Raw genomic sequence first — 288,358 nt, 5'->3', positions numbered from 1 at the left:
TAATCGGGTTTGCTGAATTTGTGGGATTGGGGACCGAGAATCTAAATTCTTTATGAATGCTTTAGTCGCCTCTCATACACATTCAAGTTTGAGAGCCACTGATCACCAAGTCTAGAAAAATGGTTATAGAAGTAGGCTGGTTACCATCATTTACATTTTAGTAAAAAAGGGAGAATCAGAGAAGGTCCAGGACTGAAAGCTGTGTGGCCTGGATGCAGAAGCAAGGAGGATCCTTGGGTCACAGTGCCACCTCAGGAAAGTTAAAAACGTCATTGGTTGTGGGTGAGGTCAATTATGAATTGTTTGTTTCCCTGTGTAGACCAAGCACTTAAGGTTTGAGATATGGACTATGTAGTATTCTAAGTATATTAAACTTAATATATCTCTTTGGTAAGAGTGCTCACCTGGTATTTAAAATATTCCCAGGAGTGTTAGGAATGTAAGGAAATGCCTAGTTAGCAATGTGCCATAAAATTTCCTGGGGAAATGGCTCTGATGTAGCTATAAATATAAGAGTTCCCGTAATATCTAACTTCCTCATTTCTTGTCCTTTTTGTTAATACCATTCTTCTTGTGGTGCCCAGTTGAAAAGTGCCTTAAGTAATTAAAGAAGAGTGGGTGAGGGGCATCTGGGTGGCTCAGTCGATTGAGCATCTGCCTTTGGCTTGGGTTGTGATCCCAAGGTCCTGGGATTGACCCCTGCATCAGGCTCCCTGCTCAGCAGAGAGACTGTTTCTCCCTTTCCTGCTCTGCCTGCTTATGCTCTCTCTTTCTCTTTCTCTCTCTGTCAAATAAATAAACAAATATCTTAAAAAAAAAAAAAAAGGAGTGGGTGAGTGCATGTTTAGGAGACAACAAAGGTAGGGTGTGGTTAGGGAAGCTGGAAAGCCAGCCTTCTATTCTGCATGGGGGCGCTTGTAAGGGTCAGAAGGGAGCACTGGGGAAAGGAAAGTGAGCCCAGTCCCAGTGCCCTCAGAAGTACCAAATGGAGGAAACTGTCGAAGCATCCCATTCCTACCCAAGCTGGGTCCTTCCTAAAAATTGTGCTGGCAGCACCAAAATTTAAATTTCTAACATGAGTTACGCTATTTTAACAGTGGGTGTTGGAATACACATGCCTGTCAGTATCCAAGGTTTTAGAAGTAACTAGACACCTTACATATTTTTTCCCCTAAATATTTGCATGTCTGCTTCTACTGCATAGACTTGTAATGCCTTTTTAAAAATCTGCTCTCCCAAGAGCAGCTTCATTAGAAGTCAGCTGGCTTTCTGACTAGTATTTCAGACCCTTGATTATTACACCCAAATCCATTAAACACATAAAATCTCTTATTGGAACCTCCAATTAAACCTCAAGTCTCATAAAAGAGAATGGAGTGATTATAGGAAAGTGATCTAATACCATGCGAAGTGTTGGGAATAATAATGCTGGGGATTTATGCGGGACCTTTTGCCCAAGCAACTAGAAGAATTTCCCAACCTCCGTCTAGTGGAGTAGGTTTTGATTCCTATTTTGTTCATTATTCAGCCTGGCACATGTCCAGGTCTCCCCCCCCCTCCCCCACCTTGTAAAATGGGGATAAGAATAACTGTCTCACCTAACGACCAGAGATAATGAGGGCAAATGTTTTGTACAATGTCAGGACTAGTTGTTGCCATAGTGGAAACCAAGCAATGACTGTTCCTTCATCTTAATCTTCCAGATTTTTTTGTGGTGTATTCAAGGGAACCACTCAGCCTAATAGTGTATTGGCCAGCATCAGTAAGGTGAAGGTTCTCACCCTTCACTGTGCCTAAGAACCCCCTGGGGATTCCATTAACATACAGATTCATGGGACCTGCCTCCAGAGAGTTTAATTCAGTGATTATGGATTGGGCTGGAGAAATTAATTCATCCAGCAATTATGTGTGCTGTACACTGTTAGAGACATGAGGGAAATGCAAGTGAACAAGCAGACAAAAATCTACTCACAGTCTCTCTGCCTTTGTGGCAGGACTCCAGGTGACATGGAGACTGAGGGTCACACACTCTCCCAAAGGCCACACCTTGAGGACCGGAGTAACAGCACAAGTCAACTAGGGACAAGTCGAGTCGCTGTCATACCAATGGCTATACTGATGGAAACTTCAACACATTTTCAAAATCCCATTATTCTTCTCTCCACTGGGACCTGCTCCTTGATCACAGTGTTCTGGAATATTTTTATTTAGGAACACTGGGTTCATTTTGGTTTGCTCCATGTTCATTGGTTTTTCACTCTAGTAGCACACATCATTTACATTGATTTCTCAAGGGATCTCCTTAGTATCAGAGTCTTTAAGGAGGACTGGGAAACCCATCACTTGTTCCAGGGACTTTGGCCACAGGAACAATCAAGAATATGCTGGATTTGACCTCCAAGAATTGAAAGACAATTAATTTTTCTAGTTCTAACTGAAGCTGAGAGTTTACTTTAAATGGAAATTAGTCTTGGATTAGACTTACTCTAAGTCATTTCATTTTCATTTCCCTTTCTATGTTATAACATTTTGAAATGGGGGGAAATGAGCTTTTGTTAATGACCTACACTTCCTGTGGAATGAAGGCAGTTGATTAATTTCTCTTTGATGCATCTATACTAAAGACGTATTAGAGTCTCAACTGTCCCAGACCAACGGAGCAAATGAAGTACAGATGCAAAATGGCCTTGCCCTTAAAAAAAAATACTCTTTTTATTTGTAATATCCACCTTTAAAAAGATGTGTTAATAAACAGAGCTGAATTATAAAAAAAAATCATTTCACTCCAGGAAACCTCGAATGCCCAAAGCTGACAGTAAATCATTCAGTGAATAAACTAAAGGTAGAAAAAAAAAAGCAACAAGGGCAAAGAAGACTTTAAGTTAGTGAAGAAAATGAAGAACTAAAAAAATACCTAGTAGGTTTCAGGTTCATCAAAAAAGGTACCTAGGGAGATTTCTTAAGTAATATTTCATTTGGTCCATATTTTATTTGTTATTTATGTCCTGCTTCCTTCCTCAAAGGATTTGGGGGCTGCTCATTTATTCTCGGTACCTAGTGTGAGATAACATTTTAAAGGAAAAGATCATCTCTTTATCTTCATCTCCTCCATCCTCTCAAGTTCTCCAACCACTTAGGAATTTCAAACAGGATAAGGAAAGCACATTACTTGTCCTATAATAAGTTTTCCAGCATCCAGTATAATCTCTGCCATTTGAATAGCGATTTTTACCAATCTTAGAGATCTTGCCGTCTCCAAAAACCTATGAGTCTCTATATATGTATTACGTTTGCAGTTGATGGCACAGGTAAGCATCTTGCTTCATTTGCATTTTTTAAAAGTAATTGAGACTTTTTTTTTAATAAGACTGCAATTTTTGGAAACACTGTTCCTTTTCCTAGTCCTTCAGGGTCTTGTCCTCATGCATACATATTTCAAATGCAACTATTTTTTTTTTAAGATTTTATTTATTTATTTGACAGACAGAGATCACAAGTAGGCAGAGAGGCAGACAGATAGAGATAGAGGTGGAAGCAGACTCCCTGCAGAGCAGAGAGCCCGATATGGGGCTCGATCCCAGGACACTGGATCATGACCTGAGCCGAAGGCAGAGGCTTTAACCCACTGAGCCACCCAGGTGCCCCTCAAATGCAACTATTTTACTCACTATTATATTGTGAACATTTTCTGCACTGTTATACATTTTAACTTTGAAAGTTTACAAGTTACCATTTATATAATATATATGTGATATATCATTTATATATATATTATATATGTGATATATATAATATATATACACTTTTTTTGAGATTACACATGTGCGGTGAGCAGGGAAAAGGAGAGAGGGACTCTTTTTTTTTTTAAGATTTTATTTATTTATTTGACAGATAGGGATCACAAGTAGGCAGAGAGGCAGGCAGAGAGAGAGGAAGGGAAGCAGGCCCCCCGCTGAGCAGAGAGCCCGATGTGGGCTCTATCCCAGGACCCTGGAATCATGACCTGAGCCAAAATTAAGAGCTAAACACTTAGCTGACTGAGCCACCCAGGCACCCCTATACGTTACCATTTTTAATGGTTACATAATAGTCCCTAGAGTTGATATGCCATTATAACACAGGGAAAGGAAGGGAGGTATTTGAGCAGATGGCCACAATATAGTTCAGAGAATGAGTCCCACCACTGTTATTTGTGAGCGCTGGAGAACCTAATATTCCAGGGAGAGAAGTCTGGTACCAAGGAGCTTATCACTCTGAGGGCTTATCCCTCAGACTTGCACACGACACGAGCTATCTTGGTCTCAGTTTTGTTTTGAAACCCCTCTTTATTCATTTCCTGTATCGATATCCTTCAAGGGACAACAAGTTCTGCAGAGAGCAGAGAGAATAGCTGACATTAAACTACTCAACCCTGCCTTCTTGCCCATGGCTGCGAGGTGAGGGCTGGGTGCCCTCCGCCACCCAATGCACAGACATGCACCCCACTTCAGTAGAGTCACGTAGCGAAGGAATACAGTCTATGAGGCAGCAGAGTAGTGGCTCTGAGCGAGTAATCTGCAATCAGACTTTGCCTTTGTGTTCTTGTGCCTTCACTGTTCTGATCTGCAAAAATGAGGATCTAATATTGGCACTCACTCTACAAGCTTATTGTAGGGATTATATAAAGAATAGGACGTGCCACACATTAAACACCATATAGAGGCTAATTATTATTTCTTTTTCACTCTTTTTTTTGGGGGGGTGGGGGGAGAGAGAGAGAGAGAGAGAGAAGTGGAGGGATGGACAGAGGGAGAGAGAGAGAGAATCTTAAGCAGGCTCCATGCCCAGTGCAGAGCCCCACATATGGCTCGATCTCACAACCCTGAGATCATGACCTGAGCTGAAATCAAGAGTTGGCTGCTTAACTGACTGAGCCCCCCATGAGCCCCATCTTTTCCCACTCCCTTTTAAAGGAAAGCAGAGAGTGTAGCACAAGTCAAGGACACTAACTGGGCACTAACCATAGATAATAGTAAAAGGCAAACCATCCAATGTAATCCTGGTTCCCTTTTCTTGTATTCAGTTTTTTAAAAAGGTTTTTTTTTTTTTTAAAGATTTTATTTATTTATTTGACAGAGAGATCACAAGCAGGCAGAGAGGCAGGCAGAGAGAGAGGAGGAAGCAGGCTCCCTGCTGAGCAGAAAGCCCGATGTGGGGCTCGAACCCAGGACCTGGGATCATGACCTGAGCCGAAGGCAGCGGCTTAACCCACTGAGCCACCCAGGCGCCCCTTAAAAAGGTTTTTAACCCAGAAACAATACTCAGGATTTTGTGAATGCACTTGAAGCCCAGAACTGACAAATACCTCCTGGGAGTTAAGCTGTGGTTTCAACTTCAGGCACAGAGCCTGTCTCAGTGATGCTGGCATTTTGTTGGTACAAGACTGTCTCCTCACTGTGACTTGTCATCACTTACTGCATGTCAGGCCTCTGTGAGGTGCTTCACAGAACCGGATCCAGTCTCCCCAGTGACCTCATGGGACAGGTATAGCTGTTGTTGCAGTTTTTCTCATTTTACAGGGGTTGGGAACTTGCCGCCAGGAAGATAAAGCAATTTGCCTAATGCCAAGTGCACTCAGAATTGGGAATTTACACGCAGATCCGTATAACTCCCAAGTCTATCCTTTTTCCATCTTGCCCACCCCTGTGCAATGCGATATTTACGCAAAGATGACTCGAGTCGTGGGGGTTTGCATTGCTGATGAAAGAACCTGGCTAATGCCACAGCTGCTGTGCTGAACTGTTCAGTGCTTCCCACACATTGGACTGATGCCAATCTTACCAGCCCCTTCGCATCCACCCCCACATTTCAGACTCAGCATCTATGCTCCTGACCCTGCCTGCAATGGATCCTCCCCCCGACACAGAGACCATCAGATAAAGCCCGCGGGCCCTGGTCCTGTCTTCTCACTCCTGCTCTGTTCTCATGTCTGGTGACCTTCTCTCTCACCTTGTCACCATGGCCCACTCCTCACCCTCTTCTTCTTTTTGAAGAGTAGGTTTGGGGGGATACAAAGGAACATGATGGAGACCCTCCCTCTCATTTCCCCTTAACCCCCAGCTGACACGCTCCTGGATGTGAGGGTGCACACACCAGTCTCGAGACAGAAGTTGGCAGAAGTAAAATGGAAGATTTGCAGGTAACTCATACTAAGCTGCTTTTATGGGAATTCAGGCTTTCACTCAAGGCCCATCTGAGATCACAGGTCAGTGTGAACTGCGGTTGTGGGCTGAATTGGCCCTGAATGGTGGGCTCAGAATTCATACATTGACATTCCAACTCCTAGCAGCCCAAAATGTGGCCTTATTTGGGAAAAGAGTCATTGCAGATATAATTAGTTAAGACAAGGTCATACTGGAGTAGGGCGGGCTCCAAATTCAATGGCTGTTATCCTTATAAAAAGGAGGAAATTTGGACACAAGTTTGCATGTCCCCAGAGGGAATGCCATTGGAAGATGAAAGCAGAGATCACCCAATGGGTCGTCTTTATAAATCAAGGGCCACCAGAGATTGCCAATAAGCCATCGGGAGCTAGAAGAGAGGAATCATTAGATTCTTCATCACAGTCCTCAGGAGGAGCCAACCCCGCTAACCTCTTGATGTGGACGTCTTGCTGCCAGGACTATGAGGAAACAAATTTCAGTGTGTAAGCAACTCATCTCCCCCCACCCTGTTTGGGGCACTTTGTTGCCATAATCCCAGGAAACTACTAAACTGGAAAAATGCCCAGAAAAGTCATCTGAAAGCTATTGTGAGCTCAGACACGGGTGAGGTGGGGCACAAACAGAGGCAAGAGTGTGGAAGCCTTCCTGCCCCGGCGGGGGTGGTTCTGGTGCATGGATACCCCAACCCCACCCTGAGGTTCCTTGGAGACCGTTCTAGACCAGGAATAGCTCACCCTCAACAAAATACCTGATGTGTGGACTTTTACTGGTGCCTGCCCGGGGAAAGGGAAGAAGTTCAATTTTAAGCCTAGAGCTACCTCGACCACAGGGGCATATAATGACTTTCATGGGCCTGAGGCAATGTGATGTTTGAGGGCTCCTTCCTGTATTGAAAAAAACAAAACCAAACAAAACATTAAGATGGGTTGGGGAGGGAGACAAACCATAAGAGACTCTTAATCTCACAAAACAAACTGAGGGTTGCGGGGGGTAGGGGGTGGTAGGGAGAGGGTGGTTGGGTTATGGACATTGGGGAGGGTATGTGCTATGGTGAGTGTTGTGAAGTGTGTAAACATGGCAATTCACAGACCTGTACCCCTGAGGCTAATAATACATTGTATGTTAATAAAAAATTTAAAAACTTTAATAATTTTTAAAAATAATAAATTTAAAAAATTCTGATAACCTCCTTGATGTCAAGACAAGGATAATCCATGCTGGATCCATCATGATATATTCGTTATTACATTGATAGTTTTCTTCATATTTTAAAAGAAACTAAAACATGTCTGTGGGCCCCTAAAAGTGTTGTGGGCCCCAGGCACTGTGCCTATTGATAAATCAGCCCTGCCCCAGGGAAAAAAACCAGTGAGCCATTGGGGAGTCAAAAAACTCCTACCCTTGCTTGTGGCTATTGCCACAAGGAACAGCCTTGGAAAGATCTATGAACAAGTGTGTTATATCTAAGCACTCTCTCCATCCTCGGAAAGTGACGCTGTCTTTATGGAGGTTGCATTTCTTGAGTCAAAAAGTCCACAGTTTGCCTTACACTTTTCCTTTACCTCAGGATGAACCACAAAATAAATACTCCCAGGCGGAGACAGAGAGCCAAACCTCATATTAGCTGCCACCACCTGCGAGTGCGGGACCATAAATCCAACCCCCTCCCCCATAGAGGAGCCATGGGACGCCGTCAGAACCATACATAAAACATGCCCCTTCTGCACTGTATTATCAGCCCTCCTGATTTACTGTATATACAGTCTCCAAGTTAAATACCAACAGAAGCACCTGAAAATATATTCTCTTGCAGCCTCTGTCTGAAAACCGCATTGCCCAAATAATGTCTGTTCATTCATCATTTACTTTCCAGTACCTGAGTGTCATTCTCAGAAATACATCCCTACAGCAGGGCCCCATGAAACTCGGGAGCACTGAGAAGGAGAAGCAGAACCCCCAGATTTAGGGCCCAGGCATTTTTAAAGTGCGCATGTTTCGAAAATGAGACTAAGCCATTCGAACAGTCGGTGTCTGACTCCCCCTTAGTAGGGATTTTACTGACTTCCCTTAAGGTCACATTTGAATCTGTCTTCCCTTTATGCACCCCTCCTTACCATAGGAGCAGTGGTAACAAGTTGAATAAGTAAACCCACACAAAAACCATTACCAGGGGTCTGCATTTAGGCAGAATTCCAGTTACTTTCTGGGGAGGACCCAGGAGCATAGATTTCGAGTCCCTGACGATCCACTGGAGCACAAGTCTCAGGAGACAGAGAGCAATGCCCAGTTACACCTTATCAGTTGGAGAATAGGAGTAGCCTTGGTTTTTGTAGGCAGGTCTGGGGTTGAATAGCAGCTTTACAACAGGATAACCGCCATCTTGGAGAATCCGGGTCCTCATCTTCTAAGGGAAGATAATGCTGGCTGGGCCATGGTGATTAAGAATTCAATCTAGGGTTGCCTGGGTGGCTCAGTGGGTTAAAATCTCTGCCTTCAGCTCAGGTCATGATCCCAGAGTCCTGGGATCGAGCCCCGCATCGGGCTCTCTGCTGATCCAGGAGACTGCTTCCGCCTCTCCCTCTGCCTGCCTCTCTGCCTACTTGTGATCTCTCTCTCTCTGTCAAATTAAAAAAAAAAAAAAAAGAATTCAATCTAGATGCCCTCCTTTCCAAGAGGACCCTGATTTTGTTTAGGTAAGCACTCACCCAGGCCCAGTTTCACAGAGGTGGGACCTGTACAGAGGCACAGAGCCTCATGCTCAGAAGGACTCTGTGCTCAGTTCAGGCTCTGCTGTCACCATCTTGAAATTGTTAAAAATTCTACTTTTGAACCTGTGACTTGTAAGGAAATCTGCTGAGACAGTAGAGTGTGCACGTGAGCAGAGGAAATGTAACATGCCATGTTATACTCACCTCGTCCGCCCTTCTGTGGTAATTCCACAGAACGATTCCATGGGTTGACTCCACCCTGGTGCTGGTGGTTGGTTCATTCCAGACCAGGCATGCCACTCTAATCAGACCAATGTGAAGCTTTCTGGAGGCTTCTGAAAGAGTTTGGACTCTTGCTTCCAGAATTGATTCTATGTCCATCTTTCTGTGAACTGTAAGCATGAAGCCAGCATATAGAGTGGGGCAAAGTCAATAGAATCCTAGAAAAACAGAGCTAGAGCTTCTGGACCAAGCAACACAAATATTGGCCCCCAGCGTGGACTTCCAAGAATATGAACCAACCATTTCACTGTGGCTAAGTGCCATTTAAGAAGGAATTTCTGGGACGCCTGGGTGGCTCAATGGGTTAAGGCCTCTGCCTTCGGCTCAGGTCGTGCTCCCAGGGTCCTGGGATCAAGTTCCGCATTGGGCTCCTTGCTTGGTGGGGAGCCTGCTTCTCTCTCTCCCTTTGCCTGCCACTCTGCCTGCATGTGCTCTCTACCTCTGTCAAATAAATAAATAAAATCTTAAAAAAAAAAGAAGGAATTTCTACCTTGATGCTGAAAGCAGACCAGTATAAATCTGCTGACTGAGTAGATCGATGCATACAACATTGAAAAATCAGAAGTCATGGCTGGCATTGGCCAAGAAAAACTTCAAGGGTCTCAAGGAGCAGGCAGGGAGTGGAGAGATCTGGTTGATAGGTGAAGAGCAAGAAAGGGCAGTCCCAGAAGGAAGGGGTCCTATGGTGCGTGCAAAGACCTGAGGGAGACACACACAAGGGGGCAGGGAAGACCAGAATCTGGAGATGCAATGGCTCATGCAGGGAGAATGGGTACCACGATGTGGCTGCCCTAGATTTGCGAGGGTCTGGGGTGTTCTCGAGGTGGTGTGGTCAGTTGCAGGTCAACTTCCCGTTTGTGTGGTTTTGAAATGCCCAGGGTGGTGAAGAGACAGACCTGTGGCCATGCTGTCGCAGTAAGATCTTATGAGCTACTTTCTTATCATCTTATTCATGAAAAGGCACTTTACTGGAGTGCTAATAGGTCCCCTTTAGAGTCCAGTTATCTGGGTTTGAAACCTCACTGATGGTATATCCTGGGCAAGTGACTTTATCATTCTGTGCAAAATAAATGCAGAATGAAGGTATTAGCAGTATCTCCTTCACCCTTTGCTATGAGAATTATGAGGTTGTTTAGTGTCTGATATTTTGCAAGAGTTCCATGGATGCTGGTGATCATTATTAATAGACCTTTAATGGTCTTACATGGATCCTTGCTAGAGAGATTTCTTCTGGGAGCCTACTGGAGACCCACAGGCTCCTACTCCCTCTCCTCATCTCTCATTGTTTGGAGACTGTCATCCACAATTGCAAACCCATCTTTCACCTTCTTGACACCTTCTACAGTGACCCCTGAGCTGCAGGATGAAGACTTTCTGGGTCCCAGACTCCATGGGCCTGTTCCTGCCTGCCTGACATTTGGGCTGGAGGATGTTGCTGTGGGAGCTTTTTGGACCGAATTCCACCATAGCCAGCCAACCTCTCTGGCTTATCCCCAAGAGTCAGGGAATGCCATGGGACACTTGAGTCCTGGCCTGCTTAGAGTGTATGGAAGGAGGGTAAAGTCATACAAGAAATTACTTATGTGTGGGGCGCCTGGTGGCTCAGTGGGTTAAGCCGCTGCCTTTGGCTCAGTCATGATCTCAGGGTCCTGGGATCGAGCCCCGCATCAGGCTCTCTGCTCAGCAGGGAGCCTGCTTCCTCCTCTCTCTCTACCTGCCTCTGCCTGCTTGTGATCTCTCTCTGTCAAATAAATAAATAAAATCTTTAAAAAAAAAAAAAAAGAAATACTTACGTGGCTGATTTCACTTGATTTATAAGAAAGACTTCCTCAAACAAAAAAAGCATATTTTCAACATATAGTAGAGTGTCCATTTTGGTGATCTGCTTGTGCTGGCCACATTTAGGGTTGGCTTCACAGATCCCTGCAACAGGATTAACTAGGACCCCATTAAGTACGGCATGTTGCCTTTCGTTTATTCCTGTATCAGGTTCTCACTCAATGCCTCTTACGTGCCAGGCACAATTTGGTGATGTGCGTCTTATGCAGTTATCTGCATTCTAAATATTATGTGTGACATAACAGATGATGTTCCACATAGATCCTTTCATATTTTCAAAGAGTTAGAATCAAATTTCGGAGGGAACATGCCACCTAAACCACAAAGGACTCTGAAAAACCTTCCTTCAGAACTTTGAGAACTGGTTAGTTAGAAGTTCAGCCGATGTCTGACCTCTGCATTAGTATAATCTTTCTGAGGTGATATAGGAATGCAGTTCCACTCGGCACACAGTTACCACAAATATTTACCCCTTGCCTTTTGAAAGTGAACAAATTAGGGGAAACCAGAAAACTCGAAGCCACCAAGCCCAAAACTTTCTGTGACTCTTTCTTATCACACTATGATAAAGACAGATAAAAATTCTTAGATATAATTTAATACCAGAAGATGATTCTGCATCTGCAGAACATTTGACATGTACAACATTTTAAAAATTCTTTTCAAATGAATATGCAGAATAAAGCATGCTCTGTGCCTAGGGACAAAATCATATGTTAACAATTATTGGAAACACACAGCACACATCGCCAACGATCACACGTAGGACCTGCCAGTGTTGTTGGTAAGATTATGGGGAGAGTGGAGAGATTGCTTGCAGCTGTTATGTTAATTAAGGAACAAAATGGCTCCATCTGCCACACCATCTCTCAGTTGGGCTACCAGCCCTTTTTCTGCTTGGCTCTGAGTTGATATAGAGCAAGGGAGCTGATGCCTGTTCTTTGGCCCCAGTCAGTTCCCACATGGAGTAGATGTTGGAGAGGAAGGTCTGGCAGGCTGAGTCACAGATTCCCATCTGGCTAATTCTCCATCACACTTACGTTTGGAATGGGCTGACACAGGATTGTCTTCCCCCACATGGATGTGGGTGGGGTTGCAGGTAAGGATTTGTGGACCAGGCAGAGCTGGACCCTGTGGAAGTAATCCATCAATAAGAATGGATGGGACTGAATAGACAGGCTGAGCTGGGTGGCATATTGAGTTCCCTTCGCAGCTCTCTTGCTTTATTCATCCACATAATGTACGTGTGGCAGTAGTGCCCTACAGGACACAGCATCGCTGCCAATATAGTCAGCTTTGCTTGCAAGATCCTAGAATAGTAGAGTTCGGGGTAAGTTTCTGTTTGGTACCTTGCTGAGGGCCAAAATCAGAGACACATTAAATGAACACTTTCTTGTAACTGCTGAGACATAGATCATACAGATTGAATATATTTTATTTTTTAAAAGGGGGTACTTCTCATGTACCCGGTCTTCACCTACAAGCACATGACGCTTTGTTGCTTTCTCTGTGTGGTCTCATGTTCCCTAAATGGTTCCCTAATTATCCTGTTAACTGATACAAGTCAAAGTTGAAGATGAACGTAAGAATAGGAAAAATTTTAAATGTGTTATATTCATTTCTATGATTAAACCATTGATGTGCATCAAAAGTTTTTGACAAAATTAACACCCCATTGTTTTTAAAAGTCAGTGAAAACCATACAATCCTCCCTTTTGTTTTCCAACTACTCTTTTCTAGAGGTACTAAGGAGCAATGAGATGCCAAAAAAGTAGTTAAAGTCCAAGAGGAAAGATTCATTGAGCATCTGTTGGGTTGTAGGCATAGTTATCTATCCATAGAGTGCCCCATTATCCACAATAACCCCCCTCCCCAGAGCTCAAGGCCAAAAGGGCTATTTTTCCTGCTAACTCTGGTGATGGGATGAATTGGAAATCACCTTCTTGCCACTTCTGTTTCTATTTCCCCTTTCCACCATGACCAGTGCTAGGGGATACAACAGTTTAAAATGGTACATTAGAGCAAGCAACACCCCACCCAGGAATGAAAAGGAGAACAGCCATTGAAAACTAAGTGGTTTTTCTGAGGAGGTAGCAGAGCTCAGGGGCAAAAAAAGGGTCAAGAGTTGGGGGTCTCTCCTATGAGAACAGAAAGATCAAAGTTATGGCTTTGGAAGAAACATTCTTGCTTTGAGATGAAATGAGGCTGCTGATTTCAAGGAAAAAAATAAATTAGTGTATCCCTGTTTACCTTTAGCTGTAGCTCCCTTAAGTGGTAAGACTGGTCTGGGATTGGAGTACTTCCATTCATCAATGTCTTGGATCCATCTGTATCTTTCTCCAGAGCTTACCACACCCAAGAAGAGGAAAACATCAACAAATCCTGGTTAAAGCCCCAAGGCATTACTCAAGTTGTGAGTAATAGGAAGGAGTTGAGAATCGTACTCCTTTTTGTTAGAGGGATAGAGCTTTCTGGGGAAAGGGAATTAGGCCATCCAGCAGGTGTCAGGGATGGAGGAGGTGCCTGGAGAGAAGACAGAGAGGGAAGGGGGACTCTACCCCAGGAAAATACAAATCATGGAGATCTGTGTTTAGGTGTTTCTTCCCGTTTGTGCCACAAGAAGACAGTTGAGTTGTGTTTTAGGTTGTTTCAACCTTCAATTCTCCTAGACTCTAATGCCCCTTTCAGAGTTGCCTGCCCTTTCAGTAGAAAGCTTCTCCCACCATGGCTTCTTCACCCTCCAGTTATGTATGCATTACTAGTCCAAACCATCTTTGGATAGATGGGGAGGGACAGATGCCAGAAGCTCTGGAGGGCACTAGAAAAAGACAACAGAGTTTAGAAGCTAAAGATACTATGATGCAACATCTCTGTTGTTTCTTTAAGTTCGTGAAGTTTCCTCTAACAGTGATTTCACAACCCAAGTTACGTTCACATGAACCACCAAATAAGAGCGCAACCCAAGATGCTATGAAATTCTTCTTTCTGAATTTTTTTAAAACAAAATTCTTTTTTAAAACCATCCAAACAGAAAGGTCAGAGGTCACGTGGAACTCTCAAAACAAGAACTCACAGTAGAAAGTCGAGGGAGACCTAACTGTGGTCAGAATGCATAAGCCCAACATGGTGAGGAAGCCAAGATACTCAAGCCCTTTATACTGGAATCATCATAAAATGGCCAACAATGATGATGAGAATTCACTAAGAGTTCGCACAGTGGTAGGCACTGTTCTAAGCACTCTCCGTGCAGTAACTCATTCAACAAGCAAATGTCTGCCAATCAAAGGCAAACAGAAGAAGAGGTTTAAGCACTGTTCCTGAATTTTCCCTCAAAAGGCATATTAAAACTCAAATGCTCTTCTTCCTTGATGTAGTTCATTGTTTACTAATCACCGATAGCAGCCTTGGACAACAAGCAAGCAAATACCAGCAGGGCAAGGCCAACTCTCCTAGATCTTTCTGAGCATGAGCTTCCCATCAGAGTCCTGTAGCCTGTTACAGAAGGACCAGACTTTTAGTGGTAAAGATCTGGATGGAATTAAGACCCAGTTGTCTGAGCAACATAAATTGAAGCAGCATATCCGAATAAATGAACCATCTTTTAATCAAAACTAATTTGACTACCTTTTCTTATTATGATTCATTAATTTAAAAATGTGTTATTACCTAAAACACAGAAACCATTAATTAAAATCTCTAACATCAAATTAGGCTCTGTGGGTCTGGAACTTTTAACAGATCATGTATAAGGGTTACCATGGTAACTCGTTGTGTTGTAATTCTGTACCTTCCTGGGCAAGAAGCTAGAAAGGAGAAGACAAACAATTTGAGGAGATACCAGCATCAGAAATTGAGTTAATCTGTGACATAAGCCCTCTGTAATTTTGCTTGCCAGCTTTCGCCATGTGAAGGAAAAACAGATAGTGAAAAGGCATAAAAGATTCCATTTCAGAGCTCCCTAAAATTGCCAATTCCACTCTATAGTTGATTCTCAGCGGAGAAGGAAATGGGAAGATTACGCAGGGAGATGACACTGTCATAAAACGACCAGCTTGAAGGAGTAAGTGGCATCATTGCTTCTGAATGGCAGGAAGCAGGTGCCTCTCCCAGGGGAAGGATTCTCTCTAATCCTTAGGTTTAAACCCATCCTCCGCTCAGTGTTACAGGCCAATTACCAACCTGGGACAATGCAGAAGCAACTGGAACCAAACTCGCAACCTGCAGGCACACTTTCCCTTCCCAGTACCTCTGCATTCAGGACCGGAACTTCTCAGCCGCTGAGCACTCCAGCGGCCCACAGCTGCTGATCTCATAATGGAGATCAGATGGCTGACCATCAACTTTCATTTCCCCCCTTTTGTGAAGCAGGGCACAACTGATAAAAGCTGTTTAGACTTTGTGAATTTTTTTGCATTCTCCCTCACCTTATTCAAACTACATTGAATCAGGATTCTTTGAGACAGTCTTCCCACCCTTCATTCACATAAGTCCCAATTTCTGTATTTAAAATACTTGTATGAGGTATGCCTGGGTGGCTCAGTCGTTAAGCATCTGCCTTCGGCTCAGGTCATGGTCCCAGGGTCCTGGGATCCAGCCCGGTGTCAGGCTTCCTGCTTGGTGGGAAGCCTGTTTCTCCCTCTCCCACTCCCCCAGCTTGTGTTCCCTCTCTTGCTGTCTCTCTCTCTCTCTCTCTCTGTCAAATAAATAAATAAATAAAATCTTTAAAAAATATATAAAATACTTGTATGAAGACTGATGGATTATAAAATCAATTTACGGAGCGGGTCTCTCACCTAATGTAGTCAGGAAATGTGAATAAGAGCCATAATAATCTCGAGGAGACATTATTACAGGCAGGTATCTAAATTATTTAGCTTTTAAAATTCCAAAAGCTTATCAACAATGGGATCAATTGCCTGACCCTTGTCAACTGGGCTCCCCTGCCCTGCCCCACCTTGTGTTACTTGTCGCGCAAACATCGGATGGGGCGGGGCTCCTACGCAAAATCAGTGACAATGTTGGAATTGTCACAAGAGTGGGCTTCCGAGGAGGGTTCTCTCCTTAGGTGACGCTGAGTGTGATAAGTGTGTCTAGAATCCCCTTACAGGTAACACGACGTCAAATAGATTAAACAGCTTCTTAATTGCCAGGACAATTCCAGTTTTTCTTGCGGTTGCACTGAAAACAATTTCATGTGTTAGGAGTTGACTCACACGAAGAATTTATCAATTTCCCAACATTGCACTGGGGAGTTATTTATGAATCAGCTAATGGGGCTGGGAAGGGACCTCAATGTGAACCAAACTGGCCACACTTTGGAAGGTTTTGGAGTCAACTCTCCAGCACAAACCAGCAGCCGTGTGCTATTAAGCCATGGTTGTCGGTAATGAGAGTGGCACGGTTGTGCAAATGTCTTTTGTCAGCCGCTGCCAGTGGCAGGAGGAGGCGCAGCCAGGAGTCTGGGTTCAGAACGGACCCCTTTCCATCCTGGCCCATAGAACTACCTCTGGTCCCCTTGGACCGCATTCACCAGAGGAATAACTGTGACTGAAATTAGCTTGGGACAGATAGTGGTGATAGTAACTGTCAAAAGTTTAAAAAAAAAAAAAAGTTAACGTAAAGCCAATGAATTACTAAGAGTTTATGTTGCACACACCAAAAAAACAAAACCTAAACAAAACACAGTAAAAATAAGTTTGCAAACTGGAAGCACTCAAACCAAATTATGGCACGAGGCTCCAAGGTATATCGCTATAAAGCAGCTTACATAGAATGGAGGACATGACTGTTCAGTCTTCATGGTGATTGGTTCCTATACAGGAATTCTCTTCAATGAAAGGGGAACTTGTCAGTGGTTACCTTGTGTCAAGTTTTGGGAATAATCTAAGTTTCACTTATGATTTCAGAGTTATAAATAAGAAGGGACCTAGGTCAAGATAGACTCACTTGTCTCGCAAAATAAGCTAAATTAAGCTTTATTTGTATGACTAAACTGGTTTAGTCTGCTTTGAGAAATTTCAAGTCTGCTCCATTTGTGTTTGATTTAAACATTACACAATATTGTAAGTGTACTTAATGACATTGAATTATACACTTAGAAATAGTTAAAATGGTAAACTTCTTGTTACGTGTATTTTACCACAATAAAAAATGTGTCAAGCTTTCTTTTAAAAAAAGTGATATCTATCCTTCTATCATCTGTCTAAAATTATATATACAGGGGCACCTGGGTGGCTCAGTCAGTTAAGCATCTGCCTTTGGCTCAGGTCATGATATCAGGGTCCTGGGATCTATCTCTGTGTTGGCTCCGTGCTCCTCGGGGAGTCTGCTTCTCCTTCTGCCTCTGCCTGCTGCTGCCCATGCTTGTGCTCTCTCTCTTTTTCTCAAATGAATAAATGAAATCCTAAAAAAATAAAGTTATATATGGAGAGAGAGAGAGAGAGAGAGAGAGAGAGCATACAGAATGAGTTGCAAAGTATGGTGGGAGTATCCTAAGCAGAATGTGGTAAATTGTGGTAGACATTTATGGTGTTCTATAGTCTATAGTTGAACACCCATTCTACTTCGGAGTGATCTCAAGATGGAAGCTGAAGGGTGGCAGGTGTTCCCTCAACTGCTCTCTGAAAGTTGAAGAACAGACCAACTGGAAAGCATCCAGTAGAATGCTCATGCCCAGGACTCTCAATCTTAAGGGAGGGTCCCAAAGATGCAGGTTCAACCAGACCTTCCATGGAGATGAGAGGAGGGGCGATGAGTGACAAGGTAGGGGTGGGGGGGGCGGCACTCTCAACCAAATGTGGACAGCTCTGAGGTCTTTTCCCCTCTGGCTCCTGCCCATTTTCCTGGTTCCCTTCTGTGAATTCTACAAATAAAACTCTTCTAGTATATTCTTTTTCCACTTAAGTTACCCGTGTTAACTTCTGAAGTTTGTAATATGGATAATACAAGGAGAAAATATTCCATTTCTTCCACATTGTCAAATAATACTTGAATCAAAGTCAAAATGGAAATTGAGTTGTTTTTTTAACCAAGTGAGAATTTTTAAAAATTTCACTTATTTTATTTCTGTTTTCCTGAAGTATAATTGACATATGAAATTGTAAAATATTTTAAGTGTACATTGTGGTCATTTGACACATGTATTTCTTGTGAAAGGATTCTTCCCATTGAGTTAATTAATACATCCATCCCCTCACGTATTTATCTTTAGGGGTGAGAACATTTAAGTTCAACTCTCTCAGCAAATTTCAATAATACAATACATTGTTATCAACCACAAGTCATCATGATTTACATTAGATCCTCAACCTTATTCATCTTCTACCCCTTTACCAACCTCTCGCTATTTCTCCCACCCTCCAGCAACTGACAACTACTTTTCTACTCTATTTCTATGAGTTTGGCTTTTTTTTTTTTTTTTTTAAGATTTCACATATAAGTAATACCATGCAGTATTTATCTTCCTCTGGCTGGCTTATTTAAGTTAACATAATGGCCTCAAAGTCCATCTGTGTTTATAATGGCAGGATTTGCTTCTTTCTCATGGCTCAGTAATATTGCATTATATATAATAAAAATAAGTATTATTCCATGAAAAATAGTATATCTCTCTCCATTCACTTGGCAGACACTTCAGTTGTTTTCCCATCTTGGCTATTTGAACAATATTGCAATGAATATAGAATGCAGATATCCTTTTGAGATCCTGATTTCAATCCTTTTAGATATAGACCCAGAAACAGGATACCTGGATCATATGGTAGTTTTAGTTTTAATTTTTTGAGGAACTTCCATACTGTTTTCCATGGTTCCTGCATCAATTTACATTCCCACCAATAGTGAACAAAGGATCCCTTCTTTCCACGTCCTCACCAACACTTAGGTGCTGTCTTTTTAACAATAGCCATCCTAACAGGTGTGAGGTGATATTTCATTGTAGTTTTTATATGTATTTCCATGATGATAAGTGATGAGCATCTTTTCATGTACCTGTTGACAAGTTGTATGTCTTCTTTGGAAACACAACTATTCAGTTCTTCTGCCTGTTTGCTAATCATATTGTGTGGGTTTTTTTGTTTTGTTGCTATTCAGTTGCATGGATTTTGGATATTAACCCTTTATCAGGTATATGGTTTGCAAATATTTTCTCCCATTCAGTAGGTTTCCTTTTTATTTTATTGATAAAATTTTTGTTGATAAAATTTATTTTTTTTATTTTGTTGATAAAATTTTGTTGATATAATATTTTATATTTTGTTTCAAGTGAGAATTACAGCTGAAATCTTCCATTATAGCCATAAATCTTCCTCTGTTAGTCATAAAACCACTCAACCCTGCCAATCTTCAGTCAAATAGGGGCTCAAATGGTTAAGAAATTTTTTTCTTTCCTGTCACAATACAAAGATTCCCGGAAGATCAGACGGAGGGACTGGTTTCATGTGCTCTGGTATTTTGTTATGGTTGCTTCAAAGGTTGCAGTATGATCTTCCAAAGAAGAGGCTGTATTTCCTCTAAAAACCTCAGTGATGAGGGTGTGCACAGTAGGCACGGCTCTTCAACTGACCCCAGCTTTATTCTCTGAGCCAGGCAGATAAGCCTCAAACTGACAAGAACCAGCTTCCAAAGGCCAAACCACAGAGTCCAGAACTGAGAAGTGATCTTATTCCCTCTCCCAGGGCTTTGGAACAGTTTCTCTTCCAGCAACTTCTTCAGTTCTTCCTTTATCAGCTTTGGTACGCAAGAGAGTTCTGAAGAAATGGTGGCAACCATAAATGAAAAGTTTGCACTCCCGGTGGAGAAGTGTCTCAGGCTGCTGGTTGACCCATGTGCCATTTCCACCAACTTGCCCTTCTTCACCTCCTTTCCTTTGTCCCTGGCAATTTGACCACATGGGTCAGAAATGGACTGTACACCAAAGCTTACTTACACCCTAACTCTAGAGCAAACTAGAGTTTTAAAAAGTCTATGTAGTCTATAAGAATGATTCCAGCCATCCCAGAGACTCTATCAGAACCACGTAGGGTGCTTTTCTTTCTCCAAAGCTATGGGCATTCACTGCTCCTTCCCCCAAACATGCACACTCCCCTGTTTGGATAAGTACCTACTCCTCATTGAGATGACCCAGCAGTGTGGGACAGAATGTCTTTGGGATGATGAGGTCCCCAGGATGGGGATTTGCATCCAGGCTTCTTGCCTCCACGCCCATGTGGTTTCTAGTGCCCTCAGCACACAGTGGAAACCAGGTGACCCAGGTCCTTCCTGGCTCTGTTGCCTCATCACATCCTAGTCAGTGCCTGCATCTGAGGTATTCTGATGTTTGGGGAGAAAGCGGGGCAGGGACACGTGGAGTGATGCAAAACACTGCCTAAATGTAATTTGTGAACATGATGAACCATAGTCTTATCATGTGAGTGCTAATGCTGCTGCAGAACAGCGTCTGGAGAAGAAAGGAAGCCATAATCCAGCGACAAGCAAATCATGTTTTGCTTCATTAAAAAAAAAAAGTTTCTCTTTCTTCCAATAAGAAAAACAAAACAAATGGCAATTAAGGACATGAGAGACTTAGAGGTGAAACTGTTACTCCCTGAGAAATTTGAAAACAAGTAAGAAGGTAGAAAACCCCATCGCTTTGTGTAACAGTGGTGCCATGGCCATTTTCTTTTCCAAGAGTTTGTGAGCACCAGGGGTTTATATTTGGTTTTCTTGCTTTGTTTTCCCTCTGCCTGATGATCCTACTGGAGAAATTATGTGGGTTATAGAGAGATAAAGGAAAAAGACAATACCGCTGTGGAACAAGTTTTTACTATGCCAAACATGTGAAAATGGAATGAGTAGCCTTTAGGAAGAAACATAAAAGTAAAAAAGATTTTACTGACAAGCTCGTTAGAGTCTGTTAAGCATTGGCCCTGTTTTTTGTTGAGATGTCACACTCTACTTTTGATGACAATTTTATGGGCTTTTCAGAAATTAAAATAGCAATAAAAATAATTACATTAATGCCTACACAGATGTGTTGGGGTTGTTTGATATTCTTGTAATATTTTAAGTCCTTTGCATAATCGGATTAAACAACAGGAACACGTAACTCCAGAGCTAAAGGCCACTGTCACATCAGGAAAGAGACCAGCATTAGCAAACAAATTAATTCCAGGGTAAACCAGAGAGAAATGAGGAAGGCTTTGATCCAAGACTTAATATTTTCAAACCATCTCCCAGTTAAATTAAAGCGAGATTTTCTGAAGCAAATCACTGGAGACCAGGATATACATTGCACCCTCTTCTAGTGCCTCAGTGTCCCATAGAAGAACATAGTCTTGAAGCTGCTGACCTGCCAAGTGAGAAAAAACACATTACGTGAGTGTAGGGAAAACTGGTGCTCCATTTTGAAAGAGTTTGTCATATTTTCTCCCCTCCATGACCTTGGGTAAATGACTTCAGCACCTCTGAGCAGGGTGCTGCCTTTCCCACACTATAAAAATGGCTATTATGCCCATCGATCATGCAGAGATGCCACGAGGCTTAATTTATTAGTTAATGTTTGTGTTACACTCTGTGGCTCTTAGATGGAAGGTGTTCTAGAAATGCAAAGCAGCAATATATTATCTAAACATCTGCTTCCTCAAATAGCTCTCTAGAAAGTGTTCATGGCTTCAGCACAAATGATTCCTCCCAAAATGGATCATTTTGTCCAGGTCTTCCTTGGTCTATAAATTGTTTCACCCACGTGCCAACGCACAGAGTCTCTACGCACAATCCACTTGGGCAGCTGGGATTTCCATCTTGTCCCCGGAATGGCCCCCTGCGGGTGCTGCCCCATCGCGGGCGTGCGCCGCAGTTCCTCACGGGTCTTCCTGTTCCGCACCACATCTACCATCTTCATTCTTCACTCCGAGAAGCCGTTATAATTAGGCATTTCTTTTGATGCTTCATTTTATACATAGGCGTGTTCCATCTAACCCAAGGGCTTGGGGCTTTGAAATTTGGCAGGAAAACCAAGAGAAATCACTTAAAAGCTGCTTGAAAATAAAAGAAGAAAATGCAAAAAAAAAAAATTGGTCTAGGTTTGAACATGTTTTGATGAGATTTAACTAATTGCCGAATTGCTAAAGATTATATTGGAGATTATTTCGGCTGATATTTATACTGTCCAAAACTTTATTAAAACTCAGTACCCTAAAGCAAATAAGTATTTATTCCTATAGGAATTCCATAGTTCCAAATATATGCTTGGATTGAGGCAACTTCTTTCCCAACACAACAAGGCTAAGTCAATGAATAACAAATTCAAAGGTTTTCCTCTTCTATTTTTATTTCCACTTCAGTTTTGAGAGCATTTTTTTTTTGCATATTATTCCTCAACCCTATTGTTTGTGGTCTTAGAGTGTCTTAAAATGTACACAAGATTTATTTTAACCAGGCATAGTAAGATGACAGACACGGAGACAACAAAGGACCTTGAAAGAAGAGTTTATCCCTTACAGTGCCCAAGAGGAGTGGGCCTGAGGCTCAGTGCAGCTCCACATGGGGAACCCACCCAGGTAAATCCAAAAGCAGAAGGAGTGACAGGAAAAGCATAGCCCTGGAGCTTTATTGTGGTTTCTGTGGGAAGGACGGAGTGAGGCAAGTTTGAGCAAACAGGATTGTATAGTTTGAATAGATGGGGCAGGCTCTGGGCTACACAGGCGGTTTCTGGTTGTCTAGTGCCTGTACCTGGCATGATTTGGGGGAGGGGAAATGTGGTTTGTTGTGTGAGGGTTTGATATAGGGAGGTAGTTGGGCATATGGACTTTGGATTGGTTGATTTGTAGGTGAGAAGTGTGCTCCTGGGCAAATTGTTTGCTACTTCTAAGAATTAGCCAGTTCTGGAAGGGCTGCCTGAGGTCAAACATCATAAAATATAGAAAAATTAGGGAGGAGTCAGGATGGCGGAGAAGTAGCAGCTGAGACTACTTCAGGTAGCGGGAGATCAGCGAGATAGCTTATCTAAAGATTGCAAACACCTACAAATCCAACGGGAGATCGAAGAGAAGAAGAACAGCAACTCTAGAAACAGAAAATCAACCACTTTCTGAAAGGTAGGACTGGCGGAGAAGTGAATCCAAAGCGACGGGAAGATAGACCACAGAGGGAGGGGCCGGCTCCCGGCAAGCGGCGGAGCAACGGAGCACAAAATCAGGACTTTTATAAGTCTGTTCTGCTGAGGGACATTGCTCCAGAGGCTTAACCGGGGTGAAGCACACGCAGGGTCAGCGTAGCCTCAGTTCCCGCAGGGTCACAGAAGGATCGGGGTCTCTGAGTGTCGCAGAGCTTACAGGTATTAGAACGGGGAAGCCGGCTCCAGAGACAGAGCTGAGGAGTGAGCTCTAAGCTCGGGGTTACCTTGAACCGGTCGCAGGCTTGGTCAGCTCGGAGCGTGGCTGGAGGCCAGGGTGATGAGAGTAATTGGGCGCTATTCTCTGAGGGCGCACTGAGGACTGGGGCCCTGGGCTCTCGGCTCCTCCGGGCCAGAGACTGGGAGGCCGCCATCTTCATTCCCACCCTCCGGAACTCTACGGAAAGCGCTCAGGGAACAAAAGCTCCCGAAAGCAAACCCGAGCGGATTACTCAGCCCGGCCCCGGGTAAGGGCGGTGCAACTCCGCCTGGGGCAAAGACACTTGAGAATCACTACAACAGGCCCCTCCCCCAGAAGAACAACAAGAAATCCAGCCAGGACCAAGTTCACCTACCAAGGAGTGCAGTTTCAATACCAAGGAGAGCAGCGGAATTCCAGAGGAGGAGAAAGCAAAGCTCGGAACTCATGGCTTTCTCCCCATGATTCTTTAGCCTTGCAGTTAATTTAATTTTTTTTTCTTTTTCAATTATTTTTTCTTCTTCTGCTAAATTTTTTTAACTTTTACCCTTTTCTTTTTTAACGTTTTTAACTAGTTTATCTAATATATATACATATTTTTTTCCTTTTTATATTTTTTCTTTATTGGTTTTCTTTTTTTAATTGTTTCTTTTTTTCTTTTTTTCTTTCTTTCTGAACCTTTTTATCCCCTTTCTCCCCCCTCACGATTTGGGATCTCTTCTGATTTGGCTAAAACATATTTTCCTGGGGTTGTTGCCACCCTTTTAGTATTTTACTTGATCCTTCATATACTCTTATCTGGGCAAAATGACAAGGCGGAAAAATTCACCACAAAAAAAAGAACAAGAGGCAGTACCGAAGGCTAGGGACCTAATCAATACAGACATTGGTAGTATGTCAGATCTAGAGTTCAGAATGACGATTCTCAAGGTTCTAGCCGGGCTCGAAAAGGGCATGGAAGATATTAGAGAAACCCTCTCGGGAGAGATAAAAGCCCTTTCTGGAGAAATAAAGGAACTAAAATCTAACCAAGTTGAAATCAAAAAAGCTATTAATGAGGTGCAATCAAAAATGGAGGCTGTCACTGCTAGGATAAATGAGGCAGAAGAAAGAATTAGCGATATAGAAGACCAAATGACAGAGAATAAAGAAGCTGAGCAAAAGAGGGACAAACAGCTACTGGACCACGAGGGGAGAATTCGAGAGATAAGTGACACCATAAGACGAAACAACATTAGAATAATTGGGATTCCAGAAGAAGAGGAAACAGAGAGGGGAGCAGAAGGTATATTGGAGAGAATTATTGGAGAGAATTTCCCCAATATGGCAAAGGGAACAAGCATCAAAATCCAGGAGGTTCAGAGAACCGCCCTCAAAATCAATAAGAATAGGTCCACACCCCGTCACCTAATAGTAAAATTTACAAGTCTTAGTGACAAAGAGAAAATCCTGAAAGCAGCCCGGGAAAAGAAGTCTGTAATGTACAATGGTAAAAATATTAGATTGGCAGCAGACTTATCCACAGAGACCTGGCAGGCCATAAAGAGCTGGCATGATATATTCAGAGCACTAAACGAGAAAAACATGCAGCCAAGAATACTATATCCAGCTAGGCTATCATTGAAAATAGGAGGAGAGATTAAAAGCTTCCAGGACAAACAAAAACTGAAAGAATTTGCAAATACCAAACCAGCTCTACAGGAAATAATGAAAGGGGTCCTCTAAGCAAAGAGAGACCCTAAAAGTAGTAGATCAGAAAGGAACAGAAACAATATACAATAACAGTCACCTTACAGGCAATACAATGGCACTAAATTCATAGTTCTCAATACTTACCCTGAATGTTAATGGGCTAAATGCCCCAATCAAAAGACACAGGGTATCAGAATGGATAAAAAAACAAACCCCATCTATATGTTGCCTACAAGAAACTCATCTTAAACCAAAGACACCTCCAGATTTAAAGTGAGGGGGTGGAAAAGAATTTACCATGCTAATGGACATCAGAAGAAAGCAGGAGTGGCAATCCTTATATCAGATCAATTAGATTTTAAGCCAAAGACTATAATAAGAGATGAGGAAGGACACTATATCATACTCAAAGGATCTGTCCAACAAGAAGATCTAACAATTTTAAATATCTATGCCCCTAACGTGGGAGCAGCCAACTATATAAACCAATTAATAACAAATCAAAGAAACACATCGACAATAATACAATAATAGTAGGGCACTTTAACACTCCCCTCACTGAAATGGACAGATCATCCAAGCAAAAGATCAACAAGGAAATAAAGGCCTTAAATGACACACTGGACCAGATGGACATCACAGATATATTCAGAACATTTCATCCCAAAGCAACTGAATACATATTCTTCTCTAGTGCACATGGAACATTCTCCAGAATAGATCACATTCTTGGTCCTAAATCAGGTCTCAACCAGTATCAAAAGATTGGGATCATCCCCTGCATATTTTCAGACCACAATGCTCTGAAGCTAGAACTCAATCACAAGAGGAAATTTGGAAAGAACCCAAATACATGGGACTAAACAGCATCCTTCTAAAGAATGAATGGGTCAACCAGAAAATTAAAGAAGAATTGAAAATATTCATGGAAACAAATGATAATGAAAACACAACAGTTCAAAATCTGTGGGACACAACAAAGGCAGTCCTGAGAGGAAAATATATAGCGGTACAAGCCTTTCTCAAGAAACAAGAAAGGTCTCAGGTACACAACCTAACCCTACACCTAAAAGAGCTGGAGAAGGAATAAGAAAGAAAGCCTAAACCCAGCAGGAGAAGAGAAATCATAAAGATCAGAGCAGAAATCAATGAAATAGAAACCAAAAAAACAATAGAACAAATCAACGAAATTAGGAGCTGGTTCTTCGAAAGAATTAATAAGATCGATAAACCACTGGCCAGACTTATCAAAAAGAAAAGAGAAAGGACCCAAATAAATAAAATCATGAATGAAAGAGGAGAGATCACAACGAACACCAAAGAAATACAGACAATTATAAGAACATACTATGAGCAACTCTACGCCAACAAATTTGACAATCTGGAAGAAATGGATGCATTCCTAGAGACATATAAACTACCACAACTGAACCAGGAAGAAATAGAAAGCCTGAACAGACCCATAACCAGTAAGGAGATTGAAACAGTCATCAAAAATCTCCAAACAAACAAAAGCCCAGGGCCAGACGGCTTCCCGGGGGAATTCTACCACAACATTTAAAGAAGAACTAATTCCTATTCTCCTGAAACTGTTCCAAAAAATAGAAATGGAAGGAAAACTTCCAAACTCATTTTATGAGGCCAGCATCACCTTGATCCCAAAACCAGACAAGGATCCCATCAAAAAAGAGAACTACAGACCAATATCCTTGATGAACACAGATGCAAAAATTCTCACCAAAATACTAGCCAATAGGATTCAACAGTACATTAAAAGGATTATTCACCACGACCAAGTGGGATTTATTCCAGGGCTGCAAGTTGGTTCAACATCTGCAAATCAATCAATGTGATACAACACATTAATAAAAGAAAGAACAAGAATCATATGATACTCTCCATAGATGCTGAAAAAGCATTTGACAAAGTACAGCATCCCTTCTTGATCAAAACTCTTCAAAGTGTAGGGATAGAGGGCACATACCTCAATATTATCAAAGCCATCTATGAAAAACCCACCGCAAATATCATTCTCAATGGAGAAAAACTGAAAGCTTTTCCGCTAAGGTCAGGAACACGGCAGGGATGTCCGTTATCACCACTGCTATTCAACATAGTACTAGAAGTCCTAGCCTCAGCAATCAGACAACAAAAGGAAATTAAAGGCATCCAAATCGGCAAAGAAGAAGTCAAACTATCACTCTTCGCAGATGATATGATACTCTATGTGGAAAACCCAAAAGACTCCACTCCAAAACTGCTAGAACTTGTACAGGAATTCAGTAAAGTGTCAGGATATAAAGTCAATGCACAGAAATCAGATGCATTTCTCTACACCAACAACAAGACAGAAGAAAGAGAAATTAAGGAGTCCATCCCATTTACAATTGCTCCGAAAACTATAAGATACCTAGGAATAAACCTAACCAAAGAGACTAAGAATCTATACTCAGAAAACTATAAAGTACTCATGAAAGAAATTGAGGAAGACACAAAGAAATGGAAAAATGTCCATGCTCCTGGATTGGAAGAATAAATATTGTGAAAATGTCTATGCTACCTAAAGCAATCCACACATTTAATGCAATTCCTATCAAAGTACCATCCATTTTTTTCAAAGAAATGGAACAAATAATCCTAAAATTTATATGGAACCAGAAAAGACCTCGAATAGCCAAAGGAATATTGAAAAAGAAAGCCAAAGTTGGTGGCATCACAATTCCGGACTTCAAGCTCTATTACAAAGCTGTCATCATCAAGACAGCATGGTACTGGCACAAAAACAGACACATAGATCAATGGAACAGAATAGAGAGCCCAGAAATAGACCCTCAACTCTATGGTCAACCAATCTTCGACAAAACAGGAAAGAATGTCCAATGGAAAAAAGACAGCCTCTTCAATAAATGGTGTGGGATAATTGGACAGCCACATGCAGAAAAATGAAATTGGATCATTTCCTTACACCACACACGAAAATAGACTCAAAATGGATGAAGGACCTCAATGTGAGAAAGGAATCCATCAAAATCCTTGAGGAGAACACAGGCAGCAACCTCTTCGACCTCAGCCGCAGCAACATCTTCCTAGGAACATCGCCAAAGGCAAGGGAAGCAAGGGCAAAAATGAACTCTTGGGATTTTATCAAGATCAAAAGCTTTTGCACAGCAAAGGAAACAGTGAACAAAACCAAAAGACAACTGACAGAATGGGAGAAGATATTTGCAAATGACATATCAGATAAAGGGCTAGTGTCCAAAATCTATAAAGAACTTAGCAAACTCAACACCCAAAGAACAAATAATCCAATCAAGAAATGGGCAGAGGACATGAACAGACATTTCTGCAAAGAAGACATCCAGATGGCCAACATACACATGAAAAAGTGCTCCATATCACTCGGCATCAGGGAAATACAAATCAAAACCACCATGAGATATCACCTCACACCAGTCAGAATGGCTAAAATGAACAAGTCAGGAAATGACAGATGCTGGCGAGGATGCGGAGAAAGGGGAACCCTCCTACACTGTTGGTGGGAATGCAAGCTGGTGCAACCACTCTGGAAAACAGCATGGAGGTTCCTCAAAATGTTGAAAATAGAACTACCCTATGACCCTGCAATTGCACTGCTGGGTATTTACCCTAAAGATACAAATGTAGTGATCCGAAGGGGCACGTGCACCCGAATGTTTATAGCAGCAATGTCTACAATAGCCAAACTATGGAAAGACCTAGATGTCCATCAACAGACGAATGGATAAAGAAGATGTGGTATATATACACAATGGAATACTATGCAGCCATCAAAAGAAATGAATTCTTGCCATTTGCGATGACGTGGATGGAACTAGAGGGTGTCATGCTTAGCGAAATAAGTCAATCGGAGAAAGACAACTATCATATGATCTCCCTGATATGAGGGAGAGGAGATGCAACATGGGGGGTTAAGGGGGTAGGAGAAGAGTAAATGAATCAAATGGCATTGGGAGGGAGACAAACCATAAGGACTCTTAATCTCACAAAACAAACTGAGGGTTGATAGGGGGAGGGGGGTTGGGAGGGGGGGTGGGATTATGGACATTGGGGAGGGTATGTGCTATGGTGAGTGCTGTGAAGTGTGTAAACCTGGCGGTTCACAGACCTGTACCCCTGGGGATAAAAATATATTATATGTTTATATAAAATAAAATTAAAAAAAAAAGAAAAGAAGAGAAAAGCTTTAAAATATATATAGAGAGAGAGAGAAAATTAAAAAAAAAAACCTGATTAATACAGGGAGATCTTCTTTGGTATCTTCCAAGAAAATCTTTCAGAATTTGGCCACACAAGTCCCTCACTTTTTATTTGGAGATAAAATATATGCTTTCTAAAGAGAAAAGTTGTGGAGATAATTATGAAAATAATACCATTGATGAGTGCTTACTATATCTAGCATTGGTGAAACACTGTAAATGCTATTCAATTGAAGTATTAAACTATAAGAATGCTAAAATGAAAAAGAAAAGTGTAAGTTACCTTTTTATCCTTACTTGTTTTATGGGAAAGCATCTCAGGGTAGGGTTTATAAGAGGTTGACCCAGAGGGCTTTGAAAGAGGTAAATCAGCATTTTCTTCCTTCTTAACAGAAGAAACTCTCAACACTCACTTGTGGTGTTGGAAAACTGCTCACATAAGTGCATAGCCTGCCATTGGTTTTCATTGGCCATTTGAATTCTAGCATTATCTGGAAGCTCAGCTCTTACTTGTGGCTCTAATTGAAAGTCTCTCCATCTACAATGTCCTTGTGGTTAAGGGCTCTTAACTGCTATAGGTATCACCACCACCCAAACCATACCTGCGGCCCGTATTGTTTTGGCTGAGCAAGGATGCGACCTCAGAATCTTTCTCAACACGTTACCCTAGGTATTCCAACTATTGTACTGCAAAAAACACAGGGGTCCATATATCTTTCTGATTTAGGGTTGTTTTTTTTCCCTTTTGGGTTAATATCCAGTGGTGGAATTGTGTCATATGGTATTTCTAATTAACTTTTTGAGGAATTTTGAGGAACTTCCATACTGTTTTCCACTGTGGTTATAGCAATTTACATTCTCACCAACAATGCACAAGGGTTCCTCTTTTTGCCCACATCCTCAACAAAACTTGTTTGTGTTTTTGATTCTACCTTCACACCCAACAGGTGTGAGGAGATATCTCAAGGTGGTTTTGATTTGCATTTCCCTGATGATGAGTCACGTTGAGCATCTTTTCATGTGTCTATTGGCCAACTGTATGTCTTCTTTGGAAAAAAGTTCAGTTCCTCTGCACATTTTTTCATTGATTTCTTTTTGGGGGTGGGGGTGTTGAGTTGTATAGATCCTTATGTATTTTGGATACTAACCCTTATCGGGAATATCATTTGCAAATATCTTCTCTTGTGCAGTAGGCTGCCTTTTTGTTTTGTTGATGGTTTCCCTCATGTACAAAAGCTTTTTATTTTGATGTGGTGCCAATAGTTTGCTTTCTGCTTTTGTTTCCCTTGCCTTCGGAGACATCTAGGAAAAAATGTTTCTATGGCTGATGTCAGAGCAATTATTGCCTGTGTTCTCTTCTAGGATTTTTATGTGTCAGATCTTTAATCCATTTCAAGTGTCTTTTTGTGTATGGTGTTAAAAGGTGGTAGAGTTTATTCATCTTATTTAACTAAATTATCATGCCTGTTGGCTAATAAGGAATAACATAGAGGACATTATCTTCTTCCCCATATCTTCTTCCCTCCCTAGCCCTTAGTAACCACCACTAACAGGCTTTAATTTTATAAATTTGACTATTTTGGGTATTTCATATAAGTGGATCCATGTAGAGCCTGTCTTACTGGGTCAGGTTTATTTCACTTAGCATAATGTCTTCAAGTCCATTCATGTTGTCACATATTACAGCATTTCCTTCCATTTGAAGGCTAAATAATATTCCATTGTATGTCTATGCCACATTATCTATTCATCTCTCTGTGGACATTTGGGTTGTTTCCATATCTTAGCTAAGATGAACAGTGCTACAGTAAAAGGGAGGGCTAATATCCATCTGAGATTCTGATTTCACTTCTTTTGGTTATATACCTAGAGGTGAGATTGCTTGATCACATCCTAGTTTGTTTGTTTGTTTGTTTTTAACTTGATTTTATTTTTTCAGTGTTCCAAGATTCATTGTTTATGCACCACACCCAGTGCTCCATGCAATAAATGCCCTCCTTAATACCCACCACCAGCCTCACCTAACTCTCCATCTCCCTCCCCTCCAAAACCCTCACTTTGTTTCTCAGAGTCCACAGTCTCTCATGGTTTGTCTCCCTCTTTGATTTCCCCGAACTCACATTTCCTTTCCTTTTCCCAATGTCCTCCGTGTTATTCCTTATGCTCCACAAATAAGGGAAGCCATATGATAATTGACTTTCTCTGCTTGACTTATTTCACTCAGCATTATCTCCTCCAGACCTGTCCATGTTGATACAAAAGTTGGGTATTCATCCTTTCTGGTGGATGCGTAATATTCCTAGTCTATTTTTAATTTTTTGAGGAAAATTTACACTGTTTTCCATATAGGCTGTGCCATTTTTGCATTTCCATCGACATTTTGCTAAAGTTCCAGTTTCTCCACCTCCCTACTAGCATCTCTGGGTTTTGTTTGTTTTTTAGTAATAGTCATTCTGACACATGTGACCTGATATCTTATTGTGTTTATTTTTTTGATTCAAATTCCAGTTAACAGTCAGTATAATATTAGTTTCAGGTGTACAATAGTGACTCAACACTTCCATACAACACCTGGTGCTCACCACAAGTGCACTCCTTAATCCTCATCACCTATTTCACCCATTCCCCACCCACCTCCCCTCAGTCTGTTCTCTGTAGTTAAGCATCTGTTTTTTGGTTTGTATCTTCTCCCCTCCTCTGCTTGTTTGTTTTGCTTCTTAAATTCCACATGAGGAAAGTCATATGGTATTTGTCTTTTTCTGACTTACTTTGCTTTATAGTTCCAAGTCATTGCAAAAGACAAGATTTCATTCTTTTTTGATGGCTGAGTAATATTCCATTGTATATATCTCTTGTCTTTTTTATCCATTCATCAGTCAATGTATTTTGGGCTGTTTCCATAATTTAGCTATTGTAGATAATGCTGCTCTTAACATCAGGGAACTTGTATCCCTTTGAATTCATATTTTTGTATTTTGGGGGTAAATACCTATCAGTGAAATTTCTGGATCATAGGGTAATTCTATTTTTAACTTTTTGAGGAGCCTCCATTCTGTTTTCCAGAGTGGCTGTACCAGTTTGCATTCCCATCAACAGTGAAGAGGGTTTTCCTCTCTCCACATCCTTGCCAACACCTGTTGTTTCTTGTGGTTAACTTTAGCCATTCTGACAGGTGTGAGCTGATATCTCATTATGGTTTTGATTTGTATTTCTTTGATTAAGGATGAAGATAATTTTTCATATACCTGTTGGCCATTTGTATGTCATCTTTGGAGAGCTGTCCATTCAAGTTCTCAACCCATTTTTAAATTAGGTTATTTTTTTCTCATTGAGTTGTATGAATTCCTTATACATTTGAGAGATTAACCCCATAGCAAATGTATGTTTTACAAGTATTTTCTCTCATGCTATAGGTTGCTTTTTCGCTCTGTTGTATCTTTTGCTGTGCAGAAGCTTTTCAGTTTGATGTAGCCCCACTGATCTATTATTTGTTTGTTTTTATTGCCTATGCTTTTGGGGTCATATCCTTGAAATCATTTTCAAAACCAATATCCTGAGGCTTATCTCCTATGCTTGCTTTTGAAATTTTTTTGCAGTTTCAGGTCTTTCATTTAAGTCTTTCTCTCTCTTTTTAAGATTGTACTTATTGTTTGAGAGAGAGAGCCCGTGGAAGCATGAGCAAGGGGAGGGGCAGAAGAGGAGAGAGAGAGAGAGAATCTCAATCAGACTCCATGCTGAGTCTGACACAAGGCTTATCTCATGAGCTTGAGATCATAACCTGAGCTGAAACCAAGGGTCAGACACTTGATGGACTAAGCCACTCAAGTGTCCCATCATTTAACTCTTTAACCCAGTTTGAGTTGATTTTTGTATATGGAGTAAGATGTGGTCCAACTTCATTCTTTTACATTTAAATATCTGGTTTTCCCAGCACCAAGTGGTTGAAAAGACCATCCTTTCCCTAGTGTATAGTCTTGGAACCCTTGTTGGAATTAATGGATCATATATATATATGTGGATTCATTTCTGGACTCTCTATTCTGGAATTGTGATGCTTCCTGCTTTGGTTTGCTTTAAGATTGCTTGGCGCACTGGGTATTACATAAACAATGAACCCTGGAACACTAAAAAAATAAAATAAATAAGATTGCTTTGGCTATTCAGAATCTTTTGTGGTTCCATACAAATTTTAGGATTGTTTGTTCTAGCTTTATGCAAAATGCTGTTATTTTGATACGGATTGCATTAAATGTATAGATTGCTTTGGGTAGTATAGACATTTAAACAATATTCTAATCCATGAGCATGGAATGTCTTTCCATTTCTTTGTGTCATCTTCAATTTCTTTCAGCAGAGGTTTTTGTTTTATTTTTTTAAAGGTATTATTTATTTCAATCTCAAGTAGGTGGAGAGGCAGGCAGAGAGAGAGAGAGAGACAAGGAGGAAGCAGGCTCCCCACTGAGCAGAGAGCCCAATGCGGGGCTCGATCCCAGGACCCTGAGATCATGACCTGAGCCGAAGGCAGGGGTTTAACCCACTGAGCCATTCAGGTGCCCCTTCAGCAGAGTTTTTATAGTTTTCAGAGTACAGGTCTTTTATCTCTTTGGTTAGGTTTATTCCTGTTTTTGGTGCAATGGTAAATAGAATAGATTTCTTAATTTCTCTTTCTGCTGCTTCGTAATTGGTGTATAGAAATGCAACAGACTTCTGTACATGGATTTTGTATCCTGCAACTTTACTGAATTCATGTATCTGTTCCAGCAGTTTTTTGGTGGAATCTTTCAGGTTTCCTTTATTTATAGAGTATCATATCATCTGCAAACAGTGAAAGTTTTACTTCTTCCTTACCAATTGGATGCCTTTTATTTCTTTTTGTTGTCTGCTGTGGCTAGGACTTCCAATACTATTTGAATAAAAGTGGTGAGAGTGGATCTCTTTGTCTTGTCCCTGACTTTAGGGGAAAGGTTCTGTTTTTCCCCATTTAGGGTATTAGCTCTGGGTTTTTCACAGATGGTCTTTATTATGTTGAGGTATGTTCCCTCTAAATCTATTGTTGAGGGTTTTTATCATGAATGGATTTTTTTTTTTGCCTTTGTTAAATGCTTTTTCTGCATCTATTGAAATGATCATATGGTTCTTATCCTTTCTTTTATTAAAGTGATGTATCATATTGATTGATTTGCAAATATTGAACCACCCTTGCAGCCCAGGAATAAATCCTACTTGATTGTGGTGAATGATTTTTTTTTTTTAATGTATTGTTGGATTCAGTTTGCTAGTATTTTGTTGAGTTTTGCATTTATGTACATCAGAGATATTGGTCTGCAGGCTTTTTGTTTTTGATTTTTTTTTTATATATATCTTTATCTGGTATGGGTAATGCTAGCCTCACAGAATGAATTTGGAAGTTTTCTTTCTTTTTTTTTTAATTTTTTGGAATAGTTTGAGAATAATAGGCATTAACTTTTTCTTTTAAATTCAATTAAAAACTTACAGTACAACTTACAGTACATCATTGGTTTCAGATGTAGTGTTCAATAGTTTATCAGTTTCGTATAATATCCAGTGCTCATCACATCCCCAGTTACCTCATCCCTCCACCCACGGCCCCTCCAGCAACCTTCAGTTTGTTTCCTATAGTGGAGAGTCATGGTTTTTCTCCCTCTCTGATGACTTCCCATTCTGTTTCCCCTCCCTTCCCATACAGTCCTCTGCCCTGCTTCTTATATTCCACGTATGAGTGAAACCATATGATAATGGTCTTCTGATTGACTTATTTCGCTCAGCATAATATCCTCTAGTTCTATCCACGTTTATGTAAATAGTAATTATTCATCCTTTCTGATGGTTGTGAAATATTCGGTTGTGTATATTCTTTATCCATTCATCTGTCGATGGACCTCTCAGCTCTTTCCACAGTTTGGCTATTGTGGTCATTGCAGCTGTGAACATTGGGGTGCACGTGTCCCTTCAGATCACTAAACTTGTATCTTTAAATACCTGTAGTGCAATTGCTGGGTCACTGGGTGGCTCTATTTTTAACTTCTTGAGGAATCTCCATACCATTTTCCAGGGTGGGTGGAAAATGAATGTCACAATATGTCACCAACATTGTTTCTTGTCTTGTTAATTTTAACCATTCTGAATAGTATGAGGTGGTATCTCATTGTGGTTTTGATTTGTATTTCTCTGATGCCAATCATCAAGACAGTGTGGTACGGGCACAAAAACAAACACATGGATCAATGGAACAGAATACAGAACCCAGAAATGGACTCCCAACTCTATAGTCAGTTAATCCTTAACAAAGCAGGAAAGTATCCAATGGAAAAAAGTGTCTTCAACAAATGGTGTTGGGAAAATTGGACAGCCACATGCAGAAGAATGAAACTGGAGCATTTCCTTACACCACACACAAAAATAGACTCAAAATGAATGAAAGACCTAAATGTGAGACAGGAATCCATCAAAATACTAGAGGAGAACTGAGGTAGCAACCTCTTCAATTTCTGCCACAGCAACATCTTACAAGACACATCTCCAAAGGCAAGGGAAACAAAAGCAGAAAAGAACTATTTGGATTTCATCAGATAAAAAGCTTTTGCACAGTAAAGAAAACAGTTAACAAAACCAAAAGACAACTGAGAATGGAAGAAGATATTTGCAAATGACATACCAGATAAAGGGCTAGTATCCAAGATCTATAAAGATATCAAACTCAACACCCCCCAAAACAAATACTCTAGTAAGAAATGGGCAGAAGATAAGAAACATTATATTGGTTTCTTTTTTTTAAGTTTTTATATCATTTATTTCTGCTCTAATCTTTATTTCCTTCCTTCTATTGGTTTGGGGTTTTGTTTGTTGCTCTCTTTCTAGCTCCTTTAAGTGTAAAGTCAGGTTGTTTATTTGATATTATTCTTCTTGAGGTAGGCCTGCATTGCTAAAAACTTCCCTTTTAGAATTGCTTTTGTTGCATCCCAAAGGTTTTGGACCATTGCCTTTTCATTTTCATTCATTTCATGTACTTCTTAATTTCTGCTTTTATTTTCTGGTTGACCCATTCATTGTTTAGTAGCATGTTACTTAACCTCCATATTTTTAGTCTTTCCAGACTTTTTTTTTTCTTGTGGTTGATTCTAGTTTCATAATGTGATGGCAAGAAAAGGTGCATAGTATGACTTCGATCCTCTTGTATTTAAGTCCTGTTTGTGGCCTTACTCTGGAGAATACTTCATGTACACCTGAATGTGTATTCCTCTGTTTTAGGATGGAATGTTCTGAATATATCTGTTAAATCTGTCTGTTCCAGTGTGTCATTCAAAGCCATTTTTCCCTTGCTGATTTTCTGTTTAGATGATCTGTCCATTGGTGTTAAAGTCCCCTACTATTATTATATTATTACTGATTAGCTCCCTTATGTTTGTCGTTAACTGTTTTAGGTGTTGGGTGTTCCTGTGTTGGGTATATAAATTGTTGTATCTTCTTGTTGGATTGTTCCCTTTATTATCATATAGTGTCTTTTGTTTTTTGTTATGGTTTTTGTTTTAAAGTCTAGTTTACCCAATTTAAACATTGGCACTCTGGCTATCTTTTTTTTTTTTTTTTCCTCAGTTAACCAACATATAGTACATCCTAAGTTTTTGTTGTAGTGTTCAACAATTCGTTAGTGGTGCATAAGACTTTGGCTATCTTTTGACATCCATTTGCGTGATAAATATTTTCCATCCCTTCATCTTCTGATTGGAATATTTAGTCCATTTACATTTACAGTAATTACTGATATGTATTTATTGTTGTATTTATTTTGTGGTTCTTTCTGGAGATTTTCTGATTTTTGTCTCTTTCGTGGTTTACTGACTTTCTTTGGTGATATATTTGGATTCTTTCTCTTTATTCTTTGCATGTTTATTAGTGTTTTGGCTATATCTTTACCAATAGGTTTGTATAAACCTTTTTGGAATATAGCAGTCTGTATTAAGTTGATAAGTTTGAACCCATTCTTTTCTCACCTCTTTGTATATTTCATATCCTTTTTATGAATTCATTGACTGATTTTTTTAAAATCAAAATATTAATTTTTGCTGCTTTTATATTCCTTGCCTTTATACTGTCACTTTTGGTCTTTCCTTTCCATTCAGAAAGTCCCCTTTAATATTTCTTGCAGGGCTGGTTTAGTCCTCACAACCTTCTTTAATTTTTGCTTGTTTGGGAAGTTCTTTACCTCTCCTCCTTTTTTGAGTGATAACCTTCCTGGATAGAGTATTCTTGGCTGTAGATTTTTCCCATTCAAAACTTTGAATATATCATGCCATTTTCTTCTGGCTTGCCAAGTTTCTGTTGAGAATCTCTTGCTAGTCTTATGAGTTTTTCCTTGTAAGCTAATGACTTCTTTTATCTTGCTGCTTTTAAGATTTTTCTTTGTCACTATATTTTGCCCACTTAATTACCATATGTCTTGGTGTGGGCCTGCTTTTGTTGATTTTTGATGGGAATTCTCTGTACCTCCTGAATCTGGATGTCTGTTTTCTTCCCCAGCTTAGGAAAATTTTCAGTTATTATTTCTTCAAGTAAATCTTCTGGCCCCTTTTTTCTCTCTTCTCCTTCTGGGATGCCTATAATACAAATGTTACTGCACTTGATGGTGTTACTGAGTTCACTAAGTCTATTTCTGTTTCATATAATTCTTTCTTTCTTTTGTTTAGCTTCATTGTTTTCTGTCAGTTATCTTCTAGGCATTTATTCATCTCTCTGCTTCTTCCAGCCTGCTGTTCAGGGTATCAATTGTGTTTCTAATCTCATTTATTGCACTATTCATCTCTGAACCTTTTTCAGATCTTTTATCTCTGTGGTAAGGGCCTTACTGATGTCTTCCATTCTTTTCTCAAGCCTAGTCAGTATTCTTATGATCGTTGCTTTAAATTATCTATCAGATATGTTACTTATATCTGTTTCACTTAGATTTCTAAGTGGCCTTATCCTGTTCTTTCATTTGGGATAAGTTCCTCTGTCTTCTCATTTTGTCTTAGTCTCTGTCTTCTGCTGTGTGTTAGAAAAGACAGTTATGTCTCTTGTTCCTGAAAATAATGGCCTTCTGAGGAAGTCTTACAGTGCCCATAGCCTGGTGCTTCAGGGAGTGCCTCCAGTGTATGTTGCATGCATTGTGTTGTTGTATTCTGGCTGCTCTATCCTTCAGGCCAGTCCTCTGTGGAGGCTCTCCTTGCCTGCTATAAGCAATGTTTTGTCCCTGGCCTAAATGTGCTGAATTTTAACTACTTTGGTTTGCTTGTGAAATGAGACCTGTCACCACCTCCACTGGAACTAAGGTCCTACAAAACTCTCTGTTGAGAGACATGGTGTGGGCAGGGGTTTGTGCTGGCCTTCTAGGGGAGGGGTCTGCCATGCTGGGACCAAGGTAAGTTGACTGAGAGAGGTAGTTCCACTGGAGCACAGGGAGACAGGACTTATGTAAGCAAGGTAGGCAGCCAGTGGCTATGCTGCATTGCTTCCTACAGGTGGCTCTGTGTTTATGTTGGGGTTAGGGGAGGAAAATGGCACTGGCCATCTCCTTTGCTCCTGGAGAGGTACCTCAATGAATCCTCCCTCTTAGGGACACACTCTGAGAAGAGCAAATAATCTCCCCACTGTGTGTCCCAGGCACTCTTCAGATCACTGTTTCCACACTGTAGCCCCATGGGTTCTTGGCCTGCCTTCTCCCCAAGAGCAGTTCAGTGCCCTTGGGCTCTATACCAGCCAAGCCTGTTGACCTTTAAAACCAGGCTTTAAGCCCTGGTGATTGCAAGAACTTTGGAAATTAAGCCTTCTCATTTTGCTATGGGGAAGCCTTTTCCTTGTGCATTCTCCTATATGCTCCTTTCTCTCTTTCCCTTCTCCTCAACTGTAGCTTCCTGTCTTCTGCAGTAGCCAGGATCCTTTTCTCCCCTAAACCTTGTCACTGTACTTCCTACTTTCTTCAGTGTGGCCTCTTCTCTCCCTTCAGCTGTGGAGTTTGTCTGTCCATCTTCAGGCCAGTTTCTGGGATATTCAGGATGATTTGATAGGTATCTACTTGCACTCATGGCATGAACTTTGCCTAGTGTCCTCCTATTCTGTGGCCATCTTCCCCCTCTCCTAGGGTTTGTCTATTTTATTTATCTTTTCAAAGAACCAGCTCTTGGTTTCATTGATTTCTAGCAGCAACCCCCCCACCCAAGACACACCACAGACTCTTGCTTTTTAGTGTCTATGTTCTTTATTTCTGTTCTGATTTTCCTTCCTCTCTTCCACTCACCTTGGGCTTTGTTTTTTGTTTCTTGTTCCTATAGGCATAAAGTTCGATTATTAGAACTTTGTTTCTTGAGGTAGGCCTGTATTGTCATATATTTTATATACATATATAAAATATTTATTTATTTATTTTCTTAGAAGTGCTTTCACTAAAGATTTTGGGCCATTGTGTTTTCACATTCATGTGTCTCTGTGTATTTCTTTGATTGCTTTATTGCCCCATTGATTGTTTAGTATCCTGTTTAGTCTCCATGTGTTTGTATTTTTTTCTTTTCTTGTGATTTATTTCTAATTTTATATTGTTGTGGTCAGAACAAATACATGGTATGATTTTCATCTTAAATTTATTGAGTCTTATTTATGGCCTAACATGTAATCTATTCTGGAGAATGTTCCACGTACACTTGAAAAGAATGTGCATTCTGCTGTTTTAGGATGGAATGTTCTGAATATATCTGTTAAACCCATCTGTTCCAGTGTGTCATTCAAACCCATTGTTTCCTTGTTTATTTTGTTTAGATGATCTGTCCATTGATGTAAGTGGGGTGTTAAAGTCCCCTACTATTGTATTATCAATTAGTTTCTTTGTTAATTATTTTAGGTGTTTGGGTGCTCCCACACTGGGTGCATAAATATTTACAATTGTTGTATCTTCTTGTTGGATTGTCTTCCTTATTAAAATATAGTGTTCTTCTTTGTCTCTTGTTACAGGCTTTGCTTTAAAGTCTAGTTTGTCTAAAATAACTATTGCTTCTCCAGCTTTCTTTCAACATACATTTCCATGATAGAGGTTTCTCCATCCTCTCACTTTGAATCTGTAGATATTTTTAGGTCTAACACAAGTTTCTTATAGGCAGCATATAGATGGGTCATATATATATATATATATATATATATATATATATATATATATAAAATCCATTCTGCTACTCTGTCTTTTGATTGGAGCATTTAGTTTACATTCAAAGTAATTATTGATAGGTATGTACTTATTGCCTTTTTAAATTTTTTTTTTCAGTGTTCCAAGAATTGGATAAAGAAGATATGGTCCATATATGCAATGGAATAATACTTATTGCCATTTAAAAAATGTTATCTGGTTGTTTTTGTAGTTCTTCCTTTCTTCTCTTGCTCTTTGTGATTGAGTATACTGTTTTGTTTGAATTTCTTTATTTTTTGTGTAGGTATTATAGACTTTGGGGTTTGTGGTTAGCATGGGGTTCATATATAACATTCTAAATAAATAGCATTCTATATTAATTTTTTTTTAAGATTTTATTTATTTATTTGACAGACACAAGTAGTCAGAGAGGCAGGCAGAGAGAGAGGAGGAAGCAGGCTCCCTGCCAAGCAGAGAGCCCGATGCAGGGCTTGATCCCAGGACCCTGGGATCATGACCTGAGCTGAAGACAGAGGCTTTAACCCACTGAGCCACCCAGGTGCCCCGCATTCTATATTAATTTAATGGTCATTTAAATTCAGACACCTTCAAAAAATAGAAAAAAAATCTTTTCCTCATCCTTTTTTACTCCCTTCTCTAAGTTTTATGTATATGTGGTCATATTTTACATCTTTTTGTTCAGAGTTTTCTTATGTCTAATTATGGCCATTTCTTTTCCACTTTAATGAAATCCCTTTAACATTTCTTTTAAGGTTGGTTTAGTGATGATAAACTCCTTTATCTTTTGTTTGTCTGGGAAACTCTTTCTCTCCTTCAAATCTGAATAATAACCTTGCTGGTAGAGTATTCTTGGTTGTAGGTTTTTCCTTTTCAACACTTCGAATATATTATGCAACTCTCTCTGGCCAGCCAAATTTTTGTTTAAAAATAAGCTGATAACCTTATAGGTTTTCCCTTGTAGGTCACTTTTTATTTCTTGCTGCTTTTAAGAGTCTCTTTATCTTTAACATTTGACATTTTTAATTATTATATGCCTCCTTGGATTCATCCTGTCTGGAACTGTGTTTCTTGGATATCTCTTTCCTTCCCTGGGTTAGAGAAGTTTTCAGTTATTTCTTCAAATAAGTCTTCTACACCTTCCTCTCTTCTGGGACCTACTCCTATAATATGAATGTTTGACCTGATGTCTAAGAGATCTCTTAATCTATCCTCATTCAAAAAATTTATTTACTTCTTGCTGTTCTGTTTGCATGCTTTCCAATACCCTGTCTTCCAGATCACAAGTTCTTCTGCATCTGTTCATCTGTTGTTTTCCTCTAATGTGTTTATTTCTATTACTGTGTTCTTCAGTTCTGGTTCTTTCTAATATTTTCTCTCTTATTGAAGGTCTAAGTTCTTCACTCTTTCCTTTTGAGCCCAGTGAATATCTTTATGATCATTACTTTAAATTCTTTATCAGGCATATTATCTGTTTCCTTTAATTCTTTTCTGAGGTTTTGTCTTTTTCTTTCTTTTGGAATTTATTCCTCTGTCACCACATTTTGCTTGACTTTCTGTGTTTGTTTCTATGGATTAGCTGGAACAGCTACTTCTAAACTTGGAGTGGTCTTGTGTATGGTGGCCCTTATGTGACTCTGTGCTTGGTGACTTGCTTGCTGGCTGGAGCTGTGGTTTAAAAGAGTAACTAGCATATATAACCATAGAATTTTAGAGAAAGAAGAAAAGAAAAAATAATAAAGAAAATAATAAAAGAAAATAAACTTTTAAATGAAAAAGAGAAAACTAAAATTATGAAACAGGACAAAACAAATTTCTAAAAAGGAAAATAAATTAAATTAAAAATTAAATACCAGAAAAAACCTGAAGTTTGTTTTCTGTGTCCCAGCACCAAAGGGCAGCTGCTGTGGGCTGTGGATCCTAGGCTTACTGACGTTGCAAGTTTTCTGTGAGCCAGACCCTGCTCTGCTCTGGGCTTTTAAGATAGAGGGGGAGAGAGCATTCCTACTGCTGCTCAGCCCCTTTAAACCCCAGCCCTTTTTCTATGGCTCAGTGTGAGGATCTGGTGTGGGCTTGTGGACTCTAGACTCTCTGAGATAATGAGCTCACTGAGACAACCAGATATGCCCATTATGGTGTCCAGACTTTGCTCTGGTCTGGGCTTTTATGTTGGGGTGGGAATATAAACTATGTCATTCGTCAGTTCCTCTGACCTGGAGAGCATTCCTGCAGCTCCTCTACCATTTGGCAGAGTTTCTGGTGTTATTTACTACAAAGGAGTTGCTCTTTTAACCAGTTGCTCTTTTATTTATTTTTTCACTATTTTATTGTTTTTATTATTTTTTGTTATGTTATGTTAGTTACCATACAGCATGTAATTAGTTTTTAATGTAGTGTTCCAGGGTTCATTGTTTATGTATAACACCCAGGGCTCCATGCAATATGTGCCCTCCTTAATACCCATCACTGGGCCAACCCATCCCCCACCCCCCCACCCCCTAAAACCCTCAGTTTGTTTCTGGGAGTCCACAGTCTCTCATGGTTCATCTCTCCCTCTGACTTACCCCACTTCATTTTTCCCTTCCTTCTCCTAATGTCCTCCATGCTATTCCCTATGTTCCACAAGTAAGTGAAACCATATGATAATTGACTTCCATTGCTTGACTTATTTCACTCAGCATAATCTCCTCCAGTCCCATCCATATTCATGCAAAAGTTGGGTATTTATCCTTTCTGATGAAGGCATAATATTCTATTGTATATATGGACCACATCTTCTTTATCTATTCATCTGTTGAAGGGCTCCTCATCTCCTTCCATAGTCTGGCTATTGTGGGCATTGCTGCCATGAACATTGGGGTGCATATGGCCCTTCTTTTCACTACATCTGTATCTTTGGGGTAAATACCCAGTAGTGCAATTGCAAGATCATAGTGTAGCTCTATTTTTAATTTTTTGAGGAGCCTCCACACTCTTTTGTAAAGTGGCTGTACCAATTTGCATTCCTACCAACCGTGTAAGAGGGTTCCCCTTTCTCCACATCCTCTCCAACATTTGTTGTTTCTTGCCTTGTTAAATTTTGCCATTCTAACTGGTATAAGGTGGTATCTCATTATGGTTTTGATTTGAATTTCCCTGAAGGCTAATGATGATGAACATTTTTTCATGTGTCTGTTAGCCATTTGTATGTCTTCTTTGGGCAAAGTGTCTGCTCATGTCTTCTGCCCATTTTTTTGCTTATTTGCTTTTTGGGTGTTGAGTTTGAGAAGTTCTTTATAGATCTTGGATATCAGCCCTTTGTCTGTAGTATCATTTGCAAATATCTTCTCCCATTCCGTGGGTTGCCTCTTTGTTTTATTGACTGTTTCCTTTGCTGTGCAGAAGATTTTTATCTTGATGAAGTCCCAAAAGTTCATTTTTGCTTTTGTTTCCTTTGCCTTTGGAGACATGTCTTGAAAGAAGTTGCTGTGGTCAGTGTTGAAGAGGTTACTGCTTATGTTCTACTTTAGGATTTTGATGGACTCCTGTCTCACATTGAGTTTTCTCTCATTAATTTTGAGTTTATCTTTGTGTATGGTGTAATAGAATGGTTGAGTTTCATTCTTCTGTATATAGCTGTCCGATTATCCCAGCACCACTTATTGAAGAGACTGTCTTTTTCCCATTGGATATTTTTTCCTGCTTTGTCAAAGATTATTTGACCATAGAGTTGAGGGTCCATATCTGGGCTCTCTGCTCTGTTCCTTTGGTCTGTGAGTCTGTTTTTGTGCCAGTACCAAGCTGTCTTGGTGATCACAGCTTTGTAATATAGCTTGAAATCAGGCGATGTGATACCCCTACCTTTGTTTTTCTTTCTCAACATTTCCTTGGCGATTTTGGGGTCTTTTCTGGTTCCACACAAATTTTAGGATTGTTTGTTCCAACACTTTGAAAAATGCTGATGATATTTTGATTGGGATGGTGTTGAAAGTATAGATTGCTCTGGGCAGCATAGACATTTTATCGCTGTTTATTCTTCTGATCCATGAGCACGTTTTTCCATCTTTTTTTGTCTTCAGATTCTTTCATGAGTGTTCTGTAGTCTTTGAGTATAGGTCCTTTACTTCTTTGGTTAGTTTTATTCCAAGATATCTTACGGTTTTTGATGCTATTATAAATGGAATCGATTCTTTAATTTCCCTTTCTATAGTTTCATTGTTAGTGTATAAGAAAACTGATTTCTGTGCATTGATTTTTGTATCCTGCCACATTACTGAATTGCTGTATGAGTTCTAGTAATTTAGGGGTGGAATCTTTTGGGTTTTCCACGTAAAGTATCATGTCATCTGCTAATAGAGTTTGACTTCTTTGCCAATTTGAATACTTTTTATTTCTTTCTGTTGTATGACTGCTGTTGCTAGGACTTCTAGTACTATGTTAAACAATAGTGGTGAGAGTGGGTGTCCTTGTCATGTTCCTGATCTCAAAGGGAAGACTCTCAGCTTTTCCCCATTGAGAATGATATTTATTGTAGGTTTTTCATAGGTGGATTTTATGAAGTTGAGGAATGTTCCCTCTATCCCTATACTCTGAAGAATTTTAATCAGGAAAGGATGCTGTACTCAGATGCTTTTTCTGCATCAATTGAGAGGACCATGTGGTTCTTCTCTCTTCTCTTATTAATTTACTCTATCACATTGACTGATTTGAGAAAGTTAAACCACCCTTGCATCCCAGGGATAAATCCCACCTGGTTGTGGTGGACAATCTTTTTAATGTACTGTTGGATCTTGTTAGCTAGGCTCTTTTTGAGAATCTTGGCATCCATATTCATCAGCGATATTGGTCTGAAATTCTCCTTTTTGATGGGGTCTTTGCCTGGTTTGGGGATCAAAGTGATGCCTCATGGAAAGAGTCTGGAAGTTTTCCTTCTGTTTCTATTTTTTGAAACAGCTTCAGAAGAATAGTTATTATCTCCTCTTTGAATATTTGGTAGAATTCCCCAGGGAATCCATCAGGTCCTAGATCTTGGGTTTTTTGGGAGGTGTTTTTTTTTTTTTTTTATACCACTTCTCAATCTCTTTACTAGTTATTGATCTATTCAGTTGTCAATTTCTTCCTGGTTCAGTCTTGGAAGTTTACCATCCATTTCTTCTAGGTTGCTTAACTTATTGGCATATAGCTATTGATATTAATTTCTGATTGTTTTTATTTCCTTGGTGCTAGTCGTGATCTCTCCCCCCTTTCAGTCATAACTATATTAATTTGGGTACTTCTCTTTTCTTTTGGATTAGTCTGGCCAGTGGTTTATTGATCTTATTAATTCAAAGCATCAGCTTCTAGTTTTATTGATGTGTTCTACTATATCTCTGGTTTCTAATCAATTAATCTCTGTTATAATCATAATTATTTCCCTTCTGGTGTGTGGGGTAGGCTTAATTTGTTGTTGATTCTCCAGTTCTTTAAGGTATAAAGAGTTTGTGTAGGCAGGATTTTTCTATTTTTTTGAGTGAGGTTTGGATGGCTATGTATTTCCCCCTTACGACTGTCTTTGTTGTATCCCATAGGTTTTGGACCATTGTGTTTTTGTTCTTATTGGTTTCCATAAATTGTTTAAGTTCTTCTTTGATTTCCTGATTGACCCAAACATTCTTGAGCAGGATGGTCTTTAGCTTCCAAGTGTTTGAATTTCTTCCAAACTTGTTCTTGTGATTGAGTTCCAGTTTCAAAACATTGTGGTCTGAGAATATGCAAGGAACAATCTGTCTTTTGAGATCAGTTGAGACCTGTTTTGTGACCCCATATGTGGTCTATTCTAGAGAAAATTCCATGTGTGCTCAAGAAGAATGGGTATTTTATTGTTTTAAGGTAGAATGTTCTGTATATATCTATGAGGTCCATCTGGTAAAGTGTGTCATTCAAAGCTCTTGTTTCTTTGTCGATTTTCTGCTTAGATGATATGTCTGTTGCTGAGAGTGGCATGTTAAGATCCCCTACAATTAACATATTCTTATCAATATGTCTCTTTGTTTTGGTTAACAGTTGCCTAATGTATGCCCCTCCCATGTTAGGGGCATAGATATTTACAACTGTTAAATCTTCTTGTGGGATGACTCTTTAAGAATGATGTAGTGTCCTTCTGTATCTCTGACTACAGCCTTTGGCTGAAAATCTAGTTTGTCTCATAAGAGAATCACTACCCCAGCTTTCTTTTGAGGTCTGTTGGCATGAAAGATGGTTCCCCAGACGGAAAGTGAAGGGATGGAGAACCATCTTTAGGTTCAAAATGAGTCTCATGTAGACAGCATATTGTTGGGTCCTGTCTTTTATCTAGTCTGCAACCTTGTGCCATTTTATGGGAGCATTTAGGTCATTCACTTTGGGAATGATTATTGAAAGATATGTTTTTATAGTCATCATGTTGCCTGTGAGGTCCTTGTTTCTATAGATAGTCTCTGTAAATTTCTGTTCTATACAACTCTTGGGGTTTTTCTTTCATAGAGCAACCCCTCCCCCCTTAATATTTCCTGCAGGCCTGGCTCGGTGGCCACACATTCTTTCAGTCTTTGCCAGTCTTGGAAACTCTTTATCTCTCCGTCCATTCTAAATGGCAGCCTTGCCAGATAAAGTATTCTTGGCTGCATGTTCTTCTCATTTAGTGCCTTGAGTATGTCTTGCCAGCCCTTTCTGGCTTGCCAGGTTTCTGTGGACGAGTCTGACATTATTCGGATATTCCTCCCTCTCTACATAAGGGATCTCTTCCCTCGAGCTGCCCTTAAGATATTTTCTCTGGATTTAACATTTGAGAGTTTCACTATCACATGCCAGGGGGTTGCTCTACCCTCGTTGATCTTGGGGGGTTTCCTCTCTGTCTTTAGGACATGAGCACTGGTTTCATTCCCCAGGTTAAGAAAATTCTCACCTAGGATTTTCTCAGCTATATCTTCTAGTCCTCTCTCTCTCTCTCTCTCTCTCCACCCCCTCAGGGATCCCAATAATTCTAATATTGGTGTCATTTATTTCTCTAATTCTGTTTTCATGGATTCTGAGCTGTTTGTTACGGGCCTGCTCCTGACTCTTCTTTTCTATCAGTTTGTCTTCTAGATCACTAATTCATTCTTTGCCTCATTTACCCTAGCTGTTAGAGTATCTAGATTAGATTGGATCTCACTGATAGCATTTTTAAATTCTGCCAGATCAGCTCTCATTTCTGCCCTTAGATAATCTGTGTTGTCACTAATGGTTTTCTCCACCCTACATATTGTCTGCATAACAGTTACCCTGAAGTCTATTTCCAACCTCTTGCTTATGTCCATATCCATTAGTTCAGGGCAGAGGTCACAGTCTCTGAATTTTTCCTCTGTTGGGGGTTCCTCCTCCTAGTCATTCTGGTGAGAGGTGGTTGAGGGAATATACAGAGTTCAAACTATTGGCCACAATCCAAGAAAATGCAGCTGTTTTATAGGGACTTTAGGGTTCTTGGCCTCTTGTTCTTTCAGCCTATCTTCTGGGGGAAGGGATCTGCTGGGCTGTTATTCAGGCAACCCTGTATGGGCAGAATTGCCTTGCCCCCAGTAGTGGGGGATGGGCCCAGTGAAAACCTGTTTGGGAGGGCTTTTACTCTTTCTGGCATCTTTCCCTGGTGAATTTCCATGTCTCTTCCAAGAGTCAGAGCAGAAGTGACTGTGTCCAAACTTCTGTCTCAGAACAGTGAGATCACACCCTGTTCTCCAGAAAGCCCTCCAGGTCACACTGACTCCACTTTTGTCTGTGCTGCTGAAAAAACTGCAGCAGCCTGGGTTGTGCTCCCCACAGCAGTACTCCCAAGCCCTCACTTCCATGTCCAGGCATGTCTCTGCCCTTTGTGTCTCTAAAACCACCAGCTGCTCCCAGTTCGCATGCACATCCCCGCAGCTCCAGGTTTCAGCCAAGGGGCTACCCTAAAGTCCTTTTCCAGTGGCTGCCTATCGGTCTGTGAGTCTGTGCCCAGGCCCCCACAGTGGGACACTTTTGTGCTCCTGTGTTATTTCACCTTCCTGGCACCAGCTTTGTGGCAGCCCCCCCCCCCCCCGTTCTGTTTATCTTCTGATACCTGTCTACAGAATTGCAGCTCCCCGCTTCATACCCCGAAATGGGCTACCGGAGATGTTCTCTTGGTATAGATCCTGGCATATCTTACATTTCAGGCTGATTTTGTGGGCATTCAGAGTGGTCTGGCAGATATCTGGCTTAATTCAGGGGACTGTTTGAAATAGGGTCCCCTACTCCTCCACCATCTTGCCTGGGTCCCCAGTTGCTCTTTAAATCATGGCTTTCTTTCTGTGCCCAAGGGCAGTGGGATTTGTTCCTGGTGCCTCAGTACTGTCCTTCCCCACTGCCTTTCACAGTGTCAGCAGTATCTCTGTCCTCCTTACTGTGTCTGTCTTCCTTGCTATTCTCTTGCTGTTCTACTTTGGTTTTTCAGTAGTTGTTCAGTCAGCCTCCAGTTCTTCAGGAGAAATTGTCCTTTTAATAGGTGTAACTTGGTGTGTTTTATGGAGGAGGTGATTTTAGAGTCTTCCTACACTGCTCTTGAATAGGAACTCGTGAAACAAACTTTGTATCTGGCAACTTTACTGAATTCACTTGTTAGTTTTATCAGTTACAGTAGGGTTTTTTTTTTAAGATTTTATTTATTTATTTGACAGAGAGAGATCACAAGTACACAGAGAGGCAGGCAGAGAGAGAGAGAGAGAGAGAGAGGGAAGCAGGCTCCCTGCTGAGCAGAGAGCCCGACGCGGGACTTGATCCCAGGACCCTGAGATCATGACCTGAGCTGAAGGCAGCGGCTTAACCCACTGAGCCACCCAGGCGCCCCTACAGTAGGTTTTTTAAAGAAATGGATTCTTGTGGCTTTCTGTATATAAGATGTCATCTGCAAACAGATTGTTTTACTTTCTTTCCAATTTGGATGTCTTTTATGTCTTGCCTAATTGCTTTAGCTAACACTACTAGTACTGTGTTAAACAGAAGTGGGGAGGGTGGGCATCCTTGCCTTGTTCCTCCTGATTTTTTTTTTAAGATTTTATTTATTTATTTGACAGAGAGAGATCACAAGTAGAGAGGCAGGCAGAGAGAGAGAGAGGGAAGCAGGCTCCCTGCTGAGCAGAGAACCCGATGCGGGACTCGATCCCAGGACCCTGAGATCATGACCTGAGCCAAAGGCAGTGGCTTAACCCACTGAGCCACCCAGGCTCCCAACCTCCTGATTTTTAGAAGAAAAATTTTCAATTTTTCAACAATGTTATTTTTGTGCTTTTAGTATATGGCCTTTATTTTGTTGAGGTATTTTCCTTCTATTCCTAGTTTGTTAAGAATCATAATCAAGAATTGATGTTGAATTTGAGCAAATACTTTTTCTGCCTCTATAGAGACAATTGTGATTTTTATCCTTTATTCTTGGGATGTAATATATCACATTAATTGATTTTTGTATATTGAATCATGTTTGTACCCCAGGGATAAATCTCACTTGATCATGGTGTATAATCCTTTCAATGTGCTCTTTGAATTTAGTTTGCAATTAGTTTTTTTTTTTTTTTTTTTTTTTTTTTTTTTTTTTTTTTAGGATTTTTGTTTTGTATTTATCAGAGATACTGGCCTATAGTTTTCTTTTTCTTTGTCCAGCTTTGTTATCAAAGTAATACTAGCCTCATTAAATGAATTGGAAAGATTCCCTCCTTATCAATTTTGGGGAAGAGTTTGAGAAGGATTGGCCTTAATTCCTCTTCAAGTATTTGGTAGAATTCACTGGTGAAACCATCTAGTCCTGGACTCTTCTTTGTTGGGAGATTTTTTTTTTTTATTACAGGTCCAATGTCCATAGTAGTTATGGGTCTGCTTAGACTTTATTTTTCTTCATGACTTAGTTTTGGTAGGTTCTGTGTTTCTAGGAACTTAAGCATTTCTTCTAGGTTGTCAAGTTTGTTGGTGTATATTGCTCATAGTTGTCTATCATAATTCTTTTTATTTCTGTGTCCACGGTTGTAATATCTCTTCATTCTGATTTTATTTGAGTTTACCCCTTTTTTCTTAGTTTGGCTAAGGGTTTGTCAATTGTGTTTATTTCTTCAAAAAAACATTGTCAGTTTTTTCTATTTTTAAAGTATTTCTATTTTGTTTATTCTGCTCTTTGTAATTTCCTTCCTTCTCCTAACTTTGGGCTTGTTTTTTCTTTTTCTAGCTCCTTGAGGTGTAAATTTTAGGTTATTTGAAATCTCCCTTCTTTTTTGATGTATGCACTTACTGCGATGAATTACACTTTTAATGTGTAAGTTTAGATATGTTGTAGTTTTGTTTTCACTTTCCTCAAAGTAATTTCTAATTTCCTTTTTAGTTTACTCTTTGACCTCACAATTGTTCAGGAGTGTGCTATTTAATTTCCCCGTTACTGTGAAGTTTACAGTTTGCCTTCTGTTATTTTGTTTCATTTTGTTGTGGTAGGAAAAAATATTTAATATAATTTTTTCTGTCTTTTAAATTGAGACTTATTTTATAATTTGACATGATCAATTTAGTCCAATCTCATCATCTCCCATTGGAAAAATAGGCAGAAAGATTAAACAACTTGCCTGAGATCACATAATTAGAAGTCACAAAATTATCAGAAACTGACACCTACCTCAATGTTCTTTCCTCTCTCCACATTGACTTTATGTTTTCTAATATTAGTCATGTTGATTCAGATTGAGGTCATCATTAAAACCTTTATTTTCTAAAGCAGATTTCATCCTACAGATTTAGGAATACAAGCAGACAATCAAATCCACTAAAAATTGGACTGTAATTGGGATGCCTGGGAGGCTCAGTAGGTTAAGTGTCCAACTCTTGATTTTGAGCTCAGGTTATGATCTCAGGATCATGAGATCAAGCCCGGTTTAGGGCTGCACACTCAGCAGGTAGTCTGCTTGAGGATTGTTTTCCTCTGCCTTTGCCCCCCTCTCTCAAATAAGTGAATCCTTTTAAAAAATCAAACTATAATCAATGGTAACTAGTTCTCATCCAAAGGAAATCTTAGTGGGTGGTAGGAACTGAAATCTGGCCAGTTCATTGGATTTCACAGCATAGGTTGCAGGATTTTCAGTGAGTTTTTACTCTTGCTCTATATAAGAAACTAATATGGAGAACCAATCAAGCATCATGATGTTTTCCTTCTGAACAAGGGGTGATAACCAGCTTGGTATCCAAGTGGGATAAGTGAATAACCTAATTCGAGTAGGAGTTTATCAAATCTAATAGGACTTTATCAAAAAATGCACTTAAAAATAAGAAACATCTACCAACTGAAAAGGTTGTACATACTTGTCAATAGCCTTATTCTCAAATATATAGTCAAAGGATAACCTTTATGAAAATATATGGCAAATATTACATGATCATCATCATTAAAATATTATAAGTCCTAGAGGCTGTGATACAGAGCTGTGCATAGCAGCAAATAGTATATTTAAATATTAGAATTTAGAACTACACGAATATCAATGGAGACCTTTGGGCTCATGTTCATTTGTTTCACTAAAAAAATAATTTTGGGAATGTGTGGCAATAGGTCCACAACTGCTAAAGCCTAGAAAGTAAAACACATTATATGGGAGAAGAGGGGGTCTGTGGCCAAATAAATTTGGGATGTACTGGATTATTTCCCAAGGTCATAAGGTTAAGAATGATCTTCCCTCCCACCTGAGGTCTCAGCCAAACTTTTATTTATGTATTTATTTAAATTTTAATTTCAGTATAGCTTATATATTGTGTCATATTCATTTCAGGTGTACAATATAGTGATTCAACAATTCCATATATTACTGAGAGCTCAAGATAAGTGTACTCCTAGTCCCCTATTTCACCTATCTCCCAACCACCTCCTTTTGGGTAACCATCTGTTTGTTATGTATAGTTAAGAATCTATTTTGGTTTGTCTTTGTTCCCTTTGTTCATTTGTTTTGTCTCTTAAATTACGGATATGAGTGAAATTATATTGTATTTATCTTTCTCTGACTTATTTCACTTATTGTTATACTCTCTAGTTCCACCCAAGTTGTTGCAAATAGCAAGATTTCATTCTTTATGATGGCTGAGTAATACTCTGTGGTCTATATACCACTCTTTTTATTCACCCCTCTATCAATGGACAGTTGAGCTGCTTCATGATATATATACCCCTATGTTCATTGCGGCATTAGGCTATAGGAACTAATGCCACAATGAACATAGGGGTATATATATCCCTTCAAATTAGTGTTTTCATTTTCTTTGGATAATCCAGTGTGATTACTGGATCATGATGTAGTTCTATTTTAAATTTTTTTGAGGACCTTCCATACTATCTTCCACAGTGGCTATACCAGCTTGCATTCCCACCAACAATACACAAAGTTTCCTTTTTTCACATTCTTACCAACACTTGTTATTTCTTGTGTTTTTGATAGTAGCCATTCTGACCAGTGTGAGGTGATATCTCACTGTAGTTCTTATTTGTATTTCCCTAATGATGAGTGATGTTGAGTGTCTCTTCCTGTCTCTGTTGCCCAAAGGTATGTCTAGGGAAATATCTGTCGATGTCTTCTGCCCATTTGTTCATTGGATTGTTTTTGAGTGTTGAGTTATATAAGTTCTTTATATATTTTAGATACTAACCCCTTATTGTATGTGTCCTTGGAAAATATCCTATTCAATAGGTTGTATTTTAGTTTTGTTGGTTGTTTCCTTTGCTCTGAAGAACTTTTTTATTTTGGTGTAGTTCTGATAGTTTATTTTTGCTTTTGTTTCCCTCACTTCAGGAGTGGAATCTAGAAAAGTGTTGTTATGGCTGATGTCAGAGAAATTATTGCCTGTGCGCTCTTCTAGGATTTCTGTGTTTTCAGGTCTCACATGGAGGTCCTTAATCCATTTTGAGTTTTTGTGTATGTTGTAAGAAAGTGGTCCAGTTTCATTCTTTTGCATGTAGCTGTCCAGTTTTCCCAACACCATTTGTTGAGACTTTCCCCAATTGTATATGTACATGCTAATTCCTTTGTTGTGGATTAATTGACCATCTAATCAAGGACTTATTTCTGGGCTTTCTATTCTGTTCTCTTGATCTAGGTGTCTATTTTTGTGCCAGTACCATACTGTTTTGATCACTACAGCTTTGTAATGTATCTTCAATTCTGGGATTATTATACCTCCAATTTTGTTCTTTTTCCAAGATTGCTTTTGCTATTTGGTGTCTTTTGTGGCTCCATACAAACCTTAGGGTTATTCTAGTTTTGTGGAAAATACTGTATTTTGTTAGTGCACGGTAACTTGCACCATGAAGCCCATGACTCATACAATCATTTATTTGAAGAAAAGTTTCCTAAAGCATGGAACATGCATTGCCTATGAAATCATTTATGTTGTCTGTCCAAAGGTATGAGTTACTGAAGAGACCTAGAAGGCTAGAACATCACCAGCCTCTGTAGATGCCACTACAGAATCTGCATTTTCAACAAACACCCCATGGCCCTCTGATGTGACCTCAAATTTGAACCCGGAAGTAGGCAAGAAAGAATCCACTTTACCTTTTTTAAGTAATAACTTTATTCTTCAACTAGGACCTGTTTAGAAGATAAAAGAAGGAAGTAATGTTTAAAAATAGTCCATGTGGGCCTGCCAAAGTATTTCCCATGATTGGCAATGGGTGTTTAGGGGGACACAACAGCTTGAAAACAGTCTTCTTAGCCTTACAGCTTTGGCAGCCTAACCATCACAGTTTCATTTTCCCAACCTTGGAAACTTTTTGTGCCATAGGAGAGAAAATTTCCTTTTTGTAGCTGTTTACTGAGAAACCCACTCCAGATATATCAGTCACTTTTCCCTCTGTTCCCAAAACCACATTTCAAAATTTCTATCAATTATTGTTTAAGTAACTAAATACCAGAATGAAACTGAAGTCACAAAAATTAATTTTTTTTTAAGTTTAGAAAGATCTAACTTCAAATATTAATAGTTTATTTTTGGGTGGTAGAGGAATAAGTTTTATTCTTCATGCTCCCTAGATTTTAAATCTTTTATAGTGGCCCTCTGTTAGTTTTTATTTTGATTATAAGAGTTAAAAAGTTTTAAGCTTAAAAGTATATTTTTTTTAAGATTTTATTTATTTATCTGACAGAGAGAGATCACAAGCAGGCAGAGAGGCAGGCAGAGAGAGAGGAGGAAGCAGGCTCCCTGCTGAGCAGAGAGCCCGACGCGGGGCTTGATCCCAGGACCCTGAGATCATGACCTGAGCCGAAGGCAGTGGCTTAACCCACTGAGCCACCCAGGCGCCCCTAAAAATATTTATTATGTTAGTCACCATACAGTACTTCATTAGTTTTTGATGTAGTGTTCCATGATTATTTGTGTAGAACAGCCAGTGCTCATTGCAACATGTGCTTAAAAAAATTTTAGAGAGTGTGCAGAGGAGCAGGGGGAGGGGCAAAGGGAGAGGGGGAGAGAGAAAAGTTCAAGCAGACTCCCTGTTGAGAACAGAGCCTAATAGGAGGCTTGATCTTGTGACCCTGAGATCATGACCTCAAGAACCCAAATCAAGAGTGGGATACTTGACTGAGTCACTGGCATGCTCCAAAAAAATAATTTTTAAAGAAAGTGGATTTTGAAGCCTCAGATAGCATTCTATTTTTTCCAGAAATACCATTCTGTTTATTCATCCTAACAGCAAAAAGGGCAGTCCATCCCTAAGAATACCAAGTTCTCTTCTAATCTTTTTTTTTTTTTTAGATTTTATTTATTTATTCGACAGAGAAATCACAAGAGGCAGAGAGGCAGAGAGAGGGGGAAGCAGGCTCCCTGCTGAGCAGAGAGCCTGATGCAGGGGCTCGATCCTGGGACCCCGAGATCATGACCCGAGCCGAAGGCAGTGGCTTAACCCACTGAGCCACCCAGGCGCCCCTCTTCTAATCTTCTTAGTGGTCTTTTATCTATGTTCTTATCTAATGGCATGTGGAAGTGTGATAGAAAGGAATAAGCTGTTTTAAGACTTTGGAAAACATCTCAAGGATCCTCAATATTTTTATGTGAAGCACTAAGATTTATGGGGCTGTATTTAAATTCTAGGATGCAGATTTTTCAGCCTAACATCTCTGAATTTATTATGTAACTTTTTAAAAAAATTAGCTTTGAGAAATAATATTCAGACATTGAAAAGTCACCCTTTCAAAGTATAAAATTTATTTAGTATATTATTTGTGCAACCATCACTGTTATGTAAATTGAGAACATTTTCATGTAATAACGAAAGTAGTAATGTAGTACTTACTCCTTGACTCTTCGCTCTCCTCAGTGCCTGTCAATCTATATTCTGTCTCTGAATTTGCCTATTTTCTGACATGCAATGTAGTTTTTTGTGTATGGCTTCCTTCACTTGGCATGTTTTCAAAGTTCATATCAGTATTTCATTAATTTTTATAGCTAACTCCGCTGTGTGGATACCTCTTCATTCATCAGATGGACTTTTGGGTTGTTTCTACTTATTGATTACTATGACTAATGATGGTATTAATATTCACGTACAAGTTTTTGTGTGAACATGTTTTCAGGAATCTTTGGCTACATATGTAGGAGTCCCATGGCAATCGTATATTTTACCTTAAGAGGAACAGGCATACTATTTGTTCCAAAGTGGTTGTATGTTCTATCTTATAATCCCTAACAGTGTATGAGGGATTGTAAGTGTATGAGGGTTTCAATTTTTCAACACATTGTTGACACTTGCTACATCTTTTTATTAATAACCATCATAGTGGGTATAAAGTTATCTCCTGGTTGTAATTTGCACTTTTCTGATGATGCCTGGGGATGGGAATCTTTTTATGTGCTTATTGGTTATTTCTGTACCCTCTTTGGTCAAAAGATTTGAGTATGTATTTTTTCATTCTCTTTTTACTGGTTCTTTTTATTGATGAGTTATGAGTTCTTAACATATTCTGTGTACAACTCCAATTCTATTTTGTGGTTTGTCTTTTTACTTTCTTGACCCCGTCCTTCAATGTATAAAAAACATTTTTTTTTCAATGTGGAATTTAAGAAATGAAACAGATGAATATAGGGGAAATAAATGAACCATTTTTTATTTTAAAGCCCAATTTTTTTTTTTTTTTTGGTGTTACATTTAAGGTCACAAATGTTTATTGTTTTCTTCTAAGAATTCTATAATTTCAGCACTCTCATCCATTTTGAGTTAATTTTGGTGTATTGTGTGAAGTAAGAACGTCATTCTTTTGTATGTGGCTATCTAGTTATCCCAGTTTCATTTGTTGAAAATACTGTTCTTTCCCCATTGAATACTCTGGCACCCTTGTCAAATGGGATGTATCTCACAATTGCAAGTGGCTATATTTTTCTAAAATCCATCTTAGAATTCCTGGAAACTTAAGTGTTCCAATACTTTATCAAATTTAATTCCCAAAATAAAAGCCCATGTTAATGTGCATTTTCTTTTGGGAAATGAAAAATCCATCTCCCTCAAATATTATGCCTCCTTAAATATCAATATGATGAGAAACTATCAAATACATATATTTTCTTATGAAAGATCTATTCGTTTACAGCTTGAAGGCTAACCCATAATCCTTACGTTGTTAGAAGTGAATGAAGATTGTTGCAAAAGCAGCCCTAGAACTATAGTGAACATGAAGAAAATCCATTAATTCTACGAGTCAGGTTAAATTCTCCTGGAAGTTAGATTTAAGCACCAATAGGATTTTTTAAAATAGTTTAAAAGAATTTTAATTTTTAATAAAAAATGGGATTTTCAAAATCAAATTTAAAAATATATTGTGTGGAATAGAATACAATAAGCACAAAGACATGGGATCAACTTGTAAGTTTGAGAAATGTAAAAATCAAGTCTACTTTTGTAACGGCTTCGTATTAAATGTCCTGATAAGCCCCAGACAGCCACAGAATCTGAAGACAATGACTCACAAACATACTGAGATTCATTTTAATAATTTTCGAAGATTTTTTTTTTCCTGTAAAATGGCTTGTATTTCCACAGGTACAATAGTGAAGAAATAAACTTTTCAATTTGACATGAAATATAAAAGAACAGTTTTACAAATATATCCATAATATTTAATTGCTCATAACACTATACATGGTAAATGTGACCACCCCGTAACTTCTAGACTATTTCATACAGAGAAACAATTGGTCATCTCCGCTAAAAAGAAATAATTTCCCTTTCATCAAGTTTATTTTTGTTTAGAAACGGTTAAGTAGAACTGGAAAAATATTTACTTTGTCCTATCTTCCTCTAGGGCTTCTTCATGAGGGCGAAAACTTGAGAGGATATATGTTTTACTGAAAAGAAACACTGAACCTTCTTTTGTTTTACTACTTTTGCAATGCTTACATTCTTCTTTAAAAAAAATCCTGGAGTTGTCTCGTTGGCCTTTGGGTCATTAAGAAACGATAACAGAGCTCCGCTCTATTTCCAGCCCTGGAGAAGGAACTTCATACCCTCAGCCCATGAAGGCTAAACTAGGGGCTAGAAGATCCCCTGCCAAGGGAATGGAGATGGATCTGGCTTAAAATCAAGGTTCTGTGGTTTGCCTATCAGAAATTCCACTGTTACAAGGCAAAATTGCATGAAAATAACCAGCCTGTAGCCAGCATGAACAATGCCGTGATCACACATCCTTTCACACGAATCCAAAGCACAGAATGGCTAAAAAGTTGATCAAAATCCTAGAACCGCAGGTAACAGTTGTGAGACCTATGACAAAAGGAGAAAACATGCTCGCTTTAACTTTCAAAAGTGCCCAAATCACAATACTGAGCTCCCACGACACAGGTGTTTGAGTTTTATGTAAGCAAAAATAAAGCAATTGAAGCTTTAGGAAGAGTTCTCAACTTTCCTAATACAGTATATGCAATTAACTTAAGCTTTCCCTATTGATACTGGAAAGAAATTCTATTACAATCATGTGTATGCCAGTTCCTGGCATATTTCTGCATCCAGATTCATTAGTCTCCTTCATGGAGCCCATCATTTTTCCAATGGCTTTCTCCTTTCTTTAAACCCTAACCCTGAAATTCTATAACCAGTTATATCACGTGGCTTCCCTGAGGCACAAAGTTACCAAACTCTATAATTAACTATTGAGGAATGATAAATATGCTATTTATATTAAAAGATTTTAATTCTTTTGGGCCACAGGTGGGGGGAGGGAACCCCAGAAAGTTTAATATTTACTCTGCCATGTGAACCATAGCCCTTCTTGCAAAAAGCGAAATCAAATAAGGGAAATACTGAGTTGCAGCATGCATGACCCGACAGCACCGATTATTAATTAAAAAAAATTCCGGACTAGAAAAATATTCAGAATTGTATCCCATCCACCCTTTTTTCTTTTAAAATAGTAAACTGACAACGGAAAAAGTTAACTACAGGAATACATCACTGGGTATTTTTTTTTTTTTTTTTAACTTCTGGTGACCTATTCACAAAGGCATTTTGGTCAGGCCAAGATCACAATAATCGATCGGCAGTTTCCTATGTGGACACCTGGGAGAGCGGGACTCACCCTTTAATGTGGTGGCAAGCAAGATGAAAACAGAGGTAACCTCGGAGAAGTTACTTTTTCTAAATTGCGTTTCTCTGTCGAGCTGGAGCTCTTTATTCTCACAAACTGAACTGCTCTCCACCTGGGAGGAAACTCCTTGGGTCAGATTCTAAGCGACTCTTATTAGAAGCAGCCAAGAGGAGCCTGGCATCTTTTTTGCAGTCTTGCCCCTCTCTGCTGTTCCTTCCCCAGAGGGTAAGGGGACCTCACTTGGAGGTCACAGGAGACGCAATGTGGACGGGGGACAGTGTACTGTTAGTCCCCTTCAAAGAGCTTGGAATTTATTACTCCAAGTTCAGCTTTTACTTTGTTATCTCCATTTACTAGAAGTAAACAATAACAAACATTTCACGTTGGAAAGTTATTTGGGGCCATGTGTTGCACGTAAATCTGCTAGACCCTGAACTATTACAGTCCTTGAAATGAAAGATTATATCAGATTGTAACTTTCCAGAAATGTTTCTGATAGGGAAAATCCAGCCCTTCTTAGAGGCAAGGCCGGTTACCATACAAAATGCTTTTAGGGTATTAAGACTCCCCCAATCACCTTCTAGCCATACAGCAAGAAAAGGAACTGTTGCAGCTTCTGTCATTTTGTGGAGCCCAAAGTAGCACAAACTGAAAAGACACGCTAAATGAAAGCTAATCCTCAGGGACAGAGACTACCTAAAAAGGCATTTGATACATTATGACTTACTCTCCCTGCAGATGAAAAGAAAATGAAATTACCTACAGAACAGAGTAAGCTATCCAGAAGAGGACTGTTGCTGGATTTTCATATCACTTAAAAATTACCAAAACAAAAAAACATCTCCTCAATGATAATCTCCTCTGAAAAGTAAACTTTTTTTTTAAAAAACTGAGCTGAACTTTTTAGATATTAGGTCAAATAAGTAGCAGCAATCAAGGGTAATCTAATCACTTTCAGGAAGAAAGACCTTCACCATGGGTTAGAACAACTGAAAACAGGGCAACCTATTTCCCAGCATGCTGTTCCCCGCAAAACATGGAAAGATATTCAAGTATGAACACAGTATGTGAGAATCCTGTAAATTCTATACCCTTAAAAGGTTAAAATATAGCATGGATGTTAGTTTAAATAAATACTTGCTGCATGTGGCAGGCTCTGCTTCAAGTCTATGAGCGGAGCCGCGGCAGTCTCCTGGCCTAGAAATCTTTACATTCTGGGAGCAGGGACGCTATCTGTACCGAGGACGGAGAATGAGCATCCGAGAATCACTCAAAATGAACAGAACTAACAGAAGGATGGTGGCGCTCATATGAAATTCTGATTTAATTATTCCTCAGTAAACACTCATTTGCTCTCTTGAAATCAGGAATTTCAAATTATCTCTGCAGATGTAGCACTTGGTGTTGTGTATATCTAATGATCCCATTTAAATTTAGTTTGATTTGCAAACATTTTCTAGACTTACGGGGCTCCGTACGCTGCAGGAGAAGGTGACAGATGGCAGGGAGCGAGCGAACCAAAATGCCTGCATCCTTGTGAGCTGTTGCTTCGAGGCTCCCAGAATTTTGGCCGCCTTAAGGGAGAAACACTTAAGAAACCCCAACAAGTGGTTTCTTAAAAGGTAAAACCTTATTTTTAATCCTAAATCCTAAACAATCCAGGAAGAAAAGAAACTTGATGGTATAGTATGTAGGCCATACTGATTGCTGCAATAATCCCCCTTGATTACGGAATTTTTAAGAGTTGCTGCATTTTAATTAACCAAACAGTTCTGGCCATGCACGAGGCGTTATCAAGGACATAACCAAAGGTGGAATAAAAAGTTATGGAAATTTCTTTGAAATGCCAAGTTCTCAGATGACTGTGTGGATAAAGCCATTGAATTCCACCAAAGTAAAAACAAAACATGGTAGCAAAGGGATGTTCTCTTCCCCCCAAAAAAGAGAAAAATCTGAAAACCCCAGCTTTCAGAACAAGCCCTCCGCGCCTAAGGCCTCCTTCAATTACTGCAGTGATTATTTTAACCAACTTCACCAATCTTAGGTTTTCATTTCATTTCATCCCTTTGTACCGAGCGGCGGAGCCGGAGCCGCTCAGCTCCCAGCCTTGGTCAAGGCTCTGAAGGCGCCGCGCACGGCCCCGGGTCACCACCGAGACCACGCTGCATGGAAGGGCACACATGGAGAGGCAACACCTTTTGAATGAATTTCGTCTGCATTTGTAAAATAGGATTTCAAGTCTCGTCCAAGTTTACAAAGGAAAACCTCGTTTAAAAACCCAAGGTTAAAATAAAAGCATGGCCTTTTTAATCCAATTAGTACAAAGATAGGATGGTTGCATCAAGCATACTTCGATGACAATGCCGCTGTTCAGAGCATGCACCACGCCACTGTGGTCTTAAATTCCGGGCATGTCTCAGGGCCGTGACACCCCACCCCCCTTTTTGCCCTCCCCCGCCCCTCCTCCCCAGCCTCAGGTCCCCCCTCCCCTTAATAAACAGCATTATAAAAAGGTAAAATCTAGAGTTAGTGGCAAAATCTTCACAGTAACTTGTTAATAAAGTCGCACACGGCTGTCCGGGGCATCAGTCCACGGGTCCCTGGAAAATCAATTTGATGCAGTTCTGTTCCCCGACCAGCTGCGTGGCGCAGAAAGGGCAGGCGGCGTGGAACGCGTGAGTCCCGTGAGGCAGGGGGATCTGGGACCAGTATTTGGCGGACTTCTCGGAGCACACGTGTCCGCAGGGGGTGAAAGCGTGCGTGGGGGGCCCGGCGTCCACGTAGAAGCCCGCCTCGCAGCCGAGCCAGAGCGGCACGTAGGGGCCCACAGTCCTGCACATGGGACACTCGCGCTCGTTGGCCTCCGTGTCGCTCCGGTGGCCCCAGTTGTGGTAGCCGTGCACGTGGCCGCAGCTGAGGTAGGCCCAGGGCTGCTTCTCCTCCACCACATCCTTCCTGTTGATGCTGGGGAAGGCCAAGGTGTTGAGCCCCACGGGGCACTGCGGCCGCGCGGCGTTGATCTCCTGGCGCAGGGCTTCGATGTGCTTCTGCGTCGGGGTGTGGAACAGGCCATCCGCCGTCCTCCAGAGGAGCGTGGCCCCGCACAGGTCGATGAGGGAGCCGTCCTGCAGGACGTTGGTCTCGCTTTCCACCTGCAACGAGGAGGACAGGCTGGTAGAAGCACCGTGCAGCCCCGCGCTCTAACATTCTTTTCTCTGAGTAAAAATTCTCGTGCAAGTGAACACGGCAGGCGGTCTCCCACGGCCTCCCTGAGAGGCTCCAGGAGGCTGTTCCTCCCTGAGCCCCGCCTGTTTCCTCACAGGGACACGGGATGGAATAGGGGTGGGCCCTCTTCGCAGACCCTAAATGTTCAATTACTGCAGTGATTATTTTAACCAACTTCACCAATCTTAGGTTTTCATTTTTCCTCCTCATCAATAACACTATTGCTCCTTGACCGCACCGAGGAACAGGATGCGTCCCACCGGTCCAGCTGTGAAGATTCATCCTCCCTGTGACCACCTCCAACCCAGGTCCTTGTGGGACCCTGTGATAAGGACTGCAGTGGCCCAAATGATGCCTGGTGATCTTTAGCTTCCCTCAATCTGTTGTTTGTTCTGTATTCCTATGATCTGGAGAAGCATTTGCCATTTGCCATTTTTTTTTAAGTTAAATTCAGTTAGCCAACATATAGTACATACTTACTTTCAGATGTAGAATAATTCATCTGTTGCGTATAATGCCCAGTGCTCCTCACATCACGTGCCCTCCTTGATGTCCGTCACCCTGTCCCCCCCTCCCCCCTACCATCCTCCTCCCTTTCAGCAACCCTGTTTGTTTCCTAGAGTTAAGAGTCTCTGACTGTTTGCCTCCCTTTCTGACTTCTTTCCAGCAACTGCACTACTGGGTTTTTACCCCAAAGCTACAAATGCAGTGATCTGAAGGGGCACCTGCCCCCCAATGTTTATAGCAGCAATGTCCACACTAGCCAGACTATGGAAAGAGCTCAGATGTCCATTGTCCGTTGGCAGAAGACTAGATAGAGATGTGGTGTGTGTACATACATGCACACACAGTGGACTACTGGACATCAGAAAGGATGAAATTTTATCATTTATACTGATGTGGATGGAACTGGATGGTATTATGCTAAGTCAGAGAAAGAGAAAGCCTTCACTTTAAAAAGGACAGCACATAGTACACCAAGTGCTTACAAGTCTGATTAACAGCTGAGGTGAAGCTGTTAGACATGGCAGGCAGGAATCCAACCACTGCTTCCATGTGCCGGGTGTGCTCTAAGGCCTGGAGCTAATACAGCTTCTCTACCATCCTGAAGAGATGTCTTCTTCACTAGCAGGAGGCAGACATGCTGGAGCTAGAAGCCAGTGAAGGTCCATAATGTGCTGCAACCGTCACGTGAGGCCACGTCCCCAAAGGGGTTAGGAGCGTGGACTTTACAGCCCATGGCCTCCGTGTGCACCCAGGCTCGGTCACATACTAGCTCTAACCTGGGGCGGTTACCTCAGCTACCTGTGCCTTGGTTCCCCTTGGTTCTCCCTTCTGGACTGGACAAGAGGAGGGTGAGCATTAAATCATACAAAGAATGTTCTTAGAACCATGTCTGGCAGGCAGTAAGCACGATGCTGATGTTTGCTACTGTTAGTTTGATGACAGGAGGTCAGAAATGCTTTTTAAAAAAGATTGCCCTTGAACAGAGATTTGAAAACATTGTTGTCAGGAACCAGTGGGTGGAAGAGAAGACGGTCCAGAAGAGGGAGGCAAGGCCACACAGCAGGCGCACGGAGGGAGCTGCCGGCGTGCCACAGGTGACCAACAATGGGCCTGGAGGTTCCGTCTGGCCTCCTGTGCCCAGAGGAAATGAAGGCAGTTTTCCACAGCTATAAAATAACAGATCTGCTTTTCCAAAAGGTCACTTCAGAAGTGGGGAGGACGGACTGGATGGGTCCCACCTACTGCTTACAAGCAAGTTATCAACTTTTTAAAGCCCTGGTTTTCTCATCTGTCACCGGGAACCATGACACTGATGTCATGAGGTTGCTCTGAGCACTGCCCGAGAGAGACTTACTGTGACTCACTTGGGAGAGTCGATAGGTGACACTAGGGTTATTTTTATAGCATCTAAAATTGGGTAAGGAGGTGAACTTAGCTGAATTTACTAAGTTTTACAGAGCCAGTGTAGTTTAAATACCCCAGTATTATGTGATACATTATATATCCAGTATGGATCTGGTAGACCTAGCCTATAGTATGCTCACACCTAGCTGAAAACATAAGAAACAGGATACAATTCAAAGTCTATTCACCTGATTATGGAGGGGGTTCAGCTCCTGAAGGGGCATTTCCCCCACATTTAATTAATTATACTGATCAAGGACAAAGCTTGTTGTGATGAGAAACATGGCAGTTGTTAACAAATCAGTATGATGATTCACATTAAACACTGAGTATGGTATTAATCCGAAACCTTCTACCAGCACTAGTTCCACACCAAGAACAGGAGGCATCTACTACTTTCAAAATATTCTGAATTGCCAGCAGATCACATTAGTCTCCATATTTCTGTATTCGGTTGCAAATGTACAGGACTGCCAGAGCCCTATTCCTTAAATCTATCTCCAGAGAGACCACTTACCTCAATGCTACCAGCCACAGCTACAGAACCAGAGTCCGAAATGGAAACCTAAGCTCCCAGAATTCGCAGGTGTTCACCACAGATGAACCTTCCCTGGTTAACAAGAGGGGGCTGTAGGGGGGCTGGGTCCTCTCACTGACCCCCTCCCCACCCCGTGTTTCCCATAGTGCAAGATCAGCTGCATGGAACTCAGAAACCTTTACACCATACACTATCAGTATAGCACAATCTGGGGAAGATCTGAGGGTCTCCTACAGGGACTGACTTTAAAATTAGTTGAGACTTAACACAACCCCTGAACACAGGCTATTCTGGGAGTCGTTTCTTCTCAGGAGCATGTCCCCTCCCATGACACACACAGCTGCCTGAGCTGGGTCACTGCACAATCACCGAGGATGGGCAAGAAGCTCATTCTAGAAATGTGCCCGTTGAGAAAGACAAGCCCTTCTCGGACTCCAGCGAACGCTTTCTATTTCCCAAGAAAGCATATGCTCTGGTGTAAACTCTCCCATGTGAGGGTCGGCTAGGGCTCCCCACAAGAGGATACCAAACGGCAACGTGGGAGTCCAGACTCTATCAAGGAGGACACGTTTTAATTCCATCTATTGCCACCTTCTCACTCTGGGACCCTGGGCAATATTTAACCTCTCGTGCCATACCTTCCTCATCCACAAAATGGGCAGGATTCCACTTCTCTGACAGAGCTGCCCAGATTTCATGACCTGAGGTCTCTGAAATGTTCACGTAGTGCCTGATCCAGCAACGACTTATACTGACTTCTACTGTTGCCATCATCACGCCTGAGAACCAGTTCAGCCGACCTCGGTCAGTTTTGTATGAAATTATCCAGTGATCAGAAACAAAGTTATTTGAAAAAACTGCTTTCACAGTCTGTTCCCTATTTACAGTCTCTTGAGAAGTGTTTAAACAGATGTTATCGTATTTGCTCTGGTCTTTCTTGGAAAACACTTCTGTTTACTCAGCCAGGATGCTCTAATATTGGGCCTTGTAAAAATGCAGAAGCTGTATTTGTAGTTCAGTAATGGTATGAAATAGAAATAAAAATAACAGTTCCCTACAAACAAACATCGAGTCTAGCAAACCAGGTTAGTACTAAAGTCTCCCTCAACCCCCCAACCTCCCACCACTGCCATCTTCTTTTTCTGACTCAGTGAAACCTGTTAGCATCTTGCTGAAAAATGCTAGATCACTCTATGCTTTTCTGGGGGGGGGGGGGGGGAAGAAAACATTCATTCTCTCCTAACTTCTATCCACCAATTAATGAAAAGCACTGGAGCTGCAAGTTTACTCAGAAACGTCTGGCGCTGTGCCACACAGCCATGGCAAGATCACAAACCGCAAACTTCCCATTTAAGGGCTTATAATTATTCTCCACAGAAGGAAAGAGTTAAAAAGCCAACTGCTTTAGGGCATTTGGGATAAGCAGGGATATTTATAGGAAAATATTAACATGTCAAGTCAATGCCCTCTATGAATGATTTCAAGTAAAAAGTTTTATGATTTTGGTGAATTACATAGGGAATTATGTATTAATTTCTTACAATGAACTGAAGGGGAAAAAAGCTAACTTAATTATCTTTTAGTTCCAGAAAGTCTAGTAAATAATTCCATAATTCATAATTTTCACTAATTAGTCTTGGACAGCTCAGGATTTTTCCAAATTAGTAAAGTTTTACACAAAAAGTCTGTATGTCCTTCTTAAAGTGAATTTAAGTGGAATTTTGTAATGAAGCATATAATAAAGGATACACTATTAAGGTAGTAAGGAGGAAAAAGATAATTTTCTTCTACTATGGGAAAAGCTTAATCATGGAAGGAAATGAGCCCGTGTCGTTAGCATTTTCAGGGGCTTAGGGAATTCTCATTCTTCTGGGTCAATGGTTCACAGCACTGTTACCTCCATAAAGGCTCTAGATTTCAGGGGAGAAAAATGACAGTCCCTGAGCGAGGCTCTTGTAGTGTGGTACATTTTCCAGAGTGAAGACCACTCACCAGCTTTCCTCTTTGCTGGGCTGACCTGGTTTCTCGCAGGGTGTACACGTCTCCACAGACTGAGATTTCACGCCAGACCCCAGGCTGGGACTCCTCAGTGAAGCCCCCTCGGGGATGCATCACGAGAACGCCATTAGTAGTGAGCCCATCCATGTGGCCGTCAGGATTTTTCCATTTCGCTGCCTTTTCCTGAAGAACATACCACAGAACAGAAAAAGCACGCTAAGATTATGTTCAAAATGAAGGGATTCCAGAATCTCTTTAAAATATCCGGTACAGGCAGAAGGAAGGAAAGTGATGAATTTTCATTTTCTATTTAAAGCTAATAATCAGAAGGATAAAATATGCAATTATTCTGATAACATGAAAGTACTAAAATGTATGAATGATTTATCATTGGATATGCATTCTATTCATCTTGGGAGCTTTAAAAAAAAAAAAAGAACCTGATGCCTGAGCCCTTCCTTCAGAGGTTCTTTTCTATCCAACCCCGTTACCCTGGGGAGATTCTGGGAATCTACTATGTCTTCTTCGGTTCTATTTGTGCAATCCTTTTGCCTCTTATGTATCAGTGCTTTACATGTAATCATTACCTGGGAAGTATACAGAAGGAAGGGGAAAAAAGGAGTTTTTATTAAACATGCAAAATTTAAAAAAAATGTTACACTAACAAGTTGGGGCCAGTGTATCTTCATAAATATCAGTGTTTATATCCTCAAAGATGGAAGGTAAAGACAGCTTGCTATAAGGGCAGGACAAATGCTCTTTGATGCCTGGGCTAGTGAGCTCTCTTTCTTGATGACAGGGCCAGCTACTGCTCACATGACTCAGGAGTCCATTCTGATTAGGATAAGCCCTCTTGCCAGTGACTGAGTTCTGGCCAATGAGACATGAGTGGGTTTTCTAGGAGCCTTTCTGTAAGGCTCCTTTGCTCTAAAGAGAGAACAAGAAGGGGGAGTGACCTCAGCCTCCAAGCAGCATGGGTTATTCCTTTCTCCTTGCCCCTTGGATTTACAACTAATCAGACATCAATAGCCAAAAAAGAGCATGGTGGTGCGGCCTCCAGATCACCTGAGAGCCATATGTCCATGCCCCTCAAAGTGGGTTGATGGCCTCACAGAAGAGGCAGTGGAGGGGAGTTGCTGGGGAGTCAGAGGTGACAAAGGCAGTGGCTGGTGGGGGGGATAGCGTGACCTTTTCTGACAAAGGAGGTGGAGGGTGAAGGAGGTCGGGGGAGGTCTGCCCCATGCATGTTCTATAGCTGGAAGAACCCGCTGCTGTCTCTGAGGAAAGACTGCAGTGAGTGGGGGGAAGCAAGTAAGGCAAAGAGAACTTCAGAGAACTGTCTCCTACTGTTTGCCCCAGGGTTCTGGTCCATGGACTGCTGGGAGCCCCCGCCTCACCCCATCCCCTGCTCCAACTTGAGGATTCCCCCCTACCAGGTTGTGGGCACGTCAAAGTCCCAAGAACTAAGTACACACCTCCCCCAGCTCCACTGCACCCCCCATTCCTTTTCCCTTGATGCCCACTTCCAACCTCTGTGAAGTCTGCCCCCACACTCTTTTTTTTTTTTTTTTAAGATTTTATTTATTTATTTGAGAGAGAGACAGTGAGAGAAAGCATGAGTGAGGAGAAGGTCAGAGAGAGAAGCAGACTCCCCGCGGAGCCGGGAGCCCGATGCGGGACTCGATCCCGGGACTCCAGGATCATGACCTGAGCCGAAGGCAGTCATCCAACCAACTGAGCCACCCAGGCGTCCCTGCCCCCACACTCTTAAGACAAACCAAAAATTTGTGCTATAGTGCTATCTTTGAAAAATAAAAGGCTCCTAACTACAAACATGTTGAACTGTTAGAATCAAAGTAAATAGAACCTTGCCTAAATAGGGTGTTCCCTATTTTAAATGTGAAGACAGAGGCACTTTTAATCAAACATCAAGAAAAAAATCACAGTAATATAGTATCACAAAAAGAAATTGACAATCTTCCAGCAACTGAACCCAAAGACATGGTATATTGCAATCTAATGGATAAAGAATTCAAAACAGCTGCTATGAAGAAATTTAATGAGCTACAAGAAAACTCAGGCAATACAATGACCTCAGAAATATAACTGACAAACAGAAGGACTACTTTACCAAAGGCACTGAAATTCTAAAAAAGAACCAAACAAAAGATCTCAATAAATGACATGAGGAATGCATTAGAATGCACTGGAAATAGAGCAGATCAGGTGGAAGAGAGAATTAGTAAGATGGAAGACAGGAACAGAGAAATGATTCAGATGGAAGGGAGGAGAGAATTAAGATTTAAGAAGTGAAGAAACACTACAAGAGCTAGTAGACTCCATCAGAAAAGCCAACATAAGAATAATGAATTTTCTAGAGGGAGAAGCAAGGGGAAAAAGGACAAACAGCATACTTAAAGAAATAACTCTTGAGAACCTCCAAAACTTGGGGAAAAGAACTTGATATACAAAGTCCATGAAGCCAAAAGAACATCTTATTATCTCAATGCAAGACCTTCTCCAAGACACATTATATTAAAACTATTAAAAAGTCAATGATAAAATTTTAAAGGCAGCTAGGGCAATAAAAGATTCCTTGCAAAGGAATCCCCATCAGGCTATAAAATTTCTCAGATTAAAAACTGCCAGCCAAGAATATTCTACCCAGTAAAGTTATGCTTTAGATATGAAGGAGAATAAAAGGCTTTCCCAAACAAGAGCTGAGGGAGTTCACCATCCCTAGATCTGCCTTATATAATTGCTGAAAGGAGCTCTTCAAGCTGAAATGAAAAGACAGAGGGACACAAAACTCTGATTAAGGTGACAGAATCAGAAACGGCAACTCTTTATAAGAGTATACTAAACTCTATAATGATAGCACAAAGTTTAAAGGCGAGCATTAAAAATACCTGTAATAAAATGGGAGAAGATATTTGCAAATGACATATCAGATAAAGGGCTAGTGTCCAAAATCTATAAAGAACTTAGCAAACTCAACACCCAAAGAACAAATAATCCAATCAAGAAATGGGCAGAGGACATGAACAGACATTTCTGCAAAGAAGACATCCAGATGGCCAACAGACACATGAAAAAGTGCTCCATATCACTCGGCATCAGGGAAATACAAATCAAAACCACCATGAGATATCACCTCACACCAGTCAGAATGGCTAAAATTAACAAGTCAGGAAATGACAGATGCTGGCGAGGATGCGGAGAAAGGGGAACCCTCCTACACTGTTGGTGGGAATGCAAGCTGGTGCAACCACTCTGGAAAACAGCATGGAGGTTCCTCAAAATGTTGAAAATAGAACTACCCTATGATCCAGCAATTGCACTGCTGGGTATTTACCCTAAAGATACAAATGTAGTGATCCGAAGGGGCACGTGCACCCGAATGTTTATAGCAGCAATGTCTACAATAGCCAAACTATGGAAAGAACCTAGATGTCCATCAACAGACGAATGGATAAAGAAGATGTGGTATATATACACAATGGAATACTATGCAGCCATCAAAAGAAATGAAATCTTGCCATTTGCGACGACGTGGATGGAACTAGAGGGTATCATGCTTAGCGAAATAAGTCAATCGGAGAAAGACAACTATCATATGATCTCCCTGATATGAGGGAGAGGAGATGCAACATGGGGGGTTAAGGGGGTAGGACAAGAGTAAATGAAACAAGATGGGATTGGGAGGGAGACAAACCATAAGTGACTCTTAATCTCACAAAACAAACTGAGGGTTGATGGGGGGAGGGGGGTTGGGAGAGGGGGGGTGGAGTTATGGATATTGGGGAGGGTATGTGCTATGGTGAGTGCTGTGAAGTGTGTAAACCTGGCGATTCGCAGACCTGTACCCCTGGGGATAAAAATATATGTTTATAAAAAATAAAATTAAAAAAAAATACCTGTAATAAATAGTAAAAATAACTACAGCTATACTACAACGTGGTAACAAGATCACAGCATAAAAAGACAGTTTGTGACATCAAAAACATAAAAGGAAAAGAGTAAAAGGAATCTTCATAGGCAAAAGAAGAGAAATTGCTCTCAGCAGAAAAAGGACTATTTTATCTATGAGTTGTTTTATGTAAACTTCATGAAAACTACAAAGCAAAAATCTAGAGCAGAGACAAAACATTAAAAGCGGGGAAAACTGAGCAAAAAGCACCATGGAAAACCACCAACGTACAGAAGCAGGTAGAAATGGAAGGAAAAAAGAAACAATGGAGAGACAAAATAACCAGAAGGCAAAAGAGAAAATGACAATGGTGAATCCTTACATATCAATAATCACACCAACTGCAAATGCACTGAACTCACCAAAAGGCATAGAGTGGTTGGATGGATTAAAAACAACAACAAAAGACCCAACGATATGCTGTCCTACAGGAGATTCATCTCTGCTTTATTTATTTTTTTTTTTTTAAAGATTTTATTTATTTATTTGAGAGAGAGAGAGACAGAGAGAGCATGAGCGAGGAGAAGGTCAGAGAGAGAAGCAGACTCCCCGTGGAGCTGGGAGCCCGATGCGGGACTCGATCCCAGCACTCCGGGATCATGACCTGAGCTGAAGGCAGTCGTCCAACCAACTGAGCCATCCAGGCGTCCCTCATCTCTGCTTTAAAGACACACATAGGCTCAAAATGAAAGGATGGAAGATGATATTATGAGCAAAAAGAATCTAAAGGAAGGTTGGTATAGTCAAATTTGTATAAGACAAAACAGATTTCAAGCCAAAAAGGGTAATAAGAGACAAAGTCATTACATAATCATAAAAGGGTCAGTATATTAAGAAAATATGATTGTGAATATATATATGTGCCCAACATCTAAGCACCAAATTATATTAAGCAAATAATAACCGATCTAAAAGAGAAATGGACTACGAAATAATAATTGTAGGAGACTTCAATACCCCACTGTCAGCAACGAATAGATTTTTCAGAAAGAAAATCAACAAGGAAACACTGGAACTGAACCACACTTTAGAACAAGCAGACTTAATAGATCTATACAGAACATTCTATCCAACAGTAGCAGAACATATTTTTCTCAAGTGCACTGGAACATTCTCTAGGAGAGACAGGATAGGCCACAAAACAAATTTAGTAAGTTTAAGAAGACTAAAATCATATCAACTATCTTCCCTGACCACAGTGGTATGAACTAGAAAGTGACAATCAAAGAGAAGTGAGAAGATCTGCAAAAATGTGAAAACTAAACAACCCCCTTTTAAATAACCATTGGGTCAAAGAAGAAATCAAAAGGGGAAAAATTATCTTGAAACAACTGAAAACACAACATCAAATATTGTGAGATACAACAAAAGAAGTTCTGAGAATCTTACAGCAATAAACATGCATATTAAGAAATTAGAAAAGTCTAGGGGCGCCTGGGTGGCTCAGTCGTTGGGCGTCTGCCTTCGGCTTGGGTCATGATCCCAGGGTACTGGGATCGAGCCCCATGTCAAGCTCCCTGCTCAGCGGGAGGCCTGCTTCTCCCTCTCCCACTCCACTTGTTTGTGTTCCTTCTCTCGCTGTCTCTCTCTGTCAAATAAATAAATAAAATCTTAAAAAACAAAAGAAATTAGAAAAGTCTCAAACAAGCTAATTTAAACCTAATTTTATACTTCAAGGAACTAGAAAAAGAATAAGGCAATCCCAAAGTTAGCAGAAATAAGGATTGAAGCAGAAATAAATGAACTAGACACCAGAAAAACAACAGAAAAGATTAATGAAACTAAGAACTGTTCTTCAAAAAGATAAACAAAATTGACAAACCTTTAGCTAAACTAGGAAAAAAGAAGACCCAAAATTAGATATGAAAGAGGAAACATTATACCTGGTATTATAGACATACACAGAATCATGAAAGACAGCTAGAATGTAGAAGAAAAGAAACATTCCCAGAAACACACATCTACCAAGACTAAATCAGGAAGAGTCAGAAAATTTGAACAGCCCAATAATGAGTAAAGAGATCAAATCAGTAATTTAAACAAAATCCCAAGAAACTCCAGGACCAGACGGCTTCAACTGGAGAATTCTACCAAACATTTAAAGAAGAATTAACACCAATCCTCCTCAAACTCTTCCAAAATGTTGAGGAGGAAGGAACATTTCCAAACTCATTCCTTTGATACCAAAACCAGATAAAGATACTACAAGAAAATTAGAGACCAATATCCCTGATATATGTAGATGTAAAATTTCTCAAGAAAATATGAACAAATTCAAAAACGCATTAAAAGGATCATACACCATGAGCAAGTGAGACTTCCCCTGGGATGCAAGGAGGGTTCAAAGTATGCAAATCAATAAATGTAATACATCATATCAAGAAAATGAAAGATATTCACATGATCATCTCAATAGCCACAGAAAGAACATTTGACAAAAAACAACATCCTTACAGAATAAAAACCCTTAACAGATTGGCTACAGAAGGAATATACCTCAACATAATCAAGTTCATATATGACAAACCTGCAGCTAAGTTTCCTCTAAGATCAGAAAGACAAGGATGCCCACGCTCACCGTTCCTACTCAATATAGTGCTACATGTCCTAGCCAGAGCAATTAGGCAAGATAAATAAATACATTGCATACAGATTGGAAAGAAAGAAGTAAAACTATTGCTTAGCACTGTTCGCTAATGATATGATCTTATATATTGAGAATTGCAAAGATTCAATCAAAGAGCTGTTGGAATTAACGTTTTCAGGAAAGTGGCAGGATGCAAAACCAACATAGAGAAGTAAGTTGCATTCCTTTACACTAATGAGGAAGCATTTGAAAAAGGCCTAAAGAAAACTATTCCACTCACAACACCATCAAGAACAGTAAAATACTTAGGAATAAATTTCACCAAGGACGTGAAAGATCTGTACAATGAAAAGTACAGACTTTGCTGAAAGAAACTGAAGGCACAGACAAATGGGAAGGTAGCTGAATCAGAAGAATATTGTTAAAACGGCCATACTACCCAAATCCATCTACAGATTCAGCAAAATCTCCATCAAAATATTAAGAGAATTCCCTACAGAAATAGAAGAAATAATCCTAAACTTTGTGTGCAACCAGGAAAGACCCCAAATAGCCAAAAAATGAAAAACAACTACCACGTGATCCAGCATTTCCATTTTAGGGCACACACTCAAAGGAAATGAAGACAGGATTTCAAGGAGATACAGGCACTCCCATGTTTATTGCATTATTCTCAATAGCCAAGATATGAAAGGCCACCCCAATGCCCATCAATGAGTGAACAGATTAAAAAAAGACACTGTAAATATTATTTACCCACAAGAAAGGAGGATCTCCTTCCATTTGCAACAACGTGGATGGACCCTGAGCACATTACGCTAAGCAAATCAGAGAAAAATGATATCACGTGTATGTGGAATCTTAAAAAGTTAAGCCTATGAAAAACAGAGTAAAATGACAGTTATCAGGGATGGGATGGGGGAGGGGGTGTACAGGGAGAGAGTGGTAAGACTGATGGTGTTTAAGGGTTCAAGCTTGTAATGAGCAGTGAATCAGCCACAGAGATCTAATGCACCGTGTTATGAATATAGCTCGTATTATTGTACTCCAGTTGTGCAATGTGGTAAATAATCCAATACTGGCAATCATTTTACAACACATAAGTACATCATGGTAACATGGATGTACACCTTATACTTACATAAGTAAGTATAAAATTGAACAAATTTGACATGTAATGTTATATGTCAAATGTATTCAATTATGAAAAGTAAATTTTTTTAAAAAAGGGTAGCTCAGTCTGTTAAGCATCTGCCTTTGGTTCAGGTCATGATCCTAGGGTCCTGGGATCAAGCCCTTGGTCAGGCTTCCTGTTTAGTGGGGAGCCTGCTTTCTCCCTCTGCCCCTCCCCATTTGTGCTCTCTCTCTCCCTGTCCAGTAAATAAATAAAATCTTAAAAAAACCCCACCAATATAAAGAGATAAGGAAGAAACAGTGCCTCTGCCACCTCTTCTTCAGCTGGAAGTCACCATGTGGCAGAGGTGTATGGAAGTGTGGGAGCCATCTCTCATCCCTAAGGTAGTTTGAGGAAGCAGATCTGCCTGGGGACATGGGGGTAAGATAGAACAAACTTGCTTCTCTGGATGTTACAGAACCATTGAATTATCCAGGCCTGGGCCTGTCTTCCTTGGTGCTTCTTGTTACAGAAATAATACATTCTTGTTATTGTTTAGGCCATTAAAAATTTTTTAAATTTATTTATTTGAGAGAGAGAGAGTGTGTGTGTGTACAAGCAGAGATAAAGGGGCAGAGGGGAAAGCAGACTTCCTGCTTGAGCAAGGAGCCCGTTGTGGGACTCGATCCCATGAACCTCGGAGAATGACCTGAGTGGAAGGCAGATGCTTAACTGATTGAGCCACCCAGATGCCCCTGTTTAGGCCATTTTTTAAAGGCCATTTTGAATGTTCTTTTTTTTTTTTTTTCCCTGCAAAAACATACTGCTTAAAAAAAAAAAAGAAGAAGAATAACTATATTACAATTGTATATTCACTAAAACTTCTGGGTTTCATTTACTCGGAAGCCTCACGGAGTCAGAAGTTTTTAATCTGTTTTGTGCTATCTTATCTATGACACCTAATGTGGGACACAGCCCAATGAAAATTTTCTGAATGAAAGAATGTCACCTTTTCCTTTGAACTCTATGTAGATTTGACCATTTATTTTCTCCCACTGAAATAAACCCCTTAAATCTACTATAAATATATTCATATACTTTTAAAAGAAGCAATTATTGTACACGCACTTAATACAGCAAATGTAACAAGTATCAGGTAATGACTTAGTTATATTTAGATTCTTAATAACAACCTTTCAGGCTCTACATCTGAAAATTAAAATCTCCAAATCTAAGTAGAGGCATCGTGGAAAGCAAATCTTTGGCTACAATTAAATGTCATATCTGATGATAATGGGTGTTTTTCTTGAAACAGTGTCTTCAGTAATAGTACTTACTCCAAGAAATATGTTTTTGGAAGAGTCAAATCCAGCTGCGAATATCCGTGCGGTGTAAGGTTCATTCCTGTCGCAGACAATCCTGCAGGCAAACCGGGATATGGTACTTTGTGTAATCTGGGCCTCATCGTTGTTCTGACTGCCAGAAATTGTGTCTGTAACAACGAAGTCGATAGGGCTTTCTGTTGATCTGCCCACCTAAATAAATCAAATGTATTCATGACTCGTCTGAAAAATATGTCACCATATTTGGTTCACATGGAATGAGTGTTCAGGATCCCTTTAACATTTATTATTTCTGCTCTGAGGGTAAGAATTTAATGAAAAAAAAAATCAGTTCTGTTCCTTTTCTTGTTTAAGGGAGATATTAGAGTAACCAATCATCAGATTTTAAATATTAAGAGAAGAGCTAAATTTTTTTATTCTGGAGAAAAACATTAGATCTTGCTTTCTCCTACCCCCCAACAGATTGTAATCTCTTAGATTAGGTGAAAACATTACTTTAACACAGCAAATTACTCTCTACCCCACTCACCCTGCCCCCCCCTATTTCCAGATGGAAAAAAAACCAAGATTTTAAAGAAAGCCAACAAACAAAGGAATTCTTGCCCAGCAGCAGGGATTGGTTTTCCACACTAAGTACGTCTACCAGTGACTCATGGTATAGAGCAAGAACAGCCCTGACCCAGACACAGATCAAATGCCTGTTGCCATTATTCAGTGTACATGAAAATGATGTAAAGGGAAATACAAGTTAGCCCAAAGTTTGGGATGCAGTCAGATGAAAGGTTCAAAAAGCTGGTCTTAACATTTCAATTTTGGATTGAAAAAAAAAAAAAAATCTCTTTTGGGAAAGTCTAAAAACCTGCCAATAATATTATGTTGACTTACTTCTTTGGTAAGATTAAATGCTTCCAGAAAGAATATATTTCATTTGGAAGAGCTTAAAGTTCTTAGAAAAAAAGGTGTTCATACTTAATAAATACCAATAAGATGGGTACTCCTCTGTCCTGTGAACTAGGAAAAGTATTTGTTTACAAATGCAAAATCCTCAAGATAAAATATCAAAACATTTTGTAATGTTGTTCTATAAATCTCTGACCAGAAAACAATGATACATATTATTTATATACCATTGAGACGTTTCAAATTAAAATCATTTATATGTAAACAAATCATTTCTCACTAAATAGGACATCACTGTTCTTTCCTAACACTAGTGACTTTGATTCAGAAGCTGATTAGGGGAGGGACACAGGGAGCCCCCAGACAGACGTGTATCCAAAGACCCCCAAAAGTCAATTTCTCAGGTATCTTAATCCTGATCACAAAATTCTATCTAAAATATAAGATGTAATATATTTTTCATCCAAAGAGGTAAGAGTGAAAAAATATATATTATCTTGCATCATTTAGGTCAAAATATTTCCTTTCCAGAAAATTAACTTTCTTTTGTAAACTCACACATTTTCATGCACAGATTATCTTTATTAAGCCAACAGACAACAGACATCTCTTCTCTCTCTCTCTCTTTTTTTAAAAACTCTTAATTTTTGTCCCAATGAAATGTGCCTGGAATAAAGTAGACTTCTGGATTCACTGAAACTCATCGATGTGAAAAGATGCACATTGCCTGAATGTATGCGTTTCAGGTTTAGAAAACATAGAACTTGTTAAAAAACACAACATAAAATCTAAATTAAAAGACATTATAAATCTTATACAAATCATCTTTCTAAGGTTGGATCTTCCCTTGGCTAGATTCATTGAAAAGCTGGGTATGTGACTCAGAAGCTCTGATTCAGTCTGTTTTTTTTTTTTTTTTTTTTTAAGCTATTCTCTTAGCTACTTTGAGGCATACAATACAGTATTATTAACTATAATCACCATGCTGTACATTAGATCCCCAGAACCTATTCATCTTACAGCAGGAAGTTTGTACTCTGTGACCAACACTTCTCTATCTTCCCCATCCCCTCAGCCCCTGGTAACTCCCATGCTAGTCTCTTCTTCTACAGTTTTGACTTTGTTGTTTAGATTCCACATATAAGTGATACACAGTATTTGTCTTTGAGTTATTTCACTTTAAAGAGATTTTTTTAAACTAGAAAGTAACAAATACTTAATGTAAAATATTTCACAAATACAGAAAAAAAAATACCATAAAGGCTTCTCTAAACTCAGGAATCAACTTGTCCTGAACCGCTAAGCTTAGGAGTGAAATGTGGAAAGTTCTACAATTGCCTAGCACTCTCACAAAGACAAAGTCCCTGACTACCTTCTGTCACCTCCACAGAAGAAGACAAAGTCTCTTTAAGCTCTGTTAGAAGCGCAAAGCTAAGACCATGCTCGAGTAGAATGTCACACAGCTGTTACTGTCTACAAAGATTACTCTCTTCGGGAAAGGCCATGTTGCTTTCATCCCAGTGTATTAAATGAATGTCTTGATGAGTTAACGGAAATGGGCTATAACGCATGACATTTTAGTCCAACCGGAACATACTGCTAGGATCGATTATTGCAAGTTTATACTTATCTGATTGGTCATGTTCGATTTGTTTATCAATTCACTTCCCCTTAAATCTAACCTGTGGTGTGCCACCAGTATAATTTTATACTTTTGGATACAAACCTCATGTTCTTTTTGCCAGAAAAAAAAAAAAAGTAAGCTATTTTCCTACTGAAAATTCACCCGATGCAAAACTTGGAACCCAACCTTTTGGGTACTGGATCAACTCTACATCATCTTAAGGGCGGTCATGTAGACAAAGAAAGATGGTTCTGAATTCTGTCTGGTGATCATTCAGTGCTGATTCTCATATAGTAGACTGAGGGAGGATTTTACTGATACCACACGCATATATGAGAAAAGTTTGGGTTTGTCTGGTTGTCAGTCCAATTCAGTGCAGGTAAGATGGCACAGAAACACCTGAAAGGGCCTCCCTCACCTTTCCTGGACCAATGGTACTCCTACCCCTGCGTCTGTAACCTTATTTCCTAACTTCCTTCCAAATGACAAGGAAGAAATATCACTGCTCCTACCCAAGACCAATCTTTCTACTGATGCCTGGGGTCTCAGTATTCTTCCCTTCCCAAGGATTCTGCTCCTGACACTATCCCTTCTCTCTCCCGAATCATCCACTTCTCTCTCTGCTACTACTAGATCTTATCATCGGCTATCAAACACATTCTAGAGCTTCTCAAACTCTGTGACTCTGCGGGGGCGGGGGGTGGTGGTGTTTTAAAGGACCAATTTGTTTTTTAAATTTCAGCCTGTCACTGATTCATTTTAAAAGTATAATCAAAATGAGTATCAGAAAAATGATCACCTGCTTGGAGGTTTCAGGTAATATAAAAAGTGTTGTACGTTTCCAAACTCCTCCTCGCCATTTCCCACCCAGCTCACTCTGTGCTATTAGCAAACACTTGGCCGCTCAGTTGAGGATACTCTGAACAGCATTGTTCTAGACTAGTCTCTCACCTTAAAAAACACATTCCTTCACTTGCAAACGTCCTCAAGCTACAGGCCCATTTCTCTGATTCACTTAGTGGCAATACTTCTTGAAAAATCTGTCACTAGTTACTACCCTCCCATTTCCTTACTCATGCCCTTCACTTCTCTCTTCAGCTGGCCCCATGGGGTGTTTCTACCCCAGAGCCCCACTGACAGCACTCTCGCACAGGTTTCCAGGGCACATAACTGGTATCCTGACATATCTGTACCTCGTATTAGAATAATGAAACTCTTACAGGCTAGTTGGCAAATAGACCCCTTCCTTGCACTTTCTGTTCTCTTCCTATGTAATACCATCAAATTCCATTATTAGCCAAAAAGCCCTGATCTCTACCCAGAACTTCAGTCTCCATTTGGGGGTCTAATAAGCATCTCAAAATGTAACATGTTCTAAACAGAACCTGGATTCCTCCTTCAACCCCTAGATTCCCCAGGTCAACGACCGGCATCCGATCTACTCAAACCAAAAATCAATACCAAAGAATTAGCCTTGATCCTTTATTTTCCTCCACACCCACATTTAACCCTGCCTGTCAACGCTCCCTCCAAACACGGTTTCCATCCTTCCATTTCTCCCCACCTTAGTTCCTGCTGCCGGGAGCTCCTCCTCGGACTGCATTACCCTCATCTCCAAACTGGTCTCCTTGTTTTCACATGTGACATTTCCATTCTTGTCTAGACAGTACTTGAAGGTATCTCTCAGAAATGTAAATCAGATTATACCTCTCCCTTGCTTAATCCTCCAATTTTATTGCTTGGCCTAAGGGCCCCACCTCTCCAAGCTCATTTCATTTCACTGACCTCCTCCTTCACCCTATCCTTCCTGGGGGCCATGGCACTTGCTCCTGCTGCTGCTTCATTTGTGGTCTGTTTCCCTCCTCTAGAATGCAGGCTCCACGAGAGGGGACCCTGGGCTGCCTCCCTCCAGTAACTAGATGAGTATCTGATACACAGCAGGTGCTCGAGAAATGAAACTGACGCATGGATGATTAGGACAGTGACCCTGAACCCTGGGAGAGAGGCAGGTGTCATGTTTCAAGAAATAACTGTCACATTTTTCTCACCTAGGTGGGTGCTAACACGATGTTACCATCTAAAAGTAGTGTAAAACACCTAAATTAAAAACCAAACAAACAAAATCAAAACTGTAAGGTCCAGCAACACCCAGGATCAGAGACTATGAAAGTGAGCAATGTTCAAGGCCTTTGGTTTCCTTACCCCAAGGAACAGGATGGATTTGGCATCACACCTCCCTTTAGGGGCCTTGTAAAACATTTCGTCACTTCCTGTGACAATTTTTAATATTTTGCTCTCTCAAAAGCTACATTCTTTTTTTCTGTCCTTTATTTACACCCATTCTAGAAAATAACTACTATGAAATTGTTGCTATACCAACTCAGATTTTCTCACACTTAACCCATCTCTTAAATTCCTATCAAACTGATACTTTTTTCTCCAGGCAATAATATTTTTGAGCTCTGAGCCTACTCTGTTTCCACCGTGGGAAAGGCAGCACAAGGCCCTTCTCTGGTTTGGTCTGATGTTCTGCTTTTAAATGCTCAATTAGCCTAGAAATCATTTTAAAGAATAATGGCTACAATGAACAGCCCTTAACACCAAGGTCCTTGCTTGAGAAATAGGAATGGTACAGTGTTTTTTGCTCAGAAACCTTTCTCAATGATAGGTTGGGGACACAAAAATATGTAAAAGGAAGAAAAAATTAAAACAAGCTTGATTTTTCAGGATCTTCTAAGAGTTACTTAATTCTACTCTGCTTAGAGTGATCTGATATTAATCCTCCAATATGTCTAGTTATTTTGCAAGTGGAATCAGATTATTTTAGTAAAAATGACAAATGTGTTCTGTTTCCTTAGCAAATCAATAAATCCTTGTTGAATTACCATGTTTCATTTAAAGAGGTCGACCTGGTACTATGTAGGAATGTAGAACTCAGCAGACATAAATCTTACAGCTGCCACTAACACCTTCTCTGCCCTTAGTACTAGTCACCTTTCCTTTCAAAGACCCAGATTTCCCAGCTATGGAAGGTAAGTGGATAGTATAGTGTAGTTTGGCATTTCTCAGCACAGTCTATGAACCTCCCAGGGTCCCTGAGACCTTTTCTAAGGACCAGGTCCATGAAGCCAAAATTGCTTTCATAATAATACAAACATGCTGTTGGCCTTTTCCACCGTGCTAACATTTATCCTAATGGCGCTAAGGCGATCAAGTGCTTTCATGGCAATCAAACCAGTGGCACCAAACTGTATTAATGGCCTCTGTATTCTTTATTGGCATGCACTTACAGTTAAAAATAATGCTAGTTTCACTTAAGTATGATTTTGGTGAAGTAGTAAAAAATTACTTTTATTAAATATTGGGCCTTTCACATAATCATCTATATAATGAAATGGAAAGTGTGCAAAAAAGCATTTAGAAGTTTATAACAGTTATGGAGGTTCCTTAAAAAATTAAAAATCAAACTGCCATGTGATTCAGGAATCCTGTTCCTGGGTATTTATCAAAGTAAACGCTGAAATCAGGCTCTCAAAGAGAGATCTGCTCCCTACATTCACTGTAGCGTTATTTACAATAGCCAAAGTATAGAAACAACCTAAATGTCCACCAGTGGGTGAGTAGATAAAGAAAATGTGGTAAAACATCCAGTAGGCTACTATTCAGCCTTCAAAACAAGGAAATCCTGCCACAAGCAACAGCATGGATGAACCCAGAGGACATTACAGTGCTGCAGGATTCCAATTACAGGAGGTACCTAAAGCAGTCAAATGGAAAGTAAGCATGGCGGTTGCCAGGGGCTGGGGGGGGTAGAGGGAAGTGGGAACCATTGCTCAACAGGTCCAAAGTTTCAGTTCCGCAAGATGAAGTTCCAAAGATGCACTGTCTAGTGCTGTGCCTACGGTACAAATACCGCATTGTGTGTTTGTCAAGAGGATGGATCTCATGTTAAGATTCTCGTGAATCTTTCATTCACTCTGCATTTGCAGAGATGAGAAGGAAGAAAGTGAGCCATGGGAGTGGAATGTGTACCACGGTGAAGAGTACGTGATCTCTGTCACAACAAGTCACCACAGAACAGTGATGAAATTGCAGGGGCCTCCGCAGTGACGTGTTGATTTTAAAGTGGTAAAAAAATGTATCACGACAACTGTAAAAATGTTCTTGATGTGCTTTTTTTGATGTTGAGACTCTGCTCTCTAGGGTAAAACATGTGTCAAGAAAACTTTCTACGTAAAAAAAATCTTGTTAAGTAGAAGATTAGTAATTTTGGAAAGTTAATTAAAAAATTATTTTGAAGTCCCGTAAAATTATCAGCAGGGAGGCATATGCATATATATATTTTGGAAGGGATTTTCTCTGGTAGAATGAGAAGAAAAAATATTTAGAATATTATAAAATGGAATTGCATGAGGAGTAAAACCACTGTTAATATTTTGTCTAAATAGGATAAATCTTACTTTTGAGGCACTTAAATAATTGTCTACATCTATGACTACGAGTCTAGGACTGTTTAAATTTACTACTTGTTTTTAATTTTTTTAAAGAAGATTTTATTTATTTACTTGAGAGAAAGAAGAGTGTGTGCGCACATGGGAGAGGGGCAGAGGAAGAGGGAGAGAAGCAGGCTCCTCGCTGAGCAGGGAGCCTGACGCAGGTCCTGACCCCAGGACCTAATCATGACCTGAGGTAAAGGCAGATGTTTAACCCACTGAGCCACCCAGGTGCCCGTTTAGCTTTTTATAAAATAGCTAACACAGGGGTGCCTGGGTGGCTCAGTGGGTTAAAGCCTCTCCTCTGGCTTAGGCCATGATCTCAGGGTTCTGGGTTGGGCTCTCTGCTCAGCAGGGAGCTGATTCCTCCTCTCTCTCTGCCTGCTTCTCTGCCTACTTGTGATCTCTCTGTCAAATAAACAAATAACATCTTTAAAAAAAAAGAAAAAACTAACACATTGACACAGTTCAAAAATCATATATGAAATACCTCCCTGTGTACCACCTGCCTGATCCTTCTCCCCACAAAGGCAACTGGTTTAATAATAATGTCTTATTCATCCTCTTGGAGCTTTTTAATACATACATGCATTATTTAAATCATTTAACTATGCTAATATTTAATAATTAATATACTATTTAATATTTAATATATTTAATAACTTAAATTTATTAACATTGAAAATTAAGTAATCTTAATTGAATATATTATCAATGGTTCAATATAATAACATTAATATTTAACTCATTAAATAAAAAAAATAAAATAGAAAAATAAAAACTCATTAAATGGAGCTCTTCCCATGTCCATACATAAAGCTTTTTCTTGTTCTGTTTTACAGACTTGGGAGGCCTCCTTCCACTATATGGCTGTACCTGAAATTACCGAGTGGGGCCCCTACAGAACGACATTTATGTTGCTTATGATCTTATGCTAGTATTATTATTTTTTATTTAAATTCAATTAGTAATCTTTTGCTATTAAACCTTGATTTGAGCAATGACTTGGTAAAAATGTCATTCTGCATGTATACAGGGGTATCTCTGGGGTCAATCTCTAGAAAGAGAAGAATTTTAGAAAGAAGAGCTGAGTCAAAGAGTGTAAGCATTTTACATTTTTCACAAGCATTTCCAAATCACTGCCCCACTGAGGTCATACCAGTTTAAAGGACTAGGAGAGGGTTTCCTCACATTTCTGACAAAATTGTGTAGATTCTTCCCTATCTAATAAGTGGAAATTAAAATCTCTGTGTGATTTGAATTCACATTTCTCTTTTTATAAGCCAGATTGAGGATATTTTCTTATTTTTCATGGTTCCTTATTTCCTCTTTTTGATATTATCTGGAATACTGTTCTGACACCTGTTTCAATATCATTCATTTAATAACTTAACATTCCATATAGAAATGCAAAGCCTCATAGTTCCCCATTTGAGTTTGCTTTTTTCCTCATTAGCCTTAATTTTTTAAGTAGTTTTAACATACCAAATCTTAGATATATTATTAATTCTCTTCTTAAACTGATGAATTTTTTTCTATTATTATTTCCTCCTGTTTTCTTTTGATGTATTTTTGGACTTTTTATTATATACCATTAAAGCTAGTCATGAGCCTGTTCTGTATTTTCTTACTATCATTTTTTAGAGAACTCTTGGAGACCAATGTTTAGTTCCTTGTTCCCTCCTTCCTTCTATAATGGAAGCACTTCAGATTTTTTTTACATTTTCTTCTGAGTATGCGGTCAGTCACATCTCATGAGTTTTGCTACATAATGTTCCCACAGTAATTTTTTAAAAGACCTAATAATTGCAGTACTGATGTCTGCATTTCTGATTCAAGTGTTATTTAGGAGGTTTTTCAACATGTTGGCTTTTCAAAGTGGTTGGTTTTTAAAATTTTTATGATTGTTATTAATGGGTATTTTTACTGCAGTGAGACCTAAGAATGTAGCTTTTATCATTTCTGTCTGCAGTTTTAGAATCAAGTTTTTTTTCCCCTTAGTCTTCCAAAAGCCACATAGGAATTAGATTTTATATTATCCTCTCTGCTTTCTCCTTGTACATCACCAAACACTACTGTGCTAGTTCTGATGACATATTGAAATGCAGACCTGAAGGAGAGTGTGCGAGAATTTCCATGAGGAAAAGAGAAGTGTGTCATGGGGACATCATGGACAGCAGGGCACCTATGGTAAAGTAGCATTTACTACCACACCGTGTAGGTCAAAGGAGCTAGGAGCATGGCTCTTAAAAGTTCTCATTCCCAGAGAAAAGCTGTCTAACTCCGTGTGGTGGCAACTGTTAACTGGCCTTCTGTGGTGATTACTTTGCCATAGGCACAAGTATGGAACCGTTACATGATACCCCTGAAACTGACGTCATGTTAATGACACCACATCCGAAAGAAAAATAAAGATGTTACCTGAAACATATCCGTATCTTTATCATGCGTGTACTCCACCACCACAGTCTGATTCCTTGACAGAGTGTACGATATACTGTGTTGACCTTTGCAGCTGATAGCCTAATAATGAAATAAACACATACAAAAATTCAATAAAATCTCATTTCAGCCACTTAACTGCCATTCTGCTCGTAGTTAACAAATATCACTCTTCCAGCAAAACCAGTACAAGCCAACTTTTTTTTTTTTTTTTAAGTCAGAGCCTGTCCCTGGGGAGCCTGGGTGGCTCAGTCAAGTGTCAGACTCTTGATTTCCAGCTCAGGTCATGATTTTAGGGTCGTGAGGATTCTTTCTTCTTCTCCTTCTATCCCTCCCCTGCTCACCCTCTCTTTCTCTAAATAAATAAATAAAATCTTGAAAAAAAAAAGTCAGAATCTATCCCTGTGCTGTGCCCTGAATTATAGAGAAACTAACAGTCACAACTCTGATTTTACTCAACACTTTTAGTATGAGCAATATTTAAGTCAAATCAAAGTTAATTTACTAGTTTGCAAGATTTGATTTAATCATATTTCTGGAAAAACATACAGTTTCTCCATATTGCCTTAACTCACTGATTGAATTTTTAGATTAATCGTGTTTATTTAAAAATTTAAAATTTATTTCAACACTACAGCAGTTAGTTAAGTCAATGACATTTTGTTATATTTTCCCCATGCAAGAGAGACTGTAATCTAGCAAAAAAAAAAAAAAAAGTCATTGAAAAAATATAAGTGTTCTGTAAGGATTTCTATACATTATTCTAGCCAGCAATAATCATATAAGATTTACGTAAGATGGAGAACGGAGCATAAGTAGTTGCTTAACCCAGACATTTACTAACTTAATAAATAAGGAAGCTAAATTAATTTTATCTTTTCTATTTTTAGAGTCGAGCTAATAGCCTTTTTCAAAGAACCTAAAAACCAGTAAGACAATATTCCTATTTTCTCCATAATGATATATTTGAACACATCTTAAGCTGTGGTCACACACTTTTAATACTTCCAAATTAACAAAGAAGTTTATTTAAATTGTACTCCAAATTATTTCAATTACATTTTATCCATTCCACTTCAACCTAATTTATCTTCATTTCTACGCTTTTACATTAAGTATAATAAATAAAATTTTAATGAGCCTTTCTATTAAACATTTATTGAATAATGACACTGTATGAGGACCAAGAAAGCATTTGGAAGTAGCTGGACATATAAAGCATGTTAATGAAATTGTACTCTGAACATTTATATTTGACTAACATAATTGCTTAAAGCAAAAAGTAGTACAACATTCCAAATCAACTTTGAAGTTAGCCTGGTTAATCTCATGGTTATTTAATCATCTGCCCTGAGGAGCTTCGTGACTGAACTGTTTTGTACTACGTGCTTCATTAAGACAATACAAGTATTGGAAATAATTTAAATATTTAATATGGCCAGAAATCTAAAAAAGGCTTCTTAGACTACTCAACTCCAGTAACAAAAATAGTCTTAAATTTTCATTGGTCTGAGTCAGACAAATCTAATGGCCTTGATATAAGTGACATTTTTTTTTTTTTAAAGATTTTATTTATTTATCTGACAGAGAGAGATCACAAGTAGACGGAGAGGCAGGCAGAGAGAGAGAGAGAGGGAAGCAGGCTTCTCGCTGAGCAGAGAGCCCGATGTGGGACTCGATCCCAGGACCCTGAGATCATGACCTGAGCCGAAGGCAGCGGCTTAACCCACTGAGCCACCCAGGCGCCCATAAGTGACATTTTTTGAAAGCCAAACTAATAGCTATTTTCAAGATAAATGGATGTTTATATTATAGTTAGGTGAAATAAATAAAACTTAAAAAAACAATTTTATTAAACTCAAACTTCTAAAACTAACAATCAGGGGGTAATCATTTATAAACTAATTTTAGGTTTCCTTAAAAAAGTGCCTGTTGGGGGCGCCTGGGTGGCTCAGTGGGTTAAAGTCTCTGCCTTCGGCTCAGGTCATGATCCCAGGCCCAGGACCCTGCTCGGCAGGGAGCCTGCTTCCTCTTCTCTCAAATAAATAAATAAAATCTTAAAAAGAAAAAAAAAGTGCCTATTGCATTTAAAAGTATTCAATTTACAAATATCTCAACTCGAAACAAAAGTTTTATGGCATATACTTTGCATTAAATAAGAAATACCAGCAAATCAGGAGTTCACAAGTGCCATAACAACTCCATTTAAAATGCCATAAATTTTTGTATGATCGTACCTTCTTAAGTATAGTGTTTCTCAAACTTCCATCAAAGTTGCCTTAAACTGGAAGAAAGTCACCTGAACCTTGGAGACATCTGGGAAAGCACTCTGTAGTGAAGTTTCTCCTCTTACAACATTTTACTTGAAAATTATTGTAAATTTTTATATTCCCTTCCATAATATGCTGACTGGTTTTAATATTTCCAAACTTGCTGGGAAGCTGATGCCTGGGGAGGATGCGTTGTGCTCATCCCATAACCCAGCACAGCCCTGGGCATGGGAACCCACAGACACTTCTATCCTCCTCCCAGAAAGGCCGGAAATAGCCATTCTACAGGCCCTATGTTATTGGTGGGCCCAATCCTTTTGACAGATTCTACTCAAACTATTCTTGTGACCCAGGTTAATATAAGCCCACATATCACACGGAAGAGGCTACCGATACGGAAGTCCTACCCAGGAACTGTTCACGGTACAGGGGAGTGCACAACCCAGGCTGACCCCTGTCTGGCCAACCCCAACAGGGAAGGAAGCACAGGACTCTGAAGCCTTGAATGCCTGATCCAGGACACCTTGAATGGTGAGCCCACTTAAAATGAACAACTTCAGTCTTCTGCCTGCCTTTTATGTGGCTCAATGTGAATGACCAGGGTTAGGAAAGGTGAACGTTCTTGGGTTAGGGAAATGCTTTTTCTGAGACTTTTTGATTAAGAAAATATCATAGGCAGGCTATGTTCAGAAGCTTCTGGGCGTAGGGAAGATGGAGAAGTGGGGGAAAAGAGATTCTACAGGGAGAAATGAATCCCACAAAGTGGGGACTGGCTCTGGAACAGCAGATGACAGGCTCCCCTGGGGGCAGAGATGGCCGAGGAGCTTCAGAATTGGACTGACAGCCACCTCTCCGTTGCTTCCAGTTCTTGCAGTGATTTCCCGCTGTTGAAGCCAGGAGAGCAGCCCTCCCTGGACAGAGTCCTGAGTGCTGGCGGCGTGTCAGGCTGCACCCATGGGGAGGAGAAGCATAGTTGGCCCTCAGAAGACTGGGAGGTAAGCCAGGACTGGGATTTGGAGCAAAAGGTGGCAGTCCACACCAGGCCCCCTGAGGGTACCGATGGCATCCTCAGAAACAAATGGAGAGATGCAGACTGCCCTTGATGACACAAATTGGGCTCAGAATGATCTTGTGTGCATACTGAAGCCAAGAGTGGGGCTAGATTCCGTTAGTGGCGGTGGGGCGGGGTAGGGGGGGATCAGAATAGAGTTGAAGCTTGAAGTCCATTTTTGCTTTCTTTCTGGCAAGTATCTAATGCATTATTACCCTCTTCTCTTGTTAGAAGTACCAATTTTTCAACAATACTTCTAACATTTAAAATAGGACTTCTGGAAACTCAGCGTCTAGTAAATTACAGATACACTGACTTGCGTCAATCATTGCAGGTATTTTGGAAATACGAATTTCCCCAAGGTAACAAATTACTTTGAAATCTATTTCTGAAATATCATACAGAAAGGCAGGTAAGGCCTCCTCCTGGCACTCACTGTAATATAGCTCAAACACAATTACTGTAACATAATGTAATCTTTATTATACCAACTCAAACTCGGAAACTAGGTACTTTACAATTGTAAGGAAAACCAGCCCAACTAGCTTGCTTGGTGGATCCTGCTGCTCTCCCCTCTGTGCTTTTCTACTCTGGGGAGGGGAGGGGCCGGAATGCTGACTCTCTCTCAGCGCTGTGAGTAGCTTTATCTGTTTTCCAGGTAGTCACTCAGCCTATGTCTGAGGAATGAATGAACTGCTACAGACAGAAGGTGAAATTTAGAGCTTCCTTCTTCAGGTCTGCCCCCCGCCCCGCCTCCGCTTTTTATTCACCAAGGTGCCCACCGTGACACCTCGGCTTAAATTTATGGCATGTGAGGAGGAAGAGTCAAGATGGCGGAGAAGTAGCAGGCTGAGACTACTTCAGGTAGCGGGAGATCAGCTAAATAGCTTATCTAAAGATTGCAAACACCTATAAATCCAACGGGAGATTGAAGAGAAGAAGAACAGCAATTCCAGAAACAGAAAATCAACCACTTTCTGCAAGGTAGGACTGGCGGAGAAGTGAATCCAAAGCAACGGGAAGATAGACCGCGGGGGGAGGGGACGGCTCCCGGCGAGCGGCGGAGCAACGGAGCACAAAATCGGGACTTTTAAAAGTCTGTTCCGCTGAGGGACATCGCTCCAGAGGCTTAACTGGGGTGAAGCCCAGGTGGGGTCAGCGCAGCCTCAGGTCCCACAGGGTCACAGAAGGATCGGGGGTGTCTGAGTGTCGCAGAGCTTACCGGTATTAGAACAGGGAAGCCGGCTACAGAGACAGAGCCGAGGAGTGAGCTCTAAACTCGGGGTTGCGTTGGGCCGGTCGCAGGCTCGGTCAGCTCGGAGCGCGGCCGGAGGCCAGGGTGACGGGAGTCATTGGGCGCTGTTCTCTGAGGGCGCACTGAGGAGTGGGGCCCCGGGCTCTCGGCGCCTCCGGGCCGGAGACTGGGAGGCCGCCATCTTCACTCCCGTCCTCCGGAACTCTATGGAAAGCGCTCAGGGAACAAAAGCTCCCGAAAGCAAACCCAGCAAACCCGAGCGGATTACTCAGCCCGCCCCGGGTAAGGGCGGTGCAATTCCGCCGGGGGCAAAGACGCTTGAGAATCACTACAACAGGCCCCTCCTCCAGAAGATCAACGGGAAACCCAGCCAGGACCAAGTTCACCTACCAAGGAGTGCAGTTTCAATACCAAGGAGAGCGGCGGAATTCCAGAGGAGAAGAAAGCAAAGCATGGAACTCATGGCTTTCTCCCCATGATTCTTTAGCCTTGCAGTTAATTTTTTTTCTCTTTTTCAATTTTTTTTCTCTTTTCTTCTGCTAAATTTTTTTAACTTTTACCGTTTTCTTTTTTTAACGTTTTTTAAATAGTTTAACTAATATATATATATATATATATATATATATATATATATATATTTTCCTTTTTATATTTTTATCGGCTTTCTTTTTTTAATAGTTTCTTTTCTTTTCTTTTTTTTTTTTTTTCTTCTGAACCCTTTTTTATCCCCTTTCTCCCCCTCTCACGATTTGGGATCTCTTCTGATTTGGCTAAAGCATATTTTCCTGGGGTTGTTGCCACCCTTTTAGTATTTTACTTGCTCCTTCATATACTCTTATCTGGACAAAATAACAAGGAGGAAAAATTCACAACAAAAAAAAGAACAAGAGGCAGTACCAAAGGCTAGGGACCTAATCAATACAGACATTGGTAATATGTCAGATATAGAGTTCAGAATGATGATTCTCAAGGATCTAGCCGGGCTTGAAAAAGGCATGGAAGATATTAAAGCAACCCTCTCGGGAGAGATAAAAGCCCTTTCTGGAGAAATAAAGGAACTAAAATCTAACCAAGTTGAAATCAAAAAAGCTATTAATGAGGTGCAATCAAAAATGGAGGCTCTCACTGCTAGGATAAATGAGGCAGAAGAAAGAATTAGCGATATAGAAGACCAAATGACAGAGAATAAAGAAGCTGAGCAAAAGAGGGACAAACAGCTACTGGACCACGAGGGGAGAATTCGAGAGATAAGTGACACCATAAGACGAAACAACATTAGAATAATTGGGATTCCAGAAGAAGAGGAAACGGAGAGGGGAGCAGAAGGTATATTGGAGAGAATTATTGGAGAGAATTTCCCCAATATGGCAAAGGGAACAAGCATCAAAATCCAGGAGGTTGAGAGAATCCCCCTCAAAATCAATAATAATAGGTCCACACCCCGTCACCTAATAGTAAAATTTACAAGTCTTAGTGACAAAGAGAAGATCCTGAAAGCAGCTCGGGAAAAGAAGTCTGTAACGTACAATGGTAAAAATATTAGATTGGCAGCAGACTTATCCACAGAGACCTGGCAGGCCAGAAAGAGCTGGCATGATATATTCAGAGTACTAAATGAGAAAAGCATGCAGCCAAGAATACTATATCCAGCTAGGCCATCATTGAAAATAGAAGGAGAGATTAAAAGCTTCTAGGACAAACAAAAACTGAAAGAATTTGCAAACACCAAACCAGCTCTACAGGAAATATTGAAAGGGGTCCTCTAAGCAAAGAGAGACCCTAAAAGTAGTAGATCAGAAAGAAACAGAGACAATATACAATAACAGTCACCTTACAGGCAATACAATGGCACTAAATTCATATTTCTCAATACTTACCCTGAATGTTAATGGGCTAAATGCCCCAATCAAAAACACAGGGTATCAGAATGGATAAAAAAACAAAACCCATCTATATGTTGCCTACAAGAAACTCATCTTAAACCCGAAGACACCTCCAGGTTTAAAGTGAGGGGGTGGAAAAGAATTTACCATGCTAATGGACATCAGAAGAAAGCAGGAGTGGCAATCCTTATATCAGATCAATTAGATTTTAAGCCAAAGACTATAATAAGAGATGAGGAAGGACACTATATCATACCATACTCAAAGGAACTGTCCAACAAGAAGATCTAACAATTTTAAATATCTATGCCCCTAACGTGGGAGCAGCCAACTATATAAACCAATTAATAACAAAATCAAAGAAACACATCAACAATAATACAATAATAGTAGGGGACTTTAACACTTCCCTCACTGAAATGGACAGATCATCCAAGCAAAAGATCAACAAGGAAATCAAGGCCTTAAATGACACACTGGACCAGATGGACATCACAGATATATTCAGAACATTTCATCCCAAAGCAACAGAATACACATTCTTCTCTAGTGCACATGGAACATTCTCCAGAATAGATCACATCCTCGGTCCTAAATCAGGTCTCAACCATTATCAAAAGATTGGGATCATTCCCTGCATATTTTCAGACCACAATGCTCTAAAGCTAGAACTCAATCACAAGAGGAAATTTGGAAAGAACCCAAATACATGGAGACTAAACAGCATCCTTCTAAAGAATGAATGGGTCAATCAGGAAATTAAAGAAGAATTGAAAAAATTTATGGAAACAAATGATAATGAAAACACAACGGTTCAGAATCTGTGGGACACAACAAAGGCAGTCCTGAGAGGAAAATATATAGCGGTACAAGCCTTTCTCAAGAAACAAGAAAGGTCTCAGGTACACAACCTAAACCTACACCTAAAGGAGCTGGAGAAAGAACAAGAAAGAAACCCTAAACCCAGCAGGAGAAGAGAAATCATAAAGATCAGAGCAGAAATCAATGAAATAGAAACCAAAAAGCAATAGAACAAATCAACGAAACTAGGAGCTGGTTCTTTGAAAGAATTAATAAGATTGATAAACCCCTGGCCAGACTGATCAAAAAGAAAAGAGAAAGGACCCAAATAAATAAAATCATGAATGAAAGAGGAGAGATCACAACGAACACCAAAGAAATACAGACAATTATAAGAACATACTATGAGCAACTCTACGCCAACAAATTTGACAATCTGGAAGAAATGGTTCCATTCCTAGAGACATATAAACTACCACAACTGAACCAGGAAGAAATGGAAAGCCAGAACAGACCCATAACCAGTAAGGAGATTGAAACAGTCATCAAAAATCTCCAAACAAACAAAAGCCCAGGGCCAGATGGCTTCCCGGGGGAATTCTACCAAACATTTAAAGAAGAACTAATTCCTATTCTCCTGAAACTGTTCCAAAAAATAGAAATAGAAGGAAAACTTCCAAACTCATTTTATGAGGCCAGCATCACCTTGATCCCAAAACCAGACAAGGATCCCATCAAAAAAGAGAAGTACAGACCAATATCCTTGATGAACACAGATGCAAAAATTCTCGCCAAAATACTAGCCAATAGGATTCAATAGTACATTAAAAGGATTATTCACCACGACCAAGTGGGATTTATTCCAGGGCTGCAAAGTTGGTTCAACATCTGCAAATCAATCAATGTGATACAACACATTAATAAAAGAAAGAACAAGAATCATATGATACTCTCCATAGATGCTGAAAAAGCATTTGACAAAGTACAGCATCCCTTCCTGATCAAAACTCTTCAAAGTGTAGGGATAGACGGCACATACCTCAATATTATCAAAGCCATCTATGAAAAACCCACCGCAAATATCATTCTCAATGGAGAAAAACTGAAAGCTTTTCCGCTAAGGTCAGGAACACGGCAGGGATGTCCGTTATCACCACTGCTATTCAACATAGTACTAGAAGTCCTAGCCTCAGCAATCAGACAACAAAAGGAAATTAAAGGCATCCAAATCAGCAAAGAAGAAGTCAAACTATCACTCTTCACAGATGATATGACACTATATGTGGAAAACCCAAAAGACTCCACTCCAAAACTGCTAGAACTTGTACAGGAATTCAATAAAGTGTCAGGATATAAAGTCAATGCACAGAAATCAGTTGCATTTCTCTACACCAACAACAAGACAGAAGAAAGAGAAATTAAGGAGTCCATCCCATTTACAATTGCACCCAAAACTATAAGATACTTAGGAATAAACCTAACCAAAGAGACTAAGAATCTATACTCAGAAAACTATAAAGTACTCATGAAAGAAATTGAGGAAGACACAAAGAAATGGAAAAATGTTCTATGCTCCTGGATTGGAAGAATAAATATTGTGAAAATGTCTATGCTACCTAAAGCAATCTACACATTTAATGCAATTCCTATCAAAGTACCATCCATTTTTTTCAAAGAAATGGAACAAATAATCCTAAAATTCATATGGAACCAGAAAAGACCTCGAATAGCCAAAGGAATATTGAAAAAGAAAGCCAAAGTTGGTGGCATCACAATTCCGGACTTCAGGCTCTATTACAAAGCTGTCATCATCAAGACAGCATGGTACTGGCACAAAAACAGACACATAGATCAATGGAACAGAATAGAGAGCCCAGAAATAGACCCTCAACTCTATGGTCAACTAATCTTCGACAAAGCAGGAAAGAATGTCCAATGGAAAATAGACAGCCTCTTCAATAAATGGTGTTGGGAAAATTGGACAGCCACATGCAGAAAAATGAAATTGGATCATTTCCTTACACCACACATGAAAATAGACTCAAAATGGATGAAGGATCTCAATGTGAGAAAGGAATCCATCAAAATCCTTGAGGAGAACACAGGCAGCAACCTCTTCGACCTCAGCCGCAGCAACATCTTCCTAGGAACATCACCAAAGGCAAGGGAAGCAAGGGCAAAAATGAACTCTTGGGATTTTATCAAGATCAAAAGCTTTTGCACAGCAAAGGAAACAGTGAACAAAACCAAAAGACAACTGACAGAATGGGAGAAGATATTTGCAAATGACATATCAGATAAAGGGCTAGTGTCCAAAATCTATAAAGAACTTAGCAAACTCAACACCCAAAGAACAAATAATCCAATCAAGAAATGGGCAGAGGACATGAACAGACATTTCTGCAAAGAAGACATCCAGATGGCCAACAGACACATGAAAAAGTGCTCCATATCACTCGGCATCAGGGAAATACAAATCAAAACCACCATGAGGTATCACCTCACACCAGTCAGAATGGCTAAAATTAACAAGTCAGGAAATGACAGATGCTGGCGAGGATGCGGAGAAAGGGGAACCCTCCTACACTGTTGGTGGGAATGCAAGCTGGTGCAACCACTCTGGAAAACAGCATGGAGGTTCCTCAAAATGTTGAAAATAGAACTACCCTATGACCCAGCAATTGCACTGCTGGGTATTTACCCTAAAGATACAAATGTAGTGATCCGAAGGGGCACGTGCACCCGAATGTTTATAGCAGCAATGTCTACAATAGCCAAACTATGGAAAGAACCTAGATGTCCATCAACAGACGAATGGATAAAGAAGATGTGGTATATATACACAATGGAATACTATGCAGCCATCAAAAGAAATGAAATCTTGCCATTTGCGACGACGTGGATGGAACTAGAGGGTATCATGCTTAGCGAAATAAGTCAATCGGAGAAAGACAACTATCATATGATCTCCCTGATATGAGGGAGAGGAGATGCAACATGGGGGGTTAAGGGGGTAGGACAAGAGTAAATGAAACAAGATGGGATTGGGAGGGAGACAAACCATAAGTGACTCTTAATCTCACAAAACAAACTGAGGGTTGATGGGGGGAGGGGGATTGGGAAAAGGGGGATGGGGTTATGGATATTGGGGAGGGTATGTGCTATGGTGAGTGCTGTGAAGTGTGTAAACCTGGCGATTCACAGACCTGTACCCCTGGGGATAAAAATATATGTTTATAAAAAATAAAATTTAAAAAAAAATTTATGGCATGTGATTTTTATCGGGTGAAAAATACCACAGTTGGGCAATTACAGATTAGACAATTACAGTTACAGATCCACAGAATAAGAGGATTCCAGCATAGGCAGTCAATCTTCACAGATATTCTCGATGTAACGTACAAGTATATACATTGCACCACCTGCAATCCCAGTTGCCCAAGCTTGGCCTCTTCCTGAGTCAAGACAGTTTCTTCCTTTCTTAGCTTTATTGTCACAGGTTCTGTTCCATCAGCCCGCCTCTGCCTCTCAGGGGAGCAAGCATTGGTGGTCCTGGTCCAACGCAGACGAAATGTCAGGGAGTTTTCTGAGCTCCCAGACTCTAAAACAAACATGGCTCATAACACCTATAGAATTTGCTGGCTCCCAGATGGCAGCAGGTACCTATCTAAGAGCGCATATGGAGATATCAAATATGTAATGATACCGGAAAGGCAATCCTGCAGACGTCTGATAGGATGGATACATGTCTTTATGGCTGCCACAGAGGCTTCATTCACATAGTTAAAGAGGAAAACACTCAAATCTTTTATTTGTTACGAAGCAGTGGGATCAGCTCTCAATCACAGAGCAGAAGGGAAAAGTCCACTGAGAAACTAACTGGCTTCTAGAAAATACTAATTTATTACAGTTATGATTTAGCCTACCTAATTCAAGCTCTATAAGGCTGCTAAGTGAGCCTCTATCAACTGTGTAGGGAGAGAAAATGGAATTCATCACTGTGACAGACATCGTCGGTTACCTGCCTAATGCCTTTCTCCTTACTAGCTGAGCTGGCTTCCTGTGAACAAGCCTGAAAGTGCCCATACCCGCTCTCCCAGGCTCTGTGGCTAGCACATGGAGATCTGAGCCAACACTGACAGTGGGACTTAGGAGAAATCTGGTGTGGGGCTCTGTGGGATGGGAGCTGTCAGGAGAGACAGCTTTCCTTTCTCTGTTACTACAAGAGTACTGTGAGGTTTGGAGTGGAGGGGGCCATCTAGCACCATGAAAGGAAGGTCCAGAGCCTCTCAAAGAGGTGGGCCAAGCCCTGACATCTGTGAGTTGAACCACATCTGCAACTACCTGCTCCACAGCTGGAACTACCTGGAACTACCTGCTCCAGACAACTTCTGAGAGAAAAATGAGCAGTTTTAAGGCTGCTTTTAGTAGGGCATTTGGTTACTTGTGGTCTAAAGCATCACTCTACTCTTTGGCCCTAATTTTTTCTCTTCCTTGGTTTCCCCTTTCAGTCAGGGGCACCATCATATTCCCAGCCCCCTCACCCCCACTTGTCACTGTTGTCCATACACAGTTGGCATTATCACCAGGATTAAAGCCAGGAGCACTGGTTTCACAGCATTGAGACAAAAATCAAATACAAGTAGAACAAACAATGTGTTACATTTCAGGCTTTCTCCTCAAATACAAAACGGTTATTGGGCAAAACTGATTTATTCCCCAAAGGAGTTTTATGACCAGATCTTCTAACAGACTAGAGCTTTCTGCTCTGGAGAGGACTAGGTATCATCTAATCTGTCTTTATTGAATCTGGGTTGCTTTTAGGAACTTGCTTGACCAACAGAATGCACAAGAAGTGACATATGGGACTACTTCCAAGGCTGGGTCAGAAGTAGCCTTATAGCTTCTCCTTAGTACCCTGGAACTCGCTTTTAGAGTCCCGAGTCCCCACAGAAGAAGCCTAACTACCAGGAGAGGCCCTGCAACCCAAAATGCCATGTGGGGAGAGGGGAGGCCCCAGAGCACCAAGACCCCAGACAGAGGAGTGAAGAAGCCACTGTGGGCGTGGATTCTCTGGTACCAAATGCCCCAAAATTCACGATGTGGATCAGAGACAAATGACCCATGCATGCCCATCCCAAATTCCAGACTCACAAGATTATGAACAAAATCAAATAGTTTTAGCTAAGCTACTAAGTCTATCACACAGGGCAAGACAACTGGACCAGTCAATTTTCAAGGCCTATTGGTGTCTGAGCATTTTTTCTCTTATGTTGCTCATCACTTAAGACATTATGGTTATCTGCGTATTCCCCTTACCACTGCCCAAGGGTGTGGGATTAGCTGTGTGACCAGAGCAGGTGGCCAAGAGCCTCCACAAAGTGCTTAAGTTTCTCATGGCACTTTCACGTGCTCCTGAATGCAGGCTAAGAGGTGGCTGTCTGTGGCTTGAGCAAATATGTACTTGGACTGTGATAATCTTCAGTTGTGGGAGGAGATGTAAATAAAGTCTCATATTACTATTTAAAATTAATATTTATGGGTTAATACATAAAAGGAATCTGTAAGGCATTCAAAGCATTCTCAGAGGAGGCAAAGCTACCAAGCTCGTCACGTGGGTAATTTTCAGTCCTTACGTGTTTGCATCAGGAATAGAAGGGATGCTAGAAATTCAGGAGAGAAAAATAGCTAGTTACGTTAGATACTAGGAAGCCAAACTTTGACTCTCATGCACACCAATGCGGGCAAGCCTTACTAGAGTCGACCTCACTTAAGGGAATACGGTGTTTATGTAAGTGTGTGAATCTGAGTTTCAAATGAAATGAAACAAAATTATTCTTCTTCAAGTCCACATCTAATTTTTCTATTGATGTGTCTTAGAACCAAATGACTCAAGAGTTTAATTATCTCTCTTGTCTAGACATTCTGGATGCCAACTATGACAGGACAGCAGTCCCTATTCTGGAACCACACAGAGTCTGACTAAATCAAATGACCGTGGTTTTGGAAACAGCAGCGCCCTGCCGAGTCTCCTCCATGAGTAGATGTAATTAGTGTTGTGTCTGCCTCTCCAAAGAGGGGGCCAGACACTTGGTGTGGCTTACACTGAAGGAATCTTTTCCAAATAAATCTCAGCATTTCACAGAGCTGCTCTGAAGAGCTTTGCATCATGTATCCAGAGGTGGTGGTATTCTATGAGGCTGTTCACGGTACCCCCTCCTTCAGTTTCCAACAAAACAACTCGGGAAGAAGTCGGAAGTGACCTAACACCCCACCCAATGGGAACGGTCCTAGAAAACGTCCTGCACACCCTACTTGGGAAGCCAGTAATGCCTTTGTCTTCTGGGTTCCACCAAGAAACCTGTAAGTCTGTGTTTCCAACAGCCTTCCAAATGATGTCCACAACTCAGCACTCTTTACTGAGGCAAAGTAAAGTACATGCTCCATGGCCAATTATTCTGGATTGTTTACAGCAAGTCTATTTTGTGCCACTTTAACTGTTAGCTCTAATTTGTCAGTTAATATTTCAGTCCGTCCTATGATTTAAATAAAGAGCTATGCAAGAGGATTACTGCAGAGAGGACCTGATAAAAAGGATAAATAACAACCCTGACCTCTCACAGCCATTCTGGTTACTGAACACAAGTATTCTAGGACAGGGTGGATCGCTGCAAACATCTTAACTGGTACGGAAAAAAATAATGGAAACTGTTTTGTGGTAGTGCTGCACAGCACCAATGAACTGAACCTTTTCTGCCCAAGCCAACTTCCGATATCTATGTTTATGGCAGAGACAGACCCACGTAGGAGCCTATGAATGGGTTTGCTGTGAACTGTGCAGCGGCTTGGAAACAGCGGAATGATTTTGCCGTCCAGAGCAGCGTGTCCACGAGGATGCTGGGCCAGTGTGGCAGGGCGCATGACCACTGCCCTGGCAGGTCAGCAGCACTGCATCACCTCACGGCAATGACCATCGATAAACCAGCACGCGCCTGGACATCGGGCAGAAGCAGCCATTCCCGCTAGGGGGTTGCCTCATTGGACTGCCTCGCGTATCCTGCTGACTTCCAAGTTCACGTGTGATTCAGGAAAAGGGAGTAAGACCATGTGTGGGCACTGCAGTGATCAACTTGGTCAGTGGATTCTGATGCTGGGAAAACCACACGCTGGACCCCAGGTTTGAATACAGTCACTCACCAACAACAGTCACATTCCGTGACCTCTTTAGTTACCTTGATCATTCATCAGCAGTGTGTGTCAGCGCCAGGAGCACGGATTTCACTGTATTCAAAGCCGAGGGAATGAGGCACAACATGACATTTCCGCTTCTCAAATGCAAACCTGTTCTTAGAGCACCGCTTCACCACCCGAGGGGGTTTACCATCAGTTCACTGTCGTCCAGAACATATGCTTTGGAGATTACGATTCTGTTTGGCTTTAAATATATGTTCGATATTGACTGTATTAATTAGAGATAATCCCGGTATGACAAACATGTTTTTCCAGAACTAATGACTTTTATGTCAGGCTGACAAGTATAATTAAGCAATAAATCCTCCATCAGTCTGGCTCAAATTGCTACAGGGAAGATGAGGTCTCTGCCATCCTTGTCAATTTATGTATAAAATATGTATGAGTGCTATTTCTAAAGAGAAGAGGTGGCTAGAGGAATTCATAATTTATTTTGCATGAACACACTCTTTAAAATAGTCCATCTTTTCAAAGAGCCATATTTCAAACAAGTGCCTGAACCATGGGTACGATTAGAAAGTCGCAAAGGTGCTAACTTGGATTTCATCAAAATCAACAGTGCTTCACTGAATAAATAAATAGAAAAGATAAGCCTGTTTGTTAGAGGCGATGGCTTTGAACCTGGCACTGGGCCACTCCCACGCCCGCCTAGGATCGGCTCACTGAGCTATGTGATGAACCCTGGGAGAAAACTTACCGCATGCACAGGCTGCACATGGGCTGGGGGGACATGGTCCATCAATCCAGCAGACACAGATGCTAGAGAAGATACAAACACTGGAGGAGAACCTGTTTCCAATTTGGAGTCACTCCTAATTACAAGGAAGTTGGATGTGGGACAGTGGGACAAGTCACAAGAGAGGACCTCAGATAGAGCTCAGAAAATATGAACCGCCAAGGGCTGCTGCTGGAGAGGTGGGCAAGAACACACTCACATGCCTTGGGGGAGATGTGTCCTGCAGGAATTCTACCATTTATATTGGATGAAAAGCTCCTCAAAGGCAGGAACTCCTCTCTTTTCAAATCAGCCTTCACTCAGGCAGTATCCTGCAAGCTCAACAGTCCAGGTCACGACGAATTCCCATGTGCCACCTGGACAAGATATATAAGGGCTCTGGGACTCAGTTGTGTCATCTTACAAGCGTTGGTCCTGTGTCCAGGAAGGTCACTGCTCTCTCAGCAAGGTCATTGCTTCAGTTACATCTTATCACAAAGTACGGAGCAAGGGAAAGGTCAGATTCTAGTCTGCATCGATGCTTTCACATAACAGGTACCTTCAGAACCTATTAAGCTGCCAAATATGCAATCTCTTCTTTTATTAGTTGTCTTATCGCTTCTCTTTTGGGAACTAGGGCTGAAGTGTAGTGTTCCCACCCAGGAGGTAGTGGCTGGGCCACACAGCCTAGCCTATTTCTTACGGTGACTTTCAAAGTGCGCACTTTACTGCAGACTCTGCAGACGGCTTTCCACACGGATTGAGGAACAGCCCCCACAGAGCAGGAGACGATGCAGGAGGGATGTGGTCCTGCAAGGGCAAGGCAACGCTCTGGAGCTTGACTGGTCTCCACAGCCTATGTCAGAACCGCCCGTACCCAGAGTCCACCCCTCAGCAAGGACCGCCCCCATCCATGGTAATCTGGAGAAGAGTGGGGGCCACACTTGGAGAAACTGACCTCCAACAAAGCCATTCTTCAAAAAACCCAGTGCTTTTGCTTTTGAACAGTTTATGGTTTTAGATGCGGACAAGAAGGAGCATGGGAAGAAATGAAGATATTCCTTCGAGAATTAAACCAAAGGTGGGATTTCTTACAGCCAGACACCTTCAGACAGACAGCAATGCCTAACTGCAGTCTCACATAAGAATAGGAGCTGGTGGGACGCCTGGGTGGCTCAGTTGGTTAAGCAGCTGCTTTCGGCTCAGGTCATGATCCCAGTGTCCTGGGATCGAGTCCCACATCGGGCTCCTTGCTCATCAGGGAGCCTGCTTCTCCCTCTGCCTCTGCCTGCCATTCTGTCTGCCTGTGCTTGCTCTCTCTCTCTCCCTCTCTCTCTCTGACAAATAAATAAATAAAATCTTTAAAAAAAAAAGAATAGGAGCTGGTGAGCTTTATGGAGAGAGATTTAGTCAGTCGGTGGACAAGGCTCTAAAGGAGGGTGCATGTGAATCTGCCTGTTGCAATGAAAGTTTACTTATCTGAACAAGTATTTGCAGACACAGGGAGCTACTTGCCATGGGAAACAAAGCTAACTGAAAGAATGAACCTGAATAAATATGAATTATAAGGAAAAACAAAGCACCTTGAAAATGACTAAGCTGAAAAAGATTCATTGTTCAGTAATTCCATTTACATGCTTCCTTTTAAATAATGCATTTACTGGGTAAAACAAAGTATACCTTCATTCCTATATTATTCCACAACATATGTTAGTCAAATCATTATGCTGTATCCCTTAAATTTATACAATGCCGTATGTCAATTATATCTCAATAAAACTGGAAAAAATTCCAAGGTGTAAGTTGTTTCTAAAGAGCACTGGATAAAAAATATACAGGAATCCACCACAAACTAAGTGGTACAGTGAGTCAGTAGTAAATGCAAGCCCTAATTTGTTGCCAGGAGCAGGCAAACTTCCGGATGCTATAAACTCAATCTGGTATGAAGGGACTTATATTAAGATACCCAAAGATGTACCATATAATTACTTAAACATATAGGCCAGTTTATCAACTGTCAAAAAGATCCCTTGAGTAATGAAGAATAAAAAGGCTGAAATTTACCCTTGCTCAAAATACAAAGCCTTATCAATTATTTATAGTGATAGAAGCGAAAGTACTCATTTAAAAAAATGTTAGGTTAGAAAGGAGAGGGTAGGGGCGCCTGGGTGGCTCAGTGGGTTAAGCCACTGCCTTCGGCTCAGGTCATGATCCCAGAGTCCTGGGATCGAGCCCCGAATTGGGCTCTCTGCTCCGCAGGGAGCCTGCTTCCACCTCTCTCTCTGCCTGCCTCTCTGCCTACTTGTGATCTCTGTCAAATAAATAAATAAAATCTTAAAAAAAAAAAAAAGGAGACGGTAACATTTCAAAATTTTCCCCTCATTTTACTTCAATTTTTATTTTTAAGGCTTGGCCTAGATTTAACATTCGTCTCTCTGCTGAAGAACCTCCTTTTCTTTATGGAATAAAACCGTCCAACAAGGCCACATCATAGCTACACAGAAACGTGAAAATATTTACTCTCAAGAGACAACATTTATCTTGGTAGCTGGTATTTCCAAGATGGGCAGGCTGCTGGGATCATACAAGCTCCAATCCTAATCCACATAATTTTGAGGGAGACGATGGCTGTCTTTTCTTGGAAGTATAAGAAAACATCCATGGACCTGACACATGTACCTACCAGCACACACGCAAGCCATCAAGAAATGCTTTGGGGAGAAGCTTGGATGTGTATTTGGATGTTACTTCTCAATCCTAATTCAACTGAACTTTTTTTTTTTTTTTTTAATTCAACTGAACTTCTTAAGAGGGCCCATATTATCTGCATGTCCTTAAGGCCATATTCTGAATCTATTTCTTTACCTGTAAAGTACGGCAACTACCTTCAAGAGTTTTTAGAAAAACTCAGATGTTTGTAAAGGACCCAGAGCACAGTGTCCAACATGTAATAATTATTATAGTCAGCTATTTTTATTACTAAAACATTCATTATCTTTACTGGATAATTTAATTGTATAGGGTTCTCCAGGTTCTCGATTGATTCGCAAGGCAAAGAATACTTTTCATTAGGTAATATGTGCACAAAGTACCAAATGTTACCAGAGAATTAGTATGCTCCTTCCAATTCCAGTCCTTAAGCATAGGGAGAAGTGCTATGACCAATTCCTTGTGTATCCTTCCAGGGAAAATCTATGCCTATACTAACATAGTAGATGTATTAAAAAAAAATGATAGCATACTATATACAGTGCCTAGCTACTAGTGCTGTCTCATCCTTTTTGATGTATAGATGTAGCCTGACTTTCTAATAAATTTAATAAATTATTTTTTCTCTATTTTACAAGCGATGCTATAATAAATATCCATATATTCAGTTTGCATATAGGGAGATAGATCTATAGGATAAATTTCTAGAAATAAAATTACCAGATTACATGGCATATACATATTCAAAGTTATTGTCAAATTATTTTTCATAGAAGCTAAGTCAATTTAAATTCTTACCAGATAGGAAGTGTGTTCTCCCCACCCTCACCAACATAGGGATTTATTGTTAGAGTCTCCACAGTTGGATATGTGAAAAATGTCATTGTGCTTTTACTAAGCATTTCTACTGTTATAAATGAAGCTAAATATGTTTTAAAATGCTTAAAAGTCATTCCTTTTCCTTACTATGAAATGTTTACATCCTTTGCCCTTACTCTTATAGAACGTTAGTCTTTTTCTTATTGATTTGTAGGCACTCTTTATATATTAAGATTAACTCCATGAATTCCTATATGAATTCCAAATTTCCCTACTCATTTGAGTTTTGACTTTACCTAAAAAAAATTTTTTTTGCCATGTAGATTTTTTTTAACAAGTTTATACCGTGAAACTTTTAAAATTTGTCTTTATGGTTCCTAGAGTTTACCTCATAATCAGCAAGGCTTTCCTCACTTTCAGATAAAGCAAAGAATTTTCTATTTTCCCTTATGATTTAACTTTTTAAGTTATAAAAATATTACTTAGGGGCACCTGGGTGTTTCAGTTTGTTAAGTGTCTGCCTTCAGCTCAGGTCATGATCCCAGGGTTCTGGGATTGAGCCCTGCATTGGGCTCCCTGCTCCGTGAGAAGCCTGCTTCTCCCTCTGCCTCTGCTGCTTGTGCTCTCTATCAAATAAATAAATAAAATCCTTAAAAAATAAATAAAAAACATAAAAATATTACTTAAATAATTTGAATAGTCAGTGTTTATAAAGAAGACAGTTTCTGTTTTATGTATAAAGGTCACATTATACACATATCACACAAAATTTGTTTCTTCTTCTATGCACTGCTTGTATATTTTAAGGAAATGATGTTATTTGATATATAATAACTCTTAGGCTATCATTGGGTTGTACCCCCTTTTCATTATACAGAACCTTTCTTTGACTTAATACTTTTACCATTAATTCATTCTATAAGATTGTAAGTTCTGGTTTCTTTGCATTTCATTTGTATGTTCTTCTCCGTAATTTTACCCTCATTCTAAACCACTTTGTTTTAGTTTGTACCTTATACACAGCCTGTAATTGTATTTGTTTCTATGTGAGCCAATTCTTTTAATATGTAGGTTTAGAACATTTATGTTTATTGATAAGCACAAGATATATGCTATATTTTCTGCTTGTATTGCTACTAGTCTTACTAAAAACAGCTTTAGAGATATAATTGAGACACAATAAATTGCATCTACTTAAAGTGTGTAATTTAATAAGTCTGGACATGTTTATATACCTATAAAACCATCATAATCAAAATAACGTACATTTCCATAAACCACAGAAGTTGTTTTACCATGCTCTTCTGTAATTCAATCTTCTCTTCCAGCCCCTACCTCATGCCCAGGCAGCCAATTAACTGTTTTCTGCCACTATAGACTAGTCTGCATTTTCTAGAATTTTACAGACATGGAATCCTAAATTATGTACTTTTGGGGGGTTCTGGCTTCTTTTATTTAACATCATTGAGATTCATTCATGAGATCATGACCCCAGCCGAAACCAAGAGTTGGATGCTCAACTAATTGGGCTACCCAGGCGCCCCAGTATATGTTTAACTATCTGTGAAATTGCCAAACCATTTTTGAAATTGATTGTAACATTTTGCATTCCAATCAGCATGGGAGCTCCAGCTGCTCCACATCATGCCAACCTTTGGTATGGTCATCTTTCCATTTTAGTCATCCTTAGGAGTCTGTAGTGATACCTCATTGTGGCTTTAATTGTATTTCTCTAATGACATTGAGAATGTTTTCATGTGCTAATTGCCATCTCTGTCTTCTTTGGAAAGTGTTCAAATCTTACGCTGGTTTTATTATTTTATTTTTTTTTTAAGATTTTATTTATTTGACAAGAGACACAGCAAGGGAGGGAACACACAAGCAGGGGGAGTAGGAGAGGTTGAGAAGCAGGCTCCCTGCTCAGCAGGAAACCTGACACGGTGGATCCCAGGACCCTGGGATCATGACCTGAGCTGAAGACAGATAGATGCTTAATGACTAAGCCACCCACAACCCTCTTTCACTGATTTTCAAAAATTAGGTTTTCTTATTGAGTTTTGAGGACTCTATATATTCTGAATACAAATCCTTTGCCAGATGTATGACTTGCAAATATTTCCCCCCACTCTGTAATTCATCTTTTCATTCTCTGAACAGTTTCTTCCAAAGAGAAGTTCTTAATATTTGCATCTAATTAACTTGTTCTTTTATAAATCGTGCTTTTGAGTCTAAGAAATCTTTGTCTAATCCAAAATCACCAAAGTTTTCTCCTAGGTTTCCTTTTAGAAGTCTTAGATTAAGATGTAGCATCCATTTTGATCTAACGTTTGATCTGGTCAAAGGTATGGATCAAAAATCACATTTTTGCATATGGCTATCCAAATGGTCCAGCACCATCTGTTTAAAAGGTTATCTTTTTTCAACGGATTGCCTTTGCACCTTTGTTGAAAATCAACATATATATCTGGGTCAGTTGGACTCTATCCTGTTGATCTATTTACATATCTTTACATCAATACCACATTGTCTTAATTCTTACAGCTTAAAAAAAGTCTTGAAGTTAGCAGGAGTATTCCAATCCTTTTCTTTTCTAAAACTATTTTTGTTTTTAGGTTTCTGCACTTTCAAATGAATTTTAGAATCTCCTTGTCAATTTCTATTAAAAAAAAAAGCCTAGTGAAATTTTTATTGGGATTGTATCAAATTTACAAATAATTTGGGGAAGAACTGACATAATATTGAGTTTTCTGATCTACAAATACAGTATATCTTTCCATATATTTAAAGATATGATACATCTGTCAGCAAGGTGTTTTTAGTTTTCGGTGTAGAAATATTGCCCATCTTTTGTTAGAACTGTCCCTTAATATAGTCGATTCTCATTATTCGTCATAGTTATATTCTACAAAGTTGTTTCCAAAAATGAATTAGTGAGTACCTAGTAAAACGCAGGTTCTTGTGAGCCTCTGGTCACTGCATTTTTGTCAATCGATCAATACATAACCTTGTTTTATAGGAATTCCTGTTTAAAGACACCTTGGTTAATATGTATTTCTTTGAAATAATTGTTTACAATATGAGAGGCGAAATAAAAAGGCAGATTGAAACCTTTTTCAACCTCAGCAGGTAACTCAAATTTTTCATTACGCTGTTCATGCCTACAAATAACTGGGAAAGTGCTACACATACAGATTTTGTGCTACACATATGGATTTTGAGGTTACAAATAAATTTTACTAAGTTCGCAAACATGGAATCTGTGAATAATGAGGATCAATTGGATTTTATATTTTTAAGTGTTATTATAAGTGACTTTTTAAAAATTTCAATTTCTCAGCTTCTGTAGTATCATTTAAAAAAATCTTTCACAACATTATGGTCTGTGCTTTTTGCCTTATGTTCTTTATTTTATCTGATGGCTTACAAGGGTATGTTTCTATTTTTGTGGTTACTTTTTTTTTTTTTTCTCAAAGATTTTATTTATTTATTTGTCAGAGAGAGAGAGAGAGAGAGAGCGAGCACAGGCAGACAGAGTGGCAGGCAGAGGCAGAGGGAGAAGCAGGCTCCCCACAGAACGAGGAGCCCAATGTGGGACTCGATCCCAGGACGCCTGGATCATGACCTGAGCCGAAGGCAGCGGCTCAACCCACTGAGCCACCCAGGCGTCCTTTTGTGGTTACTTTTATGTATAACTATATATACATGGTTGTACTAACTAATGAGAGCATTGATAAATAAGAATATTTGAATTACCTCTCCACCATCCTCCCATATACTTTTGATTTTACAGTGTTTATTGCTTTTAACCATTAAATATACTTATAACTTTGTTTGAAGTGATATTTTTTTATCTCCCAGCAATAAAATCTGAAGATATTAGCATGCATACGCTACCTCTCACCTTTTCGACTCTTCCTCTCCCCTATTCTTTATTATTTCTACATTGTCAGAATTTATGACACTGTGGCATTCACATTCTGTGGCAATCACTTTCTCTTTTGTTTTAGTCTTACAAAGCACATTGAATTTGATGCTTAGATGCTACAGTCTCATTGCCAAAGATTCTCCACTTATCTCCTTGTTTTGGCTGAAATCTGTTTTTTGGTAATTTCTTTAGTAAGGGCTCTTAAAATTCTGTATCTTAAGTTCTTGTATGTTCATCAATATTTGTCTGTTGGCTGTATATTTAAAAGAAGTCTGGAAACCAGTGAAGAAGTCTTGAGTCACTAGACTATGAATCCCTTTGGCAAAGAGATCAAAGCATCTAGAGTCATGCAGGGACCTTCAGAACAACCGCCGATGAAATGGGTCACTACCGAAAACGGATATGAGGTTACTGTACACAAAAATGCTGTGCTCTGTGCATATTCTATCCTAAATCTTTTACATCCTGGCAGTATTTGTTGAGAATATCATCCAAAGAAATCAGGGATGTTATGTAACACAAGAATCAGGTTGTGATGACAACAGCAGTAGGACATAATGCGACAGTGGAAAGAACGTCAGATCGGGAGTGAGACTCTTAGGGTGAGGCTGAGCCTCTAGAATGAACAGAATCCCTGGGCACATTACTAAAACCCGACAAACTTGGTCAAAAAGGAAAGAAGTAGCACGGATTTTAAATGCCATTTTCCATTGAAAGAATATATTCTATGTATGGAGAAGAATTATCTTTATCATCCCCTCCCCCAACTTCAGCTATTTCTTCAAATTAGTTTATATTCCTTGAGAAACTAAGGGCTGACAGATAAGAAGGGGGGTAAGGGACATCTCAGTGAAAACTGTCTGATGTAAAAAATCTACAGATAATCCACTTATGCAGAATCAGTCAACAGGAAAGTAAAACACCAGGATATGCAGTGTGGTAGGATTTCAGATCTGACTTGGTTATTAAGTCATTAAGATGATTACTATCGATTAAAAGGTCTATCTGTGCAATAGGTAACACAATGTTTATTCCCCCGGTGATGCTGTGGAACAGAACTCTGAGAACTGCAGCTAAAATGACCAGGGTCGATGCTGTGTTCTCATACTTGCTAACTAACAGCAGCCACGTGAAAGAACAGATGTGCCTTAGGACTCTGCCTGGAGACTGCTGCTTAAAATAAATCTGTCCTGCCTCTAGTAGTTTTTGGAAAGAGACAGAATGGGAATAAGTTTGACAAATAAATGTGTTGCTATCTAGTGGATGGAACCTGCCCTGAATGGGAAGCCCTAAAGATGTCTCCTATCAAAGAAACTTCAAGAGTAGAATTCTAGGGGACCAGAGCAGAAAAGTCTCATTTCCGGTACTTGGGAAGTCAGCACTCTGTGGCCACATATTTAAGTGTTAAGTTAGTTCGATGAGTCATCTGCATGAACGCAATACCCTGCTTGGACACAAGTGTAACCAAAAAACTCAAAGCAGATTTATATCCTTTACCTCTTTGGTTAGGTTTAATTCCCACATATCTTATGGTTCTTGGTGCTATAGTAAGTGGAATAGATTCTCTAATTTCCCTGTGTTTTCATTGTTAGTGTATAAGAAAGCAACTGATTTCTGTACATTGACTTTGTATCCTGCCACATTACTGAATTGCTGTATGAGTTCTAGTAGTTTGGGGGTGGAGTCTTTTGGGTTTTCCATGTAAAGTATCATGTCATCGGTGAAGAGAGAGAGTTTGACTTCTTCATTGCCAGCTTGGATACCTTTTATTTCTCTTTGTTGTCTGATTGCTGTTGCTAGGACTTCTAATACTATGTTGAACAAGAGTGGTGAGAGTGGGCATCCTTGTCGTGTTCCTGATCTCAATGGGAAGGCTGCAAGCTTTTTCTCATTGAGGATGATTATTTGCTGTGGGTTTTTCATAGATAGATTTTATGAAGTTCAGGAATGTTCCCTCTATCCCTATGCTTTGAAGCGTTTTAATCAGGAATGGATGCTGGATTTTGTCAAATGCTTTTTCTGCATCAATTAAGAGGACCATGTAATTCTTCTCTCTTCTCTTATTGATTTGTTCTATCACATTGATTGATTTGTGAATGTTGAACCATCCTTGCAACCCAGGGATGAATCCCACCTGGTCATGGTGGATAATAAAGCTTTTGCACAGCAAAGGAAACAGTCAACAAAACAAAGAGGCAACCCACAGAATGGGAGAAGATATTTGCAAATGACACTACAGACAAAAGGCTGATATCCAGGATCTATAAAGAACTTCTCAAACTCAACACACAAAAAACAGATAATCATGTCAAAAAATGGGCAGAAGACATGAACAGACACTTCTCCACTGAAGACATACAAATGGCTATCAGACACATGAAAAAATGTTCATCATCATTAGCCATCAGGGAGATTCAAATTAAAACCACATTGAGATACCACCTTACACCAGTTACAATGGCCAAAATTAGCAAGACAGGAAATAATGTGTGTTGGAGAGGATGTGGAGAAAGGGGAACCCTCTTACATTGTTGGTGGGAATGCAAGTTGGTGCAGCCAACTTGGAGAACAGTGTGGAGATTCCTTAAGAAATTAAAAACAGAGCTTCCCTATGACCTTGCAATTGCACTACTGTGTATTTACCCCAAAGATACAGATGTAGTGAAAAGAAGGGCCATCTGTACCCCAATGTTCATAGCAGCAATGGCCACGGTCACCAAACTGTGGAAAGAGCCAAGATGCCCTTCAACGGATGAATGGATAAAGATGTGGTCCGTATACACTATGGAGTATTATGTGTCTATGAGAAAGGATGAATACCCAACTTTTGTATCAACATGGGACTGGAAGAGATTATGCTGAGTGAAATAAGTCAAGCAGAGAGAATCAATTATCACATGGTTTCACTTATTTGTGGAACATAAGGGATAACATGGAGGACATGGGGTGATGGAGAGGAGAAGGGAGTTGAGGGAAATTGGAGGGGGAGATGAACCACGAGAGACTATGGACTCTGAAAAACAATCTGAGGGTTTTGAAAGGGAGGGGGATGGGTTGGGGGAGCCTGGTGGTGGGTATTATGGAGGGCACGTATTGCATGGAGCACTGGGTGTGGTGCATAAACAATGAAATCTGTTACACTGAAATTAAATTTTAAAAAACCCCAGATTTATAAAATAAGGTAAACATCTGTACTTTCATAACCAAATTAGCAGGAATTTCTACATCTATAATGCTTTTTCAAGGTGGAGCATTTCATGAAAGTTATTTCACTTAATCATCTGATCCACACAATAACTATGATGTAGATACAATTACCCCCATTTTGTAAAATAAGGAAATGGGCTTGGAGAGGATAGTCAATTTCCTTAGTTGATGGGTGGGTCTACAATGGCATTGAATCTTCTCTTCATTACATTTGTTTTTTTAAAAAAAATTTTATTTAAATTCAATTTAGTTAACATATATGAGTACCTTATGAGTTTCAGGGGTAGAATGTAGTGATTTTGTCACTTGCATAAGACACCCAGTGCTCATCACAACAAGTGCCCTCCTTAACGTCCATCACCCAGTTACCCCATCCTCCCACCTTCCCCTCCAGCAACCTTATTTGATCCCTATAGAGTCTCTTCTGGTTTGTCTCCCTCTCTGTTTTTATCTTACTTTTCCTTCCCTTTCCCTCTACTCATCAGCTTTATTTCTTAAATTCCATATGTGAGTGAAATCATATCATATTTGTCTTTCTTCGACTGACTTATGTTTGTTTTTTATCTTACCAAAGAATTTCCAAATTTTGTGTGTGTGGGGGGGAGACTCACACAAACTTTCATAATCACTTGTAACTTATGAAATCATTGCTTAGCAAATCCCTCTGAAAGTGATGTAGTTGTCACCTATCAACCCCCCTTTCTCTCATTAGAAAGGAAGGACCATTAAGTGAAGCACAAGGAGAACCAGGAAGGGAAGGTATCATGGAAACCGGCTTTGTCAGAATGAATTACAAGAGCAAGCATTAATCCAAACTGTAGCTGTGGCAGAGGGATTAAACAGGAGAGATCAGGGAGGCCAGTGAATTTAGGTCACTTGTGTAATCACTGTACCCAATTAAAAATTATTAATACAAGTTGAAATTGAAGCACATTCTTCAGAAGTTTCTAGAATCTCCTCGACAGCACACCATTTCTTGCCAATGCCATCCAGTCTGAAAAACTTCCTGAACTGAATAGCCTGAGAAGCTCTGTGGTAGGTAGAAACCTATCTTTCTGTAGCCAGAACATTCAGGGGAAAAACAAAACAAAACAATTCTTTCCCATACAAGAGTCCTTCAAACATCTAGAGATAGTTTGGACCTCACCTCCAATATTTCCTTCTCTTGGTGCAGCATCTCCCATTCCTTCAAATTTTTTTCAAAACTCCTGGCTCCAAATCCCTTTACCCCCCTTGGGGTTTATCCTACTCGTAGCACAGAGTGAGCCAACAATTCTGTTTCTATCACTTCAGCATAAGCTTGTTGAGGTACTCATCATACTATTTACACACATATTTACATACATGAGCATCATCAGACCTCAGATCTGTTTATGAAAATCTGTTTTGTATACTTTAAGATGCAGCTTTCAGGATAATTTACATTTACTAAAATTCACCCATTTTAAGTGTGCAGTTTGAGGACTATGACAAATGAATAGTCATGTATATAGCCATTTCTTCAAGATTTAGAATGGTTCCATCATCCCAAATGGTGCCCTCATGACTTTGTAGCCAATCCCCTTCCCCACTTTTCCAACAACCACTGAGCTGCTTTCTGTTGGTACACAATTAGGTCTTTTCTGTATTTAGCTTCTCTAAACTACCAATCCCTGTTGAGATTTACCTCTGTTGCTATGTCTAAGATTTGTTCCTTTTTCTTTTAAAAGTACATATTCATTCATTCATTCATTCATTTATATATTTATGGAGCAGATGGAGAGAGCACAGAGAGAGAAGCAGGTTCCTTGCTGAGCAGAAAGCTCAATGCAGAACTCGATCCCAGGACTCTGAGATCATGACCTGAGCTGAAAGCAGATGCTTAACTGACTAAGCCACCCAGGTGCCCCTGTTCCTTTTTCTTTTATAGCTGTATTCTATTGTATAAATACACTATAATTTGCTCATCCATTCATCAATTGATGGAGATTTACATTATTTCCAGTTTTGTGCTATCATGAATAAGGCTGTGGATGTACATTTTCACTTCTTCTGGGTAAACACCTAGGAGAGGATGGCTGGGCCATATGAGGAGCAGAAAAAAAGCTATTATTATTTCTTTGTTCACACTCACAACACGTCACACATTCAACATGTGAGTTTTTCACACCATGCCATTCTAACTTAACTGCCTAGAGTTAGAACAGATCCCACAGGTTAAAGGTTCAGTCCCACAAGATTGCTCTCACTTCAGACCTCAATCATAAACAGTAGGTCCCCTGGTTATCCACAACTTTTGTCCAACTCAGCTACAAATTGATGGTTTCTATGACCCCCATCTTGGGTTTGATGATTTGCTTCAGCAGCTCACAGAACCGAGGAAAAGTGTCCTATTACTGATTTATTGCAAAGGACATTCTAAAGGATTCAAATGAACAGCCAGATGAAGTACATAAGGAGAGGTCCGGAGGGGTCTTGAAAGCAGGAGTTTCTGTTCCCTTGGGGTATGCCACCCTCTCGGCATTTGGCTGTGTTCACCAACACAGAAACTCTCCAAACCCCATATTTTTTATGGAGTCATCATCATGGAAGCTTATGATGAATTATTAACTTAATTTCCAGACCATCTCCCCTATTTAGACAATGGGGAGGGGGAAGCTGAGAGTTCCAAGCTTCTAAACATGATGTGGTCTTTCTGGTACCAGTGTCCATCCAGGAGTCCACCAGAGGTCATCTCATTAGAATAAAAGACACTCCTCTGACCCAGGACACCCCGGGGGATTCATAAGCTCTGTGTCAGACACTCCTACCACTCAGGAGATTACAAGGGTTTTAGGAACTCTTGTCAGAAACCACTATATAGTTTCTATTTCACATGTTATAGGTGTACATTCATTTGCCCTCAGCCCCTCCAAACATTCTGGGATTTTGATTAGAACTGTTCTGAATCTATAAACCAATTTTTGGAAAACTGACATCTCAAGTCTTCCAATTCACAAACATGTATCTCCCCATTTAAGTATTCTCTAGTTTATCTCAAGGTTTTGCAGTTTTCAGTGTATAGCGTTACATATATTCTATTTATCTCCAAGTATTTCATATAGTATTTCTAATGTTTTGTTCTCACATTTTCCATTATCAACTGCTAAATGCTAGTACAAACAATGACTTCTACATACCGATCCTGTATCTTATAAGCCCACTAAATCTATTTATTAGTTTGAAGTTTAAAACAATTTTTTTTCTTGTATCCACTGTAGGATTTTCTACACGGATCATCTTATGGTCTGAGAATAAAAGCAGTTTCACTTCTCTGCCTGCCCCCAAGCTGTATGCATATTATTGCTTTTTCTTGCTGTGCCGTACTGTAAGGCCTCCATCACAATGTTCAATAGAGCTAGTGAGGGCAAACGTTCTTCCCTGTGTCCCAATCTAGGGTAGAACAGCATCCAGTCTTTCACCATTAAGCATAATTACCTCTAAGTTTTCACAGATATCCTTTATTGAGTTAGGGCTTTCCTTTTATTCTTAGTTTCCATGAGAGATTTCATCATGGATTAGTGTTTAGTTTATCAAATGCTGTTTGTGCCCCTTTTGAAAGGCTCATACGGTTTTCGTTCTTGTCAGCAGATAATGGTAAATGGCACTGATTTCTGAATGATGAACCAATACTGCATTCTTGGGATAAACAAGGAAGAATTTTCCAATTTCCTCCCTCCTGGCTTGGATGTTACATTCATACTGTCACGTTATAAGCCCCATAACATTAGTATTCATTTTGCTCTAACCAATTAATCATCTTAGAAAAATCAAAGATAAGAAATGTCTTTTTTATTTATCCTCATTTATACCATGTCTGGGGTACTTCATGTAAATCCAAATTTCCATCTGGCACTGTTCCCTCCTGCGGCCCCCGCCCGCCCCCTCCCACCCCCGCCGTTTGAAAACCTTTAACATTTCTTATTGTGCTACTTTGCTGGTGACATTTCCAGCTTTCTCTGAAATAGATCCTTAATTTCATTTTTTCAAAAAAGATTTCTTTATTATTTGAGAGAGAGTGCAGGGAGGAGGAGCGGAGGGAGAGGGAGAATCTCAAGTGGGCTCCGGGCTCAGCAGAGCTTGATCTCATGACCTGAGCTGAAATCAAGAGTGGGACGCTTAACCAAATGAATCACCCAGGCACCCCTTTATTTTCATTTTTGAAATACAAAATTCTAGGGTTGAAAGCCTTCCTGTTCTGTTTCTATACCTCCTTTCTGGTACTTTAAAGATGTTGGTCCACTGTCTTCTGTCATGCAGCATTTCTGATATGACTTTTTCATCCTTTGTTCTTCTCTGCATATTGCCTCATTTTTCCTCTGGGAGCTTTCAAGATTTTATTTTTATTGTTGGCTTTTGGTCATTTGATTGCAATGTGTCTTACTGTGATGTTCCTTATGTTTCTTCTCTTTGGGGCTAGCTGAGTGTCTTAGATATTGGATTTAACTGAAATTAAATTAAAAAAAAAAAAGAGGAGGCAACTGGGTGGCTCAGTCAGTTAAGTGTCTGCCTGCCTTTGGCTCAGGTCATGATTTCAGGTCCTGGGATTGAGCCCTCGCATTGCACTCCCTGCTTCATGTGGAGTCTGCTTCTTCCTCTGACTGCCACGCCCCCTGCTTGTGCACTCTCTAATAAATGAAACATTTAAAATTAAAAAAAAAAAAAGAAAATCCATTCTAAAAAGGAAAATTTGGAAAATTATTGGCCATTATATTCTTTCTTCCTGTACCCCTACTTTTCTAGGACATTAAATACACATATTTGAGACCATCTACTATTTTTCCACAGTCAACTGTGGTTCTTCATTTTTTTTTTTTTTCAGTCTTTTCCCTCTGTCTCATATCAGCCACTTTCCACTATGTCTTCAAGTTCAATGACCTTTTCTTTAGCTCCTTATCTGCTGTGACCTCAGAACTTTTCACTTTTGGATGGTTCATTTGGGTCCTTTTGTACTTTCATTTCTCCCTTCAACATCCTCTTGTTTTCTTCTACACTCTTGACCACAGGGAATGTAACCATAGCAGTCGTTTTACCCTTGTGTCCTTTAATCCCATCAGTAATTTGTTTTTTTTTTTTTTCCTACTGATTATTTCCCTCCCTCAGTAATATGTCGTATCTTACTTCTTTTTTGCATTTCTGGTATTTTCGACTGGATGCTAGACACCATTAATTTTATGGTTTAGGGTACTGGATCTTGTTCAGGGTGTTGGTCTTGTTCTGGCAGGCACTTAAAGCTACTTCAGAGCAGTTTTTCTCTCTCAAGGCTTGTTTTTTTTTTTAAGATTTATTTATTTATTTGTCAGGGACAGAGGGAGAGAGAGCAAGCGAGCACAGGCAGACAGAGAGGCAAGCAGAGGCAGAGGGAGAAGCAGGCTCCCCGCCGAGCAAGGAGCCCAATGTGGGACCCAATCCCAGGACACTGGGATCATGACCTGAGCCAAAGGCAGCTGCCCAACCAACCGAGCCACCCAGGCGTCCCTCAAGGCTTGCTTTTTAAACCTTTGTTGGGGCATGGCTGGAGGACACTTTGATCTGAGGATAAGTCAGCCTCTGTGGAGGCCTAGAAAAATTAAGGCCATCCCACCTCAGGTTTAGCCTTAGCATAAGTACAGCCATCTTAGCTCCGGCAGCCATCTCAGACCCCTGTGCCCAAGGGCTGAACTTGCCCCTACTTTACTTTAGTTCTAAGGACCCCCACCCTGCTTTATTAACAAGAACCCCCACCCTGTTTTGGTTCCAGAGACCCCCACCCTGCTTTAGTAACAGGAAGCCCCATCCTGCTTTGGTTCTAGAAACCCCCACCCTGCTTTAGTAACAGGAACCCATAAATACCCCTACCTTAACTAAGCTTGGGGTCCAAGTCCCTACTCCGCTGTGTCGGGTATATTTGGGTCCAAGCTTAAGTTTGTTAAATAAACCCTCATGTGACTGCATCAGTGTTGGCTCCTTGGTGGTCTCTTGGACGCGAAAACTTGGGTACAATACCTCATTACTTAGGATAGAGCCTACACAAGAGTATAACCTATTTCCCTTGCATTATGAGGTCTTTCTACTCTTCAGGTAGGAACATAAACTAATCCCCAGCCCCTTGTGAGCTACAGAAATCATCTGACTTATGGCTTCCCGGTGGTTCATTTCCTATCCTAGAGTTCTACTCACACAGGAGAAAAAGCAGAAATTAGCCAATAGCTCAAGAGACATCCTCTGCAGCTATCCAGAGCTCTTTCTCCCTGTGAAGCCTTCTTTATCTCTGGTACTCTCCTTCACAAATTCTAGCTGTCTCAACTGTAATCTCTGGCTCAACTCAATGAGAACACAGGGCAGTTTGGTTCCTCATCCCTATGCTTGAGCCTGGAAACTGTCTTCAGGTAGTAATGTGGGGTGCGGGGCTTGCCTCATTTATTTGCTTTCCCTTAGAGATCACAGCCCTGAGCTGCCTATTGTCCAATGTCTGCCAACAGTATTCAATATATTTTGTCTAATGTTCCCGTTGTTTATAGGAGGAAGCAGCAGGGAATTTCTGCAGTAGTTAATTCTTCACAGGTAGAAACAGAACTCTGCTTGGCACACATTTAGAAAATCTCTTGGGGAGGGGTGGTAGAGAGAATCTAGTATGCTTGAAATGATAATTTTAAACTCAAACAATTCAACTTCCTGAAATATAGCACTCCTAGGGACAGTAAATATGAAGTAGTACTCCAATCTAGTTCTCTCTAATCCCATTTTACTTTGAGCACTTAATAAAAGCTGTCATTTGTTATTCTTTTCTTTCTTTTGTTTGTTTCTGTTATTCTATTTCTTTGTTTTGAGCACTTAATAAAAACCTTCATTTCTTATTTTGTTTATTGTCTTCCTCCCAGTTCACACGATAAAGCAAGCTCTGAGAGGGTAAGAACCTGATGGTGTTCATTGTTTTTATCTCCAGAACCCAGAATAGTTCCAACCACCTAATGTCTGAAATCTACTGGTGGTCAAATTTTTTGTTCTTTAAGAAGTTATAGGCTAGATTAACTAGCAATTTCATTTATTCCATATATTAGCTATTTCTCAAGAAGTTCTAAAGTATTTTACTAACTACAATTTGTATTAAAAATGCAAAAGAGATTCAGCTTCAACATAAAATCTTTGCTAAAAGATCCAAGGCCAAATTAAATTTGTGTGTGTGTGTGTGTGTGTGTGTGTGTGTGTGTGTGTGTGTGTGTTCATTCAAATTTCAATAAATGTTTGCTGGTACCCCCTTTCTCCAGAATCATACTTGGCTTCTAATTAGTTTTTTTTTTTTTAAAGAGTTTATTTATTTGACAGAGAGAGAGAGATCACAAGTAGGCAGAGAGGCAGGCAGAGAGAGGAGGAAGCAGGCTCAGTGCTGAGCAGAGAGCCCGATGCGGGGCTCGATCCCAGGACCCTGAGATCATGACCTGAGCCGAAGGCAGAGGCTTAACCCACTGAGCCACCCAGGCGCCCCTTCTAATTAGTTTTTATTTTAAAGATTTTATTTATTTATTTACTTGACAGAGATAGCACAAGTAGGCAGAGTGGCAGGCAGAGGGAGAGGGAGAAGCAGGCTCCCTGCTAGCAGGGAGCCTGATGCGGGACTTGATCCCAGGACCCTGGGATCATGACCTAAGCTGAAGGCAGCCGCTTAACCGACTGAGCCACCCAGGTGCCCTAATTAGTTTTTATTTTAAAGGGAGTATTGTGGGTCTTATCCAACCCAAACTAACTCTACTATGACCACCAATACATATCTTATAATATGTTACAGGTTAGATATTGTTCACATAAATGTTAGAGTTGTATTTCCTAAGACTTCTTTTAAAAACTTACTGACTTGGCAAATGATGGGTCTTGGGTTATATAGTACTTTATATACACACATGAGTGTTCCAATAAATGAACACAGTGTTGGAATATCTTTGCTTTTGAGAATCTCACTTTAAAACAAAACTATGCTACCATGAACTGAAAATAATTTTAAAGAACTGAACACACACCTTTTCTTTTTTTTCCAAGTCTGCCTACTGTTACAGCATCTTTACCCTTTGCTATGCTATTTACTTGTCTGTAAATTGTCAGCTCCTTACTATCTAGTTAGCACAATGTCTGGTACAGAGAGTACTCAAGCATCTGCCAAATAAAGCACTGGGGGGTTATACTTAACTAACGAATCATGGAACACTACATCAAAAACTGAACATAATAAAAAAAAAATAGAAAAAAATAATTAAATCAGAATACCCTATCCTCTCAAGCCTTCTAGATGCCTGAGATATTACTCTGTGTCATCCTCAGATTACTTAAAAATTCTCCAATTTCTACCTCATGATCCACTTACTCCCTGCTATGAAAAAAAAAAAATAAAAAAACCGAGAGACCAATGCTACACAATGTTTGGAGTCTCAAGCTGTCCTGTCACTCTCAACAGGAAATAAAGATGGTTATAAATTGAACTAAGATATCACGTATGAGGCCACTCATGACGTAGCAACCCCAGAGCTTTAACAACTCATCTTGATACACTCTCCTAGCTTTATGCAACTACCACACTTAAATTTTACATCTGATGGTCTCCTATCACTTAAGCCTGGAGGCCTCTTTCCAAGGGCTGTAGGTGTCAAACACTTGGGGCTTGGTTTTGCTTAACAATTGCAGAGAGTGTGGAATCACACTGGGAGGCACAGTAACAAGGGCACCATGTTCAGCGCTGAGGGTACCGGTAAGCAACTCACCCTCCCTGCGTTTGTGAAGAATGCCTCTGTTGGTGACCCTCCACAGGTCCTGTGCACCTGTCACCCCTGATACAGAGTGTGGGAGCTGCATGGTGGCTACTAAGGGTTTACACGCAAACTCTTTTCTAGGGAAGGGCCCTTGGACAGCTGAGTTCAGAAACATGTGGGAGAGAATGCTTTTCCTCCAAGGGCATCTTGCAGCTCAAGCCCCGGCCTCAAGTGGGGCAGCTGTGTGGTCCCATGCTTCAGAGCTCTCGGGGGGGCAGGCGGAGGCCAGAATGAGGCTAGAAGCACATTTTCTCAGGTGTTTCTCTGTTCTCTCCTGGTCCTCACGCTTCTTTACTGGGTTCTGCTGACAGCAATTCTTCAATAAAGCACTTACACACGCTTTGCTTCTAGAAAACCTAATTTAAGGAACCATCCATATCTTCTGGCTGAAGTTGGACCAGCCCTCAGTTAGTGAAAGTGTTTCCAGCACGGCCCAGGCTTTCATTCGGGCCTCCCAGGACATCACAGCTTGGTCCACAAGCCCCACCAAGGCTGGTGGCTGCTGGCAATAAGCCAGAAGCCAAGTCTGGGCAGAGCACATGGTATGACAGCAGGGACAGGCTATACCCCTGCTTAGAGCATCCCCAGAAAGGAAGACAGGATTTTCTGAAACCCACACACGAAGGCGACTTCTGTCCTTTGGAGAATAATCAGAGACTACCTGCTTCACTCCCTGTATGACCCACCTCTCTAATCCAGTCTGTTGACATTAAGTCAAACCAATCTTCTAGAAATGATTCCTCCACCTCAAAAGGCATTTAAGTGACATCATGACTCACATATCCGCAGGTGTCAGAATAGGTGCTGACCACGGCAGGTACTCCGTGGCCTCTGACTTGGTCCATGCACACGGTCTAAGGGGACAGAGTGGTGTGAGACACGCTCCCTACTGCTGTCTCCAGTAGGGAAACCTCTGAATTCATGAAGGATTCCTGCAGGAATGAACACACATGCCACATATGCTACCCTAACTGCTGGTTAAGTCTTTGGTGTGTGTTTACTTTTTCGCCTCTTCAAGGGAACATAAGGGATTTCCTTATAAGACCTACTCGGAACCCCTGCTATGTGCCCACTGCCCAGCCTGGTACTGAGTCAGGCACAGCTCTTGGCCCCTAAGTTGCTCACATCAGACCTAATGGATGACTCCAGAAGGATTTGTAGAATTGACGTGACAGTGGCTTGGAAGAGTTGCATGAGGGTTCTGGGAGGAAGTGCTCCTTGATCATTAGGGTGCTGAAGTAGCAGGGGTTAGACAGAATGGAGTGGGGAAAATGTATCTGGGGGACAGGGAAGGCATTCACAGCGATGGAGACAAGACTTGTAAGTAAGAATAACCAAACACTGTGATCAGGGCTGGCAGACAAATGTACAACATAACGGTTACCAAAAAGGACGGGAACAATGAACTGACCAGGGGACTCATCCTTACTTTTTTTTTTTTTTTCCTTCCCTTTTCCCCCACAGGTGCCTGGTGCAGAGTGAATGCTGTTTGAATTTTGGTGGACATTAATTCCTTAAGCTTAGAATTCTCATATGTGAAGTTCTGGAAATTAAAAGATGCCTATAGCAATCCTTTGAAACCAATAAACATTTCTGGGCACCAAATAATCCATCTTATATGGCCAAGTCACAAGACTACTACAGGGAGGAACAGACAGAAGTTTTCCAACCTCTGTGTGAAAGGCCCAGTCAACAGAAGCATGAATACAGAAGTCAAGGCAACAGCTGGGACAGAAGACAGTGCGTTTTATTTATTTTTTTAAAATTTTTTTGTATTTTATTAACATATAATGTGTTATTTGCCCCAGGGGTATAGGTCTGTGAATCGCCAGGTTTACACACTTTACAGCACTCCACCATACACATACCTTCACCAATGTCCATAACCCAACCCCTACCTTCTCCCTACCCCACCTCCCCCAGGCAACCCTCAGTTTGTTTTGTGAGGTTAAGAGTCTCTTATGGTTTGTCTCCCTCCCGATCCCATCTTGTTCATTTTATTTTTGAATCAGCGACTAACATGCTTCTGAGGCATTCACTCAGGGAAACCCTTACAAGGCAGATGGATGGGAGGCACAGAGGGCCAGCATGGCCGTCCTTCACTACAGGCACTTAAACTTGGAATAGGTAGCAGCCACAATCCTCCCAGGTCTCCACTCTGTTTCTGAGGTGACGAGAGTCACCCCTTGCTTCCACTGGTACAGATTCCAGCCCCAACTCCAGAGCTTGGCATTCAAGACCCCATTGGATTTGGCCTCATATAACCCATCCGATGCAATCACCCATTATGCTCCAGACGCTGGCCTTCCCTCTACTTTCCAAACCCTCCTGGTTCTCCTGTGCTGACCAGCTTGGCTCACTACTCTGCCTAGATGCTGCTTTTCCTACTTCACACTCACCCCATAGCACAATGTCAAGCCCTCATTAAGGGCTACCTCTGCCTCGGAAATTTCCAGAACGTTCCTGAAAATCAGAAAGAATCACTCCTGGTCCCAGGCAGTTATTTAATTTCTCTCTGCCTCCATTCCTTCAACTAAAAAAAAAAAAAAAAAAAAAAGAGAGAGAATAATGATCTGTATTCTATCACAGCAGAGTTCTTGAAAAGCATGAGTGAGATGATGTACATGGTTGTTTCAATCTCTAAAATTTTTAAAAGTTGAAGGATGAATAAAAATGTGCACTCACACTAATGTTCTCACTGTTTACTATGTTCAATGAAGCCACATATTTAATTGGCTTATATGCCATGTTCATTGCAGAACAGTTACCATAGTAGACACTGAAAATTATTTTTGTAGTCTACTTCATATTCATGCAACCACTTTTAATGGCTTAAGTCAATCCAATGTTCCGAAAATATATTTTAACCAATTATATTAAATTTCTTCTTGCTGAACAACTTCCCAGTGGAGCATCAACACCAATGCCAGTTATGTGGCAGCTAGCCGAAGGGAATCAAAATAGCACTCATACTGTGTGTGTATGCAATGAAACTGGGCATTTTTAGACACTTCAAACTACAGACATCTGTTGTTTATATTTCAAGTTTTCCCAAATATAAAGTATCATCCTTCCAGACTGGGTAGCAAAGACTACTCACTAAATAACTACTTTAACAAGATTCCATGAAGGCACCTGACAAGGTCTGCTGTGATGTTTTTGTACAACAGAGAATCACAGTTAGAAGATAATTACCTTAAGTAGATTTATATCGGGGTGAATAAGATTATACCTAAAACATCGCTTTCAGCCTAACAGGATCTCCCTGGTGGAAATTACAGAATTATGTCCTAGACTCTGAATTCAACCTTTTTTTAACCCATGATTTTAAAAATGTCAAGGAGAATAGGTTGATCACAAGAAATGATATAAAACTAAAGACAGTGAATCTACTGGATAAGAAGGTCAAAATCTATCCAACCACAATCCACTATAAAAACAGGCAAGATCTAATGAGATAAAACATTTTTAAAGAAATAAATGTAAATTTCTATGCATAGGTTCAATCAAGTCTTACGAATAAAGATACATGCATAAGACTGCTCTCTACACTACTATTTGTAACAGCACATAGACAACCTAAACATCCATTAACAAGGGAATCGTTAAATAAATTAAATGGTTATAGTATACTTTGCAGCTATCAAAAAAAACTATATTGGACTGAAATATGATGCTACGGAAGCATGTCTATGATAAATTTTAGATGATAAACACAGGTAGAAGATATTATATATAGACTGTCCCCTCTGGTTTTTTTTTTTTAAGATTTTATTTATTTATTTGGCAGAGAGACAGGGAGAGAGGGAACACAAGCAGGGGGAGTGGGAAAGGGAGAAGCAGGCTTCCTGAAGAGCAGGAAACCCCATTGGGGGCCCGATCCCAGAACCCTGGGATCACAACCTGAGCTAAAGGCAGACACTGAATGACGGAGCCACCCAGTGCCCCTTTCCCCCGGCTTTTTAAAAAGAATTCTGTATGTATATACATTACAGTGGGTGAGGGAGAGAGGGAGATACAGGCTCCCAGTTATGGAGTGAATAAATCACAGGAATAGAAGGCACAGCCTAAGGAATCCAGTCAGTAACCCTGTGAGAGCGCTGTGTGATGACAGATGGCGGCTGCACTTATGAGCACAATGTCACCCATAAACTTGTCGAATCACTGTGTTGTACACCTGAAACTAACGGAACATCGTGTGTCAACCACGTTCAGATTTTAAACATTAAAAAATGAAGCTTGGAGAGTGACTTAAAACAGGAATCTACCACAGGTCGGACAAAGAGAAAACAGGGAGCAAGATGGTAAATAAGCTGCCGCTATACACATCTGTAACGAATGAAAGGTCAGTCCGTGGTCTGGGCAGTCGGACTGCTAAAAAATCTTCATTTTGGGTTGATGAAACTCTTTTAAAACTACTCTATTATTTCTAATAATTCTTTTTATTCGCTCAATTTTTCAGCATACTGATTTTCTCCCAGCTGTCTCTATTTTTTTTTTTTTAAACAGGAGAAATTTTCTTAGCCTCGTGTGAGGAAGATCCGTTGCTCCCCTCTGCTTTATGAAAATATAACTGACCTATAATACCGTGTAAGGTGTACAATGTGATTTGACACACACGTATTGTGAACTGATTTCTGTAAGTTAGTTAACTTATCACCTGGTTTTTTTGTTTAGAACATTTAAGATCTACTTCCTTATCAACTTTCAAGTATTTATCATTAACTATAATTATTACCATGGTGTACCTTAGCCCTTCAGAACTTATTCATCTCATAACTCGAAGTGTGCCCTTTGACCAACATCTTCCTTCCAATTCCCATGCCCTGAGGCCACCATTCTACTGTTTCTAGGAGTTCGGTATTTTGTTTTAAGATTCCACAATGAGGGCTATTTCACTTGACATAATACCCTTCAGGCCCATCCATGTTGTTTCATATTGAAGGATCTCCTTCTTAAGGATCTTATTCCACCGTGTGTAGGTATATATCACGTCATCTTTACCCACTCATCTGTTGATGGACACTTCGGTTGCTTCCATGTCTTGACTAGAGTTTATCGTAAATAATGCTGTAGCTTTAGATAGATAGCCAAAAATGGGATTGCTGGATCCCATGGTAGTTCTAATTTTTTGAGAAGCCTCCATATTGCTTTCAGTGATTGGCCCCACTAATTGACATTCCCAGCAACAACGCATAAGGGTTCCCTTTGCTGAACATCCTTGCCAACATTGCTGATCTCCTGTCTTTTTGGTGACAGGTATTTTAACAAGTGTGAGGTGATATTTCTGTGGTTTTGATTTGCATTTCTGTGATGAATAATACATTCAATAAAACATTTTAAAATTAGTGAGTGATATTGAGCACCTTTTCATGTGCCTGTTGGCCTTGCGTATGTCTTTTCTGGGAAAATGTCTATTCAGGGCCTCTGCCTATTTTAAAATTGGATTATTAGTCTTTTTGCTTTTGAGTTGTAGGAGTTCCCCATATATTTTGGAGACTGACCCTTTGACACTCAGTTTACAAATATTTTCCTCCTGTTTTGTAGTTGCCTCTTCATTTTGTTGACTGTTTCTTTTGCTATGCAGAAGTTTTTTTAGTTTGATAGCATCTCATCAATTTGCTTTTGTGGCTGCGCTTTTGGTGTCATATCCAAAAAACTGTTGCCAAGACCAACGTCAAGGAGCTTTCTCCCTGTTTCCTTCTAGGAGTTTTACAGTTTCAAGTCTTACATTTAATTTTTTAATTCATTTTTAGTTAATTTTTGTGAGTGGAAATGACAGGGGTCCAATTTGCTTCTTTTGCACGAAGACTCGCTCTCTAACACCGTTTACTGAAAGGACTACCCTTTCCCCACGAAGTATTCGCAGCTTCCTTGTTAAATATAAACTGATCATATATGTCCTTCTTTTCATATACATATGGATGTGCACGTTTGTGCGTTTAAATGTGTAAGAGCAACTAACATTGGAGCTCTGTGTACCAGACACGATTCTATACATCCTTTATATATATTAATTAGTTCAGTCCTTACACGAAAACAGGTACGTATCTCTGTTTTATGTAGGTGCAGAAGGTAAGTGGTAGGGCAAGAATGTGAAAAGGCAGTCACATCACACTCCCAGCAGAATTACTGGGGTGGGGAAGAGTTTTCTTCACATGTTCTCTACAGTTTAAAAGTTTTCAGAAGGCACGTCATACATTTTTATTCAAAAAAGGAAATGTGGCTGAGGCCGTGTGAGAAAGGTGTGCAACAGGTGCAATGAAATAATAAAAGGGAGTAGGAGCCACCTCCTGCTTCCTGGGCAAGTTACCTTGAGCCTTTACTTAACGTCCCAGTCCCAGTGTCCTGGTCAGCATACTGTCGTCCGTCCAGCTCTCTAGTCAAGTCACATGGGTTTAATAACAGGGGCTGTGCCAAGCCCGCACTTCCCTACACACAGTTGGCCTGCCTCAGTAAACACCTCTTGTTACGTCACAAACAAGAAATCCTTCTCATTAACAGGCAGATCACAGCCGTCCTGAGGAGCGTTCGCACGCAGAGACACGGAGGGGCTGGAACAGAGGAGGAGTGGGGAAACCGGCACGCGGAAGGAAGAGTGCAAACTGCAGCAAGCGCCCTCCGAGCGGTATCTTAGTAGAAGATGAATATGGACTCTAAATAATTGAAGAAATACTGATTTAACAGAAATATTAGATTTTCTTCTGTTTGGCTTTGATGGACAGAACCAGAAGCAATATATACGAGTTATGGGAAGAGAAATCAGATTCGGGTACATCCATAAGCCCTGTAAGGAGTCACAGTGGTCGACAATGGAACAGAGCTGCCCCGCACCACACCTTGCTCCACTAAAGACGTTCCCTGACAGTGCCCCAGGACGGCCGCAGGGGCCATTTGTGTCCACTGAGGACGGACGGACCAGATACTCCCGAAGTCTGTTCCTTTAAGATTTACCAGCTCTATAACATTTAAAGGATCTAGCCACTCAAAAAGTCTAACCGTTCTGTAAACTTTTACCAGTGAAACTGCCTAAGGATGCTCATTCTTTTAAAGGAAGAAATAGCTTCCAAAGGAAGAAAATGTGCCCGTACGGCTTAAATAATACAGACCAAATACCAGGCCAGAATAGCTCTCCAACCTCCGAGGCAGTGGGCTCAAATTTTTCCAACTATGAGTTCACTCAGTGGGCATATGGTACACATGCAGATAATTAACTGTAATAAAAAATTCATATATTCATATTTTTGAAAATCAATAAAACATTTTAAAATTAGTAAGTACTCTATATCAGCACATTCTTCCATCTGGGTTCAATGACATACTTAGCTTGAGCAATGGTCCGGGAACAAATCTATGGTTAATATATTTTAGTTAGGAAATTGTAGCTCATTGTGCTCTCCAGACAGCCGGGACTATGGCAATGTCCTGTTCCATAGGCGCCTGTATGAAGGATGAATCCAGACATTATGGAGAAACTTTTTGTGAGAGGCTTCTCTTGGCATCTACCAGAACCTAAGTCATCCCTAAAAGCGGGGAGATAGCTGCAGATTTTTACATATGCCCAACATATCACTGCTTTCTTGATGAAAATCAGCATATTCGAGTAAAGAGCCAGATTCTTGGTGAGCAAGGCGTCAGCAGCGTCATCTAATTTTCAAAAATTCTCAGTATCTTATATCTGTCATGGGCCAGAAAGAGACAGATGAAATGAGGAGAGAAAAAAATACTTATGCTAGATTCTACCTAAGCCAAGTGATAGCACAGAAATGGTTTTTAGTCACACACAGCCATAAGGAAATATTTCATATCTTATTTCAGAGAGATCTCAACAGCCAGCAAAATTCAGCGTGGGAAAGCTGGGGTATTTATTCACTATTTCCTCATACTGCCCAGTGGAAAACTTAAGTTCAATGATGGAATGTTCATCACCACCTCAGTGGGAAAAGTGGCGTGTGGGTAAGCATTTGCAGAACGACATCTTCCTGACTGCTCGATCAGCTGGTGATATGTCATTAGGCCTGTCAAGGAACCTTTTGATTGACACCAGAACTCAACAAAATAAACAACCAAAAAAGCAACAACAAAAAAACCAAATCAAAACAAAAACCCAGGGGCACCTGGGTGGCTCAGTGGGTTAAAGCCTCTGCCTTTGGCTCAGGTCATGATCCCAGGGTCCTGGGATCGAGCCCCGAATCGGGCTTTCTGCTCAGCGGGGAGCCTGCTTCCCTTCCTCTCTCTCTGCCTGCCTCTCTGCCTACTTGTGTCTACTACTACTGTCTGTCCAATGGATAAATAAAATCTTAAAAAAACAATAAAAAAAAAACAAAACAAAAAAACAAAAACCCAACCCTCCCCCCAACCCCCCCCCCCCCACAAACCACCTCCCCTTCTGAAGCAAAGGTATTCCAATGAAAAGTCATTGACTACTTCTCCCTGATCTGTGTTGTCAGAAAGGTACTAAAGGCTGACTTGCACCCTGCACATCAGGGATTTCAGCAAACTATAAAGGAGAATGTTCTTTCACACACAGGACTGCTCCCCCACACTTGCATACCACTGACATTATGTGACAAGCAACAGCAGCATTTGATAAAGGGATTTTGCCAAAAGCTCGTTCCTCTTTCCCTCCGAGGATGTTCTCATCAGCTCCGAGGTTGATGTAGCAAACTTCTCAGCAAATCTGCCTTTGCTATGACGAATCCAATTTTGAAGGATGCCTTTGAGGTTTTGTTCTATTCTGGGCCCTCAGTGACAAAATTCGTCAATTTCACCCTGGAAAACATTATTTTCTACTTGATCTGGGAAGACCCAACTGGTTTACTAGAAGGGTCACTGTATTTTACCTGAAAAGGACTCAAAAGTGTTAAGGGTTTCATGCCATTATTTGACAAAGTTTCATAACAGAAAAAGCGCTGGAGACTACGGACAAATCACATGCCAAGTCAAATCTAATTTTCAGCGAGTCATTGTGGTACTTTCTATTTAAAATTTTTCTTTTTCTGTTACTTAGTGAAATTACCAATCTGGCAGGTTCACTGGTCCCTGGACATTAAGATTCACATTACATAATTACACTGGGTTTCTGTTCAGTATGTTTATGATGTTATTTTGAGCTGCAGTATTTTATTCCCATTTTTGTCACTCCTTTTATACTTCAGTGAACCTTTCTGAATGATTGATCCATTTTTGTGGAACTGAAAACAAAATAGTAATTGTGAAAAATGGAAAGGTTACTAAAGTAATGTAGAATGTATGCTTACTATGTACCATGTGCTGGTTGAAAGATATTACATTTACTAATTGATTTACTCTTCAGAGCCACCTTAAGGAGAAGGTAGTATTACTAGTATTACTGCCCTCATTTTATAGATGGGGACACTGAGCTGTGACCTCATTTGCCCAAGGTCATGAAGAGCCAGAGTTTGGGACCGGGCAGACCAGCCTAAGAGCCTGTATTCTTCCCTGCACCACGTTCCCTCTCAAATGGGTAAAACGAATGCAATGACACATTGCTTGTAACCCAAGGGTATGCCTTAGGAGTATATTAGAACAGCTTGCCCTAAGAAGTCCTGGATAACTTCCTTCAGGAACCTCGCTGCAATAAAGCCAACCCACCTCCCTCAGAGACGGGATTCCATTATGGAAGTCAACAGCCAAGGGGCTGAGAGACCACTTTCCATCCTGTGCCTAAGTCACACTGGGGTGGAAATTACACAGAATTCCTTGGCACATTGGTTTAGTATCACATGGCCTTCAAAATGATTCTTTCTTCATTTTCCGGTTGTTCGTTTTGACTTCCTATTATACAAGGTAAGCCTTTAGCTTTCTTTTTTTTTTTTTTTTTAAAGATTTTATTTATTTATTTGACAGACAGAGATCACAAGTAGGCAGAGAGAGAGGAAGAAGCAGGCTCCCTGCGGAGCAGAGAGCCCGATGCGGGACTCGATCCCAGGATCCTGAGATCATGACCTGAGCCGAAGGCAGTGGCTTAACCCACTGAGCCACCCAGGCGCCCAAGCCTTTAGCTTTCTCATGCAGACCCTCCCTCCGATCTTGTAATAAGTGATTTTAGGAATCAAAATAAACTTAAAATAATTAAATTTTTTATTAAATGGATAGTCACTGTTTCCATGGTTACAACTCTGTATATAATGTTCACAGCTGAGCCTGTAATATACCATGAGTACATTTCCTTTTTTAATAGCTCTCTCTCCTGGCATTAATTATAACTTTGTCTATGCCTGTCTTTGTTTTCGATTTTCCTATCACTAATTCACCCCCAAGCCTTCTGACATGACGGTAAACTCCTCTCCGCAGAACCCTACCAGGTAATCTCCCGGTGGTTCCTCCTGACCTCCACATGCCTCACACACAGGCATTACTTTAGAGGCCCCTGCTTGCCTGGGCAGGTAGACCTCCAGGACCACTACACAACACTGTGTCCTCACTCTCCCAGGAGCCCCCTTTACTTTCTTCTCCTGTGGGAGCTCTTGCTTCCTGGAACACGTCTTCCTCTTTCTTCATCTTCCTGCGTCGTTGTTGTGGAGCACAAGTCCAGCAGGTAAAGATTTTAACCCTTGTGTATCTACAAATGTCTTCGTTCTACTCTCTTACTTGATGGTTTGGCTGGGTATAGAACTACAGGCCGGAACTCCTGCCCTCCTAAGCAGTGTATCGCTATTATGGAGAAGTTCCATGCTACCCGATCTTTTAAGTATAACCTGATTTTCTCTGCCTGGAAAGTTTTACTACCTTCCCTTTAATCCTGGTGTTCTGAAATGTCCCAATGGTGAGCACCACAGGTGAGTCATTTTTGTTTTAATGTAATTCCAGTAGAATGTAACCTCCACGATGGCACAGCTGTTAATCTGTTGCCCCTCCCCTCACTCCTGTGCCTCTAGTGCATGTCCCTGTCCATACCTAACAGCAGGTCCCCAGTGAAACTGGGTCAAATGAAAGGAAAGGATAAGCCTGGTCTTGTCAGGCCCTGTGAATCTCAGTCAATCTAGAGGCATATGTATCTTCCTAAATTACTTTTTTTGTAACTTTCTCTTTACTATGTTTTCTGGAACTCCCATTAGTTGGGTGTTGGATTCTTGAATGGATACCCAAATATTCCTCCCCCTTCCCTTTCTACCTTCTGGGAGATTTCTTCCGCTTTTATCTTCAAAAGCTACTTTAACCTTTAGCAAATATTTAGCTTCTTCCTCGTTCTTTCTGGCAAGACCCGCTCTGAATAACCAACAGTCCCTTCAGTTTCACTGAAAGGTCAGAATTCCAAAACTTTGGTATTTTTAAAGTCTTTTCCTTTAGGTCTAGTTGGTTTCTTCAGAGAAGAATTCTCAAGTCTCCTGATGGACATTATTGATCCAGCTTCCAGGGTTCCTGGAGCCAGTGAGGGAAGGCAGCTGAAGACCTCACTGGCACATGGGCTCACTTGTTCCTGGGTTTTCAATAATGTACCACTTTCCTGAAGCCCTCAGCTAACACTCCCAAAAGAGAACATGGATGTGCCCTCGAGCCAGACTTATTCCTCCTCACAAGAGTTATTATGGCCTTGGTCATGATTTCATAAGCACACCCCCACCATATCGTCAGAGAGCAAGAGATGGACTTAGTCCCTTCTCTCTCAAAGGTCCCCAGACTCGCTACAAACAAAATATATCCACCTCTTCTCCCACAGCCTCCAAACACCAAAAAAAGATTTAATAATCTTCCTCACCTAACCCTGACACACCTGGCCTTCCATATACTGTTAGCCCAAATCACATGTCTGGAGAGAGTACACTGTGCCATGGGATGTAACATTTCTTTTTTTTCTTTCTTTCTTTCTTTTTTTTTTTTGATCTAACATTTCTTACAATTTTGTTCTTGTGCCTCCCCGTCTGCCAGCTATATTTTTCCTGCTTGTATAAAATATATATATACATGTTTCATATTAATTTTAAAATTAAAAAAAATTTATAGTTATTTTAAAAATAACTCCAAAGCCATCTAATGAGTGGAATATGTCAGAATCTTAAGAATTGCACAGAACAGCTGCCTGGTACAAATTATGCTATTATTCATGCTGAGACAGATCAGCCGTAGGAAGTTCGAAGAGGGCAGTTCCCAACCATGAAGGTCAATACTAGCGACTTTGAAAAAAGCCCTGATGGTTTCTGCTTTCTTATTACCTTTAAGAAACATGTATTGATTCAAAACTGCAGGTTATCGTAGAATATGAAAAATAAGAAACTGTCAATTTAATAATTATATAATCATATAATTATGATTAATAATAAAATTAAAATTAATTAAAGATTAATAAAATAATAGCACTGTCTTTTTGCTTTAAGTGGTCCATTTTGCAGAGAAGAAAACTGGGTTTCATGAGGTAGAGGCAAGGTTCCCAGTAGCCAGACTCTAGGACTTGGGGTCCTCCCCACAACCACAGGGCCTCAGAGATGCGAGTCCGCCCAAGGCCAGCCATTCCACTTGAGTGGTAGAAACCTTGTCTTCGTGATATCAAAATCTCTTTACCCACCAATCCCCTCTTCTGTGTCTTCTCCCTATATTCGTTACTGCCTCCTTAGGCTAGTGTTCAAACATGCTTAGCACTCACTCATTTAAAACCCCCTCTTGGTCCTCCTCTCCCTCCACTTACTGTGCTGTATTGTCCCAACACCCTGAAGGCTGAACATCTTTTTTTTTTTTTTTAAAGATTTTATTTATTTATTTGACAGAGAGAGATCACAAGCAGATGGAGAGGCAGGCAGAGAGAGAGAGAGAGAGGGAAGCAGGATCTCTGCCAAGCAGAGAACCCGATGCGGGACTCGATCCCAGGACCCTGAGATCATGACCTGAGCCGAAGGCAGCGGCTTAACCCACTGAGCCACCCAGGTGCCCAAGGCCGAACATCTTGACTTGTTTTCTTGTACAGTCTCCAAGTCACTGTCTCTCTCACTCATCGTTTGTCTACAGAGTGGCATTTGTCCTCATAACTCTAATGAAACTGTTCTTGCCACAATCACTAAAAGCTTGTCCGCACTCTTCAGCATCACCCGTCTCCTCCGTCTTCCTCATGTCCTTCCTCATATCCAGTCACATTTACTGAGATAGTCAAGGTTGCTTCTTACACATCTCTGGAATCTGTCCACCTCCCTCCATCCTCACTGCCAGGCCCCACCATCCTGCCACTGGGTTGTTCTCACAGGTCCCCCAACCTTAGGTCTTGCCTCCATAGTGCACCCAGAGTGACCTTCTTGAAACAGAAATCTGCTCAGTTAGTGTCCCTGCTTAAAATACTTCTGAGGCATCTCCCTGCCCTTGAAATAACTTTCCAAATCCTTAAAAAAGCTTATAAGGTCTTCATGATATAACCCAAAGGTCTTAACGGATAAAGAACCAGAAATTCGGAGGCGTCCAGAAACTTGCTGCCATTGCCAGTTCGCCAGCAGTGGGAAACCGAGTTTGACTCCAGATCCTCCTTGTCCCAACCCCACCACTCTTGCTACTGATGAAGCATTTCTTTCACTGTCTACTCTATATGGCTCATCTTCCTTGTCATTTCTATTAAGAAATTGGACCAGCTGACTGCTGTTCTAGAAGGCTGAGCAAATCGCAGGTGCTGAGAAGGGTAGTTTCTCTCCACAGCTACACAGAGTCGGGATGGGGAGGTCTCCAAAGAGAACTCAATTTGGTGTTAGAAGACCTGGAATCTAGTCTGGTCCTCTACTAACTATGTGAATGGATTCATGTCCTTTCACTTGGCTGAATTGGGTTTCATTTATTAAGCGGAGATACAGTCCTGCCTGGTGTGTGGTGTGTGTGTGTGTGTGTGTGTGTGTGTGTGTGTACGTACACACACATACACAATGTTTACTCTGCCTCTCAGAACTCTTGGGGAAATCAAGTAAAAAGAAACAAGAAAGTACTCTATAAATATTTATACTCTATAAATATAAATGTAATTAATACGAATAAAAGCAGGTTTAAAGGTAAAATTCTAGAACATGCTTAAGCAAAGAACATTACAGCGCTCCTGTTCACTCTTTAATGAAGTCAGTTCTCTTCTGTCAGACAGGACTATCAAACTCAAAGGATTTAAACTGAATTAAAGTCCAGCTTTCTCCTCGAGAATCATCAAAGAGTTTTTAAAAGCAGACACTCTAAGATATTCTCCTTTGAGAATTTTTTCTCTATTCTCAAATTCAAGAAATAACCTAAGTATCCTTATCTTTCTGGATTATCTAAAACTACAACTGTTTTGCAGTTTTGAAACTATACAGACCAAGGCTGGCAGTGAGTATCATCTGTGGTTTAATAACTCATGTTTTCCATGATTTTAGCCCCTTTATTAAGATGGATTTCTATTTTAAAATAGTATCTCCAGGCCGCTAATAAATGTTAGCATAAAAAGTCCTCTCCAAAAAATATGTGATATGTTTTATAGTTAATTCATGTTTCCAATCAAAAATCAATGAAAAATATTTTTGACCACTAACAGTAAAACATGTTTCATTTACTGCTTGAGTTGTTCTAGTGACTTCAAGGAAGTTTCCAGCTACCACCCTAACTTGTTACTCTTCTAATCTCTTTTATGGCCAGGCAAGGATTTTTTTTTTTTTCCCTATTCCACTGAATAAAACCTTTCATGTGAACCTTAAAATAACTTTAACCCACAAATCCTCCTGGTTAATATCTTTGTCAAATATGTTCACAGGAAACTGCCTGGCTTTCAGACACATGCTTTATGTCCCTGTACAATTAAATTCAGGAATCACTGATGTAACTCATTAGAATTTGTCTGAAATTTAGAACCATTCTGTTGTAAATGTGATCACACTAAGTCGATACGAAACTAGTGAGCCCCACAGCCAAAGTGAGGAAATAACAACAGGAAAAAGAAGGAAGAAGATTTTATTTTGAGAAGAGCAAAATGATTGTAGGGTTCACAGTCCTGAACACCACTAACTGTACTACCACTGCCAAGACAGCCTTCCAGAAATATTTACAACAGGAGCCTAAATTATAACTAATAGATCTTTTGATATATTGTGTACTACAAGACTGAAATCAGCAGGAAATCTCATTAATGCAGTCAATATAAAATGGCAATTGACACCAAATGTTGGATAAGATGAGACTTTGAGAACGTTAATCTCTTTCTTTAAATTAAAGATAGTAAATGAAACTCCTTGGTTAAATATCTTGCAAGAGCCACTATAACTGCATGAGGTAGATTATTAATTCAATAGATTTCATTATTAAGAATAACTGAATAACTATCAATTTCTGCAGACAGAACTGATTGGCAACCTATCAAGTGAAAGTGCTAGGTTTTCAAGTTAACAATTTAGGAGTTTGAGATTCTAGATGATTTTGTATTGAAGGAAATTATGCTTAAGCACAGATAAATGGAATCATATTGGGGCTTAATATGCCGGTTCCAAAAGGTATCAGGTAACAGCGGACCATTTACCTTTAGAAAATGCACCATTATCCGTAATTTCAGGATGTGTAAGATCTGGCTTCAAACAGTTGACATGAAGGTCAGGGTTGGGGGATGGGAGGGAAGAACCCATTATTAGCTCAGCGCGCTGTAACGAAGCACAGGACAGAGTTGCGAGGGAAGCCAGGAGCACAGACAGAAGCAGGCAGGCAGTCCACACGCTTGGGACACCATCAGGCTCTATCTGGAATATCTGAGGCAGCTCCAAACATGCCGGAGCTGACAAACTGGATGCCACATGGAGGGGACCGTCTGCAATCCTGGTGTTTGATGCTGGAGGTTTCAACTCATGCCACATGGGAAGGGGAGACTTACCAAGAACCTCAAACAACCAGGAGAATGAAAGGGACCTAGAATGTAGTTCTGTGTAAGAAAAAAAGATCTAGAAATCACAGCTGTCTGACCAGAATGGGATTCTGAACCAGCAGTGAACACCGGATATTTAAGTGGGGTCTGGATGTCTCCCCGCATCCCTTTTAATTCTGTAAAAGGGATGCCGGCCCTTGTGGTAGAAAGTAGGCTAAACAGAAAGGTTTAAAGCAGTCTAAAGAACTAAGGACTTCCATTTCTGGGAAGGTCTGCCCAAGTAGGTACTCTGACCTAGCCTCACTGAAAAACGAAAAATATTGGCTAAAACATTAAAAATAAATAGCCAGATAGGAGCCAGATGATAAGTAAGGGATATTAGAAGCCAAAATTAAGTGAAGGCAGAAATCACGAGAGGTAAGCAGGGGAGTCCAAGTGACGTTTGCCTTGGGGGCATTTGCTGTTCTGGAGGACTCGAGCTTTTATTTGTACAGTCTCTTGGTGGTTACAGGCAGGAAAAAAAAAAAATGAAACAACTCAGGGCCCACTGAAAGTGGAACATCTAATTGGACATACCCACAAAGGACCATGACCTCCGTGTTTGGGAGAACTGGAACTAGACAGCTCACGACTGCAAATACAATCACCGCATTCAAATTTCGATGCCAAGTGAAGGGGGAAGATCTCCGTGCCCCTAAGTATTCAGAACCACAGGCCAGACCTGATGCAAGTCTGTGGCCAGAAATAACTCACGTTGAGAGCTGAATTTACGGGGCCCCCAGGAATAGAAAGTGAACCCAGTCATCGGGGAGAAGCGAGGGCAATTCCTCTGTGGCAGAACTCACCCTCAACTCTAGTTGCAGAGACTTCTGCATAAACATCTAAGAAATATGAACTCACGGTAAAAACAAAACAAAACAAAACAAAAATATACGCAAAAGCAGAGCACCATGAGTAAGAGCCAGCAAAAACCACAGCGAGAACTGTACAACCCTTAGCTACCGCATTTATCAAAACCAGAAGGGAGACAGAAGACATGCATAACCACGCACCCCACACACAGTATCCAAAGCTGCCTGGGATTCCGGATAAGCTGAAATCTCTTTCACTCTTCAGAAGCATCTCACTATTCGAGCTGCTGTAAAGATTAACACATAGATCATAATTAAACCCTGAAAATAAGTCTCTTCCTGATTTTAGTTAGACTACAGCTCATCTCTGCACAATGAGCTGTAGCTAGAACAGTGCTGAGTACTTGTACACACAAGCCTATGGAAATGCCTTTTTTTCCCCTTTTTTTATTTTTTATTTTTTTTAAGATTTTATTCATTTATTTGACAGACAGAAATCACAAGTAGGCAGAGAGGCAGGCAGAGAGAGAGGAAGGGAAGCAGGCTCCCCACTGAACAGAGAGCCAGACGTGGGGCTCGATCCCAGGACCCCGGGATCATGACCTGGGCCAAAGGCAGAGGCTTAACCCACCAAGCCACCCAGGCGCCCCTTTTTTCCTTTTTTTAAAAGATTTTATTTATTTATTTGACAGACAGAGATCACAAGTAGACAGAGAGACAGGCTCACTGCTGAGCAGAGAGCCCGATGCGGGGCTCGATCCCAGGACCCTGAGATCATGACCTGAGCTGGAGGCAGAGGCTTTAACCCACTGAGCCACCCAGGCGCCCCTGGAAATGCCTTTTAAGTCAATCCCTAAGTATGCTTATTTTGAAACACAGTTGCATAGGTAAAAGTGGTCAGATTTATGAACTCAAAAAACTTAATTCTATCAACCTCACAGAAGAGTTCCCAATGAGCCCAATATTAGTTAAGGCGATACACGGATTCTGCAGCAGGTATGGCCCCCTGGGAAAAGGAATGCTATCTCTAAACCTGTGTGTCTCTTTCACTGCAAAAAAGCAATGGAGGAAAAGATGGGAAACAGTCCTAGCAGTATGGGTTCCAAGTCAAAGAGTCTTCAGCTGATTGGATGTGGGAATAAGTCAAAATTAAACACTGGGAAGTTTCACTACAAAATGGAGAAGTTATCCAAGGTTTAAGGTTTATTCTTTTTTCTTTGACTCTCAATGGAGTCCAGTGTTCTTTTCTTAGCTTCACACTTTGGTGCTAATGTGCATTTATAGAACACGTGTCAGGCAGGAGGACCAAAGGACGGCATCGTTCTTATTCCACTGGTTTCAATGAACTCATATAAAAAGGTATCTGATGCTGCTAGAAATACAGGACCCAGGATAGCCTCAGATGATTCCTTCTCTATAAAGGTTTGTCATGATCCAAACACTACTGTTACTACCAGTCTCAAAGTTGAGGGTAAGGAGTCAGAGGGATGAATAAAAGTAGGTTTATTAGACTCTGTTTAATGCATTACACATGGGAACAAATGTTCAACTAGAGCTTCACACCTGTCAAGATGTTCAAGTGTAAAAGGTGATCCAGCTACAGCTCCCAGTGCAACCTCTTCCAATATCCCACTAAAAATCTAGAGAGATGCATTAAAGGAGGTGTGAGGGTGTGGAATCCCATCAGCACCAAAACAGAAGCAGAACGGAATTCCAAGGACTACCAAGGACTATGCACTACTTCCTAAAATGGATTTCTTGTAACCAAATCAAATAACCAAATCTTGAAACCAAATCAAATAAACACACAACAGAGATAACCCCACCACCCAGAAATAAGATATGCCTTTGTGCCTGAATGTAGGCAGAGGCTGCCTCTCCTTCCACGATTTTCCCTGAGGTTTACAGGCAGACATGGGAAGAGCCAACGGGGAAACTGGGCAGACAAGCTCTCATCTACAGGTGAGGTGCTTATATATTAAAAATGCCAGTAAGAAATAAAAACAGTCCTTTTCCATCCTTCCATAAGTCTGCAAGACTTAGTCTTCCTCTAAGAATTTTTGAAGACTTCTGTGAAAATTCCCAAATATTTGGGAGATATACTCTGATGCTATAATTATCATAATAATATTTTTTCTTAAGGTCTTGGTATTAATTATTCCTGGAACATGTAACATTTCATTTATTACAACATGTTTTTTTTGTTGTTGTTTTAGTTTAGTTTTCTTTTTTTTTTTTTTTTAAGATTTTTATTTATTTATTTGACAGAGAGAGAGACAGCGAGAGAGGGAACACAAGCAGGGGAGTGGGAGAGGGAGAAGCAGGCTTCCCACCAAGCAGGGAGCCTGACACGGGACTGGATCCTAGGACTCTGGGATCATGACCCGAACTGAAGGCAGACACTTATTAAATGACTGAGCCACCCAGGTGCCCTGGTTTTAGTTTTTTTAAGGAGGTTGTAGGAAAGGAATGTTAAGTACCAAACTTTGAAGTAGGGATTATCTTTTTTTTTTTTTTTCAGGTTTACTTTATGAAGTCCTGTCTCAATTTTCTCTGACATCCTCAGAAAAGGGAGCGAAGTGGTGGGAAGAAAAAGGTTTACATGGTCACCTATTAGGACAATCCCTCTTTCTTATCCCTGAGAGCAAATATGAGCAAGGAAAGGCCCTTGCAAACATGCCTCAACCAGTCCATCCTGAGGTGGGGCCCCCCATCCAATTCACTGGCTCTCCACACCCCAAACCACCTCCATTTTCCACTGCCCACTTCACCTTTATTTCTAATTTTGCTAGTTGGAAGTACACCCTCAGACCTGACTGGTTTTATTTTTTTAAATCTAAGCTCAAGGTAAATTTAGTAGATTAAATTCTTTAAGTCCAATTTTCTTAAAATGCAAAATTCTGTATTTTCCCATAATACATAAAATTACAGAGTATTTCAGTCACTTAGTTACAAAAGCAGGATTCATTGCAAACAAAAGAAAAATAAAGGATATTAGGCATGCTTAGAAAGAAATTAGAGGTTTTTTTAGATATACCGAACAGCAGTCTATTTTTTCAGTTGCTTTAGTCTTTTTCCTTCAAAAATGTATGGATCCACTCATGGATTCCCAGAGTGGCATTATTAAGTGGTAACATGCTGCTAGAAAGGGAGGGCAGAGACCACAGCAAGGAAAATCACCATGACTAACAAGCATAAAAACAGTGTCTCTGTCAAACCAGAAATGTTTAAAGGCCAATTTTCAATAAAAATGTTACCTTTTTACACACAAACATTGTCATCTCTAAAATTTCTTATAACCGTTTTTCAGGTATGGGGGGGTGTTCAGTGAAGACAAGACCTTCAATTCAGAACAAATTATGAAAAAGCTGTACTGTAGGAGTAAGAAATTATTTTGGACCCTTAGAAGCGACGATGAGGTAAATTCCCTGCTTTAGTTACACTGCTAGTAATGGCACAGGTCCACTCCACAGTTTGGATTTGTGTTTATTCTTTTTTTTTTTTTTAAGATTTTATTTATTAATTTGACAGAGAGAGAGACACAGTGAGAGTGGGAACACAAGCAGGGGGAGTGAGAGGGAGAAGCAGGTTTCCCGTGGAACAGGGAGCATGATGCGGGGCTGGATCCCAGGACCCTGGGATCATGACCTGAGCTGAAGGCAGATGCTTAACGACTGAGCCACCCAAGTACCCCAGATCTGTGTTTCTTTTGGGAGCTTCACTATTTGATTTGATGCTTACACTGTCCAGACTTGCCAGTCTGGCTTCCGAGTCTCTCCAACATGTGTCATTCCTAAGCGCTTCCTTACTTTTTTTGCATGACACGATGTTCAGGCTCGTCTTGTACTTTTCCCTCCCCAGACCTCAGAATCAGAATCAGAATCAGAATCAGGGATTTCTCCAGGGAGCCCTAGTTGCTCTCAGTGGAGAATGGTATTTAACAGCCAAGGTCTGCTTGCTGGGTGTACTCATTGGCCCTGGTGTGTTGCTGCTCCCAGGGGTCAGTGAACACAGGAAGACAACACTTGACTATACAGATGCCTCTATCTGTTTCTGTAAGTCTATATTCATTGAGATTCATGAATTTGTACCAGTATCTCCAATTCCAAGCTACCACCACAACGTTTGCTCTAATTTTCTCCTCTTGAAGTCCAATCTGGCTCCCATCATTCTCAGTGTACTTGTATATTTGATCAATTCCCTCATACGGATATAATCTCTTACTGCTGCCACTGAGCCCCTAGTCCCACGAGGGCACTCTCCTTACTCTTTGTGGGCTTGAACACTCTGGATGGGGAATACTGTCACTCCCTGCTCCCCCCAGGCCACCCATATCACCCTTCTTGGTCCCTGACACCCACGCGAAGCTGCTTTCCTCACCCCAAACTAGGCGATGGCCAACTCCCCCATGGGCTACCCTCCTAGGAGGACACCCTCTTCACCGTAGTTGGACCAGCATGGCCACACCCCCTTTCCCACATAGATGGCTGCCTTGCCCCATCCTAGCTAATGGTTTCTGGGCTGAACTACTAAAGAAATATAAGAAGGTAAACATGATAATGATCTTAATAGAAAAGAGGAATGGCAGGAGACAAATGCCAGATGGGTGCATCTCTGAAATCTTTGCAGGTAAAGTTTACAAATAAAAATATAGCTAATGACAGGTGGTACATTTTCATTTTTAGAACAGGTGTCATCATGAAAATTTCCACAGACATTTAAATTTTTATATAGGAATCACATCTAGAGCCCTGGGGGCTTTTAGTTTAAAAAACACTGCAGTGAGTTATTTCATAAAGCAAAAAGTCATCTTGTAGTGTGAATAATCCCTCTTCATGTATCTGCTCTGTAGAATCTGATTTTCTCCAAACATGATCTTTTAAGATGCTGGTACTTTAGTATTTAGTGAACTTTATATCTTAACTCATCAATGTATTCTAAGATTTTACATCTCATGCCTAACACAGGCAAAATGACGCCTGGTGGCTCAGTGGGTTAAGCCTCTGCCTTCAGCTCAGGTCATAATCTCAGGGTCCTGGGATAGAGCCCTGCATTGGGCTCTCTGCTCAGCAGGGAGCCTGCTCCCCCGCCCCCTCTGCCTACCTCCCTGCCTACTTGTGATCTCTCTCTCTGTGTCAAATAAATAAATGAAGTCTTAAAAAAAATAAAACAGGCAAAATGAAATACCATTCCATTGTAATACTGAACCTCAGAGAGGTTTTTTCCTCCCACAGTAAAATGAATTAAAAGGAACATTTAGGAAGTTAACAGAGAATGTCATCTCAACATGAGTGTTAGTGCATCTAAGTCTGGAAGAGGGAAGTTAAAACTGACAATTCATAAAGTAGTATTAGTATAAACATGTGATGATTAGAATTTTAGGGACTTATGATTACCTGTATATTTATTTAGAAAATATGGTCCAAAATCCATCCAAGTGGGTTAGAAAAAAGCACAATGCCATCTCCCCTCGCTTTTGTGTCATGTAATTGCTACCAGGAAAGAACAAAGTACCTTTTTGCCTCAAATGATCCTGGAATCAGGGGAGTCTGGTGGACAGCAGACATCCATCCAGCAGGTGTAAGGAGGCCACAGCGGGCTGGCCCCAGGCTGATACAGAAGGGTATCAGGTGGGCAGGGTGTGCCAGGTGGGCAAGGGTGCAAAACAGAAGGAATGGAGTACTACCACAGTACTGTGCTCACTTCACAGCAATCTGGGAACTAGGGGCAGGAAGGCTGACCTGGAGAGAGTCAGACGAAGGATGAAATGGGTGGGTCATATCGACACCAGATAAGCAGAGGAAATCAGAATTAAGTCAGCACACCTGACCTTCTCCGCTAGCGGCAGATTTTAATGCTGAGTCTCCTCCTGGCATTCAGTTCCCACACTGGCAAAGGAGTATAGACTACTGTTAACTTAGATCTGGAAATCAGACTGAGTTCAAGTCGAGGATTCACGGTGTATTAGCTGAACAACCCTGGGCAAGGTCCATAACCTTTCTGTGCCTCAGTGCCCATGTGGCACAGAGATCCTAAACACTGGAATGGGGATGAGGGGAGTCAGGAGGCACCCCTTCTCCGCCAGGAGAATGCTGGACCACTGAAGGGCAGGTGTGGGGAAGTGGTGTGGGGCTGCCCCAAGTCAGAAGGTTTCTCAGGATAGGTCCTCCTCAATGCTCTTTGGTAGCTTCTGCCTCCTCTAGGACAAGAAAAACAGAGTGGTAACGATCCAAGACAGGCAAAAGCTCTCTTGAGAAGGTAAGAGTCTGGAGCTGTGACATCAGCAGCTTCTCCTCCTCCCTCCTTCACAGTAGCTTTGCTGCCGCGTCTGTTGGAGGACAGCCAGGACGGTTTCCATCATTCACACGCGTAGCACAGAAGCTCACTGGAAGCATGTCCAGTTCAGGTCAATTATAGACCTCATCTCGCATCATTCAGGGAGTTCTAGGGGAGGCTCAGTCCATCGTGAACCTCAATGCAGGGTCTCACTCTCATCGCTGGTTCCTCCTCCAGCCCCGGCACCTTGAGGGCACCACTCCTTTTGGAGCTTACCTCCTCCCACACCTGTGCTCAGCTTGAACTGGATTCCTGGAGTAACTAGCCCCTTTGCCCTGCTTCAAAACTGTTCTATTAATAGCAGCATAATGCCCAACGAAGCCTGGATCGCTGGATTTCCCAAGTTCATACAGCTGCTCAGGGTTCCTGGACAGGTCTTATTCTGTTTCCTAGGGTTAGATCTCCATTCTCATTGGTCCCCATTACCAATGACACTGATTACACATGCTCATGCACATTTCTTCATTCTCCATGTACTAAGCACCCAGCCTCATGGTAAGCTCTGGGCACATGTACACCAAGAATACAGATATCTGCATACACCAAGACCTTCAAATTAGAGCGCCCAGGAAGACACCAACTAGCAGATCAGTAATTACAGAGCAATGTGGCTGGTGCTAGGAAAGGATTATGTACACAGCACGAGGGAACCCAGAGAAGGCAGCTGCAGTGAACAGAGAGGAGTGTGCACGCACACGCACTGTTACACTTTAACTCCACTATACTTTACGTACCGACATTTTCACCATTCTCCCAAGTACAAAAATAGATTACCTTCTTCTTTTTTTTAAAGATTTATTTATTTATTTAATTTGACAGAGATCACAAGTAGGCAGAGAGGCAGGCAGAGAGAGAGGAAGAAGCAGGCTCCCCGTTGAGCAGAGAGTCCAATGCGGGGCTCAGTGTGGGGCTCAATGTGGGGCTCGATCCCAGGACCCTGGGATCCCAGGACCTGAGCTGCAGGCAGAGGCCTTAACCCACTGAGCCACCCAGGTGCCTCAAATCACCTTCTTCTAACAAGCCCTTCACAAATGTAGCAAAGTCTTCTCATTCCATTTATACATACAGAAATGAAACTATTACACATAAATATATTCTACAAAATATATTATCTAGATTCTGAGTTGCTTCTGTGGGTTAATTAGAACAAAATTCTGACACACTATAGTGGGTGGAACTTGTTTGTGAGCTCGGTTCCTACAACCAGAGGAAGATACAACACACGATACTCTATCCCTACTGAACTTTGAACGGATGACCCTCTCTCAAGAGCAACAACTTTATCAGCTGTTTCAGAATGAACTATTAATGAGTTTTTAAAAAGCCACTAGAGGGCAAGATAGCAGTGGGCTTGCCAAGTTAGGAGATTCCAACTTAAAAACTACAGAGCACATCAAATCATAGTCACCACCTGGTAGGATGTGAGATTTGGGGCAGATTAAGTAAATGAATGCCAAAGCAGAGAATCTGCTGGACCCTGAGTCTAAGTCACCAGTCCCTACACTTGAAAGCAATATTAAATCACTTTACTGAAGTATTCCACTAACTGAACATGGGAGCCCTTTATGTGAAACCAGTCCATTTAAATGAACGTCTATGCTACTCATGCATTCTTCTGGATACTTCCTAACCTGTTTTGAGTTCTGAACCAGAGCTTTTAAAGCATAATATACATTCCTCAACCCACTTTTTTCCTTTTAAAAGCCACGTTGATCTACATTTCCACAGAAGATCAATTTATTTTACCCCATTATTTTGCAGGCTATGAAGACTTTTTTTCCCCTCAGAAACACACTCTAATGTACATTGATCTCACCATTGTCATATATTTACATTTGCCATGGGAGGTGGGTGGAGGAAAACAGGTATTATAGGATACCAACTGGCAAATTAATCTCTTTCTGGAATTTTAGCAAATAGCACTCAATTCTTGTGAAATTAGGATAACTTTCAAACATGAAAAAAGAATAAAAACCCTACTGTGATTTCTTTCATTCTCCTGCAACTTTGGGAAGTTACTAAATGTGGAATTAAAATCTGCATCTGGTCCTCAATGAAATTAGTAAGTAATCAGATATCTTCTAGTCTGAAAAGGAAAGTAAGATGTATAGTCAAGGGGCAACTGGGTGGCTAAGTTGGTTAAGTGTCTGACTCCTGATTTTGGCTCAGGTCACGATCTCAGGGTCTTGAGATCAAGACCCACGTCAGGATCCATGTTAGGCATAAAAGCTGCTTAAGATTCTTTCTCTGCCTCCCCCCAGCCCTGCCCCCTACATGAGCTCTCCTGCTCTTAAAAAAAAGTATACATCCAATTTATAAATATCAATAAGCTCCTTTACAATAAAACATTCCTTTCTCCATATGCAATCCACAACTACTTCCATATTTCACTTTCCTATTATTAGGATTCCATCCAACCTACAATTTTGGGCTTTCTCTGCACAACTGCAATCCCCAGGAGAATAGGCTAATCTGGGAGAAGAGACCAGGCCATTCTTCAAAGACCAAGGGCCAGCTCTCACCACCTCAGGGCTGAAGAAAACTCGGGTGTCAGGGAATCAGTTAGTTCTGGAGATGCCCACGTATTACTAATCAAGGGAGAGACCGTCAAGGCTCCAATGCATCAATGCATTTCTCATTACTCCTCCAGTCTAATTCCTTTGCTCCTAAAAGCCTTGGTAGCCTAAGAATAAGCTGCCCCCTCACCCCCACCCCCAATATGTTCTATATTTAAGCTCTGCAGTTAGAGAAACTCAGACCAGAGAAAGGATCTAAGGTTAAGGAAGCAAGGTTTCCCAATGGCAAGGGAACTGTATGAGCAGCAGGACCTTCCCAGGTTTTGCAGAGCCATCCTTTGGGTTTTGGCTATAGGCTCTAAACAGGAATGGGGCCATGAGCCACAAGGGTCCCTGGGAGGACCAAACTGCCTCACATGCCTCACGGAGAGGTGGGCCACAGCCATTCTCCTCCACCCTCATCCTGAAATGATTCTTTTGATTGTTGACCAGTTTTACAATCCATCATTTTCACCTGGGCCTGCTCTCTCCTACATTTGTTCCCAGCCTTTTCTCCATCAACATCCCTGCTCCCTCTCAGGCCCCTCCCCAAAGACACAGGGGCAGAGTTAGGCTAGGCGGTGTGATGTACTGGGGAGCAGCAGGGCCTGAAATCCAGCCTGCACCGTTCCCTGAGCCACACACCCCAGTAATGGGCTGTGTCCACCCAAGAAAGGGAGGCCTTTCTCTATCTGGCATAGAAGCACCAACCCTCACCACCCTTGTGCCATGGGGGCAGCATCTGCTCTGAGAGGGCCCCACTTTCTCTTGTATGGACTGGGGCTGGCTCTGATTCCTGGCCCCCTATGTCACCGTTGTCAACTAAAAAGAGTTCTTCCATCAAAACTAGTTCTTTTGAATCACCTATAAAAATATTTCATTTTAACCCATAATATTACATCAGAATATCCTTTCCCCTTTCTGTCCAATAGAGCAGTTTTACCTCCAGTAAACAAATAAATGGTTTCAAAGAGTGCCTGGCACATGGTTACATGGCGAGCTCCAACTACATCAGCTGTTTTTATTCTTTCTTCCCTTTTAAAATGCCATTCAATGCTGGCCTTACCCAGCAACTTAAATACTTTTAATAGTGATGGGAGGGAAGTCTACCTTAGACAAATTAAGAGAACGAAGTCTTCCTGCTTCTGATCCATATCCAGCAAAATGATTGTTGGAAATTGAAAAAAAAAAATCACAACTGCAAAATAGTCTTTAATTAAGCCATACATATGCAAACCAATGAAAAGGACATCTTGCTAAAAGATAAAATGTGGTGACATACATAAATGCTTCCAGCATAACAGAGCGGGAGTTTGATAAACATTTTTTAAAACATAAGGTAAAGGAGGTAGAAATATTCAAAAGCAGTCCAAAACTGAAAAAGGAAAGCAGCCCAAGATCATCATGCCTAGAGGAACTAGACCTTGGTACAAAATAACTGTTACCGCTGTCAATGAACTCCTGCTCTGTATTGGCTTAGTGGGAGGGATGGAGCAGGGACTGAGTTCCTGGGAGGCACCCCGTGTTATCAGGATATGTGGTTAAGCTCTTCACAGTTTATCAGCTGAGCATAGTTACCCTCTTCTATTAAAAAAGAAAAAAAAAAGGCAGCAAGAATGCCTGGCCTCAAGGGAAGACAGAACCACCCAGAAGGTGGTTAATATCAACTGTGAATGGTCACACCATCAACTATTTATAAAACTCATCTATGGGGAAGCTTCCATCCACTGAGGACTTCAGAGAGCTGACAGCTTCCTCCAGTGTAAGCTTCCTCTGCTCTTCTGCACAAGCGGGAAAGGAGGGGGAACTCAAAACGAGGGCCTGGGGCAGCCATGGGTTTGCATTTCAGACTCATCCCTTCGGTCCTCAAGAGCCTCATCAACTTGGCAGTTAGAGACGTTTCAGATGGAGCAGACATTCCATCCCAGTTTGGGATCTGGCAAACAGAAGTCTTCCATAATTTGTTTTATTAGATGAAATGACCATCCCTGAATGCTGTGGGTAGGTGGGGATCGGGGACACTGGAAGGAAACACATGTGTCTGCTTCCATATCCCCCGTGTGACCCCCTGGTGGTCTAACCTTAATCTGCCCTGTCCCTCTTTATCCAGGTCACCTGAGTTGCTTCTTTTACGGTCTCTGAGCTGGATCCCCCTTAGGTGGGCCTTTCCTCTCCTCCTCAGTTGCTGAAATTCAGTGTCCCACAGGTGTTTGCTCTTTTTCAGAGCAGGGATTAGGAGTCTGGGGGGAGGGGGGGCGTGGCTGGGAAGGCAGCCTGGGCTTCCCGGATGGCGTGGCCAGCCTGGAGCAGGGTCTTGGTCTTAGGTGGGCTTACACTGTCCAGCCCACAGAACCGCTCTGGGCCTGACCGTTGGCCTGATTCAGCAACCGGCTTGCATAAACCTCATCTCCAGCACGGCTCCCTTATTGGCACAGAATTCTGCGTTTCTGCAAACTCTGAATAAATGTATCAGCAGTGTAACTTGAACTGTGCCCACTATATACTGTCCAGAAACCTTTACCGGATTCTGGGCTCACATCGCCAAGGCTGGCACCACGGGGTGCTGTTTCACTGTCGTCCTCCCCATTTTCACATGCGCCTTCTTCAGCTCCTCCTCACCCTGGAGGCGGCGCTCTACCAACTATGTGGAGGCCCGGATTTCCAAGCTCTGCTACACCACCCTGTCTTCTCCTATCATGGGGCAGACTTCTCCCTCCCTCCTTCTCCTTTGCATGGCCATATTCTTTAAAAAAAAAAAAAAAAATTCAAACCCAAAGAGCAAATATACTGTTTAATCTCACGGTTTTGGCAAAATCACCAAGTAGTGTTGGAATCGTACAGTATTGTCCTTTCACACCAACTACGACATACATGCCAGGACTCAGGGTGGGTATGGCTTGGTTTCTGGTTTTCTGCAGGGTGAAAATTCTGATTTTCTTTCAAAAGAAAACTGTAGGCACACGCTGTGTCTTATAAATATGTTGCTTCAAAACTATCATTTTGTTTTTAGTTATTTCCCCCCCAAATACTAGCTTCTAGCCAGATTGTTATCTGTGTGTCAAACGGCGCAACACTCGCCTGCCCGTGAGCCTCTGCACAAATGAGATTCATCTGCCTTTAAAGCCGAGGAGTGAAACCATTATTCCCTCGGGGTGGCCGACTGCAGGCGCCCTGGTGCTGGTGAGTAGGCTCTGGCCCCCGGTGTCAGCAGCTGGGACACATCTGCGGCGGGCCTCTTGTTCAGTGCCTTCTGAGGAGAGCAGACGCGAGGAATGAGCTGCAGCTAGATGCCTGCAGCTTGTAGATAAGAACCACGTTTGGTGACACAGGAAAGTTCTCTGTGTCTGTCGTTTGCTTACTGTTTACCTGGATAGTGTGTGATATGATTCCCCTGGTGAGCATTAATAGAGCAATAAAAAAGTGTGAGCAGAACACTTAAGTTATCTGTTCTGCGGCATTGAGTTTTTCAATCCAGAACCTTCTTTAAGGCGCCTCCATCCATTAAAGGTGTAACAAGGGACTCTTTCTGTAGGGATGTCAGCAGTCTTAAATCCTTTGTGGAACGGGGCTAGTTGTAAACATGGGGAAATAAATGAGCCTCGCTGAATAAAATGCATGCATGTCATGTAACTTCTTTAGTTTACCAACCTCAGTGCAATTTTCCCCATCTAATTTTCTGCTCTTAAGTTGGCTGCAGAACTGGAAATGGGATAATCAGTCAGTGAAGGATGGTCTATAAACAACAAATGAGTCCTGGGAGCAGGACTAAGGAGCCTCTTGTGAGGGTCTGGCCACTCAGAAAGCCCTCATCGCCTTCCTTCCTGATCCTGACTGGCTGGCCAGTGCTGGACTGATGGAGGGGTCGTTGAGGCAAGGGAGACACGGCTGCCCTAGCTGAGTGCTGAGCAGCAAAACCAACCACCTTGCAGTTCCTGGGAGAGGGAAGGATGGCAGAACAGCAGGGACCGAAACAGAACAGCAGCTAGAATGCTGAGTTGAAAACCATCAACTTTAGGCAAGACGACAGTAGTGAGAAAAGAAACCTAAGAATTAACAGATGAGGAAACTTAATGTGGTCTGGGTGTGAAGACACCCCAACTTTGTAGGAAAAGAAGGTGAAGGAAGAGAAGAGGAAATCGACTTGGCCACGGCCAAGAAAGCCCAAGGATGGGACCCTGTAGGAAGTCAAGGCATGAGCAGTGCCAGAATGTCGCCTGCGGCTTCTTGCCTCACTCTGAGAACTCCGTCGCATTTCATGCTGACCAAATCTTCTGGGTCTATGAACCACGGTGCTCCCTATAGACATGCCAATCGCTTTCCGTAGCTTTAATTTGTAATCTTGGCAAATCCTCTCTCCCTCTCTCCTCCTTCTCCCCACCCATGTTCTTGCCCCCCTCCACCGCCCCCCACCTGTGTCTTGGATCTGATTTTCTAAAAGTATTACCCACAAGACAAAGCAGAATAACATTTCCATCTCTCGGGAATAATAAAGGAGAACATCTGGGAGGTAGAAGAGTAGGCAGCAATAAATTAGCCTTAAAATTTGGCACAAATCATTAACTTCAATGCAACAGAAGGTTTCTATACCGTCCTCCAATGTGTCCAAATGGTAACAATTAAAGAAGTAGCAATGTGGGTTTCCACACCAATCATTTTTATTATCACAAGATCCACCTGGAGTGACTGCCCTGCTCTACCACCATAAAAGTAAGAGAGTGAACTTCTTCCCTTATAAACACTAAACTAATTTTGCTTGACTGAATATCAGAACAGAAAAACAAGATTAAAATCTTTTAAGTGCAAAAGCTACTCAGCTGTTAAAAAACAACAACAACAAAAAACACACACACACCCCAAAACCTGCTCTCTGAAAGATGTCCTAGGCAATGAGAGGGCACAGCTACTGAAACAGTCAAAGGCAGGCACAGATCCTGTGTGGGCATACAGGAGACCACTGGCCACAGAGTGCAACCACACAGGGCTCCCACGCTGCGTTGTCACTTCTCACCTCTGACACAGGCCTGGCTGGAGTACCCACTGGGAGCGGATCTGGGAGCAATGACAGGAGCTACTGTGTGAGGCGTGCTCCCAAAAGTGCTTGCCTGGCACATGACCCTTAGGTAGTGGTCGTCTGTGCTGGCCAGCCAAGCAGGAGGGTGAGCCTACAGACCGTGTCTCCCCTACAGACACGTGCCATCATGATAAGCCCCGGCAAACGGCAGACCACAGGGAAGGCAAACAAGCCAAGGAGCAATAAGGTCACATCGGATCAAAATAACGATGACAGAAAGGACCAGATGCCTGACAAAATGTTAACATCTCAAAGGTTAAACAATAAAAATAAGGTGCCTTTTTCTATTACATGCATTTTAGGGTTTGTTTGTCTCCTGTGGTAGTATGGGTATAGTGTTCAGTGTAGAGAAGAAACGAGTGTCAAATGTCTGGTTTCATACAAGTATCAAAAATGGCCTGTTTGAAAGGCTCCCTGGTGCGGTGAGGTAGAGGAGAGAATGAGCCCTCCCTGGATGTCCTTCAGAAAGGGGTGGCTAGGGGGCCTCTGGCCACGCGTGCTGCCCTCCCTTCAAAGCCAGAGTAGCCGTCCTCCTCTGACTACCACATCACACTGACCTCGTGGGTCGAGGTCCCGGGGCAGGCCCGCCCACAATGCTGACAAGCTGTGTGGACCCACGTGAACCCCTGCCTTCCCAAGGCCTCAGTTTCCTTCTCTGTGAAAAGGGGATACATGCTACTTCAATTTGCCTCATGGGACTATTATGACCATCAGATGAGATGCGTGTGAAGCTCTAAAGCAGCACAAGAATGTAAAGAATTCTATTATTAGAAAATCAACCTATTTGGAAACACTTTCCTTAACGTATTTATTTATTTATTTGAAGATTTTATTTATCTATTCATGAGAGGCAGAGGGAGAGGGAGAAGCAGACTCCCTGCTGAGCAAAGAGCCTGATGCGGGACTCGATCCCAGGACCCTGAGATCATGACCTGAGCTGAAGGCAGACGCTTAACCCACTGAGCCACCCAGGCGCCCTCCTTAATGTTTTTAACACACTATTGTACCCTCAGAGAATGCTTTAAAAAAAAAAAAAAGGAAAGGGAAAAAAAAAAAAAAAACCTCCTAGACCTGAATTGAGATGCTGACAAAGGACTAAATAACTTAGGACATGTTTGGAAATGATTAAATTCTTAAATTATTATATAGGTAAGCAAAATTATTCTTAGAGACCTTGTAACAATGCATGTTAATCAGCCTCAGGAGAAGCAATAATTGTCAACAGCTCTTGGCAAGGAGCCAGATGTCTGCCGGGGAAGTAAATGCCTCAAGAAGCCAAATTAGCTTTTTCAGAGGAGCTGGAACACTGAGCCCTGATGACAGGAATCCCGATAGCAATGGAGCTCTGAACACGGCCCCTGCCTGCAGAGTTTTGTTCCCTTCGTCCCTCTGAATGAGATGAAAATGAATGCAATCACAATTGGTTTGTAACTGCCTACCAGCGTTCATTGAAAAACTACCATCAAATGTATGAAAACTCAAGACACCTCCACTAAGACAGAGAATCATACATTTGAAAAAAATGAGACCAATTATGTGAACTCTCTGCCTTTACGAGCGACTATGTTGGCAGCTCGAAAGCGCCTATGTGGATCTCACTGGATAGGAATTTGTACTTCACGGAATAACAGCCCTGCCTAACTATCCAACAATACCAGCTCACACCCGGCTGAACAAGTAGTTCAATATACTCTTATAATAAACTTGGAAATGAGTCTGGAGAACAAGACTGAGCGGAGCGTAACTCCACCACTGGCTCGGAAGGCAGAAGACAAAATGGAAAGGAGCCTTAACAAAGCACACTGCGTCCAAGCAAAGGTGACTGAGTGCCATTCCAAGACCCGCGGATGGTCCCCACCCCATCCCCCCTGCCAAGAACCTCCACGAACCAAATGACAGTTGATTTATCAGATGCACGTTAAAGCAACTGCACACAGTTTTGTTTTTATTTTTTCACAATGCTGATCAAACAAAGAGGCAACATTAAATGCTACCCTGGAAGCTTAGAGAGGACAGTTTTGCAAAAATAGAAAGCAGATGAAGCAAGTTCCCAAGTAGGGTCGACATGTATTTCCTGTGTAAAAATACAGTTATGACGTTAATGCGAGCTTGATATAGAATCCAAAGTACGATCACCACATGAAAGGGGATGACCCAATAAAGTGGCAGGGTTTCTAGAAGCCACTGCGCCTCCATGACTTTGTGGCCCCATTATGTAAGTTTTGAGCTACTGACAGATGCCCATGAACATGAGTGATATAAATTCCACACCACTGGTGATAGTGACAAGACCTGGCAGGTGTAATTCAGCAACTGCGAGTTTAATTAAAATTTGTTTTTGCAAAACTGGGCTACATTTAGACACTCTGAGTCTTTCTCAAGACTCAGTTAATTTTGCAAATAAAATGTTCCTCAACGCACGTGTTCTGCTACCAGAAATGGAGACTTTAGTTAAAAATATTAATGCCTTTGAACAGCAAATGCAATTTTCAACGACTGAGTTGTATTGTTTCTAGTTCCTTTAGTTCTGGTTCATGAACTTAGGTTTTTCAAAAGCTATAAATAAGTCTTAAATCTAGAAAACAAGTATTGTTTCCTTCCACCCAACTATTTGAGGAAACCCAAAATCTATGTGAAAAGAACACTCCAAAGTGTATTCCCTAACAATGCAATCAGCTACATTTCCCTTCAGTTGGTTTTTCTGTGTGCTGTTTTGCTACAGCAACAGTATGGGAGGTTTCTATCCTCAAATGCCCTCTCCTGAAAACCCTTTATGCTCCATGAAAAGGGTTTAGCATGCAAGACACATCAAAGTCTATCACTGTAGATTTACTATTGACTAAATATTCCTCTGAGGATAAGAACAATTACAATTGCCAAGGCTCAAAATAAAACTGATGAAGATCTATTTTAGCATCATCTAGATTACCAAGTGAGACAATGACACAGATATAATCATAGTTATGCCATTCATGAATGAGATGTTCTGGGGTCAGGAAGTGAAGCAAACAGCACATATTAATTATTGATACCTCTTTCGCTCAAATTACTCAACAACTCTAAGGCTGGCAAATCAATATTTTCAAAATAACAGGTTTAAGTAAAACAATTACTAAAATTCCCAGCATCTTGAAAAGATAAAGAAAATCAGGAAAAGGAAGATGTCCAAGAAGAGCACTAACCCCATGCTGTCATTTTCAGTCATGAGCTCCCCTATCAAAGCAGGTCACACAGCACCAGACTGGTCATCTCCGTGACCATCTCTCCCCCAGCTGTTAAGCCAAAGGGTCACACTGTCTTGGCCCATGTACCCCAGCTCCTCTCCCAGCTTGCTGATACACTACAGGTGGGAGGAGAGGTCTGAGAGGAACCCCTCTGTGTGGCATTCATCACATTCTCAAGGTTCTCCCCACCGACCCTGCCCGCAACCAAGTCTACTCTCCCAACTTTCTCCCCCACTAATCAAATACTGACTTCAAAATGCTGTTCCCGTGTCCCTCAGAGTCTGAATGTCTTACAAACGGAAAATATATATTAATAAGTGTTCCACCAAAAAAAGTTGCATATCCCTCTTCAGAACTTCAGGGGGTTGCCAAATCCACCAGCTCCCTCCAAAGCACCCTTGATAGATAAATGCAACTGACTCCAAGTTCAATTTCTTTTAGGACACACAGACTTGGACCTTCTTCCTACCAAGAGGACAAACCAAAAAGAAAATGCCTGATCAAATTCATCCCAATGGACACACTCAGAAGAACTGGGAAGAGAAGCTGAAAATAAGGAGAGTTTGCTGAAAGCAGCACACATGGGCATGTCATCATGTGTGGATATTTAAAAAAAAATACACCCCAAACCCAGTCAATCCCACTGGTGAGTGCCATCCATATCCAAAAATGAATTCAAAGAAAAAAACAGCATCACTCTTGTCCAAAACTCATCCCTGGCACCTGTCAAAGTTACAGCAGTGGGCTCAATACCTTCTAGGCTCCCCACCCCGAGCTCCGTGCCTCCTGGTAGCAGATTCCCATCTTGGCTGGCTGGCTTCCCTAGGCCCTGAGCTAAGGTGAAAAAGTAAGACAAACGTTCTGGCTCTACGAACTACTTCCAATTAATTTAGGAACTTACTTCCCAGTGGATCCTAATTTGGGATCTATGAGTTTCACTGAATTACACCATACTGACATTAGGACAAGCCTTATAAAGGAGTCATTAAACATTACTGCTGCATGAGGTCTCTATTTGTCATTCACAAGATTGATATGTTCCTCAAGAGAAAAACTAAATAAACCCGGTATTTTTGCTGGCGTCCTACTCATTATCGATAACACTCACTCTGAGCCCTCCTCTTGGTACTTCCACCCCCACTTCCCTACCACTGGCTTATTAACTTCACCCCTGAACACATTTTTGCCCCCTTCCATCCTAAAGCCACCACCAGTCTTTCCTTCATCATCGAAGTGCCAAACTTCCTAGGGACCACAGTCCATCTGCTGCTTCAATTCCCGCTCTTTTCCACTTACTCTCTGCAAGCTCTTCCGGGGACCTGCCCTAAGCTGCCTAGTGGGCTCGCCCCAGCCTTCCCACACTAATGCGACCCTGCGCAGCCTGCAAGTGTGTTGCTCCCAGCACTTGGAACAAATGAATTCCTTTCTGGATCTCTTTCTGCCTCTACTGTGCAAACCCCTTGCCTGGGTCCAAAAGGTGAGATGCAGAAGAGAAATCCAAGTAATTCCTAACAATACAAACTATAACTTCATGCACTGTGTTAGAAAAGATGTCCTTACTAGTCTGTTTCTCTACTTTCTGAGGGAAGTGATAAAGATGTCTCCCAAGGCAACTCCCAAGGAGTTTGTGTTCTTTATAATCTGGTACTCTAGGCAGTTTGCCTGTCTAATCACTTTCTGACTTTAGACATAATTCTAAAGATGAACTTGAGTTGGCAAGAAGAGTGAAGGGCAATGAGAGGCAAGCTACAGGTTAGGGTAGAGAACCCTGCCACCCACTTCCAAGGCAGGGTCCCCAAAAAGGCACCTGTGGCACACACAGACCCCAAACCTCCTGACTCTAACTCCCAACCCAGCTTTCATCCCCAGCACCCCTGCTGTATCTGGTCATTGGCCTCAGCTTGACTTTGGAGTCATGGCTCCTGTCTCCCCCCTCCTGCAGGAACAGGTTTGTGCTCAGTCCAGGTACATGCCTAGACCGGCTACTGGAACACAGGTCCCTGTCCTTCCCAGTCTCCAGAACACTCGCAGGTAAGAGTAAGGGTTATGGTGAATGGTACCGTTCTCAGCAACAGCGTCAGATGTTGATGGCATGAGCTTGGTTCGTGGAACTGCCACCTGCGGGACTAGGACAGAACACTTCAAAGTCAGAATCCTCTTCCTCCACAAGCAGATCAGTAAGGCGGCATTGGGAAGCTTTAGTTGTTCTCAGAAAGCTGATCACGGGCCACCCCTTCCTCATCACATACGTTGTGTCTTTTAGTTCCCCTGTGGGAGCTCAGCTAAACCTGTGTGGGGTCAGGGTTCCAGACACAGAGGCTCTTCCTTGGAGGCCAGGGGCCCAGCCTGCCAGGGAAGAGAACAGAGCACGTTTAAGGCCAACGGTGCCTGGGTCAAGCTAACTGCCTACAGATCACTGATTTTAGTGTTACACTGAACCATACTTCCACTCTTGGGGAGAGTCAACCTTATGAATTTGCATGGATTATGAGTTTTGGTAGTATGGATTTTTCCTCTTAAAACAAGGAAAAGAAATAACTTAGCTAGATCGGGGGTGGGGGGGGATTGAAGAGACTTTTTACTAGTATCCCTACCCGACCTCTGACTTGGAATTCAGTCGTTTGGCAACTTCACCAGCTAGAAGTAGTAAATACAAAATACCACGTTTAATATTTTTATTATTGTTATTATTAAGTAGGCTCCACATCCAGCTTGGAACCTGATGAGGGGCTTGAACTCATGACCCCAAGGACAAGACCTGAGCCGAGGTCAAGTGTCAGACGCTTAACCAAATGAGTCACCTCGGTGCCCCTGTTTAATATTTTTATAACAAAATTTCTCTAGAACTTTAATATCAATCAAATACCTCTCTTATTTCTAGTCATCAATCCACCCATGCCAGATATTACGTTTGGAGCTGCAGAAATGCACATGAGAATATGTTGTGTTCTCTAAAACGGTTGGAAAACTTCTCTGAAAACACCTACAGCACAGAACACAAGGCGGTCTCTAAGAGGCGCACCCTAAGTACTATGAGAGCGTTTGGCCCTGCCACGGGCGTCAGTCAGAGGAGATGGCAATGTGATGGTGTGCCTCATAGGCAATGATAGGCCATGGTGGTATGAGGACATCTCAACCCAGAGGTCCACCTCCCAACCAAAAACCACCCAGTCACCTTCTGACACCATGACAACCTTCCCAGTGGCCAGACCCAGTCAGTCAGCAAATAAGCAACTGGGGACACGTACAGTAACAAGCTAGAGTTGTTTCAGGGCCTTCCCCATTTTCAAGAAGGAGCAGAGGGAATGAGGCAAAGGCTCACGGACCTGAGATTTTTATCTTCTCTTCTGTGGCTAGAATCCCAGTAGGCAGGCTGAAAAGGATTCTGAATGGCTTAGAAATCCTGCATATGCAATATACTCAGAAAGAGGGGAGTGCACCCCAAAAGTCCGGCTAGTTCCTTCAGACCAAGGAAATGAATGACACCGCCAAAAGCGACAATGGTTTATTCCAATTATTTTTTTAATTAGAAAAAGACTCATGTTTCATTTATGTGGAGGGAAAACTCTAAAGATGTCCTGTCACAGGTTGGATGGAAGTAGCAGAGTCCGAGTCCCTCTACTGACTGACCGCGCTGCTGTCTGCCTGGTCCCCCAAGTCCTGCCATTGTTGTAGGCAACTAGCAACGCACTTGGTGGTCAGATGGAACCTTAGCCTTTCAATTCTTTCACCTCATTAATTGCAGACTCTCCCTGTTCATCTGCTCTCAAAGCCATTCTTTGGCCTTTATCCCCTCTTTATGTTTGGGAATATTAAATGTGGACCAATCTGCTTACAAATCCCTATTTCAACTCTTTCGCTCGAGAATTCTGCAACATTTGTTTCTGCAATTCATCAAGTCCATCCTATTGGTCTCTGGTTTTCCCCTGTCCTAAAATTTTTATTTACAAAGTACCTGTACATTGTCTAAATCATTCTCCAAGACTTAGGTGAAACTCAGAAGCCCATCCCACTCCCCCTTCTTTCCAGGCTGATGTCCCCATCCCAGAGAAAACCACTTCAACTCTTGGCTGGTTTCCAAATTTCTTCTGTAATTTTAAAAGGCATGCTTTCCAATTTCAGACATTACCCATGGACTGATCTTTCCTTCTTCCTTCTCTGCAACCCTCCCTGATCATCAATACAACATTCTTTTCATTCTTCCAGTGGGGTTATACTACAGTTTTTGGTGAAATCAGTATTCACTGTGGGTGTTGTTTTGACTGTTTTAACACTGTTTAGAGTTGAGCCCTGCAGGGCACTATGGTTAAATTTCTTTATACTTATTTTGTGTTGATCATGAATTAATTGCTAGACAGAAGTCTAGAACTCTTTCAATGCAGTCATATGTATTGCTCTTGGATCCAATTTTTTTCTTGGATATTCTTGCTTATCCATCTTCAGTGTTTTGCTCCCACCTGGATGGAGTATTTTCTAGGCCTGCTCTACAGCTACCATTCTGGGACTGCTTTTATCAGCATGGGAGACCCCTTGGCCTTTTTCTTCTGCTGGGTATTTACCAGGATCCCACGCACTCCTCCTTATTTACTCTCATCCAGATAGAACACCTCCCTTTCTTAGCTTCACGAGAAGGAGGACACAGGCAGTTAAACTTTTACATCCTTCCATATTTGAAGATGTCTCCGTATCTAGTTGATCATTAACAGGAAGTAAAACTTTAGGCTGGGAATCATTTTCACTCACAGTCTTGAAGATATTGCTACATTGTGTTGCTGATCCAAAGACCAAGGTTGTTCTCATTCCTTGACCTTTATAGGTGATGATTTTTCTGTCCAGAATTTGTTACGATTCTTTATCTCTGGCATTCTGCATTTCACGATAATATGCCTTGAAGTGGTTTTTGTGCCACCACAAGGTTGGGCCCTTCCTATGGGTATTCGATTTGAAGATTCATTGTCAGTTCTGGGATTTTTTTATCCCATTTTATCCCAATATTCCATTGATAACACCTTTCCTTTCAGTGGGCTTGCTCTCTGTAAGGTTCATACTAATCAGATGTTAGACTTCCTAGACTGATCCCTTTTTTAAATTTTTTTACCTCAACTTCCACTTATTTTTCTGTTCTATGTTCTAAGGAGATTCTCTGAACTTTGATTTATTTTTATCGACTCATTTTTCCACATTTTACTTTGAAAAAATTTCAGTTATAGTAGTTTCAAAAACGAATACAATCTTCGGGGGGCACCTGGGTGGCTCGATGGTTAAGCCTCTGCCTTTGGCTCAGAGGTCATGATCCCAGGGTCCTGGGATCGAGCACCGCATCGGGCTCTCTGCTCAGCGGGGAGCCTGCTTCTCTCTCCACTCCCTACCCTCTCTCCCCCCTGCCCCCTCACCTTGTGCTCTCTGGCTCTATCTCCCTGTCAAATAAATAAAATCTTAAAAAAAAATAAAAATAGTACAATGTTTGAACAAATTTTTAAAAATAGTATAGTGAATATCTACACATGTAGACCGTTCACCTAGATTTACCAAGTGTTAATTTTTTACCACATGGGCCCCCTCTTTTACGTAGGTCTATTTTTTCCTTGGCCAAATCATTTGAAATGTGACATTTCACTCCTACATACATTATGATGCTTTGAAGAACAAGGACATTCATCCCACCATAAACACAATACCATTATCACACTTGCTATGATACAACACCAAAACTCAACAAGGAGTCATTTCTTAAGGGCTGCAACATGGAATCTGGAATCCTATGTTGCAACATGGAATCTGGAATCCTATCAATGAGATTTTCTTACTCTGTTAAATCCACTGGTCTAACTTGTACTTGAGCTCTTTTCCCTATGTCTGAGTAATATATGTAACGTGAGTTATGTATGTAACTTCACCCACCAGTCTTCTGGAACATTCTAGTTCACTGAGTTAGGTAGAGCTTCCAGAAGTTGATACATTTGTCAAAACATCACTATCAACGTCACTACCAAGCTCATCAGAAAAGTCCAGTCTCCGTGGCCACACAAGTTTTCCAAAAACCCTAATTTTGGCTTGAAAGCTTGAATTTCTAACATAAAAAATAGAAACTTCTTCCAATTTTCCATTTAGAAAATGGGTACCAAACACCCGAGTCTGGGTAACCATGTTTACAGGTCATTCTTTTGAAATGCTGCCCCCTTAGAGCAGACAGTTCAGCTCGTGAGTCAAACCACTGTGCTTTTCCCAGAGAAACTAGCCTATTGTGCTGGGTGGAGAAAGTGCATTATATGTACTTCCCATTTCGGCATGCACCATAAAAAGATGTGTACTCAGGGTTGAGATTTAATAAAAGAGTTTACTACCTCCAATGAAACTGCATTCTCTTTTTAACTTGAAGGGGCTTTGTGGCAATGAAGAACAAGATGACGGTTTGTGCCCCTGCTTCGCCCCGGCCAGGAGCTCCCCAGGTGCAAATGTCAACACAGAGGCAAAGACTAATGCAGTAGTATCTCAACAGCCTCGCTCTCCCCCTCCTATCCCTTCTAGGCAAATGGAAAGATTTCTCATTCTTGGAGATTTTGCTGTACCTCAACAGTCATCTCTTTCCCCCCTACCCCTGTCTCCCGCCCTCTCCCCTCCCCACCCATTTAGTTTTCAGGTCTTAGATGTCATCTCCTAGGGAAAGCCCTCTCTAACTCCCTCAAATGGGCTCCGCACCTGCATGGCACCTGCACATGCTAGTGTCAGGGATCCTTGCCCCATAGGCACCTGCCTCTCATCCTGGCAAGCACTTGAGAGTGATTCTGTGCTCTCCAGACCGACTCCTCCACTGTTAAAGCTCCATCCATGAAGCTGACTCGTGCAACTTACTAAGGGCATGCTGAATTCAGGCACCAAATGCCATGCCTGACATGCAAGAGGTGTCTGGCTTTTATTGTCTGTATGTCTGAAAAAGAGGAGCACTTTCTGTTTGCCTTGGGAGTCCCAGTCCTGAATTCTCAACAATCCCAAGGTGCCTATCATGTGCATAAGGATCCAGACGCCACCCAGCGGGAAGGCAGGACGGGCATCAGCCAAAGACAGCAGGGTCCATGCCTGGCCGCAGCTATTGCTCTGTACTAGTGGGGCCTCCCAAAGTAGAGGTTTCCCTATCCTCTGGCCAGCCCTGAAATGTCTCCTCTGTCCTCACTGCCACCCGGTACAAGAGTACACTGGAGAGTTGGCAGCCCAGCCCTCACCAGTCCTCTCTGGCTGGCGACTGCACCGCCCCTTCCCCGCACTGGGTCTCGGTGGCGTTCAGGCTGGGCTGCGCATTATCCACACTGTGGGACACTGTGTTTTCGTGGAAAGACAACCTACTGAAAACTGCCCCCAAATTGGTCCCTTTTCTTAAGGCATCCCAGCAGTATCATGCTCTAATGGGACTTCTGATTTGCTTGCTGGGGTCTCCTGTTACACTGTAAGCTCCTGGAGAATAGTGAGCATAACATCCCTAGTTCCTGGAACAGAGACACTCAAAAAAGTCTCTGCTGAGGTGATTAAATGAGCTAATGTATATGAAGTTGTTAGCACAGTGACTGGGACACAATTGGGAGCCAACTGTGGAAGCCGTTCTGATTTTGATATAATGACAACAACAACTATATTAGGATTTACACAGATTCAGTAAATTTTTTGCTCTGTTGGCCGCACTGACAACGTGCAAAGTGTATTATTTACTAAGATCTAGTGAGCTTAGCAGATGTCTAAGGGCAATGAGAAACATTATAGTTAATGAATCTTAGAACCCTACATTTGCTCTGCTCTTGGGTGGTCATTTTTGTCATAAACTTCTACCGCCATCCCGGGATCTCACTGTAGACTCACAATTCAAAAGCCACGAAACCACTGAAAAGGACGGGCCCTCGTTTGATAACTTGTAGAGCACGTTTTGGCCAGACACCACTGACATGCTTTCGGGCCCGGCAAGTCATTCCCACACGGCAAGCAGTGAACCCCTCAGAGGACAGCACTGATGAGTTTAATAAAAGGAGTGCCAGCGATCCTGGAATTTCAGAAACCACTTGACAGAGTTCTGTATCAAAGGTTAACAGCCAGTGTAGGAGAGCTGTAAGTGGAGAGGGAAACTGGTATTAGATTGATAAAACACCAAACAGCAGGAAACAAAGAAAATGTCCAAGGACGATAGAGAGGAGTCTTTAGATACCGCATGAGCTGCTGATCAATTCCAGGATTTTAATGTTCTTCTACAACATCTGAAAGGAGGGGCACCTGGGTGGCTCAGTTGATTAAGCATCAGCCTTTGGCTCAGATCACAGTCCCAGGGTCCTGCCCCAAGTTGGGCTCCTTGCTCAGTAGGGAGTCTGCTTCCCCCTCTTCCGTTCCCCCCTTCTCCTGGTTCATGCTCCCTTACACTCTCAAATAAATAAAATCTTAAAAAATAAAATAAAATAAAACATCCTAAGAGAAGCCACTGCATCCTCTAGGACTGTAGACCCATTAGAAAAACAGACCGTGGGGAAATACTGGAAATAGATCGCATCCAGCCTGGCACAGGGAAGGAGTCATTTACGGAATTCTGAAATGACAGCTTACTGGAGCACTTGGGAATGATGAAAACGAGGACGTTCAACCAGAAGGAAGCTCTTAAAAGGTCAGAGTATCATCCGTTCAGTGAAGAATATTGTAAGAAGAGGACAAACGGAAGAGATGGTTTCGTCAACTAAGGATTACTTTTTAAAAAAATCCTCCTTGAGATAGGGACAGGAAAGGTGACACAAAAGCCATCATTGTGATACAACTTTTGTTTATCTCCAATTAACTCTGGTAATAAGTCAGAACTAATCTATTTCAGTAAAGGGAAGTAATTTGAGGCACTGACCCTGTCATCGGAGGACCAGAAACTTTCTGAAGTTACCATTTGTTCTAATTAGGTCACCTTCCTACTGTAAATACCCCAGTCAATGAGGTGTGTCATTTCAGTACCCAACCTTTGCAAAGGAGAGTTAACCTCTCCTGGGCAGCATCGCTTCCTGCTGGGGAGCATTTGCTTGCAACCTAACTGCTCTTTGGTACCTTATTTGTGGTCTTTTCAGGCATTAAAATAATGGTTACGAATTGGTCCGCAGGAAAACAAAAATCCAATTCTCCAATTATTACCCTGTTAAAAACTCATGATACTGAGAAAAGCCTTTTATTTCAACTGCACCGAATTAACCACTCTCCTAGTTCGTCCAATGACTTCTTACCCCTAAGATCCCGCATCCAGCTTCCCCCCATTCCCCCAACCCATGCATGGGGCAGCTGGCATGCAGCTCCTCCCCATCTCCTCCTCGGAGTGGGGCTGTGCTGGCCAGTGGCACCCGCCCCACCTCCTCCACTACATGAACACCACATGAAGGCGTAACACATTTATTTTCATCAACTGGTGAATAGTTTTCTTTTGTAAATACGCTTTTTAATCTCCCATTAAGCAGTCCCCTTTATCCACACTTCCCAGCATCCCTGGTGCTTCCTGTTACAATGGAGGAGGGAGTGCAGGCTTGCTCAGCCCACACTGCCTGCCTTCTGTAGGATCTTGACCAGTTCTCTGCCCTCTGCTGCATCTCCCCTTCCCCACAGGCTCAAGACTGTAACATTAAAGCATACTCAAGACTCTTCTATGTTAAAAAAGGTTATGAATAAACCTTTTTTTAACTCCACTCCCTGCCCCCAATGCCACACTCAGTCTCCTGGTCACAAACCTGGAGTTTCCAATGCCTGCTCCCTGTGGTCCCCACTCCCCCCACTTCACAATGGTTTGTCGTCTGTACCACCACCAGCTCCACACTCCACGTCGAGCGAAAGTGTGTTGTCAAGTTTTCCCAGAACCCTCACAGCAAATCTCATGGGGCCATGCCAGTCCTCTCTCTGCAGCCTGCTGCCTACTCCCTGGGCTTAAAGGGCTCTGGGTTCTCTCCCCAGACTCTGGACCCTTTACCACAGACCACCCCCCCCCCAAGCCCTTCAAATATACCCAGTCTCCTTATAAGTCTAGAAGCTCCCCCCAGGGGCACACACTCGTCTTTCCAAATGCCATCTTTATGCCAATGACTTCCTACTCTTGCCCAAACCTCACTTCTGAACTCCAGACCCATACACCTTACAGCCTTCGCAACACCAGTGCTGCGATCTCCCAAATGCTTCAAATTCAGTGTCTCCGCCTATTCTCCTCCCCCACAAACAGAAAGGACCTGGTCCTCCAGGAATCAAGCTATCTGTCCACGTCCCCAAGTCAGAGGCTTGGGAGTCACCCTGCCCTACACTCTCTCACCTGCCACATCCAGCCAATCTAAGGACCGATCTGAGCATCCAACCAACCTGGCCCAGACCAGTCCTCGCATCTGTCCACTTCTACCTTCACTGCTACCCACTCCTTTAAAAACCTGGATTGCCACGTGGCTTCTAACGGGCCTCTAGGTATTCATGAACCTTAAAAGTCAATCATGTCCACGATGCCAAACCGTCGCCATTGTGGCTGTTCCGAGTGGAAATTTGATCCCACCAGTCCCCCTGCTGAAAGCCCTTACTTGATACTCGAGGCTGAGAAGCCCTTTTGGGAACTGAGTCCTGCCCGTGGCTCACGTCTCTATACCTAACCCTTCCCAGGGGCAGAAATCACTGTCCCCCTCTCTTGCTACAAGGCCCCCTGCAACGGCTTTCTTCATTCCACACCTTCTCCACCCGCCTATCCAGCTCCCCACTTCGCAATGTTAACTACTAATCTTTCTTCAGAAGACTTGGCTATAAACTCGCTTTCCATCATACATGGTCATAACCTCTTTCAGAGAGGCCTGTAAACTCGTACAGTCTTACCGGGACCGCAAGGTCAACTAGCACAAGGGCCGATCGCAGCAGCTGGCACATGGTCTGTGGTCTCCCATGATACACATTTCTGAAAAGCCCAGGCCAGGGGTCTTGTAAAATGCCCCATGATCTGCATTTGTCTGGCTGTTTAATGACCAGATTCAGGCGAAGATGTTGTCAAGAAGGGGTCTCATCTGAGGTTCATCTGATCTGGTCTCATCTCATCTGATAGGTTGCGTACTTCTCGCTGCATCGTATCAGAAGACACACCCCCCAGAAGATACAACCGTGTCCCCAACTCAATCCTAATATACTTAAGCCCCACACTGCAGAAACCCCCATGCCTTCCCCATACCCAGATTTCAGCCAGCTTATAGAACAATCAAGTCTCAGACACTTAGGAAGCCCCCTAATGAGAGATATGGGGCAGAGCAAGCGGGACGTGAGCAGTGAGCAGGCCCGGAGACCAACAGGTCTGGAGCACAGCCAACGGGGGTGGGGTGGGTTCCAGGAGGAACACCCCCACTGAGAAACACAACAGAGAGGCAGATGAGGAGTCAGATGGTACAGAGGGCAGACTTACACTTCTGTGGGAGAGACGAGGGTATGAAGCCCTTCTAGAAAAACTGAAAACTAAGCAAAAAGAAAAAAAATTAACTGTAGGATTATTTTTACATTTTGGTCAAAATTTCCTAAAACAAATTTTTGTTGATGATATTGTTGATGATATTCTACTTTTCCCTTTCATTTTTTATGATCATCTCATTTTTATTCAATGATAATAAGAAAGTATTTCTTCATAAAAATGCCTTACATGGTCCCACTTGGATTATTTTAAATTGGTTGAAAGTGTGGGCTCTCAAGACCTGGCACCTACTAGCTCGGTGACATTGGCAGGTGACTTTATGTGTCTCTGCCTCAGTTTCTCCAACTATAAAATCGGGCTAATAGAACCCACCCCACTGGGTGGTGACAATGAGTTAATATTTAGAACAATATCTAACACACAGTAAATATGCAACACAGCTTTGCCATAGCAGTGAATATCAGTATTATAAGGTTAAGAAACCTGTTTTAAGTTTAAAATGACTCAGCAATAAGAATTCAGCTTTTGTAGAAAAAGAATAGGTACTGATTGACCATGCATTCACGGGATTATTGTAAATATCAGTCAGCTGAATTCCTGGGTAAACACTCCTAACCGCATCTCACTAAACCACGGAGCTACAGACCACCCACTGGTCTAGTAGTGGCTTAGAAGCATCACTTCACGGTACTCGGCAACTTAAGTGGATGGGAGCCTTGTAAGAACTAAATGGTTTCAGGAGGAGTCTGACAACACAATTCGACCGAATTATACAGGAAGAAGTATTTTTCTTAAATAACATTTACACGGTAGGTCCTTAATAAACGTAGGTTGAATGCACACAAAATGCACTATACACAGGAACACAAGCTTAAGAGCAAATGGCGCTGCTCTACTTTTTAAAATCCCTAGACCACGGATGCCTGGGTGGCTCAGCTCGTTGAGCAGCTGCCTTCAGCTCAGGTCATGATCCCAGAGTCGTAGGATCGAGTCCCACCTCTGGCTCCTGGCTCAGCAGAGAGCCTGCTTCTCCCTCCCACTGTCTGCTGCTCTCCCTGCTTGTACTCTCCCTCTCTGTTAAATGAATAAATAAAACCTTAAAAAAAAAAAAAGTTCTCTCTCCTACTCTGAATCTTTATAAAAAAATAAATAAAATAAAATAAAATAAAATAAAATAAAATCCCTAGACCAGTCCTGGATAACTATCCCCACTGGATACATCACCATCCAAGACTGGGATGAAAGACTATCTCACATTAAGTAGAAGGCACCTTGCAAATCTACTTAAAGAAAAACTGAAAATATCTGTCATGGGTTTCAGCTTATCTTTCTCCATATTTTCAACATTTCTCCTAAGGAACACACTCACGGAAAACCACCAGCAAATCTAGACTCATCCTTTGATGGAACAATGAAATGTGAAAAACTGCATGGAAACTGGGCCAATTTACAGTTTCACTTTATGGCTTCCTCAATGAGGCTCAGAGAGGGTACCATTTATTTGGAGTCCCAAGCAGAGAGTAAGTTCCAGACCTCCAAATTCACAGGCCAGTGCTCAGCCTTGGGTTTATATTTAAAGACTGAAACTTAATGTTATTTTATTTGGTGTTTTAGGTCTAGATCAGGTGTATTTTAATAGTAATGAGGACTCTGTACGTCTTTTCGATGTAAAAAAAGGAGGCCTATGAAATCTAAACATATTTGTGAATTCCCTGGATGATATCTTTTAATAATGATCACTAATAGCCTCTAGACCAGGCAAAATCTGTGAGCCAAACAATCAGAATGTTTGAAATGCAAACGTAAGATAATTAATGAAAATGCCGACGGGTCTTCTGCTAAAGCCTGCTACAATATTAAAAATCAATCTAATAGGAACTTTAATAAGGAGAGACCTGAGATAGGAACTCACTCTTTTTCAATAGTTATCTTGGGGTGCCTGAGTGGCTCACTCAGTTAAGCGACTGCCTTCTACTCAGGTCATGATCCCAGGGTCTTGGGACCGAGCCTGGCATTGGGCTCCCTGCTCAGCGGGGAGCCTGCTCTCCCCTTCCCTCTATCTGCTGCTCTGCCTACTTGTGCGCTCGCTCTCTCTCAAAATAAATAAAATCTTAAAAAAAAAAATCATCCTTGCCTGAACTGTAGGCTGTTCACTTATAATCAACATTCCAAATGTCTATATCCAAAATTTCAACACACGGGATTATGGCTGAGTGTTGGCTATATTATTTTGCCATCTTTTAATAACGTTTCTTTCACTGTTAGTCATCACTTGTAGTTCTAGATGGCGCCCTATGTGAAAATTTAAAAACCACCTCATTTCCCCCTCTCTTCCCCATGATACTCTGCCTTGTTTCTTAAATTCCACAGTATCAGTGAGATCATATGGTAACTATCTTCCTCTGACTTATGTCGCTTAGCATAATACCCTCTAGTTTCATCTAGTTTCATCCATGTCGTTGCAAATGGCAAGATTTCATCTTTTTGATGGCTGAGTAATATTCGTGTGTGTGTGTGTGTGTGTGTGTACCGTATCTTCTTTAGCCATTCATCTGTTGATGGACATCTGGGCTCTTTCCAAAGTTTGGCTATTGTGGACATTGCTGCTATAAATATTGGGGTGCAAATGTCCCTTCGGATCACTGCATTTGTATCTTTAGGGTAAGTACCCAGTAGTGCAATTGCTGACAAAACCAGAAAGGGAGATAAACCATAGGAGACTCTTAAACATAGGAAACAAATGGAGGATTGCTGGAGGGGTGACGAGGGTGGAGAGATGGACTAACTGGGTAATATTATATGACTGATGAACCACAGACCTGTTCCCCTGAAGCAAATACATTACATGGAGGTCAAATTTAAATTAAAAAAAAAAAAAAAACTCATTTAAAATGGAATCAGGAGGCCAGAATGGGGAGCTCTCACCCTACTGCTGGCCAGCTATAGACCCAAGAAGAGAAATATCTTGCAAGTCTAGCAAGTTGGTAATTACTACCCTAAGCAGGAGGAAGTTTTTCTCGTTGCCTAGCAATAGTCCCGCCAATGAGAGACTGTCACGATTCAGCCAATGAAAAGCCGTTACACTGTGAACTCCCAGTTTACATCAATGGACTTTTTGTTTTCTCCCATCCAAGTACTAACCAGTTCTAAACCTGCTTAGCTTCCGAGATCAGACGAGATCTGGCATGTTCAGGTATGGCCCTAGATGACTTTTTGTTTTCTAAGAGTACCCCACCCGCCTTGTGGTGCTTCCCCCCTCCCTTCCCCTGCCCCCACCGTTTTGTCTATAAAAGCACATTCTCCTCTTCTGTGCTCCAGGCTTGCTTATGGTTTTAAAATAGTATGCATATCCTGAATTGCAATTCTCTATTCCCAGAATAAAACCATTTTTTTGCTGGTAAGAGAACTGACAATTTTTTTTAAATTAATTTTTTATTTTTTCAGCATAACAGTATTATTTTTGCACCACACCCAGTGCTCCATGCAATCCGTGCCCTCTACAATACCCACCACCTGGTGCCCCCAACCTCCCACCCCCGAGAACTGACAATTTTTAAGGTTAACACCAATATAGGAACAATCCAGTGTGTGCTCACTATGAGAAAGCAGGCTTGGCCATCAGACCAGGTTTGAGTCTCTACTTCTCATCCTCTGTGTGATTCTTGGGGAGGCTCCTTAATTACTCTACACCTCAGATTACTCATCTGAAAAAAGATGATTAAAAAAAATCCTACAAGGTGAAACTGAGAAGGGAAACAAGGAAATCTACAAAAAGTCCTTAACACAATCTGGCATCACTAGAGTAGAGTTAAGCTCTACTATGGTAGTAGCAAAGGAAAGTGGCTGGAAGTATTTTGATTCCCTCGAGGAACAAAAACAACAATAAATATTTGGAATGTGAATGATGAACTAGATTATGAAGAATATAAACATTTCTAGGAAGCTCTGAATTCTGGCTTTAAATCATTCCTCCCAGTTTCGTATGAACTCTTCATTCATCACGTAAATGGCCGTGGGCCAGGAAACCAAAGCTCGACACCAATCTGCTGTCTCCCACGTGAATACACCAAGGGCTGCCCCCCTGTAGGGCAGGTTTCCACAGTGAAGGTGAATTGTAGCGACACACAGTCAACATCAAGTAAGCAACAATTTATCAAGCCCCACCTGTGTGAAGTAGAGAATGAAATTTCTGGATCCTGATAAGCTGAGTGCAAATTATATATACTGGAGAAAGAGCAGAGAGATTGGTTTATCATGTATGTTCACATATTTGAATTTACCAAAACAACTTTTATCTCGGTATGTGGCCAGTAGGGTTGGTGTTTAATCAGAATAAATAAGTCAGGCTGGCCATTAATCCCATATTATAATGGGATTTCACTCATCTTTGCCAGTTATAAACCTTAATTCTTGTTCGCCACCCTGAGAAGTCAACAGGAAGACCCAAGAAGCATTGGGTAGATTTAGTTAGCCCATTTTAAATCTTCTATTTTAGTATTCCTGAAAATAAGGAATGATTTCGAATTACGTCTGGCAACCTACCATCTGTGATTATTGGACACGTTCATCCTCTCAGTCCCAGTTCTTTAACTGGATTTGGCACCAGCAGCAACATGGGAAGAGAAGAAAGGACCCAGACTAATCCAGCTCTTGTATAAACACAAAAATAGAACAGAAATAAGTGGCTTTATTAGAGCCCAAGCAGAGCGGAGGCATTCAGTTTCCAAACATGGGTATGTGGACAGATTCAGGACGGTCACTAAAGATGACTCAGAAACATGTGACTGTCCTCGGAAGAAAAGCCTTGAGCAGAAAGATAGAAACTCTGGGTCACACATGACAGTAATATAAAGCTGTTGTTGTTGGGACACCTGGGGGCTCAGTTGATTAAGCATCTCACTTCCACTTGGGTCACGATCTCGGGGTCCTGGGATCGAGCCCCACATCAGGCTCCTTGCTCAGTGGGGAGTCTGCCTCTCCCTCTGTCTCCCGCTCTTCTCCCTCTCTCTCTTTCTCTCTCATAAATAAATAAAATCTTTTAAAAAATGTTGTTTATATAGTTACGATAAGAAGAGAGATGAACTAAAATCAATGAAATTTAAGAAAATAAGTAACAGTAGAAAAATAAGTCAAAATCTGGCTTTTTGTAAATATGAGTAAAATGAAATACATCTAAACAAAGAGAAGGAAAAACAAAAATATACAATATTAGGAAAAAAGGGGGACATAATTACAGATACGAATGATTGCAGGAAGATTCAACTATACAACTTTCACCCCAATTAATCTATAGATTATGTGCAATTCCCATCAGAACTCTAATGTGCCTTTTGACAGGACCTGGCAATCTGATCCTTAGAATTCATATGGAAGAGAAGAGAGACAAGAATAGCGAAGACTTTTTTTTTTTCTTTTTTTAAAGATACTATTTATTTGAAAGAGAGAGAGTGCATAAGCAGGGGGAAGGAGAGAGAGAAAGAGAGAGAGGGAAAGGCACACTCCCCACTGGGCAGGGAGCCCAATGCGGGACTCCATCCCCCGACCCTGAGACCATAACCCGAGCCCAAGGCAGATGCTTAACTGACTGAGCCACCCAGACGGACCCCAAGTGAAGACACTTCTGAAGAACAAGGGGGGGTAGGACTTACTTTACCAAACATTAGGATTCATCATAAAGGTGTCGTAATTGAAAATAGTGTGGTATTGGTGCAGGGATAAACAGATGAATGGAAGAGAATAGAGAGTTACAGATTTGGGTCCACGTACTTATGTAGGAATTTAGTAAATGACTAAAAAAGTTAACCAGGGAAAGTGCAGAGAAAACTGGTTACTGACAAGGAAAAAACAATTCTGGATCTTTACTTAGCTTATAACCTATGCAAAATAAATTCTGGTTTAAAGTCCTAATCATGAAAAGCAAAACTTTATTTAAAATATATTAAAAGAGGGCACCTGGGTGGCTTAGTGGGTTAAAGCCTCTGCCTTCAGCTCAGGTCATGATCCCAGGGTCCTGGGATCGAGCCCCACATTGGGCTCTCTGCTCACTGGGGAGCCTGCTTCCCCTCTCTCTCTGCCTGCCTCTCTGCCTACTTGTGATCTCTGTCAAATAAATAAAATCTTAAAAAAAATAAAATGAAATATATTAAAAGATAGTATCAAAACAAAACTTCAGTGAGGTTTCACCTCATAACATCGGAATGGCTAAAATCAACAACACAGGAAACGAGTGTGGGCGAGGATGCAGAGAAAGGGGAACCCTCTTACACTGCTGGTGGGGATGAAAACTGGTGTAGCCACTCCGGAAAACAGGATGGAGGTTCCTCAAAAAGTTAAGAATAGAACTACTACATCATCCAGCAATAGCACTACTGGGTATTAAACCAAAGAATACAAAAACACTAATTTGAAGGGACACATACACCTATGTTTACAGCAGCAGTATCAACATTAGCCAAATTAGGAAAGAGCCCAAATGCCCACTGACTGATGGATAAGGAAGATGTGGTGTACACACACACACACACACACGCATGTGCAGTGGAATATTACTCAGCCATCAGAAAGAATGAGATCTTGCCATTCCAACTACTTGGATGGAGCTAGAGAATATAATGCTAAAAGTAAGTCAGTCAGAGAAAAACAAAACCATATTTCACTCACATGTGAAATTTAAGAAACAAAACTCATCATAGTGGACAAAAGAAAGGCAAACCAAGACAACAGACTCATCTATAGAGAACAAACAGATGGTAACCAGAGGAGAGGTGGGGGTGGTGGGGATGGGTAAAACAGGTGATGGGGATTAGGGAGTGCACTTATGACCATCACTGGAAGTTTCATGGAAGTGCTGGATCACTCAACTGTACACCTAAAGCTGATATTACATTGTATGTTAACTATCTGGAATTAAAATAAAAATTAAAAAAAGATAGTGTCAGAAACAATATCTGTGGGTACCTGGGTGGCTCAGTGGGTTAAAGCCTCTGCCTTCAGTTCAGGTCATGATCTCAGGGTCCTGGGATCGAGCCCCACATCAGGCTCTCTGCTTAGCGGGGAGCCTGCTTCCCCCTCTCTCTCTGCCTGCCTCTCTGCCTACTTATGATCTCTGTCAAATAAATAAAAATCTTAAAAAAAAAAAAGAAACAATATCTGTGACACTAGCATAAGAAAAGAGGATTTAAAAGAAAAACACACAAAAGCACAGACCATAAAAAGTAGGTAGAGGGAAGAAACAGATTTATCTAAAAAAGTAGGTAGAGGGAAGAAACAGATTTATCTAACCACATTAAAATCTAAAATCTTTTGACTTCTGAATTACAGCATAATGGAGTAAGAAGATCAACAAAATGCTCTTCCCAGAATATTAGCCTGGTAACACCAAGTATTTGTGAGAAGGTAAAGAAATAGAAACTGATCTCATAGATGGGAGTACAAAATGCTATAACCATCTTAAAGAACAATTAGAAATGCTTAGTGACACAGAGGATGAACTTCTGTCTTACCAAGCAACTCCATTCCAGGTGGTAGGTCTGGAGAAACTACTGTATGTGGCGCCAAAGGACCCTGATCCTGCTCTGCCCCATAGTTAAAACAGTGTGTGTCTATACAGCAAGAGGCGAAGAGATCTGAAGAACAGAACAGACAGCCAGAAAGGGTTCCTAGGATTATATAGAAAGTCAGTATATAGGAACAATGGCAAGTAAAGTCAGTGAAGAAAGGATAGACTATTCAATAAAGGCTTGGGGCACAAGTGCTTCTCCTGGAAGTAGAGCAGGTAGACCCCTAACCTCACACCATACATGTGATCTCATCATATCTCTTCAGCACAGTTCTTAGATGTCAGCAGTTATCTACACTTTAAAGCAAACTGAAATTTCATCCATCACTTTTATCACTCCTGTAAAAACCATTCCTTCTGTCCTGTCAGACTCTAACCCAATCTTCTTTTCCACAGCTGCAGCAAACATTTATAATGGAAAAACACAAACTAGATCAGTGTCAACTCTCAAGGGGGCTTTCAACACCATCTTAATTATTCTGTTTCTTGCCTGTATTTCTTCTCGACTCTACCTCCTACCTCTGTCTTCACACACCCTTCTTCCCCATTCCCTTTTATAGGAGCACAAAATCCATGACATGAAGCTCCTTTGTCCTCCCCAGCAACAAATATGACTGCTTGCCCAAGGACCTGTTGCTTCAGTGACACACCTTCTCTGTCCTCATCTTCAATCTTCCAGGCTCCTGGATCATCACCCATCAGCACATGAACATGTCCTCCTATTCTCTATAGTTAAAGAGTAAAAGTGAAATTCCTTTGAGCCCAAATCCTCAACTATTCCTCCCCTAGTTTTGCTGTTCCCTCTTGCTGCACAGCCAAAGAGTGGCCACAGGTATGCTCTTCCCTTTTTGTACTCCATTTCATTCAGCCTATTCCATTCCTGACTTTGCTCCCACTGCTCCATCAACTTTCCTTTAGTCAATGAACCACCAATCAGCAATCTGTCAAACCTAACAGTCACTTCTCCTTAATCTTCATCTTCTGGAATCATGCAGCAGCATCTGATGTCAGCTACTTTCTTTCAAGCTCTTGGTCCTCCTAGGTTTCTGGTCACTCCCTGTCTATTTCTCAAGGTGGCGTTCTCTAGTGGTTGGCCCTGTATCTTCTGCCCCTCTCTATACTGCTGAGTTCCAGAATCCTACCTCCAATTTGGATTCTGAATCCCTCCACTCATAGCTCAGTGGCACCTCAAATTAAACAGATACCAAACCAAACTCCTGAATTTCTCCCTGTCTTGGCTCTTTTCTGTTGCCTTTATTTCCATCACCTAGCCACTCAGTTACAATTTGCTCCTCTCAGTGAGTCCTATTGTTTCCTCCCCAAAATGTGCTCACTTCTCTGTATTTACATTGTTACCACCTCTGTTGCATTAGTCAGGGTTGTCCAGAGAAAGAGAACAGTATGGGTAAATATATATAGAAAGTTTTGGCTTTTTGTTTTTGTGTTTCAAGGAATTGGCTCATGTTATTACAGAGGCTGGCCTGTCCAGAATCTGCAGGGTGAGCCTACAAGTCGGAGACCAGGGAAAAGCTCATGTTACAGTTCAGGTCTGAAGGCTGTCTACTAAGCTACTGCAGAATTCCCTCTTGTTCAAGAAGGCCTGTCTTTCGCTCTATCCAGACCTTCAATTGATTAGATGAGGCCCACCATTACAGATGGGCAATCTGTTAGTTGGAGTCTGCGGATTAAAATGTTAATCTCCAAAAATGCCCTCAAAGAACAGAGTTACTCTAAATGTTTGACCAGGTATCTGGGCCCCAGAGCCAAGTTGACACGCAAAATTAACTATCATGGCAGTCTAAGCCACTCATCTCTCATCTAGCCTATTAGAGTAGTCTATCTGGTTTCTCCACTTCCATACTATGCTCCACATCAAAGCCCAAACATGCTCTTTCTTCATATATCTCTCTCTAATCCCCAGCCCCCAAAACTTCCTACTACATCTAGATTAAAAACAAGGCCCCTTACCAAGACATGAAGGATCCATTACTTCTGGACCCTCATCTCATCCCAGGCTCCCTCTCTGAACTTACCAATCCTCAAATCTGTCTCAGGGTCTTGGAATATCCTGCCAGTTATAGTCCACCCCCCACCCCCAAACTCTCCCCCACCCCCCGCAAAGCTAACTTCAGTGTATCCCTTCATAATTTAGCCTAACTCGTGTTTGTGTCCCTGGACCACACAGTATTCTCCATCACTGCTTCCTTGGCAGCTCTGGATGAATATTATATGTTTGTTTGGTAACCTATTCACTGATTGCCAGTATGAGCTCCATTAGCAAAGGAATCAAATTTTACTCAGTATGGAGCCCAGTGCCTGGCATTAAGGAGATGCTCAACTGATATTCTTTTAAAAATAAAATTCAAATGGAAGAAAAATCTAAATATAAAAAGTTTAAAAAGCATTTGCAAAAAGTGTAAGATATGTAAACCTTGGGATAGGGTATTTTTTAAAAAGATTTTTATTTGAGACAGAGAGTGCACAAGCAGGGGGAACACCAGGCAGAGGGAGATGGAGAAGCAGGCTCCCCGCTGAGTAAGGAAGCTGATGTGGGACTAGATCTTAGGACCTTGGTGGGATCATGACCTGGGATGGAGGCAGACACTTCAGTGACTGAGCCACCCAGGCACCCCAGATAGACTACTTCTTAAGCAAAACAGGAAACATAAATCATAAGTGAAACAATTCCACATATGATTACATCAAGGTTAAAAAAAAAAAACCCTTGAATAGGGTGAACAGAGTCAAAAGACAAAATTTATAAGACCTCTTTGTTAGATATATCACATACATAAAAAAGCCAAACAATACAATTTAAAAATAGGCAAGGAATCAAAGCATTAGAGATTAAACAAATGCCAGGAAATGAACAGAAATTCCAGCCTTCATTCATCAGACAGGCAAAAAATTACCTGACATTTTAGAAATAAAAATGAAAAATACTTTCAAAGATTGAGAACAATGATTTTAAAAAATGGTTCTACTGGTCCCTTTTCAGATGGGCGGTAGCCTACATGCTCTGCGCAGTGCTCCAGCCAGCTCTGGTGAGAGGAAGGGATGGGCGGGGCGGGGTGGGGGGAGTGTGGGGAACACAGAGGAGAAGACCGTTTCCCTACAGCCACAGCTGCAAGGAATCCACACAGACTTTGAAGTAGGGGATCCTGCATTTTCCAAAGCAAAGCTCACCAACCCAGGGACAGCGACATAATCATGGTCCCATCACCACAAGTACAATACCAAGGGCTGAAGTTTTTTTTTCCTATGGCTCAGATTCCTCCGTAAATACAGACTGAGAAGAGTGTCCTTCAGAAATCAATGCCAAACACATCAGTTTCAGGTTTTACAATTTGCACCTCCCCCCAAAAAATGCTTTAGGAAGGAAAGGTCTGGTTATTTTAAGGAGGGAAAGGACTGCTAAGGAATATCTGGCTTCTCTCTGGCTTTCAAATTCACTTGGCATTAATTCTATTTACAGAACCTCTAAAATCCTGGAAATTGTATTTAAAAACCACAGCTAATATCTGAAGCACTGTGATATCCTCTTATCTGTTAAGGTGGATAAATGCCTAGTTCTATCAGACTCTCCAACCACTCCCACCCGAGTAATCCTAGATTGACATTTTGGAGTCAGAAGGTCTATTCAGTCAGCTGGGAATATACCGGGTGGAAACGGTGCTCTCCCGCGGGGGGAGTCTGTTCCCATTCCGCTGGACAGCTTACATGAGCAAAGTGCAGCCGCCATCGTTCGTCAGCCTCTGAGAACAGTGTCCCACACTGCCCGCTGGACAGACGGAGCTTTGTGACAGGTGATTCGCATACTTCCCAGCTTCACTGAGGTATGACTGACATAACCATAACGTCGTGTAAGATGTACAACACGTTGATCTGACACACATATATTGCAAGAAGGATTATTATTACCAGAGCTTTAGCTCAGCCCTCCATCATGCCGGCTCATTACCATTACTTTGGGGGAGAGGGTGGGAATATAGAAGATTGATTCCTTTGGCAACTTTCAAGTATATGATACAGTATTTTTTCCATCATACAGTATTATTAACTATAATCACCATGCTGTACAGTGTATCCCCAGCACTTATAACCAGACGTTTGTACCTCTGACTCACATCTCCCCATTTCTGTCACCCTTCAGCTGGCAGCTACTGTTCTAGTCTCTGTTTCTAGAAGTTCAGTGTTTTTAGATTCTACCTATAAATTAGACCATATGCTATCTGCCTTTTGGACTTATTTCATGTAGCATAAATGTCCTCAAGGCCTATCCATGTGGTCCTAAATGGCAAGATGTCCTTTCTCATGGCTGAGTAATATTCGTGTGTGTGTGTACACTGCATTTTCTTTATTACCTACCTATATATCTTCCACTGACAGATATGGTTCTTTCCGTATCTTGGCTATTGTGAATAGTGTTTCAGTGAACATGGGAGTGCAGGTGTCTCTTCAACCTCCTGTTTCCACTTCTTTTGCATATATGCCCACAAGTGTAACTGCTAGATTGTATGGTAGTTCTAGTCTTAGCCTTGAGAAACCTCCGTATCATTTTCCATAGTGGCTGTACCATTTACATTTCTACCAACAGTGCATAAGAGTTCCCTTTTCTCCACATCCTTGTGAACACTTATCTTTCTGAGGATAGGCATCTTGACAGGCGTAAGAGGGTAGCTCCCTGTGATTTTGATTTGCATGTCCCCGATGACAGGTGATGCTGAGCACCTTTTCATTTGGAGATCTTGAGAAGTGTCTGTGCAGTTGCTCTGCCCATTTTTAAATCTGCTTGTTTTCTCCTATTGAGTTGTGTGACTTCTTTATATATTTTGGATATTAACACCTTATCAGAAATAATTTGCAGATATTTTCTCCCACTCTGTAGGCTGCCTTTTCATTATGTTGATGGTTTCCTCTGTTGTACAGAGGCTTTCTGGTTGGATGTAATCCCACTTGTTTATTTCCCTTTTGCTGCCTTTGCTTTTGCTGTCAAATTCAGGGAATCCTCACCAAGACCGATGTCAGGAAGCTTACCCCCATGTTTTCTTCTAGGAATTTTATGGTTCTAGGACTTCCGTTTAAGTCTTTAATCCTTTTTGCGTGGTTTAAGATAGTGGTCCAGTCTCGTTGTCCTGCATATGGCGGTCCAATTTTACCCACACCATTTATCGACCAGAACATCTTTTTCTATTGTTATTCTTGGCTCCTTTGTCATAAATGGACAACATATGCATGGGTTTATTCTTGGGCTCTCTATTCTGTTCCACTGGTCTAGGAATCAACGCCATCCTGTTTTGATTACTACAGCTTTGGAATATAGCTTGACATCAGGAAGCATGATGCCTCCAGCTTTGTTCTTCCTCCTCGAGACTGCCTCGGTTAGTGGAGTCTTTTGTGGTTTCATAAAAATCTTAGGTTTATTCTATTTCTGTGAAAATGCCATTGGAATTTTAATAGGTATTGCATTGTATCTGTGGATGGTTCTGAGTCTGACTCAAATTTAAATAACCAAAAGATCTCTGTGGAACCACTCTAAAATCTAAGAAATGGTTTAATATAAACTAAAACAGTGAAGGTGGGGGAGTTCCGTCTGATGAGTGGCCTGTATTAATTTAACACAGAAGGTGGTGGCATTTAGAGGGAAGGTATCTCCACCACACGTTTCTTTAGTGCCAATTTTTCTAAGTGAAAAGGTCTCCACTGCTTCGAAAGCCTTTAGCTAAATCGCTGAAAGGTCTTTCACCCAGTAATTCTGTTTTATGGTCATTAAGATGCCCAACTAGCTTCAGAGCTGCCTTAGTGAACAGATGTTGTTGCAAACAGCTTTAGCCTCAGACCAGCTGTGAGCGAGGTGAGGACGGAGGAGCCAAAAAAGCATCATCGAAAAAAGAGAAATGGCACCTCGGGAGAGCATCACATGCGGATCGGTAAAACAGAGCTCTTTCCTGGTCTGAGCGGTGTTGGGGTCTTCGAAGCCTACTAGAAAACAAGGCAACAGTGAAATGGTAAGAAACAAACACAAAGGGTAAAGATTGAACCACAGGCTTGTACACATCCTTGAGCCTGCATGGGTACCTAAAAAGTTTTTATTAAAAACCGGATAAACTTGCATCAAGGAAAAACATTAAATGAATGCCCATCCTGTTTTTAGTTTCACATTTCACCATCATCAGTGGGAAGTGGATTTCCCTGCATTTCTTACAGTGGTCACCACAGACTAGGGGCAGGACCATGTGAATTTTCTGCCACTGGCAGCTGAATTCTGACAACAGGACTAACATGCAGTCCTTAAATTCACATATGTAAAGGCCAAAATCTTAAACATACTCATCCCTTACCATTCTCCATTGACTCCATTTTCAAGGAAAAGAAAAGAGGTGCCAGGGAGAAAAGGAAGCTGGAAAGGCACAGGGGCCAGGGTATGAAAGACTTCACAGCCATTCCCTGAAAATGGGGCCTTCTCCGTGTATGATGGAGCTTTCAGCTGGGTGAAGTGAGGCACTGGGCAGACACTATAGTATGAAGAGGACAGCAATTCCTATCACCTGAAAAGCATTTTCACACATCAGTGGCATCTAAGAGGTATGAAGAGTCCATGGCCTGGAGTAAAGGAAAAACTATTAGGGCCTCATCCATCCATCCATTCAAGAATCACAGTCAATGTCAGCACCAGGGACTCACTACAGAGATGGGGAGGAAGGCAGCATGGGGCCACTGTAGACATACATTGTGCAGGATCTAGAGGTTAGCAGAGTGGGGGTGGGAGGGACAGGACGGGCGGCAGGGGTAGGTGCCCAGGTCCTAGCAGTGGAAGGAAAAGTTAGTCATGATATTCAGGTTCTCATTTAGACTACAAGGTAGGTGGTGATGGACTAGAACCAAAGACAGGAAGTTCAGAAGTGAATGGGACAGAGGGAAGCAGGTCAAGAAGCAGAGGCTTAGGACAGGAACAGAGATGTTCGAGTAAGAAGGGGCAGAGAGCCACTGGGAAATGCTACCACATCGGCGGAATATTCAGTCAGCACCCCACATTTCATGCAATAAAAGCATCTTATGCTCAGCTGTGGATTTTTAAGTGCTTTTTACCACATAAGAGTCCACAAATTTAAGAAACAATGACTGCTTTAATAAAAAAGAGCAAGGTGGTAAAAGACTTAATTTCTCAAACTGAATTAAGAATCCAACAAAAAAAAATATCTAACACTTAAGAACCTTGGGTTCAAGCTAGCCAAGCAAACTTAGAAGGGTCCTGTAGCTCTAGATCTCAGTTTTCCCATTAGGAACACTGACCAGGTGGCTCTAGAGTTTTCCTACAATTATTACAAAATGGCATCATAACCAGGGGTAAATTATATACTCCTTTGACAAAAAAGGAAGCTGACTGGCCTTTTAAAATTATATATTAACTGGAAGTTTTAAGTTTAAAAAAAATACTTTAAGTTAAAATTTAAACTTAAAATTTTTTAAATTCTGAAAATTCCCATTCTTTATTAAAGTGTATTTTTAAGACTCAGACTCAATAAGATGGTTAGAAGAAGATCTGTCATCAACATATACGGGATTAATGAATGGATTTTTTAAAAACCTAACCACCATACAATTCAATTGCATGTATCATCAAAGGAACTATTTTGTATATTTAAATTGTTTCAAGTCCCTCTTAATATGTATGACTACAGATTTGCTTACAACTCCTTCTTTTTCCATTCTCAGGATGTAGAAAAATGTTTTCCTCCCCCCAAATCTCTGCTGCTCCCCACCCCCCAAACAAGCCCCTATACCTTGCCCCATCCACTGCTTTTTTTTTTAATTCTATGAAATTAGCAACCACTGCCACCACAGTCAAGGCTTTGGCAAGATGAATTTGTCCATGTCAGATTAGATAATGGGTGAAATTCAAGACAGAGGGAGGTTCAACTAACTGCGGTAACAGGAAAAAAAAAATGCATTCCTTCCAGCCCATACTTCTATCTGGAAGCATTTTTTATATTTTTATTTTATTTTATTTTTAAGATATATTGGAGAGAAAGCATGAGCACAAGCCGGGGTGGGCAGGTAGAGGGAGAAGCCAACTCCCCTCACTGAGCAGGGAGCTCAGTGAGGGGATTGATCCCAGAACCCCAGGATCATGACCTGAGCTGAAGGCAGATGCTTAATGGACTGAGCCACCCAGGAGCCCCTCTGGAAACCTTTCCACTACTCTCCATCCCAGGGACAGAAGGTCTTACTGTGCTCCTGACCCGAGCAAGAGAGAGGCTTAGGACAGACACCATAATGTAGGGTGGTTCTTAACCCAGGCCACAGACAGTCAATGTGCAAAGCATCCCCCTCCACCCCAACCAAGCCCAATTTTGAGCAACGGTTTCTGCGACGCAGCACATAATCACTGAAGGCAAGGGAGCGGTCAGAAGAGTCTGGTATCACTTCACTGCCACGCTGCCTGCCAGCCACAGCACGTGGTGATACATCTTCTAAAAAGGGGATTAATTTGCTGAAACCTTTACTCGATTAGGATTTCCCCTTAGGTCTCCATTCTGTGGCACAATGAAAAAATAAGCAATAGAAGGAGGGAAAGAAGAGAAATATGTGATAGGATACCCAATGTTCTTATAAGCAGTGACCATAATAATCACAGTGAACATTTACTCAGCATTTACAGAATGCCAGGTGTCATTCTCAACACTAAGAACTTTACATGCATTAACTCACTTACTCCAACCTAGGAGTTCAGTATTATTTTCTATCACTTGCAAAATGAGAAAACGGAGGGACAGCGTAGTTGTCACCTGGCCAAAGAAGAACCGGGGTATCAACCATAGGACTCTAACTCCAGAGCCTGCGCTCTGAACCAGGTGATGCACTGACTTGACTAGGGTCATCCCTCTCTCCAAAAGAACATTCAGCAAAGTCTGGAGACAGTTCTGGCTGTCAGAGCTGGGAGTAGGCATGCTTTTGGCATCGAGTGGCTAGAGGCCAAGGATGGCACTGAACATTCTCCAATGTACGGCACTGCCTCACAACAAAGACTAATCCGATGGAATAGTCAATGGTGCTGAGGTCAAGAAACCCTAATCAAAAGCAGTATTCATAAACTTCTTAATCTTTTCCCTTTTACCACTGTTCAGTTTGATTCCGTGCAAAGAATGAAGGACCAGAAACACAGAAAGTGGTTCCCTTTCTCCACCCTGATAACAAAGTAGCAGCAGAGAGAAACAAAGAATTCCATTTACAGTTGCTCCAGAAAGAAAACCTATGAATCAGCTTGACCAAAGAAGTAAAGGACCTGTACTTCAAAAACTATGAAACACCGATGATGATGATGATGGTACAAATGAAAAGATAAGTCCACACTCACAGATTATAAGAATATTGTTAAAATGTCCACACTACCCAAAGCAATCTGAACTGATCTAAATGGATATTCATCTTAGTGTCAACCAGGCACTACGGAAAGACTTGAAAGGGGTTTTCTAATCTAAACGATTCATGTGAAACAAAGGCTTAACTCTAGAGTGAAAAAATACAGAACTACTCTTCTGTTTGAAAAGGAAAGAATGAAACGAATGCTGGCAGTCTGAAGGTCGTATGAGGAACCGGATGGATCCAGGACGATGCATTTTCACCTAAGAATGGCTTACTGAAATGTTCCAGCTCTAAGTATGTTTTCTGGTAAGGAAATACACTGATCTTCAGAGATAGTGGGGTTCACAATTCAAAAAAAATCATTAAACCTTTGTTGCTGGGATCTAAAGAAAATGATTAATTTAAAATGTGAAGTTCACAGAGAAAACCTGTATTCAAACCATGAAGCTACAGTTTTGTTTTTTTTTTTAATCAGTGCATTTTAAAGGTTTTTTTTTGGAATATATAATCAAATTGCCAATAATTTGCTCCGGATGCTAGGTGTCATCCTATCCTAAGCCCATTTATATCTTCTTAAAACAGACAATTAATACTTTCCGAGAAACCAATCACTAATATGAGCTCACATTCATCAATCGCTAACACGTACCAGCTATATGTGATCCATTCCAAGTGTTTCCCTTCCTGAGTGGCTACCTGGAGGCAGACTGCACTACCGTTTGCAAATATTTGCTGCCTCTCTCTGTAAAAGGTTTATGCATCCCAACCTTTGAACTTAGTCAGCCATAAGACCTGCTTCAGCCAGTAAAGTCCAAATATGTCCTCTCCAAGTAGAAGTTTTAAAAGCTGTATTTCCTTACGTTCCCTGCCCCCCACAATCTTTGAAATAGAAGTTAAGATACGCCCTCTATCTGGATCCTTGAATTCCCATGATGAACCCCGCCCCCATGCTAACCCACAATGGCCATGAAACAGGAACAGTAAGTTCCTGTTCTGGGCTGCCAGAAACCCATGGAGACTCAGGAGTTGTTTTTATTGCAGGATAATTTGGCCCATACGGACGTAAATCTATTTTATAAAAAACTGGAAAGTCGGGGCACCTGGGTGGCTCAGTGGGTTAAAGCCTCTGCCTTCGGCTCAAGTCATGATCCCAGAGTCCTGAGATCGAGCCCCGCATGGGGCTCTCTGCTGAGCGGGGAGCCTGCTTCCTCCTCTCTCTCTCTGCCTGCCTCTCTGCCTACTTGTGATCCGTCAAATAAATAAAATCTTAAAAAAAAAAAAAAAAAAACTGGAAAGTAAGCTACGTAAAAGTATTTTGCCCAAGTGAGTCTACAGGCAGTAAATGGGGGAAACTAGGAAGTCAGGAAGTCAAAATTCCAAAGACCACCCTTTCATTCCATTCTCCTTCTCATGATTTATAAAACTTATTAATGGGGCACCTGGTTGGCTTGGTTGGAGGAGCAAACAACTGTTGATCTCAGGGTCATGAGCTCGAGCCTCATGTTGGGTGTAGAGAGTACATAAATGAGTAGATAAATAAACTTTGACTGCCTTCGGCTCGGGTCGTGATCCCGGAGTCCCGGGATCGAGTCCCGCATCGGGCTCCCGGCTCCTCGGGGAGTCTGCTTCTCTCTCTGACCTTCTCCTCGCTCATGCTCTCTCTCACTGTCTCTCTTTCAAATAAATAAATAAAATCTTAAAAATAAATAAATAAATAAATAAAAACAAAAAAACAGTCTCTCTCATGGTTAGTCTCCTTCTCTGATTTTTTCCCATTTAGTTTTTCCTCCCTTTCCCTGTGGTCCTCCCACACTATTACTTATGTTCCACATGAGTGAAATCATATGATAACTTTCTCTGCTTGACTTACTTCACTTAACATAATCCCCTCCAGTTCCATCCATGTTGATGCAAATGGTGGGTATTCATCCATTCTGATGGCTGAGTAATATTTCATTGTATATATGAACCACATCTTTATCCATTCATATGTTGAAGGATTACAGAAGGCAGGGGGGTGGGAGGATGGGGTAGCAGGGTGATGGGTATTAAAGAGGGCTCATGTTGGGATGAGCACTGGGTGTTATAACCAACTAATGAATCGCTGAACACTACAATAAAAACTTACGATATGCTGGCTAACTGAACATAATAATAATAAATAAAAAGTTGTACTGTATGTTGGCTAATTGAACTTAAAAAATTTTAAAAAGGAATTTAAAAAAAAAACCTTTCTTCCTAAAACTCTCAAATAGGTGATTCCTGAGATTGGAAGGAAAAAATGGATGAGAAATTAACACAAGTTTTGTAGAGCAAGTTATCACATTACTTATAATAGAGAAAATTTGAAAACTGAGTTAATTTACTAAATGTGCCTGAAATATAAATGGACCTGTGCAAGTACCTGCGGGTTTGCAGAACACTGACCCATTAGAACCACCAGCTGTCCCACCCTATGCCCAAGGCAGGCCACAGCACCTGGCCACTCATTCAGCAACCAGGGCTGGGCATGCTGAAGACAGAACAGACCCCTGCCTTCGAGGGACTTGCTTTCCAGCATGACAAGACAATAGGCTGACAACTCTAGCACAGTGTAGAACTCTTGTGGAGATACACACACACACACACACACACACATTTTTTTTGAACTTTAGGAGTCCACAAAAGGACTTTTCACTGAGGCTAGGAGTGAGGAGTATCAGAGTTCCCAGGGGAAAGGTCATCTGGGCCATGTTTTAGAGGGTGGCAGGAGTATAGTGTTCAAGGCTAGAGCACATTCATGGCCACTCAGGGGAATTTAACTTGAGTGTCAGGCTGCAGCACAGAGAAGACAGAGCCTGTCCCACAGGGCTCACCTGACAGCAAAATGAGGATAAAGAGAGAAGCCGGAATAAGCTTACTAATCGGAGAGCTCCTGAGGCCGGACTCCACTAAGCTCCCATTAACTCAACTCTGGTAAGAAAAACCCCAAAGTTCCCTGAAGCTATGTATTCATGCCTCACCCCCAACATGGGTGTGATCAATAAAGGGCTTTCAAGTAGGTTTCTCCGTGCATCAGGCAGCAGCCTAGGACTTCAAAGGGCTGAAGCACTTTTTCACAAAAGTGAAGGTCAACAGCACACTTCAATGTGAAAGGCAAAGGTGTAACAAAAGAGGCCACCAGCAAATTGAAGACAGTCCATGATACCTCTGGGACCCGCTCTCCAAGGTCAGGACTTCTTTTCAGCCGCACAGAATTTATTCTGATGTTGCTTTTACTACTTCCTGTTGTTAAGTTCCACTTCAAACAAAATAGCTCCTAAATGAAAGCCTCCATCACCGTGCCCTTTCCAGAGAAGCCTCCCTCTGGAGAGCTGGATTCCAGACTGGACAGCTTGTGCTAACAGTGCTGATAATCCTTATGTTGCCAAAGCAACTTCCACTCTCACTAACAAATACCATATTCATTTATTGCATCATTACAGCATTCCTAGTTCAGAAATAAATGGACTTTCCAAGCCACACTCCTGGGAGGTAAGAGACTCAGGAGCAGAATATCCAGCATGGTTCCTGTCCCTCAGAGCACCCTCTGCCTGGTACCTGCAGCTACAGACCGGTATTCCGGGGCCCTGGGCACCACATCTGGCTGGGGGACCTTGGACTACTTACTGGGCTTCTCTAAACTTCAAGTACCTCGTGTGTAAAAGGGAGTCAGAGGACAGAAGGTTCCTTCCAACTTTCACATTCCGTGTTTTTAAAAAGGAACGTTACAGGCAGAAGATGCTCTTCCTCCATGGAAAGACAGGATGGGTGTAAGTGCCCGAAACAGGCATAATTCAAATAAGTCTGCGTAATGGCATAATTGTAAGAATAAATACAAGTATTCTCCCACATGGACATGTTAAAAGCAACTCATTAATGAAAGTGTGCTTTAAGGACAACACAAATTAAATATTATTTTTCCAACTGATATGTGAATCAAGTCAATAGTAAAATTATTTTATCTCAGTAAAGCAGATGATTACATTGATAATTAAGTTAGTGAGTGCCAGAATCAAGCTTTCCAACAAGCTGCTCCAACAATCAGGATCCAAGAGAACTAAAGAAAAGAAACACAAACTCTTTTCCTGCCTGCCAGTTCCGCGATGGCTTCCCCAGCCTTTTATCTCCCCCAGTACAAGGTCAAGGGCTGCTCAGTAACACAAGGTATTTTGTATTCAATTTCCCACAATAGTACACAGAGGTTTTCTCATGCTACTGTAACAAATTATCACAAAATGCAGCAGCTCCAAACATAGATTTGTTATCTCGAAGACCTGAGGCTCCACAGGCTTTCTCTGCCCAAGCCTTGGGAGACTGAAATCAAGGGTACAGCGGGGTCGTGTTCCTCTATAAGGCTCTAGGTAAGGTGGTTTCCAAGGACATTCAGGTTGTTAGCAGAACTGAGTTCCATGTGACCATAGGGCAGAGGTCCTGGTTTCCTTGCTGCTGCCTGCCAGAGCTGTCCTCAGCTTCTAGAGGTGGCCCCTGTTCCTTGGCTCACAGCCCCTGCCTCCAACGTCAGAGCAAGGACTGGCAGGTGGAGTGTTGCTCGTGCTTCAAACTTCCCTGCCTCTTCCTCCTGCACATTTCTGTGAGTCTTCCACCTTCCTCTTCCATTTTTAAGGACTCTTGGGATTATTGTAAACTGTGGGGGTGGACCCAAGTGAGCCCCCTATGTTCAGTTCCACAACTTCAACTCCATCTACAAAGTCCCCTCTACCACGTGAGATAATGTGTTGACAGGTCCCAGACAATAAGGCATGAGCATCTTTGGTGGGGGGGAGCCTTATGGCTCCTTTTAGGAGGAAACAGTAATTCTTCTGCCCACTCCGCAGAGCAGAGATTTAGAGTAAGTACCAATGAACAGGAAAGACAGCAGCAAGGACCTTGTGATTATTTTGTACACACACAAGAAACTCCATTCATTATTTGTGCTTGAACCGATGAAAACATATGTTAGAAGGATTAAAGAAAATGAAAATGTTAGTGCCAAACTATGTTAATGGCGAATGGGATATTCTAAATCTACTTCAACTTTCTGGGATTATTTGCTGTGAACCGTGCCTCAAAAGTTAGTTTTAAGAATAATATAAAATATCTCACAACCTACCTTAAAGCCTCTCACACAAATCAAAATGGAGAAATGGTGATGAACAATTACTGTTTGAGATCTTCAACCAGTAAAAGTCAAACTGTCTAGCCTAAACACAGCAGGAGAGATGTCAACATTAGAGAATTTGAAAGAAAGTATACTTTTTTGTTGTTTTTTAAAGATTTTATTTATTTATTTGACAGACAGAGATCACAAGTAGGCAGAGAGGCAGGCAGAGAGGGAGGAAGGGAAGCAGGCTCCCTGCTGAGCAGAGAGCCCAATGTGGGGCTCCATCCCAGGACCCTGAGATCATGACCAGGCCAAAGGCAGAGGCTTTAACCCACTGAGCCACCCAGGCACCCCAAAAGTGTACTTAAATAAGAAAAGCTACTGTTTACTTTGTGTCAAAGCTAAACCAAAAAAGGGGAAAAAAACAGCTCACAAATTAATAAACTTACTCTATTTGCAATGGCAAATCCATCAAAAACCTTAGAAAACCATACAAGTACTGGTTAGCCAAAATATATAGAAATACAGTAGTTAATAATTCTTGATGTTAAAACTCCTAACATGTAAAACATAAAATGAGAAAATCACCTAGACAGATTTATAAAAATGATTCATGTCAGGAGTGCTAATATTTAACAATCAGAATTATAGTAAGTATATAAGTCAAAAAATCGAAACATTCCATGGTCTGAATAGTATGAACTATAGATAGTATAAAACTGTTCCCAAGCTATCCAAGTCAGAGCACCAATCATTCACCAAATCATGCTAATATATTTCCAAGTAATCTGTTAATTGTTAGAGATTACTGGTGTGATCCTTTACTTGATATAAAGGGTCACAACTAAGCAATGTCTGAGCTAGGATTTCATATGAAAAACGAAACTCTTCCAGTAACTTCCCCCATTTAGTTGAAAGCCAAGGAGTAAATGGAGTCTTACAGAGACTTTCTTTAACATAATGTTGCTCCTGGTAAATCTACTACCTTCTGTTGAACAAGTACCCATTCAGTTCTATATTTTCCTATCCCCAATATTACAATTTTTATGTTCAGTATTTCTATCATCACCTAAGCCAAGAAAGCCTCTTATTGGACTGTCCTAGTTAATTATCTAGCTTACAATTTTACAAAATTCCATCCACGTACTTTGAAACCAGCGTCGTGATCAAATTCCAAAGATGAATTAATTAAAAGGAAGTCAGTTATACTCTTCAGATTTGTTATCAAATAAGAATCCTCATGTTAGCTGGATAATTTAATAGTTTTTCTCTTGGAATATTCTGCTGTATTTCAAATTTGTTTCTCCAGTATTCTCCATTTCTCTATCACGGTTTTCTGTATTTGGTTTTATTATGCTACCACCCATTTGTCAAGTAAATCTATCCATTTTAATAATTGAAATTTCTTTCTTCTAAAAATCAAAGAAATAAGAATGGTTAGAATTGATGTAATAAAGCCAAATCTCTTAAGTATTTAATCATCTAAATGCCATCTCACAGTTTCTATTAAAGTGAATATTCAGGTCTTTGATTTCCAAACTCAGTTTGCATCAATAATGCCACAAGCTGCCCATCTCACTGGAACCATTTTTCTTGAGTGACAGTAAAGTTTAATATATTTCGAGACTTTGTTCCTTCCAGCTCCATGCAATAAAAAACCATCAGCTATCTTCAAAGTCTTGAATATTGTATTTTAAGTAAATTGTTAAACCGCTTCTATGTGAAATGGTTGCAGCTTTGTCAGTAAGGACTGAAATTTTACTGCCCTGATTTACAAGCTTTCCAAGAAGGTGTTCTCTCATCTAATATGTTTTGCAACAATCCAGACCATAACTCTAAACTGCCACACTACATTCAGATAAGAGTTATTTTTTGAAGTCTCAATAAATACTAAATCAGAAAATTATTTTAAACTATGCAGTATGTTGTTGGTATTTGAAGTAACCTTTTTTTCTTTTGTCCTTGGCTTTAATAAAACCCTTTGATAAAAATGTTTTTGGAAGTCATTTCAATCTTTTTTTTTTTTTTTTGAAACTTAGGTTTATAGGTTTTCTAGCTTTGAGATATATTTGACATATAACATTAAGTTTAAGGCACACAGTATGTTACCCTGGTCCACTTCTGTACTGTGAAATGACTACCACCGTATCCCTAGTGGGTGCCTCCATAATATCACATAATTCCCATTTCTTTTTTGTGGTGAGAACATTTCAGATCTACTCCTCACGTTCAAGTATATAAAACAGTTTTATTAACGATGATAAGCATGCTGTACATGAGATCGCCAAACATTCTTCAAATGATAACTGGAGGTTTCTAAGTGTTTGTATACACTGACCAGCATCTCCCCATATCCTCAACCCTTTAGGCCCAGGTAGATACCATCATTCCAGTCTGTTTCTAGGGTTTCAGGTTTTTAGATTCCAGATATAAAAGATAAGTAGTATTTATCTTCCCGTCTGACTTACTTCACTTAACAGAATGCCCTCCAGGTCCATCTAGGTCTTTGTAAATGGCAGGAGGTCTCCTCTCATGGCCAAACAGTATTACACTGTATAGACATACACAGTTGGCCCTTCAACAGAGGTCTGAATGATGTGGGTCCACTTAACACAGATTGCTTTCATATGGTAGTACTCTAAATGTAGTTTCTCTTCTTTAGGATTTTCTTAACCTTTTCTTTTCTCAGTTTACTTTTAACACAGACCTGTACCACTGGGGCAAATAGTACATTATATGTTAATAAAAAAAATACAGTATAAAATACATGTAACATACAGCCTAGGTGTTAAATGACTGTTTATCAGTAAGGCTTCCAGTGAAGGTAGGCTATTGGTAAAGTTACAGGGAGTCAAACTTTTATGAAAATTTCCAACTGTTTGGCTGGTGGGGGGCGGGTGGTTGGTACTCCTAACAGCCACGTTGTTCAAGGGTCAACTATGTCCCACATTTTCATAAACCATTCATTCAAACTGCTGACAAACATTTAGGTTGATCCCATACTTTGGCTAGTGTAAAGAATGCTGCAAAGAACATGGGAGTGCAGGTATCTCTTGGAGATGCGGTTTTCATTTCCTTTGGATATATAGTCAAAGCGGGACTGCTGGATCAGAAAGCAGTTATAGGTTTAGTTTGAGGACCCTCCATATGGTTTCCCACAGTGGCTGCACCAATTTACATTCCCACCAACAGTGCATGAGAGTTTCCTTTTCTCCATATCTTTGCCGATACCTCTCTTGTCTTTTTCTTCTTTTTTTAAGATTTTATTTATTTATTTGACAGACATAGAACACAAGTAGGCAGAGAGGCAGGCAGAGAGAGAGGAGGAAGCAGGCTCCGCACTAAGCAGAGAGCCCGATGCAGGCAGGGCTCGATACCGGGACCCTGGAATCATGACCTGAGCCGAAAGCAGAGGCTTTAACCCACTGAGCCACCCAGGTGCCCCTCTCGTCTTTTTGATGACATCCATTTTAACAGGCATTAGATAATGTTTCATTGTGGTTTTGATTTGCATTTCCTTGATCATTAGGGTCCCTGAGCACCTTTTTACATACCTTTTGGCCATCTGGAGGTCTTCTTTGAAAAAGGGTCCATTCAGAACCTCTGCCCATTTTTATTTATTTTTAAAAAATTTATTTTTTATTTTTTATAAACATATATTTTTATCCCCAGGGGTACAGGTCTGTGAATCTCCAGGTTTACACACTTCACAGCACTCACCATAACACATACCCTCCCCAATGTCCATAACCCCACACCCCCAGCCCTCCTCCCCACAGCAACCCTCAGTTTGTTTTGTGAGATTGAGAGTCACTTATGCTTTGTCTCCCTCCCAATCCCATCTTGTTTCATTCAATCTTCTCCTACACCCTTAACCCCCCATGTTGCATCTCCACTCCCTCATATCAGGGAGATCATATGGTAGTTGTCTTTCTCCGATTGACTTATTTCGCTAAGCATGATACCCTCTAGTTCCATCCACGTCGTCGCAAATCGCAAGATTTCATTTCTTTTGATGGCTGCATAGTATTCCATTGTGTATATATACCACATCTTCTTTATCCATTCATCTGTTGATGGACATCTAGGTTCTTTCCATAGTTTGGCTATTGTAGACATTGCTGCTATAAACATTCGGGTGCACGTGCCCCTTCGGATCACTACGTTTGTATCTTTAGGGTAAATACCCAGTAGTGCAATTGCTGGGTCATAGGGTAGTTCTATTTTCAACATTTTGAGGAACCTCCATGCTGTTTTCCAGAGTGGTTGCACCAGCTTGCATTCCCACCAACAGTGTAGGAGGGTTCCCCTTTCTCCGCATCCTCGCCAGCATCTGTCGTTTCCCGACTTGTTAATTTTGCCATTCTGACTGGTGTGAGGTGATATCTCATTGTGGTTTTGATTTGTATTTCCCTGATGTCGAGTGATGTGGAGCACTTTTTCCTATGTCTGTTGGCCATCTGGATGTCTTCTTTGCAGAAATGTCTGTTCATGTTCTCTGCCCATTTCTTGATTGGATTATTTGTTCTTTGGGTGTTGAGTTTGCTAAGTTCTTTATAGATTTTGGACACTAGCCCTTTAACTGATATGTCGTTTGCAAATATCTTCTCCCATTCTGTCAGTTGTCTTTTGGTTTTGTTAACTGTTTCCTCTGCTGTGTAAAAGCTTTTGATCTTGATAAAATCCCAATACTTCATTTTTGCCCTAGCTTCCCTTGCCTTTGGCAATGTTCCTAGGAAGATGTTGCTGCGGCTGAGGTCAAAGAGGTTGCTGCCTGTGTTCTCAAGGATTTTGATGGATTCCTTTCTCACATTGAGGTCCTTCATCCATTTTGAGTCTATTTTCGTGTGTGGTGTAAGGAAATGATCCAATTTCATTTTTCTGCATGTGGCTGTCCAATTTTCCCAACACCATTTATTGAAGAGGCTGCCTTTTTTCCATTGGACATTCTTTCCTGCTTTGTCGAAGATTAGTTGACCATAGAGTTGAGGGTCTATTTCTCGGCTCTCTATTCTGTTCCATTGATCTATGTGTCTGTTTTTGTGCCAGTACCATGCTGTCTTGATGATGACAGCTTTGTAATAGAGCCTGAAGTCCGGAATTGTGATGCCACCAACTTTGGCTTTCTTTTTCAATATTCCTTTGGCTATTCGAGGTCTTTTCTGGTTCCATATAAATTTTAGGATTATTTGTTCCATTTCTTTGAAAAAAATGGATGGTACTTTGATAGGAATTGCATTAAATGTGTAGATTGCTTTAGGTAGCATAGACATTTTCACAATATTTATTCTTCCAATCCAGGAGCATAGAACATTTTTCCATTTCTTTGTGTCTTCCTCAATTTCTTTCATGAGTACTTTATAGTTTTCTGTGTATAGATTCTTAGTCTCTTTGGTTAGGTTTATTCCTAGGTATCTTATAGTTTTGGGTGCAATTGTAAATGGGATGGACTCCTTAATTTCTCTTTCTTCTGTCTTGTTGTTGGTGTAGAGAAATGCAACTGATTTCTGTGCATTGATTTTATATCCTGACACTTTACTGAAATCCTGTACAAGTTCTACCAGTTTTGGAGTGGAGTCTTTTGCGTTTTCCACATATAGTATCATATCATCTGCGAAGAGTGATAGTTTGACTTCTTCTTTGCCGATTTGGATGCCTTTAATTTCCTTTTGTTGTCTGATTACTGAGGCTTGGACTTCTAGGACTATGTTGAATAGCAGTGCTGATAATGGACGTCCCTGCCATGTTCCTGACCTTAGCAGAAAAGCTTTGTTTTTCTCCATTGAGAATGATATTTGCGGTGGGTTTTTCATAGATGGCTTTGATAATATTGAGGTATGTGCCCTCTATCCCTACACTTTGAAGAGTTTTGATCAGGAAGGAATGCTGTACTTTGTCAAATGCTTTTTCAGCATCTATGGAGAGTATCATATGGTTCTTGTTCTTTCTTTTATTAATGTGTTGTATCACATTGATTGATTTGCGGATGTTGAACCAACCTTGCAGCCCTGGAATAAATCCCACTTGGTCGTGGTGGATAATCCTTTTAATGTACTGTTGAATCCTATTGCCTAGTATTTTGGTGAGAATTTTGCATCTGTGTTCATCAAGGATATTGGTCTGTACTTCTCTTTTTTGATGGGATCCTTGTCTGGTTTTGGGATCAAGGTGATGCTGGCCTCATAAAATGAGTTTGGAAGTTTTCCTTCCATTTCTATTTTTTGGAACAGTTTCAGGAGAATAGGAATTAGTTCTTCTTTAAATGTTTGGTAGAATTCCCCCGGGAAGCCATCTGGCCCTGGGCTTTTGTTTGTTTGGAGATTTTTAATGACTGTTTCAATCTCCTTACTGGTTATGGGTCTGTTCAGGCTTTCTATTTCTTCCTGGTTCAGTTGTGGTAGTTTATATGTCTCTAAGAATGCATCCATTTCTTCCAGATTGTCAAATTTGTTGGCGTAGAGTTGCTCATAGTATGTTATTATAATTGTCTGTATTTCTTTGGTGTTCGTTGTGATCTCTCCTCTTTCATTCATGATTTTATTTATTTGGGTCCTTTCTCTTTTCTTTTTGATAAGTCTGGCCAGGGGTTTATCAATCTTATTAATTCTTTCAAAGAACCAGCTCCTAGTTTCGTTGATTTGTTCTATTGTTTTTTTGGTTTCTATTTCATTGATTTCTGCTCTGATCTTTAGGATTTCTCTTCTCCTGCTGGGTTTAGGGTTTCTTTCTTGTTCTTTCTCCAGCTCCTTTAGGTGTAGGGTTAGGTTGTGTACCTGAGACCTTTCTTGTTTCTTGAGAAAGGCTTGTACCGCTATATATTTTCCTCTCAGGACTGCCTTTGTTGTGTCCCACAGATTCTGAACCGTTGTGTTTTCATTATCATTTGTTTCCATGAATTTTTTCAATTCTTCTTTAATTTTCCGTTTGACCCATTCATTCTTTAGAAGGATGCTGTTTAGTCTCCATGTATTTGGGTTCTTTCCAAATTTCCTCTTGTGATTGAGTTCTAGCTTCAGAGCATTGTGGTCTGAAAATATGCAGGGAATGATCCCAATCTTTTGATAATGGTTGAGACCTGATTTAGGACCGAGGATGTGATCTATTCTGGAGAATGTTCCATGTGCACTAGAGAAGAATGTGTATTCTGTTGCTTTGGGATGAAATATTCTGAATAGATCTGTGATGTCCATCTGGTCCAGTGTGTCATTTAAGGCCTTGATTTCCTTGTTGATCTTTTGCTTGGATGATCTGTCCATTTCAGTGAGGGGAGTATTAAAGTCCCCTACTATTATTGTATTATTGTTGATGTGTTTCTTTGATTTTGTTATTAATTGGTTTATATAGTTGGCTGCTCCCACGTTAGGGGCATAGACATTTAAAATTGTTAGATCTTCTTGTTGGACAGATCCTTTGAGTATGATATAGTGTCCTTCCTCATCTCTTATTATAGTCTTTGGCTTAAAATCTAATTGATCTGATATAAGGATTGCCACTCCTGCTTTCTTCTGATGTCCATTAGCATGGTAAATTCTTTTCCACCCCCTCACTTTAAATCTGGAGGTGTCTTCGGGTTTAGGATGAGTTTCTTGTAGGCAACATATAGATGGGTTTTGTTATTTTATCCATTCTGATACCCTGTGTCTTTTGATTGGGGCATTTAGCCCATTAACATTCAGGGTAATTATTGAGAGATATAAATTTAGTGCCATTGTATTGCCTATAAGGTGACTGTTATTGTATATTGTCTCTGTTCTTTTCTGATCTACTAATTTTAGGGTCTCTCTTTGCTTAGAGGACCCCTTTCAATATTTCCTGTAGAGCTGGTTTGGTGTTTGCAAATTCTTTCAGTTTTTGTTTGTCCTGGAAGCTTTTAATCTCTCCTTCTATTTTCAATGATAGCCTAGCTGGATATAGTATTCTTGGCTGCATGCTTTTCTCGTTTAGTGCTCTGATATATCATGCCAGCTCTTTCTGGCCTGCCAGGTCTCTGTGGATAAGTCTGCTGCCAATCTAATATTTTTACCATTGTATGTTACAGACTTCTTTTCCCGGCCTGCTTTCAGGATTTTCTCTTTGTCACTAAGACTTGTAAATTTTACTATTAGGTGATAGGGTGTGGACCTATTCTTATTGATTTTGAGGGGGGTTCTCTGAACCTCCTGGATTTTGATCCTTGTTCCCTTTGCCATGTTGGGGAAATTCTCTCCAATAATTCTCTCCAATATACCTTCTGCTCCCCTCTCTGTTTCCTCTTCTTCTGGAATCCCAATTATTCTAATGTTGTTTTGTCTTATGGTGTCACTTATCTCTCGAATTCTCCCCTCGTGGTCCAATAGCTGTTTGTCCCTCTTTTGCTCAGCTTCTTTATTCTCTGTCATTTGGTCTTCTATATCACTAATTCTCTCTTCTGCCTCATTTATTCTAGCAGTGAGAGCCTCCATTTTTGATTGCACCTCATTAATAGCTTTTTTGATTTCAACTTGGTTAGATTTTAGTTCTTTTATTTCTCCAGAAAGGGCTTTATATCTCCCGAGAGGGTTTCTCTAATATCTTCCATGCCTTTTTCGAGCCCAGCTAGAACCTTGAGAATCGTCATTCTGAACTCTATATCTGACATATTACCAATGTCTGTATTGATTAGGTCCCTAGCCTTTGGTACTGCCTCTTGTTCTTTTTTTTGTGGTGAATTTTTCCGCCTTGTCATTTTCTCCAGATAAGAGTATATGAAGGAGCAAGTAAAATACTAAAAGGGTGGCAACAACCCCAGGAAAATATGCTTTAAGCAAATCAGAAGAGATCCCAAATCGTGAGGGGGGAGAAAGGGGATAAAAAGAGGTTCAGAAAGAAAAAAAAAAAAAAGGAAGCAACTAAAAAAAGAAAACGAATAAAGAAAATATATAAAAAAGAAATATATATATATATATATATATTAGATAAACTAGTTAAAAAACATTAAAAAAGAAAAGGGTAAAAGTTAGAAAAAATAGCAGAAGATGAGAAAAAAAATTGAAAAAGAAAAAAAATTAAATTAACTGCAAGGCTAAAGAATCATGGGGAGAAGGCCAGGAGTTCCATGCTTTGCTTTCTCCTCCTCTGGAATTCTGCCGCTCTCCTTGGTATTGAAACTGCACTCCTTGGTAGGTGAACTTGGTCCTGGCTGGGTTTCTTGTTGATCTTCTGGGGGAGGGGCCTGTTGTAGTGATTCTCAAGTGTCTTTGCCCCAGGCGGAGTTGCACCGCCCTTACCAGGGGCCGGACTGAGTAATCCACTCGGGTTTGCTTTTGGGAGCTTTTGTTCCCTGAGCGCTTTCCGTAGAGTTCCGGAGGACCGGAATGAAGATGGCGGCCTCCCAGTCTCCTGCCCACAGGAGCCAAGAGCCCGGGGCCCCACTCCTCAGTGTGCCCTCAGAGAACAGCGCCCAATTACTCCCGTCTGCCTGGCCTCTGGCTGCGCTCTGAGCTGACCGAGCCTGCGACCGGTTCAAGGTAACCCCGAGATTAGAGCTCACTCCTCGGCTCTGTCTCTGTAGCCGGCTTCCCCGTTCTAATACCTGTAAGCTCTGCGACACTCAGACACCCCCGATCTTTCTGTGACCCTGTGGGACCTGAGGCCACGCTGACCCTGCATGGGCTTCACCCCAGTTAAGCCTCTGGAGCGATGTCCCTCAGTGGAACAGAGTTTTTTAAAAGTCCTGATTTTGTGCTCCGTTGCTCCATCACTTGCTGGGAGTCAGCCCCTCCCCCCACGGTCTATCTTCCTGTCCCTTTGGATTTGATCTCCCGTTGTATTTGTAGGTGTTTGCAATCTTTAGATAAGCTATCTAGCTGATCTCCTGCTACCTGAAGTAGTCTCAGCCTGCTACTTCTACGCCATCTTCAATCCATCCCTCTGCCCATTTTTAAATCAGACAGTTTTGGTATTGAGTTGTAGGAGTTCCTCATAGATTTTGGATATTCACTCCTTATCAAATATAGGATTTTAAAATCCTATTTCTCCTATTCTCGAAGTTGCCTTTTCATCTTGTTGACCATTTCCTTTGCTGTGCAGAAGCTTTTTAGTTTGGTGTGGTCTCACTTGTTTATTTTTGCTTTCGTTGCCTTCACTTTTGGTGTCAAGAAATCAATCATTGCCAGACCTATGTTAAGGAGTTTATTCCCTATATTTTACTCTAGGAGTTTTATAGTTTAAGGTCTTATGTTCAAGTCTTTGATCCACTTTATGCTGTTTTTTTGTGTATGGAGTTAGATAGGGGACCAGTTTCATTCTTTTGCATGTGGCTGTCCAGTTTTTCCAATGCCATTTATTGAAGAGACTGTCTTTCCCCCTTTGATTACTCTTGGCTCCTTTGTAATTAAATAGACCATATATGCATGGGTTATTTCTGGGCTCTCTATTCTGTTCCACTGACCTGGGGGTATGTTTATATGGCAATACCATCCTGTTTTGATTACTATTAAGTTTGTGATACAGTTAGATATCAGAGAGCATAATGCCTCCAGCTTTGTTCTTCTGCTTCAACGCTGGCTTGGATATTTGGGTTTTTGGGTGGTTCCACACATGCTTTCAGGCTCTTAATTCTACTTCTCTGAAAAATACCATTGGAATTTTCATAGGTATCGCATTGAATCTATAGATTGCTTTGGGTAGTATGGACATCCATGTTTGTTTATGCTCATGAGCTGGAAGCATGGTCTTTCCATCTATTTGTGTCTTCAGTTCCTTCCATCAACATCGTATAGTTTTCAGTGGACCTATCTTTCACATCCCTGGTTCAACTTATTCCTATTTTATTCTTTCTGACGCAATTGCAAATGGGATTATTTTAATTTCTGAGTTTGTTACTGATTATTGTATACTGATTTTCTATCTTGCAACTTTACTGAATTTGTCTAACAGTTTTTTGGTGCGGTCTTCTGGGTTTTCTCTACATAATATTATGTCATCTGCAAATAAACCATGTTACTTATTCCTTCCCAATTTGGAAGACTAGCTCCTTTTCTTGCCTAACTACTCTGCCTAGGACTTCTAGTACTATACTGAACAAAAGTGGCCAGACTGGGCATTCTGGTCTTGTTCCCGATCTTAGAGAAAACGCTTTTGGTTTTTTACCATTGACTACGAGATTAGCTGTCGGCTTGTCACATATGGCTTTTATTAGGTTGAGGTACATTTCTTCTGTACCAAATTTGTTCAATATTTTTTAATCATAAATGGATGTTGAATTTTGGGTGTTTTTCCTTATCTATTGGGATGATCGTAAGACTCTTACTCTCATATTGTTAATGTAGTGTATTACACTGATTTGCAGATGTTGAATCATTCTTGCATCCCAGGAATAAATCCCACTTGACCATGGTGTATGATCCTTTTATTGTACTGTTGAATTTGGTTGTTGGTATTTTAAGAATTTTTACATCTACATTCAATCAATCAGGGATAATGGCACGTGATTTTCTTCTCTTCTAGTGTCCTTATCTGGTTTTGGTATCAGGGTAATGCTGGCCTTATAAAAAGTTTCAAAGTAGTCCCTCTCCAATTTTTGGAAGATGAGAAGAACTCCTGTTAATTCTTATTTAAATGTTTGGGAGGTTTCACCAGTGAAGTCTTCTGGTCCTGTACTTTTAATTAGCAGTCAAACCTCTAAATAACCTCCTTACTAATAATTGGTCTGTTGAGATTTTCTATTTCCTCATGACTCAGTAGGTTGTATGTTTCTAGGAATTTATCCATTTCTTCTGCATTGATCAATTTGTTGGCATAGGATGGTTCACTGTAATCTCATATGATCTTTCTTATTTCTGTGGCAGCAACTGTAATGTCTAATTTTGAGTCCTGTTTTCTTGGTGAGTCTAAAGATTCATCTTTATATTTTCAAAAAACCAGCTCTTAGTTCCGTTGCTCTTCTCTATTGTCTTTTTTTCTCTCCATTGGCTCCTGCTCTGACCTTTGTTATTTCCTCCCTTCTCCTACCTACAGGCTTAGTCTGTTGCTCCCATTTCTAGCTCCTTGAGGCATAAAGTTAGGTTGTTTGGGTTTATACTTTGTCAAAATCATTAAGATAGATTCCATTCTATAAATAAAGTAAAACGACAACAACAACAACAAAAAGACAACTATTTAAAAGCTGCATTGAACAGTCTGAGGATAATGATAAACAGGGGATTCCTCAAGCACAGAAGGTTGCAGCTTCAGAATGACTGTGCAGCAGAGACAGACCTCCCACTGCACCAAGACCCAGGCTGGACAGACAGACAATGTTTCAAAAGCAGACCCCGCTACAGCCTACAAAATTAGCTTGAACTAATGAGTTTATGTTGCAGTTTATATCAGAACGTCTGAGTTACTACCATATCATTTACTGCTACAGAAGAGGGTCAGTATCAACCAGGAGAGCCATTGCAGCACCAACAGCTCAAGAACGGTCCTAGCTGCAATGGTCACTTGAAATGGTTCTGACTTCTTGCTCAACGGTCACTCCGAGAGCACGGATATTTTCCATTCTGAAATATGCCAACTGGAACAAAGGGACAGTCCGTCACTTTTGAAAAATAAAAATGCCCAAAAAAGGAGATTTCAATAAAGCACAGCCTATAAGGGAACACGATGATCAAGACTTTTCCTCCATGACTTGGCTAAATTTAAACCATGGTGCTACCAAAATAGTCACCATCGCCACCACCAGCCTATTTACTGGTCAGGAACAAAACAGTTGCCCCACAGCCTTAAAAGGAAATGACCAAACAAAAAAGGACTTAAATTCTCAGTCTGATGAGGCCACGTCCTCTACTTAATACCCTCCAATGTTTCCTTTTAGAAAAAACCCGAATCTCTGTTCCAGATCGCTCTGCTCTCCTGGCTAACTCCTCCTGAGCCCTCACCTCAAAGCTCCCGTGCCCTCAGAGGTCCTGCCCTGTCCACCCCATCCAAGCCCTACCCCTGTTCTCACAGATCCATCATCATTTCCTGCCCTGCACAACGTGCAGCTAAGCATGTGTTCACACGAGAACCCACTGTTTGCCTCCTCACTTGACAATTCGCTCCATGCAGACAAGGTCTGCACACTGCAGCAGAACTAATCCTAGCGCACGCTGGGCCACAGAAATGTGCTGCATAAATACATGAGTAGACGAACGGTGAATAAACTGCTAAATTCCCTATGCCCGTGTAACAGAGCTGCCAGAAGTAGAACAAGGTTTTACTCTAGGTTTTCTTTAAACAATTACATAAGGGATGAAATAGCTGAGTATTACTATTTCAAGAGTAAATATACACAGGAGGAGAGATTATACGAACGAGATTACCCAACAGTAGCATGTCCTTGCCGTCCTCATGGGACTTTGTGTGGACAGGGGCACGCACGAAGACTAAGAGGCCCCACTTTCCAGCAGCCACTACTATTCACAAGGGGGTACACCTTGGTGTGCCCCCAGGTGGTGGGGCAGACAGAAGAAACATAGGATGTCAGCACTTGGCCTTCTGATTAACCATGGTAACCACACCTGCCGTTCTAGGTCTCCTGTCTGCCAAGTCCAAATCAAAGAGGACCCTTTCATTACCCATACTGTAGAATGAGAAATTTCAGAGCAGACAAACCACAGCTGATGCAGGCCCAACAGCTTTTGCCAAGTATACCACATACCCTGGCATTCTGACAGGAAATGGTGTGCGCAAGAAAGAAGTAAAAAAAGGCCAGCAGGCCCTGGGATGGGTCCAGAGGCAGAGACTCACAAAGAAGGGTGCCCACAGGTACCAGAGAAAGGGAGTCCAGGGTGAAGTCAACACGTTACTGCAAAACCCAAGTGGGCTAACAACTGAGCTGAGGACAGGCTGAAGGGCTGGAGGTCTTTAGACAAGAAAGCTGTGCAGTAGAATCTACTGGAGAGTATGGTCACTTTCAAGTGACAGTGGACTCTAAGGTACACTATGTAAGTGGGAAAAGTGAAGGGAGAGTCAAACTATCACAAGGACGCCAATGTATGGTTTAACACAGGTTAGGGGAAACAGAGGGGCCCAAGTACACAGTCACTGAAATATGCACAAGATGGACTGCAGGTGGGTGAGGCCAAGAGATGCAGGGGAAGAGGCAGCTTATGTCAATAATGTAGGGATAAAGAACAGACTGAAAGGGAAACACAATGAAATAATTTCTAGTTCCATAAACTGGAAAGATGGTGGGGAGAAGGGGAAGAGGAAAAAAGACTGTTGGTGGGGAAAAAAAAAATCAGCATTCAGTTCAGGTGAGGCAGGAGGAGGAACATTTGAAAGAAAGGTTAAATGTCTAAGAGACTTTGTGTAGGGGTCAACAGAGCAGGTGGCAGCCGGAGAAGCAGGGCACAGCTGATCAGGGGTGGGAACAGAAGGAGTGAGGACCAAGGGGCTGGGCTCAGGTGGGATGGAATCCTGCGCGTGAGGCCCTCCTCGCACATGGCACCAGGAGGAGTAAGATGCAGAAGGGCGAGGCAGTAAGGGCGAGCTGATCCACTCACAGTAAGTGTGTCTGGTCTACTCCTCTCCCTCAGTCCTAGCCGAATGACCCCCGCCAGGCCTAGCAGCATCCCTTTCCTCACAATTGAAAATCTCGAAAGGGACAAAAAGGTAGTTGGAGCCAAGTCACTTTCCAACACCATTCAAGAATGTCCACATTAACCCTCGTTGATAGTCTGGTTCTCTCTGAGCTGTTCCTGCCCTCTAGCCTTTAATAATTTCTCCATTTCCCCCCTTTTTTTTTCTTCCCCCAAGCCAGAATCATGTGTTGCTTATAACCAAAGTATCTTGCCGGATTCAGCATAGCTCCTGTCCACAGCCACCTCATTCATTTTGTAGAGGAGGAAACCGAGGCCCTGAGAATATAGGTTTTTCCCAGGTTACAAGACCAAAGAGCAACTTCCCTACTCCTAGTAATGGAAACCATAAACACAGATTGAGACCAAAAGTTTTAGAGTTATTTAAATGTTAGGTGAAATCTAGGTATAAAAGGTTAAAGTTTTATAAAAAGCTAAAACTGGAGCCGATGGAGGTGGGTTAAAAAAAACAAGGGAAAAGCCACTGATCTTGAGAGTGGCTACCGGAAGATCTATTTCAAATTCCAGCTGTATTTCATATGTTATCACAATGCGAAGCCTGAGGACTCAAAGATTTCTATAAAAATGTTCTTAAATATCTGAAGCCGGGGCGCCTGGGTGGCTCAGTGGGTTAAGCTACTGCCTTCGGCTCAGGTCATGATCTCAGGGTCCTGGGATCGAGCCCCGCATCAGGCTCTCTGCTCAGCAGGGAGCCTGCTTCCTCCTCTCTCTCTGCCTGCCTCTCTGCCTGCTTATGATCTCTCTGTCAAATAAATAAATAAAATCGTTAAAAAAAATATCTGAAGCCACTGTATCAATATCAAATCTAAGCTTAAGGAAAATAAAGGTACAGAGCGAGGGGAAGGGAAGACGAATGCCAATCCACGGACAAATATGAGGACCGGGTCTACAGTATCAGAACATTCTGGCACTGATCACATGCTTAAACACTTTTGTCTTCGTATCCTCCAAATATTTTTTGACTATAAAATATTTCTCCTACTTCCTTAATCTCCCAAGACTGTTACTTCACTTCCCCTTTTCTCAGAATCTTTGTAAAGCTCATTTCCTTTGTTTTCCCTATCCAGCGTCCTTCCCTTCCTAGAACTTACTTTATTTCCCTTTCTCTAGCCAAAACCTTGGCTGCTAAATATTAATCTTTCCTGTTTCCTTGGTGTTTGATATTTTTGGATCTAACCATTCCCTCATTAATATAAGACAATCTTAACTGGTACATTCTAGGAAATTTTTTCCATGGCACAGCTTCAGAAACAACAACAGCAGCTATTTTTTTTTTTTTAATAAAAACATTAACCAAGGTGATCAGTTTCTAGGACAGAGCATAAATACCACACATGCTTCCTTGAAGCTATTCATTTCCCTTTGACTATGGATTTTCAGTAAAAATGGGAATTAAGTCTTATTTATTCCAGATGGTTCAAACCCATTATGATAAACATGTATAGCCAAAGCACCACATGAAATATTTCAGGGGGATATAATTTTTATAGAAAAGGAAACTATGTTACAAGTTAAATAATTTACTTAATTAGAAAATTTTCCTATCTAAGTAGATGGAACATATCAACCAGAATGGAAACTCAGGTTTCTCCCTATTTCCATATTAGAAAATAAAGTAGTCTTAAAAAATAACATTTTATATGTTTCAAACCTATGAGAGGAGATATAGTACATTTCTTACACAACTTAGCTGTTTGCTTCCAGTCTTTCTAGTAATCACCCAAATTCAATTCCATGTAGATCCAGATTATGTGAAAACTACTACTCAATAAATAGAAGGAAAAGAACAAATCTTAATGAGGTTTTACTAAGACTTACTGCAAAAACTCTTTAGGATACAGAAAATCATTTACCCTTCAACCACAACTATTCTAAATTGACACATGTTGGTTCCACTATATCCCAAGCAGTGAGCAGTCCATCATGGCAGGGGGTGGGGTTGGGGGGCATTTGCCGACCACCACTCAGGGGCCACGTGGCCATGTTTGGAGACCTGTTTGGTTGTCCCAATAGCAGTGGCAATTGGGGGTGGGGATCTAGTGGGTCAAAGCCAGGGATGTGGCTCACATATAAAGCACAGGACAGTCCATCCCAACAAAAAACTATCTGGCCTCAATGACTGACAAACTGTCCCACCAAAAGAAAAAAGAAAAGCAACTGGGACAAACAAAACAAAACAAAACAAAAAAACCAGTCAAGACAAGAAGTGACCATGCGTCACCACCCACCAAGGCCTTCCCAATACTGCAGGAGCCACCTACCTTGGATGCCTGCGGCGTGGATATCACGTGGACCGTGCTGGGTTTGACTCCATTCGCCTTTGGCCGCTTATAGAGAGCAAATCTGCTTTTCCTCCGGCCTCGGTCTCCATTAGGTAAAGCACCATTGTACCTATAAACAAAAACCAAAGTTCATTTATTTGTAGGTTTTTTTAAAGTTTTAAGACAAAAAGATGGAATAAGAAAAGACAGGGATGGTCACAAAAAAAAAAGAAAAAGAAAAAAAAATCACCCACTAAACACCCCACAGAAGGAATGGGCTGCAAAGGAGACTTCAGCTATAATGAAATTCAAATCACTTCTAGAAACTTAATTTAAGAGTGATGTACAAAGTAATTATAGGTTTCCTATCCTATAAAGTGAGACTCTTCAAATCTTTTTGGAAAGAGACAGTATAAATAAGCAAATGAGAATTCTGCAGAGGCTGTATTAGAGCCAGCTCAATTTAGCAAGTGTTGTTCTAATGGACCCCAGAGAAACACTCAAGAAATATTTTTAAATGAACTAGTTAGAAAATAGCATACTAATTAAACCTCATCTCTCACTCCCAAATCATGTTAATGTCTTTAGGATCTTTATGTGTAAGAAAACCAAATTTAGTTACTTGCAGTCTTAAAAGTTCTAAATTCTCCACACTCTCATTTCTAGTTGAACTTTTAAACTGTTAGGTGAGCAAAAACACCTTGTGAAAAACATAAAATAGGACTTCACAAGAAGGTTGCCCATAAAGAGGCCCGGGGCGGGGGCAGGGGGGGGATCTTAGTCCAAACTGTCCAACAACTTAAAAAGTCATCTGAAAAACAACGTCCTTATGCAGATTTCCCACATTAATACCTTAAGCTAATATCCATATTTAAAAGAAATGCAGGGGGCGTCTGGGTGGCTAAGTGGGTTGAGCCTCTGCCTAGGCTCAGGTCATGATCTCAGGGTCCTGGGACTGAGTTGGGCTCTCTGCTCAGAAAGGAGCCTACTTCCCCCCATCTCTCTCTGCCTACCTCTCTGCCTACTTGTGATCTCTGTCAAATAAAATCTTAAAAAAAATAAATAAATAAAAATAAAAGAAATGCAGGACTACACTTCCTATTTCTTTTTCCAATTGTATTTCTGACTCTGGCTTTAATGGGCCCCTGTATGTGTATGTTCTGACCAGTGTCTCCTGTCGCCCAGCTGACAGGACTGTTCTCCACCCCCTTCTCTAAAGAAGGTCAACTTGGAAGTCTTGTCTTTGCCTCCCATTGAGCCATGCCCAGGACAGGACACGGTGGCCAGGAGGGCAGAGGGGGCCCTCAATAAAAGTGGAAACAAAGAATTTGTTTTATAATTCGGTAGCTACAGTTTGACCATGGATTTAAATTATCACTTGAGGTGATTCCTGCTGTGTTTTAATCTGTTTCCATTTCCATCACAAAGGAGCATCAGCTACAGAAAAGTATCTCTAGAATACAGAGATGATTTATTGCGAGTCTCGTCTTTGTGAGGCAAGATCAAAACATGCACGGTTTTCTTACACAGATTTGTGATTGCTACTATAATGAATCTATCTGGGAATAAACCACCAACGTAAGCCCACTTTGTTTTATTATATTTCCAGATCACTTAAATCAAGATGAACATTCTGTATTAAGAGAAACATATGTAAATGAATTAAAGCTAGGACTCCCAACAGTTTAGAGGAATGGTGTTCCCCACTGAGGCCCAGAGGCAAACGGGACAAGATCTGGAAGCATTTCCTGTGCCTCTCAGGTCTCCCCAGCTCCCGGACCCATCTTCCAACTACACGCTGCTGGCTGAGATCTAACACAGCAAGAGGGTGTCAGATGCTTTTAGGGATCCCTCACGTCTGCACACCCTCTCAGGAACCCATCTCTTAATGGTCTCAGGTGTGTGAGGCACCATGGCTGAGAGAAGTGGCCCAGTCAGCACACTCCCCACCTCACTGTAGCTGAATGGCTGGGGGTGAACATCTGGCACACACTGGCCAAGGACATGCTCATTGTGGAAAACTCAAAATTGGGACAGAGAGAAAGCCAGCCAGGGTCTGTGGACGGCCAGAGCTGTACGATGTAAGTGCACCAACCGCGGCGATGTCCCCACCGGTCACGTGACACAGCGGCACCAAAGTGAGGAACGAAGCAGACAAACAGAGAGCAGTGACCAGAGACAAAGAGGATCCTCAGGGCTTGTGTTGGCCCCGTTGTACGCCGACCCTTGTTCATGACACATCTTTCGTTTCGGCTAGCTCAAGTTGGCTTCTGCTACCTACAACCCCCAAGTCCTATCTACTATAAAGGGGATGAGGGGCACAAAAACTAGGATCACCTTAACTTCTACAGAAGCATTTAAAAAGACCTGAGCATAGAAGCAGATGCTGCACGTTAAGCCAACACTAATACCAGTCTACAGACAGATTACCTACTCACTCAATACAGCTAAATGATGATCGGGGAACAATCGTACCAGAAATAATCAAGGTGATGGTGGAAAAACCAGTGTTATGAGGAGACAAATTTCTAATTAGGTGAAGCTACATGGTTGTTCAGTATTAAAAATGCCGAGTCCTAGAGCTACAGTGATGAGTATCGGCTTCCCGGTCTTCAGCTCTCTCCGCCTAAAAGCAGAGAAAGGTATAAGAACAAGTGTGATAAGACCTGCAACAAGATGAGACTAGTGCACAAAGCACGTGGGAAGAGGCATCAGGGAGAGCTTCGTGGAAGAGGCAGTGTGTGAATGGTCTCAAAACGGGAACCGGACTAAATGGGAATGCAGGGCAACAGTACGTACAAAGGCAAGGAGTGAGGGTAATTCAGTACTGTGAGAGCATCAAGGCCCACGGAAGAGCCGTAGTGGGCAAGGTGACAACGAGAGCCTCGTGCTCCGTGAGGGTGTGGCTCTTTGGAAGAATGGGGAGCGGTAAGATGTAAGCAAAGGACTAACACGACCAGACGTAAGGTAATGGCTGAGGCAGCAGGGTGCCGGACGACTGGCAGACTGGAGTCAAGATGGTCAGATGGGACAGCCGGCCGAACCACAGGCAAGTGTACTGGGTTGAATGGTGGCCCCCAAATAGATGGGTCCATGTCCCGGATCCTTTGGGAAAAGGGTCTTTGCAGATGTAGTTAAAGCTGAGGAGATGAAATCATCCTAGGTTACTGGAGGGCCCTAAATCCAGTAACAAGTGTCTTTGTAAGAGACACACAGGACCGTGTGAACAGAGACGCAGAAACTACAAATGGACAATCGTGAACCAAGGAATGCCCGGAGCCTCTAGAAGCGGGAAGAGACAAGAAAGGACCCCACTCCCCAAAGCCCCCCACGACAGCGTGACCTTGGCAGCACTGTGGTTCCAGGCTGGAGGCCTCCAGAACCGTGAGAATCCATTCTGTGGTCTTGAACCACCACGCCGGTGGTTACTGGTCCCAGTAGTTAACAGCCTAGACCAAAGTGGCGAGGAAAGGACTGGGAAGATCAGCTGAAAAGTTCCTAAGTGTTGTCTTCAGTGCGAGGTAAGCCTCAGAGCCTCCAGGGAAGCTTTATCAAACATGCACGCCGAAGTCTCGAGAGCTTCACGTGTGGAGTCCAGCGCAGGGCTGCAGGCATGTATCTGTCAGCCGCACAAGGAGACGCACCTGCAGCCACGGCTGAGCTCCGTAAGACAAGTATCAGTAGCACCTGGGAACCTGTTCGGCTGCACGGGGTGGAGGGGCAGAGGGGTAATGGCATACAGGCTTCTGGGGACCCCATCCATCTCCAGAGTGAACAAGGAAACACAAGCCAGCCCCTGACCCTGGGTCTCCCTCTGAGCCTCCCCTCCCATTCCATATTCCCCTCACGGCCGAGAATCGCCGCAGAGCGCCCCTCTCCCACAGTCCTGCTTCTGATACTCCCAGACTATCACTATCACCTGATCTTTGCCCCAAACCAAAAAGTACATTTGGCCATGGGTCCTGCCATCACCTGTCCAACCTCCAGCCCACCCTGAAAGTTTCCCATTGGCTCTCAGATCAGTGTGGCAGATCAGAGAGGACCACAGGTGCCCAGGACTTCTCCCAGGTGGGGGGTGGGGGGGGAGTCTAACTCCTACAGCTGGGCTGGCCTTAGGGCCTTGCTTACCAACAGGATGGGGAGGGAAGTGACGTGCTGAGATATTCTGAGCCAAGTCTGAAAGAGCCTCGCAGTTTCTGCCTGGGTCTTTTGTGAGCCTTTAAGAGCCATGGGAGAGACCTGAGACCACCACCATGCTGGGGGGTCTTCATCTAGGTACTCCGGTCAGCAGGCTCAGCTGAGCTCAGCTTTCTAAGCACCCAGTTAAGGCACCAGCCATATGAATGAAGCAGTCTTGAACCTTCCTGACTAGCCTATCTCCCAGCTATTACCAAGTGACGGTGATACCATGCAGGGCAGAAAAACAGCCCCGCTGAGCATGGCCCGAATCCCTGACCCACACAATGGAGCAATAAAGAAGAACTGTCTCTGTGTCATGCCACTAAGTTGGGGGTAGGTGATCACACAGGAAAAGTGATCTATCAAGCATGCTCACCTCCTCCTGACCGTGATCACAGGCTCTTCCCCTCCCACCTCCTGCCTCCCCATCCAGCCTAGTTTCCCCCAGGGACTGTGTGGTCCAACCTCAGCACCCAACACCGCACCCAAGCATAGGAGGCACCCAGGCATGGAGACCCGCCCAGGGCAGCTACATGACCAGAGAGAAGGACCATCATTTATACAGTGGAGGAGAGCCCAGAGGTGATTTTCCCAACAAAGGCAAAAAGTCATCATTCCAAGGAAGAACCCAAGAATGTTCCCCACCCTGGCAAGCTCTTCAGCCAGTAAGTTTGTAGAAATAATATTTCCAAGTGTTGGTGCCACCTGTTTTAGTCGAACAGGGGTATTTGGGTTCAAACCCAGAGGTCACTTTTCAAGCTTCCCATTAAGACAAAACAAAACAAAAAACAAACAACAACCAAAAAAATCCACTTATTTAGTAAGTGTGAAATGAAAATTTAACTCTTCCTATATGCAGGGCAAATAGTAGGTCTTAATAGTAAAGGTATTTGGTTGCTGTGAATGACAACAAAAAATCTGTGTAAGAAACCTCACAAATCAAGGGTTTTTCCTGGTTTCAACTGCGGAGTTCATATATGTTTTCACCATCATTCTCTGTGCATTTACCACGGGACAAGGAAAGCCGGGAGGGAGGCATTACTACTCTCCATGGACAGGCAACGGGCTCGAATGGTTGAAATACACACACAGACACGCACAGCTAGGAAAGGGCAGACAGAACCCTAATGCACACCTGCTTGTGTCTGACTCCAAATGTCATGCTTTCCAGTAGATGCTGACAATTTCTGAAGTTAAGGCATTTCTTGGCATATAACACCAAGATACCGTCTCAAGGAGATGCCTGCCACCTACACATGCACTTAACAGAAAGCATTTTCTACAGGAAACAGCAAGAGAGGCGTGCCAGGGGCTCCCCGTCCCACTTGGGAGGCAACACATTTGATCCTCAGCAGCCTGAACTTGGAGCTGCATCCACATGGACATGGGAAAGAGGACATGGAACACAGCATCCCAGACCGGGTTCCAGAGGCAGCCCAGCTTCCCGCCGCAGTCTGAACATCCTGTCCTCCCTCCAAAGCAGCATTTCTGTCCCTTGTACAGACAAATCACGAACAACTCCTGTAACCAAAGCAAACTGTATGCAGCAGACGAACAGTTCAGGGACATGACAAACGAGGTGTACAGACAGGGCACAGAGGCTGATGAACTCCTGCCATGTGGCACCTGCCCGGATACAGCACACAGCAGCTCACCTGGAGAGTGAACGTGCTAGTGCAAGTGCAAGAACATGCACGTGAGCCCGTAAGTGCCAGACACCAGCCTGACGTTGTTACAGCCCCGACTCCGTGCTCACTGTCAGAATGCAACTGGCCTGGCCTTGCCCAAATGAGCATTCCATCCAAAGCCTGGGATCCAACAGTGTCCATTCCTCTGTGTCTCACGCCACTGCTGCATGGTGTAGGGTTTTGTAAACCGACATGCACTGCTGGCCAAAGAACTAATTATGACAGGACCTGAACAGTCTCTCCCCTCTGGTGATTACCTGCTGCAGCTTTTTAAAACATCATGATGTTCATTCAGAAAATCGTCCTGGGCTCGGCCTGAAAATGAGAATTCTCCACGTCCCATTTCTGGTTGGAAATGGTCCTTGCTTCAAGTAGCTACTCAAGGTACAATCAATATAAAAACAATACATTCACTCAAGAATGCCCCCCATGAGTGTCTGGGGTGGGGGGGGTCAAGCCCCAGGGCCAGAGGCTAAGGGGCTAAGGATACTCACAAGATCCCTTCTTGCCTCCTGAGAGAGCGAGGTAAAGGCAGCCAAGGTAACAAAATGATTAAAAAAAAAAAAAACTGATAAACACTAATGAAAGGGAGTTAGAACACAATGGGAAAAAACCAGAACATTATGTTCTGAATCAGGACCCAGAATGTGGGATCGGAGTCATGGAACTCTAGGAGCTATCTGCTCTACCAGATCCAAGCAACCTCAAGGGCTTAATCTTCCCTTTATAACTTACACCGTTTTGATTGGATGCTTTTCGACAAGTTTCCTTTCGATTTGCCTAAGCTCCTTCCCCTCTACATGGCACCTTTATTTTTTTTTTTTAAAGATTTTTATTTATTTATTTGAGAGAGAGACAGTGAGAGAGAGCATGAGCGAGGAGAAGGTCAGAGGGAGAAGTAGACTCCCCATGGAGCTGGGAGCCCGATGTGGGACTCGATCCCAGGACTCCAGGATCATGACCTGAGCCTAAGGCAGTCGTCCAACCAACTGAGCCACCCAGGCGTCCCTACATGGCACCTTTAACCTGAGGCGGGGCTCAGTAACACAGTAGTTACCACGTTAATAGTGCAGGGACTGGGAGACAGGAATTCTAGCTCCCACTCCTTCCTACCCGGGCTGGAACCTACGGAAGATGGGCCTATTTCTTCAGCTACAGAGAGAGCAACACAAAATTACAAATTCTATTTCAGAGACTCCCAAGCCTCTTCGGAGCATTCCAAGTACGGATGGACACAGAAGGCATCTCACTGGCTAAAACCGTGGTCCTGGCTCAGAAAGGTGAAGGTCCTGGTGGTTCCGGAAATTACCGGCTTTTACAGATGTGAACCCCTTCCAAAAGCCTCCCCCGATCTTTAGGGCATTTAGGTTTGCAGTTTGCCTTTTTATTATCTTGAGGTTTTGTTTTTTTGTTTTTTTTGTTTTTTTAGCATCCCCAAACCAAAACATTTCCCAAAGTGAAATATTACAAAGTCTTTTATATGAGGAACATAGTACTGTCCCCACAATAGGAGATCTTAGGCTGTTCCTCTGGGCTTTGTACACAGGCACACTCCCCTCCAGCTCCTCTGCGGCAGACCCTACCCAGGGAGCTCTCCTAGTCCTCCCTCCCATTCCAGAGGGGACTTGGCTCAAGTTCCTGCACTCCTCGGAAGTGCACTCTCCCTCCCTCTCAAGGAGGAAAGCGGAAAGTTCTAGGTTTGCATTCTGCTGTGGTGTGCTGGGAGAGGAGTTCCGGAGAGGTAGGGACCCAGCCTTACTGGTGCCACACCTACACTGACTGCTGGGCTATCCTGCCTTTCTTTTTCGCATTTACTCAGTTACTACAGAGAGGGTCACCCTTCCCTAGGTGCTTCTTCCTCCAACCACCCTGTTCAAAAGGAAACCAACGAACCCTGCAAAGCAAATCCAGTCTACCTTAAAAACAAAGGAATAGTTTATGAAAAGATCATTCTCATCTAATAGTCATTTGCGGGAATCAAGATTTTCTCCTCCTTTTTTCATTTCAAATTGGTACCATCACTAAATCACACAGGATTTTTTTTTTTTTACTTAACTTTTTTTTTTTTTTACTTTTTCTACCTTTTACTTTGATTGAATCTTTGATTTTTAAGCATTGCTAGAGGGCCCACAGCAGAGCATTTTTCACTGAATACTTAAAGATATGCAAAGAATCAAGGATAGGGAAAGCTATTTATGTTACCCTCACAACATCTAAAACTATTTCTTTTACTCTGCCATTGGTTCCAACAGTCCAAAACATCTCCAACTAAATGTGTATTAATCTCGATGCTTTATGGCAGAGAATCTCTTGCTTACATTAGGTGAAAATTAAAGTATTACTCTTTAGTAACCTGGTTCCTAAAAGAGAAAAAGATCACAAAGAAAAAATTAAAATGGGGCCAAAAAAAAGGATTTGATATAGTTCAAAATTTGTATAGTTCAAAAACCACATCAGGATTTATCTCATTCTTGCATTAAGTACAGATCAAATCCCCAATGTTCCTTCTTCATCACTGTGACATTTGCTCATTTTAGCCTCTCACCACATAAGTTAAAAGGATCAGGTGTATGAACGGTATGTGGTAGGCTAGGCCACTGGTCCCAGTTCTTAATTCCTCCCTGAAGACATCCCCTAAGCTATGACTTTCTAACTCCCGTGAAAGTCCTTGTCCTGGACTTTGGGTTGGGCTAAAGGGAGGTTCACAAATGTGATGCAAACAGGGGCTGGAGGTGCACTTGGCAGTGGGGTACATCCTCTGGGCTCTCAGACGTGGTCACAGGAAGACCGTGTCCCAGCCAGCCTGCTAAGGAGAGACAACTGCAGGGGATCAAACCACATGCAGGCAGCACGAAGCAAAGCCATGGCATCACTGCCTAAGGCAAAGTCATCTCAACCAATCACGGACTCATAAGAATAAATCATTGTTGTTTTAAAAGTCAGAGTTTGGGGGCACCTGGGTGGTTCAGTTGGTTAAGCAACTGCCTTCAGCTCAGGTCATGGTTCCAGAGTCCTGGGATCGAGTCCCGCATCGGGCTCCCAACTCCATGGGGAGTCTGCTTCTCCTTCTGACCTTCTCTGCTCTCATGCTCTCTCTCTCTCAAATAAATAAATAAAATCTTTAAAAAAAATAAAAAAAATAAAAGAGTTTGGGGATGATTTGTTACTCAGCATTACGGGACAAAAATTAAACAAAGCTTTGAATTTCAAAAGCAAATTAATGTAAGTAGCTTCCTCCGTACCTAAAGACTTTAGGTCAGAGACACAGAAAACATCATACACACACACACACACACACACACATATATACGTTATGTATATATATACACACACACACAGTTTTATATAAAGACTTCTATTCTGAAGGGAAAAGATTAGAATTCCAAATGTGTCTCTTTTTAAATTAAGAAAAAACTGACATTAAAAAATGTGTACTTTTTAAAGAGGGTGACGAAATATCAAACTGTAGGTCTTTTCAATAAATTATGTCAGTTAAAAGCTGTGGTCCCTCAAATAAGTTATATGTATATGTAAGGTCTTAGTCTCTAAAAATCAAATTTAGTAATCTGATCCTAATTTTTTATGTCTATTTGGCAAAGCACTGATCCTTTTAAATGTTTATATACAACTTCTACCATAGTAAAAGGCCTCTAAAAAGTGAGGTTGCCAGAAAAGGGAGCATCTAAAACTAGCACTGGGTCCATCATCTAATGTATACTAAAGCTCTGAGCATTTCAGATCAAGAACTTGATATGCAAAGATTTTATTACTGGCCCAAAGAATTATAGCCAGAAATTGAAACTAGCATTGGAATCTCTTCTGTCTCATTAAGTTATAACTATTCCTAACCACTAAAATAATTACTTCAAATCTCCTTTCCTTTTTCAAAATTTCTCCTAAAAGACTCACACTAATGTAACCTTTGTTTACTTTAAACTTTTAGCATACACACACGGAATTTAGAAATTCCTAGAAATATAGATGTGTCAGAGTAAGCAAGCCCAGCTTTTAAAAAACTTGTTGGGCAATGCCCTAATGAATTAAGAGATATATAATTGATATTGCATGTAACAACTAAGTTCAAGATGGTTATAAAATACATTCACTTTAATCAATTACCCATGACAGAACAGGGAGGAGGGAGGGGAGGGTTTACACCAAATGTAAATACTGCATTTAGCGAGCTGCAAAGCTTAAAGCCAGTGGTGGCGTCACATCATGCATATTGAGGCTACATGGATTCACATCCTTTCATGTACCTTTTCTAAAGATTCTTTTATTTCTAGAAGACCTACATATAATAGTTGAAATACAAGATTAGAAAATATTAGAACAGATATAAAATCAAGTTTATTTCAAAAAATGGAAGCACCTCTAAAACCACATTTTGTAACAGAAGTAGTAGGTGAAGGTCAATTACACAAGAGGGTTTCTTTCTGAGCATCTGTAGTAAATGGTTTTTGTGACAACCAACCTTCAGGGCTACAGAAGCACATGATCTACAAGTGAGTTTCATTTTGGCAATATTAACCCAGCAACTGCAAAAGGAAAAAGTCCTTCACATTCATCATGAATATGTTAATTTGTCAATGACCACAAACACATTTTTCATATGGATACTAGGAGTTGTCAACAGCCATGCATATCATCTGAACAAAGGGAGTACATTAACAAGAATCCAAAAATCAGACCATTATAGATTTCCTTCCCAAATCTTCCAATTTATAAATTCTTGACATTAAGGCTCTTAGGAAATTTCCAGCCATATTCAGAGAGGCACAGTTTGAGAGATATGAATGACCTAAGATATATATACTGATTCATTATATAGAGCTGTGTTATCCAATATAGTAGCCACTAGCCACATGCAGCTCTTTTTAAAAAATATTTATTTTCAGGGCACCTGGGTGGCTCAGTTGGTTAAGCGTCTGCCTTTAGCTCAGATCATGATCCCAGAGTCCTGGGATCTATCCCTGCATTGGGCTCTCTGTTCAGCGGGGAACCTGCTTCTCCCTCCTCTGCTCCTTCTGCTTGTGCTCTATCAAATAAAAATCGTCTTTAAAGAGTTATTTTCTTATTTTAGAGAGACAACAAATGAGTGCTCAGGGGTGAGGTTGGGGGAGGGGCGGAGGGAGAAGGAGGGAATCTCAAGCAGACTCCCCACGGAGCACCAAGCCCCATGTAGGGCTTGATCTCAAGACCCTGAGATCAAGACCTAAGTCAAAACCAAGAGTCAGACACTTAACCAACTGGAATATCTTTTCTGTTCCACTGGTTTTTGGTTTTTGTTCTCAAGTAATACCTTGTGCCCCCAACCAGGTGCCCCCACATGCAGCTATTTAAATTTTAACTGAACTTAAATTAAAAATTCCGTTTTTCCTGCCAGCCACATTTCAAGTGCCCAATAGTCACATGTAGCCAGTGGCTACCAAACTGGATGGCAGGGCTATCATCCCAGCAAGTTCAACTGGACTGGTGCTGGAACAGAGATTCAAGCAAGTCAGATCAAGAGGCATCTTCCAGGCACCTAGCCATTTGGTACTAGATCCTGAATCCTACTTTAAATTATCCCTCAGGAGGTCCAGAATTTAATGTTTTTGGACACTGTTTCTAAGAGTTCCTCAGAATAATGCCAGCATCAAGAACACATTCTCAAACTCCATCTTCCTTCTTGAAGAGGTTTTTCTAAGTGGGAATTAAAAAAATGTCCTACTGTCTTTGAGGGAAAGGAAAAATATTCTGGCACCAAAAAATGTATTTTACTTGAGGCCTAAGCATTTTCTCTAGGGACACACTTTGGAATGTGCGATGTAAGTTCTCGCAAAGTGTGATTCACTTATAAAAATTCACTTTATAAACAACTTCCAAATTCAGACTTACACAGATATTCAAAGGGCATCTGATAAGCTGCTTTCGCTCAGATTCATGTTTTTAAGAGCTCAGAAGGGTATTTCCTTCCCACAATTACTTAAAGTAAAACAGTAAAAGTATTTGTATTAAAAACCAGGAATAAGGACGCTTATTATGACCATTTTTACTAAGCACGGTTTGAAAAGTCCTTGCCTAATTAAAAACACTGAATTAGAAATAAGGGGCATTAACTATAGGAAAAGATACAGAACTGTTATTCCTATAGCTAAAACAAGGTATTAGTTGAGAACAAAAACCAAAAACCAGTGGAACAGAAAAGATATTCCAGAAGTAGAACCTTGACTGTAGTAAATAGAAGGACCACTAGTCAATGGGAAAGAAATCCCATTATTTTATTGTGTAAGGAAACCAACTAACTAAAAGGAAAAAAAAAAAAAAGTGTTTAGAGCTGTAGCTTAACTTCCACCACAAAATTCTGAAATACGCATAAGATAAATGTGAACAACAGTCAAAACTAAAGAAAAAAAGAGCCGATCGCTGATTCAGGGATATGAAAAACAATGTTCTAAACACAGTGGTGGGCGCCTGGGTGGCTCAGTCAGTTAAGTGAGGGATACCTGGTTTCACTCAGGTCATGATCTAAGGGTCAGTGGGTTCAGCACAGACTCTGTCCCCCACCTCCCCTTGCTGCAATCTCCAAAAAAAAAAAAAAAAAAAAAGTGAAAAAAATTACAAAGAAAAGGATTGGTACACTTAAATATGTAAAAATCTGAACTTCTGCATATCAAAAGTTGTAAGATTATTTATCTAAAGCTAGAAAAAATATTGGCAATAATATGACAGTAACTTAATATCTTTAATTAGTAAATATTTTTAGAGGGGAAAAAACCGACATCCCCATAAATATACAATGGAAAAATAGACAAAGAACATGAACAGAAAATTCAGAAAAATGAAAAATGGCTAGTGAACACTTTTTAAATATTCAATCTCATCAGTAATCAAAGAAATGCAAATTAAGGATTATTATTTGCCAATAAAATTACCAAACTAGTAAAGTGACCCCTTACTCTCACACACCTCTGGAGAGAATGTTAACTGGTATAATCTCTGTAAAATAACTTAGCAACATGTAGCAACACCCTTATAAAAGCACTTAGGTACTTTTATACCTAGTAATTCTATTTTGAGAGATCTATTCTCAGGACTTTATTTTGAAATGAGAGTTTTATGCACAAAGATGTTAATTATGTCGTTATTCATAATGGCAAAAACTGCAAATAGTCTAAACATTCAAAAATAATGGATTAAGTCAATCCTGTAGTTCTACACAAAACTGTGTTTACCACAAATGTTTAATAGCAATGAAAAAGGATTATAAAAACCAGAATACAAAATGTACCTTTAACATGGTCAGAGTATTTAATATTCATAGGAAAAACTGAAATACACCAGTATATTAAGTGATTATGGCTAGACATAGAATTATGTAATTAAAAAAATATTTTATTTATTTATTTGACAGAGAGAGAGATCACAAGTAGGCAGAGAGGCAGGCAGAGGTGGGGGGGGAAGCAAGCTCCCTGCTGAACAGAGAGCCTGATGCAGGGCTCAATCCCAGGACCTGAGCCAAGGGCAGAGGCTTTAAGCCACTGAGCCACCCAGGCGCCCCTATAATTATGTAATTTTATATTTTTCTGTGTCTCAGGCCTATGTTAAATATATTTTTAAAATCAGAATTATATACTTTAAAAAGCATATATTAAGTAAGGTAGCTGCCTTTTTATTTCTAATGGCACAGTACTGATCAATTTGGATGTGAAACAAGACACAGAAATTTAAAAATTTAAGAAATAAGTCAACTCTGAGGATAGGAAGATTTACATTTATACTCAGTAGAAGGCCACAAGGAAGCTTGAACTGTTAAATGGCTACATTCACAAATACTACTGGCACACAGATTATCTGTGGCACACAAGAGGAATTTGGCTTTTTCATAGCTGGGGAAGCTGCTAGCCTTACAAAAAGCTCTTTGCACCCATCATTCTTGTATTTCTCTGGAAATTAAGTTCTCTATGTCTACTGCGGATATTGTGACATATGTGCTTAATTCTTTTATGCAGAATCTTCAAATTTTTACCTTACATAACTTATCATTAGAGTACGAAAATGGTCTCAAGGGCTTGCAGACATAGACCTTCATAGATTTTAAATCTGAACTCTCCTGGATTAACGAACTCCTAAAAGAATGCTCAGCACCACTTAGCAGGCAACAACCTTTCCCTTAACTCACGCGTGACCACTTTCCTGCTACTTCCTCTGCAGATGAACAAGGAATTAGGCTTGGATACTTACACCTTGACCGATAAGAAGCAAGAGCAGGAATTCCAAGAATTAGCGTCTGGTTATTTATGAAACTTTGAGGGACGGGAGAATTTTTCATACTCCCAAAACCACTACATCCAGACCCTGATCTTCCCGAATACTTAAAGCAGCACTACTCAGGCCAAGAAGTCCAAAAGTTCATTTTCAAAGGAGTTTGCCAAATGAACCAAAGAATACGAAGCAGGCTTCTCTGCTGTTGTCCTTCTCAGAGCTTTGCATCCACTAACATGCCCCGTGAATCTCCCCGTGGAACACACAGCAAGCCAGAGTTCCCCAGTCTACTTGGACTGGTATCCCACTGTCAGGGCACATGCGTAACTATTTCCTGGAACGGTGCTCTCAAGTCTGGGAGCTGCCAAGGTAGGTGCTTGTGGTCACTACCCACACAGGGGACGGCTCAGAGAAAAGAAGAGGGGTTACAAGCCACTGCACGGAATACTGCTTTCCATTAACACCCATTTCCTACTTGACGTCAATTAGAAATCTATTTCAATATAGGAAGCTTCACTTTATAGCCATTATTTTACTACTACACCTGCTATAAGGAAGACCGAATGTTAAAATTATAAGTTAATATGATCATAAATGTGGGGCGCCTGGGTGGCTCAATCAGTTAAGCCGCTGCCTTTGGCTCAGGTCATGATCGAGGGGTCTGGGAATCGAGCCCTGCATCGGGCTCCCTGCTCAGCGGGGAGTCTGCTTCTCCCTCTCCGTCTGCTGCTCCCCCTGCTTGTGCTCTCCAATAAAATCTTAAAAAAAAAAAAACAAACTTTAAAATATTGAAAATATATATGGTTATAAATGCAAGGCTTCCTGTAACTTACTTCCTTGGTATATTCATGACAATTAATGAATGATAAGCTACAGTAAAGGAAGAGCTAAAAATGAAAAACTGGAAGGTCAAAACCATAAACACAGCTCCCCAACCTTTCTCATGAGTGACCCAAACACCTCTTTAGGCCTCTAAACAAGACCTGTGCAGGACAGGAAGCTCCAGGTTCCTGAGACCTACAGTAATCACAACATAGCTCAGCCACCCAAAAACCTCCTAAAAGGAGGCCAGCAAGGAAGCCGGGTCTTTGGTTTTTCCTGTCCCTCGATACTCGTTCTCCCTGCTTCCTTTCAGCAAAATAACCATAATCATTGCTGTATACACAATACTTCCATTGTGCCAGGTATAGTCCTGAATGCTCTACATATATTAATGTAATCCTCGCCACAACCTGGTGACACAGGTACCCCCGTCTTAAAGACCACAGAAGAGGCACAGAGAGGTTAAGCAACTTCCCCAGAGTCTCACAGCCATTCAGTGGCAAGGCAAGAACCCCTGAGTTACCCTTGGAGCTGAGTGTGGTCATGTGACTATTTGGGACAATAAGACCCTAAATGGCGTATACAAGTTCCAGCTCCTTTTTACAGTTGAGACCACTTTTCCTGACCATTCTCTTCCCTAAGGGCTGGAATGCAGACGGGAAATAGGACAGCTTGTACTGTGCGACACCAATTCTGAGTGCTAAAAGGAGGCCTGGCTTCTTCCTGACCCTGTGCACTAGTCACCTAGGACGGCACGATGCTGGGCTATTTCAAGGGAGGAAACATCTATTAAAGTTAAGCTAGGTTATTTTAGGTAATATTTTGGAGTATCTTTAAGTATCATTTTGTTCTTAGCCCCAAACTTGCTCCATTTTAACTAAACTCTACTAGTAATTTGTTTCTTAATAACTTGGTTCTCAGCTTTGATCCAGGTAAGAGCTATAACTTATGAAATGCTGACTTGACACTATCCTAAGTGCCTTACATGTATTGACTCATTTAATGTTAATAAACTTACAGGGGAGGGGAGCTTGTAAATACCCCCTTCAACAGAGGAGAAACTGAGGCACTGGCTGAGCCACCCACCCACCATCCCAGAGCTGAGAGGTGACGGAGCCACAGTGAAAATCCCAACACTCTGATTAAGTCCTCACTAAACAGGTGTGTTCCATCGGCTGAGGTCTGGTCAAGTTCCCGCAACATGTTGAGGCAAGTGCGGTTCTCGCAACAAGGTATGCCATTTACTACGCAGAGCGTGGTTCTAGAACGGGACTGTGGGGAGTGCTGAGGGAATGCTGAAGGTGGAGCCCCTGGGCCCGGTCCGTAGGAGGCTCACAAGAGTTCACTGGAGAGGAAACCATCGGGCAATGCATTGGGTCGGAAGTACAAATTCTCCAATAGATGGAAGACGAGGGCAGGGTGGAACAGGAGGGACTTGACAGGCAAGGGCCCTAGGCCCTGAAGCCCCTGAACTTGCTCTCCGAGTTACCAAGAGGCCTCACATGGCACCACCAGAGCCACCAACTCCCATTCAAATTCATTTCACCCTTTCTCAGCTCCAGCTGTCAACATGACAAGGGTACCTCCTGCCACCCTCGTTTTCTTAAGTTCTTATTGCTCCAAAAGTAATCTCACAGATTCTGTAAGTTCTGAAGCAACCTTGGGCACCGCCTGGCCCAGCCTCTCCCTGCTGGCGAGAGGCCAGCCTGCCCTGGAGACAGAAGGCCAGCCAGCCATCTGCCGCTGCTGCAGCACCAGCGATGGCCAGGTTTCTGCGGAAAGTCTCCTGTCAGTTAAACCGTACTTCTTTCCTGTGTCCACCCAGTGTCCGTATCAAGTCTCTCCAGCAAACACAAAGGAGACTTCCCCCTTACCTACTTGATGGCCTTTTAGAGATTGAGAACTGTGGAAGTAAAAGGTCGTCGAGATAGTTTCCAAGTACAGTAAATACCTCAAAATGTATAAACGGATATTTAAATATTCTTATTTATGTGAAATCTTACTCCCCCAAATTCATTAACAAACACTCTACCCCTCAGTATTGCGCCAAATAGAGAAGCTAACCTGAAAATGGTAAAAAACAAAACAAAACAACAACAAAAAAACCCTGGAAGAGTAATGGACAATGCGCTCCATGATAAGATTACACCAGATCCACATACAAGGGCATTCATTAAAATTCAACTTCATTCTTAAACTCTGTTTAAGTGCGTTTCTTTACTTTGGCTATACATGGGGAACCCGTCACCTTCAAGATGGCGTTTTGGCAGTGAATGCTGGATCCAAGAGTTAACCACCAGACACACTTGACAGTTCCATAGTGCTTTTTGCCAGTGACATAATCCCACATAACATTTCCTCCTCAGACTGGTTTGTTTTTGAGAAGATCAAAGCACTTTACCTTATTTATCCTTACACCTGCCCTGAGAAGCAAGGTAGGAAGAGATCTAAGTTACTAAGGTTTCCTCTTAATATTGGTAATATCCATCCCTCGCACTGCTAGAAAGGCCACTAGGCTTGTACAACATAGCTGGTGTCAGCACAGAAAGTTATAGGAAAGCAGGACCTGTTAAGTCTCCCATCACTACCATCAAAAAAGGAAGAAGGCGGGGGGGAAAATGTGTTCTGCACATGAGAGGAAAGACATTAAAGGTCCTTTAAAAAGAACAAAATAAGGTGCCTGGGTGGCTCAGCGGGTTAAAGCCTCTGCCTTCGGCTCAAGTCATGATCCCAGGGTCCTGGGATAGAGCCCCACATCGGGCTCTCTGCTCAGCAGGGAGCCTGCTTCCCTTCCTCTCTCTGCCTGCCTCTCTGCCTACCTGTGATCTCTGTCTGTCAAATAAATAAATAAAATCTTAAAAAAAAAAAAGAACAAAATATTGCATTATCCTCTGAAAGCTACTTGAGCTCTTAAACCAAGGTAAATATAAAGTATATGGTATTTTAAATAGAGATCTTAACACTTCATTCACAGATGCTGCAAAGGTATGAGAAATGATATAATCTGCAAATGAGCAGAGCCAACAGGACTCTCGAAGGTCGGGTAAAAAAATTAATCTAGCAGAAGGACAAAAAGATTTTTCATCATTGTGATATAGTTGAAAAAGTAAAAGGTGGGCTCCAATCTCCAAGGAAACTGGAATTACTGAAGCCAGATGGAGAAATACTTGGTGAGGAGACGGATGCTTCCATTTCTCCCCTCACGGCATTGTCTTCGTGGGCTCCCATGCTCCTTCGGGCGGGCGCTATTTTACAAAGCATGATTCCGTGTGTGATTACACTTGGCAAGTTGTAGAAATAAAAAAGGATAAAGAATGAACTGCAGTGTCCAGAATATCTAACCAGGATGAAGCAGAACTATGCATGAAGAGAAATTTAAATGGGAAAGAAGTACCTTATATGCAAAGCCCTCGCTTATCAGTAATCATGGGTATGTGGTTTAAAGCTTACCTAATAGGTTCATGCATTTTGGCATCTAACTTCACAACTCTTCTTTCAATTTGATCACCGCTCTGGTTTAAATGTGTATGTACCTTCGTGGCAGGATCCATGCATACTGAGGCTAACGGGGAGGGGGGATACTTAGGCCCTAGTATAAAGGATTTGGTGAAATATAATTCTACAGTTTCTGAGCATGAAGGCTTCTGATTCCAGAAACCACAGAAGGAGGTGGTGTCGCTTATGAAACTCTTTCAGTCAGCAGGTGGGTTTGGGTCTAAACCTCCCTGAGAGGCACAGAGTGACCCAACGTGCCTTGTCCCAGCACTCACAGATGGCTTCTCACTCCCCACAGTGTCTACTTTCACCTACCTTTCACCCAGACTCCTCAGCTCCTTACCTGCAAACCTCACCAAGTCCACCTCTGGTGTCACACGCTGTCTAGAAGCCAGGGTCCCAAACTGCAGAGAACTCCCTGCTACCAAGGAGTACACAGCCCAGCCCAGAGGACAGAGCAGCAGGCACATGACTGCAGTACTCGGACCAAGTCCCATAGAGAGGCATGTAAAGGGCAGGGAGGCAACAGGAAGAGTGGGGCAGGCTGGGAGAAGGGGAGGTAAGGTATCTAGGAAGGTTTGGGGTAGCCTGGGCACCTACATGCAGTCTTGGAGGGATGAACTTTGGGGTTCGGAGCAGACCAGGGTGGGAAAGGACAGTTCTCCCCGACAACCAGGGCAGGGTCTGCGAAGGCCAGAAGCTCCAGAGAAGGAGGGACATCTGAGCAGCCCGGAGCAGTCCCACGAGGCTGGAGGCTGTACTTGGGGGACCGGAGGCAGATGGGGCCCGCACCGTGAAGGCCCTTTCACACCAAAGAACTTTTACCCTTCATCCTCGAGGCAACACAGACCACACACATTTTTACGCAAATCCTAACAGGGTCATGAAAACTGCTTGGCATTGCTAACAGATCCCTCCAGAAGCATTAGGATGTGGAAAGGACAGGCTGGGAGGGAGAAAAGGAAAGGAATCAGGAGGCAGCAGACCTGGCAGGGGCAGCAAAGAGGAACCAGACTAGAGGAAAAATTTGAAATTCAGTGACCCGTGAGACGCGGGAGGGAAGCATCTGGGCTGACTTCCAGGTCCTGGTTTGCATCATGGCTTGGGGTGCCAATTACAGAGATGGAGTCAAGGGAAAGGAGGCAGATTTAAGGAGAAGAGATGCACCAATCTGGGCAAGGCATTCATATTGTGACCGAAAGGTATGAGGTAATCTGTACTTCCCATCTAACGCTATTACAGCATTAAACCTCAACCTGTCTGTTCCCAGGCTATTTACACATAAAACATTCAGTCTTGTACCTAATCTGATTCCAAGACAACCTGTCACACTAATAACGCCGTGGTCAAAATACTCCAGTGGTAAGGACCAAAAGATACTCTAGCTCTCCTTTTCAACATACACCCCAACCACACACTGAAATACCCACTCCTCCTCCACATTGCTGGCTTCTCCCTAACTTTCTAGAAGCTGGGCCAGAGTATTCCATTGCAAGGCAGACAGACAGAAGGGTGTTGTTTTAACCCAAATGGAGATCAAACGGTTGTTTTCCCCCAGATTCCCGTGTCAGACAGAAAGTTCACATAAAACCAGAGCCCATAAAGAGAAAAACACTGAACAGAATGAAAGCAATATTCTCTCCAGACGCCATCCTGCAAACTTGGTGCTGCTGAAGGAATGTAGAACATCTAGCAGGAGACAGCAGCGACCTATCCCACCATGCTGATTTCATGTCCTCTCCTCCCTCCGCCCCATATACATAATCACTTGTCACCGATAAGACCGTACACAGTAAGATGCTACAGCTGAAAAAGGAGCTTGGCAGTTTCTTAAAAAGAAGTTAAAGAAATACTTCTTATATCCAGTAACTCCACTCCTAAATATCTACCTAAGGGAAATGAAAACCTAGGTCTATGTAAAGACTTGTAAGTGAAGGTCCATAACCACATTATTTACAGTAGCCAAAAATCAGAAACAATCCAAGGGTCCGCCCATCTGCTGATGAATGGATAAGATGCGGTACCTCCATCCAATGGAAGGTCATTTCGTCATGAAGAGGAACGAAGTTCTGACATGTACCACAACAGGGGGAAGCTCCAAAACGTCTAGAAAATGAAACAGGCTTGTGTCTACAAGAGACTCCATGCTCTATGAGCCTATTGATAGGTATTTCTAGAAATGGCAAAATTGCAGAGACAGAAAGCAGACTGGTGGCTGCCTGGAGCTAGGGGTGGGAGCAGAATTCACTACACTGGCATGAGGGAACACTACGGGGGGACAGAAATGTTCTGCAACTGGGCTGTGGTGATGAACCTGTAAGTGAATATAACAACCTGCAGAACCGCTGAGCCATATGCTGAAATAGGTAAATGGAATGGCACAGAAACTCTAGCTCAAGCTGTAAAAAAGACACAATTCATCAACAGAAAAATGAAGACTTTAATCCTAGAGTGTTCTATAAAACAAGTGAACTATTTCTCCACATGTAAACACCAGAATTGTGTTAAGTATTGTGTTCGAAGGCTACCATCAGCTCCAGAAGTCCTCCTTTGTAGGACATCACCTTCTGACAGCACTGAACCACCCATGCCACCAGGCTCCCCTGGCCTTCCCCACACTGTTCGTTCTCTAGCTCCTTCTCATCCTTTGAGTTTTGCCCCAAATGCCAACATCTCACCCATGATCCCAGTACAGCACCAACTCATCACATGGTAACTGCACTTGCCTAGCTCTCTCTACTGAACCCTGGTTTCTCTAACAGGGATTCACACACCTATTCTTAGGGGTGTGGGCTTTCTATTTTCTTTTCCAGCATCCCAGTTCATCCGGCATTTAGAATCAAGATGGAGCAAACTATTAACCCTTTAGTTGTCTAGCACGAACAAGAAACCAACAGAGGCAGACCTACTATGCAGATGAGGCATTTGGGTCAGCAGAAGGCCAAATGAAATCCAGAACAAAGACTACTGCAGTTCCAAGAGCAAACTGCTGGTGGGAAGTCAGTCATGTCATGGCAGCAGAGGCATGCCAAACTCAAAAGCCTTGGCCCCTATGAGTCAATGCAGTATTTTGGATCGCAAATGGTGCTTTTGTTTTAACAAAACAATATCATCTGTCACATTAAATTAATATAGTTAATTTGGATTTCAGGGACTCTAGTTTTATAGTGCATCACAAATTGGCAATTGGAGATAGAAGTACAAAGGGTATATTCCTAGGGACACAGTTGTACATACCTAAGTAACATTATAACAGTAATGTAAGTCAACACAGGGCATGCCAGATAATTTTTCTCCCTTTTGAAACACTAGCATGCATTACTGAAGTCAGAAAAGCAGCACTAGAATATTTATACTTTCATAGCAGAGTCCTTATCTTTTCCTCTCTACAGCCCAAATGCATGGCTTAGGAGAAACCCTCAAAAGACAGGATTGAATAAATGACTGTTCGTATGACTCCAAAACAGCAAATACATGAATTGCCACTATTTGTTAATGCCCTGAACTACTCTATTTCAAAGCTTCAAACAATGGGAAGGTATCCTTTTCTCCAAGGTAGAGAAACTCACCAAGCAGAACCTGTAGCAAGGGGGGGCGCGGGTAAGGATGGGAAAAGGGACGGCAGGGATTCTGAGAAAGGGGTGGATTTCAGTCTTTCTGTGAACTATTTCGTATTAACCCAAGATAAAGAGAATGTTTGTCAAACATTTCCTTGGAATCCAGGGTTTAACCCAACACCCATCTTTTGTTCTCTTTCTGCCCCCTTCTGAGCTGGGTGCTATGGCTTCATTTCTCTTGCTTAATGGAAACACTGGCAAAGGGGAAATTTGGTGATCAAGAAATCTTAGGATGATCATCTTACTCATTTTGTTCCTTCAACAGTGAGTCACTATACCAGGAATCATACCAAGTTTGGGGCCACAGGGCAAGACTAATTAGGGGTCCAGTGAGGAAGACGATAAGATCATCAGCAACAGGGACAACTGTCCATCTCCACTGACAGTACTAGTCTATATTCATCACTTATAAATTTTACACAGAAAACAGCGCTTAAAAACCAAACCCTACCTGTTTCTCTAGAAGGCATGGATTAGCAATTCTGTTACTGCTTCTCTTAAGAGGTACAATGGTCAGGTTTATACGTCAATTCTGCTAAGCTGCAATCCCCACTTACTCACATGCTTCTGTAGGTATTACTAGGAAGGTATTTTTAAGATATGAAGTCCATACTCGGGTGATTTTAAGTAAGGACAATTATCCTAGGTAAGTGTGTGGGCCTTAATTCAATCAGCTGAAAGGCCTTAAGAGCAAAGCTAAGGCTTCCTTGAAGAAACCAAGTCTGTGGACAGCAGCTTCTGTCCACTGGATTCCAGCTGTGCCCGCCAGCCCCCACAAGCATAAGAGACCACTCCTTGCCACAAATCTAATAGGCCTTCTACTAGTTCTGTCTGGATACTTGGTAGACAACAGGAACCGAGTTTCTCATTATCTAAGAAAGAAGTTAGAAATAAGAGGGGAGTTGGGGCGCCTTGGTGGCGCCGTCAGTTAAGCATCCGACTCTTGGTTTCAGCTCAAGCTATGATCTCAGGCTCCTAGGATCCAGCCCTGCTCTGGGCTCGGCACTCAGCCCAGAGTCAGCTTAGGTTTCTCCCTCCTTCTGCCCCTTCCCCCTCCCTGCAATAAACAAATCTTAAACAAAAAAAGGAAAAAGAAAAAAAGAGGGAAGTCTAGAATACATGATGTGGTACTGGACTGGGCTCAGGTGCCAGTACAAACTAGCACTAGATATGTTTACACGGAAGTAGAAATAGCAACACGGACACAAGTGTAGGTGAGTATACACCGGGTTCTCCTTGCTGGGTCCATTGAGGGGGCCTGGGAGCAAAGATAGGCCACTACCACTGAGCTAACTTAACACCCAGACCTTAGTTTCTAATCATCAGTCTCCGATAAAAGGACACAAGGCTCCTTGGAAAAGTGGTTGATTCCAGTAATGCAGCAGAGAAAAATGCAAGGTAAGCCTGAAACATCTCTGGTGTCAGAAAACAAGAAAGTGCTAGACAAAGGCTGGGCATGTCAAAAGGACACAGGAGTCAACCTGAAGGAGCTCCCAGTGGCCAAAATTGGAACAATTTGAGCAAAAAAACAGTAATACTTTTGGATTATAACTCCTAAAGAGATCCACAATTCATTCTGGTATGAATGATAAATACATAAACGGAGAGAGGACAGCTCTTCTGCACAGAAGAATTCCAATCAGGAAATGTAAAAGGAATGAAGGAAATACAAGATCACCCTTGGGCCAGATTCACAGCAGTACAGTAACTGGTGCAGGCTAGATCCACTGATGGATGGTCAAAATCAGCGAGCAGAAGTTTCAGGAGCAACACAAAAACTGGCCCCAAAAGGATCTCCCTGGAGACGTTTATCAATTAGAAAGGAAATAGTAAGGTTACAGAGGAGAAATGATGCATCGCCTTGGCCAACTGATCAAGGGAAGACCTTTCATCTACGCATACTCCTCACACACGCCACCCTGAGGAGAGCCCATCACTTCCATGCACTTCTCACCTGCACAGCCTCGGTCTCATCATGAGAACAGACCAGACCAAGTTGAGAGACAATGTATAAAAGCTCCGACCAGTACTCCTCAAAAGAGTCATGGTCATGAAAGGTTGAGGAACCGTCACCGACTGACGGAGACCAAGGAAACAAGATGGCTAATGTAATGCAAAATCCTGGACTGGATCCTAGAAAGGAAAAGAAGCACTAGCGGAAAAACTAGTGAAATGCATCTAAGGTCTGTGGTTTCCTAGTATCATAACAGTGTTAATTTCCTGGTTTCTGTCATTATTCTATGGTTATGATAGCCTTAGAGGAAGGGAAGGATGTACAAGAACTCTCTGTACTATTTTTGCAGTTTTTGTAGAAGATTAAAATTATTCAGAGAGCTACAGTTAAAAAAAAAATTATCTAAATCTGGCCCCACATTTTTAAAAAGTTTTAAATGTAGTGAGTAGTCTAGATCTAATTTAAGAAGAGGAAAACTGTACTCCTATTTTTACTAAAAATTGTCAATCTTTAGGTTTCTTTTAAAAGTATGCCATTATGGGGACGCCTGGGTGGCTCAGTAAGTTAGGCATCTGCCTTCAGCTCCAGTCTTGATCCCAGGATGCTGGGATCGAGCCCCACGCTGGGCTCCCTGCTCAGTGGGCAGCCTGCTTCTCCTTCTCCCTTTGCCCCTCCACCTGCTTGTGCTCGCTCTCTCAAATAAAGAAATTCTTAAGAAAAATAAAAGTATGCCATTACAATCTCAACCTCTTCATTTAAGATAAAAACAAAACAAAAATCTGTACTGACCTATAAAAAAGAAACTTAACTGAGAATTTTGTAAAGGACCAATGTACATGTAATGATGTCTTTATAAGTGCGTAAAGAGAAGGGCTTGAAAGATTCATCCATTCATTTATTCCTTAATAAATTTCTAATGAGCCCTGACAATATTCCAGGCACTTGCCAGCTACAGGATCCTACTGTGACACGGTCCTCCTGCTTCTCGGAGCTCACATTCTGGGGAGACAGAGAGAGAGAGAGAGACAGAGACAGACAGACAGACAGACATGGTCGGGGAGGGACAAAAACCCAGTAAATATAAATACCAACAAAGATATGGTCTCTAAAAGTCGCAGAATGTTGTGACAGACTCAGGGTAGGGGAAAGAACACATAAGCCCATGCCAGATGGCCAGGGCCTGAGAAGCCACTGACCAGTGTAAGTCGGGTGACACACAGGACACGGTTCATTCTGGCCCGCCCCCTGCCATGTGGGTGTGCCCTGAAAAGGGGCAGGAAGGGATGGGGTGGTGGCAGTCCCCTCATGTGGTGCAACCTGTGAGTGCTTCCCTTTCCCCTTCACACAGCTCTGCTGTATGTCCACATCTTCAACAGTGAAAGGTTAGAGCCGCCTTAAGAAAAGGTACTTGTTGGGGTGCCTGGGTGGCTCAGCAGGTTAAAGCCTCTGCCTTCAGCTCAGGTCATGATCCCAGGGTCCTGGGATCGAGGCCCGCATCAGGCTCTCTGCTCAGCAGGGAGCCTGCTTCCTCCTCTCCCTCTCTGCCTGCCCCTCTGCCTACTTGTGATCTCTGTCAATAAAAATGGATAAAATCTTTAAAAAAAAAAAAGAAGAAGAAAAGAAAAGGTACTTGTAGGGATGCCTGGGTGGCTCAGTTGGTTAAGCCGCTGCCTTCAGCTCAGGTCATGATCCCAGTGTCCTGGGACTGAGTCCCACATTGGGCTCCTTGCTCGTCAGGGAGCCTGCTACTTTCTCTGCCTCTGCCTGCTTGTGTGCGCTCTCTCTCTCTCTCTGATAAATAAATAAAATCTTAAAAAAAAAAAAAGAAAAGAAAAGAAAAGGCACTTGTAAAAAGAAAAAGAAAAACTTGAGGTACCTCAATGAGCCACTGCTCTAGATCCGTATGTTTCTAATAACCTTGGGATTCTTTCTTCTAAGAATCGTGTTCAGGAAAAAGAGAAATTTCATTTTCCTATTTGGGAGGAAATAGCTCTCTATGAAACATACTCCACGTGTTTCTGAAGTCAAAGATCTTTTGACTAAGAAGCTCAGAGTTAGAAGAGGAGCTATCGCCTCCAGGCATTCAACTCCTAACACTCTGAAAATTCACTGTGAAATACCTGAGCATAATCACTGGGAAAGGGGAGCAAATTCCTGCCATCAGCCCCACATGCTCTCAGGCAGTGCCCTGGATAGGACGAAACCCCTCAGATATACCAACACTTAAGAACCAGCATGTCCCAATTTCACCTCAAGATCTATAAATAGGTAATTTAGTGCTTAGTTACCTGAAGAAAACTTGAATTTAAAGCATAAGCAAAAACGTTAAAGGTAGAACACAGATCACTAGCAATATGTCAAGTTCTGCTCACGAGCCCACAGCTACCTCTTACCTCAAAGGCCACTGATGGGGGATGGGCAAGTTCAGGAGAGTTAGACATCACTGCTCATGAAAGAACTCTCTGGAACTAGAAGAGGGCAGAACTACACCAATGCTGTACTGAATGGCTATGTGCACGTGCCCTGCATTTGCTTAAGCAAATTCCACCTCAGAAAACTCTTAACAGACCAGGGAATGGGTGTTTATTTGCCTCACCGGCCAGTCACGCACCAGCCAGTCTTCACACACATTCCTGAAGCTAGGGCACCGAAGGCTCATGTGAGACTCTGTTCTACCAGCTACTCCGCACTTAATTTTCCAGACCTATACACATAGTAGACAATGCCTGAGATTTACGAAATATTTTCATTTTTCAGTCAGACTGTCGCTCTCCATACCGATTAAAACAAGTTACACCTTTAGAGGAGTGGACTGGTGTTAACCGAACTTACTGTGGTAATCACTTTTCAACATACGTCAAGTCAAGGGATTATTTACAAGGGATATAAATTTACAATGCTGTAGGCCAACGGTCTCGAAACTGAAAGAAAACCAACCAAACAGAATGACCAGTATCACTTTTATCTCAACCAAGGGAAGCCCCAATTTAAAAAGAAATAGTACCATGCAACTGCCATCCCAGCCTAATGGGCCAAGCCTTGCCCAGCGGCCTCTTGGGTTCCAACCAAATCAGACAGGACATGGTTTTTTATATTACTGAAGTAATGTGCTCTTTGGCGGATAAGACAACTCAACAGGGAAGTACCAGGGGAGAGAGACAGACATGAGACACTCAGCTGCTGTATCAACTTCCAAGTGCTCTGGCCAGCCAACCTGACAAGCTCCTCGCATCTGCCCATTCTCCTGGCCTTCACTCCCATGCCTGCAGAAGTGCAGTCAACTCTGGATAAGAGCTCGACTGCCCACGTGTCCACTAGGCCCCATGCACTCCAGTTCCAGCCATCAGTTTTTCCCCTGTCCTGCAGGTGAGCCAAAATTTCCAACTCAAAATACTGAGTCCTTGGCACCAAGTTAAACACTAAAATTTTAAGCCTCGCACATTCTCCCTTCCTGCTGTCATTTGATAAGGAGAGGCCGAAAAAGACCCTCTTCAGGAGGGTTAGTGATCTTGCTGAGGGCTATGCTGGGTCTGCACATAACCCCTTCGTAGGATAATCTTTACTTAGAAATGCTCAAAACTTCAAAGGAGTCATTTTCAAAGATTTGCTTAAATTCAACATGCTTTTCTTTTTAGACCTCACTGTGAAGATGAGGTATTGTCGCATCTGCTGTGGCTTTTACCACTTTTGAAAAATTAGACTTGCACCTAATAAGAATATATCCAAATGGTTTGTTTCAAGCAACCACTGAGACTGTTTTAAGTCATTTTATTATTTTTGTTTGTTTGTTTTAAGTCATTTTAAATGGATATCTGGGATTGGGCAAAAGAGTTTATGGGTGTTTTGCGGGGAGGGGGGTGTTACTAACTATTCTCTGCAAGTCCCAAAGATGTTAACAGGAAACATGCATCAGTTCCATGAAGTCACCAACTTTACAGAGTCGCCCCACTCGGCCGCACGTCTGGGGCACAATGCACAGTTCAGCCATGATCAATGGGGCTGCATTTTCATTTCATTCAGACATGCGCTAACATGCCAATCAGGGAGGAAACAGAAGGGGGAAGACAGAAAGGCCCATTTTCAGACTAATGAAAGCCAATTTACACAGCAGTGAAATGCCCTACCAGTGATAAGCCTCAAATATGAAAATCCCACCTCTCCTTTTCAACAAGGGTGTACGCCACCCTTTCCAGAGAAGAGAGCCCGATTTTTACAACTAGAAAGCTTGCTGAGTGGGAGAGCTATGGGGTGGGGTTATGTCCCTATTAGCCCTAGTTTTTCTATTCTTCATCTGTGCCAGTGGAGGCTGTCGGGTTACCGGAACTGTAGTCTTAGAAAATTAACTTAAAAAATTTTTTTGCAACGTGGAAGAGCAATGACAATGGCAAGCCGGAACACAAAAGGCAGTAAGCGGGACACACGCACACACGCACGCAGGCACGCACAAAGGCCTTCAGGCACTTGACTGAAAAGTAAATTTAAGATTTAGAAAAATAAAGCAAAATATTATCACACCCGAGTAGAGGACAATAAGGAACAGTTCACAGGGTGAAAGGGGAACAGGCAGGGGAACAGGAGTTCGTTCAATAAGAAATGAACTAGGCACACCTGGGTGGCTCAGTGGGTTAAAGCCTCTGCCTTCAGCTCAAGTCATGATCTCAGGGTCCTGGGATCAAGTCCCACGTGGGGCTCTCTGCTCCGCAGGCAGCCTGCCTCCCGCCCCCCTGCCTGCCTCTCCGCCTACTTGTGATCTCTGTCTGTCAAATAAATAAATAAAATCTTAAAAAAAAAAAAAAGAAATGAACTTTAAGGGCACTAAAAGTAAAACTACAGGGTATACTTAGGAAAATCACACTGGCATACAGAATACAAACAGACCAATTTTCAATACAGTTTCATAATCAGTCTAAGACAATTAAATCTTGAAACTACCAAACACAAAGGAAACCCAGTACTTCTCAATCCCACTCTGTATGGCAGCCCCAAAGCGCTCCTCCTCCTCTGACCCTCTCTCCTCCTACTCCACCTGCCTCCCGCCCATCTGTCTCCCTTCCCTGCCTCTCTCCCCCTACCACCAACCAGCACCAAACCAAGGGAAATGATCCGGTAAGTAATGCCCTATCCTTTAGGGTGTCGGAGAAGCAAGGCACACAGTCACATCACTGAGGATTCTGTGGCTTATCCAATGAGTCCACCTCCACCCAGCTGTCCCTGGAAGCTTGGAAGTCCCTCCAGCTCCCCATGGGCAGACCAACTTGCATTACTTTTGTAATCCCCATCCTCCGCCTCCCCACATGTTCATCAACTTTGTCAGCAGGAAAGAAGTGAAAACCAGGCTGGGAAAAGGCACCTGAGAAAACAAACACACCAACAACACAGGAGAAATAATTGTTTCACCATGAACTAAGCATTTCCATAATCATGCTATGAAGACTTCAAACAAGTTGCATGAATGAACAATACAGACATTCCTAGATGGACAATATTTTGAAAACGGTTTGCTCACGCTAGCTCTTTGTTAGACTACAAATTAGCTGGAAATAAGTGCTGTTAACTTAGGGGATCAAATCTTGACCATTTCCATCTTCCACAATTATTCAGACATCTCTAATAAGGAGGACTTTGTAAGTGTGCCAAATAGATCACTTTAGTTTCCAAAGTCAAAGCTTTACAGATTCAAATTTGTAAATACCCTATTACGTAATATTCCTATGAAGCAATTGTCATCTTGGCTTTCCCTGTACAGATGTTAGAGAATCCGTGAATATGTTTCAGTCTATGAACGACAAGAAGAGCCACAGAACCACTGCACTTTGATCAGAAAGTTGCAGGAGGAAATGTTTTTGCTTTTGCTACTTCCACTGTAGGAATAAACTCCAAATACAAGATGCGTTGTGTCAAAACCTATGGAGAAATACACTCTCTCTTTTGGGATTCCACATTTCTTACTAAATAGGTGTACAATTTCCAAAGAATACTCCTGAAGTTACTTTTACCTCCTCAAGGAAAAGGACTACTCCAAACAGGAACAGCCAATTCTTGGGAGAAAGCAGCTTTCAAGCACTGTGATGTGAGCACTGTGATGCTCTGGTGAGCACTGAGAGGACAAGGCTACCTGGGAGCTGGCACCGGGAGACCAAGAGGGAAAGAGCAGGCTGGCTGCTCCCCCCCTTTTCAGGAGCACCTGAGCACCCACCAGCCTCCCCCAGCGGCTGTCTGCAGCAAAGGCGGCATCACAGGCTGCCCTCCAGAACCAGGCATCTTGGAGCCTCTGGAAACCACACAGGTAAGGAAGAGACGGTAGGCAGCGACCTGCAGCCCAGCACAGATCAGCTTGTGGTCCCCCACTTCAAGATGGGTGTGTTTGGGGGTTCCTGGGTGGCACAGTCAGTGAGGCATCTGACTTCTTTGGCTCAGGTCATGATCTTGGGGTCCTGGGATAGAGCCCTATGTAGGGCTCCCCACTCAGTGGGCAGGGAGTCTGCTTGTCCCTCTGCCCCTCCACCCTCACCCTTGCCCTGCTCTTGTTCTCTCTCCCTCTTGCTCTCTCAAATAGATGAATAAAATCTTAAAAAAAAAAAAAAGGACTGAAATGCTTGGAATCAAGTCATGTTTTTAGGAGAATGATCTAAGTGCTGCTCTTATAGGTTTCTGAACTCTTCTGCCAAGATGAATCTGTTTAACTCCCTAAATAAAGCAAATAAAGCATATTAGCAACTTAAACTCAGAACAGTTTAAGATCTTAAATCCAAACCATCAGCCTCAAATTCAATCACAATCTTGTTTAGGCAACCGATGGCAAGGAGAGCACACCAGTCTCCGCAGCAGCTTTCGGTCAGCTCTCCGGCTGAAGACCCTCCAAAGGGGGACCGTGCACAAGATCACCCCTCCTACACACGGGCTTCAGCTTCAGCCTCACACCCACGCTGGAGACCTCCACAGCAGCATTCTGGGGTGACAAGGAACCAGGGTCAGGATGCCCCAGTGGGAACCTGGAAAAAAGTCTGCTGTCCTGGCCACAGACCAATGGGCCACTAAGCTCGCGGCAGCTTAGGTGTCCATTCTTTTCTTCCCCTTGAATCCAGATGCCAAGCAAGGACTGGTCAGGGCTCCAAAAGCTTTTTCTAGTACTTACTCCAGTGACTGAAGAGAAATTTCTCCAATTGCTCATTGAGTCATCTTACTTATGCACACCCAGCAGCCTCTCCCAAGGAAAGAAAAGTTGCTGTGGGATTCTTATGTTAATGAGAAGCCATAAACTCCTTTATCCAAGAGGTGATTACTAATCCCATCCTAGATGCCTCACTGTACACGGGATGCCCATCCTCCCCATCCCCCCGCCCCCCAGAGCAGTAAGTCTATGAAAACCGGTTTCTACTGAGTGGGTGAACTTCACCTTGTTATGCGGACGCCCAGTCAAACCCACCCAGCCACAGTAGGACCAGCCCTGCATACTCGGTCACCCCCTTCCAGAAGGCAAGAAGAGTGGAGCGGCTTTCCAAGGGTGGGTCGGGGGGAGACAAAGACTAACCTCATGCCGGTGGGTTCTTCATGGGACCCTCCCAGGGAGAAGTTGCCCAAGGTAAACTGCCAAGGCCTCCCTGTAAAGAAATGATCTCAGTATGCAACACAGGAGAAGAGGAGGGAGAAGAGGGAGGGAAGGTGAAGGAAAAGACAAGAACCAGAAAGACACACATTCCATGCCAGACTCCGATGGCAGGTGTCCCGTATGAACTCCATGCTTTATACACCATTAAAAACACTTGGCGCTCAATAAATTACATCAGGCACTGTCACAATTACCAAGGTCAGTGGGCTCAAGCGGGCAATTATTTTTATTATTTGAACGAGAGGCATTCCATGAACAGAGCAGCCCTGGGGGAATGATCGATCACATAGGTCCTCTCTAGTTTAGTCCAATGCTTCGAAAGAAACCACCAGTTTAAAAGGTTAAAAATATAATTTGGCAGTTAGCAGGGTTTGCTTCTAAATTATATGCTCCCCTAGCAAACGTGTTTATTTTTTGTTGCCACGCTATCTAAATCCAGGGCCTCTGGGCAGGACCCTCAACAGTCCACCACACCCCTGGGAGATACTGAAAAACCCAAATACGCAGAACCTAGGTGCACCAGTGAAACCCTTGGCCAACACAAATGCCTTCCCTGTAACCGGCCCTTACAGAGAGCCAAGATACCTGGAACGCAATTTTTTCTTTATGGGCTAAAATATTTGCAAAGGATTTTCAGAGGATTCCCCCTGGGTCCCAGTTTTTTTACCTCGTAAACTAACAGTCTTATTCAATGATTACTAATGTTCAAAAAGATTAAAGGCAAGCCTAACCCATCAAACAGAGTCAAGCAGACTCCATATATTCTGTTTGGAAAAGTGGAATGGCGATTGTTTTTTTTTAGTCCTCTGCAGAGATTTCTGCTTAACCTACGAGTTAACCTAAAACCTCCAAGGTCCATGAGTATACCATTCCTGAAGCATTACGCTTAACGGAGATCTTTAAGGTAGAAAGCGGAGGTTAAACACTGGGCTAAATGTTCTTAGCAGAAAATGCAGCATTTTGTTAGTCTTTTTTTACTCCATTACCTCTGGTCCAGAACAGACATGAGTTTCAGCTTTCAAAATACCTTCTATCAGAAAGTAAAGACCGTTTTCAATTTAACAATAGTCACCATGTATAGCTAATACACAAAGCCTAAAACGTCAGCTCTTGGAGAAATCTCACTTTAGACAGATCTTCAGTAATGAACTGACTCATCAACCACCAACATTCCACCAAGATCTCTGGGCTACCATCCCTGAACATTTCTCATATTGACAAAAATACTTGCAATTTTGGGGTCTTTTTTTTTTAATTGAGAGCAGGTGCCCATAATACACCAGAAAGAAAATCTCCAAGGCAAAAATCATCAGCCAAATACTGTAAGACAGTCTTATTGTAATCCAATCAAAATTAAATGAGCAAATTCATTAAGCTACTTTGCAAAACCACAATTCACAAATCATATGGACTGCAGCTTACTCCCAAGTATTTGTGCACATAGGGAGAAACAGACCATTTCCCTCCTATGTGTTGGCAAGTCACAAGTGCACACATGCTCCCAGAATCAGATCCAGGTATATTTTATACTTAGAATACAGCTCTGGGGTCGCAGAGACCCCACAAAGAACAAGAAGCTTAATTCAGAATAATTTATGCCACCATAGAGCACTCTACCATGTATGCGATTTTTTTAGTATCACCACACACCCTTTTTGTAATAAATCCCATGAATAACCTGAGTTTTAGACATCTCGTTATCACGGGCCATATAAGACCTCAGGTGGGAACGGAGGAGGAAAAATCCTCTTGTGAGGATTCTACAAACTGAACCACGCAGGGTGGGAAACTGATGAGGTGGGGCAGGGGGAGGCAAAAGAAAAGCCAGCCAGAGAGGAGGGCTTCTATTCCTCCGTAATACACAGCCCTCCCCAGTAAAAAGAAACGGGTGAGTGTTACGATCTCTGGTTCCTCAGGAAAATGATTTTCTAAAAACGAAAAGGAATTAAAAAACAAAAACAAAAAACAAAAAACAACTCCAGTTGGCTTCCAGAGTACCCCAGCTGCCTCCCTTCAAATATTTAACAAGCTGTACTCAAAGTGGTGTGATTGAGGGAAAAAGTCAACAAACAGGCAAGTATGTAAGGACAAGGGAAAAGAACACTTTGAAATTGGCTAAACAGCAGAGGTCCCATACACAAGCATAAAACTCTCAAAAAAAAAAAAAAAAGAAAGAAAGAAAAGAAAAATCAAAGGCAAGGAGCTGGCAAGTTAAAGGTGCAGGCAGAAAAGCGCCACAAACCTCCAGCATATGAACACAAAAGCCGGTGGGTGAGTATCAGGAAAAAAGAGTGGAAAGAATATTTATCTGCAACTTTCAGAGTGGGAGGATAAGAAACCAGAGCAACTAATCTTGAGTAAAAATAAAGATTTATCACTGTCAAAATATGCTTGGAATTGTTGATTTTTCTAGGGAGAGGCTTTCTAGGGAGATTTTTAATACTACATATGAAGATCATTTAGAGCCGAAAGCTGAAATTACCGTCAGCTCCAGACCACCTCCCGATACTCTTCCACATTAACCCCTTATCTCTTTTTAAGTTTGGAGGAAAATTCTAAGTTCACCACCATCTCCTCTCAGGGCTCACCCAGTCCCTTTTTAGCGAGTTCCCAACATATTTATGTGCCTGGGAACTTTGCAATTTACCTCAGGGAGATGCAAACAGGAGAATATTTTTTTGGAAAGCAATTAAAGAAATAGAAATAAGCCAAGTACCTATTTTGAAGTGAATAATTCATTCTTTAAAACCCTAGTTGGGAGCAAAGAAAAGGGGGAAGAGGCCATTCACATTAGAATGCTCATATTTCCAGGCCAGCATTTGCTCATCCATGTCTTGTCCCATCCACCAAGTACTAGCTACTCCACGAGGTGCTCAAGTGTTGGGAAAGAGTGCCGGCAAGGCCATGGGAACTCCTTCAGAAAGCACTGAGAGATCCCTAGAAATAACTGCTCCCGCTGGGGGGGAAGAGGAGTCAGGGAGGGAATCCTGCTGGAGGTGACACCTGAGCTAAATCCGAGCAGGTGAGCAGGACAGAGCAGACAGATGGAATGGGGGTGCAAAAGCACAGGCAGAACAAAGTTCAGGGGGAAAAGCCAGAAGGTAAGCCTCAAGGGCAAGGAAGCAAGTAACCTTGGGCTTGACTGGGCAACACGTGGAGAATTTAGTGTCCTTCAAAGTGTCCTTTTCTCTAAGCTCCTAGGAAATTTATTTGCAGAAGTCATGCCCTTGGCATATCTAGAAGTCTTTGAGAGAACTTTTAAAAGATCTCAAACAGTGAATAACACTGTATTTCTTCTCTTCCCACAGGTTTCCTTGGAACAGAGGCCTTAAAAATCCCAGAGCAGGGGCGCCTGGGTGGCTCAGTGGGTCTGAGCTGAAAGTCTGCCTTTCAGCTCGGGTCATGATCCCGGGGTCCTGGGATCGAGCCCCACATCGGGCTCTCTGCTCAGCGGGGAGTCTGCTTCCTCCTCTCTCTCTCTCTGCCTGCCTCTCTGCCTACTTGTGATTTCTGTCTGTCAAATAAAATAAATAAAGTTTAAAAAAAAAAATCCCAGAGTAATTTCTCATTCTGCAACAGCCCCTCCCCCTCCCCGGTCAAAAAAAATTACACAGAATTTGTGTTAGATAACCTATTCGGGAATAACTGGTCTGATCAAGAAAAAAATAGATGTGGCTTACTTTAAATGTTTTCCCAGCATTCATCAAATTCCCTTAAAATGAAAGTGAGTAGCTAATCCTTTACAGAGCAGCACATACACCATGTATAATGAAGTACATAAAATATTTTGGTATGTGCACAATGACTAGATGTGACTGTACAAAATATTAGCATATGGAAGATTTTTCTTCCTTCTTCCAAAATTTTCATTAATACTCTTTATATATATTTTTAGCACACAGCTCTTAAAGTTAATTCCAGTACCGGAATATAAGTGGTCTGCCTTAACAAAATCTGCATTTATAAATTCATCAGTGGAGGAAAGCTAAATGATCAGTATATTAGTGATTAGATGTTAACATCTAAGTTACGAGAATGTATGACACAGGACTTAAAACTGCTTTAACCCTAGGAGAAACTGGGGTGAAATAATTACCCAGGCAAAATCAAAGAGTATGTGATTCATGTTAACTAACAGGGTGAGTATTCAAGTGGATTAAAAAAAAAAAAAAAAAACAATTAGATCAGAGAAGGATTCACTTCCATTGAACATAAGGGGCCACGCAGAGCCCTTCTCCAGAGGGAGTGGAGCTCCATTGTCTGAATTTGATCTGAATGGAGGTAACAGGAAAAACAAGGGCAGGCATCCTCTGACCCTTTCCCCTGGCCTGAAGGAAGAGGAGCAGAAAGGGAAGGGTGGCCAAGCAAAGCTGTCAAGCAGGGAGGAGGGGCTGGCTCCCTGCAGGGCTGTCACCTAAGCCATTGTCCACCCCTTCCCCGCTGGTCCAGCCAGAATTCGCCAGCATTTCCATATAATCACAACTTCAGAACCTAATGCAAACAGCAGTGACACACTTAATGCAACCCTTTAGGTGATTATCAAAAGTTATTACCAAAAAAATAAATAAATAAACTTACTACAGACCACGACAACGTGAGTTACAGGCTTTGAGAAGAAGAAGAGACACAAGCTTTTAAGAATCCGAGATCCGGATTCCAATTCCTGAGCCTGAATATCCTTTCCTGGCTGTACAGGCTCCTGGGAATCACTGGACCTCCAGCCATGTCTGCTCCCCCATTTCTTGGATGGAGAGGACATCCTATCCTCGGAGTCCTGCTGAAATGGAGCATAGGGCAGGGGCTTGGGCCCCCCTGCAAGCCTCCCATACCGTGCAAGGGACCCCAAGCTCTGCTGCCTCCTGAGGTCTATAAACTGTAGGGCAGCCGGGGAAAGAGCTGGGGGAAAAGCCACCCCGCTGTGCCCTCCCTACTACCTCCCCAAGGAGTAGCAGCTCACCACAGCTGCTCCTGAAGCATGGGTTAAGAGTAGAACCAGGTTCTTCTCTTCTGGGATTGGGGGGGGGTCCCCTCAGAGCTAAAGAAACCTACGGACTTATCACTATAGCTCTACTGTACTTGGCATGATTGAGGAGTTTTATTTCTTATACAACACGAAGTCTGGTGCTTCATTCTTGGGGACAGGAGTTCCAACTAAGAGCCTCCTGGGTGGGGGAGGCAGTGGGAAGGAGGGCACACAAATGAGTAAGGTGATGAAGGTCTGCCTCTTTGCACTCCTATCCAGGGAAAAAGTAGAGTTGTATTAGTTTTCCATATTTAAAACAGCAGAACATGGGAATACCACCATAAGACAATGAACTCGACTGAAGGGCGTTCTAGCGTGCGGACGCCTCGAGTTTCACCCTTGCACGGTTCATTACATTATCAGAGCCTCCTGATTGAATTACTTTCCTGCAGCGCTTCCAAGTGTCTGCTTCCCCCCCCATATAATATCTAATATCGCTCATCAAGATGCTATATTTGTCCTTTTGTATTTTACCACCAGATATCTTAGAATGCCCGTTAGCTAAGAACATTGTTTTCAGAAACTCTGGGTCATCTGCGCCTTACCACACATCTGTGACTGAAAAGGCTTAAATGCCCTCACAGGAAGGTTGAAATAGTACAGCATAAAGCTACGCCAGCTTCCAGAAGGTTCTAAGCCAACAATTTCATCAAAGCCTTGAAGTTGGCATCTGGTCTAAGTTAACACTTAGAATAGCAAATAAAAGGCACTTTTCCTGACTGCTGCTGGCCAGTGCTTCTCAGATGAGCTGAGCTCGTGCCCCTGCAGGAGCGCGCTGTGTTAAGCACCCTTAGTGAGGAGAGAGAGGGAAGCTGGGTGAGCCTTTTCCCTTCATCGATACTAACAGGAAGATAGGCAGACAGGGAAGGAAACATCAGCGTGCAGGGACATTAGTTTCTAACTAAAGACAGAACTTTACTTGAGAGGACAAGGGCTGGAAGCCCCTTTTCCAAGCTATAAACAAAATATCAATGCTAGCCTACATGACCACCAACAGCAGCAAAAACAAAAAGCCTTCAGGAGTGCTTGCCACAATTAAGGGGATTAAAGAGCTTTTCTCAAGGAACAAGGAATAACTCAGTGCACTGGCTTCAAAACTAGAGAAATGAACTTGGAATTATTTTGGATTAAAAAAGCGGGTCTTGGGGCATCTGGGTGGCTAAGTGGGTTAAGCCTCTGCCTTCAGCTCGGGTCATGATCCCAGGGTCCTGGAATCGAGCCCCACATCGGGCTCTCTGCTCAGCAGAGAGCCTGCTTCCTCCCCTCTCTCTCTCTCTCTCTGCCTGCTTGTAACTTCTGTCTGTCAAATAAATAAATAAAATCTTAAAAAAAAAAAAAAGCGGGTCTTTCTTGAACATAACTATAAGATATTCAGGTAAATAAGAAGCCAGACAGAAGGATTCATGTAGTTATTCCCTTGAGATAGCATAGTTCCATTTTTTGGAAAATACACTAGGAATGTAAACACAAGTGGGCAAAACACATATGTAGCAATTTTCCCCCCAAAAAAGGTTCATTTAAGTTGTAAACATTAAAAAAAAAAAACATTTAATCTTACTGGTGACCTCATTAAACAAGATTTTGTGTCACTGTGTTTAATGAGAATATGCAGTATGGAAAGGGTTTGGTTATAAAATAAACAAAAAAGGTGCAAAGCTGCACACACGTACACACACACACACACACACACAAAACAGGCTTTATGAACAAAGGCGTTGGAGTCAGAAAGGCCTGGGTTTGAAGCAAAGCTTTGTCACATGATAGCCCAGGGACCCCAGACAAGTTTCTCCACCTGTACCCATAGTTCAAGTTCCTCATCTACAAAATGGTAAGTGATGGCACCTGAGCCAGTCAGAGTTGGTCAGAACTCAAATGCATGAGCTGCACTTTGCACAGGAGCTGCACTTTGCACAGGAGCTGCCCAGGGGCAAGCACTTAACCCAAGACACTGAGATATCACCATCACGACCAATGCCTGGGCCGGGCCCTCTGTGCACCTCTGCGCACCAAAGAAAGAACCCGCCATTAAGAAGCAACGGCCTAGCTGGAATGTCCTCATCCGTGCAGGAAGAAAAGAGAAAGCTCAGGTCCCAATGATCCCTCTTTAAGGATGATTTTAAACTGTGGCTCTGATGGGAGACTGCCACTTCGAGTTAGAAGGAGCAGAGCACCCCGAAGGTGAGGCAGAAGTTGAAATGGGAGCAATGGGAAAGCAAGGCAGGTAAACAGGACAGAAATCAGACAACCTGCACCTCCTGCAAGAATGAAAACTGCTCTGCTCCCCTCTCCCGGTAACAGGATCAACACATCACCAGAGGGGCTGTTCCATGGGCAACACTGGTCCCACCTGTCCCCACACTTCTGCCACAGGCACAACTCGGCCAGAGACAGCCAGGACCCCGGGGATTTGCTGGAAGGCTAGCACACTCAGCTTACTCAGGGACAGTGAAAGGGGGCCATGGGCTGCAGATCCTCTCCAGCCAGCGGACAATGCACAAGGGATGCCATCACTTTGGGTCAGGGAAAGCGAGGGTCCAGAGGACAGCAGGCTAAGTGGCTTAAGGTTCTTAGATCTGCTATGATGGGTGGGGCCCGACCCCCAAACATTCCTGGCTTCTGCACAAGTTTCCCGAACACACTAGGAAGTAAGTGAACAAGCACTTTATCCCACCACCACCATTTCTCATTGCTAGACCCAGTGTGAGCCACAGTCCCTTGGAGACAAGGAGGGGGAAATCATCTACAAGAGAAAATGGCTGGAGATCCGATCCGTCCTGAGAATTACTGAAGGCAACTGCTCAGAAGCCTGCAGTGGTGCCTGCCCCTCTCTGTGGAATACCTCCCAGAAGGCCAAGGCTTCCCAGGCTCAGAGGCATGAATCTTTGCCGGGCCCGAGGCACCCTTGAGTGACACTGACCCTCCAGCACTCTAATTTCCAAACCCACCAGATGTCTCTCAGCTCCTCAGCTTCTAAATGTGTCTCACACACACCATTCTTCTCCCCCTGTGACCCTCGGCTAATTCCTACTCACCCTCCTCATCTCAACCTAAATGAAATCCTTCCCTCCTAGCAGAACCAAGGTTTCTCCCCTTCAGCTCCATGAAGGCAGGGACCACTCGGTTATGACCTGCTTATCCCCAGCACAAGTCGCTGCTGACCGGCTGACAGTTCTCCAACTTCCTCTCCTTCCCCAAGCCCTTGGCTCTCCAGCCAAACACCCCAGGCCTTTACCACTCCTGCCCTATAAAAACCCCAGCTCACCCCACAAAACTCCGCTGAGGCCCATCCCTCCAGGATAGCTTTCCCGAGCTTTCAGGAACACATCTGCCTCTTGACCTTTTACCCTGCCGGAAAGAAACGAGCTTCAGAGCACTACAGACCCACCTTCAAATCGGGCCCTGCCACCGATGAGGTGAGTGACCTGGACCGGAGCCTCACTTTCCAAATAATAAAATCCAATTCCTGGGACCGATCAAGCAGAACATCTAACAGAATCTGGCCTCCAGTCCACCTGAAGGAACAGCTGCCTCCACCCAGCTCCCCTCTGCACCGTGTATGGTCTGACGTTGCTAAGTTATTCACCTTGACCTTGGGTTGTCTGTCCCTGGAGGGCCTCTCCGTCCCTGGAGGGCATCTCCTTATGTGGGTTCCTAACTGTGCAATCAGCAGCAGCATCAAAACAGCAACAACAGCCATCAGCTCACCCCTCCTGCGTGGTTAGTGTTTAGTGTATCTGTCTGTAAGTGCTTAACTTCTAGTATGTACAGTGGCTCCCTTTTTGAATTAAGTATCTATTCACACAGAAGACACATGCGGTAAAATACACCTATCTCTGTATTTGGTAGCCCAAAAGTCTTAGTGAGGCACTGAGTTTTAAAAAACAACCAAATTACAGTAGTTCATACAAAACAGATCATGTAGAAGTCTAAATTTCTTTTACATTCAGTTTATAAATTCTGATTGCAAAATTCTGAATTTTACCTGTTTCCATCCCTCTGATTAAAAATGGCAAATGTTAAAATCCCCTAAACAGAATTGAGGGATATTGAGGAAGTTACGTTCACTGTATTACAGGAATCTTATTCTTTTTCCGCCAAAGTGCTCCAACTGGAGGTGGTAACTGGCGGCTTCTGTGCGTGCGGTGGTCTGAGCCGTGCGGTTGGTTGATGCCATGGGCCCAGCCCTGACCATGTCACCCCAGGGCAATCTCACATCTCCCCTCCCCTCTTACCCAGCATATAACCGGTCTCCACGGCGTGAATGAGACACATAAGGTCCTTCAGGAACAGGGGTCTTCCTTCTCACCGCTGACAGCCACAGACACATGAGACTGATAGAAATGAGCTTTCCATCCTGTCATTTCACCACCTAGCTGCAGTGTGCACATGTTCTTCCGGCCCATCCATCGCCCTGTGCCCGCAAGATCCTGGTAGAGATGACCTCCCCGACTCAGATCTCTGTGGGCTCTACTGCTTCATGTCAGGTGGCCTTGAAAAGCCTGAAAATCTGTGTCATGCATTAGCTCCCTGAGTTAAAGCTACTTATGTTCGAGCGTTCCAGAAGCATGGTTCTTGGCTAAGCTGGGCCATTCTTCACCTCCTGTGCTCTCAGCGTATTTCAGGAGAGAATATTGATTACGGAGATTAACGAAGGCAGAGAGACTCAGAGATGATGTACATGTGATCGAGTTATTCCACAAATGCGTCTGTTAGCTAAGATTTTCAGACCATACGGTACTTAATGTCTGGAATAACTCATCTAAAAGGCTGAAATTGTGCTTATTAAAATAATCAATAACCCGAAGGAAACAAAAACAACTCAACAAAAGCTCAGTGAATCATTCCAGATCAGTCTGTCGGGTCTGACAGCAGAACCCCATGCAGGGAACAGCAGTGTCTGAATTGTCCGTCGCCGAGTTAACAAACCACCTCAGTGTGGATTGGCTAAAAACCACCACCCACGGTTCCCTCACCTGGGCAAAGCTGGGTGGAAATGGCTCATCTCTGCTCCATGTGGGGTGGACTGGGCAGCCTGATGGGCTGAAGGATTTACAACAGCTTCACTCCCAGGTCCACTGCCTCAGCCGGGGGTCTGGACTGGCTGGAGGCTGCCTTCTCAGGGGATATTACAGACTGAATTGGTATGTTGACGTCCTAACCTCCAGTCCACCTCAGAATGTGACTGTTTTTGGAGAGAGGGTCTTTAAAGAGGTAATTAGGGTGAAATCAGGTCAAATGGTTGGGCTCTGATCCAATATGCCTGGTGTCCTTAACAGAGCAAGGAAAAGCCATCAGGGTGGCCAGAGATATCAGGCACCCAGAGACAAAGGCCATTTGAGGACACAGGGAGAGACAGCCATCAGCAAGCCAAGCGGGGAGGACTCAGGAGAAACCCAACCTGCCAATACCTTGATCTTGGACATCCAGCCACCAGAACTGTGAGAAAATAAAGTTCTGTTGTTTAAGATGCCACATCGGCAGTATTTTGTGATGGCAGCTCTAGCAAACTAATACAGAGGACAAAGATGGAAGCTACAACACCCCTTAAGGCAACATTCAAAAGTCACAAAGTGTCACTTCCCTCACATGGACACTCACAGCAAATCACAAAACCAGCCCAGATTCAGGGGGTTGGGATTCACCTCCTGATGGGAGGTCCAGCACACACGTGCTCTCTCTCTCTCTCATTCTCTCTCTCTCTCTCTCTCACACACACACACAGGGAACTACTATGGATCATATTTGAAGACAACAGGGAAGGAACACAGGATTAAGTCAAAACCCTGACTTCCTCTTCCCTGATCACTACAAGACCATCGGGGAAAGTTGGGTCATGTTTGCCTCAACAACACGGCCATGCAGTACAATTTCCCCACTGGAGAGTTTCAAGCACCAAACCAACAAATGTTTATTAAATAGAATAGCTCAGGTGTGTAAAAAACTATATTGAGAAGCATAAAGTGCTGACATTTAGTACAGCTATATGTACAATAACTTTCCTCTATACCGTATATGTAGCAGCCGAGCAAAAGTACAGATTTCATTCTGAATTCTCTCCATGAGCATGTAATAACAAAAGCAGCCAAACCACAGGTGTGAACTCTAATGTACCCTAATGCATACTGTAATGCATGAAGCTGTCTGTGTCATCTTTGGTGATCTGGCATGAGGCACACTCCTCTGCGTCTATGGTCACTGTGCAGAAAGGGCCTTTCCGCAAGGTAACCAGCCAATCAATCAAGTGCTCCAGAAATCCCCACTGTTCTCCCATCACAAGTTCTGACTGTCCACAGAGTGTTCTATGACCATGTGGCACGACGAAGCACCAGAATCCCAGGTAGGGATGGGAACGGAGAAGGGGCCTCTGGGGTTCCTCAGGGGCCCCTGGTAGCAGTACACAGCAGTTTCACACCAACAGCCTCGAAGCCAGACACACAGCCGCCTGCTCTGGCCGGATTCTGCTAAGCCAGTACCAATTAGAATGGAAGTACCACACTTGCAATAATGATTCCTATCCTCAAAAGAGAGCCTTCATGAGCACAAAAGCAGGGAACGAGCAGAGTTAAACGTTTTGAGGGTGAGAGGCATTATGTGGATGGCTGGAAATAAAACCTCAGTCAAGAATGACTTGCCACCGTCTTCAACCTGATGCTGAAAATGGCCCGCTGCATATGTATTATGTACAAGCCTCGTCCAAGAAGCTTGTATCGCGTGGTCTCTCCAGCCATCATTAACAGGCGCTAATGACCACAGCCTTTCAATGCGACCAAGGCACACTGCAATGCAGCTCCGCTCGGAGCAGCTGGTGGGATCCAAGCAGATGGCCTGCTTCCCTTCAAGGCAGGACTTTCTGCAGGTGACAAAATGACTGTTAGGTGACTGACAAAAAGAAAAACAAACAAAAGTGGAAACTGGCATATCTGATGTCCGAGTTTAGCAGTGTAGGTAGCAGTGTAGGGAGCCTTGAACTTGGGCCCTGAAGGTGGGGGGGGGGGGTTGGACTGCTGACACAACCCACAGCTGTGCTACAGAATGGGAGAGCTGCTTCCAGATCCCAAAAACCATGCCAGGAGCCCCAGGGCTGCTTGGTGCCGAGTGGGGCATGGGAATGTGCCGCACAAATCCACCCTTGCCCCGTCCCTGGCGAGTGCCTACTGCACACCTGGAAAGGGATGCCTGGCACTCCAAGGGAGGGCAAGTCAAGGTCCCTGCCCTCCGGCGGCCAGCTGCAAGGGGAAACCAGACCATTTCGACAAACTCTAGTGGAACACAGTCGCCACTCTGGGCACACGGCGAGAGCACAGTGGACTGGACCACGTTTGTCTCTAGTTAAATATAAGCCCCTATATTTGTTTACACTTCTCTTTTCCCTTTGGTTATTTGCTTACATACTCCGCCTCCTTCACTAGAATAATACTTGGAATGCTTTGGCTTTAAGAGTGGAACCCACTCAGGGGGGCTTAAAGCAAAAAAAAAAAGGAAATAAAAATTGAAAAAGTGGGCACTCTCAGAGGACACAAGATTATTTTCTCAGAAAAGCATTTCCTGATTATTTAGCCTACCAGGGCCTCCCTCTGCCTCATCTCTAGCTCCTTACCCTGTTAGTCCCCCACCCCTACCTACTCAGGTGCTTTCTTCCCGTTCATCCTGCTTTCTTTTCTTCCTAGCACCTGTTTTAGCCAGCTGTCTGCCTGCCTGTGTACACAGTACCCCACTCCCGCTAAAAGGTAACCCCCCTGCCCCGGTGGGGTGTTGCTGTCTCATGGGCTTCCTCACGGGCAATACTGGAGCAGCGCTGGTCCCCAGCCAGTACTTTTGACACTGCATGAATGGCCAGATACGCCGAGCTCCAGACAGAGGACGGGAACCAGAATCTGGAACTAAGTAGCTGCTCACTGGCTCACACTCTCTTCCCTCCTTGTCTGTTTCATGGAGGCTCTGGAGGTGGTAACTGCTATTCCCTCCACCTCCTTCTCCTCCTACCTAGGTTGTAACCCCCCTCATAGAAGTGCTTTCTCCACTTCTCTTTCAGAGCTGAAAACCCTGCTATGATGGCCCCCAAGATGAAGTCCAGAATCTTTCCAGTGATTTCTAAGTACTTTATGACCTGCCCCCATCCTCATCTCTCATGTATTTAACTCAACTGCTCTTCCTAGCCACGCAGGGCTTTTCTCTCTGTTCCTCAGAGGAGCAGGCACACTGGCCCCTGGGTCTCGGAGCACAGTGTGGCCTCTGTCTAAGAGCACTCTGTCCCCCTCACCTCCTCCTGGCTGGCCTCTTCCCATCTGGGCACGGTGTTAGGTGACCCTTTGTTCTGTAGATTGCTTTCTGTCTCTCCAACTGGACTGTAGGCTTCAAACTGGCAGGGACCATCCCAGCCTTATTCTCCACTGCATCCCTTAGTGCCAAGCTCAGCATCCCACACTAGTAGATGCCCAAATATTTGTAGAATCCATCAATGTACTATATATTGGTAATGCCTATTCACTAAGGAGCTGTGACAAGAATCAGATAGCAGTTCATGAGGGCAGGGAACGTGATTGTCCTGTCTGACTTCCCTGTGCCTGGAAGAGTAGACACCCAATAAATATTTGTGGAATGAATACATTCCTGGCTTGCCTGCTCTAACTCCACCCCTTTCTCTCCCACTTGAGAAAACATATCAGAAAGCAAGTGGGTGAAAAATGACATTATTAAAGGGACATCTCAGAATCATTTGAAAGATCAACACTTTATTCCTTGTCATAAATTACTGGACCCGTAACTCAACACTGATCATTACTTATGAGGTGGTTTGAGACAATGGCTGAGAAGAGCTGATTTAAACAAAGCTAAAAAATATGAAGCACTTTCTGCTCTTATCATTTTATTTTCTAGAAGCTGAAGATAACAGTAAGTTCAGGAAGAACTAATAACTGAATCATTTATACCCTCACTTTGCTTTTTACAAAATAGGTTCTGCATACCCCAGGAGAAATCTTCACTTAAATCAAACAATGCTCAAATTTCCTTTCCAGTTATTTTTCTCCCATACCAATGAGGTCCACCTAGTTGCTGCTGTCGCCATTCAAAAGCCAAAGAACAGCACCACCTAACTTACTTCTGGAACACTATGCTGCTGATCCCTACAGATACAGAATCATTGCCCCAGTGTAACAATACTGGTCTCCCTCAAATACAGCAACTGGGATGTTTTGGGGTTTTCAGTGTTTTGTGTGTCTGTTTCATCTCTTGGACAAAATGTGTTTGGTAAAGTTGCTGGGACCTGCATCAACCCGGTTTTATTTTTGTTTATATAAAGCATCCCCAAATACGGATCCCATGACGAAATAAAACCAAAAAATGAAAGTCCTAATGAAGGTGTCAGTCTTGATGTGTTAAAGAGGGAAACCAGTAAATCTGAGAAAGTCAGACAAGAAACCACACAGACAGCCACATACTCCAAACAAGGCTAAAGTTAGTTAAGGAAAATATAGCAACCCAAAGCTAGTAACATCATGACCATTAATAGCCTACAGAATTAGACACTCCATCCACACAAACAGATCTGTCTCTTCAGATCACCCCACATGCTGAGTGACAGTAAAGATTTTGTTTCCTATATGAAAAAAAAAAGTTCAAAGACCTTTTAGTCTATAAAGGATACCAGTGTTTGAAGTCTTCGGGCCCAAATTAGAGAGGAGGATGAGAAAAGGAGGGGTGCAAAGGCAAGGCGCCAAGGTTAAAACGAAAACAGCATATAGAAATCGGGAGCTGCTTGTTTTAAAAAATAAAGACCATAAACTCTTCAAGGAACTGCCTTCTTTGTATTACCTGATAGATGCTGCACCATCCAAAGGAAAAAACGGCAAGTTCCCCCACCCCACCCCATCCCTGACTTTTTAGCCTTTTGAAGACCTCAATCAGTTTCCACTAAAATACTTCATTTTCGGTCACATTCATAACCATTCTTTTGTAGAGGTTTTTAGCCCATGTTTGTGCCAAGGATCCCTTTGGCAGTCTGGTAAAGACTACTGAGCCCTTCTCAGAAAAATGGTTTAAATGCATAAAATAAAATACAAAGGATTACAAGTGAAGATAATTACGCTTAGTTATCAAGACAGTTTTAAGTTATGATACAACCACATAAGCAGTTCTGTATTAATGCAGTGAGGAGCAAATCAAGCAGCAGTTCTCTCTGCTGCCCATTATCCTAATTGAGTGAAATTGTAAATTTCAATCTGACTGTAGTGAAAATAGAGATGCATTTTCCTCCCCAATCCCAAGTTCAGGGATTTCCTGAATTCTATCTGAAGACCCCAAAAACCCTTAGTTGGGAGAGCCAATAAAAATACATTTGGTGAAGGGGCGCCTGGATGGCTCAGTGGGTTAAGCCTCTGCCTTCGGCTCAGGTCATGATCCCAGGGTCCTGGGATCGAGCCCCGCATAGGGCTCTCTGCTCAGCGGGGAGCCTGCTTCTTCCTCTCTCTCTCTCTGCCTGCCTCTCTGCCTACTGTGATCTCTCTCTGTCTGTCAAATAAGTAAATAAAATCTTTTAAAAAAAATACATTTGGTGAAGCATCAAATTAAAATTAAAGCCTTGCAAAATATATTACCCATTCCACTGTGAGGTGAGGGGAACTAAGAGTAAGCAATATTTTCCCAAAAAACCATGATGGGCCATTAGTCAGCACAAGAGCTGCATGCTTCAAACTGAATCCAGAAAGGGATTCAGGTGCTTGCTTGGGCAGCACATATACTAAAACAGAAAGGGATTCAGCTCCCCTCGTGCAAGTTACAAAAAAAAAACTGAAGCTTTGAGGAACTCACAGCCCTGCTGGAATCTGTCCTGAAGTGGGAAAACAGTGACCAGGGCAGTGCCGTGATCCAGCTCAGCTATGAACTTGAACAAATCTCCTTCCTGCCAGGAACCTTAGGTTGCTTCTTCTTCAGTAAAATAAAAGGGCTAAATGTATACCAGCACCTCTTACGCCCCTTCCAGTTCCAAAGCCCTACCCAGATTATCTCTTCCTTATGCTGCCTTTTCCAGCCTATTGAGCTTAACTGCAAAACATTATTGCTTTTTCTTAAGTTTGGAACAGGAAGTTTTACCAAATTTGAATGTCTTCACATATAACCAAATGAGACAAATATGTGTGCACCATTACAACTTTTTCTTACATGCCTGTTTTGCACATACCTACTTCAAAAGAAGTGATTGCATTGGTCTTTCCTGCCACCATCCATCACCTTAAGAGTATTCAAAACCAACACACAGAATGTTAACTGCATTTTCCACATTTGAACCAAGGAACAATATTACAGGGTACAGACAAGGAAGGATCCTTAAAGATGGCCTAACCCAATCATACTTCCTTATGGCTGAAAAAGCAGAGACAGGGTAAGAGACTAAGCCAAAGTCACAAAGCTAGCTGGCAAGAAAGCAGAGATTGAATCTGGGTCTCCCGACTGTACCTTAATGCTCTCCCCACTAAAGTGAACGGCCTCTCAAATCCAGACATGCTTCCCCAACTTCAACGTGCCAGCCAGCTTTACAATGAATAGCAAGAAAGACCTGACAGTTAGACCAGTCATTTTCTCTACCTTGAATCATGCAATGGGCACAACAAAGGGTTGTGGCATGACACATTTATTGGTTAGAATCCAGAAATAATGAAATTCCACTAATCCAATGAGAAGGTGATAACCCTATTAACACCCTAACTACCTGTCAAGTCCCTTAATATTGTGTAATACATGAAAAGACACATATTTGCATGTGGATGTGGACATGATACATATATAGCTCTTCACACATACATTTATACACATATATGTGTATGTCTGTACATATACACATATGTGTATATAGTTCCTCAGTCTGTTCCCCAGGATTTCTAACATTTTAATATGAAATTTAGGAGAGAGGATAAAAAGAAGAAATTTAGAAGAGAAAGGTAGTTGTACAACTACAAAAAAAAGGTAAAAGCTTATATCAGTATCAATATTGATCATTTTTAGAGGTCAAGATTAATTTTATCAATAAAACCTACTAGAAATTCTCTATCAATATTTATGTCCCAAATGATCAGATATGCAAAGTTGATATTGATTCTTTGACGGTTATGATTGTTTGAAGGGGGCAGGGCACTGTCTCAAGTCCTGAGAGTAGGATACAAATAAATAGGGTCTCTTTCAAGTCTACCTATTACTCACTATTTCCCCCGGCATTCTTCGGTGTGTTTGTAATTTCTAAAGAGTCAGAAATCTACCCTCAAAAAAGACCAGAATTCTTCTCAAGTATTCAATAACCTGACAAGTATCTTCTCAGCAGTCTGAGGTCAACTCACATTTCACTTTCTCAGAGAGACCTGCCTTGACCTCCCAGTTCAAGAAAGCAATACCTACCTAGCACAGATATTCTGCAAGTTAACCACCTTTGGTGGTGAGCCTGGCAACACCTGAGATTGCCATATATTATTCATTTGTTTACATGTTTCTTTCTGCTGATGCCCGCCCCTCCACGCTAAACTGAGCTCCTTCTCAGTGCAGGATCCTGACTACCTAAGCAGGGCAGGCACGTATCAGGTGTCTGGCCCCAAATGGTAAATTGCCAACTATGTCATACTTAGTGTCTCCTGGAAAACCATCAGTTGAGGACACAGCACGTGTGATGGGCAACACATTGACATAGCCTACTTTGGAATAAGCCTATGATACCAGGACAATCCTGGGTCTAAATCCTTCCCACGGCTTTGGAACGCCCTGCATTTGCAGCTATAAACACAAAACCTCTCCAAGGCCCACTTGAACACCACTTTTCTGAAACATCTCCACAATGATTTCCTCAAAAGGACATAATGAAATAAAGCTCTGGAGTACGTTAATCTTTCGCGTCGGGTTTACAAAGTATGTTAAACACACTTGAAAGCCAGACACACAAAACCAAACTCCACAAAATTAGGTTGGGCTGAGGTTACATAAGACAAGCTAACCTCGGGCTTTCCCCCTGTCATTCCTCTCTCCTTCCACTGAACCCTGACATCTGTCTCTTCAGCGCAATTAAGATGCAGGTGGGAAAAACCGCTTATCTGCAAACTTCAAAATAGGTAATGAGATTTCCAATAATCCTCCACTTAATACTCCAGCAACAACGTGAGGAGAACTAGACAACTTCCAGCTGTACTGTGTCTGGAAGCTTCCCTTAAAAATCCTTCTCTTCAAAATTATTTTTAAGTCGGCACTTACTTCAACGTATTCAGTTATCAAACAAAAAAAAAAAAAAAAAAAAAAAAAAAAACGTTTTTCAGAGTTCGCTGAGATCTTCCCTACCCGTGGCTCCTCATATACCGGCTAAGACTACCTATCAGCACCAAAGACCGTCTGAATACAGGTCTTTCAACAGAGAAGGACAAAAGCGCGGGTTCCCAAGAGTGACACATCCAAAGGAGAAAATAATCCTTTCTTCTCCAAATGCTAAATCCAAGTTGCTCCCACTCCCGAGTTTCCTGCATTTCCCTTCTCCCCATTCTGCTCCCCTTTCACTGCCCACTTTATCCTACTTTAATCCCGCGAAGCCTCTCTCCCGGCTTATTAAGGGTAAACAATAGAAATGTCACAAGGAAACTCAGGAAGTAGATGAAGTCTCTAATTGCTGCCGTTTAACGATTGTAGATAATTACTATCTTCAAAATGTGGTTTTCACAAGCGGAGAGGGAGCCGAGGCGGGCGGGCTCCCCGGCGCCGGGAGAACAGCAGCGAGGCCGCGGCCCGGGACGGTGGGGATGCGGCCCGGCACCCCGGAGTCCCGGCAGGCGCTGCCGTGTCCCTGCCCCCTCCAGGACACTCCCGCCTGGGAGAGCCGAGGGCCGGCCTGCCCGCGCGGGTCACAGACAGTTCACTGCCCCCGGGCTGCCGCTACCCGCGGCGGTCACCATAACAATATGCAAAGCGCTGCCCGCGGACGCCCACCGCGCAGATCCCGCCGCCCGCGGCGGCCGAACCCGCAGCGCCGCGCTAGGAGTTCCGGGACCCGGGATTACAGGCCACCCGGCAGAGGGTCCCCGGGGGACCGGGCCCCACCGGCCTTTCAGCTTCGTCAACTGGGGGGGGTCTCCCCACACACCATGAGGTGCCTACGACGGCGGCGCCTCGGCCCCGGCCCCTGCCCCTACGCGCCCTCCCTGACCCAGGGCGCGCGGGGAAGTCGAGCAAGGGTCCGTCCCTCCCTCTCCCCCGGTAAGGACGAGGACTCTGTCCCTGAGAGCAGCGCCCCGCGGGACGCGGGATCGCCACAGTCCCTGCCTCTCCTGGGCCGACCCCACTCCGCCACTTCCTCGGCCGCCGTCCTCCGCGGGGAAAGCGCATTTCTGCGGTCTTTGCAGCACCCCGCGCGCGCGGATGGGGGCACAGCTCCCCGGGCGCTTGCCGCCCCGGCCCCAGAGCCGCCCCGCCGCCCCAAGAGCCCCGGCGTTCCCCAGGGAGCGCCCGAGCCACCCCGCTGGCCCCGCTCGGGGATGCCGGCGCCCTGCGGCCGCCCAGCCCGGAGCACTCGGCGGCCGCCGTTAAGCCCCCGCGGAGATCTCGGGACTCACCCCAGTACCACCAGCTCCCCGTATTTCACCGGCTCCTTATTGGGGGCGCAGTGCTCCTCCTGGCCAGGGGAAAACATGGAGCCCCGATCGGCCGCCGCCGCCGCCTCCTCCGCCGCGATCCCCGCCGAGTCCGCGCCTCCGCTACAATCCCATCCTGAGAAGGGGGTGAGCGCGCCGGGGAAGGGCACGGCGGCGAAGGGGGCGCGGGGCGGCCAGTCCCGCGGCTGCTCCGTCGTGGCTGTGCGGCTGCCCCGCCGCGCTCCCGGGAGCTCCGCACGCTGCTGCCGCTCCGAGCCGGACTCGGCAACAAATGGGACTGGGCAGCAGAGGGACCTGCCCGCGCCGAGAGCCGCCGCCGCCGCCGCCGCCGGAACCCCGCGTAGGGAAGGAGGGAGGGAGGGAGAAAAGGAGCGCGGGAGGGGCGGGGGCAGCGAGCGGGGGAGGGGCGGGGGCAGGACCACGGAGCCACCCCTCTCGCGCGCGGGCAGGTGGGAGCTGCCGCGCCAGCCGCCCGAAGCCGGGCAGCCCCCGACCCGCCCGGCGCCCCCTCCCCCAGGCGTGTGGGGCGGCCCGCGCCCCCCTCCCCGCCCCCTTCGGGCCCCGCGGTGGAACGGCCCCCGTGTTATGTAAACATAGAGTAAAAGGGAAAGGAAGTTCTTAAAGGAACAGTTCTATTTTTTTCCCCCCTCTCGCTTCCTTCCCCAAACTTAAAGCACAGGGTTCTGAGCCCTTGCAGTCCAGTTCTCCAGCAGCTGAAGGCTGCACTGGATCCCGGAAACGCAATAGTCAAGGTTCCCGAGCCTAACCTAGCAGTCCCGGGTTCCGTTAGATGTAAAAAAAGAACTTCCTCTCCGGTTAGAGAGCATTTGCTCTCCCCGTGTCACTGTATAGCGGCATACATCTGGAGGTGCTGCGCTCGTGCACCTGGGTAACTCTTCTTCCAAAACCAAGTCTTTCAAAGCTTGAAGACATTTAGAAATTTGCAGGGGTTTGCTAACTGGTGCTGAATTAGAAGAGTTTTGACTTTTGAAGGCATTTGGAGCATCCTACCACTGCATAGGATGTAGTTACCTGGTTTGTTGTTAGCAGGGTTCTACATGGTTTAAAAAAAAAAAAAGTTGTTGTTGTTGTTGTTTTAATCCATACTCCATCCATTTTTCCCATACCGTCTCTCACTCCCCTAAGAAATTTAAGAGGAAATTACCTGGGTGAACTTTTTAGTGAGTATCAATGTTCCTTTATTACCATAATGTAGTCAACCCACTGTGTTTGCTTACAATGCTCTTTTAAATAGTTACTACTATGGCTTTAAAATGGTTTAGAGTATAATAGATTTACTGACTGCTGTTTTTCATCATGCAGGGTTTTATTGTTTTACCATTTATTAAGCACTCATAACCTACTAGGAACTCCATATTATTGCCAGTCACTGCCTCCCAAGACTGTTAAATATTTAGAGAATAATATTTAGAGAAATAAATACTGCAAAAGCTACCCTATGCATAAACAATGACTGATTAGCCATGACCCTAAGGAAAGGGCTAGAAAAAAAAATGACTACATTTGTAACCTTCCATCCTGCCGTTCAACACCCTTTGCCTGACATTCCCTGACAGGTTATTACTATGGTAAAATGACGCTTCAGAAAGTTTTACTTTGGTTATTAACTGATTTTTTAAAATTGAGGCTTTAGAAATGAATTGTTCCAAAGTAACTAGAGCCACACCATTGGTAAGCCAAACACACACACACAAAATCTAAACCATGAATTGTTTCAGCTAACTATAAAAAATTATATACTTCAACTGAATACAGTGTCTCTACATATTTTATATATTCTTTGTATTTTTTAATATATATATTCTGTTGTAGTTTTAACCCACAAGTCTTCACTAACGGGTTGAATGTTCTCTCATCACCAGGGTTTTAATGTGAATTTCTGTCTGAATTTTCTGTTTGATTAATGCTGCCTTCATCTATGTATTCTATGCTTCTACTTACCATATAGATGTGTGACTAGCAAAGATCTATCCGAATCATGCCATGGTTACACAGTCCCCTGTTATTACAGTACTTGGCTCTGTCATTCGAACTTCTCCAGGCTTGTTCTGTTGCTGCTACAGCTCTCTAGGCTACAATTACCTCCTCCCTCCTCTCTTGGCCTGCTGTGCTTTTGTGCATTGCATTACACTATTCTGGCTCCATTTCCTCCTTGCTGTGTTCTGCATCTGCTCTTAGGAAGATAGAAACAAATATTTATTAACCTCCTACTAAGTATTCCAAACCCTAGGCTGAGAGTTTCCCATGGGATGTCCCAGTCTTTGCAGGTTCTCCATTCTTGCTGTCTGCCCATGGCGCCCCTGACTTTCAGAGGCGCAGTGCTCTTTCTGTTGTCCCAGCATGTCTTTGAGCATGTTTATGGTTCTGAATCAGGTCTGTCTTTATTAGAATTATTTAGGAAGTGTTGCTTTGAATGGGGGGGGGGTTGGTATTTTGGCGGGGGGGGGTTGTTTTGTTTTGTTTTTCTTATTGTTGTTGTTTTGTTTTTATCACTGGAGACTTTTACTGTAGGCAGCTCAGGGCTGCCACACCAGTTTTGTAAATCACTCTGAGACCCAAAAGCCTCAGGAATGTATGCAGGGACCAGGGGTGAAAATCCAAATGAGCACAAGGACTGAATGAGGACTGTGGCAAATTGGTGAGCCATGCCATCTAACATGAGCATCAGTCGCTTGTCTCCAGCAAACGGCCGCCATGTGACAGTAGCAGCTCACTATTGCTAACTTTAACTTTTTAAAAAGCCCAAATCCTGAATTTTATGCCAAATCTCCCAATTTTGAACTGTCAAACAACTCATTCAGGTTTGTCTTTTTTTAAACAGAGCATGGGCCCACTGAAACTATATCTACTTTATCCTTAGGGCTCAAACTCCCCAAATTTGTATTCTCTGTTTTCAAGGAAATGTACAGGAGTCTAAGTAAAAGAACCCTTTTTAAGTGTTATTAAATGGCAGGGCTGGGAGGGGAGCAGAGTGATGGGGCATAAATGTAACTTTTTCAGAGAGTCAGTGACTTGTGTCCCTTTAGAAGGCAACTTGCACCTTTCTCTGTCCATCCTTTATGAGTTTTCTGCTCACAACTTACGCCGATTAGAATATTACCCCTACCGTCCCTAGCTAATATTAGGAATCTGATTGTAGCATGAATTTATCTCTTCTTGAATGTAATTGTTTTAGTTAGTAGCTCCAGGCTGGTGGGACAATCTGGCTGTGCCATCTGCCAACCCATGGTGGGTTGGACTGACCTAGCTGCCAAGGCAGACCCTCCCATCTCCCTCCCTGCTTACCATTCCATTTGCGTCTCTCCTAAACCACTCTCCTGGAGAGGATGACCCACCCACAGAATCCCAGAGGGAGCTGATGCTATTTCTTGGGCTACCAAAGGCCATATGTTTACTAACGCAAATAAATAATGTAAGGCTTTCTCTTGATTTCTCCCCCTGTTATATCTACCTCTTTTAAGCTAGAATGAAAACATCCAGTGACAAAGTTTGCTTGTCTTAACCATACCTTAAATAAAGCCAATCAAATACCTTCTGGTATTTCTAGAATGTAGAATCTAATTTTTGGTCATTCTACATTCTACCTTACTTGTTTATGTTTGCAAAGACTTAAAGAGTAAGATGATACTCTAAAAAACATGTTTGGAAAAATTGGTCTTTTCCTTCTCACGAAACCTTAGATCACATTCCATTTGAAAATTATATATTAAAATATATATTAAAATACATATAAAATATATATTTAATAGAAAGTATTTATATAATAAGTTAAATACATAACACTGTGTGTTAAATATATCTTCAAATCTTATTTTAAGTCATCCATAGTCTTCTTATCCAGAAATACCCCTATATAACATTTTTTATCGATTTCCATCACTTTTTATATTTTTCATTTTTTGACATAGTAGTGATAATATAATGTGTAACTACCCTTTATGTAGTTTGCTTTCTCCCTTTCATTATATTAATAATTTATAATATTGATGCTATTGTATATTATATAATTATATTAATATTAATACATTAATACTATATTGTGAGTAGTTTTCTCTTGTCGATAAACTTCATAAACATTTTCGTGGTTTCATCCCATGTGTCAACATCTATTAACCATTCCTCTCTCATGGAACATTGGGAAGATTTCTAATTTGGGGTCTTAATAAATAATAAACATATTTACATTTGTTATTACTGCATGAGAAGAGAGTCCTACAAGTAAAATTATTACATCAAAGGGTGTAAACACTTTTAAGACCCTTTAATGAATATTTCCAAAGTGTTTTTCAAAATGGTTATGCCTGCCAATTTACACTGTAACTAGCAGTAAATGAGAGAGCCTGCCTCAGGGAACCCTTGCTAATGTGACAGGTGATAATCTTTTATTTGCATTTCTTTGATTGCTATTGTGAGGTGCATTCACTTTTTTTTTTTATTGTGGTAAAAAATGCATAACACAAGAGCTGCCCTGGACAAATTTAGAGTACCGTAGAGTATTGTTAACCCTAAACACAGCTTGTCCAGCAGATCTGCGTGAACTTTTTCATCTTGCATGACTAAAACTTCTCACTCATTGAAGAGCAACTCCTCATTCTCCCTCCTCACAGCCCCTGGTGATGACCATTGCACATTTTCCTTCCGTGAGTCTGATGATTTTAGATACGTCAAAGAAGTGGGATCATTGTTTCTCTTTCCGTGACTGGCTTATTTTTTAGCAAGTCTTCCAGGTTTACCAATGACATAGCATTTAACAGGATTTCCTTCTTTTTAGAGATGAATACCATTCATTGTGTGTCTGTGATAAATTTTTAAAATTTTATTTACTTATTTGAGAGAGAGAAAGAGAGAAGGAGCCAGAGGAGGGGTGTGGGGGGAAGGGCAGAGGCAGACAGAGAAGCAGGCTCCCTGCTGAGCAGGGAGCCTGGTGAGGGGCTCCATCCCAAGACCCTGGGATGGATCGTGACCTGAGCCAAAGGCAGACGCTTAACTGACTAAGCCACCCAGGTATCCCAATGCTACATTTTTTTTAATGGATTCATCTCTGGGTGGACATTCAGGTTGTCTTCACTACTTGGCTATTGTAAATAATGCTGCAGTGACAAGGGAAGTACAACCCTCTTCAAGATCCTGATTTCCATTATTTTGAGTCAATACCTGGAAGTCGGACCGCTGGATCATATGGTAGTTCTATTTTTAGGTTTTTGAGGAAACTCTATTTTATTTTCCATAATGGCAGCACCAATTTCTATTCATGTTAGCAGAGCACAAATGTTCCCATCTCTCTCTATTCTCCTCAACATTTGCTATTTTCTGGAGGTTTTTTGATAATGAACATCTTAACAGGTGTGAGATATCACATTGCAGTTTTGATGTGCATTTCCTTAGTAATTAGTGATGTTGAATATCTTTTCATATATCAATTGTATATGTTTATCTTCTTTGGAGAAATGTCTATTCAGTTCCTTTGCCCACTTATAAATTGGGTTCATTCATTCGTTCGTTCTTTCTGTCTTTCTTTCTTTCTTTCTTCTTCTTTTTTTTTTTTGCCATTGAGTTATAGGAGTTTTTTATGTTTTTCACATATTAACTTCTTATCTGATACATGGTTTGCAAATATTTTCTCCCACTCTATAGGTTGCCTTTTCACAGTGTTGATTATTTCCTTTGCTGTACAACAGCTTTTTCATTTGATGTAGTCCCATCTGTCTATTTTTGCTTTTGCTGCTTGTGCTTTTTGGTGTCAAATCCAAGAAATCATTGCCAAGACCAATATCATAAAACATTTCCCCTTTGTTTTCTTCTAGGATTTTTATAGTTGCAGGTCTCAAGCTCAAGTCTTTGATCCATTTTGAGTTGATTTTTTTGTATGGTGCAGGATAAGAGTCCAATTTCATTCTTTTTCATGTGGATATCTAGTTTTCCCAGCATCATTGAGTGAAAAGGCTATCCTTTCCCATTGTGTATACTTAGCACCCTTGTTAAAGGCCAGTTGGCCATATTTGTGTAGGTTTGTTTCTGGACTCTGTTCCATTGGTCTATATGTCTATCTTTATGCCAGTATCATACTGCCTTGATTACTGTAGCTTTGTAATATGTTTTGAAATCAGGAAGTGTGAGACCTGCAGCTTGTTCTTTTTAAGATTGTTTTGGTTATTTGGGATTCTTTGTGATTCCATATGAATTTAAAAATATTTTTCTATTCTGCAAAAAATGCCATTGATATTTTGATAGATTGTTTTGTGTAATATGGACATTTTAACAATATTAAGTCTTCTAATCCATGAACAGGAGATGTCTTTCCATTTATTTCTGTCTTCTCTCATTTCTTTCATTAATTTTTTCTAGTTTTTAGTGTAAAACTCTTGTCTCCTTGGTTATGTTTATTCCTATTTTATTCTGCTAATGTTATTGTAAATGGCATTGTTTTCTCAGTGTCCTTTTCAGATAGTTCATTGTTGGTACATAGAAACACACCTAATTTTGGTATGTTGATTTTGTATCCTGCAACTTTACTGAATTCTTTTATTTCTTCCAACAGCTTTTTTTTTTTTTTTTTGGTAGAATTTTTATGTCTACATATAAGGTCATGTCATGTGAACATGTGAACAGAGATAATTTTACTTCTTTTCCAACTTGGACCTTTTATTTCTTTTTCTTGCCTAATTACTCTGGCTAGAACTTGCATTACTATATCGACTAGAAGTGGCAAGAGTGGGCATCCTTGTCTTGTTCCTGATCTTATAGGAAGAACTTTTCGTTTTTCACCAGAGAGTATGATGTTAACTGTAAGCGTTTCAAACCTGATCTTACTTATGTTGAGGTAATTTCCTTTTATTCCTGGTTTTGAGGCATATATTTTTTTAATCAAAAAAGGGTGTTGAATTTTGTCAAATGCTTTTTCTGCATCTGTTGAGAGCATCATGAGATTTCTGTCCTTTGTTCTGCTAATATCGTGTGGAACCATTCTTGTATACCAGGAATAGATCTCCCTTGGTCATGGTGTATGATCCTTTCAATGTGCTGTTGAGTTCAGCTTGCTAGTATTTTCTTGGGGATTTTTTCCATCTATATTCATCAGGAACATTGGCCTGTAGTTTTTCTGTAGTGTCTTTTCCTAGCTTTGGTATCAGGGTAATACTGGCCTCATAAAATGAGTTTGGAATTAGGACAATGATATTTCTTCTTGTTCAATTTTTTTGGAAGAGTTTGAGAAGAATTGGTATTAATTCTCTAAATGTTTAGTGGAATTCACTAGTGAATTCATCTTCCTGGAATTTTCTTTGTTAGAAGTTCATTCTCCTTACTCTCTTTGTTCTGTTCAGATTTTATATTTCTTCACAATTCAATCTTGGTAAGTTACATGTTTCTACAAATTTGTCTGTTCCTTTTAGGTTAACTTATTTGTTGGTGCAGAATTATTGCTAGGACTCTCATAATCATTTTTACTTCTGAAGAAGTGATAATAATGTCCCTCCTTTTATTTCTGATTTTGAGTCTTTCTCTTTTTTTCTTAGCTAGTCTAGCTAAAACCTTGTCAATTTCATTGATATTTTTAAAAAAAAACTCTCAGTTTTGTTGTCTTTTTCTATTTTCTATTTTGTTTATTTCTGCTCTAATCTTTATTGCCTTCCTCTGACTAACTTTGGGCTTCAGTTGTTCTTTGTTTTCTAGTTCCTAGAGGTATAGAATCAGGTTGTTTATTTCAGATTCTATGTCTTTTTTAATGTAAGCATTTATCATTATAAAGTTCCCTCTTAGTACTATTTTTGCTACATTCTGTAAGTATTGGTATGCGGCACTGTTATTTTCATTTGTCTCAAGATATTTTGTAATTTCCCTTTTGATTTCTTTTTTGCCCCATTGACTGTTCAGGAATATGTGTTTCATTTCTAAATATTTATGAATTTCCTAATTTTCTTTATTATTGATTTCTAGTTTTATTCCCCGGTGGTCAGAAAAGATGTGAGTATGACTTTATTTTCCTTAAATTTGTTATGATTTGTTTTGTTATCTAACGTGATCTATTCTGGAGAATCTTCCATTTGTACTTGAGAAAAACCTGCATTCTGCTGTTGTTGGGTGGAGGTTGTCACTTTTTAAACAGCCACGTGGTTGGGTCATATTTAGCTTGTGGTCAATAAAATTTCAGCTTTTTGTCAGGGGAACTGGTTTTAAACAGGATGCATCTCACCAGTTCCTATAGAACTGAATTACTGACTCCAAGTGAAATGTTAAATATTTATTCCTGTTACGTTTCCAATTCGCTAGGTTTAGACAATCCAATGGGTTCTTGCTTTCTCATTCTTTTAAAGAGGCTTTAATTACTGTAATAAGTAATACATGCAAGTAGTAAACAATCTAAATAATACAAAAGAGTGAAAAATGTTTTAATCCTATTTCATCCTGCCATCCTTCTCCCTAGTGGGAACCACTGTTATCAATTTCTTATGTCTCTTTCCAGCACTGTTCCTTGTATATATTTGTGTAAATGATATTTAAAAAAACACAAAGAAATGGAGGCACACAAAGCACACTCTTCTATACCTACCTCCTTTAACTTAACAAGGAGACCAGGAGAGGCCTTTTAAGGAGGCCTTTGAGCAGACACCTGAATGCTAAGGCAGTCACCTGTGCGAGAGCTTCAGAAGACCCAAGGGAACAATGAGATTCCATCTAGAAGGTACAAGTACAAATGCCCTAGGGTAGAAATGAGCTTGGTTTATATTAGGAGCAGAAAGAACTCCATGTTGTTTGAACTTATGGAATGAACAGAAAATGATTATAAAATAACGTTGGGGACGCAGGTAGAAGTCAGATCATGCAGGGTATCAGGATAATGATGTGAACATTCAATCTGCTTCTCTTTGACGCTGTAAATCACTGGAGACTTGGGTATGGTTGTTGACACAGTAGAAAACAAAATCAACTAACAATGTTACCTACATAGATATCATGAGAGTATAAAATGAAAATCAAGGTGCACATGTTAGAAGCTACTTTATAAATGATTTTTGAATAAAAGAACTTATTTTGCCATGCTTAGCCCAAGACTAGAATAACTACAGACAATAAGGGAACTTGTACCCATGAGATTTCCGTGGAAGAGAGACTTCCTGCTGTCAATCACCCCTGAGACGGGGACACAAGGAAAGAGGTCGCACTGAGACAGAAGAAAGGCATCCGAAAAGAGTGGACAAAGGGCTAGGTTAGGGGACAGAGACCTCAGTACCACATCATTAATCCCTTTATTCCTACCTTGGTTATCCCATCTGTGAAAGAGGAATGATCATTTCCTGCCTATATATATCTCTCTCAAAGTTTTTGAGAAAATCAGATGGGATGATGCCTGTGACAGTAACTTGTAGCCTACAAAGTATGAAAACATGTATAGTGTGGCCATTTTTTGAATAAAACTACAGGAAGAATTTCGTGGAAGGGAGGAAGCAGAACTATTAAAGAAAAATGAATCAATAATTGTGTTCAAAGCTTCCTGTACTTGTTTTATGCAGTCCTGTAATAATAGGTAAATTTGATAAATATTTACTTAGGACCTATTATTCTAAGGCACCATGATCAAGCCAGCAAATGATCCAGCCACATGTAAGACAGCAGGGAACCGGGGCCCCAAGTGCTCACATTTGGAAGGGAAACTCCTAATCCCAAAACAAGGCACAGAGAGGGAGTATTCAGGACTCTGGTTGGCAGAGATTGCATAGTCGGTGGCTTTCCCGCTAATTTTGAGATGTTCCAGTTGTAGCAACTAGAGCCTTAGAATCAAAATAAGAAATTACTCCAGGGGCGCCTGGGTGGTGGCTCAGTAGGTTAAAGCCTCTGCCTTCAGCTCAGGTCATGTTCCCAGGGTCCTGGGATGGAGGCCCGCATTGCTTCGGGCTTTCTGTATCACATCTGGCTTTCTGTTTGGCGGGGAGCCTGCTTCCTCCTCTCTCTTTCTCTCTCTCTCTGCCTGCCTCTCTGCCTACTTGTGATCTCTATCTGTCAAGTAAATAAATAAATAAAAGATCTTTAAAAGAGGAAAAAAAAAAGAAAAAAAAAGAAATGACTCCAAATGAGAATGCTTTCTAAACTGTAAGGTGCTATACAGTGACATGACTCGGAGGGAGCCTTAAAAGATACCAGAAAGCTAAATCTAAAATTTTGATCTACTGTTTCATCCACTTCCAACTTGCATATGAATGTCCATCTGACCTTGAATTCTACCAGACGCATTTGTTTTATTTTTCATTTTCACAGTCTTTTAAATTCAGCCAATACAATTGCATATGGGAAGTGACTGGGTGCGTTTAGTTGCAGAGTCGACACATGAAGCAGAGTGACCTAAAGCGTGCTGGTTCACGTGAAAAATCCAAGGTCACGCTGATACAGACGGCTCAGCACAGATGGGGCGGACCCCCACAGTTAACAGCTAAAGCAAAGTAACAGTGCCAGATAACAGGTAGAAGTTATAACTACTCCCCGAAGCTCAACAATAAGGCAAAATGATATTTTTCATTCCTTTTGAAAGACCATAAACCAAGGTTGCAACTTATATTCACAGGAAACTGGAAATTAAATAGTCTAAGACCCACAAAATCAAAAGTGTCAATTCACAAAATAACCACCTGCCTCATAAATTGAAGTTCCTATTACCCTTTCTCTTTGCTTGGTCAGTGGTCAGTTAAACGAGGGGTCTTTCCCCCCTCTTGTTGTACTCAATCTTTATGCTGTGATTAGCTAAAGTCAACATGCCAGAAAGATCTGCAGTTGACAAAAACAAGCCATAAATACACAACAGGGGAGTAAAGAATCTTCACCAAACTAACCACATTTCTTTCTTTCTTTCTTTCTTTTAAAGATTTTATTTATTTATTTGACAGAAAGAGAGCACAAGTAGGCGGAGAGGCAGGCGGGGGAGAGGGGGTGGTGGTGGTGGATGCAGGCTCCCCGCCGAGCAGAGAGCCAGATGCGGGGCTCGATCCCATGACTCTGAGATCTGACCTGAGCTGAAAGCAGAGGCTCAACCCACTGAGCCACCCAGGTGCCCCCACATTTATTTCTTTTATGAATAATGAACATTTTGTTACATGTTCAGCATTTTGTTAACTGTGTCCTTGTCTATGTTCAGACCAACAGATGCTGAAAGCAAGTTTAAAAAAAAAAAATCTTAAAAAATCAAATCCCTTGCCCTCCCCTCCTTCTCTAGGCATTTTAAAACTCATAATCTTTCTGGCATTTATCACAGACTCACCATATGTTTGCTACTATACATCATATTCAATAGAGAATGTTCTTGCACTCCATAATCTTTTTATAATCAAATCATATGGATATTAAGTTGAAATGTCTATAGTTCTAAGCATATTTTTTCATTCACAATTAGAGATTTTATTCAGCAACTTTTGAGGATGATATACCAGCTATCGATTAGTGCAAAACAAAATACCCCAAAACTTAGTGGCTTCAGACAAAACCCCAAACTACCCTTGGTCCCATCAGCTAGGGTTAAAGGGTGGGTCATGAGTTCTAACACAGCTGCTATGGGAACAAGTGAGAAGGTGGGATGTGAGCTGGGAAAACACCTCCAATTGTCTCCTACAACTATAATTCCGATGGAAAGAGAGCAGAAACATTTGAGTATAAACAAAATGTTAAAGTATGAAGGAGTTATATTTAGTACTACGTGTGGGATAAAAATGAGTAAGAAGAACATAGCCAAAGACACATTAACTTAAGTAGGCAAGGAATAGTGAAAGGGGCCAACTACATACAAGGAGAGAAGGGAGAAGGAAGTTCACCCCAGGTGAGATCTCTGAAAGACACAAAATGCAGGATGAATAATTCAAACTTGAGAAAAATCTCATTGAAGATTCTGAGACAAGAGGTGATGGGGTCAACATGGCGGGAGAGATACTGACATTCAATCACTGAAAATAAGTGAGTAGACGGTGAGTATGTACCGTGTGCCAGGCCTCGTGCTGGGCCCTGGGACTGTTTGAGTGGTGTGGTTCTAGAGCATCTGAAGGGCACACGCTGCCTGGAGGGCTGCCAAGGGATTCTACTCTTGTGTGTTACTGCAGAGAGAATGACAGTGAAGTCTGAACAGCTCAATGACCAAAAAAAGGGGGCGTGGGACAAATTAGGAGGGACATCACCGTTAGCATAAAATTTCACTTTTCAGTCTGTAGTTTTCCCCACGTGTAATTAAAGATAAATATGGGCAATGTCATCCTTCTTTTACAGAATCATGAGAAATGCAAAGTTTGGTTTTATTTTAGAGTGTTAAAAAAAAACAGCAGTGTCAAACAGGAACTTTGTGGCTGATCATCTTATGGGCTTCAGTGAGTCTCTATCTCTCTAAGCCTCAGTCTTGAAGTGCCGTAGGGGCTCATAATCAATAACATGGACGGAGTATTATGTGCCAGGCGCTGCTGTACAAGCTTCATACAAATTAACATACTCAATCCTTGCAATAACTAGATGAGATAGGTCATTATCCCCATCATATAGATGGAGAAATTAAGATAGAGAGAATTTAAGTGTCTTGACCAGGGTTATCCAAGTCATAAGCAGCAGAACTGTGTTTTAGACCCAAAATATCTGGCTCCAGAAACCATGTAATATGCTATGGTGCCCTGTAGTTACTTTTAAATTTAAAATGTTTTCATTTATTCCTCTTGGAATTATTGGCTGAATATCCTTTCATATGTCTACAGTTGTCAGCAGTCTGTGTCGTACATCCACTTCCAGCATACAGGACCATTTAACTAACTGGATATGCTTCCCTGTCCTCAAGCGACCAACAGCACAGGGCCAAAGACGCCTAGTCACAGTGTACCATGGGGGCGGGGGCATCATAACCTGCCCATCTTTGCTTACTGCTGTACTGGCTAGGCACCTCATGTATGTGTGTGAATGTTCGTGTGTGTGTATACACGCACACACATGCAGACACACACACTCCACTCAGGGTGAGCAAGCCATTTGCTCTCCTCATTTACAGAGGGATTGGAATATCCAGCTTTCTCCCAGATCACTTCTACCCTCACCAGAGGAACAACTGCAGCCAGCCGGTAAGTCTGCCCACATCAGCATGGGTGGCAGAGAAGTCCAAGCTTGTTGCTCTGGGAAAGCAAGTCAACATTAAAATGCTTTGCATGGCTGCTAACCCCCCAATTTTCTCAAATTTCATTATTGAGGGGATCAATATCAGTGTAATAAATACCAAATTATCAAGTTTCATGAGCTAATGTAAGTTGGCAGCCCTTGGCCTTGTTACATAAACCCAGGATAAGATGGGGTTGAAGTGTGGCCTTTTGAGTTACAAGAAACAGAGAGCCACTCATGATACTCTAAGAAAAAAAAAAAAAAAAGAGATTTTGCTACAAATCTCCTCATGGATTAAAAGCAGAACCGGGGCAGCTGTAGGATAGATCCTTTGGAAGATGCCTGCTTTCTAATATGTTCCTACTTTTCTCATTCTCTCTCTAGGAGGGTTTCCTCTTCCTGCTCCTATTCCTTCCTACTTGGACTTTTGCAGACCACATTGGAAATCAAGTCTCTCCATGTTATAATGATTCAGCTTCTGCTCCTAATAATACTTCCTGAATTCCTTTCCTTGGCATTCCTTAGTTCACATTCCTGAGAGAGAGAATACAATTGCAGGCCAGGGGGGTGGTCTCTCCTGGTCCAGTCAGCTGTGGTGATGAGGAAGAGTCAAATGATAGAAAACTTGACTTGCCGATGGCTCTTGGTCTCTTTCAAATAGAGTTTGCCTCACTAGAAGCTGCTGTGGGTTGCCAGGTACCATATATATACATGTCTAATGTAGGTGGGATATTTGGGGCTAAACTGAAGCAAGCTCATGGTAACAGGGCATTAACACTATAAATTTTACACAATTAAAATGGCATCATTGAAACAATTTTTTAATGTTCAAATTTATAGTCATTTCTAGTCAGTCTTTATTTTCATTTTTGAGCCATAAGAGTATCCATATTTGATGAAGTTAGTTCTTCAGTAAATTCATGTATTAGTTTTGAAGAAAGCAGATTTTTAAATGAGTAAATTATCAGAGAAAAGTTCAGGGCTACTTACAATCTCTTTTATCTGCTTAAGCTTCAAAAGTGTCCCCAGCTTTTTCAATCCTTTCCCTGGAGTTTGATTTCCACTATCTCCAACCTCACTTTAATTTAGGCCAAATGATCATTACAAATGAAACTGCCAGAAGCAACAAAAAATGTTCGAAGGATTTATCTTTGTTATTTGGCTTCTAACTTAGGACCTACAAGGCCAGGGTTCACAAAATTATCCTCTAAAGATAATTTGTGGGAGAAAAATAGCGGATTCAAAGATGAAGATGTATTTTAGCAATAAAAAGTGAAGTAGTATTAGGTACAAAGAATGAGAATGAATTTTCATCATTTTTCGTTTAAATGTTGTCATGACAATTAATCCAAACAAAAGCATCTCCTTCTTCCAAAGACAGATTTTCAGGGAAAATTTGGAAGGTTCTTGATCTAGATCTATCAATCATTTTCTCCTGCCCACACCCCTTTCTGGAGAATTTCCCTGCTAACAGCCCTAAAGGGGTATGACTTGTCCCCTTGGCAATTGTACCAAGAATGGTCATGTGACTCAAGCTAGGCTGTTCAAATGATCTCTCCTAGAAATTCTGGAAATCGAAACAGACCGAATCATCTACATTTTAGGCTCTAGAGCCATAAGGTCATACAGACTTCGTAACAGAATTGGCTTCTTGGCCAAATTAAAAACATAGCTAACGTCAAAGTTAAATGCAACTGAAGTTATGGGAAAGCAGATTCCAAAAGGCCTAGAGGAGAGGCTGATTTCCACAGGGAAGATGGAGCTGACCTGAAAAGAGAAGTAAAGACAAGATTCTGAGAAAGACCAAGAAAACCAATCTGCCTGCAGATATTTGAGTTCCCATAAGTCCCCCAGCTGTATCATTAGAGTCATAGAATTTCTTCAGACCCTTACAATAAATTCCTCTTTACTTCTACTAGCTCAAGTGCAATTCTTTTTCTTGTAATGAGGTAAAGATACTTGTTTCTTGTGTGTATCCTTTCGATCTGGATGAAGACCACATTTAATGTGCCTCAAAAGACAAAAGGGGATGGCCTCCGCCTCTTCCAGTGCTCCCTGGAAAAAAACTGAAAGCAAACACCAAAGCATGCATATCTTAAGTATTTGCACAGAACAGCAGTTTCATCCAAAATGGGATTTGATGAGTAACTTCTGTGACTGAGATGGAACTTAATAGAAAAGCTTTTCCTAATAAGATGGATGATTTAGTCATTGCAGTCATTCAGCAAATTATATTGAGTGGCCACTATATGTGTGCAAAGTACTGTGAATGGTTCTGAAGCCCTCAAAGAGATTAGGTGAGTTATAAATAAGGTTTCCAGTAGGACTATGAGTAAGTCACAGCTATTATATAACATACCTTAGTCCATTGAATGCTAAGGAGGATTTCAAATGAAGAGCACTGGGCTGGAGATTTGAGGGGTGGGGTTGAGCCACATGTGAAAAACCCAGCTCTTTCTTCCTTGAATTTCTTTGATAAGGCCTTCCAAGTTTAAACAAAGTCTTGTGAGCAAGTTTCTGAGATAATTCTGAACAAGTCAATAGACATCAATTAAAAAGGTACGATGTGCTAGGCACTAACCAAACACTAAGATGAAAAAGGCTTGGCTCCTTGTCAAAGAGCTTTTGTACTAGAAAGTGAATTAAAATAAATACATCCCAGTGACTTTTAAATCTTTTTATATGACATGAGAGATATCCTTCACTCATTAGCTTCCTGTTTGTGTGGATGCCTGAGTATAACACTCAGTTTTATGGTGAATTCTGTAACTGTTTAAGAACTTTGTGACTTCTCCTTGATCTCTTCTCATTAGTTTAAATTCTATCCCATTAGGAACAGATGTGGTTCTAAATCATATCATTATAACTTGATAAGAGCATTATAACTGAAACCCCTCGACTTGCCTTGTGGATAAAGCCCAGGAAAGTCTGCTAAGTCCCAGCCCTGGAAAACATAGTGTCAGTCTTCAAGTCATGATCTATTTCATGCCATTTTTGTTGTTGAAGAAAAGGGCAAGTGGCATAGCCCTCTGAATCCACAGATCGTGAGCAAGTTAAAACATCAGTTGTCAGCCCAGGGAGCAAGTCAAAAGAGAGCCATCTGGTACAAGAGCTGGAACTGTCAGGCCCATTAATAGAATAAAAGAGATACACAAATATCTACGGACTCCAACATCAAACTGCCTCTTTCTTCCACAGCTGCTCAGGAAGCTCTCCTAGAATCCCAGCACTGTTGGGGCTGGAGACAAAGAGGGGAGAAGCACAAGACGAGAAAATATTTAGGAAGCATCTTGCAGACGCACTGTCCTACCTAAGCGCTTCCTAATCATGATGTTATGGTTGAGTGCCTATCAAATTATAGCTGAAGACCAAGTCAAACACAGGCCTTTTCAGAGCAGTTACTGTTCACTTAATGGTCTGATAGGGCAAAGGATAAATTCTTGAAAATGTCAGGTATTCGATAAGGCATATTCTTAGAGGGAAAAAAAAAATCCTTTCAGAATTCAGGCTTATTATCTAAGGTTAAAGTCATGGTTCATGTCCAGCAGGAATTTATAAAGATAAACACAAATGTGGTGGTATTGGTCCCCAAAGCTCCATAATCAAACTAAGAGATTTTCAGCTGCTCCGAATCATTCGGCTATGTCCTCCAAATGCCATTCTACTGAGAAGCAAAACACTCCAAGGTGAATATTTTAGCTAGGATTCAAATGGACCCGGGACTTTGGGAGTAGGTAGATTGGAGCTACACAAAGATGGGAAGAGCAGATAAACTGAGTAAATTAAGTAATAAATCTGAATTCCAGGGTCACCATTTGCCAGCTCTGTGACTTTAGGCATGTGACTTTACATCTCCGAACCTCCATTCGCTCTTCTGTAAGATGGCGGTAGTAATGCCGGCCTCACAGGGCCACCGTGAGAATCGAGAGAGGGGTCATGGGGTGCATAATCCCTGGCATGGGGTGGGCAATCAATAAATCTGGGTCCCCATTCCCTAGCATGGCCTAGAAACAAACGTCAATGTACAGTTCATTTTTCATTTTACTTCTTTCCCCATTGGGTTGAGGAGGCAGCTCAGCAGAGTGGGTCTGAACCGTCGGGGCACAAGTCCTGGGTTTATTGATCTCTAACTGTGTAACTTTGGGCTACTTACTTAACCTTTTTGTAACCCAGTTTTCACTGAGGATGAACTGAATTCATATAGACGCTTGGGAGAATGTCCGGTACACAGAGAAGATTCAGTTACTGTCGTTATTAGCCTCGTTAACCGTGTCTTGGATAAAATACATATTCCTTCAAGGTGCTCATTCCGGTGAAGTTTGTCTCTCCGGCTGTCAACTCAGGGATAATGTGCGTTTTGAAACATTGTGGCATTTTTTCATTCTCATGGCAGATTGTATTTTTCCAAAGACAACTGCAATAATAAGTCCCATTTCGCAGGCTCTTCTGTGATGTGACCTGTCACTTCTCCATCAGCAGGTGGTGTCTCCCTCCCCATGAATCTGGGTGGGCTTCTCGCCCCTTTGGCCAAGCGAGTGTGGTGGGGGTTGACAGTATGGGTCACAACAGGGGAACCAGCTTCTGCTTTGTTCACTGGGTCGCTTGCATTTGGATCCCTGAGGCTGCCACGCTGTGAGGAAGCCAAACCACACAGAGGGGCTTCCATTGGCGCTCATCAGCTTAGCCCAGGTGCCTCACACGGGAGCCCCAGAGGAGTCCAGCCTCCAGCCTTCCTTGCACCCTCAAGTTTTAAGCCTTCTACGCTGAGATCTCAGACACCCCGGAGCAGAATCAACACAACCCTTGTGTGACCTATCCAAATTCCCGATCTGCACAATCTGTGACCATACTAAAAATGCTGTTGTTTTAAGTTACTGTACTTCCAGATAGTTTCTTACGCAGTTAACTGGAACATTTTCTTTCAAGGAGAAAGTTCCATTATTTTAAAACTTTTCTGGGGTTAACATGTGAGAAAAATTCTTTGTTGATGAACACAATATACGGCCTTCAGAATAATTCACGGGAGTAACTTGAAAAATAGACGTTTCAAATCATATATATTTGTGTAAGTTGACGGGCAAGGCCTGGAACTGGTGTTTATGCATCACATGTCAAAAAGTTTTGCATGGTTTTCCTCCCCCCAACATGTGTGCAATTATTTTTCTAGAACAAAAGTTCCCGAGAAGAAATTCCTTTTTGCAACTGGAGCAACAAAATCTTTCTGGTGTTTCCTCACTCTGAAATAGAAATCACTTAGAAATGCTCAAACAGCTGTATTCAATTATTGCTGAGCATTTCAAAAAGCCAGCAGTCCCGGAATCATTCTGAAAATGACCCACGGCACCTTGTGAATGTGGCAAAAGGGTCTCCATCGACCTGCATTTGCACGCGCGTCTGCATCCCTGCCCACCAGCTCCCGCAGTGTGGCATCGCCATGCAGAGCCCAAGCCCCTATTTTACAAGGTGTGTCACTTGCAGCTGGAGAGCGACATGGACACTCCAAGATAGGGTTTGCGCTGTGTGAAATAAGGACACAAAATCCATTTCTTAAAGGAAGCTTTCCGAGGAACAACCATCTGTCCTGTTGCGTGTGCGTGTGGTTTTTTTTTTTTTTTTCCTGAGCTATCCCAATTTCAAACCAGACAGGCTAGTAAGAGCTGACCTGCAATATTTCCATACTGTCAGTTTCTGCCACCTTCTTGAGGGCGACTGCCTTCTGTCCCTTTGGTGTTTGAGAGAGGCTGAGGGCTGACAGCGAAGGACACAGGAGGCTGGGGCACTGAGACGCGACAGATATGTACCTGCCACGTGCCCTGAAAATTCTCCAGTTTCATTTCTGACGTCTCTGAGCCTTTCCTCCTGTTAAGAAGCTTCTTTTTGCATGGACCCCTCCCTACTTCCTCCTGTGTAAGTGGCTTGCCCCTGTCACCCTCTGGGGCTGTGGTTTATGGCAAGAGCTTTGCTCTTAGAGACATTGGTATTTGATTTCTGGTTCCTCCACCTACTAGCTGTGTAACTTTGGGCAAGTTACTTAAAGTCTCTGGTCATCCATCTTGGAACCTTAAAAGTGGAGACACTAATATACCCACTATGCAAGAATCTTATGTGAGTTAAAGAAATAATGCATCATAAGCATATAGAACAGTGCTTAGAGTATAACTGAATGTTAATGCCATATTAGCTGTTATTTAGAATAAAGGAATGCATATCAGAGATATTAGAACAAAGAAGAACTTCAGACTCCAGACCCCGCATTCTAAGACATCCTCTGGATTTCAATTATTTCCAGGAGTGCTAGGAATAGGCAAAGCTGTCGAAGTCCATGAAACTTGTTCTGGTTGATGGGTTTTGCCAAGGTCAGGCCCCTACCTGGGTCATGCATTACTAGTTTAAGAGGTGCTATGTGTTAGGTGCAGCAGAATTAGGCAGTGAGAGTGGATGGACCAACAGAAAGCATCCTCCTACAGGCTCAGGAGAGCAGATGCACTCGTACCTCTGTTCTCCATTGTGAGAAACTCTCCTAACAGCCTATGAATTGGGTGCACATACATCACCACCTGCCCCAGGGGTTAGGACCCCAATTCCAAGGTATGTTCTTTAGGGAGAGCAATGTATTTCATCTCATATTCCCATAACAGGCCAGACGGAAGACGCGGGTGACATAAGCGTGGCAAAGCGGCACCCAAGTGATTTTGTTATCACACGCAGCAGAAACCACCAGGACCCTAGGAATGAACATGACGAATGTGACTGTCGTCTTTCACTTCTCAGTATGCTTTTCTTCCCCTGCGCCCCTTCCCTCAGTGCCAGGATCCTCAGCACCCCCCAGCAGTATCCCACTCTGACCTTCCCTCCCCCGAAACGTTCCAAGCTCCAGGAGACTCTCCCTTGGTCGTCAGCAGAGCAACACTCATTATTCTTTACATAGATTTATTCACTGGTTAGATGAATTCACAGTAAGCTATGAATGACCAACCAGCCCTGGGACTTAGAAATTTAGTGCAGTAGGTTGGATTGTGGTCTGCCCCCTCAAAATATATCCAAGTCCTTACCCTCACTGCCTGTACGTGTGACCTTATGTGGAGGAAGAGTCTTTGTAGTAACAGTAAGTGAGGGATCTTGAGATGAGATCCCCTGGATCAGGTGAATGGGCTATAAATCAAATGATAAGTATCCTTATAAGAAGAGAAGAAGATAAGGAAGACATAGTCAGAGATTGGAGTCAGGCAGTCACAGCTAAAACACACCAGGATCTACCAGAAGCTGGAAGAAGTAAGTTAGGGCTCTCCCTAGAGCCTTCAGAGGGAGCGTGGCCTGCTGACACCTTGATTTTTCACTTTGGTCCTCTAGAACAGTGTGACAGTACACTGCTGTTATTCAAAGTCACCCAGTTTGTGATCTTTGTACACCTGGTCACCCCACCCCACTACCATCATCCTGAGGCCCACTGAGTCTAGAATGCTTCCCTGTGCATTATTTTAATGAACGTTCCCCAGGAGAGCAAAAGTAGATACCTGATCTTGCCTTGAGGGGAGAAGAACCTGAAGTGAAGAAAGGGTCAGTAACTTGCCCTTACCAAAGAGAGAGGATGCAAACAGTTGCTTCTGTCCTTTTCTATGCCTTCAGTTTCCAGATTGCTGTTGGTTTCATTTTAAAAGAGAAGCCTAGCGTTCCAATGCACTTTTGATGGACGAAAATGTTTTGCTGGTTCCTTCTCCTTTCCTCACTCTGCCACTGTGTCTACAGAGCACAGGGCCTGAGTCCTGGCTTTCACACGGTGGCTGACTCAGAGAGAACAGGGAAGGAAGCAAGGCTGCCCGAAGTACCATAAGACGTAGATACACAATTTTTATGGACTTCCCTTTGCACGCATGCTCCTTTGTCCCAGCTCAACCAATACCAGACGTTGGCCCATCTCTAATTTATGAAGGAAGACTTTAGCAGTGCTGTTAATTTCAACATCATTGGCTGTGCTTTGTACACATATTTTTTAATTAAATGATATCAAATTGTGGTCACAGTTCCCCATCCTCGAATTTTCAATAGTAATTATGTGTCCAGTTATATCTTTCAATAGGTTTCAGAAACATTTTCTTCCAGGGGGAATTCACTAGATCTCCTTTAAATTTTCCACGGCAATCTGGAGAGGACATGAGCTCACACACTCATAACTCACGGAGGCTCCAGGCACCTGAGGTATCAGCAACAACCCATCACTTTTGCCTTCTTGTACTCATCATTTTCATCTACCTCCGGAACTGTTTAAATGTTCCCACATCTTTGTAAGGCTGAGAGGTGCTGAAATTGACACGTATTTCTTGAGTGGTTCCCTTGGATCTAGCATTGTGTTCCAGCTGCTGTAGAAATAAGCCAGAAAATCAAACTCTGGATTCTCCATGTCTCACATATTCAAATTTAGATGAACGTGGCTACAAAAAATAATTATGGCATCTTCCTTGAGATGGAAATGCAAATCTGCAGTTTCATGTGCCTCTTTAAACTGATAAAGCCAGCAGGGAAAGACAGAAATCATTTGGTCTATTTTATTTTCTCTGGACTTGAGGGAAATTCATTTATAGTAAAAACTTAGTTTTGGATATTCTAGCTGCTCTGAAACTTAATGGAATAGGAAAGAAAAACAGGAGAGAAAGAGAGGGCTACATGAGAGGGAAACGGTACACTTTGCTAGTGTTTGAGACAACAAACTACTTTCATTTTTCTAATAGTATGTCACAGAAATAGAATTCACTGGACATTGGCCAAGACTGACCAGCCAAGCCCAAGGAGGCGTAGTACAGGTTTAGGAACATCCAACATTTGTACTAAGAGTCAAAGATGAAAAAAATAAGGAACAAAAACCAAGCACTGGGTGTTGAGAAATAGTTAAAATGCTCTATTTCTGATTGCCCTTCTTTTGAGCCAAGCTTTCTTAGTTTTCTTAAAAAGAAATTGAAAATCAATCCAGTGCACACACCACTCTTCAGCTCTTGTTACTACAAAGTGTGCATTCAATGTAAAAGTAGTATTGCTGAGAATAAAGCTATTAAGAAATGTTAAATTGGGGGGGGGGGGCGCCTGGGTGGTTTAGCTGGTTGAGCAGTGGAGCATCTCTTCAGTTCAGGTCATGATATCAGGGTCTGGGGATCAAGGCCCTATTGGGCTCCCTGCTCAGTGGGGACCCTGCTTCCCCCTCTCCTCCCAGCTCCTTCTCTCTCTCGCTAGCTCTGTTGCTATCTCTCTCTCACTCAGTTGCTATCTCTCTGTCTCAAATAAATAAATAAATAAAATCTTAAAAAAAAAAAAGAAACTCTAAATGGGATGGGGAGTCAGGAGAGATAAGAAGAGAAAAAGAAGAGTGTAGAAAGTTATAGATCTCATTAAAGTAAGTCTTTAAAATAGCTTTTTTGGGGCACCTGGATGGCACAGTCAGTTGAGCATCTGACTCTTGGTTTTGGTTCAGGTCGGGATCTCAGGGTCCTAAGACTGAGCCTCATGTCAGGCTCTGTGCTGCTAGAGAGCAGTCTGCTAAAGTTTCTCTCTCCCTTTCTCCCTCTGCCCCTCCCCACTCCCCCCTCTCTCTCCCCCAAATAAATAAATCTGTAAAATAAAATAGCATTTTAAAAAATAGCATTTTCCCTTTAACCCATCAGGATTAGGAAAATCTGTACGTGACAAAGCACTTGAATTATAAATCCCATGTTGCAATATTTGAAAAGAAAATTGATTTACATGAGGACACTGAGAGAGGACTTACACATACTTCTTCTCAATGATTTGCACCATAGCCTTTAAAGCCACCTGGTTATTGGGTCCAGGCCTTTGAGTACCTCAGGTTATATACCACCACAGGAAGATGGTCCAGCATTACAATGTGAAGGTGTTCATTGACAGCTGGATGGGAGCTTGGGGATGTTAACTAAGGAGGTTCAAAGACGGTAACATGTACCTTTACTTCTATTTTCTTTGAAGAAGCAAGAGGGTCACATTGAGCTTCTAATTGGGCAAGGGAAAGGACATGACAGCTAAAAGTCTGAAAGGACAGTATGAAGAATTTAAATTGGTTGTCAAAGAGAAAATTTCTTATAAGAATCTAGGAATGTTATTTAAAAGACCTTCAAATGACTGACTGAAGCCTTGCCCATGGCAGCCACCTTGGCTTTCCCTTCCCAGTCACGTGATTCTATAAAACAGAGCAGCAGGGCTCTATACTGAGGCAGGGAAAGATAGTGACTATATGCTTACACTTTGGAATCACATAGACGAAGGTTCAATTCCCCATCTATTACTTGATAGCCGATTAAACTAAGCAAATTATTTAGCCTTGTTAATTTTAGTTTCTTCATTTGTAAAAGGCTGGAAATAATAAAAGTGTATACCACATAGGATTCTGGTGAGAACTAATGAAGCAATGTGGAATCAGTACTGAGCCTTGTGTCTGGAACATAGCAGATATTTAAGCAACAGTAGCTAGTATTGTTGCTACTATTATTATGACTTCAACAGAAGCAAGATAACAGCCCAAACTACGTCCCTCTTTTCATTTATATACCGTGCCAGTGGGATATAATAATTAATAACTATAAGTAGTATAATCACATGGTCACTGTCCTTCCTGCCACTACTTCAAGTACTCCAGGAATTGCAAATGAATGTCTCTTGAAGCTGCCCACACATGTCCAACGTTTCCTGTCCAGGCTGACCATTAACCCAGCGCTACCATATTAAGCTACCCTGCCACATTCCATGACACCTCAGTGAGCCAACATCAGCTTGGGCTTCACATCACCAGGAACACACTACCTTTTCATTGCTAATTTGCAATTTCTCTCTGGTCTTAGGGCTTTCAAAATTGGATATGGTCTAGCCTTGACTGCTTTTGATGGTTTTTGTAGGTTTAGAAAAAATATACAGTGGAAAAAAGACAGTCTCTTCAATAAATGGTGCTGGGAAAACTGGACAGCTATATGTAGAAGAATGAAACTCGACCATTCTCTTACACCGTACACAAAGATAAACTCAAAATGGATAAAAGACCTCAACGTGAGACAGGAATCCATCAGAATCCTAGAGAAGAACATAGGCAGTAATCTCTTCGATATCAGCCACAGCAACTTCTTTCAAGATATGTCTCCAAAGGCAAAGGAAACAAAAGCCAAAATAAACTTTTGGGACTTCATCAAGATCAAAAGCTTCTGCACAGCAAAGGAAACAGTCAAGAAAACAAAGAGGCAACCCACGGAATGGGAGAAGATATTTGCAAATGACACTACAAACAAAAGGCTGATATCCAGGATCTATAAAGAACTCCTCAAACTCAACACACACAAAACAGATAATCATATCAAAAAATGGGCAGAAGATATGAACAGACACTTCTCCAATGAAGACATACAAATGGCTATCAGACACATGAAAAAATGTTCATCATCACTAGCCATCAGGGAGATTCAAATTAAAACCACATTGAGATATCACCTTACACCAGTTAGAATGGCCAAAATTAGCAAGACAGGAAACAACATGTGTTGGAGGGGATGTGGAGAAAGGGGAACTCTCTTACACTATTGGTGGGAATGCAAGTTGGTGCAGCCTCTCTGGAGAACAGTGTGGAGATTCCTCAAGAAATTAAAAATAGAGCTTCCCTATGACCCTGCAATTGCACTACTGGGTATTTACCCCAAAGATACAGATGTAGTGAAAAGAAGGGCCATCTGTACCCCAATGTTTATAGCAGCAATGGCCACGGTTGCCAAACTGTGGAAAGAACCAAGATGCCCTTCAACAGACGAATGGATAAGGAAGATGTGGTCCATATACACTATGGAGTATTATGCCTCCATCAGAAAGGATGAATACCCAACTTTTGTAGCAACATGGACGGGACTGGAAGAGATTATGCTGAGTGAAATAAGTCAAGCAGAAAGAGTCAATTATCACATGGTTTCACTTATTTGTGGAGCATAACAAATAGCATTGAGGACATGGGGAGTTAGGAGAAGGCATTTGGGGGAAATTGGAAGGGGAGGTGAACAATGAGAGACTATGGACCCTGAAAAACAATCTGAAGTGTTTGAAGAGGTGGGGGGGTGGGAGGTTGGGGGAACCAGGTGGTGAGTATTAGAGAGGGCACGGACTGCATGGAGCACTGGGTGTGGTACAAAAACAATGAATACTGTTATCCTGAAAATAAATTTTAAAAAATGAATATAAAAAAAATTGGATATGGTCAATTTCATTACTAGTGGGCTATAGAGTCAATTTTAAAATCATTAATCTTTGTAAACTCAAAGGTGCGCCCATCAGCAAAGGTTCTTGCAGAGTTGTCATTATTCTGGGCCACAGAGTGGATGGATACACAGGTAAAATCCTCCTCAGAGCACTAAGATCATAATGGCTTAATTAACAGAGAAATAGTTATCTGCTGCAAGTGGTATACAACTCTTGCATTCTTATCAGATTTTTTTTAAGATGCTGAAAATGAGTTGCTGGGAGTTATTAGAGGCACCCAGCTAATGAAAGCTATGCAGAAAAGCTCCAAGAAAAGCCGGGAAGAGATTAGGTGACACAGAACAATAAAAAAAGGGGCGGGTGAGTGGGGAGTGGAGACTTGTTTGCCCAGTCCTTTAGGAAAAGGGAGGAAAAATAAAAATGCCATACTTTTGTTTACTGCCTTCTTTTTGGAATCCATACATGGGAGAGGAGAAAAACCACACATTGTTTTTGTTTTCTTGTGTTTGTTTTTCTGTTTATTTACTTTGTCCTGGTTTCTAATCCCAAGTAAATATGATTCAACAAGAAAACGTGAGCAATTGCTGCCTAAAACCAAACAAACACAAAAACAACAAGCAAACACACAGAGAAACATAGAAGAAACGAACTTTGCAGTTCAAAATCTTTAAAAAAAAAAAAGCAAAAATGATCTATTGGACTTCATCAAGATAAAAAGCTTCTGCACAGCAAAGGAAACAATAAAAAAGGCAACCTATAGAATGGCAGATGTTTGAAAGTGACATATTTGATAAAGGGTTAGTATCCAAAATATATAAAGAACATAAAAACCTTATACCTAAAACATCAACAATCCAGCTAAGAAATGGACAGAAGACGAAGAGACATTTCTCCAAAGAAGACATATAAATGACTAACAGACACATGAAAGAATGCTCAACATCACTTATCATCCAGGAAATACAAATCAAAATTACATGAGATATCACCTCACACCTATCAGAATGACTAAAATTAACAATGCAGGAAACAACATGTCAAGGATGCAGAGAAAGGGAAACCCTCTCACCCTGTTGGTGGGAATGCAAACTGGTGCAGCCACTCTGGAAAACAGTATGGAGGTTCCTCAGAAAGTTAAAAATAGAGCTACCCTACAACTCAGCAACTGCACTACCAGGTGTTTACCCAAAGCATACAAAAATACTGATTTGAAGGGACAAATGCACTGGTGTTTATAGCAGCATTATCAGCAATAGCCAAATTATGGAAAGAGCCCAAATGTCCATCAACTGATGAATGGTTAAAAAAGATGTGGTATGTGCAACAGGGTAGATGGGGCTAGAGTGTGTTATGCTAAGCAAAAGAAGCCAGTCAGAGAAAGACAAATACAATATGATATCATTCATATGCGGAATGTAAGAAACAAAACAGATGAACATAGGAGAAGGGAAAAAAAGGGAGGGAAGCAAACCACAAAAGACTCTAAACTACAGAGGACAAACTGAGGGATGCTGGAGGGGAGGTGGGCCAAGGATGGGCTAAATGAGTGATGTGTATTAAGAAAGGCACTTGTGAGGAGCACTGGGTGTTATATGTAAATGGTTAATCACTAAATTATAATTCCAAAACTAATACTACACTATATTAGCTAACTAGAATTTAAATAAAAATTTGAAAAAAAAAATGAAAAAGAAAGTGAAAGCCTGGAAAAAGATATCCCTTGCAAATTTTAACCAAAAGAGGGCTGAGGGGACCATACTAATAAAAATTAAGCTAAACTTAAGTTAAAAACTGTTACAAGGGACAAAGGAGGAAATTATATACCGATAGAAATGTCAACTCATCAAGAAAACAAAAACAATTTTAAATCTGAATGCATCATACCATAGAGTTCAAAATATGTGAAGAAACATAGACTTGGGTCGCCTGGGTGCTCAGTGGTTTAAGCCTCTGCCTTCAGCTCAGGTCATGATCGCAGGTTCCTGGGATCGAGCCCTGCATCAGGCTCTCTGCTCGGTGGGGAGCCTGCTTCCTCCACTCTCTCTGCCTGCTCTGCCTACTTCTTGTGATCCCTCTCTCTCTGTCAAATAAATAAATAAAATCTTAAAAAAAAAAGAAAGAAAGAAAAATAGACTTGAAGAGAGAAATACACAGATCGACAATAATAAAAGGAAATTTAAAAATCAATTCCTGGTATGATAGTATGCAAATGAATAAGATACCTAGGAATTTATCCAAGGAGGTAAAATATTTGTTCAATGAAAAATATAAACATTACTGAGAGAAACTAAGGGAGTCCCAAATAAATGGAAAACCATTCCCGGTTCAAGATTGGAAGACTTGTGCTAAGATGTTAATACTACTCAAAACAATTTAGAAATGTAATGCAAACCCTATTAAAATTCCAGTGCCATTAAAAAAAAAAAAAAAAAAAAGAACAGTGAGGGTCTCCTGACATTTTCTCTGAGACAAGTCAGGTTCCAGTAAATGAGCTGATGGGGGGCCTGGGTCCCCTACAGCAGCCAAAGATAAAACAGGACAGGTGGAATAAAAGGAAGCTACTTAACCCTGAAGAGCTAAGTGTAGATCTCGTTTTCTCAGAGATTTTCTGCAGAGCTCAGGGCTTGAGGGAGAATCAAAGTAACAAAGGAAACAGAGAACTCTTCAGATGTGGGGGACTCTTTAACCAGCCCCAAGACAAAAAATGTCAGGGAGGAAACTCCCCAGTCCCTTAAACCAAACCAAGACAAACCAAACAAACAACGCCGCTGTGATGAGAATAAAAATCTTCCCCATTAGTTTACCCGTGAAAGAGCAGATAGGGGCGCCCTGTGAAAGGAAAGTCTTTTTGTAAAATTTGATCATCGTTATTTTCACAGCAGATGGGGCCAGAGTTGGCCCGAGGTTCCTTGCTGGCAGACACCAGCCAGATCTGCCACTAATTAGCAACGCACCACACTGCTAAATGGCCCCAGCCTTCCATTTGCAGCCAAAGCCACGGTGACCTGCCCCACACCACCTGAGACCACGGGCCAGCCACCCCCCACCTCCCCGGATGCCGGCCTCCAGCCTCCAGTCCCTGCCAACGCCCCGGCCACAAAGGAAGCCCGTGGAGGCTCTGGTTTTCCCTTACTTTTCCATCTTAACTCCACCAGAGGAAATTCTGATTTCTCCGAGATCATTGTCCGAGGAAATAAAGATAGGTCTTGTCTCACCACCTATTTTCCCTACTTTATCTTTCGTACAGCTCTTTCTCACAGGAAGGAAATGGGAAGGATATTTTTTCTCTTAATAAGGACAAGGGAGGCTTTTATTTATTTATTTCTCCGTGCCCACAGGATCCCTTCTAAGAGTGCATGCATGTCTTTGTAAGTGGTTTTTGCAGCATCTGAGGGAGAGGCTATCTGGTCAACCTTCTGCCAGCAAAATGAACGTGCAGGGCCCGCAGCAGCTGCCTGGCAGTGCCTCTGTCCGGGCCTTCTGCACCGGCTGCTGGTGCCGACCTAGGGGTCCATGGAGATTGGACACCGTGGGGGTTTCCTCTCTGCCACAGAGCCTCCAGCCTCTCCCTGTATCCCACGGATATGGCTGGCTCTGTCTAGTCCATGAAGACTAAACTTGCATTTTTAAATCCTCTTATCAGATGCATTGTCTTTAAGAGACACATTTCAGCAAATTCAGAAGCTGCACAATGAGGTAGGTAGCTGTTCTGGTCAGAAAGAAAGTTCAATTCTCCTTCGGAGTGTGTGTGCGTATGCGTGCGCGCGCACACGCTCATGTGTGTGACAACTGGGAAATTTTACATTTACACTTTATCTTCATAGCTGTGTCCAGCATTTTTAGAAGTTTTTTTCCTGAAACTATGCTAAGAACTTTATGCCCATGACCTTATGTATTTCTCAAGACAATACTGCTTTGAATACTAGCTTCGTCCTCATGTTAGAGATGATAAAACTGACATCAGAGAGATTTCGTGACTTGCATAAAGTCATACAGTGTAGGGCCATCTGATCCCAGCATCTGAACACTTAGCATGGCTCTTGCCTTGCCTGCCTTTAGTAAATGGCAAATGACTGTCTCCCTAGAACTTTTCGAAAAAAAGCTTACTTTGGACATATTTGCCAAGCCCATTCTAAATAAAGAAAGGGCTGTCCTGGCATCCTTCAGCCAATCCCTTTCTACATGTTTTTTATGTGGGAATATAGCCATGGCCAGAGATGAGTCTCTCATGGAGGGCAGTTGGTTCTGGCTGTTGGAAATGCTAAAATCAGCCCAAGCAGGTGCTTCTGAGACTTCATAGTTAGCCAACCTTTCCTGTAATAGTTTTGGTGACAAATACCCTGGGAGAAAATTTAGGAATCACACACACTGAAAAAAAAATTGAGGCACGCAAATAGTTTGCCATGAAAATTATGTGAACCTTAGGTTTTTTATTCTTCCCTGTTCTTTACTTGTCTTCACACAAAGGATGGTTTAGTGTCATACTCAATCAAGAGGCATTGCGATGAAGGTGGGAAAAAGACAAGACTGTTTTGACACTACAGACTTTGATTTCTATTTCTGATACAAATTATTTGTGAGAAAGACCCTGATTTGGCTAGTTCTTATAACAGATGTGGCATTTCCCCAAGAATCTTCAGAAGCAAATTTCCTACTGTTTTCTCCTCAATGGTCAGAAAAATAAAGTCCCTGAAATGAGATAAAGGTCAGCCACCAACATAGACTTGTAATCTCCCGAGGCCCCATCTCCCCTCAGGCTGTTAAAATTGTCCTTCTTTATTGAAATGTGCTCCGTAGAGGTCTAAACAAATTGTAAGAGGCCATTTGTTTAACCATCTGACAGCTTAACCAAACCTCCTTTTAGCAGGGCTTCCACTATAAGATTCCATTCTCATAGGCCACGGAGGGAAATTCATATTCAGAGGAGAGAGGAATCTCCTGTGAAAACGTGTCACGTGGACGGGGCAGCCCCCGCAGTTACACTGTTCACAGGGTTTGTAATGGCCCAGCTACATTACCATATTTGTGCCGAGTCTCTACCATCTCCTTCACCTTGGGAAGTCTTGGCATTGAATATAATAATAGAGCTGATCCTTTATCAAATGCTACCAGTGAATACGGGCTACTTAGCTTAGATGCCGTTTCTTGCCATACGGAGCGTTAGTACTGGAAACACTGCTTTCTGCCAAGAACTCCCGAGTCATCCTGTCATGAACTATTAATTCAGAGATTCGTCTTCTTGTTGGCAGCTAACCACAAAACCCACAAAGTTGTGTTTAATTTGCTCCTGGAGGATAGACGGTTCTCCCCCCTTGAACTGTGTGAGAGCAATGCCTAACCGTGGGGGCCCAGGACAGGTCTGTAGCAAAGCTTGTGAGCCATAAGTCCTTTTCATGGCTGGTTAATGGTACGGCTGATCTGCTCCCAGAGTTTTACCTGAGAGCAAGGACTAGATAAACACAGCTGACTGTATGGGCTCTTGGGGGAGATTTGGCTTCACCCTGCAAACTCAGAGCTTTCTATTAACAAAAGATAATATGGTCTCCCAACAACCTGCTCGTTGGCACAGTAAAAAGATGTGCTACTTTCTTGGGAACTGGAGAGCGTACACTAGCAATGGCAAGATAGGACACCTATATTTTTCTTATGAGATGTACACATGTGGACCGCCTCCTCAGTAATGACTCTTTCTTCTTGGGTCAATGGACCAATCTGGGGAGGGGATCCACTTCTACTCATTCCTACTCCAGAAAGGGTGGGCAGGGCTTCAGCCGCCTTCGACAGAGCTTATAGAGAGGCCCAAACCAATCAACATACTGTAATTTTCCTGGTCACAGAAATTGGTACAGGAGATTGTACGTAACTCACTGGATGTTTGCTAATACTCTATGTACAGAAGCTTTGCTATCCTCTGTTGTACTCAAACATGGAAGGCTGTCACCCTGAGGACTTCTGGAAGACATCTGATGACCAGAGAAGGCCTGTGGTTAGAGCTGGTATAGAAGAGGCTGATGTGAAGAGAGTAATCAGTTTGTGGTGACATCATTTCAGGCTGAAAATGTCCCATCTAAAGCTGGTTTTCCCCTGGACTCTCCAGTTTTTACATGGGCTAATTTGGGTTATGTTATCTATCATATAGAACTAAAACAATCATAACTAATAGAGCCTTAGAAATTAATTTACTTCAATGAAATTCGAAGAATATTTATCCAAGTACTTTATGTATAAACATGGTCAAATTTGCTCTTTGTTAGATTTTTATCTTTTCCTAAAAATATTTTGGGGACCCAAAGAAGGTGTGGTACACACACACACACACACACACACACACACACACACAGGAATGTTACTCAGCCATAAAAAGAATGTAATCTTGCCATTTGCACTAACATGGATGGAGTTAGGGAATATAATACTAAGTGAACTAAACCAGTCAGAGAAAGACAAATGCCATAGGATTTCACCCATATGTGGAATTTAGGAAACAAAACAAATGATCATAGGGGAAAAGAAGAGAGGCAAACTGAGAAACAGACTCTTAGCTATAGAGAACAAACTGATGGTGACCAGAGGGAAGTTGGGGGTGTGTGGGTGAAACAGGTGATAAGGATTAAAGAGTCCACCTGTCATCAAGAGCACAACTATATAGTACACCTGAAACTGATATTACATTGTATGTTCACTACCTGGAATTTAAATTAAAAAAATATTGTGGTGACCATAACATTCTAAACACATTAGAGAATAGTAATAAATGTTTTGCACTGGCAAAGTATTTTAATTTACTAAAAGCTTTCAGGGCCATTGTATCACTTGATCCTGAGCAAAATACGAGCTAGATAGGACAAATTTTATTGCATTATTTTACAGAAAAAAGGTTTAGATGATGTCATGTGCAAAGAATATAAGAGTAGAAACTGACCTTAGCGATCATATGGCATGCCCTCCCATATTACACATACAGACACGGTAGCTCCGAAAGCCTTCCCTAATATCATACATCCAGTCATTTAATTCATATTTTGGGGAAAAAATTTTCAGATTCCTTTGTAAGTTCAGCTGCCACAACATATTTATTACCCATAAATCTCTTATACACAGTGCTTGAAGTATCACTTTTTTGCTCTAAAAGAGAAACCATGTCTCACTCACACAAAGAAACATTAAATCTGATTCAGTTCATGTTTCTGAGCCCTGGAAATGGGACCAGGTCACAAACTTGACAGAACAGATTTTCCCATCCATAGCCATAACCAAAACCAAGATCATAACGCGGTGCCTTTCCTCACTGCCCCGAGACCTCATCCTATCACTTTGATATTATAAATCCTTAAGGAGTAATGCCACTCTGCCCAAGATTTCTTGCTTGGTAAATGTGACCACAGTTTTATTCTTAATGTTAGAACTACAAGATTGGTTCTTTACTGGCATCAGGAAACTCTCTGGCTGGAGGCCTACCATCAGCATGCAACTAAGAAAACTACTACCTCTGCTAGTCTCATTCTTGATGACCATGGGTAAAATTACTATTAGCTGACATCTCTGGCATGAATTTAAATACTCTGGGTCACTAGATCTCTGCCACTTTTTCCCCCAAAATACCTTCTTAAAAATTTGATGATAATCTCTTTGGCTTTTCAAACATATGTAATGATTAAAATCCTTTCATTCAACCTTTCAACAGGGTTGAGCACTGTTCTAGGTGCTGGAATACAGTTGTGAACCAAACAGA

The 288,358-nt window shown here is 41.8% G+C and overlaps 1 protein-coding gene and 1 long non-coding RNA gene across 3 annotated transcripts; both read right to left on the bottom strand.

Moving 5' to 3' along the window:
* Nucleotides 1-57,449: 57,449 nt before the first annotated feature.
* On the bottom strand, nucleotides 57,450-61,116 carry LOC125104564 (uncharacterized). The gene is made up of 2 exons (XR_007128654.1): nucleotides 59,727-61,116; nucleotides 57,450-59,395 (listed from the first exon to the last, which is right to left on the bottom strand). It is a non-coding gene; the product is annotated as an uncharacterized LOC125104564 (long non-coding RNA).
* Nucleotides 61,117-61,131: 15 nt separating this feature from the next.
* Nucleotides 61,132-255,639, bottom strand: PELI2 (pellino E3 ubiquitin protein ligase family member 2). 2 transcript variants are annotated; one of them, XM_047737114.1, is made up of 6 exons: nucleotides 255,238-255,639; nucleotides 204,031-204,160; nucleotides 85,191-85,292; nucleotides 75,747-75,944; nucleotides 66,733-66,921; nucleotides 61,132-62,218 (listed from the first exon to the last, which is right to left on the bottom strand). In XM_047737114.1, the coding sequence occupies exons 1-6, from the start codon at nucleotides 255,312-255,314 to the stop codon at nucleotides 61,652-61,654; spliced, it is 1,263 nt and encodes a 420-aa protein (XP_047593070.1). In that variant the 5' UTR covers nucleotides 255,315-255,639; the 3' UTR covers nucleotides 61,132-61,651. The 2 variants fall into 2 exon arrangements, with proteins under 2 accessions (XP_047593070.1, XP_047593071.1); XM_047737115.1 differs by lacking the exon at nucleotides 255,238-255,639 and adding an exon at nucleotides 235,564-235,583.
* Nucleotides 255,640-288,358: the final 32,719 nt, after the last annotated feature.

Source organism: Lutra lutra, chromosome 7 (assembly GCF_902655055.1).
Source record: "Lutra lutra chromosome 7, mLutLut1.2, whole genome shotgun sequence".
NCBI lineage: Eukaryota > Metazoa > Chordata > Mammalia > Carnivora > Mustelidae > Lutra > Lutra lutra.
This window is presented reverse-complemented; position numbering and strand designations above follow the sequence as displayed.

Excerpts from the sequence above, each read along its gene's own strand:
- PELI2 (XM_047737114.1), bottom strand. The coding sequence starts at position 255,314 with ATGTTTTCCCCTGGCCAGGAGGAGCACTGCGCCCCCAATAAGGAGCCG. Across the intron at positions 204,161-255,237 it reads GGGGAGCTGGTGGTACTGGG|GTACAATGGTGCTTTACCTA; the intron begins GTGAGTCCCGAG and ends TTTTGTTTATAG. Across the intron at positions 66,922-75,746 it reads CCAAAAACATATTTCTTGGA|GAAAAGGCAGCGAAATGGAA; the intron begins GTAAGTACTATT and ends TATGTTCTTCAG.